Here is a 248,488-nt window from a genome sequence, read left to right as displayed (position 1 = left end):
TGAACTCAAGTCATCAGGCTTTACTTGCTGAACCATGTCCTTAGCCCTGTTAGCCTCTGACCCCAAACTCTTAGTGGAGAGAACTACCAAGCTCCTAAAATTATCTCTTCAAAACCCATCAACATCTCTGTTTCTGACCGTCCAGAGCAAAGAGAGACAGACACAAAGACAGAGACCCATTCACTGTCCCATGAGAGTGTTGGGTGAGTTTGCTTCTCTTATGTGTTTTAGGACCAGACTGGCCTCAAGCATTCTGTGTAGGCTAGGATGGCCTGGATCTCCTACCTCCATGTCCCAGTGCTGGAATTATTGTACCATGCCTGGTTCATAGGGTCAGGGGTTGAACTAGAGCACCGTACATTCCAGGGCAAGCACTATACCACCTGAGCTTTATCCCCAGGGTTGAGTTAAGAGCACCAACTGCTCTTCCAGATGACCCAGGTTTGATTCATAGCACCCAGATAGCAGCTCACAACTGTCTTTAACTCCAATTTCAGGGAACCCAAGGCCCTCTTCTGGTCGCTGCATGTAAGTGGTGCACAGGAATACACCAATGCAGGCAAAACACCCATACATAAAAAACCTACTTAGGGCTGGAGAGATGGCTCAGTGATTAGGAGCACTGACTGTTCTTCCAGAGGTCCTGAGTTCAAATCTCAGCAACCACATGGTGGCTCACAACCATCTGTAATAAGATCTGACGCCCTCTTCTGGTGTGTCTGAAGATAGCTACAGTATACTTTATATATAATAAATAAATCTTTAAAAATTATTTTAAAAATTAAAAGATTCTGATTTATTCAATAACTGTCTTGAGCAGTAAATTCTCATTCCTTTTCCTGGGGCTTTGTTGGTTAGAATGGTTGTTTGTTCTGAAATACTTTGTAACTCGGGCTACCTTCAACTCAGAGCCTCCTGCCTTAGAACCAGGTTTATTCCACCACTGCGGCTGGTAAAGCTGGTTCTTGAGGGCAAAAGACCCAGTCTTCCTTCTCACGGCTTGTAACACTCAAATACCTGTCTGATTATTGCTAACTGGGAATTATTACGGTGGACAACATTCCTTGAGTTTCTAGTATGTGCCAGCTCTTTAATGTTTATTTCTTTTAGCCTGCTCTATCAGCCTGGTAAGTAAGTGCTAGCAGAGGAAACAACCATCAAGTAGCTCACATGCCCCAGAGCACAGCAGGCAGCACATCCGTGTTCCTCCAGGACTAGCCTCAGATATCCCAGGGAGCCACTGATAGCAACCTGGCAGACATTCGCTGAGCTAATTTGCTGTATAAATAAGGCAATGTAGAAATCTTTGGGGCCTCAATAGAAGCCAATGTAGAAGCTTTTCTGGGAATATTTTTAAGGGATGGGGGGACTGGGCCATACAATAATATTAAATAATGATATTAATAATAAAACAACCACAAGATTCTGAGAACTACACTTGTACCTTCGAAATGTCTCAAAAACCAGTGTGCAGAGGCATTAATGTAGGCCAAACCCTAAATGCACAGTCATGCTTTTTCCCAAAAATATTCTAAAAGCATGAGCTGAGAAACTTACTAAAAATGCTCTTGTTTCAATATTCAGCAAACGAGAGACCTGCAGAAAGTACAGCTGCGAAGTCTTAAAGGACTCGGTCTTTTCCAAAGGGGATTGGGGGGGATGAACCCCCATCCATGGTGGCAACTGATATAACCAACGACTGAGAAGAAAAGGCAGGAAGGTCAGAAGTTTGAGATCATCCTCAGCTGTATAGGGACTTCAAGGACATTCTGAGCTATCTGAAACCTTGGCCCAAAATCAAATTAAAAGATTAAAACCAGAGCCCACTGGTGGCACAGAACTTTAATCCCAGCACTGGGGATGCAGAGACAGCTGAATCTCTGAGTTCTAGGCCAGCCAGGTCTACAGAAACCCTGTCCTGAAAAACTAAAAATAAATAAATAATAAAAGATAAAAACCAGTTGTAATGGTGTATACATATATAGTCCCCAATGCTCCAGACACTTGGGTCTCAGGAGTTTGAAGCTACCCTGGACAACAGAGCAACACCCCAAGAAACAAACAAACAAACAAACAAACAAACAAACAAGCAAAAAAAAAAAGTAAGACAGTGTGATGGTCTGTATATGCTCAACCCAGGGAGTGGCACTATTAGAGGGTGCAGTCCTGTTGGAGTAGGTGTGTCACTGTAGGTATAGACTTTAAGACCCTCATCCTAGCTGCCTGGAAGCCAGTATTCTGCTAGCAGCCTTCAGATGAAGATGTAGAACTCTCAGTTTTTCCTGCACCATGCCTGCCTGGATGCAGCCAGGCTCCTGCCTTGATGATAATGCACTGAACCTCTGAACCTGTAAGCCAGCCCCAATTAAATGTCCTTGTAAGAGTTGCCTTGGTCATGGTGTCTGTTCACACAGTAAAACCGTAACTAAGACAGGGAAGGACAAGGTAGGGAAGTGAGGAAGGCTATGGACTCATCTCACGCTTTCCTCTCTACAGATGCAGACACCCACATCTGACAGTGGCTGTAATTGCTGTGCTGTGCAGCCGAGAAAGGAATCAGACCTCTTCTCTAAGTCATTAATGTTAAAAGAGAAAACTGACAGAGTAACTTTTATGACTATAGCCAAAGAGATTAACATTTACTAATAAGAGAATATACTGGAGCCAGGTGTGCCCGTAATCTCAGCACTTGGTTTTTGTTTATCGTTGGTGTGTTTTGAAATTTTTTTGTGTTGTTTTTCCTGTTTTGAGACAAGGTTGTAGCTGGCCTGAAACTCACAGAGACGAGCCTGCCTTTGCCTCTATAGGATTTGGGATCAGAAGTGTGTACCACCACACCAGGCTTCATCCCAGCATTTGGGAGTAGACACAGAAAGGCCAGGACTTAAAAATCATCCGCTCCTGGGGTTGGGGATTTAGCTCAGTGGTAGAGCGCTTACCTAGGAAGCACAAGGCCCTGGGTTCGGTCCCCAGCTCCGAAAAAAAGAACCACAAAAAAAAAAAAAAATCATCTGCTCCTACATAATCAAGCCCAGCCTGGGCTACACAATAACCTGCCTCACCAAATTTTTTTTTCTAGAAAAATGAAGGACAGGAGAAGAGCTGGGGCTTTGTTTGTTTGTTTGTTTAGGCTATTTTTTAAACATTTATTATGAGTACACTGTAGCTGTCTTCAGACACACCAGAAGAGGGCATCGGATCCCATTACAGATGGTTGTGAGCCACCATGTGGTTGCTGGGAATTGAACTCAGGACTCTGGAAGAGCAGTTGGTGCTCTTAACCCCTAAGCCATCTCTCCAGTCCGAGAGGAGCTGTTTTAAAGGCTATGAAATGAGTATAAGTTTGGCATGGTAGACAGGTAAAATAGCAATGACCTGTGCATGTTAAGTCTTAATGTGTATCAGAGTAACTTGCCCTGAGGTGGGCCCAATAGCTGCCACTTGATTTGGTGACTGTGCTATGCACAGAGAAGGGAGGTGACCTGTATTTGAGGACAAACAGAAACTGAGGCTCACTTCTGACCTGTGAATAGTGTTGTGACGTCCTCCATGACTATTTCCTTGCCCTTTGATGAGAGAGGGACACTGGCTGCTAGCTGAGATGGTCACTTCTTCCTAGGAGTCCTAAGTGGACCTGGCAAACAAGAGACCCTTCTGCTCTGTGGTGAAGTTGTAGAAAGTTCAGCACAGAGCTGGGGTTAAGAGAAACCCAAGTGCAGGGTCTGTCTTGGAGACAGGGGGACTGATGTCCCGAGGGCACAGGGACAGGTGCTTACAAACAGTTCTTCTTCCTCCACTGTGTGGATGCTTGAGTGTAATTCCCTTTCTAGGCTTAAAATGGGTTTTTCCTCCTCTTGCAATAGAGAGAGCTCCAGTAGATGCAAATATTCTGTTAAGGGCCTCTTTATTAATTTTGGAAAGAACTGTGTTTACCTCTATTATAACTTTTATCTTTTCTGTGTGATTTTATTTTTATTTGAGAGGCAGCATGTAATATCACCAGGGTGAACCGTGGCTCAGCATGCTTGAGGCCCAGGATCCTAGAATATTTTGAAAATAAAGGAAATAAAGAAATAAAATAAAGAATAGGATAAGAATATTTTGCACTGGGAATCACAGTTCATGTTTGTAATCTCAGCATTTAGGACACTGAGGCAAGAAGATCACAATTTCTAGGCCAGCCTAGGCTACATAGACCCTATCTCAGAAAGAGGATGAGAAACAGACACCATCCCCCTTCACCCCATCCCCGGCAAGCCAGGTGCAGTAATGTCCAACTGATTGTTTCTCAAAGACCTAAAAAGAGATGGGGGCTGGAGGGGGGAGGCTGGTGAGCTATCTCGGAGGTTCAGAACACTTGTCACTCTTCCAGAGGACTCAGGTTCAGTTCCCAGCACTAACACAGTTTACAAACCCCTGGAACTTGGTTTCCAAGAGTTCTGATGCCCTCGTCTGGCCTGTATGTGCACTGCATGCATATGATGTGCAAAAAAAAAAAAAAAAAAAAAAAAAAAAAAGCAGAGTAACAGTAACTCTAACAGCCTAGACTGGAAGCCATGGAAGAGAACTCTTAAAAATTGTGATAAGGTTCGGTCCCCAGCTCCAAAAAAAAAAAAAAAAAAAAGAACCAAAAAAAAAAATTGTGATAAGGATGCTAAATTGTAACTCTCCACAACTGATGGCTTCTAGTGGGGTTGCAGGTGAGGAAGGAGGACTCTTTTTTTCTTTAAGGGGCTGGCCAATGGGAGTTTCACCATGCTCCAGTGAGTAAATGGGCAACATAATTCCTCTTCTCTTAGCCTTCACCTCCCAACCTCCTGCTCCTTATTTTCTTCTAGGGAAAGGTCACAGGGGTGGAGAGGCAGACCTGGGAGGACTATAAAGTGAGTGTGATCAGGGTGCATGATATGAACTTACCAAATAATCAATAAAAAAAATAATCTTTGAGTCATTTCAAGTTTCAAGAAACTATGAATAATATAGTTGCAAATGTTTGGTGTAAAAGTAAGTTTTAATTTCTCTTAGGCACAGGGCTGTATGATAAACTGGTGGGGATGTTTTGGGTTTTTTTTTTAACATTTATCTACTTATTATGTATGTTCTGCCTGAATGTATGCCAGAAGAGAGCACCAGACCTCATTACAGATGGTTGCGAGCCACCATGTGGTTGCTGGGAATTGAACTCAGGACCTCTGGAAGAACAGTCAGTGCTCTTAACTGCTGAGACATCTCTCCAGCCCCTCAAGCTCATTTAATAACCAAAAAATAATGTTGAATTTCTGTTCATCTTGCCTTCCCTTTCTGTGATGGAATTACAGTGACGAGCAGCCATCCTCAGCTCTAAATCTGTGTGTTTTAGTTCATGTTATTGGTTATTACATTGAATGGCTCTCTCATTTTGACATCACAACCAGTATAGATAAGAAAGCTGGTAAATACTCAGCCTCCTATACATGTACTGCTATGTCCCTGCAGCTGAAGAGGAAGGTGCGACATGTTAACGTTCTTCTTGTTGCTGTTCTCCTGCTGAGGAGACATTGATGATAAATGTTAGGACTTTGTAGAAATGTATGAGTGTGTGGAGACTCCTGAAGAACTTGGGAAAGCATCAGTGTGGATGAGCAGGGCAAAGGTCCTCGGTTTTCCTCCCAGTGGAGACACTATTTCTACACAGCAGTTAAAAGAATTATGCATCGCTTTTAACTAATGATTGTGAAATGCTTTACTGGTGATATACAAGGCCGGGACACATTTTAATTATGTTCAGATCATTTCCAACACTAGGTAACGGATTGAAAGAGGTCTGGCTGTCTCGTGCATTGCTCTTTCGTACTGCTGTAAATTCTTAGCTGTTCTCCAGCTGGGGTTTCTAATTGATTGTGCCACATAACCAGAATCCTGGAAGGATTGTCCACGATGATCTCTTCCTTTCAAGATTCATATTTTTGTATACAAATTGTATAACCTAAGGTGATGGTTCCCAGAAACCAGGGGTGGAAGGAGGGACATTGGCATTCGTGAAGAACTCTGTGGCCACCATCACGTAGAATACAGTGCTCCTGACAGGGAGCTTGTAGACTTCTAGAAGCATGCTATCCATGGCAATTATCTAAACTGATAAAAAAAGGATGCTGTCACCACCACCGTGACTTCAGATCTTCAAGTCGGAAGGCTTAGTTTGGGTTTTTTTTTTTTTAACTTAAGCATTTATTTATTTTGGGTCTCATTATGTAGCACAGGTCATCCTCACCTGGAACTCAAGAAATCATCAGCTCCAGCATCCCTAATAGATCTGACCAGGAAAATGATGATTGTTAGGGGATGATCACAGGGTAGATTTCCTCCATGAGGGTCCTGACTTCTAGCACTAGCTCACTAGATGAACAATGAAATATATTTTAATATAGAACTTCAGTTTCTTTAAAACTAAGACACATAATTATTTTTCCAGAACCTAATACACTAGCTTTGCAAGTTCCAAATGTTCACTATATAAATATTTAGTAACAAATTCTTTCTTTTTTAAAAGATTTTTTTATTTATTATATATTATATATATATATTGTTATATATAAGTACACTGTAGCTGTCTTCAGACACACCAGAAGAGGACATCAGATCTCATTACAGATGGTTGTGAGCCACCAGGTGGTTTCTGGGATTTGAACTCAGGGCTTCTGGAAGAACAGTCAGTGCTCTTAACCACTGAGTCATCTGTCCAGCCCCTAGTAACAAATTCTTTCTTTTTTAAGTTGTATTTATTATGTATACAGCTTTCTTCCTGCATATGTGGCAGCAGGCCAAAAGAGGGCACCTGATCTCATGGTTGTGAGCTACTATGCCGTTGCTGGGAATTGAACTCAGGACTCTGGAAGAGCAGTCAGTGCTCCTAACCACTGAGCCATCTCTTCAGGTGATAAACTGACATTTCATAAGAAAAGGCCAGGCATGGGGCACATCCCTACAACACCAGCATTATAAGAGATGGAAGCAGGAGAATAGATAGTTCAAAGTCAACCTGGGCTAAGGAGTGAGACAACAAAGGATCAAAAAAGTAGCAAAGGGATAGAAGTATTCTACTTTCTACAGCCACACAGTAGATTCCCAGCTTTCCAGGAAACATTTTGATTATTTTTTTTCTTTGTTTGTTCTTTGGTTTGGGGTTTTGTTGTTTTGTTTTGTTTTTTATTCTTGAGATAAGTCCTTACGTAAGTCCTCCCTGATTTTGAGTCCCATGCATAGCCAAGGTACCCCAAGCTGCATCCACTGCTGTGGGTACACTGTTGCTGTCTTCAGACAGCAGAAGAGGGCAACTGGTGCCCATCTTTACAGATGACTGTGAGCCACCATGTAGTTGTGGGATTTGAACTCAGAACCTCTGGAAGAGCAGTCAGTGCTCTTAACCTCTAAGCCATCTCTCCAGCACAACAAATTCTTTTTTTTTTTTTTTTTGGGTTCTTTTTTTTTTTTCGGAGCTGGGGACCGAACCCAGGGCCTTGCGCTTCCTAGGTAAGCGCTCTACCACTGAGCTAAATCCCCAGCCCCAACAAATTCTTAAAGTAAGGTTAGCAGACCTTAGTCAAACCCCAGGGTACTTTCAAGAAGTCTACAAAAATTAACATTATTTTCATAAAAATACTTAAACATGCTTTTTTTTTTTTAGAAATCCTTTTTGGCATTTATCTCTTTAAGTTTTAGATACTCTAAAGAGATGCTATCGGTCGCTCTTGAAATTTTCAAATGTTTGGTGTTTTGGCTTCTCCAAGTCCATGGTGAACTGTGTAGAGGGAGGAATCATATATCTAAAGTAGATGATGCAATTGCAGAGACTGCTGAGTATTTAAGAGCACTGGCTGCTCTCCCCAAGGACTCAGGTTCAATTCCCAGCAGCCACACAGCAGCTCACAACTCCAGTTCCAGGGAATCTAATGCTTTCTTCTGACCTTTGCAGGCACCAGGCATGCAAGTGGCACAGAGACATCCATGGGGGCAAAACACCTACACACATAAAAATTAACATTTTTTAAAAAGTGGATGCTAGCTACCGTTGAAACTATTTATTCCACAGAAGTAAGCATACATTTTACTAATCGGTCAGCTACAGGGTGGGAGTGATGGCTAACATTTGTAATCTCAGCATGTAGGAAGCAGAGGCAGGGGGTTGTCATAAATCTGAGGCCAGCTTGACCTACATAGATAGTTCCAGGCTAGTCAGAGCTACATAGCAAGACCCCCTTCTTAACAACGAGGACAAAGTGTCTGCCCTTAAGGCTTGATCTCTTTTATTAATGCTCTGTATAGCTCAAATGATCTTGCTGTTCCTACTCCATATGGTTTTTTTAAGTTTTGACCAATGAAAATTTTCTGGACTAGGGGGTGGGTTGGAGAGGAAAGGCAGCCACTGACAAGCCTAAGGTCCCGAGTTCAAGCCCCAGACCCAACAAGGTGGAAAAAGAGAACTGACTCCTGACCTCTACACAGTGCACATGTATGTAGAGGTCAGCACTCCTATATGTATATGTTCACTAAATAAATATGTTTTGAAAAGAAAAACCAGCAATCTGTATAATTAACTCCTGACAAATATAATGTACATTTTATTCATTTTATTGTCAATAATCCACCAGCCATTTTTCTCCCTTTGCTTTACTATGGTCACCCATTATTCTGGCCCCGTTCTCAGCATTATAACCTATTGAGGTTAATTTATGGGCCCATGTCACTTTTAACCCATTTTTACATTTTAATAAAGGATGAACCGCACCATGTTCGTGGTGCTGAGGACTAACCCCAGAATCCCGTGTATGTTGAACAAGTGCTGTGCTTCTGAGCTGCACCTCAGCCCCCTATATATAATTTTATGACTGCATATGAATCTACAATGATCTAGAAGATGTTTCATTTGGTTTGTAAAATAGGGAAAGGTTATCTGGGCAGTGGTGGCACATGTCTTTAATCTCTGCACGTGGAGGAACAGACAGGCAGGTCTCTGAGTTTAAGGCCATCCTGGTCTGCAGAGTGAGTTCGAGGACAGAGAAACCCAGTTTCAAAAAAAAAAAAAAATGAAGACAAACCAAGAAGAGGAAGGGGAAGAGGAAGAAGAAAAAAATGGAAGGAAGAGGTTGACTTCAATCTCTAGTGGACTAATGGCTTTTTAATAGCTTATTTCAATCAACCTTCCCTATCAACGGATAACACAATCGTCAACTAATATTAGCAAGACATTTGTTACAAGGAAAAGGACTCAGTGTACTAGCTCAATGTGCTAAAGACTGTATATATAGTAACTCGTTTCAATCCTGTAACTGTGAAATGCACGAAAATAATCTTAGATACATTTTCAACTTCATCAACCTTTTACTCCTTTTAATAAGGAAAAAAGAAGTCATCCTACCTATTAAAGGCATTCTGGCATTTTAAGTACTGGATCTTGACTCCTCAAGATTGGGGCGTGCCGTGAATGGCGGCACACACCTTTAATTCCAGCGCTCTGATGCAGAGGCAGGCAGTTCTCTGTTGGAGGCTACCTAGTCTATGGTTCCAGGCTAGCTTCGGACTTGTAATGAAGCCGGGTTTCAATATAAACAAGCAAATAAGATTGTAAACGCGTCCAACATTTTCTCTGTTTTTAAGAAGTTTTAAAATGGGGGTTGGGGATTTGGCTCAGTGGTAGAGTGCTTGCCTAGCAAGCGCAAGGCCCTGGGTTCGGTCCCCAGCTCCGAAAAAAAAAAAGAAAGAAAGAAAGAAAGAAGTTTTAAAATGTGTATAGGTGGTTTGCCTGCATGGATCCCTGTGTACCACAGCCATGCAGTGCCTTCAGAGGCCAGAGGAGGACCTCAGATCCCCTACAACTTCAGTTAGAGATGGTTGTGAGCCATCTGTGTGGAATGAAGACAGGTCCTCTGGAAGAGCAGAGTGCTCTTAATGGCCAAGCCCCTTTCTTTACTTTAAAAGAACACACTTTTTTCTCATCTTAAAATTTTATTTGATTTGTTATTTTCTATGTGGGGAAGGCTGGAAGATAAATTTCAGGAGTCGGTTCTCTCTTTTGACTGTGGGTTCCAGGGTAACTAAGCTACTAAGCTTACCTGAGCCATCCTGCCTGCTTTTTTTTTTTTTTTTTTTGGCGGGGGCGGGGGGCGGTCTACATAGTCTTAATTGGCCTAGGACTCTCTGCATAGACTAGACTGGCTTTGAACTCACAGAGATTCACCTGTCATTACCCTTTCAGCATATACTATAAAGCGTTAAGTCACCATCGCCTACATTCCTGTATTTTAAACACTTCTCTATTTTCTACATTTTACTATTGGGCATGCTCTTGTCTCATATCTTGATGGTGATGATGATGATGGTGGTGATGGTGGTAGTGGCGGTGGTGATCATGGCGGTACTGGCAGCGGCGGTTATGGTGGTATTAGGGGTGCAGTTCAGTAGTAGCTTGCCAGGCATGCACAAAGCCCTGGGGTCAAATAAAATACGACTAATATTGGCAATAATAAAGCCATCCAAGCTTATTAGGCATCGATCACCTTCACTCTTCTTTCCCAATTATTATTTTTAAAATTTGTTTCTATGTGCCTACTTCCATTTTTTTCACAATCCACAACTTCTGTTTCCAGAGTAACAAGTTGCTTAGCGTTTTCTACATTTGACACAACCATATTCTTTATTCGTTGTGTAGCCCTGGCTGGTCTGAAACTCACTTTGTAAACCAGGCCGCCCTCAAACCCACAAAGATCCTCCTGAGTGAGGAACTAAAATGTACACTATCTAATGCGACATATTCTTTCTTTTCAAATCTCTTTTGACGTTTCTTTTTCTGGTTTCACTGACATCCGTAGGTGCTAAGAAACTCGATGCCTCAGAAAAAAAGGACACGAAGTTAAAGCCGAGCAAGCGAGCGTTCAAGTGGAGAAGGAAGCAGAGGTGGGTGTAGACCGCTACTTTCTGAGGCGTGGGTCACACTGGCCTGGTGTCCTATACGCCTTCAACTCTTTCCCTATCTCTTAGGTACTCAAGACAAAACTGGCGTTCCCAGACTTGGTCAGGGCTGGTGGTGATCAACAACCACCGCTTCTTCCGATGGCGCCCATGCGGACCAAAAAAATCACTCGTCCTCGTCGGAACCCCGGAGCTCCACAGAGGTTGCAGCTCGGCGCCCGGCAGAGGGCGCGCCTGCGCGTCAGCACTTCCGGCGTTGCGGTGAGAGGCCGGGAGGACCAGCTAGCAGCTTCCGTGTGCTTTCTTGGCGCTCCTAGGTTCCACGGGCGGCAATCCCCGCGAGGCCCATGGGATTCCCTCGCTGAGTCCTTAGTAGTCCGTCCCGGATCCTACTCCCTACCCTCGCTTGCACCGCTGTGGAGTTTCGGGTTAGGTAGTCTTCCCTGCAGGTCCTGTGCTGTTAAGCCCCAGGAGCCCAAACTTTAATGAGAAAACGATGAAGAAGTTAAAGCTTAAGGAACTAGAGAGTCGTCTGCAAGAAGTGGATGGATTCGAAAAGCCCAAGTTACTTCTAGAACAGTATCCCACTAGGCCGCACATTGCAGGTAGGGTGGCTGGTTCATCGTGCCCTCTTTGGGGTTGTTTCTGTCCAGTTCGTGATGAAATGAAGTAATGATTTGGATATAAGAAAGTTCCAGAGAAATTCCACACCTTTAGAGAAAGTAGGTTCTTTTGACATTGCGACATAGACACTCCCAACCCGACCACACTACTGTTTTTCTGAGTGCCCATTACCATTATCAGCTTTTTATTGTTGCTCTCACCACACTGGGTTCTGGAAGCAAGGAATTTATTAGTCTTGTTCACATGTAACTTTTCAGTGTCTAGAGAGTCAATCTTGCTACCAGTTAGGAGCTCACTAAGTATTTGCTTAATACAGATAAATTTCATACTGAAGTCAAGGACAAGGATTTCCGTGTTATGTCTTTCTGCCTTAGAGACAAATACTAGGAAGCAGAGTTTTACATGCTTGTGTACAGTTGAGGAAGCGTTTCTTCACAAATTGCCTCTTGCTTGATGCCAGAGATTGATACTGAGAATGTAGGAGAGAACACAGCAGAATCCATTCGTGTGTAATGCCCGTTACCAGAGTAGCAGGGAAGACTTAGCAATACTCCTTTTGTTGGGAGTACCTGCAATGGGGAATCTTTTTCAATTCCAGAATAGCTGTGTCTAAGCTGCCAATAAAACTCGTGGGTTAGGTAGACTTCCCTGCAGGTCCTGTGCTGTTAAACCCCAGAAGCCCAAAGTTTAATGAAAAAATGAAGAAGTTAAAGCTTCTAATGGGTTTTAATTCTAAAATAGTGTCAAATCACCAATCAGATTTGCAATAAATTGTGTACAGATTAAGGCTAGTCTGTTATGTATTTAGTTTGTGTAGGTTCGTGTGTGTCTGCATGTGTGGAGGGTAGAGGTCAACATCAGGTGTTTTCCTCAGTTGCTCTCCATACGTTTTTTTGAGCCAGGGCCTTACTGTATTTAGAGCTTACCCATTCACCTAAACTGGTTGACCAGCAAGCCCCAGAGATCCTTCTGTCCTCTGTCTCTAGCACTGGGTTTATAAGACGAACCACCACCCCTGACCTTTTACATTTGAACTCGGGTTCTAATGCGTTCTGAGTGAGTACAATACAGACCGAGCCAGCTACTTACCATGAAAGTCCCTGGTTTTCTCAATGTGACTTTTTACATCCTTCTGGTTGTAGGGTTTGTAGAGAAACCTACTTTTTAAAAAGATAAAAATTAGAGGCCAGGTGTGCTGGAACATAATTTAATCCCTGAACTTGGGAAGCAGAGGCAGGTAGATCATTGTGAATTCAAGACCAGCCTGGACCACATAGCCAGGCCAGCTAGGGTTATATAATCAGACACTGTGTCAAGATGAACAAACAAAATAATCAGTTCTTTCATATCTAGTTTGTAATGTGCACTTGATATGAGTTCCAGAGCCTGGTGCCTGTGGAGTTCAGAAGAGGGCATTGGATCCCCTGGGATTGGAGTTACAGGTATTCCTGAACTGTCAGTGCTAGGAATCACATCCAGGTCCTCTGCAAGGGCAGAAAGTGCTCCTACCTGATGAGATAACTCTTAGCCCTATAGAATTTTTGTTTGTGTTTGTATTTGTTTGTTATAAATAATTATAAATAAATGTTCTCGGGTCGGGGATTTAGCTCAGTGGTAGAGCGCTTGCCTAGCAAGCGCAAGGCCCTGGGTTCGGTCCTCAGCTCCGGAAAAAAAAATAAAAATAAAAAATAAATAAATAAATGTTCTCAATCCTAGGACATCAGTGATGGCCAGCAGTCTTTCTTGAGTTCAGATTGCACAAGGAAATCCTCAGACATCAGTGATGGCCAGCAGTCTTTCTTGAATTCAGATATGCACAAGGAAAACTTGCTAGTGTTATTCCATGTTTAGGAAAATGAGTATGTGGGGTTGGGGATCCTGGGTTCAGTCCTCAGCTCCGGGAAAAAAAAAAAAAAAGACGAAAATAAGTATGTGAGAGTTTTGTTTTTCAGAACTCTGATCTCAGCTACTTCTGCCCTGATCATTGGTTCTGTGATCAGGTTTGTTATAGATTATTAATATGTATATCTATTGATATTCTGTCTAAGTTTGGGTGGGGAGATGGCTCAGCAGTTAGGATCAGCAGCTGATCTTCCAGAGGACCTGGGGTCAATTCCCAGCACCCATATAGCAGCTCACAGCTGTCTGTGACTCCAATCCCAGGAGGTATCTAATGCCCTCTTCTGGTTTCAGTGGGCACCAGACACATGGTACACATCTATGCTGGCAAGACATAAAAATAATAATACATATAAAATAATATTGAAAAATATTATCTCTAAGTCTCTACCATGGATGTAGAAGTTTGTGATACCTGTATGATGATGATAAACCTTTGCAAATAAAGTCTGGGTCCACCTGTTGTTTATTTTGTTGTTCTGTATCCACTTGTTTATTATTTGTTTATTATTTATTGCACAAGTCTCAGCCCTCGGTCAGAGATCTGAGGAAAACTTGTGAAATTGGTTATTTTTCTTCCATTATATGGGTCTTGGAGATTGAACTTGGGTTGATAAGTCTGGCCTTGAGCACTTTTCCTTCTTGAGAGCCATGCTGCTAGATGCAGTAAAATTTCAAAAGTTTTGGAATGTAATAGAGTTACTAAACTTATATTCTGCCTTAGAATTTAATCTCTTATAAAAATATCTCAGCACTAAAGGAAACACTGCATCTACGCATCTTTGCAGAGCACTCGTTTTGAACAGCTTTGTCGGTCTGGCATTACCAAAAAAAATTGGACATAGCCCCATATTATTTGGGAGCCACTGGTGTATGTTAACTTCTTTTGTGCTGCCTCTTCCTAAACACCGAATTATTACATTGTATCCTTAAAAAATAAACTGGAAAACAAATAATATGGAGCTACATGTCAGAGGAGGGCAGATTACTTTAGAGCCCTCTGCATTAGATGTTAATAGTCAGCTTCCTGACATATGCCCTAATGCTGTTCTGATTGGTTGCAGCATGCATGCTTTATACAATCCACAATACATACGACGACATTGAGAGTAAAGCAGTTGCAGATCTAGGATGTGGTTGTGGAGTACTCAGTATTGGAGCCGCAATGTTAGGAGCAGGGTAAGTGACCATTTTTTACTATTTGGATATGGTGTAGCTTTAATCGGTGTAGATAGGATCAATTGCACTCTATTCATGGGACTTTGCAGGTAGGGTGAGGGGACAATAATTTGATACTGAGTACATTTTTTTTCGGAGCTGAGGACTGAACCCAGGGCCTTGCGCTTGCTAGGCAAATGCTCTACCGCTGAGCTAAATCCCCAACCCCTCTGAGTACATTTTGAATAGACTGAACAGTGAAAACTTATATGAAAGAAATCAAATTTTTGATAATAGCAACTATCCACTTACACTGGCTAGGCTAGAAAGTCAAGCAATTTAAAACATCATTCAATCTTACTGTTAATTGGGTTGGAAAGTGCATGGTAAAATAACTACTATTGTTTTCTTACTAGGAACCTGTAAGTCATCTTTTTTATTTTATATTTATAGGTTGTGTGTTGGATTTGACATAGATGAAGATGCACTGGAAATATTTAATAAAAATGTGGAAGAGTTTGAGTTAACAAATGTCGATATGATTCAGTGTGATGTGTACTCATTATCTAGCAGAATGTCCAAGTTATTTGACACAGTAATTATGAATCCTCCCTTTGGGACCAAAAATAATAAAGGTTAGTAATAAAAGTGTAGTATATTAGTATATTTATAGAGCAGTGATCTGGGTTCTCATTTTTATTGCTACTATTCATCAATCACCTTTATACTTATTATAATTCAAATATGATATTTGATTGGAGTATTTGACTTAACTTGTATTTTACAGATTTGTGTTAATATACACTATCATTTCTGATTAATAATTGGAATGATTTGATTAGTCTCTATGCTTCTGAAACTTTTAAAGCATTATATTCTTTTAGAACCTGGATTTTCCCTTTTGTTTTTTCATCGAGGGATCCCCAGGGGCTGAAATGGAGACCTCACACATGTTGAGCATATGCTCTCTACCACTACGCCGGATACTCACAGCTTCTGAAACTTGTTATTAATGCCTTCCTTAGGGTTTCAAAATATGCCCACAGGGATTTACTGTGATTATTTTTGTATGTGCAATGGGCAAGGTGAGAAGGAGAGAAAAACAGCAGTTTACAGCCTATCCCCACACCACAAAGATTATTTTGACTACTTTGCATTCACTATTCTCTCCTAAGTCACTCAGAATATTAAAATTAGCCCTATTTTTTAATCAAACAGTCTAATTTGGTTTCGTCAGATTTTTTAAAAGATTTGTTTGTTTGAGACAGGTCTCACAGCTTTCCTCAAACTGTGCAGACCTAGCTAGCTTTAAACTCAGAGATCCTTCTGCCTCCACCTTCTGAGTGCTGGAATTAAAGATGTGTGGTATCACACCCAGCTTAAGATTTATTTTAATTTTGTGTATAGGTGTTTTTCCTGCATGTCTTTGCATCACATATATGCAGTTCCTAGAGGCAAGGACATTGGGTCCCCTGTAAGCCACAATGTGATTGTGAGACTCAAGCTTAGGCTCTTTATAAGAGCAGCCGGTGCATTTAAACAGTCATCTTTGCAGCCTATGGTGGTTTTAAAACCTTTTATAATTATCTACGAGAGTTTAGCCTACGTTTATAATTTTGTGTGCATTCCTCAAGACAGGTGTCAGAGATACCTGGAAGTTGGCATCTAGAATTAATAGATGGTTGTGAGCTACCGTGTGAGTGCTAGAACTGAACTCAAGTCTTCCTGGAAGAGCAAAAAGTATCCCAGCTCCAGCCATTGTTTTATCAGAATATTTAATCTTGTACCTTTATTTTTTTTTTTTTTTTTTTTTGGACAGGGTTTCTTTGTATAGCCCTGGCTGTCTCACTATTAGCTCACTTCATAGACTAGGGTGGCCCTGAACTCAAGATCGTCCTGACATTGCCTCACGTGTGCCATCACCCTTGTACCTGACTTATTTGTACCCTTTTTGAAGAAATAATTTGAAGAAGAAATTTTGGAGTTTGGAAAAATGCTACTTAATTGTATTCATTTAATCTTCTCTGCTAAGAAGTACATAATATAAAAAGATATTTTCTTTTTTTACTCTTTACAGGGACAGATATGGCTTTTCTGAAGACTGCTTTGGGAATGGCAAGAACAGCAGTGTATTCTTTACACAAGTCCTCAACTAGAGAAGTAAGCTCATTATTTTATTTTTACTATTTTAGGTGGCCCACACACAGCTTTAATCCCAGCGCTCAGGAGGCAGAGGCAGCCTAGTCTATGGAATTAGTCAAAAGAAGGAGAAAATTCATGTGTGTCTGTCAGTGTTCACCTTTTCTACATTACCAGTTCAGGATGAAAACCCAGGGAGGGAATGGTGACGCCTAGAATGGGCTTTGTCTTTCTTCTCAATTAACATAAAACAATCTTCCTGGAGAGATAGCTTGAGGTTAAGAGCACTTGTTCTTACAGAGGACCCAGGTTCACTTCCCAGCACCAATATGGTGGCTCTCAACCATCCATAACTCCAGTTCCAGGGAATATGATGCTTTCTTCTGACCTAGGGCACTAAGAATATAGACTGCACAACTCAGGCAAAGCACTGACGAAACCACCCACAGGGCAAACACTTACTCCCTTAATGAGATTCTCTTACCTAGATTCTAGAGTGTATCAGATCATTGGGCTGAAGAAGTCACTCAATTGTTGAGTGCTTGCTACATTTGCAGGGCTGAATTCAGCTCACGACAGTGGGTACTCCAGCAGCTCCAGGGACTGTGATACCTCTGGCTTCCAAACAAACCTGCACCCACTCAGTATCATACAACCACATGTACACATGTGTGTACACAGAGAAACTGTGTATGTATAGTACTCCAGAATGAGAGACATTGAAATCTGTTATATACATATTAGCCTTATTGGGAATCATCTTTAATTGAAGTCAAATTGATAAAATAATTTTCTTAATAGTTTAGGCTCAAATATTTCAGATACTATAACTTTTTGTCTATGGTGTCCTGTTTCATATCTCTCTCTCTTCTCTCTCTCTCTCTCTCTCTCTCTCTCTCTCTCTCTCTCTCTCACACACACACACACACACACACACACACACACACACACACACACACACAAAGGGCTGGAGAGATGACTCAGTGGTTAAGAGCTCTTACAGACATGGTGGCTTACAACCATCTCTAATGGGATCCAGTGCTCTCTTGTGTGTCTGAAGACAGCGATGACAGTGTACTTATATACAAATAAATCATAAAAACCACAAAAAGAGGGCTGGAGAGCTGGCTCAGTGGTTAAGAGCACTGACTATTCTTCCAGAGGTCCTGAGTTCAATTCCCAGCAACCACATGCTGGCTCATAACCATCTGTAATGGGATCTGATGCCCTCTTCTGGTGTGTCTGAAGACAGTGACAATAATTTTAAAAGTCACAAAAAGAATATAGAATTTATGTAGGGATTAGACTTAATACAAATGCTACTTTTTATAATTTATGGAATTTTAGGAATCTTGACAGATTTGTGAGAAATAGGTTGTGATATTCATTGAGTGCTGAGGCTGGTGAGATTCTCTAATAGTATATGGTTTGTTATGGTAGAGATGTAAAAGAATAGAAAAGGGCTAGAGAGACGCCTCAGTGGTTAGTAACAGTAGCTGCTTTTGCAGAGGACCTGTTTTTTTTTTTTTTTTTTTCTTTCCTTCCATCTTTATTAACTTGGGTATTTCTAATTTACATTTCAAATGTTATTCCCTTTCCCAGGGTTCCAGGCCAACATCCCCCTAGCCCCTCCTCATTCTCCCCCCATTACCACCCACCCCCCAACAATCAGTTCACTGGGTGTTCAGTCTTGGCAGGACCCAGGGCTTCCCCTTCCACTGGTGCTCTTACTAGGCTATTCAATGCTACCTATGAGTTGGAGTCCAGGGTCAGTCCATGTATAGTCTTTGGGTAGTGGCTTAGTCCCTGGAAGCTCTGGTTGGTTGGCATTGTTGTTCATATGGGGTCTAGAGCCACTTCAGCTCTTTTAGTCCTTTCTCTGATTCCTTCAACGGGGGTCCCGATCTCAGTTCAGTGGTTTGCTGCTGGCATTCACCTATGTATTTGCCGGATTCTGGCTGTGTCTCTCAGGAGAGATCTACATCCGGTTCCTGTCGGCCTGCACTTCTTTGCTTCATCCATCTTATCTAGTTTGATGGCTGTATATGTATGGGCCACATGTGGGGCAGGCTCTGAATGGGTGTTCCTTCAACCTCTGTTCTAAACTTTGCCTCTCTATTCCCTCCCAAGGGTATTCTTGTTCCCCTTTTAAAGAAGGAGTAAAGCATTTGCATTTTGGTCATCCTTCTTGAGTTTCATGTGTTCTGTGCATCTAGGGTAATTCGAGCATTTGGGCTAATATCCACTTATCAATGAGTGCATACCATGTGTGTTTTTCTGTGATTGGGTTAGCTCACTCAGGATGATATTTTCCAGTTCCATCCATTGACCTAGTTTTAATTCTGGTATCCACAAGATGACTCACTCCAGTCCCAGGAGATTCAGTGCTCTCTTCTGGCCTCTGAGGCACCAGGCACACATTACACAAAGACAAATCATAACAAATAAAATTTACTTACTCTCATCTTTGCTGATTGGTATTGCCAATTACATGCCTCTTGGGGAGGGGGGTGGCAAAATTATCAGTGTCACTTTGTCAGATTTCATTGTTTCTTTTTCACTTAGTGCAAAATTATTTCCATTAGAGAAGTAACTTATGTGATTGATCTGGTGAGTAGTATGTACACTGGAAAGAGTTGTCCTCAAATATTAAAGCAGTCCTCTATTGTGTTACAGATAAACCTGCTATAAAGCTTGTAAAGTCCCTTCAGTATTACTTAGAGCATACACTGTTCCTGGCTTACCTCAGTTCCCACACTACAGACCAATGTGATGCAGTACTTGACTCATAGTTTAGATAAATTTAATGTAATTGTTTGATAAAAACAAATTATAAAAAGTTTCCTGGCAGACAGTGACTTGGTATTTAATTTTTACCTCATGCAGCATGGGGAGAATTTGCTTCCTTGTTTATAGACATAACAGAGTAGAACAGGTAAACCTGAGTCTGCTCTTTTGTTTATTCCATTTTTCCCAGTAATTCCTTTACATCTCTACCATAACAAACCATATGCTATTAGAGAATCTCACCAGCCTCAGCACTCAATGAATATCACAACCTATTTCTCACAAATCTGTCAAGATTCCTAAAATTCCATAAATTATAAAAAGTAGCATTTGTATTAAGTCTAATCCCTACATAAATTCTATATTCTTTTTGTGACTTTTAAAATTATTGTCACTGTCTTCAGACACACCAGAAGAGGGCATCAGATCCCATTACAGATGGTTATGAGCCAGCATGTGGTTGCTGGGAATTGAACTCAGGACCTCTGGAAGAATAGTCAGTGCTCTTAACCACTGAGCCAGCTCTCCAGCCCTCTTTTTGTGGTTTTTATGATTTATTTGTATATAAGTACACTGTCATCGCTGTCTTCAGACACACAAGAGAGCACTGGATCCCATTAGAGATGGTTGTAAGCCACCATGTCTGTAAGAGCTCTTAACCACTGAGTCATCTCTCCAGCCCTTTGTGTGTGTGTGTGTGTGTGTGTGTGTGTGTGTGTGTGTGTGTGTGTGTGTGTGAGAGAGAGAGAGAGAGAGAGAGAGAGAGAGAGAGAGAGAGAGAGAAGAGAGAGAGATATGAAACAGGACACCATAGACAAAAAGTTATAGTATCTGAAATATTTGAGCCTAAACTATTAAGAAAATTATTTTATCAATTTGACTTCAATTAAAGATGATTCCCAATAAGGCTAATATGTATATAACAGATTTCAATGTCTCTCATTCTGGAGTACTATACATACACAATTTATTTGGTGCTATGTAGGAACACTGTTCAGAATGTTCAAGAGATGAGGAAAATGAGGTAGTTAGGTGCTAAGTAGTAGGTCTGGAGTTCCAAAGGCCATGGTTTTCTGTTGACATCGATCTCTGCCAGATACTCCCAGGATAACTATTATTCACTACTGAAATAAAGTTACTTTCTGTATTTTGCAGGTTTTGATGGATTTCTCAGTTTTTAATTATGTAATTCGTTTCTGACTATAAACACTGAATTCACTGTTTCTGGCTTTTAGCAGTGTGCATATTAAGTGTCAGTTTAAAATCACCTAACCATCAGCTCATGGAAATATTATTTGTCTTAGCATATTCAGAAGAAAGCTGCCGAGTGGAAAGTGAAGACAGAGATTATCGCAGGTAAGCTAAAGGTCAGCCCTAAGAGGCTCTTTAGCAGGCCAGCAGGCCAGCCTACATTTTTAAAGTTCTGAAGAAAAAATCTATCAGGTCTGGTAGTTAGTTGGAAAGACAATAAAAACAGGGTAAACATTTACCAAGGTCTGCCTGCATCCCTATTTATGTGTTTTATTTTCTTTCTTTTTTGGATCGGGGTGGTGTTGAGAGACAGGGTTTCTCTGTGTACTAGCCTTGGCTATATTAGAACCTACTTCATAGACCAGGCTGGCCTCAAACTGACATCTGCCTTTGCCTCCCAGTGATAGGATTCAAGGTGTGTGCCACTCTCCAACCCTGCATTTTCTTTAAAAAAAAAAAAAAAAAAAGTAATGGTGGGGCTAGTGAGCTAGTTCAGGAATTAAGACCCCTGGCTGCTCTTCCAGAGGTCCTGAGTTCAATATGGTACTCTTTTGGCAGTAAATGTATATGCAGACACTGTACTCATATATTAGAAGTAACAACCAAATGCAGCAATACCTAGGTAATTGGTCATCCCAAGCTTATAGAATACTATCCCCAGTAAGTGAAAACATGGTAGGACTGGTGTGAAATTCACTATTTGAAAATGCCACCAATTTATGCCTGATATACAGAGCCTTTTTCTTTTTTGGTGAGAGACAAGAATATAAACCACACACTGTAATTATAGAAATGCCCCTTTTCTTCCTTTTTACTAAATTAAATTTGCCAGTATCATAACTTGAAAAATGTTGGAAGGTAGAGATCATCTGCTAAGTCTGAGAAGTTTGAAATAAATCGTACAATAAAGACTGGGGATGTGGTAGTATGCTTAGTCTGCCTAACGCCTCGGGATTAGTCTCTACCATGAGAGATGGGGAAAAAAATGTGCAGTGAATGGCATTTTTGTTTTGTTTGTTTTGAGGTATGGTCTCTCTGTGTAGCTCTGGTTATCCTTGAATTCACTATGTACCAAGCCTTGAACTCAAGAGATCCTGCCCGCCTTTGCTTCAAGAATCCTGGGATTCAAGGCACTGCACTGCCATTCTATTTTTTACATGATAAGTTTACCATGAATTTGTCCTGTGGTGTTAAAACATTTGTTCATAAAGACCTGTCTTCCTACTGTATAAGTGTTGTCAGCTCTTACATAATTTCTGTAACAGAAATCAATACACAGCCAATAGCATACTAACAGTCTAATAATACACTAATAAAGAATATTTGGCATTCCACAAGTAGTCATCAGACCACTAGCTTTAACTGGAACCTAAAAAGAGAATTATAGTCTCCGTTCAGACCTACTGAATTAGCCTGCAGTTCAACAAAATTGCCAGAGAACCTGATCACACATTATAATGAAGTTATCCCCTACAGGATTAGAATTATGTTGGAAGGTATGAAAGACAGTGAAGTATAGAGGATTTGTTATAAATTAGAAAGGAATGTGAAAAATGGTCTTTCATTTTGATAGTGGAGAACTACCATTAAATTTTGAAATAAACATGGATATTTTAATCACCTATAGATTAAAATATTCTTTCCATAGAACTTATTTTTCACTTGTTAATCCTTTTTTTTTTGGAGCTGAGGACCAAACCCAGGGCCTTGCGCTTTCTAGGCAAGCACTCTACCACTGAGCTAACTACTATTCTCCATAACCTCAAATTTTGGTGTAAATTATCAAAACATCAGAAACACCATGTCCAATTAGACAAATCGGTTTTTGAGGATATGTCCAAAGTGAGAAATATAGAATGCTATGCATACCAGCATTTACTATCTTAACTGTGAGTGTTTGACTTGTTTCACAGAGCTTCGATATGACCTACCAGCATTATACAACTTTCATAAAAAGAAATCAGTAAGTTCTCCAATTGTGGCCTATGTATATTCACTATTCAAAAGTTTTGCAATGGTCATTTCCTCTTACCAAGAAAGATGGGTAAAAAGAAAGCCAGCCCGAGGGGGGGAGGGGGGAGGGGGGAGGGAGAGAGAGAGAGATCGAGAGATGGAGATCGAGAGGCAAGTTAACTGTGGGAAGGGCTTGTATCATAGTAGTCAATATTCTAGTTGAAGTTCTTTGTGAAAAGTTCTAAGAGAAACAAAAGGAAAGAAAAACAAAAGGAAGAAAGAACTATTGGCTATTTTTATACAGTATATATTTTACAAGTCTGTACTAATACATTCTCATATTACAAAGGCAATTAAGAGGAAGAATCTTCCTTTTCATATTTTAATCATCCAAACACAAACAGAACTATACATTTTAAAAAACTTTCATTTGGATAACAACAAAAAGACAAGTAAAACAAAAAACTTTTCCTTTTATACAGGTGGACATTGAAGTGGACCTAATTCGCTTTTCTTTTTAAAAGCTTCTGAAGACAAAAAGCAGCTTAAAACCTAACTAAGGAATAAAAACACTGCTTACTAAATAAACTACTTGTCTCTAGCACCATTCTCTCTTTTCTTATGCTTTGATGCGGGTTCTTCTCTGTCTCTTCCGTCTCTTCCTCTTTTCACTGGTCCTATTACAACAAAGAATTTTGTTAAATTCAGTGTAAGCACTGTTCTATTAATAACAATTACAAGTATAATAACTTCCTTTAAAAAAAAATAGCATCTTCCCTTCAAGGAGAAAAAGCGTTCCTTGAGTATTCTTTCCTTTGATCTCTAAAGTTATCTTTTAATCAGCCTCTGACTTGTGGAACAACACAAACAAGGGAGATGGTACTAATTCAAGAGTATCAGTTACACAAAGAACACCATCTTACTAAATATAGATTTCTCTCCCAAAGGAATCAGAAAAGACTTACCACGACGATGATCATCATCATCAAATCTTGTCCTCCTTCCTTGAAACTGTCCTCTTCCTTTGGGTGCCCCAGCATAAGCAGGTCTATTACCTTTCCCTCTTCCTTTAAATCTGCGAGCTGCTGTAAAAACATGACTTCCTTTAAATCTGCGGGCTGCTGTAAAAAGATGACTTAGAACTTTAATCAAGATGTTACGTGTGCTGAAAACGAAAATGAGGTAAAGTTAATTCATGAAAAAAAAAGAGAATTACCATGACCTCCTTTTGACTTCCATTTGTTCAGAGATTCTTGTTGATCATCTGTGATTTTTTTCATTGCATCTTTTTCTGCATGTCCTTCTAGTACTTTCCAAGTCACTTTTTTGTTCCTTAACAGTAGGTTACCATTATTTGCACTTCTGGCTTTCTCAAGTGCGTCCTTAGCCTTTTCTTTGAAGAGAATTATTCCCTACACATTAAAGAGAAAAATGAATATTTCACTCTTTAGTTTGTAGCCTGACAATTTCTTTACTACCCTCCACATACACCTACCATATCAGTTATTAATGTTTTCAATGCATTTTACTGAATATTAGGAAGGAACGCTTTAAAAGTAAACTTTGGTCACCAATACCAAGTTATTTATACTACTATTAAAAAGAAAAGCATATTTTTTGGTTCATCAGTAGGATTAGGTACTTATGCCTTTTCATGATGTGGTTCTTCTAAAATCTTGTTTCAATGTCAGCATATTACCCATCTGACATGGGGGGGAAAAGGCATCACATCCAATAAAAGGACCAAAGACAAAAGTGACTAATTAGGAACTATTTTAATCAACATACTTTACAAACTATTTTCATACTAGTTTTTAAAAAACTACTTAATATTTTTTTCTTCTAACAGATAACATTTTACAGACTTTTAAGGTAACTGCTAATAAGGACACAAATATTTCCAAACCTCTTTTGCTCCTCTGACAAAGTCAATCCATTTTATTTCACCATGATTTGAGAAAAGGAAGTGTAAATCTTCTCTACAGGTCTGGTCATCCAAGTCACCTGAAAACTTCAGTAAGCATCCCATTTTTCCTTCTAGAGCTCTCTATAAAAATATACAAGGCCATCAAAGCTTTTTTTAAGTGCAACCTCACCAAAATGGCTCAAATCATTCTATACCTACATAGGAAAAAGAGACATCAGTGCTATTTTAATGCAGTTAAAACTGTGTATTCTTCTTGGCTTTAGTTTCTTCTGTATGTGATGGTTTAAGATATCTATCTGTTAATAAGTAATAATACCAGATAATAGTATTTGTGTAACACTAATGCAATACACTTAGAGAGACACTCATACATACTCTCTAAGAAGTCCTCACATGGTGCTAGAGGCCTAAGTGGTAAAATTGGTATGGGCACCATGAGTACCAGCATACACACTGGGCATGACATGCCTTTCTTAAATCCCAGTAAGTGGGAGGCAGAATCAAGTGTATTTCTCCAAGTTTGAGGCCTAAATCATCTACATAGCTAATTCTAGGCCAGCTAGATTAACACAGTAAGACATCTCTATATAAATAAAAACTTCTAACTTAAATTATCTTGTGTTCTAGTTAGTAATACTTACTGTTTCAGTACTTCCTGGTTTGTGTCGTCCTTCATGTTCTCTAAAAATAAATGTGTTGTGATTATAATGTGTTTATACTACATAACCTTACACATTATCACCAACCCACTTAATCAAAGGAAGTCTTTACTATTTTTTTTTCAATCATATAACACCAGCAAAAAGCCTCCGGCTTATCAAGGTATCTTGAGGCCAACATTTTAATTACCAATAAAGACAGAGCCATTCCCACTCATGTCAAAGCTCATCATCAGCTTGTCCCAGAATGACTAGTTAAACTTGTCAAAACATGAAGAAATTTAAATTTAAGTATGTCACAAAGAAGTCCAGACTTACTGTTTAGCTTTTAATTTAGCTTCCACTTTGCTCTGCTTTCTTTCTTCATTTTTTTTTGCAAAGTAATCTTCCCTGAAGAACACAAAACATAGGGTAAGCTCAGAAAGACTGGGAACTGTTTTTTCTCTTTGGTTTTCAAGACAACATTCCCGGCAAGTCTTAGCTGTCTTCTAGAACTACCTCTGTAGACCCGAGATCCACCTGCCTCTGCATCCTGAGTGCTGGAATTAAAGGTATGTGCCACCACTGCCCAGAATGTCTTCAGTAAGTTTTTATTTTATGTGTATGGGCATTTTGCCGTGCATGTATGTACCATATGCATGCCTGGTACTGAGACCTAAAGAGGATATCATATCCCCTAAACACTACAGTTATGGACAGCTGAAAGTTGTTATATGGTTGCTAGAAATTGAATCTGGGCCCTTTGGAAAAATAGCCATTACTTGTAACCTCTGCTGTATCTCCCTAGCTATCCTCACTTTTATTTTAACATACAAGAATGTAGTTTAAGCCTCAAATCTTTTATACTACATGTATGTTAAAAACAAGTTTATACAAACTGAAAAATAACCAAACATGAGAACCAAACATTTCAGCATTCTGATAACTTCTACTTTGCTTGATTATCTAAGTTTTGGATGCAAAATAAATACTAAAACATTTTTTCTCATTAGTCACTAATAATGAAAAGGTATTAACAGGAGTAGAGAGATGGCTCATCATGTAAATGACCTGCTGCTAAGCCCAACAACCCAAGTTTGATCCTAAAGACCCATACAAGTAGGTAAAAACATTTGCTGCACAAGACTGATGACCTGAGTTCATTCTCTGGAATGTATATAAGATAGGAGGAGAGAAGTGACTAGAGTTGTCCTCTGACCTCCATCACACACAAATACCTCAAGACAATGAAAATAAGTTTAGAAAGGGTTCTAAAAACCATTTTCACATTCTCAAAAGAGTATTATAATTACCACTGAACAAACACTATTTCAGAGCATACTGAAAATAGTACTAACTATGTGGGGGCTGCTGTTTTTTATCTTATTCTAGTGTACTAATTCCAAATAACTCTGGCCTGAGGAACACAAGTGAAAAGGCTTACTTGAAGAGTATTAGCAGATTAGTGTCTTTGTACTTCTGGCCGGGGGTGTCCACAAACTTCTTTGCAGACTGAATACTATCAAACACAGCAAATATTGACCCCTACAAAAGGACAGATAAAGATTTTCCTTAAAGTGATATTTCACAACTAGAAAGTCTACATCAAATAATCATACCTTAAATGTTTTGTGCAATGTTCTTCTCATCTGAATATTCAGTATTTGGCCTTTATCATCTAGCCATTCTTTTATATCATCAAGGGTGGCATCAGTTGGGAAGCCTTTCTGTAAAAAGTAAAAGTAGTACAAACAATTACTCTTGGGCAAACAACTCTCCCCAGAATAAACTGACTTATTTTGTCTCAAAATGAAGTCAGAGCTAAGTTTCTTTCTCTCCCCACTCTTAATTGTTTAACAACCTTATTCTCTAGTGCAATAAGGTGATTCACTTGAGATTTGCTCCAAAATAACTCAGCTGGAGCAGAGACAAAGCATCATTTACATGTTAGGAACTTTTGAGGTTTTACAACAGTACTTAACACTATTCAATCTACTGCCTTGTTCTTAAAGCTTTCCATTATGCATTTAGAAATTAATATGCCAATGAAAATTACTATAGAATTCAACTATTATAGTTTATCATGTGAACAATTTAACATTAACAATGATAAAGAACTTAGAAAGATAATGGCAAAAAATAATAAACCAACTGGCCAAATGTGATTCCTGAGCATTTCACTCTGTGTATTTTCTTTCTAAATAAAGGTAATATGAATACACTGTGGAAACACTTACAATATAAACAGATCTATTTTTCACATCATTCTTATACTCATCCGTCACTTCAGGGAGTGGTCTGCTTGGTGATCTTCTAATTTTAGTTTTGTCTGCACTCACTTCCATGAGATTTGCCTTAGATTTGCTCAATGCTTGCACGATTACATTAAAGTCTGTTGTCAGTCGGTTTAGCCTGAAAAGTACATACATAAAAACATTGTAAACAGCAGATTTAGTAGTAGATCTCAACAATAACAGAAAACTTTGATGACTTTAAAAAAGATTTTTGGGCTTATTAGCCCTAAAACTAGGGTAGTTCAATGACAACACATGCACAAGTTCCTGGGTTTGATCCCAAGAAACGGAAACAAACCAACCAAAAAGACTTACCTGTTGAATTTTATCATTGTTTCCAAAGGTACCCAGCCTTCATCCAATTTGATCTGTTCTTTTAAAAACTTGTCTCGTGGCAAATTGAAGTCTCCAAAATAATACTGTGAATAATTATAATGTATTTCAGAAGATAAAAGCATTGTATAACACTGAGTTCAATCATGGAATGTTCTGAAAATGACTTTTTTACACTTTAAAAATAGGTTAGAACTTGAAAGACCTAAATATTTTCTCTTAATAGACCATACTAAAGTACATAGAACACAAATCAATAGAGAATACTAAAATGTGAGTGAACAAGTTAATTACCAGAATAGAAAGGCTCACAAATATAATTAAGATCTAATATATTTTAAAGCTTCTTTTTTAGTCAATGTGGAAAAAATAAATTGAGGACTTGGGCTCAATCCTCAGACAACATAAAAAAAGACATTTATTAAGATTTTATACATTAAGAATGAAGTCAGGTGTAATACTTTATGTTTGTGATTCTGCATTTAGGAATCTGGGGCAGAATTTCATCTCAAAGTCAAGAGAGCCACCTGTCTACCTTCCAGGGTTCTGGGATTAAAAACATGTACCACCATACTCAGCCACTTTTAAAAATTATATAAACACGGGTTGGGGATTTAGCTCAGTGGTAGAGCGCTTGCCTAGGAAGCACAAGGCCCTGGGTTCGGTCCCCAGCTCCGGAAAAAAAAAAAAAATTATATAAACACATACCACAAACACAAAAAAGTCCAACATCATTACTAATCAAAACTTAAAATGCCTTCAATCTCAGCACTAGCTTGAGCCAATCAATGTAGCTCCTCCTAGGAATTCCAGCTTAAAGAAACCAGCAGGAGAGCTAGAGATGGCTCAACCTCAAGAATGCCTGCAGCTCTTCCAGAACACCTGAGCTAGGTTCACAGCACCCTTGCCAGTTGGCTCACAAGAGACTGTAACTACAGCTCCTGGGGATCTGACACCTCTGACCTCTGAGAGCCACATACTCATGTGCAGACAGACACACAATTTTTTTAAAAAGGTGGGTGTGATGGCTCATGCTCTTTAATGCTGGCACATGAGGATCAGAAGCAAGCTGATCTCTATGAGTTTGTGAATTTTCCCCAGGACAGCCCTGTATGCATAAGACAGGGGTGGGGTGGTGGGTGGTTGTAAGCAAGTAGTAGGAGGCCGGTTTCTAAATTTTTTTATAAAGAATATCAATCATAGAACTCTTATAGTTAAAAAAATCTATACTTTAGGGAAAATGGATTATTAATTATATATTATTGGTAACACAAAACTTTACTCCCTGAAAACATTATCTAAGGTTTGATAGGGGAAGAGGAAAAAATAAAATTAAGTCTATACGTCATTCTGGTTGGGGATGTTTAGGAAATCTGTCTCTGAGTTATTTTACTGTATACTTTATACTCTTTTTTTTTTTCTAATAAAAAAATTTTAGGGGCTGGAGAGATGGCTCAGCGGTTAAGAGCACTGACTGCTCTTCCAGAGGTCCTGAGTTCAAATCCCAGCAACCACATGGTGGCTCACAACCATCTGTAATGAGATTCTATGTCCTCTCCTGGTGTGTCTGAAGATAGTACAGTGTACTCATATACCTAAAATAAATAAATCTTTAAAAAAAAAATTTAGGAGCTGGAGAGATGACTCAGAGGTGAAGAGCACTGACTTCTCTTCCAGAGGAACCAGCTTCAATTCCCAGCACCTACATGGGTCTTATAATCAATCATCTGTTACTGCAGTCCTAGGGGATCCAATGCACACTTCTGGCTTCTGAGGGCACCAGGCATATACGTGGTACACACAGACATACATGCAGGCATTAACATCCATAGACATAAAGCACACTAAAAGTACAAACTTATTTTGAACACGGAGAATGAAAAGGCTTTTAACCTTGAATATCTCAAGAGGGAGAGATTTGAGGCCGTAGGCTGTGGGAGGAACATTATTCTTTTCTGTAACAGCTTTGCTATTGTTCCAAGCATTAAATAGCAAATAATCTTATCACTATTTCTACAATTATTAAGAAAACAGTTTTTTCCCCCAATGAACAAACAGAAGGGGATGGAGACGGCTCAACGGTTACAAGAAGTAGCTCTCTTCCAGAGGACCCAGATGCAATTCTTGGCACCCACAAGGAAACTCACAACTGTCTGTAACTCTAGTTCCAGGGGTCCAACACCTCACATGGCCATACATGCAGACAAAACACTAATGCACATGAAAATAATTGGAAAAAAAAAATCAAACAAGCTGCAAATGATAACACAGTGACTGAATGCCTAGCATGCCTTGAATTTGATCTCTAGTACTCAGAAGGGGGAAAATAGTTAAAACCAAAACCAAAACAGCTAAGAGACTTAAAAAAACAAACAAACACCCACTAAACACTGATTATTTCATAGCATAAAAACAATTTATGGGCAATTTCCCATACAGTCCATATTGTTACTGACAACATTCCACCTTAGCCTAAATTTGAAATGCTAACAGGACTTTTGAAATGAACAATCTGTTTAAAAGCCATGTTAACGTTTTAAAAGAGAACTTACTAGGTAGAATAAACTATTATTTGACCAGAAGTACTTTACCACGGAATTTTATGCTAGCTTGTTAGACATTAGGCACACCATTAATTCTTCACATCAACTTACAAATTTTACCTCCATTTTACAGACTTGGGATCTGAAGTGGAAAATGGTTATGAGACTCTGTGACTCAAAAATAAAGCAACTCCTGTCCGTAGTGTTACCTTTGGAATGTCTTTAATTCGTGAGACTTCTACCTTTGTCCTAATAATATGATACTTTCATACTCACTCCAAGAATCAAAGCTAAGCCAGTTGTTTGAAAAAGCCCACATATCTGTTTTCATCTTAAAGCCCTCCATTTTCTTTTAAGAAACTTAAGTTTTACAATTTAACAACACAAGAATCATACCTCAATTTGATGACAGATTTTGGCCTCCAGAGCAGCCATTTTTTCGTTATCTCCATTTTCAGCCATTGTGGCTATCTGTAAAGTTTCTCACACTGGTAGGAAAAGGTTATTATTTTAATATAATAGTCAAGACAAGAAAATGAATAAAAATTATGTCACTTTTTTTTTTCAATTTCAAGAATTCCTAACCTTACATACTGTTTCCCTGTGAATTTTCTCTCATACATCTCAACAAAACAACACTTTGGATTATGGATGGAAAACTAAAGGTCAACAACCTGCTACTTCCCTCAAAAAATCGCATGCCTACTTTGTAACCAAACTTTTCATGTAAATGGTAAAGCAAGATTCAGAGAAAAAAGAAAAAACCTTCCACTTAACCACTCCTTAATCATTTCTAGCTTTAAAAGTATCAGCATTATAGTCTGCCAGTATATTTCTACAGCTCCCAATGCCACTTATTCACGTTTCTTTTCAAATTAGTCACAGCTGAATTACCAAAAACTTATTACTGGCAAAAATGAAAAAAGAATTCAGATATGAAGTTATGGGTGTTCAGACACTATATATTAGAATACAGGAAAAATGGGAACTTGAGAGCATGGATACACAAAAATTTTAAACTGGAGGCGCTGGAAGGGAAGGATGTGCTTAATGCACTAATACACTGGTTAACTCTATAGCCAGTTTCCTGTTTCACAGCCTGACAGCAATCCCAGAATAAAGAGGGACTGTGATACTGGTGTGCTAGAAATTACAAACCAGACCTTCTGTCTCACTAGCTTTCTGCGCTTTACTAAACCACCCAATCATATTGTACAAAAGTGTGCGAGCTCATCAAGATTATCTGCAGCAGTTGAATATAGTGATGAGTACTGTTGGTGCATTTAAGAGACACTGTTCAAAATGCTGGAGGCTGCTGTTGAGACACTGGTCTTGTAATGGTAAATCTACGCAGTATACATCCCACTTCAGAATTTACTGTCCCAGGCACTGGTTTGTCTACCACCATCAACGCTCTATTTCTCATTACTAAAGACATATAGGTCAATAACGACCTATTTAGCCCCTGCAAGACTTCTGCGGCCTACCCAATTCAGGAACTGTTTCAGACTGAAGAGAATGGCAATGGCAGTTCTTAAAAAAAAAAAAAAAAAAAAAAAAACAGCGACGCTGGGAATATAATTGCGGCCACCACAGAACCCTGCAGCGTTTAACCATCCCTGCACCGACCATCCTAGAGACTTAAAAGGTCTGAAACATCTGCCTGTAGCCAGCCAGGAAAGGGGTGCAAGTAATAAACCGAAAGGACGCCGTGATGCGGCCAGCCTCTACCCAAAGGCCCCGCGAGAGCCGCATCCTCCCACACCGGCCCGCCGGGATCCCTGCCACGTGGAAAGCCCCGGGTGCCCGCATTTCTGACCGGGGCCCGCTCCGTGACCCCACCGAGGCCCGCGCCCCCTCGGGCCGCAGTCCAGCACAGCGCCACGGGCCGCGCGGCCCACGCGGCGCGGAGAGGAAGGTGAGGCCTGCGCAAAGCACAATCCTTTGTACCTTCTCCTCAGTCTCCAAGAAGCTCACCTCAAAGATTCTGATCCCGCAGTCACCACGGCTTCACGAACAACGACAGAAGCGCCTCTACTTCCGAGCGCCGGCGGGCCAGCCAAACGCGCTTAAAGATGGGGGCTTTCCCAGCAGTCCTTGCGGGAAGGTGGGCGTGGCCACAGGCGCACTCGCCCGGCGCTGCTCTCTGCGCACGCGCTGTTACGGCAGCCTCCCACAATCCTCGGAGTCCCGCCCCTTCGCCTGAGAAATTGTTAAATCGCTCAGCAGAATGTTGGGGGATGACGGGAAGTGTTTTTGTTGGCGACATTTGTTTTTAACGTACTTCTGGACAATATGTTCGAACCTTTCCTTCTTTCTTATGTAGTGCTTGACTTTTTCTTTTTTTTTTAATCTTTTTTTTTTTTTTTTTTTTTTTTTAGAGTCAGGGTTTCCGTACGTAGTCCTTGCTATCCAGGAACTCGCTCTGTAGACCAGGCTGCCCTCAAACTCGGACATCTACCTGCCTCTGCTGGAAGTGCTGGGATTATTAAAGGGGTGCGCCACTACGCTTGGCCTTTTGCGATGATTTTCATGTATTTGACTTGCATCGTGTTGTGGTTCTGAAAAAAAGACATACAGTTGCTTGGTTTCCGACAGGCTCTCCCTCTGAAGCACAAAAACTCGAAATCCTGCTTGCGTACATAGTGCTGGGACTTCATAGACATCACCTGGCTTTTGTTGCTCCTCCTCCTGCTGCACTGTTTATAGTTGCTTGTCTTGGTGTTGGAGTCTGACTCAATGAGTAACCCAGACAAAATTCTATGTTTCTGTCTCTACCCACCCTAATGCTGGGACAAGACAACCTTTTAAAACCTTTTAGTCTCTTGCTAAGAAAGATCTATCTTTAGACTGGTTCAAGAGGGGTTGGGGATTTAGCACAGTGATAGAGCGCTTGTCCTAGCAAGCGCAAAGCCCTGGGTTCGGTCCCCAGCTCCCCCCGCCCCCCCAAAAAAGAATGGTTCAAGAGACTTCACACTTGGATGATGACTACGTTCATCTGGTCTCTGCAAATTGTGTGACCTTGGCAAGTTTTTCAATTGCTCTGTCCCTCAAGATAAAGTAGACACATCTACCACAGAAATTTTATTTTGCTAGATCCCTTCCCTGGTAGTACACTTTATACATAACAATTTTAACCTTTTAGAAATGCAGTTTTCTTATGACATCTTTTCCCTTAAATGTTCTTGAAATATAAAATTTTCATAGAATAACTCCGTAATCTCACAGCATTTCGGCAGTTCCCAAACAGTTAAACTCTAAGATTTGAAGAAGAAAAAAATGGATTTATAGTATATATATATATATATAATTCTAGCCAAAGAGAAAAAAGTATTTACTAGCATTATACTCGAGTAGTTTTAAGTTTAGATTAAGTTCAATAAAAATTTTTCAAGTTTCTAGTTTCTACTTACTGTGAGACACAAATCCTAAGTTTATGGGTGTTTTGCCTGCATGGATGGACTAGGAAAATACCATGTGTGTAAATGCTACTGAGAGGCTCCAGACTTACTGTAATTCCATTTCCAGGGACTCTAACACTCTTCTGATCTTCACTGGGTCCTGCACTCATACAGTGCACATAAGCACACTCAGGACACATACATAAAATAATAAACACCTAAAGTAATTTGAAAGGAATGTCCATAATAGCATGTTATGTAATTAAAAGAAAATAATTAAAAAAACTAAATAATACCCAGTGATAGAAACAGACTGACTTTAATTTATTGATGTTTATGAAATTCACAAAACAGTGTTCAGAGGGAAAAGGTGTTTCCCATAACCATTTTCTCCAAATACTGTAAACAAAGAGTGAAATAATGATACTAACAAAAAAATCTTATTTCCTCCTACCGTGCTCGTGAGCATATAATAAAAAAGTACGATTAACAAAACTCTGGGGCTGGAGAGATGGCTCAGCGGTTGAGAGCACTGACTGCTCTTCCAGAGGTCCTGAGTTCAAATCCCAGCAACCACATGGTGGCTCACAACAATCTGTAATGGGATCCGATGCCCTCTTCTGGTGTGTCTGAAGACAGCTACAGTGTACTTACATGCAATAAATAAATCTTGAAAGAAAGAAAGAAAGAAAGAAAGAAAGAAAGAAAGAAAGAAGGAAAGAAACCCATGTTTCACACCCCTACCACCACCTGTCACTGTAGCCAGGTAATTTCAGAGGTCTGTCTACATCATTTTCTACGATCAGAATGCATCATGCTCATTTGAAGGCTCTACAGTAGTGAACAAGGAGAACTTCATAAAAATTGTTTAGAGTGATTGTGGAAGAATTGAAAGTGGCATGTCTGCCCCCATGAACCAAAAATCCCACGTATATTTCTAAATGTCAGAGTGACTTTTACTCTTCACCCATACGCAGATGGTTGACCTAAGGCAGTGGTGTTATGTTGCTTGGAACATCACTGTTAGATGCTCTGCTAGGCATACGGGGCAGAGATGCCTAAATGACACAGAGGCACAGCATTTTCAAGTACTAGTGACACGGTTTTCTTAATACCATCTCATAGAAGGTCAAAACGATTCAATATTTAGTTGCAATCCAATTACACATCCTTTGGCCATTTTGATGAATAAAAGTTACAAATAAAAACTGTATTTTAAAATACAGCAAAAATATTTTTAGCCTTCCATAGCATTTTAAGATCTCCTTGCTCTAACAGTACAGAGAGCTACCCACTGGGCAAGAGCTCAGCCACTGAAGCCAACCTACAGCTTAATAAAACTGGCCACAGATGTGTAAAAGTGTAAAGGGGGGCAGGGGAATCTATATGGACACCATCTCAAAGGGAGCCAAAATTATTAAAAATAATTTTGAAACTCTCTAGGGGAATGCAGTTTTAGAGAAACGACTAGAATACCTTTCTACTCAATCTTAATACTTAACGTAGAAAATATTGCAAAATCAGTTGTAAGAAAAATAATCAAAGTTCATGCAGCTTGGAATGCTGGGGAAATTTATTATAAGATGTTTCCAGCAAATAAGTAATTAAGAACGGGTTTGGTGAGCTGGGGATGTAGATCAGTGGTAACCTTAGGTTCGTTTTTTTCTGAGTTTTGTGCCATTTGTGGGGTTTACCTGGGTTGTAATTTACATATTTCTTTTAAGCAAATGATCGCCTTCCCACTTAATTTTAAATTCATAATTTAGGATTGTTTTTCTCAAAGAAGGCCCTCAAATTTGTAGTTTTCACCATGCTCAACAAATTATAATAGCCTCTGTTCAGAATATGCACTGAAGTTACAGACACAAGTTAAACTTGAACAATAACAAGGTAAAGGGATCAGGTGATGAGGCCCCCTTTCCTAAAGTGGAAGGAGAGCATTTTCGAGTTTAAGAATTTCAGAATAAGAGCTGCACCTAAAAGGAGGGAGAAAATGCTGATCCATACTTCAGCGGCCAAGGGGTAGGAGATTATTCTAGAAGTTAATTTGCTTTAAGAAATCCTAGGGTGCAGTCCTCTCCAGGATGGCTGTGTGGGAAGCAGCATAGGGAACAGACAAGCTTTGAGGGCAGTGCCTCCTATTGGGAAAACTTAATCCTAGATTAATATGTTGCGAGCACAACTAAATCTCCTTCATGATGATGGCTCAAACACAACAAAAGTGAAGCAAGAGATGAACTTGAAGGAGCCATAGCAAAATTTGAGAGAATCTCAGGGGACCCTGAAGGATCATAGTAATAAACCGTGTGTTCACTTGGGAGAGAGTTCTCAGAGAAGTAGCAGCTGACGGCTATTTTCAACGTTCCTTTCTCCTTATTAAAAACCATGTGTGGGGTTGGGGATTTAGCTCAGTGGTAGAGCTCCCCAATTCTGGGATTGCAAGAGTATGCCACCACACCCACCTTTAAATATATATATGCATATATATATATATATATATATATATATATATATATATTGGTGCTTGGGACATTTACTGAAGCCCTCATGCTTGTATTGCAAAGCAGTGTACCAACTAATCCATTTTCTCGGCCCCTCTGTTTTTACGGTGAAGATCTTCAAGCATTTTTCAAAAGTATAAGCTATCTGTAGAATAATGCCTGAATATCTATAGCCCAGCCTGCACCTTCATTAGCCAATGATTACATCGGGTTCTAACTACATGTTACCCAGTCTCCAGAGCCCTCACTAGACTCTTTTAAGCCAAATGGCACATACGGTGATACGGTCCATACAATTTTATGACCATACCTTTAAGAATAAGGATCCCTGTTTCAGTTGCCGTATTTACAACCATCAATTTTCCCATAATTAGGCTAGTTGTGGTAGGCGCCTGCAACCCAGCACTGGGGAGGTCGAGGCAGGAAGGCAGCAAGCCCTGGGTATACAGCAAGAGCTTGTGTCAAAATCATAATATTTGAACTTGGAAGTCATCTACGGACATCCAGCTTTCAAATTCTCATTTTCTGGTAACTATCTTTGGTTGTTTTCCTCAAAATTAGACCGTGATGCTGTTTCTTTGGGACTCAGAGGATGGCACCTTGAGCATCGAGCGTGCGAGGCAATCACTCTACCAGGGAGCTTTATTTCTCCTCCTTCCTTAAAACTTTGTGTTTATTTACTTAGAAACAGGTTCTCACAGCGGCTCTGTGGCTCTGGCTGGCCTGAAGCTCACTCATCTCCTCCTATCTGCCTCCAGAGTGCGCCAACAGAATCGGGTCATTTTTTTAAATGCTATGCAGGTTGGCCTTGAGGGCCAGCTTTGTATTTTTGATCTTCCTACCTCACTCTCCAGAGGACTGGGGTTACAGGGTTAATCAGGTCAGCAGGCCTGATTAATATATCTCTGGTTTCTTTCTCTTTTTTCATAATATTTTTGTTGATTAGTTGGGATTTTCACATCATGTATCCTGATCATACTCACTTCCCAGTTCTCCTGGGTCTGCCCCCACCCTTAAAATCTTCTCCCCTAGAAGAGGAGGAGGAAGAGAAAGAGGAAAAGGAGGAGGAGGGGGGGAGAGGGAGAGGGAGAAGGAGAAAGAGGAGGAAGAGAGAACAGAGGAGGATTGTTTAATTTGTGTTGCCCATATACTCACTGGAGCATGGTCAAAGTCCTAGTGGCCAGCCCCTTAAAGAAAACTGATTTGTCCTTCCCCACCCATACCTCAGCTAGAAGCCATTATTTGTGAAGAGTCACACTTCATCATCCTTATCACAAGTTATACATCCTCCCTCCCCCTCCTCCCAATCCTTCCTACCACTGCTCCCATCCACTCCTCTTTAGAAAAGGGGAGACCTCCCATGGATATCAACCAACCCTGGCTTATCATGTTGCAGTAAGACTAGGTGCATCCATCCTCTCCTATTGAGTCTAGACAGGCAGCCCAGTAGGGCAAAAAGGTCTCAAAAGCAGAGAACAGAATCAGAGACAACCTCTACTCCCACGGTTAGGAGTCCCACATGAAGACCAAGCTGCATAACTGAAACATATGTGCACAGGGAGTTCTCACGATTTTTAAGAGTTCTCTTCAATGGCTGTTGATGGCTGATACTTTTCGGGGACAGGGCTGGGGTTAGGGCTGTCACTGAAGCATTTTTGTGTTTCTCTTTCTCAACTGTGAGTCTGCAGTCATTGATACCACTGCAAAAGTAGCTTCCTTGCCTTTGATAGGCAGGGACAGCATAGTTCATACACTTCCAAGTGGTTCCTGGAAACAGAACAGACTGCAGACATCAACACAGCCCTCTGCTTCAGCACAGGCAATGGATACCACGATGGCCCTCAGTGGCCACAACACGGGCCAGGGACATCAACAAGGCCACTGGCTACAGTAGCACTATGCACCAAGATGTGGCTCTCTGTAGCAGTACAGATCACAGATGTCAACATGGTGTCAAGTGGCTGCACAGATCCCCACATCAACATGGCCCCCTAGTGGCAACACGGCCCATAGACATCGATTTGGTTTCAGGCAGTGGCCTGGATGGTGGCAGCAGAGACCATAGAAAGCAGAATGGCCTTTAGTGGTGACACCGGCCATGAGCATCCACACAGCACCCCCAACCCCCATCACCACAGTCCCTATTCACCACACCACCCCTCCCACCCGCCCCACCCTACCCCCCAGCTGCAGTAGGACTATGGACCCAGACATGGCCTTCTGTGACAGCATGGATCACAGACATCAACATGGCCCCAGGTGGCCCCACGGCTCAGGCTCCATCACAACCATAGACATCATAACGGCCTTCTGTACTAACACCAGTCAGGTGTGACATAGTCACTGGCTGCTAAAGGACCACAGACATCCACATGAACCCTGGGCTTCAACTCTACCTAGGGCAGCAGACTACTGATACATACACTCGGGACACACACATAAAATAAACAAACAGCTTTTTAAATTATTTAATTAATTTATGCTGGGCTTTTGTTTAGTTTGGTTTGGTTTTTCTGAGACTGGGTTTCTCTGTGTAGGTAGTCCCGGCTGTCCTGGAACTCACTCTGTAGACCACGCTGACTTCAAACTCGGAGATCACCTGCCTCTGCCTCCCAAGTGCTGGGATATTAAGGTGTGCACTACCACTGCCTGGCGGAGAACTTAAATTTAGGGGAAAAAAGCTCAAGAGTTTATGGTGACAGAAGAGCATAATAGTAGCTTGCAAGAAAGCCCTTCCCAAAGCACACAGTTTAGAGTCAGAAGAGATACTTCCCTGCATCTTTAGAAGGCTACTGACGGGGCTGGAGAGATGGCTCAGCGGTTAAGAGCACCCGACTGCTCTTCCAGAGGTCATGAGTTCAATTCCCAGCAACCACATGGTGGCTCACAACCATCTGTAAAGAGATCCGATGCCCTCTTCTGGTGTATCTAAAGACAGCTACAGTGTACTTATATATATAATAAATAAATAAATCTTTAGAAGGCTACTGACATCTACAAAAACATCTAATAACCAAAAAACGGGCTTAGATATGTTTTCACAAGACCTCACACAAAGGCAGAGCAGAGTATCCACATTACTCTGGTAATATAAAAGTTATAGTTGAAGCTGTGTGGAGTGGCACCACAGCCCCTGGGAAGCTAAGGCAGGAGGACCATAAGTTCCAAGCCAGCCTGGGCTACATTTTGAGCCCCTGTCTCAAAAAAGAAAAAAAAGTTGCAAGTGATTGATTTAATAGTAAGATCTTCCCTGACATGGTGAAAATAGAGGCTATGTTTAGTTAGGGTTTCCATTGCTGTAACGAGACACCATGACCAAGGCAACTCTTATAAAGGACATTTAATAGGGTCTGGCTTACAGGTTCAGAGGTTCAGTCCATTATCATCAAGGCGGGAGAGCATAGCAGCATCTAGGCAGGCATGGTGCTGGAGAAGGAGCTTCTTGATCAGAAGGCAGCCAGGACCAGACTATCTCCTGAACGTTTAGGAGGAGGGTCTCAAAGTCCACACCCACAGTGACACACTTCCTCCAACAAGGTCCCAGTCCGAGAGCTGCTCTCAGGAGCATGTCTGAGTCTGTGGGTACACAGCAACCAGGGCTGGTGTCGGTGTCTATGTCCATGGCTCATATTACCACTAGAGGACATGGAGATGTCCTTGGTTGGAACAGCTGCTGGGGGAACAACACACAAACACACACACAAAGACACACACACACACATCACAAAGACACACACACCACACACACACCACACACACACAACCACACATACACACCACACACACACACATACCACACACACACACCACATACACACACACACCACACATACACACACACACACCACAAACACACACACACACCACACACACACACATCACAAAGACACACACACCACACATACACACATCACATCACAAACACACACACACATCACAAAGACACACACACACCACACACACACACATCACATCACAAAGACACACACACACCACACACACACACATCACATCACAAACACACACACACATCACAAACACACACACACACCACACACACACATCACATCACAAACACACACACACACACCACACACACACACACCACACATACACACACCACAAACACACACACACACCACACACACACACCACACACACACAAACACACCACACACACACACCACACACACACACACCACACCACACACACACACCACAAAACACACACACACACCACAAACACAGCACACACACACACCACAAACACACACAATACACACACACATACACACACACACACACTGGATGTGGCACTCTGGAGAACTGGCTAGCAGCACTTGGGAGAGTGGGCCCTGCACCTTGCCCAGGCAGCACAGTGGAGCTGGTCCTGATGGCGGGTGTGAGTGTAGGAGCATTGACCCTGCCACTCATCCAATGCGGGGTGGCAGGACTGCAGAGGTGATGGAGATGGGAAAATCAAAAATTCAATGTCCTCCTCAACTATATGGTGAGATCCAGGCAGGCCTCAACTACATGGAACCTATATCAAAACAACAACGACCAGAAAACTTACCATTTAGATAGACTAAATAATTCCATATTGAACAATCGTTTGTTCTGTCATACAATTCTAGTGGGTAAAAGTATCTGCTGGCAAGCATGACAACGTGAGTTCAATCCCCAGGACCCACATAGTAGAGAGAACCCATTCCTGCATGCTGTCCTTTGACTGTCACAGGAGTACAATGGCACCTAGGAATCACTCACCAACACCAACACTATCAACACACACACACACACACACACACACACACACACACACTCACTTACCAGACACACACAAGACAAACACAATTGTGAAAACAAGTACAATTATTTTTTTACATTTATTTACTTTATGTGTATGAGTACACTGTCGCTGTCTTCAGACACACCAGAAGAGGGCATCAGATCCAACCACAGATGGTTGCGAGCCACCATGTGGTTGCTGGAACTTGAACTCAGGACCTCTGGAAGAGCAGTCAGTGATTTTAACCGCTGAGCCATCTCTCCGGCCCACAAGTACAATTCTTTAAAAATATAATCTAAACAAGCTAATTTCTACTAGTTGGGGCCAGAGCTCATTCTTATGTTTTCTTAAAATAATACTCGCTGTACACCGGTCATCATCCTTTATTCGTGTTTACTGTAAAACAGAGCAGGACGTTACAATGTAAGCTAAAACCTGAAATCCGCTCTGGGTTTGGGGAAAGGAGAATAAAGTCTTGGACTTCATTCAAGTTGTTTGTACTTAGTTCTGGGTGAACTAAGAAGGGGGGAGGGGAAGGGGGCAGGACTGGACTTCCTTTGTCTCTCTTGTATTTCCTAGAGTAGACACGAATTTTCGTGTCTTGCCAGTTCTATATAGCAGGATATCCACTGACTCAATCGAGCAGAGAATGCCAGGCTCCCGACTCAGAAACATTGTCAGCATATACGGGGACCATTCTGAAATGAACTGAGCCAGACTATACATGTTTTGAACCCTGACTTGCTTGTGGCATCCACGGTCAGGCAGGCCCTTGGGTTTTTGGGTTTTTTTTTAGGTTTTGGTTTTGGTTTAGTTTGGTTTTTGTTTTTTTGACACTGCATGGCGTGGTCTAGGAACCTAGGAATTCTCCATGCTTTGTCTTCTCCTCCTCCTCCTCCTCCTCCTCCTCCTCTTCCTCCTCCTCTTCCTCCTCCTCCTCTCCCTCCTCCTCTTCCTCCTCTCCCTCCTCCTCTTCCTCCTCTCCCTCCCCCTCTCCCTCCCCCTCTCTCTCCTCCTCTTCCTCCTCTTCTTCTTCCTCCTCTTCCTCTTCCTCCTCCTCCCCACCCTCTCTTCCTCCTCTTCCTCTTCCTCCTCTTCCTCTTCCTCCTCTTCCTCTTCCTCCTCCTCCCCACCCTCTCTTCCTCCTCCTCCTCTTCCTCCTCCTCCCCACCTTCTCTTCCTCCTCCTCCTCTTCCTCCTCCCCACCTTCTCTTCCTCCTCCTCCTCCTCTTCCTCCTCCTCCCCCTCTTTTTCCTCCTCCTCTTCCTCCTCCTCTTTTAAAAGAATCCTGAAAAAACAGTGCAGTGCACAATCCAAATATAAAATTAAAATTAAACATCAGGCAGTGAAGAACAATACTGCCTACTATGCTCGGTCTTACCCTAATTGTTATTTATTTATCTCTCTCTGTCTCTCTGTCTCTGTCTCTGTGTCTCTCTGTCTCTCTCTCTCTCTCTGTGCGTGTGCGTGTGTATGCATGTGCGTGTGTGTGCATGTGCGTGTGTGTGTGTGTGTGTGCTTGTGTGTGTGTAAGAATGTGCATGGGGGGGTTGGGGATTTAGCTCAGTGGTAGAGCGCTTGCCTAGCAAGCACAAGGCCCTGGGTTCAGTCCCCAGCTCCGAAAAAAAGGAAAAAGAAAAAAGAAAAAAAAAAAAAAAGAATGTGCATGGGGAGGTCAGAGAACAACTTTCAGGAGTTGATTTTTGCCTCTCATGATTCCTAAGGATGGAGCAATAAGTACTTTTAGCTACTGAACCATCTTGTGGGTTCTTAATAGTAATTTTTCATTCCATAAGCATACATGAGCTGCCTACTATCTGCTGGGCCTTAAAGATCAAAAAGTTTAAAAAAAAAAAAAAAGTAGGCCCTTGTGCCCTGTGCCTCATGTTAGCCTCCGGATTGGTTAAGTTCATAGTGCCTCTTTAATGAGCACTCTTTTATAGAAGGCGGTCAAGGAACAAACAGGATATACTGGTTTAAAAAAGTTTTTTAAAAAGCACATTATTATTAATTCTGGGTTGTTTAATAGCCTTTGATCTTTTAGTCTCCTCCTCCCTTTTGGCAATGTTTCTCTAAAAATAACTCTGAAAGTACCAACATTGTCTGTTTTCATTAAGTGTTTTCTGTAGAGACAGCTAGGAGTTACAGTGGGAGGGGTGTTCTTCCTGTCTGGGCCTCTTTGTCTCTAAGCAACGCAAGTCTTAAGTGACTTAAAGAATAGCTAAGGGGCCGGGGACCTTTAATCCCAGCACTCAAAGCAGAAGCAGGCAAATCTCTTGAGTTTGAGGCCAGCCTGGTCTATAGTGTGAGTTCCAGGATAGCCAGGGCTACAGGAAACCCTGTCTTGAAAAACAAAAAGAAAAACAGCAAACGAACAAACAAAAGAATGGGTAAAGAGCCAGGGAGGGGAAAGAGAGGCCATATCACTGTCAGAGTGCTGTAGTGTCGCTGTAGTGTCACCACAGAGGGCAGAGAGGACTTGAGAATGCAGTTGGATGGCAGAGTGCTTGCCTAGCATTTGTGAAGTCCTGGATCCACTCCCAGCCCTCATGACCCAGTGTGGCGGTACATGCTCATACTCCCAGCATTTGGAGTGTGGGGGCCAGAGGATAGCGTTTAAGGACATCTTTGGCTACATGGCCAGTCGAGCTAGCCTGGACTACATGAAACCCTGCCTCAAAAAAGTAAGCCGGGGGTGAGGCTGGTGACATCGCCAATGACAGCTCAGCAGGAAACAATGCTTGCTGAACTCTCTCTGTGACTTGGATCTGATCCCTGCAACTCCTGAAAAGGGAGAGTCAACGACACAAAACTGGCCCATATACCATGCTGTGGCATGGACACACACACACACACACACACACACACACACACACACTCACTCACTCACTCATACACACCCGGAACTTAAGAGAGAAGGAAAAATACCACATGTAGAGGTGTCCAGTTTTTGTACAATCCTCAACCTGAGATTCATCTCAACAAAATAAACTTGACCTCGTGACAGGCCGCAGACCTTTGCATGACATGATGGAAGGCCTTGGAACCCAGCACATAGGCAGCAACACCCACCAAAACAGGGCAAAAAACCCTACCTAATCAACCAAACTCCCAGCATTCTGGGAACGACCCTAAATGTATTAACTTTGATTTGTGACTTCTGTAGCTCTACTCATTGCTGACTGAGGTGTGTCAACCCAGGGTGTGCTTTGTGCTTAAAATCCGGCCCCGACAAGTGCTCAGGGTTGCACTCTGGTGCTGAACACCCAGTGTAGTTGCCAGGCAGCGAATAAAGACCTGAACCTATGTCCAAGTGGTCTTCCCCGGTGGATACCTTGCAACCTTTTGCTTTTCTTAGGAATTGCTTGCTCTCCAGCCATAGTGGTATATACCTCTAGTCCCAGCACTTGGGAAGCAGAAGGAGGAAGATCTATGTGAGTTCAAGAACAGCCTGGTCTACAGAGTGAATTCCAAGCCAGCCAGGGCTATGTAGAGAAATCGAGTCTAAAACAAACAAACAAAAAACCAACCAAACAAAAAAACAATGCCAGCAGCAACAACAACAACAAATGAACAAACAAAAGAAAACCCAAAATAAAACAGTAATAATGAGTCTCAATTTTGTAGATATTAAATAGAATTTAGGAAAAGTCCCTTTGGGTAATGAGTACACCATAAACTTCACAGGGCCTCTGTGCTTTCTGTTCCCAGGGCTCTTGATAGGACTCAGCACAAATGTCATCTTATCAGAGAGGTCTTGGCTGGCCACTCTGTATAAACAGTAACTCCGTCACAATGACATCTACCCATCATCCTTATAGTACTTACTGTACCTGATAGCTTATGTACACATCCTGGTTTGGGGATACTTGAAGTTCATAGAATTTGAGGCTCAGAGCATTCTTAAAAAATAAAATGCAGGGCCTAGATAGATGGCTCAGAAGTTAGGAATACTGGCTGGTTTTCCAGGGGACCCAGCTTCTATTTCCGGAACCCACATTGAGACTTACAACTGCCTGAAACTCAAGTTCTAGGAGATCCAGACCCTCTCTTCTGACCTCCAACGGCACCAGTTCATACGTGGTGCACAGACAAACATGCTGTCAAAGCACCCGTACACCTAAAATGAAACTACAAAAATAATAAAATAAAACCTAGGCAGGCATGGTGGCACACGTCTGTAATCCTAGCACTTGAGAAGCTGGGGCAGGAGGATTATACGTCTAAGCTTTATAACAAGAACTTCTCTCAAATAAACAAACAATAATTTAAAAGTATGGAGAGATTAATATTTAATTAGAATACAAAACCACCCAGAAATTGCCAGGGCCTTGAAGGTTCAATTATTTGGCCAGGCATGGTGATGTGCATCTTTAATCCCAGCACTCAGGAAGCAGAGGCAGGGGGATCTCCGAGTTCAAGGCCAGCTTGATCTACATAGTGAGTTCCAGAGCAGCCAGGGCTATGTAGAGATAACCTGTCTGGAAAAACAGAAACAATTATTTACTCTAAGTTTTCTTTTAGATTTATTCATTTTTGTTTTTGTGTGCACGTTTTTCCTGAATGAATGAAGCAATGAATAATGAACGAATGTGCACCATAGGAGTGTCTGGTGCCTGCCGAGGCCAGAGGAGGGGACAGGATTCCTTGGAATTGGAATCATAGGTAGCTATGAGCCACCATGTGGGTATTAGGGACTGAACCAGGTCCTCTGAAAGAGCAAGTGTGGTTAACCACTGAGCAGCTCCTCTTCTATATTCTAAGTTTCCTTTAGCCGTGATGTGTGTGTAAAAATTTATATAGCTATTGCTCCCTGGCTCCCACGTGTCCCCTAAAAGACTATTGTGCCCTTAGCAACTCCTACCCTTCCCTGGAGCATCCCAGGAAGCATGGCTCTGGGAATAACATTGCTTTGACTGTTTATTGTCGGATGTATCGATATGCTTAAGCTCCTCGAGAGAACAACCTTAATCATCTATAGCCGTCTTTTATGGCCAGCGCCCAAGCAGTCCTAGGCCCTGTATCTAAATCAGAGTAGGCTTTGGAAAGAGGAAAGCCTGTGTGGAGAGTTCTCTGCTGGTTTCTCACCAATTTAACCCTCAGGAAGAAGCAAGCAAGATGGGGAGAGGCCAGGAGAGATACAACAGAAGAGCTTTTCTGGCGTGGCAGCACTGCGAGCATTCTCTCCTTCATCCAAAGGGCTGTGTGTGTGTGTGTGTGTGTGTGTGTGTGTGTGTGTGTGTGTGTGTGTGTGTGTGTACAGGCAGGGCACAGGACACAGGGCACAGAGCTGCAGTGCTCATGTAAAGGTCAGAGGACAACCCGAAGGAGTCAGTTTTCTCCTTTCTCTTGTGTTCCAGGAATCAAACTCAGATGAGGCTTGGCCGCAAGCACCTTTACCTGTTGAGCCATCTTGCACCCTTCCCTGTATCTTAATACATTTTTCTTGACAGTATATTGGAAATGTTAACACTTCCCAGTCCTTCTGGGTAAGCGGAAGACCAAGACACATATAAAAGACGCAAACAACAAAGAAAACTCATGGGCCCAGACAGATGGCTTAGGAGTCACGATCTCTTGCTGTTCCTTCAAAGAACTGCTGACTTTGGCTTCTGGCACTCAGTTTGAGTAGCTCCCATCCACATGTAAGTCCACCTCTATAGGATCCAACACCCTTTTCTGGCTTCCTTTATCACCCTCCCCCAACAAACACATACAAGTAAAGAAAAAAAAACCTAAAAATAAATATTAAATAAATAGTGTCAAGGTTTGCCAGTTTCTCTGTTAAGTTTCCTTTTTTAATTTTTTTTTAAAAGTTGAATGTAGTGGCTTGTGCCCAGCACTTGAGGGACACAGCCAAACAGATCTCTGAGTTTGAGGCCAGCCTCGTCAACAGAACAAGTTCTAGGACAGCCAGAGCTACACAGAGAAACCCTGCTTGCATGTATATATGTGCCTGTTTGGAAAAGGGTGTGTAACTTCCCTTGGAGTTACAGTGTTGGGCTGCCATGTGGGTGCTAGGAATAGAACCCAGGACCTCAGCGAGAACAACAAGTGCTCCTCACCACTGAGCAATTCTCCAGCTCCCTAAGGTGGAGCAAAAATCTTTGTTGGGGGCTGGAGTGATGGCTCAGCAGTTAAGAGCACTTGCTGCTGTTTTAAAGGACCAGGTTCAAATCCCAGCACCCACATGCAACTCTCTAACTCCTGTTCCAGCGGATCTGACACCCTCACATAGACATTCATGAAGGCAGAACACCAATGTAAATAAAATTATGATTTTTTTTTAAAGTTAAAAAAAGTTTGTTGTGTGTGCAAGTGTATGTGTGGGGACACTCATGGAGGTCAAAGTACAGCACAGTGAAGTCAGTTCTCTCCTTCCATCTTTATGGGGTTGGGGGGAGGCACCTGGGGGTCAAACCCCCTACCAGGCTGCCACACCAAGTGCTTTTCCTGCTGAGCCTCTCAGTGGCCTGAAGAATCCTCCATTTTAATTACACCACAGCAGGGTTTCTAATTCGTATTGCTTTGTAGTATTTCAATTTAACAATATCATCGCATCTTATTTTGCGTGTGTGTAGGCGTGCATGCGTGCGTGCGTGCATGTGTGTGTGTGTGTATGTGTGTGTGTGTGTGTGTGTGTGTGTGTGTGTGTGTGTGTGTATAAAGGTCAGAAGACAATTTGTTGCAATTGGTTCTTTTCAGAGTTTGAACTTGAGTCATCAGGCTTGGTGGCAGGCACTTTTACCCAATAGCCACCTCGATGACATGCCTTATAATATTTTAACACCTGCAAGATTGTCCATCAGTCCAGGAGTTCCTAACCAGGTCTGCCTGTTGGTAATGGGTCTGTGGGATTTTCCCAGGCCGTGGCTATCCATCTGTCATTCATCTATAACTACAGCCTTGTGCACAATTATACGGATTCCAGTGAGACGGGATGTCACTACTGGACATTGGACAGGAAGTGATACGATTGCAGCATCCTGCAGGTGCCGTATGACCACCCTTGGCTCGGGAGGAAACCCTGGTGAAGTTCAAGGTACTTCTCCAATCAGCAGTCTGCCCTAATCCTGGTGAAGTTCAGCAGTCTGCCCTGTGGAGGATTTAAAAAAAAAACCCACACAGAGAGCACAAAACAGCAAAAAACACAGTGTGTCCAGTAAAGAGACGACTGGTAATTCTTACTGAGTACATACATGCACCTTGGGGTAAACTTTCTAAAATGTCCCTAAGCCAGTAGTGCTCTGATTCTGGAGAACTTCATTAATGTTTGCATTTAAGGGGCTTCTGAACCCTATGCTCTTCCTGCTCTAAACCTTGATGAATCTTTTTGCTAAGGAGATTGTCTTAGGGTTTCGTTGCTGTGAAGAGACACCATGACCAAGGCAACTCTTATAAGGGACAATATTTAATTGGGGCTGGCTCACAGGTTCAGAGGTTCAGTCCATTATCATCAAGGCAGGAGCATGGCAGCGTCCAGGCAGGCATCATGCAGGAGCTGAGAGTTCTACTTCCTGACTGGAAGGCAGCCAGGAGCAGACTATCTCCTATATGTCTAGGAGGAGGTCCTAAAGCCCACCACTAGTGGGGTTTCTCCAAGAAGGCCACACCTCCTAACAGTTCCACTCCCTGGGCCAAGCATATTCAAACCACCACAGAGATACAAGTGTTAGGTTCACCACTCTCTCTTCCTTTCTTTCTTTTCTTTGGCATTGTCTCATGTAGAGCTGGCTGGCTTCAAACTTACTATACAGCCCAGGGTGACTTTGAACTTCTGATTCTCATCAGCCTCTACTTCCTAAATATGCTGTCCTGCCTATTTTTATTTATTTAATTTGTTTATTTATCTATTTATTTGTTTGAGACAAGGTGTCGCTATTCAGCCTAGGCTGGCCTGGGATTCACTGGGAATCCCAGGTGAGCTTTAAACGTAAACCTGAGATCATAGGTATTCAGGAAACTCGGCATCTACACATTTACTCAAAGATACTAGAAAATAATCTTATTTTTCTTACTTGTTGATTTGGTCTTCCAAAATCTCTGGCAGAATCTTTCTCTGAGCTCTCAGTTAAGCTTCTACTACTCCTCAGCCTTACGTTGTAAACTAGAAAACAGAAAAAGCCCCTTGTGTGCTTTTCTTTCTGGATGTGTCTTTCGCTTAGTCCCACTGCTACAAAGACTGGAGAGACAGCTCACTGGTTAAGAGTGAGTGCTGCGTTCGGTCCCCAGCTCCGGAAAAAAAAAAGAAAAAGAAAAAAAAAAAAGAGTGAGTGCTGCTCTCACAGAGGAAGCGAGTCAGTCCCTACTAACCACAACCATTGTGGTTGGTGTTGGGAATCAATCTTGGTCCTCTGCAAGAACGGCAAATGCACTCCTCCAATCCGACTAGGTTTGAACACATCTCCCAGATGGTGGTGCTGCTTCACGAGACTGTGGAACCTTTAAGAGATGGGGGCCTGGTTGACAGAAGTAGGCCACTGAGGGCAGGCCATGTAACAAGCAGCTGCCTTCAGCTCTTGTCCCCATGCCTCCCCCATCATGATAGACTATATCCTCTCAACCGTAAGACAACAGAAGTCCTTTCTCTGTGCCATTAGGTGCTCTGCTATATTTATATGTTATATTTAACAGTAAAGTTTTAAAAATAACCACATCCAAATGGTCTCAAATGACTGCTTGTCAGAAGCCATGGAGAAGAGGCTAAGGGAAGCAAGTTTTCTGGAGATAGCTCCACATTTTGTATGGCTGTGATGGTGAGCTCTGAGGTCCAAGGTCACCAGAGACTTCATCCCAGGATTGCCTTTCTCTCTCTCTCTCTCTCTCTCTCTCTCTCTCTCTCTCTCTCTCTCTCTCTCTCTCTGTCTCTGTCTCTCTCTGTCTCTCTCTGTCTCTCTCTGTCTCTCTCTCTCCTGCCCTTTCTTTCTTTTTTCCCAGAGCTGAGGACTGAATTCAGGGCCTTGTGCTAAATCCCCAACCTGTCATGCCTTTCCTGTCATGATTACATAGCCTAATTATTCCTGGGCATCAACCCACACTATTGGCCCTATTGGCCTATTGGGGTTCTTAATCCCCTGTTGCTAACAATAGGAGTTAATTACTAGAAGCCACCGGCTTTTGGCCTTAGAATAGCAAAGAGTTCACTTGCCTAAGAAGCGCAAGGCCCTGGGTTCGGACCCCAGCTCCGGAAAAAAAGAACCAAAAAAAAAAAAAAAAAAAAAAGAAAATGTACAAATATTAAGCAACTTTTGTGACCCACTCCCCCAAATGTCAATGCCACCCATTGCTGCCTGACACAGCGTACCTGAATGCTATGGGTGGCCCATGGCAGCTGTCTATGCTTAAGGGCCTTGTCTCCTGGCTGGGAAGACAGTGTGATCTGTGTCCATGATGAAAAAAGGTCTGAGGAAAAAAAGTTGGAAGTATGTGGTGCAGACCTTACATGCACAAGACCTTGCGTTCAGTCCTAAGTATTGCATAAAACTGGCATGTGTGTGTTCCAGCATGTGTGTGTGTGTGTGTGTGTGTGAGAAATCCAAGGTCATCACTTGCTATACAGTGAGTCTGAGGTCAACCTGGGATATAGGAGACCCTGACTCAAAAAAGGCCACAAATAACCCAAGACATTTTCAGGAAGCTACAAATAACAGTTTTCTGTGCTTATCTGTCCAGAAAAGAACTAGAAATAGCGACTATCCGTGGGCTTCCTAACAAAAGATGTATTTATCGCCTGACAGGCTTTGCTGAGCACCCGCAGATTGCATGCGCTCAGCTGGCCCTGTACACACTGGTGAGTGAAGACTGGGGGCAGGGTAATCACTGGATGCACCTCATCAAGTCTGCTTTGTACAGCCCTGGTATTTCAGGTTGCCCAACAACCATCACCGTAGGAACTTACAGGTGTACTATCATCTTGTGGTTTGGTGTAAATCTCAGACAAAAGCTGAAACCCCTGGCAGTGTCATGCTCCCAACAGGGTCATGATTTAGTGAACAGCACAAATGTGGCCGATTAGAACCAACAATACTCACCAGGCAGCATACTCTCACCCCAGTGGGGCTTCTCACCCCAGTGGGGCTTTGAAGAGAATAGTATGTCTGCCTCAGAGGGCCAGAGTAGGCGTTGACAGCTCACCTGATGGACGACCGCCATTCAGATCCATCATTTTGATAATGACAACACGCCTGGTTAGTGAGAGTGTTTTGTTGACATTTTTGTGTCCACTGCTGCATAGTACATGAAATTTATGACGTAAGCTTTTTCTTGCCTGTGCCTAGCTCCCCATTTGGTCCCCATTTTTTGTTTTGATTTTTTTTTTAACCTCTCTGTCAGGATCTCTTCAGAAAAGCATGAGATAAATTCACCCAAATGGAATGCTAAAGTCAGGGAAGGCAGTATTTCATCTACAGCTCCCTAAAAATGTTCATGTCCTAATGCCTGGAGGCTGAAAATATATTAGGTTCAATGTCAAAAGCCAGGTACAGCGGCTCACACCCATAATTCTCCTTGGGAGGTGGAGATGGAAAGATCTTGAGTTCGAGGCTAACCTGGGCTTCGTAATGAAACCTCTACCTAAAATAACATTGACCTTGTGAGTCATAGTACTTACATTTTTATTGTTTTTGTTTTAAGACATGGTCTCACTTTTTATCCCTGGCTGGTCTACAATTCGAATCTGCCTGCCTTGGTCTCCTGAACGCTGATATGTAACGTGTATACCATCACACCTGGATGTTTTAACAGTTATTGATTGTGTGAACATGCATGTGCCAGGGTGTACATTGCAAAGGTCAGAGGTCAGCTTGTGGGAGTAGGTTATCTCCTTCCATTATGTGAACCCCAGGAACCCAACTTGTTAGGTTTGGGAGCGAATGCCTTAACCCAGCTGAGTCATCTTGTCCCTGGCCCAGACTTCCACGGTTTAGAGATACTAAATCTGCAGTCTGTCTGTCATAGTCAGTGCTCCATTGTTGTGAAGACACTATGACGAAGCAACTCTTAAAAAAGAAAGCCTTTAGTCCAGGCTGACTCACAGTTTCAGAGGGGTAGTCCATTTTCATCATGGCAAGGGGCATGGTGGCACACAGCCACACATGGGGCTGGAGAAGGAGCTGAGAGTCCTACATCCAACCCACAGGCGGCAAGAAGACACTGGGCCTGGCATAGGTTTGATGCCCGTGAGACCGCAAAGCCCTCCCCCAGTGACACACTTCTTCCCACAAGGCCATGCTTCCTAATTTTCAAGTATCTGAGCCTATGGAAGCCATTCTCTTTCAAACCACCACGCTGTTGTAGCGTGAAAAACAACATTTTCCAAAAATATTTAAATTTTAAAAAGGGCAAAGTCCCCCCTTTAGTATATTGTATATCTCTGAATTGTACATTTCTAATTTGGGGGATGGAATAGCATCCACCACAACCACCCATTGGGATTGAGGTCAGGGCCTCAAAAATAATAGAACTCCACCACTGAACTACACGGACAAACCTTTTTGATATTAGTCTGTACTTTTTTGGTTCCAAGAGACTGAATCCCAACTCAAAGGGAAAAAAGAAAAGGCTAACACAGCCACGGGGCGGAAGGTAGGCATGAGTCTGACAGGGAATCTTTGACCTGAGGCACTATCATTTTCACTTCTAGTTTCTGTGGCATCTTCTGTCAGCCCTGGTCAATCAAACCACCAGAGAACTTGGCCAGTCCTGGCTCCACACTCATCACTAGCCAAGGGTAGGATGCTGTGGCATGTGTCACAGAGGGAGAGAGGGAGGGAGGGAGCTAGAGCAACAGCAGATTAGGTCTTTGGGAAGATTTCTCTAAGGCAAGAACTGTGCAGTTTCTGTGACCTAAGAAACAAAGTTGAAAGTCTAAGTTTCAGACATTTTCTTCTTACCTTCTTTTCTTCTTTTTCTTCTTTTTCTTCTTTTTCTTCTTCTTCTTCTTCTCTTCCTCTTCTTCCTCCTCCTCCTCCTCTTCTTCTTCTTCCTCCTCCTCCTCTTCTTCTTCTTCCTCCTCCTCCTCTTCCTCCTCCTCTTCTTCCTCCTCTTCCTCTTCTTCCTCCTCCTCCTCCTCCTCTTCTTCCTCCTCCTCTTCTTCTTCTTCCTCCTCCTCCTCTTCCTCCTCCTCTTCCTCCTCCTCCTCTTCCTCTTCTTCCTCCTCCTCCTCCTCCCCCTCCTCCCCCTTATGAAACGGTTTCTCTGCAAAGCCCTGGCTGTCCAGGAACTAACTCTGTAAACTGCACTGACCTTGAACTCACAGAGATCCCTCTGCCTCTCAAGTGCTGGGATGAAAGGCATCCACCACAACCACCCATCGAGTTTCAGACATTTTTCAGAGTACTAAAACAGACAGTGCTGGTTTCGCACCTGTGAGAGTGAGAGAGCCGTCTGCCTCTTACTGGTCACCTTCGCCCTATCATACACAGACACTTTCCTTTGTGAGTGCATCAGTCAGCCCAGGCTGCCAGAGCAACACACAGACGGGGAACTGAGGTGTACTTTTGGAAGAACTGGAGCCTGGAAGAGTGGCTGCCAAGTTCACACGAGGCAGAAGAGAGCGGGCACAGGTGCAAGCAGGTCTCCTCTTGACTTGGAGACACTACTGGATGAGGGCCTAGACCCAGGATATCACATAGCTAACTACTTCCAGAGTATCTGTCCTGTTTCAAGTACACTGAGGGGCACAGCTTCAACACACGACTGTTGGGGAAACACACACATTCAGTTGCTAACAGGCTTAGGGATGTGGATTTGCAAACAAAGGCTGCTGTGCCTTTAAGCGCCAAGCGCCCTGGTGGTTCACTTTGTTTCAGCTAAATGACTGGAAATAAACCTGTGAGAAATGACAACTTGTAAAAATCGAAGGAAGTCACCTAAACCTAAGTCCTGGGTAAAATCCTTTCTAAACAGCGTTTGCCTTCCAAAAGTAAGGCTTCTAAATGCAAACACACTGAGCCAGGGTGGGGGCACAGGCCTTTCATCCCAGCACTTGGAGACTGAGGCAGGCGGATCTCTGAGTTGGAGGCCAGCCTGGCCTACACAGTGAACCCCAGGGCAGCCAGAGCTACGTAGTGAGACCCTGCCTCAAACAAGATTACAAAAAAACCCCAAACACATTAAACCTAGATGTTAATTAATATCAGACACATATTTGGATTTATATTGCAGTAATTTAATAGTTGGGGCAACTACAGGCAACTGTGTACTTTTTTCAATCCTTCCTTCGCATGCGAACCATGCAAATCAGTAGCAAAAAGCAAGATTTTTAAAAAGCTGTAAATTAGGGGTTGGGGATTTAGCTCAGTGGTAGAGCGCTTGCCTAGCAAGCACAAGGCCCTGGGTTCAGTCCCCAGCTCCGAAAAAAAGAACCAAAAAAAAAAAAAAAAAAAGCTGTAAATTAAATGTCCCCATCACACAGTATTTTCAAGACCCGCCAAACGCCTCCAGAACGCCTTTTCGGTATAGTGACACTGCTGCACACGCTGTGCACACACGAAGTGACCGGATATTGAGAGTAGTGAAGACAGGGCGAGAACCTGAACCTCAAACCCAGCAGGAGCCTCAGTGTGGATTCACAGATGACAACAGTGCGGGTTTCTCTGTGGTGGACACACAGGGAGGCATCCCTGTGAGGGCGCCTCAGGCTCCACAGGATGCAGATAAGCTGGCGAGGGGTGGGAAAACTGCTACAGTCATTCTCAGCCGCTCCCCAAAGCAAACTGGAAACCACTACTGGGCAGTGGCTTATGGTTTTCCCCGAATTAACTATGAAATGTAAAATAGCCTACAATTGAAGTTACAGATTTTAATGTGATATAATTTATTTCACTGTTAAGACTGCTTCAACCCAGCTGGCTCAAACATAGGACATCTTGACCACACATACGGTGACTTACGTATTTTTATTGAAAATACAAAGAAAGAAGTCCAACAAAGCTAAAGCCATTCCACGTCCCCGTACACTAAGCTCGCACGACTTAGCACATCACCTTCCGCATGCTTACGTAACGGCGTTACGTGTGAGTCTACCTGGCACTGTGCTTAGTAGCACAGACACATACTTCTACAGTCGTCCCAACAGTGTCGTCATGGCAACAGTGTCGTCATGGCAACAGTGTCGTCATGGCGGCATACCTCACTACTTCGTCAGCACACTTTCTTTAACATAAAGATTTTTCTCCAATGCACACATACACACTCTCATGCAGTTAACATTTTTTCATCATTCTTTAGTTTAAAAATAACAAGAGCTCACAAGGCAAAGGACATAGTCATCCTATATAACTCTTTAAAACTTTAAATTTCCTTCCATTATGTGTGTGTGTGTGTGTGTGTGTGTGTGTGTGTGTGTGTGTGTGTAGCACAACACACATGTGGAAGGCAGAGGACAGCTTTCAGGAGTCCGTGTTCTCCTTCCACAGTGGGTTCTAAGGGTTAAATGCAGCTCTTGGCCTGAGGTCAGCAATGTCACCTGCTAGGTCATCTTGCTAGCCCAGCCACTTTTATGACTCTTTAGAAAAAAGTACCACAGAGCAACTCCAAAGGGTTGTGTCTATTTAAAAAGCTACCTGAAGGGAATATTAAATAGTCTTCTTAAAAGTTTTTTCAGTCAGAAGTAGTTTTTATTTAAAGTAAAAATTAAGCATTATCTCTTCAAAAACAAAACAATAAAACCAACCTGACGTGGAACAGATAGTCTCACGGTCACTCACGCTCAGATGAGTTACTTGAGCAGCGCTGCCCTTTTTCCCCAGGTCATGGCACATTTGGGACGTGACCCTGCAGGCACACAGAGGAAAAGGGTGCATCTGGCCCATAGGCCACCCAGGCCTCATCTGGCTTCAAAGGTCCAGGGGCTCTTGATACAGAGAAATCTATGTCTCAAAGTGCCGGTGTACATGGGTGAGGAAGCTCGAGTCACAAAATCTGGTTAGTGGCAGAGCTGGCAAATAAATGCAAATTCTTCTCCTCAATGCATTTTCTACTGCCTCGCAGCTGTTCTACATGCTTTCTGGCCCTGGTATTCAGATTTATATGCAGACATCTAACTATAAAGAAGATATGCCGACATGCTTAAGCCAGAACCTAAACTAGCAATTTATACCCAAGCTAAAAATTAAGTACAGCCCTTAGCATCAGCAAGTATTTGACTATTTTCTTAGTCATTTCTAGAGTTGCTATTTTTTTTAAATTGAGTTGTCAACTCTTTGAACAGTAACTATCATTTGTACAGTGTTTAGTATAGCTCTGATAGTAAACAATGAATGCTAGCAATAAATTATATACATCACGAAGGGGAGAGGCTGTAAGTAAATCCACATTCGAACTAATTCTAAAGGGAAGCATTTTAAAGTGTTGTTTTGTAGAGGTAGAGAAGGTTCCCTCTTTACATTTCAGACTCCTGCCAGCTAGAGACCCGTAATACACACAGGTACACATAGGCTTTTAAAGACAGGTTCTCAATGTAGCTTTGGCTGGCCTGGAAGTTGCCATGTAGACCAGGCTGGCCTTGATGTCCTTCAACTCAGAGATCTGCCTGCCTCTGCCTCCCAAGTTCTGGGATCAAAGGCATGTGTCAGCATGCCTAGCTATGTCACAGACTTTAACGAACATTTTATAACTCAGGATGAATGGTTTTGACTATACCCAGTGTTGATGCTACCAGGAAGAAAGGATTCACTGCAGATGCTTTCACCTTTATCAAGTGTCAAATACTCCACTCTGCCTTTAAAAGGCAGGGGTTCCAGGAGACGTGAACTCTCCCTAACTCAACCGTTATACATGCATCACATTTTTCTTATGTTATTCCCATTAGTCACTGGGTCTGGGGATGGTGCAGGGTTAGAATTAGTTGTTCCAATGCCTTAGCATGTGCCCATATCAAGGCACCCCAAACTCTGCACTCTTTTTACTAAGCCCCTAGTGACGACCTGTGGACTCAAACATTATACACACAAACACAGCCATGAGAGCGCATGGCACTTGGGAGGTTGCCCACTATTTCCCACTTATTAAGATCTGGGTCGTATTTCTCAATACTCTGAAGATACGTGCCCTTTGAGTAGGAGTAGCCCCCGGTTACATAGATGCATCCATTCATGATGACGGCCCCGCACTCCATCCTCCTCTCCATCATGGGCGCCGTCTCTCTCCACTCGTTCTGCTCTGGGTCATAGCACTCTGTGATCGTAGTCTGTCCCCCGACTAAGTAGAGCTTGTTTTCAAACGGAACTGAGCACAGTCCATATTCTTTATGGAAGGAAAAGGAAAGAACGAAGACTTAATTCTGGTAGCAAGAGGGCTATCGTACAATAGCTCTGCGGTTTAGAACACAAAAACAGACACCTGGTGACGTTTTGATTCTGTCATACTCTGCTGTCCCTGCCATCTGACTCAGATGGCCTGTTCCTGCTGCATGGCCATTAGCCCTCAGGGGATCCTATCATCACCGCCTACACACAGTGGCAAGAAGAAACCCACCCCTCACACCACCATCTCTCTGGGAACTGCCCACCATGTGGAGCTTTTTCGTTTTTCATTGACGTCTATCTTCAATCTTGACCCATATCAACTTTCATAACAATAGCAGTAGACTCCTCCTGACAGGACATTAAACTACAGAACCGGTGTAGGTTTCTCAAGATCTCAGCAACCTTATGACCAAGGATAGAGACTACCTGATGTCTCAGCCACTACACTTGCCTCAGAGGATGGCCTGGCTAGCATCCCTCACACTGCCCATCTGGTCTGGGAAACACACACAAGCGTTACTGAGGTCTATGACTATCATACCCAGCCATCTTGAAAGGTGTCCTGCAGCAGAAGCCTGCTTGGGCTTTTGGGTCCTGTAGCTGGCAGTCCCCTCAAGAGGGGCCTCCTCACCTACATTGTGCTTGTGCTTTTGGTTTGGTTCTTCCCTTCTGTTGGCTCCTCTAGGCACCATGGTATTAAGCAAGCCAGGGGTAAGAAAAGCAGCACGCCAAGTCCTTTGATCTGGAGTGTGACCAGATTTGGAAGCATTGAGGTGGAGAACACAGCCCTCATCTAACAGGACAGCTACTCCCTGGCTGTCATTACCACTCCAGGATGGACCTGGCTGCCCGTCCTTACCACCTGACCTTAAAGGCCTCCAAACCATGATTTTTGTTCAAAATCTTTTGAATTTTAAATTTTGGTAACCAGCCAATTCAAAAATAGATTAAGCACTCTGACAGCCAAACAGAACGTACTTGTAAGGTGCTAATTGGTGTTGTTAAAAATTAGCTCCTCAGGAAAAGTTTAATATAAATTGAAACTTCACAACTACAACTGTGTGTATACTTTTTGAGGGGCTGATTTTCAAATGTTTGTGCCTTCTAACACTGGGCTTAAATAACATTGCCTTTTAGACGCTTTTTCACGTAGCCAATAAACCATATACAACTTGCAGATATGGTGGAAAACTTTTTATCTTTAATTCGTTTTTATGTCTGTGTGTAGGTAAGTGCCTTCCTACGTGTACATAGGTGGATCTTGTGCATGCCTGGTATCCACAAAGGCCAGAGCTAGGCTAATGAGCCGCCATGTAAGTAATGGGAACTAAACCTCTGTCCTCTGCAAGAGCAGCAAGTGCTCTTAACCGCTGAGCCATCGCTCTAGGCCCAGAGTACTTATTTTTAAAGGGATCCTCTTGTACAATACATATTAAAATATTAATGTAAATAACTGTTTTCTAACTGTTCCTTACTATTGTTTATTCTTTTTAATCTAAATTGAAAATCTGATTGTTCATGTGTTGGATTTTGTTGGAAAGATAAATGTGAGCACCAAATAAGCAGAGTAAAATGGGACGCAGGTGTTCAGAAGGGAAAACAGTGAAGGCCCGGGGCTACCTGTTAAACCCCACTTCTAACAAACATTAGATGACTGGCCTTGAACAATGTATTTAATGTCACCCCTTCAACCTCCTGATAAACCAGTTAACAGTACCACCTCCCTAGCTCACAGGATTACTTTAAGGTTTACATGCAGCAACATAGCTGGGGAGACAGCTCAGCAGGTAAAATGCTTGCCATGCACGAGGCCCAGAGTTCAGAACTCTAGAATCCATGTAAATGCAGGGTGGGCATAATCCCACTTCATGGGGCAGAGAGAAGAGGATCCTCAGGATAAGCCAGACTAACGTGAACGGTGAGCTCCAGGTTCATTGGGAGGTCCTACCTCAATATATAAGGTGGAGAGCATCCAAGGAGATGATATCCATCTCAGGCCATCACAGGCATGTTCTGTGTGCCTGTCATAGGCATGTTCTGTGTACCTGTGCACAGCGTGCACACATATCCTCACAGACAAGCATGCACACCATACACAGACACACAATATAAATACATACATACATAGTGTCATGGTTTAAATATGGAGATATATATATATATATGTGTATATATATATATATATATATATATATATATATATATATATATATATATATAAAACAACTTAGTCCTCTCGGTATTGATATTAGGAGGTGCTATGGATTATAAAAAGGTGGGGCATTACTGAAGACCCCTGAAAAGTACTGTATGAGTCTGGCCAGTCCCTCTCTCCTCTTCCTCAGTGGTTGTTGAGGTGGCCACGGCTTTCACACATGCTTCTGACATCATCATTTCCTGCTCTCATCGGAGAGCAGACCAGTCTTGGAAAAGAGCCTCCACACTGTGGACTATAAACCTTTTCTGACCACGTTAGTTGCCTCGGGTATTTCGTTGCAGTATTTATTGTAAAGAGACGAAAATAAACAGATTAAGACACGTAAACTTATTGGAGTTCTCTGCCTGGCCAATACTGAGTAAACACTATTGTTCAGCATGAGATACTTTTATTACTCCCAATAACTGTCGATCACGACAGAAAGTGACAGGAGTACTGTCTAGACTACATGATAGGACTGGACTACTAAGACCGGGGTTTACACAGTCTATGTTTTCAGAGCCCGAACGGCCTGTGGCTGTGTGTCCCCTAGTGTGAAGGTGTTGGCAACCGAGATGTGGCACCAGACACAGTCGAGATGAGACAGACGTATGAGGCGGAAGCAGCTGTGTGGACTGAGAGCAAGAAAGGCTGCTCCAGGAAGCAGAAGCAGGCTGCCTAGTGGTCACATCCCAGACTACGGAATCAAGACGGACAGACTGAGGATCCTGGGTCGTCACTTTCAAACTGTGTTGTTGGAAAAGTTACTTATCCTTTTTAAGTTACGGACCTTGCTTTTCCAAGTATGAAAATCAATGATAACAATACCTGTACACAGGATTTCAGAGAGAATTAAGGATGATGTTGCATGTAAAGTGCTTAGTTGATCCCTCGCCTACACCTCAAAGGTGTTCACTATTGCTGCTAGTCACAAATATCTCAAGCCTGAAGATCTTAATTTCCCTCTCCAGTGACCCACTAAAATCCTGACGCTCTACAAAAACTGATTTGAAATAATAGGGTAGCGTGGTATGAATTCATCCAAGTGCAAACTCTCAGACACATGGTAACTGTAAAATCCGGGACTACTCACTCTATCGCAGTGGGGCTGACCCTAGGGCCTGACCCTAGGGCCTAACCCGTGCTAAGCACATTCTCTTGTCACTCCCAACCCTGTGTAATAGGCTGAGGGTGAAAGAGAGCAAAGGGGGTCAAAGAGATGGCTCAGCTAAGAAAGCGATTGCCACACAAGCCTGAGGGCCTGAGTTTAGATCTCCAGCACTCACATACGATGCTGGGCTCGACAATGCATGCCTGTTTTCCCAGCAAGGACCTCACGAGCTCGCCAGACAACCAGTCTAGCCAAATACGTAAGCTCCAGGTTCAGAAAGACCTGCCTCAAAAAATAAGGCGTTGAGGCAACTGAGGAATACACTTGACGTTATTTTCTAGTGTACACACACACACACACACACACACACACACACACACACACCATAGAAGCAGGGCATTTCTTTGATAGACAACACCTTTTTTTATGACTGTTAAGGTAGCAGGGCTCTGCATATCTAGGAACAGGTGTTTAATAGTCCTTGGAACCCAGAGCGAGCATGCTTCTAAAAGAGAAGGCACCTCGCCCAACTTTAATCTCTATGTGCTGTCCCAACTCTCCTAAGGACTACAGTTACATACTCGAAATAGGATTCTTGTTACCTGGGTGTGGACTCGCAGTAATAAGGCTCCATTCGTTGATGTCTGAATTGTAACTCTGCACCTTGTCATACGTGCAGCTTCCTCTGTAGCCACAGTGGCCGCCAATGACATAGATGACTTCATGCAGGACACAGGCGGTCGCATTTCCCACACCTGTATGTCAATTAAAATCACATCTTAAGTTGCTTCCCTGAAATGAGTACTGATCTGTTTTTGTTTGGTTGTTATGGGTAGTAGAGCCAAGGCATTGTTGGTAGGTGCTGTGAGGTAAAACCCCGACGTTAACGGCTCTGTGTGCTCTTTGAACATTTAGAATAACTAGAACAGGGTTAAGGGAAGGGAAAAAGTACTACAGAGAGAGAGAGAGAGAGAGAGAGAGAGAGAGAGAGAGAGAGAGAGAGAGAGAGAGACCAACTAATTGCTTAGATCAAAGAGATATTGCTTTTGACTGGAGAAATCACAGCAGGGTGGCACGATTTGCCCAGGGCCTGGTGGTTAGGACTTTGGCAAGCAGAGAGGAAGCTGCTCTGAGCAGGGGAGAGCTTCACAGAGGCTCACTGGGCAATGCCATGCAGGCTAGCACAATGGGAGTCGTCACATGAGAATTAAGGATGTAAGTTGCAGTTAAATGCCTGGGCTTTGTTCAGCAGGATACTTCAAGTTTACAAACAGAGGCAGGAAGAGACTAAAAATGAAGGGAAGGACTCAGAGAGATGGAGGAACAGAATCACCTCAGGATTATCAAGGGCCAGACTTAGAAGGAGCTTTGGGTGTGAACGGAAGGGCAGAGGTGAGAGATGGGTCAAACAGATAGGCTTCAATGACAGGAACCGGGCTGGTTCCGAAGTCTTGAACTGGGAAAACCGGGAGACTCTGACACCACAGAAAAGAGAGGAGGAGAAAACAGGTTCAGCCAGGGATGAAAGGAGGCTCATTTTAGTAGAAAATGTGCAGTTTTAAGTCCTTCAGTGCAGTTTTATCTCCCTGTTGATCTCCACTTCAAAGTAAGAGTGTATTGTTATGTAAAAGAGGTGTTATTATGAAAAAGAAAGACTCTGGAGTTTCAAAGAGGCCAAGGGCTTACTTCCTCTCTGTACCTCATATCCCTAAATATTCTCCCCCCAGGGAAATGAAGTTGAAATTTGACTGTACTCAAATGAAGTTTACATTAACAGAAAATGTGTTACTTCACTTCATAATGCAAATAACACCAACGGACACAACATTACATTCTTTCTACGGGAAAATGGGGAACTCGAATTTTGGTGAAAGCCCACTTATCAGAATAGTTAGATCAATGCTGCACAGAGTGGAGCTGAGCGGTGCCCGCCCCTGGGTTAGCTAGATAGAAACAGGAATCGATTTCTTCAAAAGACAACAATACACCTCTGCCCTTGTTCGTGAGTCACACCTCTAATCCCAGTATCTGGGAAGCTTTAGCGGGAAGAGTTTGAGGCCAGCCTGGGATACATAGCAAGGCATTGTCTCAAAAAAAACAAAACAAAACAAAATAAAGGATCTCTGTGACTTCCAAACCAGCTGGCACGTGGGGAAGGATGTGGACTATGGAGACCTCCCATACCACCAAGGGTAATAAAAGCATAGGGCTTTCTTTCCCAGTAGCTACCCGGGGTTGGTACCCGACTCCACCCCCAGCAAACATTGTTTCAAATATGATTCTTAAAATGTTCAATAGAGTGATAGACTTCCATCCTAGGGGATGTAACATCTCTAAAACCACTGGCATTGTTATCACTGAGACATAAAAGCAACAAGGCCTGCAGGTTTACAAAAGTGCTGCTGAAGGATTTGAACTCGGGCTGCTCCTTCTACAGGAAAGGAGTCAGAGTCTTCAGGATCAGCCTCCGAATCAGTAAGCCATGGTTACGCTCAGGCAAAGCCAAAACCCAGACAGGCTCTCAGGCTACCTTCTCCCACCCTCTCAGCCAACCTCGCACACAGCAGCTCGTGAAAAGCAGACCTAACACTGAGGCTTCCCGAGTCCCTCACTCTGCTCCAAGTGTTCTACAAGCACACAGCCCTTCAGTCTTCTCAAGACCCCCAGCTACCAAAGGAGCCCCCCCTCCATTAGACAGATGGAAAAACTGGGCAGAGGGGCTGAAGCATTGGCCCACGTTAGCAGAGAAAGTCAAAGCTGGGACCCAGGCAGCTGGGCTACAGAGCGGTGTGTGATCGGAAGGCCGTCTGCCTCTTAAGCTTCCGCCGGCTTGTCATCCAAGGATCACTTCAGGTCACATTTCCAGTCCAGGTCACATTCCCACACCCTCGCTAGTGTTAAAAAAGAAGCAGAAAGGCCTGGGAAGAAACATTTGGGACAAAATGTTTGGTGAGTACCTACCAGCTGTTTGTATGATTTTTTTCTTTTTAAATAAACTCCCAAGCACTAATGCTTAAGGGCAATAAAAGAAGGTTCTAGCTGAACTTTTTCCCTAGCTGAAGGGAAGAAGGGCGAGGCTAAAGGACCTCAACAAATGCAGTGTTTGTGCAGCAAACACTGAGACTTAATATGTTTGGCTCTGCAGAGCCCGGGAAGGAAGACAACCTCAGCTCTGCCCTTTACTGTGAGAGCAGCCGGCATCACAATGGCACAGGCCTTGCCTCCAGCTCTGGGGGGAATGCAGTGCTGTATTCCGAAGGGACCAACCTTCCCAGGTTTTAGTGAGGGGCCTCCTAGAGATGATCACGGTGTTCTGAGAGGGGGAAAAGCTGGGTTTTAAAAAGCACATGGATGCCCCTTGTGGTGGTGCACACCTTGAATTTCAGCACTCAGAAGGCAGAGACTAGAAGAGCTCTCTGAATTCCAGGCCAACCTGGTCTACACAGCAAGTTCCAGGCCAGCATGGCTACATAGTAAGACCATCTCAAAAACACAAAAAGAACAACAATGACGACAACAAAAAATACAACAACAACAACAGAAACAAATCAAAGTTGAAAACATTTTAGAGTAAATAAAAAACCCCCATAAGTTAACAAAACTAACCAGGTCAGTCTCTAGGTACACATTAAGACTTGAGGTAAAATATAGAAGGATGTATAGAGGGAGAGTGAATTATACTATTTCCTTACACAAATTAGCTTTCTGTTCTAACCTGAAAAGTATTCTAAAACTATTAAAAACACTTTACTCCATTTAGTTAACAAATTTTAAAGATGGAGTCTTACATAGCCCAGGCTGGCCTTGAACTACCTACACAGCTGAGAATGACCCCAAACTTCTGACTGTCATGATCATGGGTGTGAGCCACAAGCCCAATTCATATGGTGCTGGTGAAGGGACTCAGCTTAGGTGAGGGAACTGTACGCTCTACGGACGGAGGGCTTGGTGGGGCTTTCTTTCAGGTCCAGACAGGCTGGGTTCTGTACTATTTCTACCTGAATCATGCCGGGCTGAATCACTTAAGTGTCTAATCTACCGTAATTTCTCAGTGTGAAACCTTCTTCCTAAAATTACTTCTGGAAGAGCAAAGATTGCTAATCTAAGCTCAGGAACGTAGAAATGTAGGAGGAATAAAAGCCATGCTTACCTTTAATCATGTTTGCGATTGGAAGCCACTTCTCTTTCAGAGGATCGTAGAACTCAGCCTCTTCCGCGGGAGCGCCTTTTCTGTACCCGCCTAGTGCGTAGACACAGCCGCCCAAGGTGACTGCACAGTGGTAATACCTGGCGTTGAGCATGGGCAGGCCTTCCGTCCACTCGTCCCCTTCGCTGTTATAGATCCACACTGTGTCTAGGGCATCTATGTTATCTGTCCTATACCCTCCGGTTACATAAATGTTGGGTCCTAGGCATGTAACACCGTAACTCTCCCTGGTATAATCTGGTATTTCTGCTCCCTGGATCCAAACATTTGTCAAAGGATCCCATATGTGGACCTCTGACAAAGGGTGCCAGTAGTAGCCTCCAATGATATACATGGTGGCTGTGGACCGCTGGGAAATCTCTTTATGCATGGGATTCAGGGCGTTGTATATTAGGGAACGTATCTTATTTTCAGTCAGTAGACAGCTTCTTTGAAGACCTAAAGCTGTCTTTAAATACACTGGGTCTATGTCTATGTTGACATAGCTTAGCAGGTTGTAGAGACATTCAACTCGGTTCTCTACGTCATGAGCAGTCCACTTAATGACCGGCTCTAGGATAGCTTCTTCCTTCCAGACACTGAGATTCTTTCTGGATAAGATAAAGAGGAACTTTTCAAGGCTGATTTCCAGAAATTCTTCTTGTTGCCACACTTCCTTGAACCTGGAGCAGAGAATCCTTCGGGACTCCTTTTCTAGTTCAGAGCACACATGAAATTCTGCAAAAGAGTGCATCCCGATACAGTTATCAATATCCAGGTGCCTGACCAGAAACTGCTCGCAAGCCTTCTTTACCGAAAGGAACTGAAGCAGATCGGCTGCTTCAAGAAGGCTTTGCACATTTCTTTTAGTTATTTCAATTTGAGAAGTGTATGCATAATTTACAAGGCCTTCCAAAATATCGTGGTGGATGCCGGACAGTTTTATTTTACTTTTAAATTTTTCTTTCATGTCAGCTGTGAACATTGCCTTAAAATAATTGCTGCAGGCAGCTAAAACAGCTCGGTGACAATGGAAGATGATGCCTGAAGGACACTGAAGGGTAATATCGGTAAATAATCCATCCATGTAAAATGTTCTGAATGCATCCAGAAAATCCACTGGATGCGACGAATCCTTGAAAAGATAAATGTAATCTTCTTGTCCTTTTAGAGCCATGGCTGTAATAAATATAAACAAACACGTTTTCAGCTTTTTGTATTAACCCTAATAATTAATGCTAAATATACCAATCATCAGACATGGATGGCATCTGGCATATTCCAAAACCAGATTAAAATCAACCGCCCAAACACCATATGCAAAACGCGCTCAACTATTTATACGAAGGTCTATTTAAATTCAGGATAACTAAATGAGGGTTTTTCAGTTATCCATTTGTTAAGAGACGCTAGCTTGCTACCCCCAGTCACCCAGAATCTGCACTGTTCCAGACTGGCAGACCCTGAGAGGCCACAGGTTAAGTGTCCGAGGGGATCACCGGCCCCAATTCAGCGTTGTTGGTTCTCTCCCTCCCCCTCCGGTTTCAAAACACACTGAGATGCCAACAAGATGGAGAGAAAAGGGATCCCTGCACCCTGCCGCTTGCTGACAGCGCAAGAGCGGCTGGGCCCGAGCTAGCTTGTGCAGCAGCCCGCGCTAGCGCCTGGGCCCGGCCCGCGTTCCCGCCGGGCGAGCGCCCCGCCCCGGGGCCCGGCGCGGGGGTTCGGCTCCGGGGCGTCGCGCGCCGCCGTTGGCCGGTGCCCGCGGCCTCTGCCCGGCCCGTTGCGCAGGTGTGGACTGCCCCGCAGCGCCCACTCGCCCTCCCTCCTCACCAGGCCCGCACCGCACGGCCATTGTCTGCGCCCCGGCTCGCCCGGGCGGGGGGCGGCGCGGCCTCGTCCCCCTCGCGGCCCATTCGCCCCTCCCGCCGGCCCCGGGCCGCTGGGCTCCGACCTACCTCGCTGGTGGCACGGAACGCGGACCCCGACTAGCGGCCGGCGGGGGCGGGGGCGGGGGCGCCTCCCGACCCTCTGACCATCTTTGGTAGCGCGCGGCGGGGTGCGGCGGAGGCCGCCTGCGAGTACAGCTCTAGCCCACGAGCCGCTCCGGCTTCGGTGGCCCGCGACTCCCTGCCTCGGCCCGCAGCCCCCCGCAGCCCGGGCGCCCCAGCGTGGGCTCCCGCAGCAGGTGGGCCGCGGCCAAGGGTCAGCCCTGCTCCGCTCGCGCGCGCACGCCCATCGCACCGCCTGCTCCTGGAGAAAGCCCGAGTCCCCGGTCAACGCCGTAGAGGAGTGTGTACCCTTACCTTCTCTGTCCCTCGAGACCTCTTGCCGGCCCAGGCCCGTGGGGTGCGGGGAGAGAGAAAGTGCCGAGAGAAGAAGGCGAAACTAAGGTCTTCTATTAGGGCTGCCTTCAAATGCCACAAGTAGCCGCTTTCCCACAAACTCCATGCTGCCTCCAGCAGAGCGCGCAGGAAGGAGCCTTGGGGCTGCTTAGCACACCAGGAGTTAACCTGGAAGCTTCCAGGAAAAGTGGGGGTAGCCTGGGTCAAGGCTCAGTCCAGGCACCTAAGACTCCGAGTTACTGTGTTAGAACACAAGCGGCTGGAAGGGGTAATCTCCAGCCTTCTAGTGATGTCCATTGTGCCACACCAGAAAGTCCACTTTCTTATTACAACAAAAGCTAGTATCAGATGTTTTTAGCAGCAAGATTTTGAGTAGCTTAGGAGCACCTCATAAGTCAGGAAGCGGTAATTAGGTTTGAAAGATGGTCCGTGGCTGTCACAGAGCTTACTGGAAGGAGGTCACGACAGACCAGTACGGGAGAGCTAAGATTGTTCTTAGAATAGTGTCAGAGTGAAAGAGTATACAGATACATAATGGCCATACCTTACATGGTAGGAGAGCTCTGAAACACCTAAGAAGCGCAGAGAGCCAAGCCACAACCTCTGCTGAAACTGCACCAGAACAACCAGGAAGCCAACTTGGGTTTCTAGCCCCACTTCCACTTCAGGACCAACCAAGGAAGAATAAATATGTCAAAATGATCACACGAGTTTGGAGCCCACCCCCGGCTTTCCCAGCCAACAGCCTCCAATCAGATATCTAGGGTGGCAGAGGTGGAGGCTGCTACTGCCCCTCCCCCTTGCTTTTTTCCTCTTCTTTTTCTTCTATTTTTATCCACCCTTCTCATGTCCCTGCCTGCTTTGAGCCTCTGGGAAGGACGAGTGATGATGATTGGCCTTCTTGCCAAGCAAGCTCTGGACAAATAACACGCTTGTTCTCCTTTGAGTGGCTTTAATTTAATTCCACTTCCTAGTGTTGATCCCGGGTAAGTGTTGTGTAGAACTTCAAAACCCCCACCCCAGATTTCAGAAATCTCCATTCTGTTCAAGAGCACCAAGTGATTCATAGAAAACAACATAAAACAAACAAACAAACAACAACAACAAACTTGAAATGTTTAAGTTCCCAGAGTTCGGTCAACAATTTAATATCACAGCAAGAAAGCGAAGGAGACTTCGATCTTTGGGGGCCTAAAGTTCACTCTGTCACTTAACATACAGCCTTGAGCAAGCTACTAGAGCACACACACACACACACCACAGAAATAATTTTTAAAATTTATTTGTATGCATGTGTGCATAAGTGTGCTCACACATGTGTGTCCGTAACGTGTGAACAGCCTGCAGAGACCAGAAGAGAGAGAGAGAGAGCATCGGATCCCTTAGAACCAGAGTCACAATGACTATAAGCTGCTATGTGAATATTGGGGCCCAAATCCTGGTCCTCTGAAATTGCAACAAGTGCTCTAAACCCCTGAACCATCTCTCCAACATACAGAAATAATTAGTAAGGAAATGTATAGTATAGGCTCTATACCTGACTTGTAGAATGTCAAGAATATGATCAATATGCATAACCTATATGTATATGGGGTAGAAACAGAAGTGTAACAGTATATGATCAGTAACTCTTGAATAGAGAGATTCACTACACTGTCGTTTGTGCAGGATTTTTCAGTTGTTATAGGAACCAATTAGAACGTTTGCTTCCAAGCGAGTGGTGATGCCACAATCCTCTAATCCTAGCGGAGTAGACTGAGGCAGGAAGATCCTGGGTTTGAGGCTACCCCACTGAAAATAGTAAGACCCTGCCTCAAAACAAAATATTTGCTTACAGTGTTCCCTAGTTCTCAATTATTGCTTAAAAATATGTTTCCCTAAGAATACCCTTGGGAGGGAATAAGGAGGCAAAGTTTAGAGCAGAGGCAGAAGGAACACCCATTCAGAGCCTGCCCCACATGTGGCCCATACATATACAGCCACTAAACTAGATAAGATGGATGAAGCAAAGAAGTGCAGGCCGACAGGAACCAGATGTAGATCTTTCCTGAGAGACACACCCAGAATACAGCAAATACAGAGGCGAATGCCATCATTAAACCACTGAACTGAGAATGGGACCCCCCGTTGAAAGAATTAGAGAAAGGACTGAAAGAGCTGAAGGGGCTCGAGACCCCATATGAACAACAATGCCAACTAACCAGAGCTTCCAGGGACTAAGCCACTACCCAAAGACTATACATGGACTCGCCCTGGGCTCCAACTGCATAGGTGGCAATGAATAGCCTAGTAAGAGCACCAGTGGAAGGGGAAGCCCTGGGTCCTGCCAAGACTGAACCCCCAGTGAACGTGATTGTTGGGGGGAGGGCGGTAATGGGGGGAGGATGGGGAGTGGAACACCCATATAGAAGGGGAAGGGGAGGGGTTAGGGGGATGTTGGCCCGGAAACCGGGAAAGGGAATAACATTTGAAATGTAAATAAGAAACACCCAAGTTAATAAAGATGAAAAAAAAATATGTTTCCCGAGGCTAGGGATAAAGACCGATTACTAAGGTGCTTGCCTCACAAACATGAGGACTTGAGTTCAGCTCCCACAATCCACATAAAAAGCAAGGTGGCATGCGCTTCTAATTCCACACACTCAGTATGCAGAGAAAAATGGACTCTTAAGGCTCACTGACAAGCCAGTCAAACCTAGTCCATGAGCTACAGGGCCCAGTGAGAGACACTGTCTCGAAAGCAAGATAGGCAGTTGCTAAGGAACAGCAGCGGAGGTTGGCCTCTGGCCCCTGTGCACAAGCACACCACGTGTTAGTCAGACTCTTCTTGCCAAGGAGTACACAGACCCTGGGGCATACTGCAAGAGAGCGTATTTTTCTCCCGGTGCCTTATCAAAGAGACCTCAGGTTCAATTTCCAGTGGGGTTGGGGGGACCACACCAAACAAAACCCAAAGAGATCACTGCAAAAGTGAGTGTGTCTGACACATTCCAGACACATGAGACACACACGTAAAACAAATAATGACAGAAAACAGGCCGTCCAGGGTTCCAAGCCTTAATGAAATAAAGGACCAACCAGAGAGAGACTCCATGATTCTTAGCAGAGACTTAGCTTGGCATAGAGTTGACAGTGTGTCAACGTAGTTCACCTTTCGAAGGAATCCTGGTTTCTAAACATAATTATTTTTTATCTCGTTAATACATTACTAAGTATAACCTTGCCATTAAATGCTAGATATGTTAACTGCGGTATCCTAGTCAGCATGAGTAGGTGATAGGTAAAGAAAGACATTTTTGTATACTTCGTTTACATACTGGATTGAACAGGTTGATACTGATTAAAATCATAGGTATAATTGATAAGGCGGTTGCATACAGACATATAAATGTATAATATAAAAATATATATTGGTTGGGGATTTAGCTCAGTGGTAGAGCGCTTGCCTAGCAAACGCAAGGCCCTGGGTTTGGTCCCCAGCTCCGGAAAAAAAAAAGAAAAAGGAAAAAAATATATATTATATATAAATACACCTAAACGTAAAGCTCAAGTTCCTCCAGGGAAGTTCCAAGTGCACAGGGTAAGCAGAAGTCGTACTGTCCACAGAGGTGTGTTTGGGTGTGCCCTGGAGCTGACGTGTCGTGGTAAGCACTCTTCTGGTCTCCTTCCTATAAAATAAGAAAAGTGAGCTGGGCAGTGGTGGCACATGCCCTTAATCCCAGCACTCAGGAGGCACAGGCAGGTGGATCTCTGAGTTCAAGGCCAGCCTGGTCTGTGGAGTGAGTTCTGGGACAGTCAGGGCTACACAGAGGAACCCTGTCCAAGAAAAAAAAAAAAAAAGGAAGAAAGTGAATAATCTGGGGTTGAAGAGATGGTCTACTAAGTAGTGAAGTGCTTATGGTGCTAGCACTGTGATGAGTTCAAATCATTAGCACTGAAAACCAGGCACAACTACATAGCAAGCCTGGTCTACATAGTAAATTTAAGGGTAGCAGGGCTATGTAAAGGGATGCTGTCTCAACAAAACAAAACAAACAAACAAAACATAACAACAAGAAAAATGGGCACAGTGCTAACACTGAGAGGCAAAGATAACCTAGCCCAATGGGGGAACTCTGGTGCACTGAGACCTTGTTTCAGAAACAGGGCGGGGAGCAAGTAAGGAAAGCACCTGGCATTAACCTAACATATTCCTACACAGGTGCACCCGTCCCCACATACAAAGTGAACATTCTAATGACATATTTTTACAAGTCAGAAGGCGTGTTTTTTGGTTCTTTTTTTTTTTTTTTTTTTTTTGGTTCTTTTTTTCGGAGCTGGGGATCGAACCCAGGGCCTTGCGCTTCCTAGGTAAGCGCTCTACCACTGAGCTAAATCCCCAGCCCCGTGTTTTTTGGTTCTTAACTGTCAACTTTTCATAACCCAGAATTCCTTGGGAAGAAAGGTGTTTTGTTTGCTTCTTTGAATGTTTGAGACAGCATCTCACTAGACTGGATGTGAAGTCACAGAGCTCTGCCTGCCTCTGCTGGAATTAAAGGCATGAGCTTCTATGCCTGGCCCCATATAAGTATTTTTATTTAGATTAATAGCATGATGATGCACTACTCAGTATTATACAGTACACATGAAACATCGGTCCTCTTCAGTCAAATTAAAAATTCTCAGTAGGGGCCGGAAAGAGGACGCAGTAGTTAAGAGCTGGCTGCTCGTGCAGAAGACCTGGGGCCTGGTTAGTTCCCAGAAACCACATGGTAGTTCACAGTCATCCATGACTCCATTTTCAGGGAATACGATGCCCATTTCTGAACTCTTCAGGTACCAGGTTACATACGTTACACTTACATACATGCAGGCAAAAAGACTCATACACAAAAGAACTAAAATAAGAGAATCTTAAAAATAAAAAACCTCTGAAGGGCATTAATCTTTGTAAGACATTCTGACATGCCTTGTACTTTCACTGGCTATTTATTATTTGGGAAATACCCAGGATGCGTTTGGTAAATGACACTGTGATAGAATTTTATCTGGATTTAAACATCCAAGAAGTTGTCAGTAGTTTTCTCTGTGAATATACCGTCATATTAAATTTCCCAGTAATCCCAACATGGCGGCAGGAGAATCTTGATTTCCAGGTCAGCCTGGGCTGCACAGTAAGATTCTGTCTCAAAATGTTTTAGATGTTTGGAGTTGGGGAGTAACACCTTAGCAGGTGACAGCACTTGCTCTGCAAACATGAGGACCTGAGTTCAAACCCCCAGCACCCACGTAAAAGCCTCTCAGGTTTGAAGAATTCTATAATGTTAGCATTGGGTTTGGAAGACAGACAGATCCCAGTGGCTCACGGGCCAGCAAGCCTAACCCAAATGGCAAGCTTTCGGCTCCCTGAGAGACTGTCTCAAGGCAGTAAGGCAGACCGTAGTGGAGCAGAAGACCCACATCCTGCTCTGACTTCTGCAAGAGTCCATGCCTGCCCTACATATTCATGTGTATGCACCACCGCGCCCACCTACAGTGCATGTTCATATTGAGTCGAGGATAAAATGTTATCTGAATGTGGCGAAAATGTTGTTCCTTTAGTGTTTTAACAAAATGCAGAATACAGGGCTATGGAGATGGCTCAGCCCTCGGGGACCCTCATTCACCACCAAGCTTGATGGTATATTAAAGCCCTAGGACCCACAGGTAAAAGGAGACAATCAACTCCCACCAAGTCATTCTCTGACCCCCACATGCACACTGGAATGAACACACACACACACACACACACACACACACACACACACACACAAATATACAAATAAATATAAAATTAAACGAAGCCAGACTATGACTGTAGAGTGTTAGAAAAATGTGAAAAAGTGCTCCGCAGATGGTGGTCCACACCTTTAATCGCAGCACCTGGGAGGCAGGGGCAGGTGGATCTCTGAGTTCAGTGCTAGGCTGGTCTACAGACTGAATTCCAGAACAGCCAGGACTACAAGAGAAGCCCCGTCTCAAAATAAATAAAAATAAAAATAAAAATAGGAAGAAAGGAAGGGGTGAATAAGCAGGGTTTTCATTTTGCACTGATTATAAAATCCTGCACAGCACCACTATTTAGTTTCATAAATATTTTCTGCTAGTTGTTTACATACACAACTGAAAATCTATCACTTAAGTATAAAAGAGAAACTAACTTTCTTTCTAAGTAACATTTTCCATAAACAGTTGGAGTCTCCCAGAACGTTCCTGTTAGGAAAACTTGCATGATAATATTTTGTTTCCATATGAACCATCATCACACAGACATCACTTTGCATAACATAAACAAGAATAGATTTAGCTCTTGGCTCAGAATAAGTTATCCCATAAACTTTCACAGAACACATCTAAAAATGTCCACAGCAGAGCTGGAACAGCCAAGAGGGTACACAGGATGGGTATGGTAGGAGAGTTTGCTTAGTTCGTCACTGTGTGACTCTATGACCTCTCATCTTCTTAGATACATGAAGGACTTGTTCGAAATACAGTCTTTCTCGTACTGAGAGGGGAAGCTGCTTTCAACTCCAGGCCTACTCAAACACTATTAACAGAATGCTAACCATTCCAGTGGCTCCCTGTAGGTATCTTACTGTGCTTGTCAGGTATCCTTTGAAGCAGTGCATATGAGCTGTTAAAGGGAAATCTCTAACTATTCCCTAGAGCTAGTTTCAACAAGGCAATAAAAATTAACATACTGTAAAAATAATGAATATGTGGGTGGGATAGAAATAGTATTGGGAAAAGTACACTAGAGCTATAATTATAACTTGCAACACAAATGGCCTTAAGAGGCATATTTAAAAAAAAAAAATAGGTGTAGGAGCTGGGGAGATGGCTCAGCGGTTAAGAGCACTGACTGCTCTTCCAGAGGTCCTGAGTTCAATTCCCAGCAACCACATGGTGGCTCACAACCATCTGTAATGAGATCTGATGCCCTCTTCTGGTGTGTCTGAAGATAGCAACAGTGTACTCAGATAAATAAAAATAAGTAAATAAATAAATAAATAAGTAAAAAAATAAATAAAAATAAACCTTGAGAGAGAGAGAGAGAGAGAGAGAGAGAGAGAGAGAGAGAGAGAGCGAGCGCTGGCTTGTCTTCTAGAGAACCCAGGTTGGATTCCCAATGCCCATGTGGCAGCTCACGATTGCCTGTAAATCCGGTTCCAGTGTCTCCAATGCCTCATAAAGTCTCAGAAGGTACCAGGCACACACAAAGAGAAACCATACATATGCATTTAAAAAATTAAATTGAAATTGAAAACATCTGGATAATGGGGATGCAAGCCTGTTATCCTAACACTCAGGCAGTAGGTACAGACGGGGATCAGAAGTTCAAGACCATTTCCAGCTACCTAGTGAGTTGGAGGCTAATCTAGGCTACACGAACCTCTGATTTTAAAAAGGAAAGCATATTTGAAATACTAGATACACATATAATACACAGTATGCATGTACTATTTGGGAGGGGAAATTAATTGTTACCTACCTGTCATAAGAAGTAGGTGACTGGGGTTGGGGATTTAGCTCAGAGGTAGAGCAGTTGCCTAGCAAGCACACCTGGGTTCAGTCCCCAGCTCCAAAAAAAAAAAAAAAAAAAAAAAAGAAAAAAGAAAAAAAGAAAAGAGAAAAGAAAAAGAAGTAGGTGACTGGATCAGGTAACAGTGTATTTACTTTTTAACTTTTACTATGCATGTGTAGCTGTGTCTTTGCATGAGTATACACGAGTGCTCTGCTTTCCTCGGAAACTGAAGGAAGGATTTGGGTCTCTGGGAGCTAGGTTACAGGCAGTTGAGCTACCCAGGATGGATACCAGGAACCAAACTCAGGTTATTTCCAAGAGTATCAAACATTCTCAACTGCTGAGCCTTCTCTCCAATCCCTGAAATATTAAATACTCACAGGAAGATTGCCATGTCACAGCAAAGCTGTAAACTCTGGGCAAAGAAAATCCTTAGCCAGGGAAAGTGTCCTCGACCCGCGGTTTTAGGTCAAGCAAGTAATTAGTGCATACTTTTATTAAGCGTGTTAACTGCGGTATCTTGTCTTGATCTACAAAATAGAGAGGCAGACTAAGTTGGAGGTGGTGGTGGATGAATACTTGCCTAGCCTGGGCAAAATCCTGGACTTTACTCCCAGCATAAACAATTGGTCAATCAAAGATGTGCATTTTTAATTGTCTTTTACTTTGGTTGGGAGGAGCAGTTGCCAGCGATCTAGAGTAGAGGTTAAAAAACTGCTAAAATCCGGGGCTGGGGATTTAGCTCAGTGGTAGAGCGCTTACCTAGGAAGCACAAGGTCCTGGGTTCGGTCCCCAGCTCCGGAAAAAAAAAAAGAACCAAAAAAAAAAAAAAAAAAAAAAAACTGCTAAAATCCTGCAGTGCTGCCGGAGAGGAGATGTCCTCTACAATGTGCAGAAAGAAAAATATTAAGAAAGTCAAGTGAGTCCTTAAAAATGAGTCCAACTGGCCTCTCTAGCTAAAAAGATACAGATGAGGACCTTCAAGCTTATACGCGATGAGAGAAACATTTCAAAATGTTCTCAGTTTAATGGAAGAAATAGAAAGGAAGATGGACAGGTTAATCAGTACCAGGATGAAGGTTTGAAAGAACAAAAGATCGTTTAGAATTGATCCAGGGCCTCGTGCCTCGTGCCTGCAAGATTCACATCCTACCACTGAGTTACGTCCCTAGACTCCCTTCAGTACATTTTTTTTTTTTTGGATGCCCACTCTCCCCACATCTATTCAATATAGTACTCAAAGTGCTAGCTAGAACAATAGGACAACAAAAAGAGATCAAGGGGACACAAATTGGCAAAGAAGAATTAAAAGTATCACTATTTGCAGATTATATATATATATGTGCAACCCCAAAAATTCTACCAGAGAACTTCTCCAGCTGATAAACAACTTCAGCAAAGTGGCTGGATATAGAATTAACTCAAGTCAGTAGCCCTCCTTTATACAAATGATAAACAGACTGAGAAAGAAATTAGGGAAACAATTCCCTTCACAATAGCCACAGATAATATAAAATATCTTGGGGTTACTCTAACCAAACAAGTGAAAGACCTTTATGATAAGAACTCAAGTCTCTCAAGAAAGAAATTGAAGATCTCAGAAAATGGAGAGATCTCCCATGCTTATAGATTGGCAGAATTAACATAGTAAAAATGGTCATCCTACCAAAGGCAATCTACAGATTCAATGCAATCCCCATCAAAATCCCCACACAACTCTTCAAAGACATGGAAAGAGCAATTCTCAAATTCATCTGGAAAGGCAAAAAAAAAAAAAAAAAAAAAAAAAAAGCCAGAATAGCAAAAACGATTCTTAACAATAAAAGAACGGCTGAGGGAATCACCATCCCTGACCTCAAGCTATACTATACTATAGTGATAAAAACTGCAAGGTATTGGTACAGAGATAGACAGGTTGATCAATGGAATAGAATTAAAGACCCGGGCTGGAGAGATGGCTCAGCGGTTAAGAGCACTGACTGCTCTTCCAAAGATCCTGAGTTCAATTCCCAGCAACCACATGGTGGCTCACAACCATCTGTAATGAGATCTGATGCCCTCTTCTGGTGTGTCTGAGGACAGCTACAGCATACTCACATATAAAATAAATAAATAAACAAATCTTTTTTAAAAAATGGAATTAAAAAAAAGAATTGAAGACACAGAAATAAAACCACACACTTAAACACACTTGATCTTTGACAAAGAAGTCAAAGATATACAATGGATAAAAGGAAGCATCTTCAATGAATGGTGCTGGTCTAACTGAATATCTGTATGTAGAAAAATGAAAATAGACCCATATTTGTCACCATGCACAAAGCTCAAGTCCAAATGGATCAAGGACCTCAAAATAAAACCAGATACACTGAATCCAATAGAAGAGAAAGTGGGGAAGAGCCTTGAACTCATTGGCACAGGCATTCCCTTCAGTACATTTAAAAAAGTTCACTCAAATCCTACATCGGCTCCTCTAATTGGGTCACATCCTGAATGCAATGCCTAACCAATCAAAGGCAAGGGTGCTTCCTCGTATAGAGTTTCCTCCTATCTCCACTCTTCCCTACCTTGTCCAACACAGTTCAATGTAACTGACTGTGGAGTCTGTCCACAGACTTTCATGATAAAATTCTCATCTAACTTGCTACCTTGCCTCACTGCAGAGAACTGTGGGAATTCATTCTCCAGTCAGCTCTTCCTTTCTGTATGACATCTGTAAGACATGAGACTTTTTAGAAATAGCTCAGTCTCATGAGGTTTGGTTTAGAATAAGCTATGCTACTGGGGATTTAGCTCAGTGGTAGAGCGCTTGCCTAGAATAAGCTATGCTGCTTTCTTTTATTGTTCACTTAGTTTTATTTAAAGCTAAATTTTATTTATTTTATTATTTTGTATTTATGAGTGTTCTGCCTGCATGTATGTAGTGCCCTGGGAGATCAGAAGAAGGACATCAGATCCCTTGGGACTAGAGTTACAGACAGTTGTGATCTGCCATACGGGTGCTGGGAATTGAACTCAGGACCTTTGGAAGAGTACCCAGTGCTCTTAACTGCTGAGCCATCTCTCCAGCTATAGCTAGTATTCTTTCTAAGTTCTTGATCACTAAAACGGAATTACCAAACTTAGTGCAAGTTTTGTTTCTGTGAACATTTTGAACCTGAACAATCCATTCAGATGATATAACCGTTTTAAATACACATTCTTGCATTCAATTTTATAAAATGTATTGATATAAAGGAAAAATAGATCCAGATACAATAATACCTTCTTCAATACATCTTTCATCAACAGATCCTGTCTACACATACAGAATTAACAAAAAAAAATTTAGAGTCAACTCTAACCAAAGATCAGACTTAGAAAGAAATTTGTAGGATTATTTTCTCCATGTTCTTCAGAAAAAACATTCTAAGTATGGTGGTTTGATTTTCTTGGAGGAAGTCTGTCACTGGGAGTGGGTTTTGAAGTTTCAAAAGCCAGTGCCAAACCTAGAATCTTCTGCCTAAGAATTATGATACAGAATTCTTAGCTACTGCTTCAGTGGCTGCCTGCATTCTGCCATGCTCCTGCCATGATGATAATGGACTAAATCTCTGAAACTGTAAACAAACCCCAACTAAGTACTTTCTTTTGTAAGATCTATCTTGGTAATGGTGTCTCTTCACAGCAATAAGAACAGTGACTAAGATAGAAATTGGTACCAGAAGTGGGGATATTGCTGTGGAAGGCCTGACCATGCTATTTGTTTGAGGAATATGAAAAACTTTGGGATTTTGAACTAAAAATGCAGTTGGATATTTTAAGTGGGGCTTAATGGACACATAAAAGATAGTGCTGAGGGCAATTTGAACTGTGAGGGCCCAGCTCAAGAAGTTTCAGACAGGGAGAATATTAAGTGACCTAAAGACCTTTCTTGTGATATTTTGTTGAAGGATGTGGCTGCTTTTTGCTCCATCTTAAAATTTTGCTTGAAGCTAAATTGAGGACTTTTGGATTAATGGAACTGGCAGAGATTTCAAGACAACCTAGTATTGATTGTGTTGATTAGTTATTAGTGATCATTCTTATGTAGATCTATAATGAAAAGGAGCAAGATGATAAAGGGGGAAAAAAACAAAATGTGGATTGAGAAGAAAAAGAGCAGCAGAAAAATGGAGTGTTGGAGCCAGGTCCATTAAAGAGATGAAAGGGTTAAAGTTAAAGTCTAACATCTGACAGTAAGTGGAGTGAAGTGGGTGTGACCTCAGGGCAGGACCCCACCCAGCTAAGCTCCCAAGTGGTGAAAAGGAATTAAAGGCAAGCCCAAACAGTGAAGGAAACTATCAAAACGGAAGCTGGTGACAATGTATTTATTTGAAAGCAGGAGTGGGAGGTGGGGGTGGACTAAATTCCAGCCCCAGCACTCAGCAGGGCTTGATAGTTTTGACACTTGTGGTTCTGGCTTCAGGATCAAGGATACAGGAGAGGCATTGTGGGATCTCACTGTAGCTAAGGAAAACTGCTGAAGCCAGGCTTGTGTCAGGGATGTCCCTGCAATAGAGACTGTTCTGTGAAGCTGTGAAGATGAGGTCTGCATTATGCTGGAGATCCCAAGGTGTGGGGGATGCCAGAGTCAAGGGACACCTGCTGAGGAAAGCTGCTAACAGGGAGCAGAGCCAGCTTACTACAGAGAAGTGTGTTGTAGTCGTCAAGCTGAACCATGTTGTATAGCTAAAGCCCACTTTGACGTCAGACTTAGAGATGCAGAATGTGGACTTTGCTGTGCTGGGCTTTGGTCTTGTTTTGGTCTGGTGTTTTCTTGCCATGCTTCATTTCTTCCCTTTGGAATGGTGATGTATATTCTGTGCCATCGTGGGGTGGAAGGATGCCATCTGGGTTTTTATTTTGCTTTGTTTTGCTTGTTTTTAATTTTAATTTTATTTTACATTTGGACCATAGTTTCCCCTCCCTCTTCTTCTCCTCAGTATAGTGCCTGAATTCTTAGACAGGACAGTAAGAGAAAGAAAAACGATACAAATACAACAGGGAGATGTCAAATCTTCCCTATTTTCAGATGATAGGCTTTTATATTTAAAAAAAAAAATCCTAAAAATTCCTCCTGAAAAAATTTATATCTAATAAACACTTTAAGAAAATTATCAGATAAAAAATCAGTAGGTTTTTAAAAAATTATATACTAATAATAGGCTGAAAAAGAAATCAGGGGGTTGGGGATTTAGCTCAGTGGTAGAGTGCTTGCCTAGCAAGCGCAAGGCCCTGGGTTCGATCCCCAGCTCCGGGAAAAAAAAAATTCTCGTTTGGGGCTGGGGATTTAGCTCAGTGGTAGAGCGCTTACCTAGGAAGCGCAAGGCCCTGGGTTCCGTCCCCAGCTCCAAAAAAAAAAAAAAAAAAAAAAAAAAAAAAAAACCAGGTAGTGGGAAAATTGAAGTCCACCTGTAGAAACCGGAAACCCCATCCTTATCTCGAACCCTATATAAATGCCAATTAAAAATGGATCAAAGAAAAAAATGGATCAAAGATCTTGAGTAAAACTTTGAACTTTGAAGTTAACAGGGTCGGAGAGGGGGAATAGGTTCGATACAGGCAAGGACCTTCGGAACAATCCTCTAGTAATGCGGGGAGTAACAGCAAGAACTTTGGCAAATGGGTTTCCACGGAATTAAAAAGCCTCTGCACTGGAGGCTGGAGAGATGGCTCAGTGGTTAAGAGCACTGGTTGCTGTTCCAGAGGTCCCAAGTTCAATTCCCAGCAACCACATTGTGGCTTACCACCATCTGTAATGGGATCCGAAGCCCTCTTCTGGTATGACTTAAGACAATGACTGTGTACTTACATAAAACAAATAAAATAAATCTTAAAAAAAGAAAAAAGCCTCTGCACAACTAATCCTTTCTGCTACTCTTTCTCTCCCATTTTCCCACTCTGAAGAGAGGTGGCTCTGGAGAGACCAGCTGAAACTGAAGTGCGGGGTGGGGGGGGGGGGGGCTCTCTGCTCCAGCATGAAAGTGTTACAGCTCTGCTCCCCTGAGGAAGGGTTTCCCCAGCAAAAGTGTAACAGTTCTACTCTGCTTTGCTCCAGGGGAAGTGTTACAGCTCCATAAAGTCATGCAGCACAGTAAACCTCACCTAGACTTACTGGGAGGAAAAAATCCAGGAGGATGACTGCCTTGCTCCAGCGAGGAGAAGCAGCAGCGAATCAAGCAGTAGACATGGCTTATATAGGATTTCTTAGGGGGAAAAATCTTGCCGGGGGCAGAGATTTCCAGGGTGAGGATTGGTGGGATTTCAAGTCTTGAGTTTGAGGAGCTCAGGATTGGTGAGTTTTCCTGCTTAGCGACTGGTGTTATTTTTGGTGGTGGTGGTGGTGGTGGGTATTTTTTGTTTTTTTTTCCCACCCCCTTTTTTCTACATCAGGCCCATGGGTCAGGACAGAAAGGCTATCAGGGCAACAGCAACTTTGCCTGAAGCACTGTTACCATGAAGTCACTCTGGGAAATGGCAGTACCTACCTTGGTACCTCAAGGTGGCCACAGGCTGAGGCTGGAGAGGAGGTGCTGCAGCTGCTTCTGTGGTGGTGCCTCACGGCACTCACCCACCCCCTTGCTGGCTACTGTATTTTGGAGAGCAAGCCCTGCACCTAGCTTGGGCAGCATAGTAGATCTGACCCCAGTGGTGTGGGTGTGGTCCAGTGGCTTGAGAGCTTGAGAGCAGGCCCTGCCCCTCAGCAGCTGCAGCACGTGGGAAGGCAAGCCCTGTACCTTGCCTGGCCAGCACAGTAGAGCTGGCCCTGGAGACAGGGGCTTGGGTGAGCTAGCCCAGAGGGTGTAAGTCATGAGAGCTGGCTCTGCCCCTTGAAGGTTGGGAGACCCAGCTGAAGAGCTCGCCCTGGTGGTGTGAGAGCAAGAGAGCTGGCAGGCTGACAATTCAGCTACCTGCCCGGGCTCAAATCCAGAGTTTTGAGTTCGCCCACCCTAATGTCTACCACACATCTATGAACTGTGGGAGCATGTGATAGGGCTATCCTGCAGATCCGAAGCTGCGGATCTCCATGACACAGGGCAACAACAGGATGTCATCAAACATCTTCCTCTACAGGAAAATGGACAAAACTGGAAATCACTGTGTTACGAGAAATAGGCAATTCTCAGAAAGACAAATACGACTTTTCCATTCACAAACAGGACAGGGATTTTTAAAGGGGCTATTTAAAGAGAGGAAAGGGAAAGAGGAAGGGATGTGACGGCTAATCTCCAAGGAAAGTGAAAACCCTCTCCTAATGGGATTTAAAGATGAGAGTAATTTTTTGTTTCACAAATTTGGCATTTTCTGCCTGTGTATGTGTACACATGTGCATGTAGGTACGTGTATACACACGTGTGAGTTAGTGGAGGCCAAAGGTTACTATTGTTTTCCTTGACTATCACTTCACACATATTATTATTATTATTATTATTATTATTATTATTATTACTTTGGTTTTTCAAGATAGGGTTTCTAAGTATAACACAGGCTGTCCCGGAACTCACTCTGTAGACCAGGGTCACAGCTCACAAATATCCACCTGCCACTCACTACCTCCAGAGTTCTGGATTAAAGGCATGGCCCACCTGACTCCTGCATTTCATGCTTTGAGACAGGGTCTCTCATTGAATGCTCACTGATTCCACTAAGCTGGCTGGCCACTGAGCGCCAAGGATTTCCTAGTCTGTGCTCCCCAGTACTTGGATTAGAGATGCATGAAAGCACACCAGCTTTTACATGGGTGCTTGGGGAAGTGAACCTAAGTTTCCATACTTATGTGGTAGAACCCTCTGTGACTGTAAATGCAAGCTTCCACCAACAATGTGTGATTAAACTAAGCCTTCCTGATTTAGAAAAGAAGAAGAAGAAGGAACTAGGCCTCTTACTGAAAGGTATGAATGACCTACCTGGAAGAGGCTCCTCCAGTCTGTCTTCCATCCGACTGAAGAGCCTGCCAGTATCTGGAACCACTTTTATCTCAAGCCAGAACCATCTAGTCAACTGCTTGTGAACTCCTGACTTCAGATAGGTCATGTTTATTGTTCCAAGCTGTTAAGTTTGTTTTGTTATCATTGAGAGGACGTCACTGCTGTCAGTATGGTCTAAAATTTCTGGGCTCAAGTCTCTCTGTCTCTGTCTCTGTTCTCTCTCTCTCTCTCTCACACACACACACTCTCTCTCTCTCTCGAGAGTGTGTGTGTGTGTGTGTGTGTATGTGTGTGTCTTGATCTCACAAGTACTGGAACTATAGGTGTACACCACTATACCTGACAAAGCTGTTAAATTCTGAGGTCACTTGTCCAACAATAAATAACTCATACCTAAAAACTAGTAAAGCATAATCAAGAAAAACTAAACGACCCAAAGAGACGAGCTGTTGAAAGCTTGTTAGTGGTTAAAAACCTTTCAAAACTGAAAACCATGGGTCTGTATCACTGTTGAAGTCTACCTGTAATTAAGGACAGCCAGAGTAAGTTGTGTTTTTCAGTAATTCCTTTGGCTCCTTCACTCTTTTTGAAACGCTTGTGTTCTGTGATGTGGTTCTGTTTTGTGGGGCGCAGAATCCAGGCTAGCAGATCTGAGTATACAATTCTGCTACTAAGTTGCACTGCCGGCCTAAATCCTTTTGTCCTGCTAAGAGCTGATTTTGTTTTGTTTCTGCTATGTTAACGAGGCTGGCTTAGGCTTCCCGGTGGGACATCTGGTTTGCTGGAGTCCTTGCACCTCTAGTCTCATGTCTTCTTCAACCTGTAAAGTTCTGCCATCTAAACTCGGCTTACACTTCAGTCTCCCCTCCAGGGCATACCAATTCCCCCTCAGAGCCTTTTAAAGTATCTTTGTTCTTTGTTTGAACTTTCTTTTGCATTGTTTTATCCCTGCTGCATCATTCTGAATATTTTCTTCAAGAACTCTCATTGCAGCTGAGCTTACTCTGTTGTAAGATCCTCATTTCAAGGTGGGCGTGCTTGCACACACCTGTAAGCCTAGGCCGAAAACTGGGTCTGAGGTCAACCTGGCCTAGAAAGGGAGACCTTATCTAAAAGGAAAAAAATACCCACTCCCAACAACAACAAACAAACAAACAAAAAAGCAGACACTAATTGTGGTGCAGGGTAATTGTTAGTTCTAGTGTTTCCACTTTTTGGCTTTTGTTGAGACATGATCTTACTGTGCAGCTAACCTAAGTCTGGTCTTGAACCGACAAAGCAGCTGTACCTCATTCCCCTGCCAGAGCACACACAAGGGCTCCAGGGGTATACCGCCGTGCTAGGATTCCACTTTACATTATACATTAGTGCACATGTATGTGGACACATATATGTACATGTGGTACATGCAGAGGTCAGAGGACAATGCAGACTAAAGATTGAACTTAGCTCATCAGGTATTGTGTGTTAAGGGCCTTTACCTGAGGAGCCATTTCTCAATGTCCCACAACAATTTTTTTTTTAAAAAAAGAATTATTTTAGGCATATATGAGTACACTGTCGCTGTCTTCAGACACACCAAAAGAGGGCATCAGATCCCATTACAGATGGTTGTGAGCCACCATGTGGTTGCTGGGAATTGAACTCAGGACCTCTGGAAGAGCAGCCAGTGCTCATAACCTCTGAGCCATCTCTCCAGCCCTGTCCTACAGCTTCCTTAAAAATTTTTTTTCAATTCTTTGCCAAAATTCTTAGACATTTCCCTGAAAACCCTAGATCTTTAGGTCCTGCAAATAAAAATGGGATGTTTTCACTCATGTTTCCGTGTGGCTATTTATTGAATGACCTACAACGTTATCTACAAAGCTTCTTACATTTGAAGACCTCCTATATTACTGTTATATAACAACATTCCATTGAAGTGTTTTAGCAAACTTTGCTATCTCACGGGTTCTGCTTGGCTAGGTCCTCTGCTTCAAAGTCTATGCTTGATACAGTGTTTAGCTGGACTCGGGTGAGACACCAGTGGGCCAGGATCCACCTCCTAAATCACATGGCTGCAGGCATCATTCTTACTAGCACAAGCACCACACTCCACTAACTCTTCTGTTCACATGATGTCAGATATAACCATTAGGTAGCACAATTTAGGATGGGCCACACATAGCTCCCAGCCTCACATCTGCATCTCCTTAGTAATGCCTCATTACCGTCAGTTCTCTGATGTAGTTAAGCAGGGATCTTAGCATCTTTTTCAGCTGTCAGCTTGTCTAGACATTCTCAGGAAGTCATAAGGTCTCAACGACTTGGTCATTTTATTCCAAATTAAACTATTATAATTTTAGTTGTATAGTTTGTTACTGGCCTTGCTATAGACAAATAATCTATAAGTAATGTTTCAGTATAACCTGACCAATTAAAGATTTACTTTGAATTTAGGAAAAAAAAACCCTACAGTACAATTTTTCCCTATTACATTATACTGAATATTTGTATTTAGGAGATTAAGAAAATTGTATTATAGCAGTGTAGTGATATATATAATCCCAGCACCTGGAGGCAGTAGACAGATTGTTGTGGATCCCAGGCCAGCCATAGGAAGACCACGTGTCAGAAAAACAAACCAAAGAAAACCAAAAGAAAAAAAATAATTAAAAAAACCAAACCAAGCCAAAACCAAACCAAGAAAGAAAACCCTATTTTACATACTGAATATTTATGACTAATTATGAACCTATGGATTAGCATGAATTTTTTAAAAATGCCTAGATCAGCTGGTATTTTACTATATTCCTTCATCAGTCTTTTTTTTTAAATAAGATTGTTTATTATATGTAAGTACACTGTCGCTGTCTTCAGACACACCAGAAGAGGGCACCAGATCTCATTACAGATGGTTGAGAGCCACCATGTGGTTGCTGGGAATTGAACTCAGGGCCTCTGGAAGAGCAGTCAGTGCTCTAACCGCTGAGCCATCTCTGCAGCCCCATACATCAGTCTCTTTACTGTTGGGTATTCATTCAAGTCCGTATTTCTCACACCTCATTGTCACACGTAAGTTTAAACTGGCATGCTGAAGCCTGGCACTGTGGTGTATACCTGTAATCCCAGCACTGTGGGTGCAAACAGGCAGGATTGAGACTCTGAGATCTGTCTGCGTTATAGAGAAAGCCTCATATTATAGTAATTATTTATGGTGCTATGATATAAACATGAAACATGAGGAAAATTAATAAATACTTTATTTCAAAAGGAAATCCCGACTGATGATAATTTCTAATGAAATACTGCCTCGTGGGCTGACTAGATGGCTCAGCAGTTAAGGGCACTTGTCACTAAGGCTGATGACCTGAGTTTGATCACTGGGAATCACATGGTGGAATGAGAACCAACTTCCATGAGCTGTCTTCTGACCTCCACACATGTACCATGGCATGCCTTAACCCCACACAAATAAAAACATAAAATACTGCACCCTTTTTTTAAAAACAGACTTCAGAAGACATATACATTTGAGAGCCTTTTATTCTTATGTGAATAAAGTATCATGCTTTTTGTTGTTGAGAAAATAAAGCCAGTTTTATTTCTTGCATTTGAAGTAGTCTTCAATTGGCGTCCTTAACACACCACAACCAAGTTTATAGGGTTCCTCTCCCGTTTTCAGATGCCTAATTAGGTTGATCTTCATGCTCGCACAAAGCTCCTCCAACAACTTGACACGCATAGGCTCATCACAACTGGGTTCAAGCATGCACTTGCTTAAGGCTTTGGCAGCTCAGCTCTGCATGAACCCCATGCTGGGCCCTCTCGGATGAAGGTGGTCTTCAGGGCTCCTGTTAGGCAGTATCAGCGTCCATTACACCTCCAGCAGTAATGCCTTCCTTAGCCATAGTAGCGGTTGTGCGTGGAGTTGAATCGTGAACTCATTGAGTGTCTGTATGACTTGCTGACAGCAGGGGGAGAGGGCTCTTCAGCATTCGACATTTGTAACTATTGTGTATATGTTTAAAAGAGAGTAAAATAAAGCCACTTTCTTCAGAAATAGAAAAAATACCATCTATTAACCGTCCTTAGTACAGACTATAAGCTCCACACACCTCAATTATGTATTGTTTGCCCCCTTCTTCCTGGGCACATGACTGCCTGGAATGAAAGCTGCATTTCCCGTCTTTGCAGTTAGGGAAGGCTCTGACTGGGTTTTAGCTAGTGGTATTCGAACCTTGGTACAACTGAAAAACATTCTTGAACAAAGGGTTTCAAGCATACTGCCCTGGCTCGCGCTGGTCACAATGTTTGTTGTGAGGACGCGAGCTTAGAGAACAATCTCAAATCATGGGTTAGAACCAAAAGCTGAGGATGTCTGAGCAACAAAGTGGCCTTGACATAGGACCAGAATTCTTCAAAGAGGAAAACCTCTCACATCTTTAAAGGTACTGATATTGGGAATTTAGTTTTATGTTGCTGAGCCTGACCTTAACTAATACACATTTCAACTGTTGGCACATCACATCTGTATTAGAAATTGTAAATGAGAAATTATTTCCATCCCTGAAGACCAAACTACAATAGAAGATGCCATAGGCTCAAGATTCTGAGACATTTTGTCAAGAGTCCTATGTAAAGTATATCCTTCCCTCGGCATGGCAACATCATTTTTCTTTAAAAAAGTTACTGGACAGACATCATTTCCGCCATCGCCGATATAAACAATCCGCGTGTACCTCACTCCCTTTTGTAACTGTTTGTCGATGAACTCTCCCAAAACTGTATTTTTGCAAAGGTTCTTTGGGCACCTAGTGCAAGCATGAGTATGGCAATTTCTCACTGTGAGGCGACCAGTGCTATCAAAAGACGCTGGATTGGTAAACACGGTATCAAAGACATCATGAAAGGCAGCAGCTTCTAAAACCCAATCTATGAAGATGGAATTTGAGTCTGAAATGATGATGCAGTCAAATCTGTCCTTATTCATCCTCAGAAAGCTGAGAAGTTCTATCATCCCTGAGGTGAAGGGTAGTGACGTCACTGCCCTTTTCAGTTCCTCTTCTTTAACCCCCTCATCTCTCAAATACTTAAAGACTCTGCCCATAAATTCTGTCCAAAGCCCCTTCTGATAAGAATCTTGTAGCTCAATGGGAAGCTTCTTGTCTGGAGCACACTGTATAATCCAGGTGTCGCTGTTGTCGTCTATGATTGTATTGTCAAAGTCAAACACCAACAGAACTTTCATGGTTCCAGTAACAGACTTGGATTACCCTGAAAGAGGAGAAATATTATTCCCTAAACACACTGTGTTTACATATCTATTATACCTATCTGAGAGAAGCAAATGTTAACCTGGTAAGAACTGGGTGTGGCAGCATGTGTCTGTCATCTGAGCACTAAGAGGCTGGGCAGAAGGAACAAGAGGCCAAGACTGCCTGACTACCTAGTGAGGACTTACCTAAAGATAAATAAGCTAGTTAGCATGCTAAAACAATGAGCTGAAATTAGTAACCTAACACGTTTTTGTTTTTTTTCCTGAAACGGGAGTCTCACTGTATACCCCTGGCTAGTCTGGAACATGCTAGGTAGACCAGGCTGGCCTGGGACTCGAGTATTGCATGTGCTTCTGCTTCCCAAATGCTTATGTTAAAGGCACATAACACACTGTAAAGGCCACCACACTCAGCCCTATAATGCATTAAAGAAAAATGTAAAAACTGTTTCTGCTTACATATGTTATATATACCAATTTGTGCTTGGTGCCCAAGGAGCCCCTGGAACTGGGGTAACTGATTGCAAATTGCCATGTGGGTGCTAGAAATGAACCTAGGTCCTCTGAAAAAGCAGTTAGGTATTCCTGCCCATGAGCCACCTCTCGGGCCAACAATCAAGTATGCTTTTAGGACATCCCTTATTTTTTCTGAGAGCTACTATAGTTATTTTTTCAGCTTACAGCATTTGTAATAATCATTGTTATTAAGTTAGAGGCCATAATATACTATGGATATTCTATATATTATCAAAAGTTCTATAATTTTTAAGTTATGTAACTCTAAAAAATGTAAAATAACTTTTAATTGGCTTACACATTGAACTTAAATTTCTAAATGTCAACATTATGACTAAATTCTTGTTATTTCTGGGTTTTGATTGCTTGTTTTTTGAGATGAAGTTCCTGTGTAGTTAGTCCTGGCTTTCCTGGAACTCATTTTGTAGACCAGGCTGGCCTTGAGCTCAGAGACCCACCTGGCTCTGCTTCCCGAGTGCTGGGATTACAGGCATATGCCCAAGCCCAGCTCCAAGTAGGTTAATTTTAACAAAAAGATGTTAAGTAAAAATATCCAGAGCTGGAGAAATGGCTCAGTGATTAAGAGCATTAGCTGAGCTTCCAGAGAACTTGAATTCAATTCTCAGCAACTACATGGTGGCTCACAACCATCTGTAATGTGATCTGATGGCTTCTTCTGGTATGCAGGTGTACATGCAGATAGAACACTCATGTACATTAAATAAATCTTTAAAAAAACCTCACTAACCTTAAAGTACACATTAACAAACTGTAATCATGTTATAATTTTAGAAAGAAATTCTAAAAGATAAAGGATCCAAAATAGGAAAAAATATACAGAAATCAATTTAAAATGGAAAACATGATATGCAGCTATTTTCTATTTTAAAAACTAATTATTAGTAAAGATAGACTACACACACACAAATACTTTGTCACTTTATGGTATGTCAGGAATGTATAACATAGAGGGGATCTCCTTCCTCTATATGAACTTACTGGGTTTGATATTAGTATGGGTAGGTTTTTGAGCCAGCTCAGTCTGGAGCCCAGGCTGTCCTTGAACTTGTGATCCTCCTGATTAGCCTCCTACCTGCTGAGATTACAGGCATGAGCCAATATACCCAGCTGTAGTATGAATTTAGATGGCATACTATATTCTGGCACCTGCTTTGTGTATTTCTAAGTATCTAATCCAGGGATCATTGGCTGCCAGAGACTTAAGTGGGAAATTCACTTTCACATACAAGTAATTCAGTAAAGAGCAGTGAGGCAAAACTGATGATTACTGATCACCTAAGAACATTTCAGTTAGCTGGGCAGTGGTGGCACACCATTTTAATTCCAGCAGAGGCAGGCAGATCTCTGAGTTCTAGGCCAGCCTGATCTACAGAGTAAGTTCCAGGACGGCCAAGGCTAATTGAAAAACCCAGGTCTTGAAAACACACACACACACACACACACACACACACACACACACACACACACGCCCCGAAAGAAAAAAACATTTAAATTAAACATACTGCCTTAGTTGGGGCTGGCTTACAGGTTCTGAGGTTCAGACCATTATCACCATGGTGGGAAGTACGTCCAGGCAGGCGTGAGGCTGGAGGAGCTGAGAGTGCTGTATCTCATTCCAAAGGCAAACAGAAGACTGTCTTCCAGGCAGCTAGGAGGAAGGTCACTTCTGCACAAGGGGGAGCTTCAAAGCCCACCCCCACAGTGACGCACTTCCTCCAACAAAGCCACACCTCCTAATAGTGCAACTTCCCATGGGCCAAGCACATTCAAAACACCACACATACCTTACGGAGATTCACAGTGAATGATTTTAAAACGTTTTCTAGGGTTGTATACATAGCTCAGAGGGAGAGACCTGCCTAGCATGTCTGCCGCCTCAGTTTGATCTCCAGCACCATATATTAATTTTCCCCTAATGTAACTCATTGTTAATTGAATAATGCCTCAAGCATAGGTTTAATTCACCACAAATTACTGATAATTTTTAACTCTTTTTTTGTTGTTGTTGTTGTTGGTTTTGGTTTTTTGAGACAGGAATTCTCTGTGTAGCCCTGGCTGTCCTGGAACTCACTCTGCAGACCAGGCTGAGAAGGACATGAGTGAATTATGAGTGAAGTAAACTCATGTTTAAAGTTGATCTAAGAGTATTTTTTTTCTCAATTTTAAGATTTTTTTTCCTATCTTTTAAACATATTTTTTTTTTTTTCAGATGAACTTCCTTTATTCATACAAGAAGAATATTGATTGATTTTTTTCTTTTATAGTTTGCACCTTGTATTACATATTTCTTCAACACTCATAGGATATGGGAAATACAATACATTTTATGTAAGGTGTCCTTAAAGATTTGAAGTACATGGTCTCAGCTACTGATTTCCAATATTTAATACTTCTTTTTTTTTTTTTTTTTTAATTCTTTTTTTTTTTTTTATTAACTTGAGTATTTCTTATATACATTTCGAGTGTTATTCCCTTTCCCGGTTTCCGGGCAAACATCCCCCTCCCCCCTCCCCTTCCTTATGGGTGTTCCCCTCCCAACCCTCCCCCCATTGCCGCCCTCCCCCCATAGACTAGTTCACTGTGGGTTCAGTCTTAGCAGGACCCAGGGCTTCCCCTTCCACTGGTGCTCTTACTAGGATATTCATTGCTACCTATGGGGTCAGAGTCCAGGGTCAGTCCATGTATAGTCTTTAGGTAGTGGCTTAGTCCCTGGAAGCTCTGGTTGCTTGGCATTGTTGTACTTTTGGGGTCTCGAGCCCCTTCAAGCTCTTCCAGTTCTTTCTCTGATTCCTTCAATAGGGGACCTATTCTCAGTTCAGTGGTTTGCTGCTGGCATTCGCCTCTATATTTGCTGTATTCTGGCTGTGTCTCTCAGGAGCGATCTACATCCGGCTCCTGTCGGTCTGCACTTCTTTGCTTCATCCATCTTGTCTAATTGGGTGGCTGTATATGTATGGGCCACATGTGGGGCAGGCTCTGAATGGGTGTTCCTTCAGTCTCTGTTTTAATCTTTGCCTCTCCCTTCCCTGCCAAGGGTATTCTTTTTCCTCATTTAAAGAAGGAGTGAAGCATTCACATTTTGATCATCCGTCTTGAGTTTCGTTTGTTCTAGGGATCTAGGGTTATTCAAGCATTTGGGCTAATAGCCACTTATCAATGAGTGCATACCATGTATGTCTTTCTGTGATTGGGTTAGCTCACTCAGGATGATATTTTCCAGTTCCAACCATTTGCCTACGAATTTCATAAACTCGTTGTTTTTGATAGCTGAGTAATATTCCATTGTGTAGATGTACCACATTTTCTGTATCCATTCCTCTGTTGAAGGGCATCTGGGTTCTTTCCAGCTTCTGGCTATTATAAATAAGGCTGCGATGAACATAGTGGAGCACGTGTCTCTTTTATATGTTGAGGCATCTTTTGGGTATATGCCCAAGAGAGGTATAGCTGGATCCTCAGGCAGTTCAATGTCCAATTTTCTGAGGAACCTCCAGACTGATTTCCAGAATGGTTTTACCAGTCTGCAATCCCACCAACAATGGAGGAGTGTTCCTCTTTCTCCACATCCTCGCCAGCATCTGCTGTCACCTGAGTTTTTGAGCTTAGCCAATCGCACTGGTGTGAGGTGAAATCTCAGGGTTGTTTTGATTTGCATTTCCCTTATGACTAAAGATGTTGAACATTTCTTTAGGTGTTTCTCAGCCATTCGGCATTCCTCAGCTGTGAATTCTTTGTTTAGCTCTGAACCCCATTTTTTAATAGGGTTATTTGTTTCCCTGCGGTCTAACTTCTTGAGTTCTTTGTATATTTTGGAAATAAGGCCTCTATCTGTTGTAGGATTGGTAAAGATCTTTTCCCAATCTGTTGGTTGCCGTTTTGTCCTAACCACAGTGTCCTTTGCCTTACAGAAGCTTTGCAGTTAAACATATTTTTTATTAAAACCACTTACCCAAACTGGTAGTTGCAGTCCAATTAATCTTACTTCAGCACAGAGCTTAGGTTACTGCAATCTTCAGTTTGCCAGTTGTTTTTAAATATTACTTCATTTCTGTATGCAGAGAAATTGCTCTGATAGGTAGCAAAGGAACGAAGACTTCTTAATTCCTAAAATTAATAAAAGTATTTTAAAGACTTAAAATTTATTTTAATTAGATCCCTTTTCCTCATATCAAAAGAAAAACAAAAAAACAAAAACATGTACAGGCAATGAACAAACAATTTGATTATCCACATATACTTAAAATAAATGCAAAAAAGAGAATGTCATATGAAAATATTTTATCTGATTAATAAAATCACAAGTGTGAAGCCACTGAGTATCATTTCAGTTTTCCTCATTAAAAGGGAAGCACTGTATTTTATTTACATTCAGATATGAGTGATGTACTTAAAATAAAAATCTACAAAAATTAAGGAAGAACACAGATTGACTTTTAACGATGTGAATATACCAGGGAACTTTACTAAAATTTGAAAACCAGACCAGTAATCCCAGCACTCAGGAGCTGGGGCAGCCATAGTGCTGAAATCTTGGACCCAGCTTAGGTGACCCGTGCAGTGTGAAGAGGGCCAGTGAGCAGAGAGGATGGGGAAAACACTGGCTGAACAAGTCTAGCAAGCCAAGAGTGAGCCCTGCAAGACTCTTGGGGAGAAAGGCACAGTGGAGAGGATTCCTAAAGGGTGTCCTGACCAGTATACCATTAAACCCATTCAATACACACACACACACACACACACACACACACACACACACACACACTAGCACATTTTACTAACAAAACACAAACCTTATTCTCAGGGCTGTAGAGATGGCTCACTGGTTAAGAGTGCATACTGCTCTAATTAGCAGAGCACCCAAATGTTTAGTTCTCAGAGCCCAAATCTGGTGGTACAATTTTAGTTCCAGGGAACTTAATGGCTCACATATGTGGCGCACACACACACACACACCCCAAATAAGTAAATAAATAAGGGGCTGAAGAGGTGGCTTCGCAGTTCAGAGCACGAACTGCTTTTGTAGAAGATCCAAGTTTGAGTGGCTTATCACCACCTACAGCAAGGTTCCAGGGCGTCTGACAGCTCTGGGCTCTGGGCACATGGGTAATCATGTGTACTTACCCTCATACAGACACAAATACAAGCATACACATAATTAAGTATACTACACATAAAATGGTTTATGGACAGTGGCTGGGTCTTAATGAGTGGTTTAATTGTCATTTGTAGTTCTTATTTTGATTTTGTTTTAAAAATATCTCAGTAGTCATTTAAATTCTGCTTCCAATTAGGGTGAGAACACTACCCTCTTCAATTTGCAAGAGAAAATTGCTACGAGGCAAAAACCAAATAACTAACTAGTTCTAGACCAACGTGTATGCGAAGGCTGTGGGCTGCAGTTGCGTTCAGGAGTTTCAAGTCAAACATGAGACCCTTTTGAAATATAAGACCATATTAGAAAGTTACTGATATATTCTATGAGGTTCAATACTTGTAACTGATTTAGTAAAACTCCTGAGGATTTTCACTGAGAGACATGGTCTATACTGCTTCTGACTTCTAAGTTATGTACTCAATGAATGACCCAATGCTTCAAAGATGTCTCTCTAGTGAACAGGTTAAAAGGCACCCATGTTGTCCCTTGTGATTTGAGTTGCCTCAGCTCAGAGTATAATACAACAGACATCACATCCACATAATTTCTTGCTCACTCTGCATTATCTTGCGGGAAGAGGGCTGTAGAGAAATAAAGGCAAAATTTGCTGATGATGCAGCTAGCCAGCACTGTGTAATTCACTAATCCGTCACTAGGCGTCGTGGTCTCTCTCAAACTATCCAAGTGGCTGTTTGCCCGTAAATACAGTAAATCCCTGACCTCTCCAGTTGTGAGCTTCCAACTCACTAGGACGTGTACAACAAAGTTCTGTCTACAGAAATTCTTATTAATCCTTCCATACTTACCAGCATTATTAGAGTGGAACATCTGATAGAAAACCTGAAGAGAGATAGCACAACTTTGGGTTAGAATGTTCATTATTGAAAATTCGCATTTACTTTCATTTTAAGGAATATCAAATGTTGCTTAATTAGTCGATAGTACCAACGATATAGTAATGAAACCATTTGCACATCGATATGTCAGGAGAGTCTCTTTTGAGATCAAGTACCAGTCCACTTTAATATCTTTATTGTGTCATTAGAGCCTGGCTCACTCCCCAAGCACACTAACTACAATTTCTTTACCAAGCAGTATGGGTTAAAGGTCTTAACTCGAATGTTCTGGGGACAACATTCAAGTTTTATTGCCTATGTAACAACAACTGACAGGGTCTCATCTAGTCCTGACTATGCCTTACAAACCAAATCATTTAAAAACACCTTTTATGTCCCTTAATCTTTATGGTTCTGTGTTCAAAGAGGGCTGTCCTTCACCTCAGTCAGCGAGGCGCAGTGTAGAAACCCAGCCTGGGCCTCGACTCGCACACCGGCCGGCTCCAAACTAGCGCAGCGTCTCAGAAAAACGGAACCGGCTGGACGGGACCGAGGGCTCCTCACTGACCCTGGCCTGGGTCGCAGCCGGTCACCAGCATCCGTTCCAGCGTCGGCCGGTTGGTTCTCGTGCCTTACGTAAACGCTGGACTGCTAGCGCCGTGGCTCGCCCACAGCTCTGCACCGCGCACGCGCACACCCGTGCTTCGTGTCTCGGTTCAGCCGCGGCGAACAGGGTTCCTTCCTCGTTCCGGGATAGTGACTACGTCACTTCCGACGTGGTTGCTAAACAACCAAATGGTTTATCTACCATTCCGTCGCTGACTTCAGCTTGAAAATAGTCTCACAGGCTCTGGACTCACAGGGCTCAGCTTGTTAGAGATGCAGGTGCGCTATGGAAGGCGCTCCGGGAAGGCGAAGGAAAGGGCAGGTGAGCTGCCTCGACCCGTGCCGGAGCTGGGATTGTTTGTAGAACCCCAGCATTGGGTGACAAAGGGCTTCGGTTGCCTTTTGTAATGGCCTTTACCAAGTCGAAAGCATCTCCAGCAAGTATTCCCTAACTTGCAACTGGCAGGTTGGCCTTCAGGTCAATGAGCGGAAAAAGGAAAGAGGAACAGGGGCACCTAGTAGAAAGTTTATAGTAATAGGGGTAGAAAAAGCAGAAAGTCAGGCGTCTTACCTCAGCTGTCAGCTAGGCAGATACTCAGGGGGCTCTTAAGGTTTGCTATTCATTGAGTAAATTTTGGAATGCCGTTTGGAAATGTTATTGACCTATCAGAGTCTTTATTCTGTTGCAGACCTGCTGAGTAGTCTTTTCTAAAGTTCAAGGAAATACTTCAGTTCTTTCCACGCTAAAGTTGAAACTCTCCCCAAGTCGAATGCTTTGATAATGTAAAAAATATGGTAATAAGGTAATTAAGGTGACCTACTATTTGATTTATTTTCAAAGATGTAAGCAAGTAGGACTTCTAAAAACAAAATCTTTAAATACAACCACAGGTTTAATTGTTGTCATGGTAACTAATAGATTCTTGGAAATTTGAACTATCTTCATGATTTGCTTGAGTTCTGTAGCAATAGCACCCCGACCCCTACCCCACACCCTAGGACAGACACAATCTGGTCAGTGGAAATATTAGGAAATTTGATTCACACACAAGGACATTGTAAAAATAATTTTTATTCACCAGATGTAATTGTTGCCTTGGAGGCTTACTGCTGAATAAGCTCACCCTTTCTAGTTCTTTCTGAATTCTGGCCTCACTGGTTCAATGCAGGTGTTCTGGCCCAAACTCCTGTCCAAGTCGATTCCAACTGGCTTCTCTCAGCCTCTTACTGAATTGCTCTGCTTGGAAAAACTGCTTCTGAATTCTATGAAGCAGTTGAACTGTGCTGACTGCACAAACTGAACAAAACTGAATAGAACTGCATGAACTCAACCAAACTCCATGGCATTGCCTGAAATCAACCAACGGAACTGCCCTCCACTCTAACCCACTCTGTGCCACCTTCCTGCCTGTCTGTTCTTGGGTACATCTTATTATGTCAAATCTTTCTCTGATTCATCACTTTATCTCCCTCTCAATTAGACATCACTTTTAAACATGACTGCTTTCTTCTACAAACTACTTTCCCTTTGTTGTTGGGGATTAAAGTGTATTGTGGACATGTCTGTATTCCAGCTAGAGGGCCTAAAGGTGTGTGTCTGTATTCCAGTTTAGAGCAACCACATTGCTGGATTAAAATTCCTCTACATCTTTCCCCTTTCTGTTTAAGCCAAAAAATAGTTTTAACTATCACAACAGATGTTTCACAAATAATTGTTATGATTCATCATGTCTAGTAGTTCTTTGGTGTTGTGATTTAAATACCATGGTATTCATGTTGCCAGACTGGCAGCATTGAGACCTAAGCTAGACACAGTAGTAAGTACCTAGTATCCTAACGCCTTAGGAGGGTGAGGCAGGAGGATGCTGAGTTGAGCATGTTTCTGAAGAGGGTTGTTAATGAACTCCACTGTATTACTTAGCATATTTTGAGTTTATGTAACAATATCCAACTCAATCATATTAAAAATTAAGGAAATGTATGCATTTCCTTCTGAAGGGGTGACCATACCTTCAGGTTGGGTTGATTAGCACTGTAATGTGATAATCATTGCTCTAGCTTCTTCCTTGGCTTTTTGTTTGCATTTCATGCTAACAGCTTCATCTGAAACTGGTTCCTCTTAAGGTCATGGGATGGCCCCCTTATCCATCTCTCTTGTTTCCTTGCTCATGTTCAGCTTGAAAGTATTTGAGCATCTCTCCCAAAACAAAGAAGAGCTTTTTGTTCGGCTTCTTTGATTAACATTAGAGAAGTGATTGTTAGCAAGGGAGATATCTGTATATTTAAACTATCTAGACCTTGCTCAAGACTGTAGTTGCTTCTTCGAGTTGCCTTCTCAATGGGGGAAGACGTTGTATAGAGTCCATCACAGTGTCTGCAAATGCAGGAGATGGATGTTTTTAAAAGTATCCACCTATGAAATGACAACAGGGCATGGGGATGGATGGTGTCCTGTGGCCATTATCTGAACTGTAATGATGGCTTTGGAGCCATATCTTGTCAAATTTAATGCAACGATTGCTTTAAATGGATCTTGTAAAACAACTCATCCTGCCTATCTCATTAGCATGGCTGAAGAGGAGTCCAAGGATGGACCCTTAGCAAATGCGCTGGAATCAACCCAACCAGCACGTTTGCTCTCCACCAAGGCCACAGGCCTCACTCTCTTCATCAGGAGTCTTTCCACCAAGATTCCACAAAGTTAAATGTGTTGCCCAAGTTTCCGCATGAAGGAAATCACCAAAGATTTGATCATGTCATTCTGATTTCCTAAAGCCTTGTAGTATTTCCCTTAGCCGGTCTTAAGTTACACATTTGAGGCAATTTTCAGATACCACCCCACTCCAGACATTTTGGGGGAAAAATCATGTGAACTCTTCCTGAAAAGTATTTAATCACTATGTCTTTAATACATTAGGAATGGAGAGCTATGAAAAAGAAGAGATTCCCTATCCACCTCTCCTACCTAGCACAGTAGATCTCCAGCAGGTCACCATCATTCCACATGCTGAGTGGGAAAGGATTCGGGATAGCCTCAACAAGTTGACAAGAGAAGCAGCGGTCCTTCGTGCAGAAAGAACAGCAAAGAAAAATATGCATATGAAATCCCAAGAATTGGTAAAACACTGGACTAACACATACGCAGTAAGTCTCGCCCTTCCAGAACTCATATGCTTTGAACAGTAACCATTGCTTCTGAATAGTGCCTTGTACCTTGTATAATTTTATGTTCAAACTGTCATAAGTACACTAACACACATTTTAAAGATCTTTAGAAAAAATACCATAAATGACTCAATTAAGGGAAACATTTTGTTAAATGTTGGCACGTACGTGCCTCCGAGACCATCATTAGAGTTAAGATAACGAACATACTCAGCACCTAAAAGCACCTTTGTCACTCCTCCTTAGAACTGCGTAGGTCACCACTACCCTTCATTGCTGTAGATTTTATTCTCCCCCTTTGAGAGCTCGATGCACTCTTTGTATTGTTGAGTAACAGTCCAGGGGTTGGTACACTACAGTTTACCTGCTCACTTGATGGTATGACATCAACCAAATGTTGACATCTGGGTTGTTTCCATCTTTTGATTACTATAAATATAGTTGCTGTGAACATTCATATAAGTCTGTATATGGACATATATTCCCATTTCTCTTAAGTAGATATTTTAATGTGAATATATACAGTGAACTCATAATCAGTGTATATAACTTTGTAAGTGGGTTAAAAGGTAGGAGGAGAGATGGCTCAGCAGTGCTCGTAGTTCTTTCAGAGGATTTGCACTTACTTTTCAGGACTCACATTGAACAGCTCACAATCACCTGTAACACCAGCTCTAGGAGATCTGACAGCCTCTCCTGGCCTCTTAAGACACCTGCACACATGTATACACACACACACACACACACACACACACACACACACACACAAATCTTTAAAAAATTAACTTTGTAAGAAATTCCAAAGCAATTGTGATTTTATATCTCCCCTCCCACCAGCAGGATGAGAGTCCTGTTGTTTCTGTATTCCCATCAATAGTCAGTATGGTTAGTCTTTCTCATTACAGACATGCTAATGGGTATGAATTTTTCCATATGGCTTGAATTCAAGTTTTCCTAATCACAAATGTTAAATATTTTAAATATAATATTTATTGTACATCCATGTATCATGCACATATGGAGGTCAGAGGACACCTCATGGTAGTCCTTTCTCTCTCTCTCCACCATGTGGATTCTCAGAATCTAACTCCTGTTGCCCGTCTTGGTGGCAGTGCTTTCTCACCAGCTGTCCTAGCTAATTCTCAATGTGACATAGCCTATAATCACCTGAACTGAGTAATTGTTTCCAACAGATTGGTCTGTGAGTATGTCTGTGAGGGATCATCTTGACTGAAAGTTGATGTAGGAGGCCCCTCCCACTGTGGGCAGCACCGTCCCTAGGCAGGTGGTCCTGACCCGTAGAAGGAAGCATGGTCCCTGACCTTGAGCCTGAACAAGCACAGGGTAAGCCAGAGAGTGGAGCTCTTCCATAACATCTGCTTCAGGTTCCTACTTTGAGTTCCTGCGGTAACTTCCCTCAGTGATGGATTGTGACCTTAAAGTATAAACCAATTAAACCCTTTCCTCACCCAAGTTGCTTTTGGCCAAAGTGTTTTTATCACAGCAATGGAGAGGAAACTAGACTGTTGGCTAAACATCTTTTGATGAACTTGCTTTCCACCTCTTCAAATTTCCATGATTAGATTTTTTTCTTCTATTGATTTTAGAGAACTTTAAAAACATATTCTGAAGATAAGTGCGGTGGCACATCCTTATAATCCAAATACTGAGGAAGCCCAGAGAGACCTTGGGTTCAAGGCCAACCTGGACTACATAGTGAGTTCAAGACCAGCCTGATCAACATATCAAGACCTTGCCTCAAAAATCAAAACAACAAAACAACAATAGCAAAAACAAGGCTAGGAATGTAGAGCAGCTGGTAGAGTGTCTGTTCAGCATGCATGGAACTCTGGACTCAGTCTGTAATACCATTTAAATCCAGGTATGGTGGTCCATACCTATAATCCCAACATTTGGAGATGGCAAAGGGAAAAATGAAAATTCAAGGTCATCTTTGACTATACAGTAAGTTTAAGGCTAGCCCAGACTCTATGATACCCTGTCTCAAAGGAGACATCTATATTTGAAAATATTTCCTCTCAGTATATATCTTGAATTATTAACTTGTCTTTTAAAAGAGTTTTGTTGGTGGTGGTAGTGGATTTTTTGTTTGTTTGTTTGCATTTTGAGATTCCCTTATACTGTCCATTGTGACCTCTGTCTTAGTTAGGGTTTCTATTGCTCTGAAGACACTCCATGACCATGGCAAATTTACAAAGGAAAATATTTAATTGAGGCTGGCTTACATTTCAGAGGTTTAGTTCATGGTCATCATGGCATCTTGCAGGCAGATACGGTGCTGGAGAGGGAGCTGAGAGTTCTACATCCAGCAGCAGGAGAGTGTGTGTCACATTGGGTGTAGCTTGAGCATATGAGACCTCACAGGCCACCCCAACAGTGACACACCTCCTCCAATAAGACCACACCTCCTAATAGTGTCACTCCCTATGGCCAAGCATTCAAATACATGATGAGACTTTGGGGACGATTCCTGTTCAAACAGCTTCAACCTCAGACTCAGTCTCAAGTGGTCCTCTTGCCTCTACTTCAGAGTAGCTGGAGTTACAAGTAGACACTGCCACGATTAGTCAATAGGAAAGTTTTTAATGTTAGTGAAGTCTTAGGATTGGAGAGAGAGAAATTTATTATATACCCCATTAATAGTTTTGGATTTCAAATCATGTAAATGTACTACCCATCTGAAAAATTAAATTAAAAATTTGTTCAGTGCTAGAATGATGGCTAAGTGGTTAAGAACACTGATTGCTCTTCCAGAAGATCTGGGTTAATTTCCAGCACACACATGGCAGTTCACAATGTTCTGTAACTACAGTCCCAGGGTATCCAACACCTCTTCTGACCTCCTCAGGTACCAGGCAAGCACGTAATGCGCAGACATGCATACTGGCAAAATGGCTGCGCACATTAATTAACTAAACATTATTTAAAAATTTATTCAATGTGTATGCTCATGTTTACTAATGAATTATGCAAACAATAAAAATTCATAATGAAATTTAAGTAATCATGTACTGATATTAACTCATGGGCCAATTAAATTGAAAAATAAAAACAAAAGATTGCTTTTGTGTTGGGGTTTGACCACAGGGCCTTGGGGTTGATCCCCAACACTGAAAAAATATAGAGAGAAAAAGTGTATTTTGTCTTTTCACAGGGAATGAAAGAACAGAAACTTAGAGCCAAGCAGAAGCGTGATGAAGAGCTTGAGGCTGAAAGACAAATTCTTGATCTGGAGGAAGAAATATACAAACAAGGAGAAAGGAAGAAGGCCATCGAAAATGCAAAGCAGTATCAGTTTTACCAGACAGAGAGAGTGAAACGCTTTCATGTACTATCTGGCTTCTCTTCTCTCTATATATATGTATATTTAGCATACATAGTTAACAGTTTTCTCTCTGTAAGTATACATAGTTTTCTTAAAATAGTGTGATTTTTTTTTGTAGTCAGGACTTCTTCTCAGTAGAGTTATGAAAGAGCGTGATGTCCAGATTCAGTACAAAAAGAACGCAGTAAAATCAGATGAAAAATGGGAGGAGCAAGTGAAACTCAACGATGCGAAAGCTCTTAAAGAAGACCAAGAGAAACTAGAAAAGCAGCGCAGAGAAAGAGTAGCTCTTGCCAAAGATCACCTGAAACAGTGAGTATACAGCAGCGTGTGTGCAGCAGTGAGTGTGCAGCAGTGAGTGTGCAGCAGTGAGTGTGCAGCAATGAGTGTATAGCAGTGAGTATACAACAGTGTGCAGCAGTGAGTGTGCAGCAGTGAGTGTGCAGCAGTGAGTGTGCAGCAGTGAGTGTGCAGCCATGAGTGTGCAGCAGCGAGTATGCAGCAGCGAGTGTGCACCAGTGAGTGTGCACCAGCAAGTGTGCAGCAATGAGTGTATAGCAGTGAGTCTACAATTGTGCAGCAGTGAGTGTGCAGCAGTGAGTATATAACTGTGCAGCTGTGAGTGTGCAGTAGTGAGTGTGCAGTAGTGAGTGTGCAGCAGTGAGTATATAACTGTGCAGCTGTGAGTGTGCATCTGTGAGTGTACAATAGTGAATGTGCAGCAGTGAGCATGCAGCAGTGTGCGTGCAGCAGTGAGTATACAGCAGTGCAGCAGTGAGTGTGCAGCAGTGAGTATATAACTGTGCAGCAGTGAGTGTGCAGCAGTGAGTGTGCAGCCATGAGTGTGCAGCAGCGAGTATGCAGCAGCGAGTGTGCACCAGTGAGTGTGCACCAGCAAGTGTGCAGCAATGAGTGTATAGCAGTGAGTCTACAATTGTGCAGCAGTGAGTGTGCAGCAGTGAGTATATAACTGTGCAGCTGTGAGTGTGCAGTAGTGAGTGTGCAGTAGTGAGTGTGCAGCAGTGAGTATATAACTGTGCAGCTGTGAGTGTGCATCTGTGAGTGTACAATAGTGAATGTGCAGCAGTGAGCATGCAGCAGTGTGCGTGCAGCAGTGAGTATACAGCAGTGCAGCAGTGAGTGTGCAGCAGTGAGTATATAACTGTGCACCAGTGAGTGTGCAGCCATGAGTGTGCACCCGTGAGTGTACAACAGCGAATGTGCAGCCGTGAGTGTGCAGCAGTGAGTGTGCAGCAATGAGTGTATAGCAGTGAGTATACAACAGTGTACAGCAGTGAGTACAGCAGTGAGTGTGCAGCAGTGAGTACAGCAGTGAGTGTGCAGCCATGAGTGTGCAGCAGCGAGTATGCACCAGCGAGTGTGCAGCAGTGAGTGTGCAGCAGTGAGTGTGCAGCAGTGAGTGTGCAGCAATGAGTGTGCAGTAGTGAGTGTGCAGCAGTGAGTATATAACTGTGCAGCTGTGAGTGTGCATCTGTGAGTGTACAACAGCGAATGTGCAGCAGTGAGCATGCAGCAATGTGCGTGCAGCAGTGAGTGTGCAGTAGTGAGTGTGCAGCAGTGAGTATACAACAGTGCAGCAGTGAGTGTGCAGCAGTGAGTATATAACTGTGCACCAGTGAGTGTGCAGCCATGAGTGTGCATCCGTGAGTGTACAACAGTGAATGTGCAGCAGTGAGTGTGCAGCAGTGAGTGTGCAGCAGTGAGTATACAGCAGTGAGCATACAGCAGTGTGCAGGAATGAGTGTGCAGCAGCGAGTGTGCAGCAGCGAGTGCATATAGCTTTGCCTCTGATTTTGAAATTAATGCATGCTAAAAGCATGGTAGAAAATTTTAAAAAAGATTAACACTCACTATTAGAGACAACTGTGTGATACATTCGTAACCACTGATATACATCGGTAGCACTGAGGAGGCTGCAGCAGGGAAATCAAGAATTGGAGGTCAGTCTGGTCTACATAGCAAGACCCTACCATAAAAACCAAAGCAAAGACCACTGAGATGGCTCAGTGGGTAAAGGCATCTGTCACCCAAGCCTGACATGAGTGCAGTCTGTGAAAGGAAAGAGCTAACTCCACAAAATTGCCCTCTGGCCTTCACAAGTGCACAAGTCTGCATTCATCACACAGGTACACACACATACACATGTCCACTAAGTGGTTAAGAGCTGGCTGCGTTTGATTCCCAGTGCCCACATGGCTGCCCATGACCATCTGTAGCTCCAGTTCCAGGGAAGCCAATACCTTCTTCTGACTTCCGTGTGGGCAGAACACTCATACCATAAAATAAATAAACATTGTAAAACAGTATTACCAGGTGCTACTCAGGGATTGCCTTGTGATGGTGTAAAATATGTCTGCATGTTCTTTACCTTTTCTTCAAAGGATAGAGCCTAATTTGTGTCTGGAGGACAGGCTACACATATTCATGGCCGTTGGCCAGAATGTGACAGAGTGGTTGTGACATTTCAGATGTTAAGAATATCTGGTTTCGGGGCTGGGGATTTAGCTCAGTGGTAGAGCGCTTACCTAGGAAGCGCAAGGCCCTGGGTTCGGTCCCCAGCTCCGAAAAAAAAAAGAACCAAAAAAAAAAAAAAAAAAAAGAATATCTGGTTTCTTCCTTGCTTATCCCTTAGAGAGCTTACTGGGGAACCTGACTTCCATCTTGCAAGATACTAAATCAAGTCTATGAGAAGGGACAGATGGCAGGCAGAAAACTGCAAGTGTGTGGTGTGTGTGTGTGTGTGTGTGTGTGTGTGTGCGCGTGTGCCTCAGTGCAGCTGTGAGCCCACTAGAGCCCCCGCTGGCAGCTTGACTGCAGTCCCTTCAGAGCCACCCGTCTAAGCCCCTCCTCATCCTGCTGGTTAGGAATGCATGAAATAGAAGTGTTTATCGTTGTAAACCACTATATTTTGAGGTACTCAGCAATCAGTTATTAAAACCTCTGGCTCCGTGCCTGAAAAAGTATGACATATACCAACATCGTAAACAGTTCGCAGGCACCAGACACAGGCAGGCTAACCCCTCTGGAGCTGTGTCAAGTAGGAGAATCTGTCTCACACTAGCATCCTGAAGATGAGGCAAGTGAGGAACTGTGGAGACACAACTCCCCGAGTAGACGGATTTTTAACCAAGAAATTAAAATACCTATTCAAAGACAGCCAAATATTTATTGACAGTGTGTGTTTCTCATTCCTTCCGTAGGTAGTTTTTCTGTAGGAAGAACATTATAGATCTTGTTTAAGGAAATTTTACCGCTGGGCTTGGTGGCACACACCTTTGATCCCCAGTACTTGGGAGGCAGAGGCAGTAAGATCTGAGTTTGAGTCCGGCCTGATCTACATAGAAAATTCCAGGCCAGCCAAGGCTACGTAGTAAGATCCTGTCTTAATTTTTTTTTGTCTTATTACTTTTGCATCCTATTAGCTCTGCAGCACTCTCCCCTGGTTAAGTTCCTTTATGAAAAGGGTAGAAAGAGAGAAGAGGCCAACGTGGTTTTAACCATCTTAGAGAGCTCATCCACTCCTTTGAGCTCTAGTTTTCCAGCTTCCTCCAAGAGATCTCCATTACAGAGTCTTATAGGTACCTCAAAGATGAGTATGGATTCCCAACCGCTCAGTGGACTGCCCAGTAGCACCCATATCTGCCCACTTCAAATCAGAACTCCTACCTTGACCCCTTATCTTCTTTATGTTCCACAACAAATCTACAAGCAACTCATGGTAATTTGCTTTACTCCCAAAGAAGTCTTGAATTGGTAGCCATCCTCTTAGGCCCGGAGGCTCCCATCTATTGCACGGATTGTTGCCTCAGCTCTTCATGGACGCCACTCTCTTCCCTATCCCCTTTGCTATTCGGCATCTATGATATCTGTTCAAATGAAAAGGAAGTGAATTATTCTGCTGGTTTTGGTGCTGTAGCAGCTTTCCAGTCATTTAAAGTGACTGTGGAGTCTAACCTCATCTCATCTCAAGCTCTCTCTTACCTCATCTTATCTCAAGCTCTCTCTACCACTTGTCCATTTCCTCATTACCCTGACACATGCCCTTACCTTCCGGGGCCTTGAGTACCTGCTAAGAATTTCTGGCTTCTGTACTTCTCACAGACTGTTTCTTTCTCTCCAGAATTTACTTCTCTGTTCTTTATCTGTGGTATTCTTACCATCTCAAGAGAGGCCTTGCATCTCTTGGTGTACAGCTCAGTCTAGAAAGGTTTGTTACTCTTTTTCTTGGTTCCCCCTTTCTCTCTCTTCTTCTTCTTCCTCTCTCTCTCTCTCTCTCTCTCTCTCTCTCTCTCTCTCTCTCTGTGTGTGTGATTTCAAGACAGGGCTTTTCTTTGTGTAATCTGAACTCACTTTGTAGACCAGGCTAGCCTCAAATTCACAGAGATCCACCTGCCTCTGCCTCCCAATTGCTGGGATTAAAAGTGTGTGCGCCACCTCTGCCTGGCTGTCTTTTACTTTCTCTATGGCATATCATAGTGCTCCGTTGCAGTCCCTAACTCTAATGTAAGTTCCTTGATAGCTGTTGCATCATTGAAGTAGGACTTCAGTAGCTATTCGATGATTGAATAAGGAGCTAAGGACTACAGAGGGGCTCAGGCCTCCAGCATAGGCAACTGCAAAGACGGTGCTGTCTACCAAAGTGAGACCACAAGGATCCACTTAGAAGAGGAAGGTGACGGATTAGGCTTTGCACATATGGAGTGTAGGGTGGCTATGAAATTAACTTAGCACCACTGATGCTTGCTGCATTGTCCTATGAGGACCACACTTCTGCTGGGATAAAAATCTGTCTGTCTGTCTGTCTGTCTGTCTGTCTGTCTGTCTGTCTGTCTCTCTCTCTCTCTCTTTCTTTCTTTCTTTCGACAAGGTACCCCAGGCTAACCTGGCACGAACTCCGTGGAGCAGGCTGACCCTGAATCACAGAGGTCCTCCTGCGTCTGCCTTTCTGCCTCAGTCTTTTCCTCTGTTTCTGTATGCTGAATTAAAGGCATGTATCACCACACCCAGTCTCCCCATTGTTTTTATAGGACTATTCAGAGTATGGGCGAGCTTGAGAGAAATTAGATCTCAATAAGCACAACTTGGGACAGTGAGAATGTGAACCTTCTTTAACACTCTTGGGCTGCCAGTCGCTATGGTCCTACATGCAAAGCACGGCAGAGTTGCTTTAGAATGTGCTAGCCAATCTGGAAGACAGACATGTGTGCATCCACTGCCTGAGTCATTCTTTGGGCAGAAAGCAGTTTTGCATTCTGAGCATGAATGTGAGGGAAATATCTGCTGTACCAGTGAAAAGGAATGATGTTGTCATTGACTGATGGGTTTTATAACAATTACATTTTTAATTACCTGTCAGTAAAGATTTTTATCTTATTTGGATAATTTGACTTAATGCAAATTTAGAACGTTGATGGAAATTTCAGGCCCTCTGGCTCAACAAATAAATAACCAACTAGAGCCGACTACATCACAAAAATGGTGATGGTAAATCTTGACTGTCAAATTAATCAGAAAAAACAAGCAAACAAACCCTGTATTTGTGTGTACGTGCTTGTGTGCTTGTGAAGAAGCCACATGGTGTATTCCCATAAGGGCCAGAAGAGGGCATCAGAAGCTATAGTTACCTGAAGTTTCAGAGCGTTGTGGGCCTGAGCCAAAGTGCTCTTAATTACTGAGCTCATCTCTCCAGTCCTAAACCTGCAACATTTTGTATTTTGTTGTTCTGTCCTAAACTTAAAGGGACCAACACAATTCTAAGTTTCATTAGTTCCTCCTAGAGAAAGCACTCTAACTTCTAAGCTTCTTTACTTTGTGTCTGTGCCAAATTTCTTGGCTTACTTCCCTGTGTGGCCTAGCAGAGGGAGTTTTTCTCTCCCTAATACAAAAGGACTGTGGGGGAAACACTGGCTTCGTTGTGTGTGCATGAAAGGGCGGCTCATTCTTTAGCTGTCTCTTTAGATTGTTGACTTTCCCTGAGCCACCTGTTCAGAAGGAAACACAATTAGAGGAGGACACAGACCTGTGGGACATGAAGAGTCTTGCTGTGTGCTCAGGGTGCCTGCTAGGTGAAGGACCCCAGAGATCCAGAGTCTGCTGGGTATTGCTGCTGCTGGGAGCTCCTAGAGTGTGGGAAGTGAATAGAAGAGGTGATGCTGGGGAAGAACCCTCCTGATCAGGGCTGTGCTGTGAGGCCAGCTCCAGATATCCCTGAAGAACTCCTCCAGGAGCCTTGAGAGTTGGCAAGCATTTGGAGCTTACTACCCAAAAGGCATTAGTAGTCAACTCTCAGGGAGCTCCAGGAGAATAACAACCACAGTGGCCCATTGGGTATGGACACCTCGTCTACGGCCCTCGAGGAGTAACCAACCTCTTGGGGCCTCCGCTGTGCTTTCTGCACCATCAGCTATCTGGAGCCCACAGACTTCTCCATCCCTCTTCTTCAGCTAAGTGTCCTTTCTAAAGAAAAGGAATGCTTGAGCTAGAGGAACAAAATGGGCTTGAAGCCCAGCAAATGTGGGCAGCCTGGGTCATTCGGATTGTTTCTGCCACTTCGTGTTTCTTTTCCCTACATCCTTCCTTTAGCGTCACCTGGTTCTTCTCCCTAAGATACGACGTAGCTTTTTCTCCTTGCTCTCGGTTACACAGCTTTTCCCCTTGCTCTCGGTTACACAGCTTTTCCCCTTGCTCTCGGTTACACAGCTTTTCCCCTTGCTCTCGGTTACACAGCTTTTCCCCTTGCTCTCGGTTACACAGCTTTTCCCCTTGCTCTCGGTTACACTTGTGTTTTGTTTTAGAATAAAGGAACATGAAGAGGAAGAAGAAACAAGGAAGAAAAGTGAAGAAAAAGATGCCGAGGAGATAAAGCGGCAGAATTTGCTGTATGAAATCGAGATGAAAAAAAAACTAAGCAGGAAGCAGGAAGAGATAGATGCAAGCAGGAAGCGGTTTTTTGTAAGTTGAAAATGTCACAGTCAGATGCCTGAGTCAAGACAGGCTGGTGTAGGAGAAAAGCATCAGAAAGCTCTGTCCCGAGAGAATCCACACTCTGGCTGATTCTAGTCAGTATGGCTTCGTGTGGATGTGATCTCATGTAGGAAGGAAAAGTTTTCTATATAAAATTAATTTCTTTAGGGGCTGGGGATTTAGCTCAGTGGTAGAGCGCTTGCCTAGGAAGCGCAAGGCCCTGGGTTCGGTCCCCAGCTCCGAAAAAAAAAAGAAAAAAAAAAAAAGAACCAAAAAAAATTAATTTCTTTAAAACAAAAGTTGTTAGGAATGAATGGGGTGATTTATGTATAATTTCTGCTGTGATAGCTTAGGGATATCATAATTTGATTTTATTTGTCTTTAACATTTTTAAAAACTGTACTTGTACTTTATGTGTATGGGTGTTTTGCCTGTATGTAGATCTGTGCACCACATGTGTGTTGTGCTTGCAGAGGCCAGAAAGAAGGTGTTGGGTCCATTGGAACTGGAGTTACAGATGGTTCTGAATCTCCATGTGGATGCTGGGAACTGAACCAGGATCCTCTGTAAGAGCAGCCAGTGCTTTAACCCCTGAGTCATCTCTCCAGCCTCAGCATTTTTTAAAAGTGATATTATGCTGCAAAGTTAAAACATGAAGACTGAGATCTTGGAAAGGGAGAGCTGCTTCACTGCTTGGTCCCCGTTGCTTCCTGGGATCTCCTACAGCCTGAGCCTGAGGCCTCAGGACGGAAGGCTCAGCTACCCTGCCTCCTTGTGCCATCTCTCCAGCCCTATATGTAGTTTTCATAATGAGGCTCCAAACGCTATCCGTGTGATTGTTTATTAGTGTCCAGGCTGTGGAGGGTCTGGCTCCCTCCTCCCTTTGTCGTACACCTCTCATCTTACTCTCGTCTTCCACTTTGAACAGCATCCCACTGACGTAGGCACCAGGACTGTGTAAATATTCGCCTCTGCAGAACCGACCTCTACGGCGCTCTTTCATTACGTGAACATTCATTTTCATTTTGTTTTAAGACGGGGTCTCCCTATGCGACCCTGACTGACCTCAAATTTGTGATTCTCCTGCCTTACTTCCCCTCCCTAGCCACACAGATCACAGCTATACATCACTATGCCCACTATTACAAATGGTTACTTTTCTACCTTGATTTTTGTTTGTTTAGTGAGTTTATTTTGATCTTTTTAATTTTTATTTTGATCACTTAGTTTTTCCATATATTCATTAAATCCTGGCAGATGTATATTGATGCTAATTTTCAATATTTCAATTTTCAAATAGTAAGCAATCGCCGATGTCGGTTTCCTTAGAACTTGTCTATGGAGACCCGTGTCCCCAGTCCCTCTGGGACTGCCTGGTTGCTAGCCTGCCAGCTGCCCAGCTGTCGTCCTGGGGTTTGCCTCCACCCCTTCTCGGACCAACCCCTTGCTCCTGACTCTGATGTCTGTCCTTATTTACTCTCCCTCTTGCTGAAGTATATCCTTGAGCATCTTCACAATAAAGAGTGTTCAGGAAGTCAGTAATTTCTGATATTTGAAAAAGATACGTTCTAAAATCTCACATCATCAAGATTATAGTTTACTTAACTATTATTGAATTATTGAATACTTATAGATTATTTTCAGTATTTTTTGTTATTAATGTAAATAAACCTTAACATGAACATTTATTCAAACTTCTGATTATTATTTTAGGATAAGTTTTTAGAAGAGAAATAACTGGATAAGAGGCTATGACCACTTGACAGGCTCTTGATAGATGTATTGAAAGGCATTTTGTGACAATACATTACTTATTTCTTTAAGGATAATATGCGTGATAAAAACATCATCCGAGCTGTAGAACAGCAGCAGCAAGAGGAAGAAGAGGAAAAGACTAGAAAGTTTATCAAAGCCAAAAAACGTCTTATACAAATGAGGAAAGACAAAGAAGCTGAAACACACAGGTAGGGTTTTAACAAAATATAATCACTAAAGTGCTATCCAAGATTGCTTTCCAGTGACTCAGAAATTACACTGTGATAGTTGTCTTTGGGAATTGAAGTCTCATAGATGACATTTAGTGACCTGATAGTTTCTGTTTGGGGGATGAGAGTTGAGGTGTGCCATGGAATATTCCGTAACTCTCTGGTAGATGTTTGAAAACACTGGTATGCTGTAGGAAAGGGAGCACTGAGTTAGAGGAGACTCCTATGAGTCTGTATTTCCTGTTCTCATTGTTGTAGCTGAGTATCCGACAAGAAACGATTTAATGAAGGAGTTTACCTTGGCTCACAGTTTAAGGGCTACATACCCCGATATGGTGGAAAGGCATAGTGGTCAGAGCTGGTCATGGCTGTGGAGGCAGAAGCATGAGACTGTTCAGACCAACAAGGGCCAGAAAGCAGAGAGAGATGAATGCTGGTGCATAGGCTCAGCTTGTTTTCTCTCTTTATTCAGTCTAAGACCCCAGCCCATATTCCCTCTCAAATAATCCTCTCTGGAAATGCCACACAGATGTGCCACAATGTGGGCCTCACCACTGTCTTAGGTGTTGTTTTGTTTTGTTTTGTTTTGTTTTGTTTTGTTTTGTTTTGTTTTGAGGTAAGGTCTTTCTATATGACTCTGGCTATTCTGGAACTCACTATGTAGACCAGGTTGACCTTAAACTCACAGAGATCCACCTATATCTGCCTACCAAGTACTGGGATTAATGGTGCCACTATGTCCTGAACTCTTAGATCTTTATTAAGTATCCCCTTCCCATGGAAGACTTTCAAGATTATCTCAATTAAAAGTTAAATCTTCTAAAGTAAAACCCAAAAAGGAAAATAAAAAATAAAGGAAAATCACACTTTAGTAGCCAGCTTTCCAGTATTGAGGGAAACACCTGATTCTTCAGTCTAAAATGAGAGTTTTATTTTGGCTCATAGATTTGGAGGCTTCAGTTCACAGTCAGTTGGCATTGTTGCTTTTGGAACTACAGCAAAGCAATAAATACATCAGGGTGGAACCGCATGCTGGAGAGAGCTGATCATCTCATCTGTCAGGAAACAATGGTTCTTGAGAGCTGTGAGCAGGCGGGGCCTAGTTGAAAGACGTGTGTTAGTGGCATGTGCCTTTGGGGCTACGTCCCTTGCCAGCCCTTTCTTTTTCTTTTCTTTTTTTTTTAAATGAGATTTATTAATTTTGTGTATGACTGTTTTGCCTCCATGTAAGTCTGTGTACCACGTATGTGCCAGCAGAGATCAGAAGAGGGTATTGGCTTCCCTGGGACTGGAGTTAGGCATGGTCATGAGCCGGTCATGGGTGCTGGGAATCCAACCTGGATCTCTGGAAGAGCAACAAGTGCTCTCAACTGATGATCCATCTCTCCACACACCTTTGCTCTTTCTTTATCCTTCTTCCTGGCTACTATTTTCCAGTCCTGTTCTGCCTTTCTCTCCCCTCCATGATCAACTGACACCTCTGAAAACGAGCTGAAATAAATAACATCTCCTTTTAAGTTTCTTAAAGGAGGCATTTTGTTAAAGCACTGAGAGGGCTTATACAAGGGTAGAAGTCTTTAACGTATTTTCACTGTTAGGCTCTCAGTAACTAGAATAATATATGCAATAGTTATGTGCTCTATCTGTAAATGTGTTTAGAACAGAGTTTGGAAACACTAAGTGAAGCATCACCTTTTCCACAAAGTCTTCCACATGGCTCTCTAGTATCCTTATGGCCTGTACCTCCATCTGCCACACACACACACACACACACACACACACACACACACACACATGTATACACACACTCACACACACACTCACACACATGTATACACACTCACACACACATATACACACATACTCACACACACGCATACACACATACACACACACATACACACACATATATGCACACATGTATACACACACTCACACACACTCACATGTATACACACACTCACACACACACTCACACACACATGTATACACACATACTCACACACACGCATACACACATACACACACGTATACACACACATATATGCACACATGTATATACACACATATATACATACACACATGTATAAACACACATGTATATACACACACATATATATATACACACATATATGTATACACACACATATATACACACATACATATATATACACACAGATATGTATACACACACACATATATATACACACACATATACACACATATATGTATAGACACACATGTATACACACACATATATATACACACATATATACATATATATACACACATGTGTGCGCATACATCATACATACACACACACATACTATCTCTTTTCCACTTCTTTTCACCAATGAATGGTGTCGTTTTCATTATTTCTTATACAAGACTTCACAAACTCACTTAATAAATTAGTGAACCTGTCATAACTAATTAAATAGTTCCGTTCAGTGTCCTCCAGTTACTTTAGTAATATGTGCTTACTGTGTATGATGTTCCAGACACATACTTGGCCCTGGACTAGAGAAAATTCATGCAGTCCTCAACTCAGAAACTTCCTAGTGTGAAGGACAGGGACGTATAAACATGAAATCAGCACATCTATGATTGGCTCCAGATGGGATGTAGTGAGAGGACAAATCATTTAGTATTTTTATAACTTATATTTATTATTTCCCAGGTTTTATTGAAATAAAGGGATTTTATAGTGTAAGTCTCAGTGTTAGAGCAAGTAGAATAGTCCAACAAAGTATTCTAAACTATACTCTGGGCTGCACAAACAGATCCTTGCTTCACACACAGCGCTGCATGTGGTGGTGTAACTAACCCCAGTCTGGATGGGTGGGAGTGAGTGGATCCTGAAGGGTCAACAGCAGCCATTGGTGAGATTAAAATAAAAAAAAGCAGAGCCACCCTGGTGGTGCACACCTTTAATCCCAGCACTTGAGAAACAGAGATGTGGGAAAGTCTCTGTAAGTTTGTGGACAGCCTGGTCTACTCAGCAGTTCCAGGCTATCCAAGGCTACGTAGTAAAACCCTGTCTCAAAAAATAAAAATGTTAGAGAGGAAGAATTGCAACATCAACTTCTGGTCTTCACTCGCACCCACCCATGCACTCATGAGCACATGCAGGTGTACATTACACACATGAAAAGTGTCTTCAGTGTTATGGAGAATTTTAACATCTTTTCTTACACAAATATCCATGTACACATGTGATTATATTGTACATATTGCTTCCTTGGAAATTTTTAGAATACATGCTACTTTGTAGTTATGAAATTAATTTCCTTATTTCAAGAACTGAAAACATTTTAAGTATATGACAAAATTAATTTCTACTTGACATAGCTGTATATATAAAGAGAGCCACAGATCTCTTTTTAGATGATTTCAAATTATTTCAGATTCCCTAATGAAAGTCTTATAACTCCATTACAGAGCTGTCCAGGGTGATTTGGCAAATGTGGTTGTTCTGTTACAGGCTAATGGAAGAACGGAGAGAAAGAATAAATAATTTCCTAAGTAAACTAATAAAAGAGAAACTTGATACTGAAGATTTGATTATGTCTAGAGATATTGCTGACATTGACACTGAGCTGGACAAAAGAGAAAAAGAAAAACATGAAAAAATGCAAGCAGACTTGAAAGCAATTGCAGAACATAGAGCCTCTGTGGTAAACAATTCAGTTACAGTGCATAGATCTGAGACTTTGCTGCCATGGCTACTTCCTCTATTCCTCTCTCAAAAAACTAATAGAGATTTGAAAAATAGTATGTAAATTGTCTTCTTATATTTTGAAACAAATGCTTACTTTTAAACTTTTTTGTTTGTAAACTTTATGATTAAAAAAATCCTTGCCAAAAAATTAATAATCATCTAACACCAGCTAGGTGTGGTGGTACATACCTTTAATCCCAGCACTGGGAAGGCAAAGGCAAGCCTGGTCTACAGAGTGAGTTCCGGGACATCTAGGGCTACCCAGAGAAACCCTGTGTCAAAAACCCAACCAACAAATCAGTCAGTCCATCAGTCCTCCACTGAAAAGAACTAGACCCAAAGTCTGCTCACCTGGACGAACTTCTATACAATTGGAAAGGCCATTAGAAGAGAAGGTGTGGGAGCTTCACACTGGGCTCTATGCTTTGACTATTGAGTGTGTTTGCGTGCTCTAGTCCTTCATCAAAACTTTGAATCCGCAACAGTGTTGGACCCAGACACACACTTGGCGCTCTGTCCTTTCACATTCCTGCTCATTACCTGCATGTAGCCGGTCTTCCTTCCTAATGTTTACCTTTCCTGTTCTCTCTCCTGAATGATTGATACACTGTATCCACATGAATGTTTGTTACTGTAGCTGCATACACATATATTATTGGCTAGGTTCTGCATGAGGAGAACATATTTTTTCCTTTTAGAGATTGTGTGATGTCACTTAAAAGTTATGCATTTTAAGTCTATCCAATTTCTTGCACATGTTCAGATTACAGTTTTCTTTAGAATATATGCAACATATTTTCATTATCCATTCATCGTTGAAGTATGAAAAACTAAGGTTGATTTCAATTTTTTGTTATAGTGAATAAAGCATCTATAACCATGGAGATATAAATATTTCTATGGAATATTCTGAATATCTACCCTGGGATGAAAGAGCTGTCATATGGTCGTTCAATTTTTAACCAGATTCTCACAGTGACTGTACCCTCCACCAGCAGTGACTAAGGCTTCCTTTCTCTCCTCATCCTCTCCAACATTTGTTGTCAGATTTATTGATGATGGCCTGGGGCGAGGTGGTATTTCAAAGTCATTTTAATTTTCATTTCCCTGATAGCTAGGATATTATACACTTTTAAAAACAGTAATGTCGGGGTTGGGGATTTAGCTTAGTGGTAGAGCTCTTGCCTAGCAAGCGCAAGGCCCTGGGTTCGGTCCCCAGCTCCGGAAAAAAAAAAAAAAGAAGAAGAAGAAGAAAAAACAGTAATGTCTATTTAGGTTTCTTTTTCTTTCTTCCTTTCTTCCTTCCTTTCTTCCTTCCTTCCTTCCTTTCTTCCTTTCTTTCTTTCTTTCTTTCTTTCTTTCTTGAAAAGTATGTCTTCAGATCATTTGCTTTTGTTGATTGGCAATTTTATTTCCTCCTGTAATTTGTGATTTGTAAATTCATATATTAGCTCTTTGTCTGAAGTGTGCTAATGAACATTTTCTCCCATTTTGGGGTCTGTCTGTTAATTCTGCTGATTGTTTCCTTTGCTCTACGGCCTCTTTTTATTTTCAGAGAGTCCCGCCTATTGATTCTGGGGTTAGTTCCTATGCTATTGGTATTCTACTCAAAACTCTTGCCAACCCCAGTATATTAAAGAGTATCCCCTGTGTTTCCTTCTAGAAGTTTAGTGTTTTGGGCTTTCAGTTAAGGTCTTTGATCCATTTTGAATTGGTGAAAGATAAGAATGTAATTTCCTTTTCTGTAGGCAGAGACATGCTTTTGCTGGTACTATTTGATAAGTAGACTTTCCAACTGTATGTCTTTGCCCCCTTTGTTAAAATCTAGGTGGGCACAGCTTTGTCATTTATCTCTAGGCCCTCTACTCTCTTCCATTGATCTACCTGTCCACTTTTACCCTGCACCAGGCTCTGCCACTCTAACTCTGAGTATAATTAGAGGCTGGGTCTTATACTGTCTCCAGTGGTCTTCTTCCTTAGGATTGCTTTATCGATTCTTGGTCATTTGTGGCCATATGAAAAAAAATACTTGTTTTTGTAAACCTATGAAATATGACATTGGAATTTTGGTAGATATTAAATTAAATCTGTTAGTTTATTTTTGCAGTATAGCCATTTTCACAATATTAATTCTACCAATCCAAGAGCATAGAATGTCTTTTCATTGTCTAATATCTTTTGTGATTTCCTTTTGTTAACGTCACAAAGCTTTTGTTGTTGATGTCTGTCACTTCTTTAACTACATATATCCCTAAATACTTGTTTTTGGAGTTATTTTGAATGGGCCATTTTTCCCAGTTTCTTTCTCTAAGAAGTGTATATAGTATAGATGAAGGCTATTGTTTTCTTTGTGTTGATTTTTGTATTCTGCAACATTTACTGTATTTACTAGGTCCAAACATTTTCTAGTAGACTCAACAGAATCTTTTAAATAATCATGTCATCTACTAATAGATGTAGTTTGAATTCTTTTCCTACTTTTGTTCCTTCTGTACCTTTGTCTTATCTAATTGCTGCAGCTAAGATCCCAAGCCCTCTCTCTATCAGATAAGAGGGAGAATGGGCATCCGTCTCCACTTCATACATTGGCCATAGGATTCTTATGTACATTCTTCAGTATATTAAGTTATGTTCCTTCTATTCCTAAAGTCTCCAAACTTTTTTCATGAAGGCATGCTGGGATTTGTTAAATGCCTTTTCAGCATCAATCAAAATTACCATGTAGTTTCTATCCTTAAATTTATTTTCAAGGTACATTACATTTATTGATTTATATATGTTAAACAGACCTCACTCTTCTTGGATGAAGCCCATTTAGTTATAATGTATAATCTTTTTTTTTTTTTGGTTCTTTTTTTCGGAGCTGGGGACCGAACCCAGGGCCTTGCGCTTCCTAGGTAAGCGCTCTACCACTGAGCTAAATCCCCAGCCCCCATAATGTATAATCTTAATGTGTTGCTGGGTTTGTATTTTACTGAGAAGTTTTGCATCTCTGCTCATTAAAGAAATTGGTTTTTAATTCTTTTCTTTTCTTCCTTCCTCCTTTCCTTCCTTCCTTGCTTTCTTTCTTTCTTCCTTTATAGTATCATTACTTTGCTTTGGTATCAGGATAATACTGGCTCAACAGAATGAATTAGATAGTGTTCCTTCCCTTTCTATTTTATGAAATAGGATGAATTGGTCAGGGGTCATCAGTGAAAGGTTGATAGAATTCAGCTTCTTGTAAACTTTTCTTTGAGCGGAGGCTTTTAGCAACAGCTCATTGCTTGTAATCGGTCTACTTAAGGTATATCTTCAGGGTTTTATTTTGGTATATTATATGCATTTAGAATTTCTTCTGTCTTATCCAGCTTTCCAGAGTATAAGTTTTCATATTAATTTCTAATGATGTTCTGTATTTCATTGAAATCAGTTGTAATGACACCTTTTTTTATCTTTATTAACTTGAGTATTTCTTATTTACATTTCGATTATTATTCCCCTTCCCGGTTTCCAGGCCAACATCCCCCTAACCCCTCCCCCTCCCCTTCTATATGGACTTCCCCTCCCCATCCTCCCCCCACTAATGCCCTCCCCCCAACAATCACATTCACTGGGGGTTCACTCTTAGCAGGACCCAGGGCTTCCCCTTCCACTGGTGATCTTACTAGGATATTCATTGCTACCTATGAGGTCAGAGTCCAGGGTCAGTCCATGTATAGTCTTTGGGCTTAGTCCCTGGAAGCTCTGGTTGCTTGGCATTGTTCATATGAGGTCTCGAGCCCCTTCAAGCTCTTCCAGACCTTTCTCTGATTCCTTCAACGGGGGTCCCGATCTCAGTTCAGTGGATTGCTGCTGGCATTCGCCTATGTATTTGCTGTATTCTGGGTGTGTCTCTCAGGAGAGATCTACATCCGGTTCCTGTCAGCCTGCACTTCTTTGCTTCATCCATCTTATCTAATTGGGTGGCTGTATATGTATGGGCCACATGTGGGGCAGGCTCTGAATGGGTGTTCCTTCTGCCTCTGTTCTAAACTTTGCCTCCCTATTCCCTGCCAAGGGTTTTCTTGTTCCCCTTTTAAAATGACACCCTTTTATCTCTAGTTTTATTCATTGCTCCCTTCTACGGTCTGTCAGTTTGCATAGCATTTTCAAGGAACCAACTATTTGACTTTGTGTATTAATTAGTCTTTAAGTCTGTATTTTATTAACCTATATGCTAATCTTTATTAATCCTTTACCACCTACTGTGCTTGGGACTTGACACGTGTGTTTTAAGAACTTGAGGTTCATCATTAGGGTGCTTAGTTGATAGCTCTCAGAGCACTTGTTGCTATAAACTTTCTTGTGACTCCCTTTGCTGCCTTCCAAAGGCTCTGATGGAGTGTGTTATCACTTATCTCTGGGAATTTTTAAATTTCCTCTCAGATTTATTGGATGACCTACTGTTCATTCAAAACTGTCTTGTTTAGTTTGTGGTTTCTATAGCTTATTGTGAATTTCTAGTTTTAATGTCTTATGACCTGATAAGATATAAGGAATTGTCTCAGTTTTCTTCATTTGTTGGAACCTGGCTTGTGTCCTCTGATTTTGGAGAAAGTCCCATGTGCTGAGAAAAGTGTGTACTCCTTTCTGTTGTGTGAAGTATTCTGCACATATCTATTAATCCAGCTCACCCATGTATATTTTAGCTCTGAAGCTCCTTTACTTGGGAGTTTGGAAGAACGATCTAAGTATGAGAGTGAAGTACTGAAGTCCCCACTATTATTGTGTCAAGACCTATGTGGTTTTTAATGTTCTAACGCTTTTTTTTTAATGAAGTTAGGGGGTCCTAATATTTGGTTCAGGAAAATTATAATTGTCATATCTTCTTTTCTTAAAAATGTATTTACCTTTATTTTATATGCAATAATGCTTTTGCCTGCATGTATGTCTATGTGAGTGTCAGATCTTGGAGTTACAGACAGTTGTTAGCTGCCATGTGGGTGCTGGGGTCTGAACCTAGGTCCTCTGGAAGAACAATCAGTGCCTTAATCACTGAACCATCTCTCCATCCCCTGTTATATCCTTTTGATGAATTATTTCTTTTATTAATATTAGTGCCCCCTTTATTTCTTCTAATTAGTTTTTTACATTTTTATTATTTATAAATTTATTTATTTTATATATAAAATATTCTGTCTGCACATATGCCTGCATAGCCAGAAGAAAGTCCCAGATCCCATTACAGATGGTTGTGAGCCACCATGTGGTTGCTGGGACTTGAACTCAGGACCTCGGGACCATCTCTCCAGCCCCTTCTAGTTAGCTTACCCAGTCTGATAGAGTACTGGCTGTGCCTGCTTGCTTACATTTTGTTTGTCTGGTCATTTTTCCCATCCTTTGATATTAAATCTTGAGGTATTTTTTCTAGCTATGTGTGTTTCTTAGAGGCCATATGTAGTTCTTTATTTTGTCTTTGTCGTAAAACCTTTGGTTCTTGTGGTTGCTGATGGAGAGTCTAGAGTAACCCGGGTATTTGTGCCTTTGTGTGTGAGTTGATGTCTCCTCATGCTGGTTTTAGGAGTGTTTCTTTACTCGGTATTTTTGACATCCTAACTACAGTATGTCATGGAGAGTTTCTTCCCTGCTCCTGTCTTTGTGGAGTTCCATATGCCTTCTGCTGGGATACCTACTTCTCTCTGTAAGTTTGCAAAGTTTTCCACTATGATTTTATTAAGTAGTCTGTCTATTCCATTTTTAACTCTGTTCCTTCTTTTATACCAGGAATTCTCAAGTATATAAATTAATTTTTTCCTGAATATATTTTTGTTGGAGTATTCTCTCACCTTTGTCCTCCAACCCTGAAATTAGGGGTTTTTTTTGCATATATATGTACTTGAGTGGTATTAATGGTGTCTGTAGTGGTTTTAATTTATTGACCATTCTTCATCTTCAGTATTTCTGTTTGATTTTTTCAATGTTTTAATCTCCTTGCCAAATTTTTCTTCTACAATTTGAACTTTTGCCACTAATTTTTTGTTATGTTGACTTTGGGGACTGTCTTGTCAAGGTCCTGGACAGGTTTCTATAATTCGTACATCTTTTCGACTCTTTTATAGGGTCATTAATTCTTTTGAACATAAGACTAAATTATTTCTCAGATATTTAAGCTCTCATTAAGTTTTGACTCCCTTGTAGGCAGTTGTAGGGTGTGGTTCTGATGCTAAGATCTGTTCCCCAATTGGTTCTTGTTACATCAATAAAGATACTAGTGGTCAATGAGCTCTGAGGAATAGGCAGGACCTCCCAGCCCCCATAGGCAAGCTAGTAGATTCAGGGGAGAGAGGAGGATTTTTGCCTTGCTTCAGATGGAGAAAAGGTGACCAGCCATGTGAGATGTTGGGAGGAGTAGCAATAGGCCATTTCCCCAGATGGAGATTAAAAATGCAACTAAGGCTGAGGGCAGTTTTGGGTGCTGAGCTCAGAGTATTGGGAAGGCCATGCTAGCCACTGGAGAGTAGACGCCCCAGCAATTGACCCATAGGCAGGCTGAAAATTAAGTTAATGTTTGTGTGTGTGTGTGTGTGTGTGTGTGTGTGTGTGTGTGTGTGTGTGTGTTTCATCCAAGGATCCAAGGGAACCTGGGTGGGGCTGATAGTGCAGTCCTCCTGGAGCTTAAAGTGGGGTAGTAGAGACCACACACTACAGCAGTTAGCTGGTTAGCTAGTTGGTTGGTTAGTTGGTTAGTTGGTTACTCGGTGGGCGATGGATGCATATTTCCCGTGTATACTCTGTGTGCCTGTGCTGCTTTGTTATGCTTATACATCTGTTGAAGTGGATTTTTTTTTAATTCCTTCTATTCTGAGCCTATTAGGATATTCTGGTTTTTTGTGAGTCATATCTCAAAGTTCAGCTAGTGGAACTGGTGAAAGCTGATGCTGAATATTGCCTGAGTTGCTGAAGTGGGCCTGTCTTGGCTATGTGACCACATGAGCCAGGGTAGGGCTGCACTCAGCACCAGGGTGACCAGTTGGAGTCAAGTCCCGACCACTCATACCTTGGAGTCTGCGCAGCTGCTGGAGGCAGGATACCAACGTCAAGCCCAGTGAAGCTTGTCTGTCTTCTATACTGGGATGTGCTTACAGTTACGGGACCACATGACCTCTGGGACCATGGTGACAGAGACTTCAGGTCCTGCAGTGACTGCTGCAACCTCAGAAATCAGAATTCTGCAACCAGAATGACCTCAGACACTGTAAAACCAAGAATCCAGTCCCTCAGGGTGGAGCTGAGGCTTGGCTCCTGTGCTGACTTCTGAGACTCTGGTCTGCAGACGCTAGAGGCCCAGTGCCCAGTATTCACTGGTTGCCAAATACCAACCTTTATTTTTATACCATAGATAGTATAACCATCAGTTAGTTACACACAAGGTATTACTTAAAGGTATTTGTTTAATTTATTTGTTTTATTAGTTTATATGTATGTTTTGCCTTCATGTATATCTGTGCATCATGTGTGTGCCTGATCCCCACGAAAGCCATATTGTATCATCTGGAACTGGAGTTACAGAGGGTTATGAGCTGCTTTGTGGGTGCTGGAAACCAAACCTGGAACCCCTGGAAGAGCAGCCACTTCTCTTAACTGCTGAGTCATTTCTCCTGCACACCCTTCACCTCTTGTCTTAGTTAGGGTTTTACTGCTAATGAACAGACACCATGACCAAAGCAACTCTTATAAAGGACAACATTTAATTGGGGCTGGCTTAAAGGTTCAGAGGTTCAGTTCATTATCATCAAGGCAGGAGCATGGCAGAGTCTAGGCAGGCAAAGGTGCAGGAGGAGCTGAGAGTTCCACCTCTTGTTCTAAAGGCAGCTAGGAGAAGACTGGCTTCAGGACACCAGGAGGAGGGTCTTAAAGCCTATGCCCATAGGGACACACCTACTCCAACAAGGCCACACCTCCTAATAGTGCTACTCCCTGGGCTGAGCATATACAAATCATCACACCTCCCCTCTGCCAAGCTATTTATGGATACAAAGCAATAAATTCTTCTTCAGAACCATTTAAAGTGACAGGATTGCTTTTTATGTTTCTTTAAATGTTTTAAGAAAAGCCACATGAGTTACCTGATTACCTTTTTGTATTTCTTAATCCTAGAAAATGGGTCCAGGCTCCACGCTATCTCATGATCTTCCTGTCTCTGTTTCCTCATCTCCACCGCTGGGATTACAGGCGTGCGTTACGGCCCACAACTCTGTGTGCTGTTCTTAACCAAAGACAGCGGTCTATTACTCTCCTTACACCTTCACTAAGTATGTCTCTGCTATTCAAGAGAGAAAAACAAACTAACAGCCACCTGTTCCTCTCTCTGCTCCTGGCTCTGTGCTTGAAGCATTCTGACTCCTTTTTAATGAAAACTGGTTGCTAAAACTTATTTTATTTTTTCCCATTGCCATTAAACATCTAGATGAAAAATAAAGAGGAAGAAGAAAAACAAAGGAAAATAGAGTCTAAGGAAGAATTGCAGGCTGTCTTGAAGGCAGATAAGATGTTCCAGGAGCTTGAAAAGGAGAAAAAACTCAAAGCTAACAAAGAGAAACTGGAAGTTCAAGACGCTCACATTCACCAAATTGTAAGTCTTCTCACTTTCACAGGATTTTTTTTTCTTCCTTTTTTTTTTTTTTTTTTTTTTTTGGAGCTGGTGACCAAACCCAGGGCCTTGCGCTTGCTAGGCAAGCGCTCTACCACTGAGCTAAATCCCCAACCCCTTTTCACAGGATTTTTAAAGTGAACATGTAATGGAGACCTCATTTTGGTTTTCTTTCTCTTAAGTGGTTTCCTTCACCAGACAGGAATTAATGATCGTTACGGTGTCACAATAAAAACATAGTGAAAGTGTGAATTAGCTTTAGGATCTCTGCTCTGGGATTCTCTACCATGATGGCTTAGGGGCTGACCTAAGTGGGGCATCAGAAAAGAAGAAACACGAGCTGTGCATATGGAATAGCAGGGATCCGGTGGGCTGTGCACTCTGATGAAGACGCACTCAGCCTGTCTATTCCATCCATCGGAAGTGAGGAGGCAGGTTTATACATACAGCTCCAACAGGAGGCGGGGTATTACATACAGCCGAATTAGGACTCAGGCTTTAGTTCATCTTGGTAGGGAGTCTCTGTAGGGAAGCATTCTCAGGCTGTAAGCATCCAGGAGGACGAAGGTGCCATGGGCATTTACTGCACACACACTCAACATCCACACTTGGACTCGGGGAAGGCTCTCCCCCTCCATGAGGCATTGGGTCCTTGACATGTCTGTGCTCACGGCAACAGTATGCATTCATTCCGGACTGCATCTACTCTGCACAGCTCTCATTCTAGGCTTTTTTTTTTTTAAGATTTATGTATTTTAATTATATGAGTACACTGTCACTGTCCTCAGACACACCAGAAGAGGGTATCAGATCTCATTACAGATGGTTGTGAGCCACCATGTGGTTGCTGGGAACTGAACTCAGGACCTCTGGAAGAACAGTCGGTGCTCTTAACCACCGAGCCATCTCTCCTGCCCTTTATCTTTATTTAGAGCTTGTTATGCTTAGTAATACTCAGGATGATTCAGACACAGCATGGGCTCTCATGTGTATCCTTTGTTGGACACTGATTTCTTTGCAAAGTATCTATTCAAACCTGTTGACAGTTATTTTGATTTTTTCTTTTTTCCCACTTATTTACTTTTATTTTATGTGCATTGGTGTTTTGCCTGCATACATTTCTGTGTGAGGGTGTCAGATCCCCTGAAACTAGAGTTACAGACAGGTAATCTTGTGGGTGCTGGGAATTGAACCCTGGAAGAGTAGAGTGCTCTTTAACCACTGAATCTTATTTCCAGCACCCTTGATTTATTTTCTTAGTGTATATGAAGGTGTGTGTGTGTGTGTGTGTGTGTGTGTGTGTGCGCGCACATGCATATGCACGTAGGTGAACATGCATATGCATGTGAAGACCAGAGGCCAGCCTTGGGTTTCGTTCTTTCAGAGCCCTTCACGTGGTTTGAGACAGGATCTCTCAATGGGACATGGCCTTTATCAATTAGGTTAACAAGTCCCAAGTCTCAGCCTGATTTTACTGTTCCATAGCTAGGATTAGAAGAACACACCATGTTGCCTAGGTTTTTATGAGTTCTGGGGATCCAACTCAGTTTTTCTGTTTGCACAGAAAGCACCTTACTGCCTGAGCTATATCTCCCTACCCTGCATTTTTTCCTCATTGCTGAGGGGTGTGTGGTGTGTGCGTGCACATGCACATGAGAGGACAATATTGGGCATCTTCCTTGATTGTTCTCCACCTTACTATTTTAATGTGTGTGTGAGTGTGTGTGTGAGAGTGTGTGAGAGTGTATGTGAATGTGAGTGAGTGTGTGAGAGTTTATGTGCCTGTGTGAGTGTGAATGTGTGTGTGTGTGTGTGTGTGTGTGTGTGTGTGTGTGTACCACATGGATGAGAGTGCCTACAGAAACCAGAACAGGGTGTCTGATACCTTAGATTTGATGTATCAGGTGGGAGGTCTGTCATTGGAGGAGAAGGAAGGAAGGATGGGCGGGAGAAAAGTTTGAAGGAAGAGGAGGAGACTGGAACAGAAAGGAGGAAGAGACAGGAGGGAGAGGGAGAGAAGCTGTAGCAGGACAATATGGCAGGTGACGTTAAGATTCCACCCTGTACCTTTACAGGTTGTTACAAATGTTCCTAAGGGATGGATATGTATTGGGCTTTGTATGTTTAGGTGGGCAATTATATCTTATCATTTGGGCTGAAGGTTATTGTGTCGTGTGTTCTTTCATGTAGTGATTTAAGTGTAAGAGAGTGTGCAGCGACTGGTCTGGGCCGCCACAGAGTTGGGATGTGTGTTTCTGGCATGGAAACCTGCCTTGGGAACTGCATAGGTAGAGAGATTGCTGCCAGGCTCAGAGAGAGGCCTTTGGCAGTGTTATGTGGGATGGAGCAGAGCAGGTGAGAGGCTTTGCTGACTGAGAATTAAGATATCCAGCAGATATCTTGGGGCACTGCGGTGCCGGACCTAGAGTGGGTAAAAGACAGCCTTTTATTTTTTATATTTTTACAGCAACAGATTTTCTCCTGTATTTTGTTCCCCTTCTAAGAAGTACTGAAGTATCCACACTTTTGTCTTTCTTCTTTTTGAGCTTCATGTGGGCTATAAATCGTATCTTGGGAATTTTGATCTTTTGAGGTAATATCTACTTATCAGTGAGTACATACCATGTGTGTTTTTTTGTGACTGGGTTAACTCACTCAGGAAGATATTTTCTAGTTCCATCCATTTGCCTAAAAATTTCATGAAGTCACTGTTTTTGATAGCTGAGTAGTACTCCATTGTGTAGATGTACCACATTTTCTGTATCCATTTCTCTGTTGATGGATATCTGGGTTCTTTCCAGCTTCCGACTATTATAAATAAGGCTGCTATGAACATAGTGGAGCATGTTACATGTTGGAGCATATTTTGGGTATATGCCCAGGAGTGGTATAGCTGAGTCCTCAGGTAGTACTATGTCCAAGTTTCTGAGGAACCTACGATTGATTTCCAGAACGCTTGTACCAGCTTGCAATCCCAACAACAATGGAGGAGTGTTCCTCTTTCTCCGCATCCTCACCAGCATCTGCTGTCACCTGAGTTTTTGATCTTAGCCATTCTGAGTGATGTGAAGTGGAATCTCAGGGTTGTTTTGACTTGCACTTCTCTGATGACTAAGGATGTTGAACATTTCTTTAGGTGCTTCTCAGCCATTCTGTATTTCTCAGTTGAGAATTCTTTGTTTAGCTCTATTCCCCATTTTTAATAGGGTTATTTGATTCTCTGGAGTTTAACTTCTTGAGTTCTTTGTATATTTTGGATATTAGCCCTCTATCAGATGTAGGATTGGTAAAGATCTTTCCGCAATCTCTTGGTTGCCATTTTGTTCTAATGACAGTGTCCTTTGCCTTACAGAAGCTTTGCAGTTGTATGATGTCCCACTTGTCAATTCTTGATTTTAGAGCATAAGCCATTGGTGTTTTGTTCAGGAAATTTCCCTCTGTACCCATGTGTTTGAGGCTCTTACCCCTTTTTTCTTCTATTAGTTTCAGTGTATCTGGTTTTATGTGGAAGTCCTCTTGGACTTGAGCTTTGTACAAGGCAATAAGAGTGGATCAATTTGCATTCTTCTACATGCTGACTGCAAGTTGAACCAGCACCATTTGTTGAAAATGCTGTCTTTTTTCCACTGGATGGTTTTATCTCCTTTGTCAAAGATCAAGTGATCATAGGTGTGTGGGTTCATTTCTGGGTCTTCAATTCTATTCCACTGATCTACCTGCCTGTCTCTATACCAATACCAGATAGTTTTTTTTTTAAATCATGATTGCTCTGTAATACAGCTTGAGATCAGAGATGGTGATTCCCCCAGAAGTTTTTTTTATTGTTGAAAATAGTTTTTGCTCACCTGGGTGTTTTGTTATTCCAAATGAATTTACAAATTGCTCTTTATAACTCTGTGAAGAACTGAGTTGGAATTTTGATGGGGATTGCATTGAATCTTTAGATTGCTTTCAGCAAGATGGCCATTTTTACTGTATTAATCCTGCCAATCCATGAGCATGGGAGGTCTTTCCATCTTCTGGGATCTTCTTTCTTCAGAGACTTGAAGTTCATGTCATACAGATCTTTCATGTGCTTGGTTAGAGTCACTCCAAGGTATTTTATGTTATTTGTGACTACTGTGTTTATTATTTATTGTAACTAGGGTGTCGTTTCCCTAATTTCTTTCTTAGCCTTTTTATCCTTTGAGTAGAGGAAGGCTACTGATTTGTTTGAGTTAATTTTATATCCAGCCACTTTGCTGAAGTTGTTTATCAGGTTTAGGAGTTCTCTGTTGGAATTTTTGGGGTCATTTAAGTATACTGTCATATCATCTGCAAATAGTTCTTTTTACCAGTGATACATTGTGGTAGTTTGAATGAGAATGGCTCCCGTAGGCTCTGTAAGTTTGAATACTTGGTCCCCAACTGGTGATGCTATTCAAGAAGGATGAATTGGTCTGGCCTTGTTGGAGAAGGTGTGCCACTCGAGGTGGACTTTTAAAAATATTTATTATTATTGCTGATTGGAGTAACAGGAAATTGTGAGTCACCTGATGCGGGTACTGGGAATCAAACTCAGGTCTTCTGCAGAACAATATGTACTTTTAACTACTGAGCCATCTCTCCAGTCTCATGGCTCTTTGAGGTCTCAGTAGCCTGCACCATTACCACTCTTTGTTCTGCCTGCTGTGGGTCCGACTCAAACCCTTCAGTACCATTTCTGTTTGCTGCGGCCATGGTCTTAGACGTGGTGGTGTGAGTCCCAGTAAACCCAGTAAAGTCTTCTTGGTCATGACGTCACTCTTACAGGACTAGAGAAGTAACTAAAACAGACACGGTACTGGTCATGATGTCACTTTTACAGGACTAGAGAAGTAACAAACAGACATGGTACTGGTCATGACGTCACTTTTACAGGACTAGAGAAGTAACAAACAGACATGATACTGGTCATGACGTCGCTTTTACAGCACTAGAGAAGTGACTAAAACAGACACGATACTTCCTATAGCTTTTTGGTAGATATCTTATCAGCTAACTCTCTGCATTCCTAATTTGTTGAAAATTTCAATATGACTGTTGAATTTTATTATGTATTTCTGCACATATTGAGAAATCATATCATCGTTTTCTATTCTACTCATATTATTATTATCATTATCATCACTATGGTGCCCAACCTGATCTTCACTCCTGGGTTCAAATAGTCCTCTTTTAACTACCTAAGTAGCTAGGCCTATAGGCCCAGATTATTTTAGAAAAAAAAAAGAAGTGTGTGTGTGTGTGTGTGTGTGTGTGTTTAGGTCCAAAGTTGATGTTGGCTATCTTTTTCAATTGTTCTCCTATTTTTGGACACACACACACACACACACACACACACACGTGCCTATGGAGACCAGAAGAGGGAATTGAATCCCTTGGAACTAGTTACAGATGGTTGTGAGCTACCATGTGGGTGCTTGTAACTGAACCATGATCCATGGCCTCTGGAAGAGCAGCCAATGCACTTAACTGCTGAGCCCCAACTTCAGCCTGTACAGTGTACTCATAACGCAGTGTCTACTATGTGCCAAGCACTATTTAAAAATTATCTTCTCCTCCTCCTCCTCATTCTCCTTCTGATATGCAAACAAGGACATCTCATTTTAGCTTATTGCCCACTGGTGAGATTGTTTAAATTCTTCTGACTTCTGCTTTTATTGGATACTAATTTTTTTTAAGACTCTGGATATTTTATTGCCAATTCAGCAAACAGAACATAAGCCTTACTTTTAGAACTCAGTGATAAAAAGTTTGGTATTTCAAATTGATATACTTGTGTCTTTCCCTCATAAGTTTCAATTAGTAGAAATGATCAGATCTTATTTTAAAATTTTAGGTTGTTAAAATATTTTCATAGATAGTAAATATATTCATATACAGGAAAAACAACTTATAAATTCAGCACTTCTTATGTTACAAATATAAAGTTGAAATCTATTAATCAAAATTTCACAGAAAAACCATTAAAACATCTCTTCCAATATAAATTAATGTAACATTGAGACAAAGTCTAAAGTAAAGTATTTGGGAGATTGCCTAATACTTTCAGTTCTAATACATTTTCATAGATTGATGTCACTCAGTGTTCTAGCTTCACATTCCTGGGAAATGGGATGTAACTGGTGGCAAAGTATTCCATGTTGCCTTGATTTTGTGTTGATGGACTGGAACAATAATTATGTCTTTTAACTTACCAAAGATCACATATGTAAATGATTGAAAGATATTATATTTATAGCTGCTTGAATTTTACCTAAATTTTATTTATGCTTTTAATTTTGTTATGTTGTTTAACTGGGTATCCCATGAAGCTATGAGTTTAAATATTTAATCTATACTTTGAGTATATTCTTAGAAGCATAAAAGAATTAATGAGTAGCATATTTGTAAAATATGAGTTTATAAAATTTCAACTACATCTTAAAATTACACAGATATTTGGAAAACATGTTTTTGACCAATATAAAAATTTATTTTTCTTCCCAATAGGCCCTAAATAAGTTTAATTCAAAACAATTGAAGGAAGAAGACTTAAATTATTGGAGACTTACTGAAGCCCTTGCAGTTGAGAAGGAGAAAGAATTTGAGAAGTATGCCAGAGAAGTAATTAATTTTGAATCTGAATCAACAAAGAAATACACCTACCCTATGGTAAAAGCTGTGCAGGAAGGAGTGGGAGGTGGACGTGGACCACCCTTTGTAGGCAGAGGTGGGATAAGACCAAGCTATCAGGCAAATGATGTCACTGGCGTCCAGCTCCCTTTTTATAACAGTCAAGGATCAAAGTATGATTTTCAGAAGTCAAAGAGAAGGCTAGGTTTTACTTGGTAAAAAAGTTAATATTTTGATTGAAAATTTTTTTGTAATGAGCTACAAATATAATGGAATTTCTGATAATAAAGTCACTACTCGTCTCTATGAAATGTGTTGCCTGGCTTGATTCTTTGCATATTTACACTAAGTACACATAAAAGCTCAGGCAACCGTGCATGTGTGTGTACTTACAATGCATCCACCTTTTTTAGAAAGCCGGGTCTCTCAATAGCTGGAGCTCAACATGTAGGCTGGCCAGTGAATCCCAGGGATCTGCCTATCTCTACCTCCTCAGCACTGGGACTACAAGTCTGTACCACCACACCTGACAGTTTTCTTTAGTGTGGCCCTGAGGGTCAAAGTCAGGCCCTCACTTTATGACTGGGCTATATACTCAGTCACACAATGTCAACTTCATTTAAAATGTTTTGAGTAAGATAAAGTGCACCCACAGGACTTTATAGTCATGACTTTGAACCTATTGAGCAGTACCTCCCCATTTTCCCTCCAGTCTTTGCTTTGTCTCAGTCCTGTTCTAGTCTATAAGAATGCAGCCATGCTGTGGACTTCAGTGTCTGCTTACTTCAGTTACTTCTGTGTTGTGTACCATGTTGTCAATATTCTACTCTTGTTATGACTGAATCAGAGATAGTACTTCCCTCAACAGAAATCTGTTCTTATTCAATTTGTCATTCAGTTGCTACAATCGTTCAAAACATCGTTGTTACTAATATGCTTACTTCTCTGTGGTTTATTGTGTAGAGTATCTCCTAGAGTGAAATTACTTAAATTCTATATATCTAGTTATGTCTACTTGATACACAAGTTCATTGAGTTTTTATAAATTTCACCTTAGTTTTTAAAATTGTGCTTAAGAAAAAAAAAACAAAACGTGCTACCCGGGCTAGAACATATACTTCTAAGTCAGACTTAATATAGTGCTAAGTAGATTTATATTTGTCTTAGTTAGGGTTTTATTGCTGTGAAGAGAAACAATGACTAAGGCAACTTTTATAAAAGAAAACATTTAATCGAGGCTGGCTTACAGGTTCAGAGATTTAGTCCATCATCATCATGGTTAGGAGCATGGCAACGTGCAGACAGTTATGGTGCTGGAGGAGCCAAGAGTTCTACATCTTGTTGGAAGGCATCTAGAAGACTATCTTCCTTAGGCAGCTAGGAGGATCTCTTCCCCACTGGGTAGAGCTTGAGCATATACAACTTCAAAGCCCACCTTCACAGTGATGCACTTCCTCCAACAAGGCAACACCTTGTTGACCATAGTAGCACTTCCTGTGGGCCAAGCATATTCAAAGCACCACAATATTGCTCTGCAATTTCTGGACTTTTGTCATTCTGCACAACTGAAACTTTATACTCAATTATCCAGTTCCCTCATTCCCTCCCCTCAACTTCTGTAAATAACCATCCACTGTCTGCACCGATGAATCTGGCTAAATAACTCCTATAAGTAGAATCCTACAGCACATACTAAAAATGATTTTCATATTTATGTTTTGCCTGTAAGTATGTATATGCACCATGTGCATGACTTGTGTCCACAAATGCCAGAAAAGGGTATTGTATTCCCTGGAACTGGAGTTATCGATAGTTATAAACTACCATGTGGGTACTGGGAACAAAACCTTGATCTTTCACAATACGAGCAAGTCAGGGAAGCCATCTCTACAGTCCCAGTATGTCTTAAAAAAACTTTTTTTTATTATTCTTGAGACATGTCTATGTAGCCCAGGCGGTTCTCAAGCTCTTGACTTTCTACCACCCATCTGTATCATGGCTTACATGTGTGGGCTAGGACACCTGCTGCCCTACTAAAGCTTAGCATCATTTTGCATCCCCATTCAAGATCCATATTCTTACCAACAATAAAAAAAAAAAAAAAGGCTTTCTAAGTGACTGTGAGGTAGTGTCTGTGATTAGTTTGTGCTGGGGTTTAGCCTTGATGGTTGTTATTGCATGTGTGGTTTTTTCATTTTGAGTCATGATCTTATGTCGCACAGGCTGGTCTCAACCCCAGTCTCATGCTTTTCCAACCACTAGGATTATATTCAGGCATCACCACACTGATGACCCTTTTTGTGTTCGTACCAAAGATGAACCTTAAATGTTCCTCAAAAGCCTTAATTAAAAAAAAAAAAAAAAAGCAGGTCTCACCTTCTCTCTTCAATTCCCTCCCCTTGGTGGTTGGATTACAAGTACATGCCACCATCCCCAGGTTTTAAATGGGTGGTGGGGATCCAACACAGGTCCTCAAGCTTGCACAACAAAGCACTTTGCAGATAGAGCTCTCCAGCACCTACTGTTTATTTTTAAAATCAAAACTGTATTGCTTTTCTTTGTCTCCCTGGCGGATTTAGCTGCATGAGTGTGCTAGTTCGTTCAACAGCTGGCAAAGGCTTATCTGGGTAGTTTCTTGTCCACTGCTATTACAGAGCTCTGTAATAGCGTTGTGGATGTTTCATACTTTTGCCAGTGTCCTGGAGACTGATTCCTACAAAGAATATCAAAGGTGTACGTCATAATCAGAGATAAAAATTTATAGCAAAAAAATGTCAATTTATGTGTATTGCAGTTTTGTCTGTATGAATGTCTGTGTACCACCTGTGTGCCAGATACCCTTGGAGTTGTTGTAATCCATGGGATTGGAAGTTCCAGAGGGCTATGAGCTGCCATCCAGGTGCTGGGAATGAACTATGCTCAGGTCCTCTGGAATAGCAGTCAGGTATTGCTCTTAACTGCTGCGCTATCTTTCCAAACCCTACAGCAAAACTTAATGTCACAATATGTTGGGGGAAAAATTACTTGTCTTTCATCAGTAAAATACAAATAGGAAAATTTTATATATCAGGACTTCATAACACCCAGACTGCACAGTGCAGTGACTCCCATACTCAAGACTGTAGTTCTGTGTATGTAAATGATAATCTATACTTTGAAAGATGTATTCACCCCAAATCCCTGTGAAGTTTAATCCCTGTGAGTTATCCCTAATCAGCTGGGTGCTGGCACATACCATTAATACCCAGCAGAGGGAATCTCTCTGAGTCTGAAAGTCTGATCTACATAGTGAGTTCCAGGACAGCCAGGGCTGCAGAGGAGAGGCCAGACCTTGTAACTAAATAAAATAAAAATTAAACTCTTCAAGAAACAAAGCATCAGCCATTTAAAAAGAACACTGTGGCATATTCCTAAATTATGTGCAAAGATGTCCTGAGACCATAATAAACTCAAAGGGATAGATGTTATCTTTTAAAGCTTGAAGAAAATACTATCTGTCACCTGCAAGATAGCCACAGGCTAGTAAGTATGAAATTGATTAGGGCAGTTTATGTTGAGTAAGGCATCCTTTGATGAGATTCTATCTCTGTAAGGCCACATTTACTAGAATAATACTCAAATACAGCAAAGAGTTGGGTGTCCAATCTCATTCCAAGGTTTGAGAAATTGTTCTATAACCAGCACTGGATAAAGCATAGCGCAGCAATGAATTTGTAGTGATTAAGTGAAATAAAAGGTCAGTTGCGACAGCTTATATCTGAAGCTCAGCAGGTAAAAGTGCCTGCCTGTCAACCTGTGTGACAACTTAAGTTTGACAACCTGAGTTTGACCCTGGAGCCACATCGTGGAGGAAGAGAACCAATTCCTGTTTTCTGATTTCAGGTACACACACACACACACACACACACACACACACACACACACACACACACACACACACACTCCAACCTGGGATACAGAGCAAAAACCAATTACCAAAACCTCAAAATAGTTTTAGGATACATGAGTTCTATGAACTGCTGTATAAGCATGGCTGCTAGATATTTCTTTTAACTCAGGATGATTATGATAAAATTACTGAAATGCAAAGGCAAGGTAATAAATACCCATTAACATCATACAAACCACACAAAATTCCAGATGTTTTTGCCTATACATTAGAAAATAAACACATTTTCAATGACTAACAACTATGGGCATTTTCCCTAAACATTATCTAAATTATACTAAAACCAAAAAACTGTCTTACAAATCTTAAAAATACAGCTTTAGGCTAAGCACTTGAAAGTCAGAGGCAGGTGGATTTCTTCTGGGTCCAAGGCCAGCCTGGTCGACAACAAAGTAGTATACTGTCCCCAAAAATAAGGTCAAAATGGCTTTACAACTAGTATTAAAACTTACAGGTAGGTAGGGACATGGTTGTTGAAATATTTGCCTACCTAACATGTATGAAGCCCTGGTTCAACTGTCTGAATCATATAAACTGGGTGTGATGGCTCATCTTTAATTTGGTGGCTACCTACCGACTCTGAAGCCAGCCTGGAACAAAAATAAAGCCCAAAAACCATAGCCAAAAATAAAAAATAAATAAAAATTAAAAAATTAAATAAAGAGAGCTGGAGAGATGGTTCAGTGATTAAGAGCACTGACTGCTCTTCCCAGCAACCACATGGTGGCTCACAGCCATCTGTAATGGGATCTGATGCCCTCTTCTGGTGTGTCTGAAGACAGCTACAGTGTGCTCACATATATAAATAAATCTTTTAAAAAAATAAAAAACAAGATATTGCATTGTTTCTAGTATTAGATAATTTAGAGTAATTAAAAAGCAGAGAATTGGGCTGGAGAGATGGTGGCTCAGTGGTTAAGAGCACTGACTACTCTTCCAGAGGTCCTGAGTTCAATTCCCAGCAACCACATGGTGGCTCACAACCATCTGTAAAGAGATCCGATGCCCTCTTCTGGTGTATCTGAAGACAGCTACAGTGTACTTATATATAATAAATAAATAAATCTTAAAAAAAAAGCAGAGAATTCTAATGCAGTAACATAAATCTCAAATTTCTGAGATTTAAAAAAAAGCTACTAAGCTTTGAGTATTATGCTTAAACATTTGAGCAAGAATTTACTTCTAACTTGGAAATCATCACTGCTGGTTAAGTTCTTCATTTTCTGAAAGGTAAACAAAAATGTGCATCATGGTGTATGTGCTTAAAGGACAACTTGCTGAAGTCAGTCCTCTCTTCATCATGTTCATCCTACCCAGGGAGGGATTCACCTCCAATCACCAGGCTTAAAAGCAACACCTTTACTCACTGCAGCATTTCACCAACCCTTAATTCTTAGGGTCTCACTATTCAGTCCTGGCTGGCTTTGAATTCAGAAATCCACATGCTTTTGCCTCCAAAGTACTAGACTTAAAGGTGGAAGCCATCACATCCTATAAATACTTCATTTTGTCAACTACCTGTTTTTCTCAAAAAGAAATGCATTTACATTTCTATTATATAATACAATATTTTATTGGTTACTTAATTTTTAGTAAAACAAATAAAAAGTACAACCCCAAATTGTTTATTATAGTATACTTTATTTAATACAATGTTTAACTATAAAAGAATACAGTTTTGAAGTTTAAGTTTTGTAAAATGCAATTTGCAGAAAACAGTTCAACATTTACTAGACTAATGATAAGAGAAGCAGCATTTTAAACTAATTTTACAATTGAGAAAACAAGTTTTCTAAATTCCATTAAAAAAATATACATCACAGTGACTTTGGAGCTAGGAAAAGAAGTGCATTAACTTAATTATGCTTTCCCCTTCCACAGAGAGCAGCCACGCCTTAAGATTCCCATAGAAATACCCAATTTATGTATCAGTCTTCCAAAAATACTATGAACACACAAAGAGGGGAGGGCAGAAAATACAGAGCATGTGCTCTTAGTAACATGGAATCGCATATAAAAGAAAACCCAAAGCAGACAGAAACACAAATCAATGAGTGCCCTTACGTCCCCCAGCACTCGGGGTGAGTCAGGAGAGCAGATGAACAAAACCCTAACACCTCCTTCTTTGGCCTGGGTAGCCAGTTTGTTTGTTTGTATTTTATTCAAAAACAGAATGTGATTTGTTGATTTGTCATACAGCAGGCAATCCCTTCAACAGAAGAGAAGCCCACCCCAGGCAGTGATGGCAATCAGCACTGCATTGCCTTGGGATCTATTTTATTTGTTAAAACAACAGTTTAAAAAATAATCTTACAATTAAAGTTTATCAAACTACACAGAGACTTTGTTAATGCATAACCCGACAAGGAATAATTACAGTAAATAGAAACAAGACAGAAAAATGCCCATTTAGTTTCTTTATACCAATCAGTTAACTCTTAAGTTCCTTCTGGGAAATTTACAAAAAAAAAAAGGTTCCGTGATGAAAGCTATTACCACATGGAACAAGGTATCAATTAATTGCTCTAAACAGTCACTAGAAAATAAAGTAGAATCAGCAGCTAATACTATTATCCAAAATACCAGAAACCCAGCATGTGCCTATCGAGAACAAGAAGGTTCCTAGCTTAACACCTACCACTGGATACGAGCAAAGCCAGGGAGCAGCTGCATCACACTGGGGCAAAGAAGAACTAGCAGATTAGTTCTTGACAAATTCTAAGGGATCCAATAAAGTTTAATAATGCTAGTTCTATGAGAGCATAACGGTAAGTCAAAGAGTGCTTTAAAACAAGCAGTGGCTTCCTTACTGTCAAAACTCACTGTGGATATCTATTCCAAGACTAAGTCTTGTCTCGACTGCACTGACCCATTCTGTATCAGCTACAAGGCTGACAGTAGCCTCACTTTCTCTACTGATCTCTTTGTGTGTCTACTTTCAAAGGGTATTAAGAAAAATCATAAATTAACTGTAAATTTAGATATTCCTATAATGCTAGTATGATGGAAAAATTGAAATAGGAAATAGTTTTGGGAATATGTTGTGCAAATAACTAAAAACCTACTAGCATAAGTTCTAAAACAAAGACTTGAGCTTTGTGCAATTAGATAACTGGAAATCTTGGGGTACAATTAATGCTGTTGAATGGTTTTTTAGATGCACTTTTTATTCTGAAAAAAAATCTAGGTGATTGTCTTCTCTCAACTCTTTACCCCCTTATGGTGTTGAAGAAAAAAAAAAAAAAAAAAAAAAACAACTAACAAAGCAGGAGTCGGGGGAGCCCATAATTGCTCAGCACTGAGTTGCTCTCTTGGAGGATTTACAGACATTACTACTTCTCTCCCATGTCTACTTTCCCAAAGAACTGGAAAGTCCTGTTTATAATGTCTATGTTAACAGGTAAAACTCTAGATCAGGAAAAAAAAGTAATTTTACTTTATCTGGACTTTAAAATATTCGTTGAAAGTCCTTTTTTAAAGATCAGGTAGTTTGGGATATATTTTAAGACACAACTGAGTTTAAGACATAATCACCTTGTTTAAGACATGTAACAGATCGTGTATATATTAATTTTTCCCATCAAGAAAAACAATTTGTAAAGAATCCATTGTGGGTATTTGCTTTAGGATGTTCCAAATAGCTCTACAATCACTGCGCTCTTCATTCTGTACCAGCTACAATGCCAAATATATCTCACCATGATAATCAACAATGGGAAGTATATCAAGCATCACTTTATTCAGTACAAATATCACTGAAAGCTACTGGGTTTACCAAGAAGCTACCTTGGTGAGAGTTGACACTATACTGACAACTATTAGAGTACAAAACTTTCTAAAGGCTACTGGTAATGGGATTTTTGAAATATTTCTCAAATGAGGCAGGTTTTGTATTTGCTGGATGTTCAATGTTTTATTTAGAAGGATATTACAGAATAAAAGACCACACATCACAAAAATAGTAAAATACAACACACAAAATTCTGAATGGACTTTGGCTATGTTTAGTGTTTAACTCTGTACGGTATATTTTGCAACGTTCTATTCTAATCTATATGGCAATGTTATACATGCCAAGGTAAAATAATGTTAACAATAAACTGGTCTAAAGCCATCTGAACAGAAAAAACCAGAGTCACAAACATGCTACAGCCTATCATGGTACAGATATAGAGAGATGCATCTTCTTGACATTTCAGATTAACAGCTATGAGAATTAGAGAAGTCAGTCCAAGTTTAAAAACAAAACCCAAATCATGCAGAATTAACACTCCATGTGATATAGGCTAATAGCCAAAATAGGGAAATCGTATTTCCAATACTAATGCTTTTTAGAATCTGTCTAGCTTAAGAAGGACCTACACAAGTAGTATGTTTTAATGAGAAATGAATTTTTTAAATTGTAGAAAAAGGTAATAACATGTTTTAAAAAAGCAATAATTTCAGCTCTTCCCACCAAAAACAACAAAGAATTGAGAATTACAGTCTGGTCTTCCAGGGTCTAATTTCTGTCAAATGCTGTATAACAGCAACTCAAGCTCAATCACCACACGAACTGAAAACAGCATTCACCTCATTCTTACAGCTCACAGAGCAACATGGACAATAGTAAGGAACAAGCTACAGCTGGAATTGTAAAGTGTAAGGTATAAAGCACAAAAAAGCAACTAAAGCACAAATAACTGTAAAATCAAGTGAAGGTTTGAGATCACATATAAGGATCCTGCTTCTGTTAATTCGAGAAACTGCTATAAGCCTATGAATTAGAAATGAAAAACCAAAACTCAAAAGGCTATACAAAACTTCAAGTGGTTTCTAAAGGGATTTGTATCAAAAGAAACACAGCCTGTATAACAATGTACTGCAACCCACAGTTGAGGTTGTTTCCAAGTGGCTGACTAAGCAGAGTCGGCTGCTGCGGACTGCTGCAGCACGAAAATGACTGCACAGGAGCTTAACAAGCACACAGTACTACACCAAAGCCTTGTTTTGCTTTTCATTTCAAGTTTATTAAAACTGTAGCAGTACAAATTATCCAGGTAGCAGATTATCAAAAGATCAACTCAATAAAGTCCACATTAAAAAAAAAGGGGTGGGGTGGGGTGGGGGGACACAAACATAAAACAACTCCAAAACAATGAAAACAGCAAGGGAGGGAGGGAGGCTCTTGAAAACGTAGACTCTGAGACAGGAAGGAATAAGTGTACACAACTCACTCATCCGCTTTTGTCTTCATCTGTTCCGGGGCTCGATTCATGATCACACTTTTTATTTTTGTCATGTACATGGTCATTTTCTTGACCCTTTGATTTTTGGTTTTCTTTCTCCACTGGGGATCTGGTCTTCTCATCCTCTTGATTTTTTAACGTGGAGGACTTCACTTCATTGTCCTGACTGCTTTGCTTTGTTTTGGACACTGGACTTTGATCTATGTCAGCTTTTTTTTCCCTGTTATTATTTGAGCTACTATGATCACGACTTTTAGAGTACATTCTTTTCTCGCCCTCAGAATTTTCTTTTCTGTGTGAACTCTTACTGTCTTGGCTTCTATATTTTTCTTTGTTTCTACTTTGACTTTCTTCTCTCTCTGAGCTCCGGGAATCCCTCCTTCTTCTCCTCCTATCTTTACTTCTCGATCGTCCTGGTGTTCTTCGATCCCGGCTTCGTGACCTTCCTCTCCTCCTATACTCCTGTTCTCTGTATCTATGGTACTCCTTGCTTCTGCTGCGATCTCGGTCATGGCTTCTGGACCGCACTCTTCTGCTCCTGTCCCTACTTCTGCTTCGCTCCCTTGTTCTACTGTTGTAACTGTGTTTGCTTTTAGTTAGATCCCGTTCTCTACTCCTAGACTGTGCACGTCTATCCTTTTCTTTACTTTTACTATGATCATGTTCATTACTTTTCGATTCTACCTGTTTGGAGTTCTCTTTGCTTCTACTCCTTTCCTGATCTTTCCCTTTAGAATCCAACTGTTTTTCTTTTTCTTTAGTAGTCTCATGATCCCTTTCTTTACTTCTGGACCTCACCCTCTTGTCTTCGTGTCTACTGTGCTTTGAGTCTCGCTCCTTACTCTTGGATCTCTCCTTGCTCTTGCTCCTACTCTTGGATTTGCCCCTTTTCTTCACCTTGTTTTTATTATATTTATCATCTTTTTCTGAATTTCTTCTGATGTCTCTCTCTTTGCTTTCAGATTTATGGTCTTTAACTTTCTTTTCCTTCTCTATTTTTCTGTTTGGACTCTCAGACATGTGTCTATGATCTGTTATTTTTTTCTCTTTTACTCTAACTGGGCTTCTTTGATTTTCTTTTATTTCATTTAACTCACTCCTAAAAAGTAAAGGAAGAAAAGATATTTGGAAGTATTATTAGGAAAAGCATAATTATAAGCTATAATGCTACTGTGTTTTCTCTAAGGTATACAGAAATAAACTGGCTCCTAATAAAATCATTCTGTGCAACAGTAAAAAAGTATCACTAATTTTAAATATCAGTAAAATCTTACTTATCCCCTTTGATCCATCTTTCACCACTTGACACCCTCATTCTCTGAGCTCTCTGCATCTCTTGTCTCCAATGTGGAGGAGTCTCACTTCGTCTGAATCGATCCCTCGATCTGGATCTGGAAGGAGTTCGATAACGCTTAAGAAAATAAAAAGGGAAAAAAAAAGACCACATAAAAATTTAAAAGCGATACCATAACTAAGATACATACTTATTTCTATTGTTGAAAAAAAATGAGGTTTCTATGCTTTCTGAACTTGCTAAAATTAGGAATTATGAGATAGGAACGTGTAGTTAACATACATCAAACTCTTGAATCTAATCCTCCAAATAATCACAATGTCTTGGCTTTCAGGTAGTCTTTTTTTTTTTTTTTTTTTTTCCGGAGCTGAGGACTGAACCAGGGCCTTGTGCTTGCTAGGCAAGCGCTCTACCACTGAGCTAAATCCCCAACCACGAACATGGGCAGTCTTACCATAAATTTCAAGTAAGAAACAACACCTACAGAAACTCAGGCGTTGCTGGAAACAGTCCTGCTAACTGGTACTAGAATAGTCTGTATGTTAATTACTGTAATCCCTAAGTTCTTATTTGAAGGTGACATTTACATCTCTTTCCTAGGCAAGCATCATGAGAAACAGAATAAACACACAGAAGCCTTTCGTTCAACTAAACGTTACTCAGTTTTTTGGATGAATGGCTAACCACTTTACTAAAGAAATATCAGTAAGCCAAGTTACAGCAGATGTTGATGTCTTAGAACTTAACATTCTACAAAGTGAAAGGAAAAAAATGAGTGGATATATAATCACACACATTAAACTACAATAGAATGATTACAGAAGGAGAAATGGTGGTAAAAGAATCAAAGAGATATCTCAGTATAGGAATGTGATCATGTGAAATAATAAAAGCTAAAAATAAAAGAATGTTTATGGTAAGTTACCTAAGCAAAGATGAAGCTTACATGGAAGATGTAAGAAAGCTGTACATTGAAGATTCCGGGACAGAAACAGCATTATTTTAGAAATACTCACAAGGTGGGTCAAGTATGGGTAAAGCTAAAAATCCCAAGAGAAAGTAAAACTTGACCACACTTGTGATAGTTTGTATATGCTTGGCCCAGGGAGTGGCTGTATTTAGAGGTGTGGCCTTGTTGGAGTAGGTGTGTTATTGTGGATGTGGGCTTAAGACCATCATCCTAGCCACCTGGAAGCCTTCTCTTCCACTAAAAGCCTTCAGATGAAGATGTAGACCACTCAGCTCCTCCTGTACTATGCCTGCCTGGACGCTGCCATGCTCACCTTGATGATAATGAATTGAACCTCTGAACCTGCAAGCTGGCCCTAATTAAATGTTGTCTTTTATAAGACTTGCCTTGATGACGGTGTCTGTTCACAGCAGTAAAACCCTTACTAAGACAATACCGAGGAAATAAACAGAATAGGTTTTTGTGAGGGCTCAGTCTATGCTATTTTTCATTTATCCTCAAGTCAATACTACAGGAGTAACATAGTCAGACTTGCCCAATGCACAAAGTGCTAGCAATTCAACTTAAGGCCTTCTGCACACTGGGCAAACGCTCCATCACTGGAGCTTTATCTCCAGCCCAGACTCGCACTTTTTATTGACTACTGTGACTATTGTTAAATACAGCATAGCCCTTCCCACTTGTCACGTCATCATCACTCAGACTATAAAAATATTCTTTGATGTAACTACTTTCATAGCTACTTACTTTTGTGGTGAGTATTTCTTAGCTCTAGTTTCTAAAAGAATATTGATAACTCTAACTCACATGAACAAAAGCTCTTTTAGGGCCTGTAATCATTTAAGTTTGTTTAAGTTTAAATCCATACTGACAGATTAAAAACAACAACAACAACAACAACAACAACAACACTTCTACCAAATACAAGCTTGGAAGCCACTCTAATTTAAGTCAACATAGAGTAAAGATTTATAGATGCAGATACCTGTCAGAGCACTGGGGAGACAAAAATGACAGAAGTTGACATAAATAAGTTGTGTAAAATTAAAAGAGAGTAAGAATGATTTTGGCTCTAGGGAAACAAGTACACAGGTGGTCGGTCGCGTGAGTCACTGTGAGGAGCAGCTGAAAGAGCTATGGCCCTGAAGAGTAAGTGGTTACGCTGCACTCTCTGGATGCTAAGTCTGAGGTGATCATTAGCCAAATAAACTTCTGGTGCCAAGAGCAGATGGAGCTGGGAACTATCGATATCCATTGAGAGTAAAAGAGCCTGTCTAAGGAGTATATGCAATTTAAAATGAACCAGAGTCTTGACGTAGAGGTCAGTACAAGATAAAAAACAGTAGTCTACATTTAAGATAGACTGGCTTAAGAGACAGGAAAAGATAGGATGAAACAATAGAGAATATTGTAAGGAGAGATACTAAGTAATGACTGAGAGGATTTAATGGATTTTGTAACTTGGAACCAACCAGACAGGAAATGCTGTATTCGGTAGACTGTAGATAGTAGAACAACTACAGGGTAAGAGGCCAAGATCTAAGAGATAAAGTATAGTTAAGTTTCTTTGAAAAAAAAAAAAAGAATCTTTGAAAAAAATTACTTAAATTCTAATACGAAATTTAGGAGAGAGAGAAAGAGAAAGATGATCATTAATTTTTACTTGGCTCTTGGTAAGAATAGAGCTATCGTGGGTAGAAAATTACCAAAAGTCAAAAGATTTCAATACCCTTTACATTCTGATTTTATTTTAATGCTATTTATTTTTGAGACAGGGTCTTATGCTAAGCCCAAACTGACCTGAAACTCAGTATGTAGACTAGGCTGGCCTCAAACTCACAGCAATCTTCCTGCCTTAGTCTAAGCTATGAGACACCACATCCATCTCAATCCCATTTTAAGCCACATAAGTATATAATCTAAGGGATGTATAATTTTAAAACTGTACATCTCCTGAATTTTTAGTAACTTCAATAGTAAAATGGCACTTAAGAATATTTTTTAAAGTATGAAACTTCTTTTTCCTTATAGTGCTGAGGATCATAAATTCAGAGCCATCTACATGTTCTACAAGCACTGAGCCATACCCCAGCACTCTGAACTCTTTAAGAAAGACACATGCAGTATTATTAACATTCTGACAAAGAATCACCTACCCTTGGTCCTCTTCCTTTAATCTTCCTGCCAGACCTAGTAACTAAGAATCGTCGCTGGTATGAGGCAGGCTGGGAGTTAGGTGGGTTACTAGAAACAAGCAAAGGGAAAGTTTAAGCATATTACTTTTATAAAGAGGAATCTTCACACTATAACTTTACTGATCTAAACGAATACATTTAAATTCCTTTATATAATTAGGAGATTTTAGCACAAAATGCTATCAGATCCCAGTAGGCATTAATGTCTATGGCTATACCATAGGCGGAATGCGATTGATCTTGGAAAGAAAGACTTATTAGTAAGGTGAAAATAATTTGATAATGCCAAGGAAACTAAAATATAATATAGCCCAGAGGGCTTCCAAACCAAGAGAAAGGAAAACTACAAAATGCTTTATCTCCCATGAACATTTGTGCATTAGTAAAAAAATAATGGACAAATTAAGCAATATATATTAGGCAGAGACAAGTTGGTCTGAATCAGCCAAATATTATTCATATTATGATATATATCAAACATGAAACTAATTTATACATAAAATAAACTCAATAACATTAATATAAGTGATATTTGAAACATTTAACTTTAGTATTCACATAGTTTTCCTTTACTCTTTGTTTTACTCAATGAATCAAAATCAGTCTAACTTTAAAGCTCTTTTGTGTATTATGCAAAGTGTGGCATATTTTTATTGTACCATGCTTATAAATTTTTCCATTTATAACTAAATTTCTCATCATGACTAAAAAATATTTGAAAATTTTAAAACTTTTCCCATATCATTTTTAAACATTTATTATGTATACAGTGTTCTATGCTGCAGGCCCACAAGAGGGCACCAGATGGCATTATAGAGTGATATGAGCCACCATGTATTTGCTGGGAACTGAACTCAGAACCTCTAAGAGAACAGCCAGTGCTCTTAACCTCTGAGCCACCTCTTCAGTCCTCCACATCATTATTAAAATGACTCATAAAAAACAATAAAGTTGGTTGGGGATTTGGCTCAGTGGTAGAGCGCTTGCCTAGGAAGCGCAAGGCCCTGGGTTCGGTCCCCAGCTCTGGAAAAAGGAAAAAAAAAAACCAAAAAAAAAAAACACAATAAAGTTGATAACATTAATAAATTTATGTAAAAATATTCAAAGTAATTGAATATCCCAAATTTCATTACAGTATAATTAAGTCAGGTTTGGAGAGCAAGAGTTTTATACGAACTTATAAAACAAGGTTCATTTTCTTTTTTGGTGTGTGTGTGTGAATACACATGCATGGAAATTCAGGTACACATGTTTGTGTAGAGAGATCTGAGGTGACCTTGGGTGTCATTCCCTAGGAGCCTTTCAACTAGTTTTTTGAAACAGGATCTCTAACTGCCTGGAGTTTACTGGGTAAGCTAATTTCATTGGTCAGCAAAGCCCAAGGGTTCACCCATCTTTACCTCCCCAGAACTGGGATCACAAGCATGCCACTGTCCCCAGCTTTTAATAAAAGAGATTTCAGCAATGAAACTACGGTTCTCATACTTGGAACAACCTGTAGGAGTCAAGTCTCTCCTTAAACCATAGGGTCAGGGTCTAAGGGAAAGTACACACATTTACATACCATTCTGTTTTTCTTGTTTTGTTATTAGCTTCAGAGGACCTTTACTCATTAGAAATCTATTTGTGGAACAGGAGGGGTCTTGCACCCATGTACATAGAACATATGAACACATATACACTCATATGAAGATATGTATATATATACCTATGTGTGCTCACATACACAGAATGAAAAATTAGCAAAATGAGTCTTTTAAAACATTATATGACCAACATACCAAAATACCATCTTGTTTTACTGGTTTAACATCTTGTTACTAATGCCATTTGGAATGCCACCTAACACATACTATTTACACTGCAGAACTTTTTTTTCTAATTAAAATAAGATTTCATTGGGATAAGTTCTCCAGTTTAATATGATCAAAACCAAAAACATGTATGGTAACACGTAACAGAACTATAAAATACACACACTCACCACTCTCTTTCTCTTTCTCTCTCTCTGTTTTTCCTTTCCTTGTCATCAGCTTTAGGAGGACTCTTCCTCATTAGGAATCTGTTTTCTGGTATAGGTGGGATCTCTTCTGGACGGACAGTAGATTGGGGCTGTGCATCAACATTGTCTGCTTCACTTTCACTGGACGGGCTAACAGGTAACATCAAAGTAAGTTCTATTTGGTTCTCACGTACCTACCTAAAGTTTCCAATTGTTAGCATTTCTTTTCTTTTGACATTACACATTCAGTTACTGTGTACGTAAGCACGCATGCCATGGTACACATGAGAGGTCTGAGAATAACTGCAGGAACCATCTTTCCCTTTCATTATCTCAGTCCAGGGTAAATTCAGGTCAGGAGGCTTGACTGCTAGGCCTTTACATGCCGACTCATCTCATCAACCCAACATTTCTTTAGTATCAAAATACATATATCAACCTGTCCCTTTCAAAGATGTGACCATGTGGTAAAAATTTTTCCTTCATTCCCCACAACTAACTAACCAACCAACCAACTCAACCAACCAAAAAAAAACAAACAAAAAAAACCCACTTGCTATCAAACTCAAAAATACATATCTATAAGATATACTAAAATATGGAACTCTGTAGGTAATAATACATTCTGAGAAATTTTTTTTTCTTTTTTCTTTTTTTCGGAGCTGGGGACCGAACCCAGGGCCTTGCGCTCTCTAGGCAAGCGCTCTACCACTGAGCTAAATCCCCAACCCCACATTCTGAGAAATTTAAAATACAGGATGGGGCTGGAGAGATGGCACAGTAGTGAAAAGCCCTGGCTGCTCTTCCAGAGGACACAGGTTCAATAGGCAGCACCCACATGGCAGCTCAAAACCTTCTCAACTCTAGTTCCAGGGGATCTGATACCCTCTTCTGACCTCTGTGGGCAGAGTATGCAAGCATCTATGCACATACAAACAAAGACTAAAGAAATTAGTTGCTTTTGAGGTAATAAGTCTATTAAGTTTTAATATAAATACATTTCAAACAAAAGCAGAAAATAGTGACAGAATCATCTGTTCTCAATTCATATACTTCTACCAAAGCAAAAGAGAGAAAAAGGGACCTATATGTACTGCTACAAAGTAAGGACATAACTGTTGGTTTGCTGTAATTCACATATCTTTTAAAAAAAAAAAAAAATCCAAACCTGGAGTGATGTTGTATACCTACAATCATTACTACTAGGATATGATATAACAGTTTCCTCTAAGATTAAAACATTCTATCCTGGCTCAGTGGTTGAGAGCATTGCCTGCTCTTCCAGAGGTCCTGAGTTCAATTCCCAGCAACCACATGGTGGCTCACAACCATCTGTAATGGGATCTGATGACCTCTGCTGGTGTGTCTGAAGACAGCTACAGTGTACGTACATACATAAAATAAATAAATCTAAAAAAAACAAAAAAAACCCAACCAGCCAAACAAACAAACAAACAAACAAAAAAAACCATTCTATCCTGCAGGAAGCTACTTAATCAGGAAAGTAACCAACTCAAAACTGTTCAGGAAGTCCCTGAAACTGACAAAACTATTAAGTCTCTCCCTGCAAAAGCAGAGCCAAGCTGCAAAGATTCTCAGACAAGACAAACTGCAAATGATTCTTAGACCAGATCAGTTGCTTAGAAGCAGAAACTGATCAAGCTGCCTGGAAGAGGTTTAGACAAATTCTGCTACCTGAAAAGGACATGATGCAACCTATTGACCTGCCTGCAGGATATGCAATGTGCTTCAGGTTCCTAGCTTTATGAGCTGTCACCTATGCTGTGGTGGGCTTTTGGTGATGTGACTGAGTAATTTCTGCTCTTGTGAGTAACCCCAATAAAACTCACTAGTTCACCAAGTTAGACTTTGGTAATACCCATACTTTATTCTGTCATGGATTCCTATCTGGGGCAAGTAGATATGTTTGTTGCATCTTCTCAGGAAAAGTTTTGCCATGCAACAGGGGATGAGGCAGAATAACTGAATTTGAGGCAGCCTGAGGAACTGGAAATGCCTCAATGAAACCAATCTAAGAGCCCTGTAACCTAAAACCAAAAGCATCACTTCACTGGAAGAACATAAAATTAACTAAGAACTTCTGTTGCATGATCTCATACCACTGTTATAAAACCTTTCTATTTTAATGTTCTTACATAACTGATTTTTTTTAAAAAAACATAATAGACAACACTAGTATTACAGACCTTTTCTTGCTTTTCTTTCTCTTCTTCTTCTCCTTCTTATGCTTTCGGGAATTTTTCCTATGTTTCTTTTTCCTTTTTCTGGATTTTTCTTCAGAAGCGCTTTCAGAATCAGAAGAATCAGAGGAGGACTGAGAATCACTTGAGCTATCTGAATCACTGGACGACGACGAAGATGATGACTTATGCCTTTTCTTTTCTTCTTTCTTAACTTTAAAAGCAAAAGATTCTACTCAGTAATTTCAGACAAACTTACGAAGTAAAAACTTAACTTTTTCTATAAATTTTTGTTATGTCCAATATTAGATATTTTGTTCATTCAGTCATCTCAACTCAGAAGAGCAAAACAGTCAGGACTTGAGGTTAGAACCTATAAACTTCTAGACTCATGAACCAGAATTCTATTAAGCCAAACTATTTCTGAAAATAATCAAGCTCCAAATGCTAAATCATGCTAATTTTATGAAACATTTGAACAGAACCTTTTCTTTTTTTCGGAGCTGGGGACCAAACCCAGGGCCTTGTGCTTGCTAGGCAAGCGCTCTACCACTGAGCTAAATCCCCAACCCCAGAAAACTTTTAAGAAAAAGAGTAACATCTAAGATTCCTCAGCTTCTAGTATTATAGTTTTCCGTTTCTTCTATATCAAAACTGAAGGTGAAAACTTAAAAAACAAAACAAAACAAAACTAAACACATTACTATGTCAACACAGGAAGGTATACTTCACTGGCACCAAGCTGCAACTTCATGACTGAGTGAGCATTCCTCTAATGATTAGAAACAGAGCTTAAAGCACAATCTCTTTTTTTTTTTTTTCGGAGCTGGGGACCGAACCCAGGACCTTGTGCTTGCTTAGGCAAGCGCTCTACCGCTGAGCTAAATCCCCAACCCCCAAAGCACAATCTCATAATCAGAAGTAATTTATCAATAGTAACTATGTTTAAAAGTTTCTACAAAGAACTAAAGAGATGGCTGGGAGGTTAAAAGCACTGGCTGTTTTTCCAGAGGACCCGAGTCAATTCCCAGCACCCACACAGCAGCTCACAAATATTTATAATGAGATTTGATGCCCTCTTCTGGCATGCAGGCATGTATGCATACAGAGTACTCATACATACATAAATAAACCTTTTTTTAAAAAGTCTCTACAAAATAGTTTCAGGTTAAAATTTTATTTTGAGTTAAGGAATCAATCCTTTTCTTTTGGACTCACTCTGTAGACCAGGCTGGCCTCAAACTTGGATATCTGCCTGCCTCTGTTTCCTGAGTACTGGGATTAAAGGTTATGTGCCACCAAACCTGGCCAGGCAATCAATTTCTTAAATATTATTTTGTTATTACTATCATGTGCTATGATGTGCGTACCATGGTTAGAGGAAAATTCTGTAGAGTTCCACTTTTAGGTAGGCTCAGGGACTGAACTAAGGTCAGCAAACTTACATGACAAGCACATTTACCTACTAAGCCATCTTCTCAGCTCAGGAAGTAATGTTTTAAAATGTCTTGAAACTTGGATGTTTTAAAGAACATATTGATATAAGTAAAATTATCACACATAGGACATATGAATTTTTCAAAAGGTAAAACCTGACCCATTTAAAACTGTTCTAACTCAAACCAGGATGGACTTGAAAATACTTATTTAGGCCAGAAAGGGGTCAACATGCATATACAGAAAGAGGAATTTCAACAAATTAGCAAAAGATAGACTTAAAACCATCAGGTCATGATGGTATTAATCAATTAAAATATAAATAAACCATTCTGCCTTTTCTACATATGATTTTATCAATACACAAAGGGATGCTGCTCCTTCTCAGAAGGGTTCCAGCAATGAGTAATGCAGGCACTACAATGGTGTGTCTTTTGGAAACTCCCAAGGAAGCACTGAATGAACACCAATTGCAGAGCAGAGAAAAACCAGTCAGCCCTGCGTGACTCCTAGTCTCAAAAAAAGGGGGCTGGGGGTAGGGACTGGGGAATAAAACAAAACAAAGCTCATCTTCAGTTTTCTAAATGGATCTACTAATGGGATTTGAAATGGGATTTGAAACAGAAGCATAAAACTATGAAAAGTGGGATGGAGAGATGGCTCAGTGGTTAAGAGCACTGACTGCTCTTCTAGAGGTCCTGAGTTCAATTCCCAGCAACCACATGGTGGCTCACAACCATCTGTATTGGGATCTGATGCCCAATTGCCCAATTCTGGTGTGTCTGAAGACAGCAACAGGGAACTCTCACATCCATGAAATAAATAAATCTTTAAAAAAAAAACAAACATGAAAAGTAGAATTATGAAAAAGCCACATCACAATGACCTAGCTGTATGGCAAGCCCCTGGCCTTACTATGCCTCAGCCTCCCAAGTAGCTGGGACTACAGTTATGCCTGGCCCAAACAAACAAACACAACTTCAACACCAATTTCAATGTTCAAGCCTTAAGTCCAGACTCAAGCAACAAAACGACTAACATTAAGAAACCAGACATTGCTACGTTTTGATCAAAGGGGCATGTAAGATTATGGCACTGGCTATCCTTTAAAAGTCCTTCTTAGGGAAAAAAGTAAAATATCTGTAGATAAAACATGTATCTTGAGTGCTGGAGAGATGGTTCAGTGGTTAAGAGCTTTGGCTGCTTTTCCAGAAGTCCTAGTTCAATCAATGGCATCCACAAGACAGCTCACAACTGTCTGAAACTTCGGTTCCAGGGTATCTGACACTCTCACTCAAATGCCCATGAAATAAAAAATTTAAAAACTGTATCTGAAATTAGCTTCAAATAGGAAAACAGCCAAGTCCAATCGATGACTCATACACATCCAGAAATTTGAGTCAAGTGTGGCAATATAGTCAAACCCTGCCTTCAAGTAAACGTTGGTGAGGGGAGAACTATCTGGAGGTAGGTAAAACAAAACTGTCTATGTGTAAACTGTTGAAGCTGGGTGATGAATATGCCCATTATACCTACTTACATGTATTAATATTCTCTATAATTGAACAAGATTAAAGGAAAAAAAAACTGCATCTTTGGACTCCATTGGCTTCCTTGCTACAGGCCTGGTATTTCTTCACTCAGTATCTATTGTAGCATATTAAACCCAAAATAAAAAAAGCTTCTCTCTGAAGTTACTGTCTTTGACCAAGAACCTTGGCCTCGGGGTTGGGGATTTAGCTCAGTGGTAGAGCGCTTGCCTAGCAAGCGCAAGGCCCTGAGTTCGGTCCCCAGCTCCGGAAAAAAGAAAAAGAAAAAGAAAAAACAAAAAACAACAAACCTTGGCCTCTGATTCTGATTCATGGTCATTATGAAGCAGCACCATACCGGCACATGGGAACAAGGTATAAAAGCTGAACATGCCTTCCTAGTCATGTTCTCTATCAAGTAGAAGGTTCTTGGGGCATAATAAAGCTGTGTATAGAAATCATGAACTCTCAAAAGGCTATTGTTAAACCAGCCATGCTATTTCATGGTGTCCTCTATCTCCTTTCTGAAAGCTAAGTCAACTTTGTGTAGAATTAAACCTATTTATCTCATGAATTCAATTATTAATATGAACCTAAGGTCATTAAAACTGTTAAAGCAGTGGGTATGAAGACACAAAAACTGAAAAACCTACTAATATATACTTTTAATAACCAAAGGGAGGGGTTGGGGATTTAGATCAGTGGTAGAGCGCTTGCCTAGGAAGCGCAAGGCCCTGGGTTCGGTCCCCAGCTCCGGAAAAAACAAAACAAAACAAAAAAAAAAAAAACAAAATAACCAAAGGGTAAGAGATATCAAACTTTTAAAAATGTTTTTAAAAGAAAATTAATTCACAATGAATATAAGTCAAAGAAATACCAAACATATATAATTTCTAGGTAAAATGAAAATAATATATCCATCAAAGTAATTTGACTGTGTCAAATACTTTATCACATAATTAAGAAACTTTCATTCACCAGCTCCCACTTTTATTTTGCATTGGAATTCTTAAAAAAAAAAAAAAAGCACATCACACTGTTTTTTATTTATTATAATGTGTGTGCGTGCATGGGCAAAGTAGTCATGGAATCATTCTTTTTCTCATGTATATGGTTTCTAGTACTAAGTACTGCCAGCCTTGTCACTTGCTAAGACAACTTGCTAACTCAAAAGCTGATTTAAAAGCTCATTCTCTCTACCAAGTGTATGAAATATACCTTAAATGACCTTATAACTTTAAAATGTACCTATACTTCCTACCAAGTGTATAAAATATACCTTAAATGACCTTTGAAGAAAACCAGAAAGAGACTGAGATCTGTTTTTTATAGTGATGGAATTTGTTCAATTTTCAGACATTAACCATAAAAAGAAAATAAATTGTTTTAGGGAAAGTACCTTCAATTTGAGCTTTGACAGGCCTTAACCCTTCTTTTTCAAGTTCATCAATGTTATTTTGAATAAACCTAACTGATATACCCTTTTCATTCCAATCTTTTGTCAGGGGGTGGGCTGGAGGAGATTGAGAATGTCAAAGAACAAAGAGTAAAAAGGCCAAAAAAAAAAAAAGAAAAAAAAGGTAAAAAAGGCATTTCAACATCAATATTATTCTATTAGTCCAGTAGATAGTAGCTAAGTTTCAAATTCTGTGTTAATCAAAATTTAAAAATATGATTAAGTCATATTAGGATTACAACAAAGAGATGTAATCTTTAAAGTCTACCAATACATTTAAATGAGCAGTATACAGTATGTACTAAATACCATGCCAGGAAATGGAGAAAATGTACTGTATTTATAGAGTATATTGAAAAGTTCTGGGAGAAATTTAGATATGAGCTCTATCTTCGCACATTTCAGAAAATAAGGTTAACAGCAAACAGGTATTGCTGTTTATAGATAATCTATGACTGTAAAGTTTGTATGGATTTAGAAATTAAATTAGCTAATATGAACAAAAAGCAGAAAGATTTGGGAGCGACACAATTGATTCTGGTGTAACACAACACACATATTCCTATAAAGCACTACATTAAGGAAAATTAAGAACAAATGGCTTTGGTGTGGTGATACTTATCTGTAATTCTAGCACTTGGAAAGCAGAAACAGAATGAGAATTAGAAGGTAATAAATTTGAGGCCAGCCTAATGGCAGTTAGCTAGGTGTAGAGATGAACCTTAATTCCAGCACTTGGGAGGCTGTGAGTATCCCTTTGAGTTTCAGGCCAGTGTTGTCTACAGAGCAAGTCCCAGATCAGCCAAGGCTACACAGAAAAACCCTGCCTAAAAAAGCAAAACAAAACAAAAAGTGGACTACAGGAAAACATCAGGAATACTCAAAACCTTCATTGGTGACATATTTTAAAAAGACAGAAAACAAAAGTAGTGATTTAGTTTTACTTAGACTAAATTACTAAGAAGTTAAAAAAAAAATAAGTCTAATGGCTCTAAAAATAACAGCAGTTTGCTCTTGAAATTACACTTTTTATATATACCTATAAAGGCAATTAGTCAAGTTTTGTGCATTTACTTTGTGTGTAGACAAGATTATACATAAGCAAAATTCTTTAAATATTTATTTATTATATATAAGTATGCTGTAGCTGTCTTCAGATACACCAGCAGAGGGCATCAGATCTTATTACAGATGGTTGTGAGCCACCATGTGGTTGCTAGGATTTGACCTCAGGAGTCCTAGAAGAGTAGTCAGTACTCTTAACCACTGAGCCATCTCTTCAGTCCAGCAAAATTTTCTAATACAGCAATTGGACTGGAATAAAGGCATGTTTCCAAAACAAACATTCTAGCAGATGTGACCTATATTCGAATTTGAAACAGAGGTCCCACCACTTGGAGGGCAGAGGCACCTGTGTACGTGCACATATCTATGTATACAAGACACTCAGGTCTTCATGACGAGACCTTGTCTCACCACTCCCCAAAAGAGACTGAAGAAAGTAGTGAATAATTGTCTGCAGAGGACGTACAAATGCTAAACACTGTGCAAAGTTCTTTACAAGTATAATTTTCTTATTGTACTTATGGTATATTGTCCATGACTTCTGAAGAACCATAAATGAGGCTATGCTCTGACATAGACACACATGCAGGAGCACCCACAAATTAGGAAAAATTGACAGAATACATCTAAACCCATAAAACCCCATGCTTATAATCTCTGCTTATCTGAGCCAGAGCACCCTTAGCTGTGCACCCATTCTTACCCTTAGACTTGGGAACCAGCTCTCCACAACTGAGTATCCGAACCTCAGCAAACGGTTTGCTAGCAGCATCTGTTTTCTGGTTTTCGATCTCTCTCACAACTTCCTGACCAGAGATCACTTGCCCAAAGACAACATGATGCCTAAAACATCAAGTGTAAAGGTTAGTAAATAAAAGCTTCTTACTTTTAACACAACAAAGTAAAATATGCTGTAAGATATTAAAATAATCCTTACCCATCTAGATGAGGAGTTGGTTTCGTTGTTCTTTTGGAAGTCATCAGATAAAAGAATAAAAACAAAAACAAAGTTAGCTTCTATAAAAAGAAAAGAGTGACTGAAAGTAAGAAATCATGTACTGCCCTTACATAGCAGAACCTCATTATGAATGCGAGGATTTTCCATGCAGGTTTTAAAGCTCGTTCTGAATACAAAAGTCATACCCACTTACTAGTAAGTGCATGAATAGTTGACATTAGAGTTATTCCATCCACTTGTATTTCTACTTGTAACTAGGTTTTTATTAAATATTCCTGATTATATGATGTTATGTTATATTGGCACTGCCAAATTTACCAAATCTCTCTAACTTATGGGTTTAACAACAGTACTTTTCACCCTAACCTTTTAAACAGTTCAAGTGGAGGGTTTTAGAGGAATTGAGAGAGGTGGGAACTGTCGATCTGATGGCTCTGAGATGTATTTGTTGAGCCTGAATAGAAATAGTCTACTTAGTTTCATATATTTTAAACATTTAATTGTAGGCACTTCTGCATGAAAACCCAAGTTCCCGACCTCTCTGGAATATCTCAAAATTATAGTACCTAGCACATAGAGTAAGTGACCAGTACTTAGTGTTCCTGTTTTCTTCAACACAGGTATTAATACATGAGATTCCATGTTCCAACAGGCTTACTTATGTTATTTAACTTCTCTAGGCTTTTGAGCTTGTTATGTATGATAGTGAGTAAAATTTTGCGTTGAAGAAAAGCTGAATTAAACTGGGTCATCTCCAAACAAGAGCATAATGGTACATGTACTGGGGAAGCTAAGATGGGGCTCAAGGAGACTGGTCAAGAGACTCTTTCAAAACAAACTCACCTGAATCTAAAGAAAACACTTATTGTTCAATGCATTTTTTTCCAAGCACCCCTCCCCCTTTTATTCTCAAGCTCAACCTTAAAACTATGTGTTTGAAGCCTGGTATTTGTTTATGTAGAGACATACTGGTACATAAAATTGCTCATAGCCAGATAAAGTATTTGGTGTACAAGCGTGAATTTGATCCCTAGAATCCACATTGAAAGCTGGGTACAGTAATGGATGGTGCTTGATGAGGTGGATGGATTCCAGAGTTTGTTCTTTGACAATGGATGCCTTAATCCACTTATTACTTTCTCAGCAAGCTATGTCACCTGGGACTTTTACTATAATTTTACAGTCTCTCTCTTATAAAGGGAATGGGGAAGGTTAGCAGGGATATTTGAGACCTTAAATACATACATAAAGAACTGAGAGCCATTTGTATCCTTCCCTCTGTTGGCCATTGATAAGAGAAACTCTTTGTTGTGTTTAACAGCAAAACTCTCATCTATATAAAGAGAAGAAAATTTTCAGTTATATTGGAAATATAAGCTTCAAGACACTTATCGTCCAAGGCTGGAGATGGCTTGGTAGTTAAGAGGCTTGCTGTGCAAACATGAGGACGGATGTAGAAAATCATGTTGACCATTGCATACTTGTAACCTCAGCGCTGAGTGCCTGGCTTGGGCTTCAGTGACAGACCCTGTCTCAGAGGACTAAGGCAGAATGGTACAGCACCTGATGTCTTCCTCTAGTCTGTACACATGAGGAAATGCTCACATTTGCTCACACATGTGCATATACATCATACCCACAAAAATTCATTTTCCATTCTTGTTCACAATGGAAGTTTTCCTGTTTATTTGAGACAGGGTATTGCCCTTTAAACTAAGTTGGCCTCCAAATCCTTCCTCAGCCACCCCAGGGCTGGTATTCCAGACCAGTGCTACTACGCCTGGCTCCATGTGTTCCTTATTGTCAAACACAAACGACAAAGTCAGGTTATGAAGGAAGAAAGAACTTATCATGGATCAATATTTACTTCTGTAATTTTAGATTTATCACTAATTTTTCCTCCCTGGTGTGAAGGATTGAACTCAGAGTCCCATGCATACTATCAAGCACTCTATCACTGAGTCTAAAATACTTAAAAACTCTTGCCTACCATGAACAATGCCCTGGATTTGCTCCCAGCACTCTACTAAAAATAAACAGCAATATTTGAAGAGTATTCCTTACATTTTTATCCCTTTCCTTCATGAGTGTGGAGAGAGAAACATCATAGTCTAGACTCAGTAACTTAACCTCCATCAGAGAAGTATTTACTTCACTGATAAGAACTTTTCTTCTAATTTTTAATTAGCATATGAGAAAAAAAGTATGAGAAATTTGAAACAATATTCTCTTAAATACCAAAGTAAAATATGAAAACCAGGGGAGGGAATGGGGGCTTATGGATAGGAAACCGGGAAGGGGAATAACCTTTGAAATGTAAGTAAAGAAATATATAATAAAAAATTTAAAAAATATAAAAACCATTAAGTTATTTCTACATTCATATGCTTATAGTTGTATGAAAACTCAAGTTCCAGACCTACTATAACTTATAATGAAATGAGTAAAAAATAATTAAATGTAAAAACTTTACCTTCAAAGAATCCTCCATAAATTGATTCTCCTCCTCTTCCATTCCCTAGTTATGAAAAACACTCTTAGAACTCAGGATAGTAAACTCAGTCAAATACTTCTCATCAAATACGTATACAAATGATTCTGCATCATTAACACTCAAAGGAATACAACAAATTATAAGACATCGATATAATTTCAATGACAAGAGGACTGACTCTTGTAAACTGTCATCTGATCTCCACTTCCCCGTTCAACATGCACTACCAGAAACCTTTAATTTATATTTAACAAAAAATATAAATTTCTTGGTCTTTTATGGGACTCAAAGTCTCACCTTCACTGAAGTCACCACCCTGAACCATGAAATCCTTGACAACTCTATGAAAGAGACAGCTCTTATAATGTAATGGCTTCTGAGTTGATTTCCCTGTCCCCTTTTCACCTGGAAAAAGAAACAGTCATAGATCAATGAAAAGAAGAGACTGAAGTATTAGTAAAGCCCATATTTTTCTAGAGAACACAGAAATCAATCTCAGATAAAATCTTATCACGACTAGTATTTATTTTTAATTGACTGATGAACTTGGATCTTTTGAACCCGTCTATCTCTGTAACTCAGGCTGCCCTTACACTCACAGCTCTCATCTCCGCTTCCCGAGGGCTGGGATGACCGGCAAGCCACACCTTGCATGTGCCCACTATGGTCTGGAGTCATGCTCTTGCCTCAGCCTGAGTTTTGACATTTTATATCTTCATCCTAATGCAGGGCTCACAGCTATTATTTCTAGGAATTAGGACAATTGAAAGTGCAAACAAACCTGTACAAAGACAACGAAAGTTCTCACACGTTTTGGGACATACATCGGAAAATAATTCAAAGACAACTCTTCCAGCTGAAAAAGAAGGCATTTGGTTTAAATTTTTTGACTACAGTTTTATATTCTAGTATAAAAATGTTTATTAGAAAGAATAATATTCTTACCAGGTTGATTATTAATGGCAATGTCAAAAAAACATCGAGGACGCTGAACCTTTATTCCCATGGTTCCGACACTTCAGTCTGTGAGTGTAACGTGTAGAGTTTTAAGGTTAGCTAACAAAAACGGCAAGGACTTTCTATTAATGTCGAAAAGCAAAATCTATTGCACAACAACTACAAATGCTGTTGAATTTATTTTACATTTGTTTCCTTGGGATAACTCATTATGATTCTTGGAGATTAGACTATACTTTGAGGAAAAGAGAAAATACTTTAAAGATTACAGCATAGTTAATTACTGGGCAGGAGTTATACTAATCTTCTTTATTATTCCAATTTTAATAAATGTGCTCCAAAAGACAGCAGTCATTATCATATAAATTTCTATTTTACCAACCAAAGATTGCTATCCCATACAGAATTCTACATTAAGTCTGTAAAACTAGAGAACAAAATTTGCACATTACCTTTCAGTTTAGGGGAAACAATAAAAAACGAAAACCCACCAAGGATAACTGAGTCAATCGTTTTGTTCCTAGGAAAGAAAAATGAAAGTTCTGATTACAGTGTAAGATATTAAAGAAAAATACCGGGGATGGAGAGATGGCTCAGCGGCTAAGAGCACTGACTGTTCTTCTAGAGGTCCTGAGTTCAATTCCCAGCAACTACATGGTAGCTCACAACCATCTGTAATGGAATCCGAAGTCCTCTTCTGGTGAAGACAGTGACAGTGTACACACACATAATAAAAATAAATCTTAAGGGGTTGGGGATTTAGCTCAGTGGTAGAGTGCTTGCCTAGCAAGCACAAGGCCCTGGGTTCGGTCCCCAGCTCCAAAAAAAAAAAAAAAAAAAACGAACAACAACAACAACAACAACAAAAAAATCTTAAAAAAAAAAAAGAAAAAGAAAAATACCAAGTTTCTGAACAGAACCAAAAATGAATTATCTAAGAAAAGGAAGAGGTTTTGTTTCTAAGGCAAAATCTCACTATGTATCACTGGCTAACTCTGTACTCATTATGTAGCCTAGGCTGGCCTAAAATTTGTGGCAATCCTTCTCCCTCAGCCTCCTGAATGTTGGGGTGACAGGTGTATATTACTACACCTGACATGAAAGGTGAATATTTTAATGATACCAATATAAGGTAGATAGAATTCTGATCAAAAGCATATTCAATTTTACATAAGGTTACTTCTGGTCATTAGCAACAGTCAATGACGGGCGCATAATAATGTGTGAAATACTATGTAGGAAGTTTGTTTGTTTGCTTGTTTGTTTTGGAGCTGGGGACCGAACCCAGGGCCTTGCGGTTGCTAGGCAAGCGCTCTACCACTGAGCTAAATCCCCAACCCCTCCCTATGTAGGAAGTTTTATTTACATGCAGGTACCTTTTACTTGACATTCTTTTTATAAATCATTTATTTTAAGGATTTATAATGTCTAATTATAATACTTGGTAGGGAATGATACAGTAAGGCAAAAAGCTGATAAAGCAAAACTGGCAAGTATTAAGTAACAGCCAAACAGACTACAAAAATAATCATTTCATTTGCTCAGAAGAGACTGAAATACATATACTTTTGTTTAAACTATCATACCTAAATAACTAAGGTGCCTTAGCAAACAGCCTGTGACACATTATACAGGGTAAGCAACACCCTGAAAGGTCTACATTCTTCACTCTTAAGTCTTCCTTTTGCTTTTCTTTCTTTCTTTCCTTCTTTCTTTCTTTCTTTCTTTCCTTCCTTCTTTCCTTCTTTCCTTCTTTCCTTCCTTCCTTCTTTCTTTTTTTTCTTTGGTGCTGGCCTCACACATGGTACTTGTGTTATACCCTTGCACAACTTAGATGAAATTTTGAGACAATTATAGATTTACATCCAGTCATAGAAAATCACTGAAGGATGGGCATGGTGGTGCATTTCTTTAGTCCAAACACTAGGAAACTAAAGTCAGGATGACAGTGATATTCTGTCTTAAAACAAAACAAAACAAAACAAAACAAAATCTTCCATGCCCATACCTTTAATCACAGCACTTGAGAAGCAAAAGTACATGACTCTAGAGGCTATCCTTGTCTATCTACATAGAGAGTCACAGGAAGCAAAGCTACATTAATAGACACTCTGTCTCAAAATAAAATTAAAAAAAACTAATGAACCATGTTGACACTTTGAAAAGTCTCTCAAGTTACTGAACGGGACAGCAAGGCAGTACAACAGTTAAGATCAATTAGCTGCTTGTCAAGAAAACCAAAGTTTGGGGCTGGAGAGATGGCTCAGTGTAGAGCACTGACTGCTCTTTCAGAGGTCCTGAGTTCAAATCCCAGCAACCACATGGTAGCTCACAACCATCTGTCAGGGGATCTGATGCCCTCTTCTGGCATGTAGATGTACATAGAGCACTCCTATACATAAAATAAATAAATCTTTAAAAAAAGAAAAAGAAAAAGAAAAAAGAAAACCAAAGGTTGAGTCCCAGCACCCAGTCATCTCTTACAGCCACCTGTTACTCCAGTTCCAGGGTATCACTAATGTCGTCCTCTTGTGACCTTTACAGATACTGCACACACATGAATACACATACATGCAAGCAAAACGCACCCACACATAAAATAATAATTTTTAAAATAAGTAAAATTGCTAAGATGCTATTACTAATTATTACTAGAGACTTAACAGCTACTAGTCATAAATAGGATATTTCCTCTGTATTTAAGACTCTTAAATATTACTTAATAATATCTAAACTCTGAAACAATAAGACCAACATTTAATCAATTTCTCATTTTTTCCAAGAAAAAGAGCATTTCCAAGACTACATTGCTAAGATTTAGAAAATTTAATTAAAAAAAACTTAAGCCCATAAAAATTTCAAGAAAATGGCCATACAATCCTGTATTCCTGGCATTCCAGAGAGTCATCTTCTAAAATGAACCTGGGCTCTGTAGCAAGACTGATTTCAGTGGGAAAAAATTCATCACCAGTTGTCTCAGAAAATAATCAAATCTTTTGGGATTAATTATCTGTGAATATTTGATTGTCACAAATTTATTATAGCCTGAATGAGCTATAGCTAATAATTATAAAATCCCAGATTTGAATTTTTTTGAGAAATAATTACACCTGGCACAGTGCCCCATTTTGTACAGTCATCAGCATGTGCTGCTCCCATTATAATGATGGAATGCATGTTCTAGTTTGACCTTGTTTCCATTACTGCTTATGAACTGAAACCATTATCATCTACTTGATGTTATAAACTCAATTTACCTATTCGACTTCCTCAGAAATGAGTGACACTGATTTTTTTTTTTTTTTTTTTAATAATAGAACTACTTTTTTTGAGACAAGGCTCCCAGTGTAGCTCAGGCTGAATTTGAACTTTCCATCCTCCTGCTGCCGCCTGATGTTTGGCATGAAAATACTTTTAAATTAAGAAATAAAGCTAAAAAAGCTCACACATAAAAAAAAACCCTAGTTATACAAATACACGCAAAATCCTAACAACTATAACTTTTACTATTTGTATTTCATTCTACCCTCTATGAATGATTAGAATCTTGTTTTAAATGCTTATTATCACTTTGCATATTAACAACTAAAGTAGTAATATTTATAAACATAAAATGCTAAACTTCTTCAAATGTTTCAGGAACATCAGTGACTGGTCAGAAATTCATTTTTGCAGTTTCATACGTAAAATGATTTTCATATTCACCCTAATGGGTCCTAAGATGCCAAGGGGAAAGGGTAAGTATATAAGCAACTAATTATTAAGTGGAGTATTTGTAATTAGGTAGTAATGTAGTGACTTTATCACATTAAAGAGTAGAGTCAGCAATACACTGTGTCTCAACACTTAAGGGAACAGACAGTAGATTCTTTAAAATTATTAGAATGGCAACCAACTCTTTCCTTTTTTGCTCCTTCTAATTCCTCTGGCTATGTGTCCCTTAAGATTCAATTCAGCCATCGTACTCTAGAAACTTCTCTCTCCAGGCTGAATGATCCTCCCTGGGTAAAAAAAAAAATTTATAAACTCATCTATAAATTCCACCAACTCAATATCTTTCTAGCTTTTTGTTAAAAAACAAAACAAACAAACAAACAAACAAACAAATAAAAAACAAGGTCTTCTATGATTGTCAAAGATGGCCCTAAACACACCCTGTGTTCTAAGTGGACCATGAACTTAACATCCTCCTGTCTCAGTTTTTCAAGTATTTGGAATTATAGACCTGTGTCATAGGTCTCTTCTAAAACTTTATCTTCTACACAAAGCACAGTGCCAACACCCCCAGGGACTTCTTCATCAAATAGAAAGAATGCTTGTTAATGCAATATGTCTGAAGCAGTCAGTGTTCTGTTGTTGGATTTTACTTTTTTGTTTTCATTTTTTAAAGATAATTTTATGAAACCGGGGCTGCCATCTAACTTACTATGTATCTTGAGAATGACATTAAACTCTTGATCCTCTTGCGTCCACATCCTAACTGCTGGTGTAACAAGTGTATACCAGAACACCCAGATAGAACTTGTATTTCCTATTATAACCTGTGCTGTTTTCTCCCCTATATGTATGCTTTTCACATGAGGTATTGTTATTATTGACTCTCCTGAAAGAAAGATAACATGTTCTTATCAGATAGGCTTATTTTAAAAAATTTAGTATTTGTTGTTGCTGTTTCAAGACAGGGTCTTTTTATGTAGTCCTGGAGATCCTGGGAATTGGTCTGGCCTAGAATGAAGAGATCCACATGGCTCTACTCGATTAAAGGAGTGTAATAGCACATCCAGCATCTGATCTGATAGGTCTGTTGATAAGTAATAACAGTTTTTGTACAGGACTTAAGTAAGTTAAATTAATTAAAGCTATATTGGATCTTTAAATTACCTTTTTTATATATGTACTTCACTTTTTTGAATTATGGCACTTCATAAATATAAAAATTATATAATTTCTTTCTTTTTAAAAGATTTATGGGGGGTTGGGGATTTAGCTCAGTGGTAGAGCACTTGCCTAGCAAAACGCAAGGCCCTGGGTTCGGTCCCCAGCTCCGAAAAAAAAAAAAAGAAAAGAGAGTTCAGCAAAAGATTTATGTATAAGTGCTCTATCTGCACATACATTTACATGCCAGAAGAGGGCAACAAATCCCATTACAGATGGTTGTGAGCCACCATGTGTTTGCTGAGAATTGAACTCAGGACCTTTGGAAGAGCAGCCAGTGCTCTTAACCTCCAAGTCACCTCTTTAGCCCCAACTATCTCTTTTCTTTTCAGTTATTTCACTTTCAAAGACACTATAATTGAGGAATTGCAACTATTTATTACCAATAAAGGAATTCCAACATGTTCTACAAGCCCTAACTGCATAAAACATTACATTTAAATTGGTATACTCAAACTGCTGTCAGCATTCTTTGACAATCTAAAATGAGAAATGTTAAATGTGATATGATACATGTAAACAAAATGTCATTCCTGGAAAAAATTCTGTACATCAACATAATTATCTAGAAATGGTTTATGTTTTCAAATTTAAAATGAGTTTACTGTGTTTCACTAAAAACTTGAACAATTTTTTAAACTGTAGTATCTTTAGAAAAGACTGTCCTATTCTTAGAGTATATATAAAGGTATTTTTGAAAATATGTACACGGACTGGTGAGTTGACTTAGCCATTAAGGTCACTTGTCCCTCTTGCTGAGGACCAGGTTCAATTCCCAGAACCCACAAAGTAGTTCACAATCATCTATAACTCCAATCACAGGAAATGTGACATACTCTTCTGACCTCCGAGATCATCAGGTACACATGTGCTTCACATGTATACATGTAGGTGAAACATTCAATGCACATATAATCTAAACAAGAAAATATGTGCATATAAACATAAAGCCAATATTCTAACTTGATTAAAGCTACACTGGTAAGCAGTTTTCAAAAGCATTAACATCTAATAATACAAGCATCACCATTGTGTGTTTTCCACATTCCTTTGAAAAATTTTTTTACATTTATTCTTAGGAGGGGGAGGCATGTATAATGCACATGTGTGTAGGACAACTTAGAGGAACTAGTTTTCTCCTTCTACTATGTGGCTTCCAGGGATAGAATTCAGATCCTCAAACTTAGTGGTAAATGAGATACTTTTCAACCTTCTATATTACTTCTAATATTACTACCAAGGAAGACTAAGTTTTCTACACAAAGAGAAGGGAACCTTTGTTATATTTGGAGTTTTTAAAAAAAAATTTAATTAAAAATTTGAGAATTCCATACATGAGTATTATATTTAAATTGCTTCTAACCCTCCTCTCCTGCATCCTCCCAAAAAGTCTTCTTAAATTGATGACCTCTGTTTTATACCTACATACACAACCTACTGTTTCCATTTAATGTTGCTTATATGTGCATGTGTTTTAGGACTATTTGAGACTGAATAACCTATCAGGCTTTCATCTCTGAAAAGAACTTAAAAATCTTCCCATTCTCAGCAGCCATCAACTAACTCTTCATCTAAGGTTAGGGTCTTCGGGAAATTTCCCAATCCATAATGGGATGCCAATTGATGTTTGTCATTAAGCAAGTCTTGAGATTTGCTTTGTATTCATCTTCCCTGTCTGGTCTAGAAGACACTCTCTTGAAGTTTAGACATTAATTGCCCCCGCCCCCAAAGACAGTATGTAAAAGGCCTGGTTGCCAATCTTTGGCACTCCTAGGAGATGGTGAATCTTTTAGGAGATGGGGACTAATGGAATGAAGCTGATTCACTAGGTGAGTTCTTGAAGGTAGTATTGGGACAGCCCTCTCCCTCCATCCTCTGCTTCCTGGACTCCACAAGGAAAACATTTTGCTCTATTGTGTGTTCCCACCATGCAATGCCTAAAGAACAGGCCAACCACAGATTGAGACCTCCAAAACTGGGCAAAAATATATCCCTCCTTCAAAAAAAATTACCTGCTGGGGAGGCACTTTAACATTCAAACTAGTTTCATCATCAGCTCACTCTTAAAGTATGCACAGGGATCAAGTAAGAAGTGGAATTAACTAATTAAAACATTTGCATGCATTTACAAATGTGTACATTGCTGATGAATTAAGTAAAACAAGCCAACATTTTGAGTTGTCAGAAAAGACACCTATGGTCTTCCAAACAGAACCTTTTTCTTCAGTGTTTCTGATATACACAAACTGCTGGTGATATACACAGACTGAGCTGGGGGAACACAACGTTTAACAGGTATTCTGAAAAGTTAGGGGTTTGTGGTCCCCTGATCTAGCACTTGCCCCACAGTTGTGAGGAGGTCTTGAATCCATACACACAAACACAAGTGGAGAACAAGGACTAGAAATATGCTCAGTGGTTAGAGTATTTGCCCTAACAACGAACACCAAGGATCTAAAACAAACCAGAAAATTTTCCCTATCAGTAAAACGCAAAGGTCCAATTATAGCAGTCTTCTCTGAACATCTAAAGTACTGTCTGCAAATCTCAAGATCCCTACTTTGGCCTATAGAAATAAAAATACAATTTTAGTGAAAGATACACACACACACACTCCAACCTACTTAGGGAGCAAGCAGGACAATCCATCCAATCAATTCAATGACGCTTAAAGAAACTGTTAAGCAATTAGCTTCTTTAAAACAGAGAAATGTAAACTCTTGTAAGACTAATTACACTCCACATTATTAAAATTAAAGAGTAGAGTCCCTAAGAAGGTGTTTTTGTTGTTCATCAAGTTGTTCAGGCTGGCCTTGATTGGTGACCCTTTCTCCTCAGCCTGGAGTTATAGGCATTGTGACACCAGATGAGGAGTTACACTTTTATGTATGTTTAAAAAAAAAATTAAAGAAGCAGCCACTATCTGTGCAATTCGTGGACTTTATGACAATCTTTTAAAATTTATAAAAAACATTTGTGCAAACTGCTCAGTATCCGCTACAAAATAGCAATTGCTAATCATATTCTTTATACAATGGGAGTGACACAAACACAAATATGTACCTTATTCTTTCTGGATTTAGCTCCACACTCTATTACTTCTTAGATGTACTGGTGATCAAAAACAAACAAAAAAGAGAGCGTCTCATGGCCCAAGGAATGTACTCCTGTTAAGAAATCAAACCGAGCGCACAAGGTAGTACTTCTGGATATTTTTGCCGGGTAAGGTTGACTTTGTTCGACATCACAGTAAATACGGAACAAATCAGTACGTTTCTCCTAAAGGCGAACCCGGTTCAGAAACCATCTTCTCCTAAGCGGAATCCTCCCCAAAGGCCCGGCCGCTTCCAGTTGCACAGGAACACGGGAAAACTTCTAGAGACCTAAGATTCACATCTCACACTTGAGTTTTAGAAGTATCCTTAACATCAGGGGCCTGTGTCACTTAGGTGTATGCAGGACAGCCGCTGTCCTACCAGTGGAAAAGGTCGGAGGAGGACAGCTCGTTGTCGTTTTATTCCCGGTGATTCTGGCTCTGAGCCCGTCCCTCCCTAACCCTAACCTGACAGGCCCTCGCGCTGCGCCTCCCCCTTCCCCAACCAAACGTCCCACCTACCACGTTGCAGCGCTCAGTCTCTCGGTTTGGAAGCATCCAAAAGAACCTAGCTCCCGAGAGCCGAGGCCGCTGTCGCTGCCGCCATATTACAGCTTGTGCGGCAAAATGCGTCAGGGAGGAGGTGTGCGCCGAGCAGGGAGGGCGGGGGTTGGAGAGGAAGATCTGCTTCCTGCGCCCCGGGACTCGGCTGCAAGCTGCCTAGCCCCTACGGTGCCACAGGCCGCTCCGCGGTCCCCGGGGCCACCCTTCCGAGCGCGAATAGCTCAGAGACCTCGTCGGAAAGACGGTTACCTCGGCCCAGCCACCCGCTTCGGCTCCGCCCCTCGCCCTGGGCCCTTCCCGCTCTCGTACCCAAGGTCTGCAGAAAATGACGCCACGCCGACGGACGCCTCCGCGTCCCTCACCTGCACCGCCACGGGCTTCTCTTCTCCGGGCCCGGTCCTCCGAAGCGCTTCAAATCTACCGCCGTCGGGAAAGGCGCTAAAGCCCACTAACCGCCTCCCTCCCCCACAGCCCAGTCCAGGCGTGGAGGGAAAATGTCGCGCCGGAAGTACGTCAGGGATGGGTGACGCCGTCTCCCGGCGTTCCCCGGCTTACGTCAGTATCTTTTCCTTGCAATTGTAGGGTCTTTCTGCCTTTTAAATCCATCCCTAACAGGTCGCTTAATGTTTTCTGAGAGTTGATTGGATCGTTGTGTATCCGTCAGAATGTCACAGCGCTCTCGAAGTGAAGCGCATCACTTTATAAACATTGACATGCTCTGTGTTTAGACGTTCTGCCTCCAAGGAACGTCTAATATTCACCTTCGGCAAACGCTCAAAAACTAGTAACAAAGATGAGCTACTTTTGGGGTGTGGTAGCGCATGCCTTTAATCCCAGTACTCCGGGATTTTTTTTTTTTTTAATTTCTTTTTTTCGGAGCTGGGGACCGAACCCAGGGCCTTGCGCTTCCTAGGCAAGCGCTCTACCACTGAGCCAAATCCCCAACCCCCGGGATTTATATTTTATTGAGACAGGGTCTTAATATATACCTTGGCTGGCCTGGAGCTCTCTACGTAGATCAGGCTGACGTCAAACTCTTCTAAATTACCCTGCCTCTGCCTCTTATCCAAAAAGCTGGGATTAAAGATGTGCACCACCATGCCTGTCCTATTTTTATATGATTGTATTTGTGTCTGAGTGTATATGCACTATATGTGTATAGCTGCTTGCGGAGGTCAGATCCCTCACCCCCCACTCCGAACTGGAGTTAAAAGCCGTTATGAAACACCAAATATGGGTCTTGCTTCAAGAGCCACAAGTGCTGAGCCATCTCGCCTACCCTTGACCATGTGATTTAATTTTCGAGGATGAAGTTGGAGACAAACTGACATACTGCTTTAGGCTTTAAGACATCGCCTCTTATTTTCTTCATCGGCCATCAATTACCCAATGAAATATATTCTAGTCATCCTCTGACAAGGAACTGGCAGGCATTAGGATAACGTAATGGAAGGAATTTGGATCCTGGAATAACTACATGGGACAGAGATGCCTCTTATCGGGCTCATTCAACTAAGATTTTATTTTTGTAAGAGAAATAGATCCTTTAAAGCCACAATATCAGAAACAAAAAGGGAATTCCAGTGTAAAAAATTAAGTCTAAGATGCTGTACAGTGGTGGCACAACCCTTTGATCCTAGCACTTGGGAGGCAGGGCCAGTCAGATGGCTAAGACTGAGACTTCAGAGACCTATATAGGCTGTAGATTGAGGTAAGGCAGAGTGTTTCTGGATGGCAACATTTCCTCCTGGAGGGAAATGAGGATGAGACTCACAAAACTCACAAGCAAGTTTGAAGAACTCAGGGGCTAGAGACAGCAAATTGGAGCTCTTGCCGTGTTCAGATCCATGCACCCATATAACAAGAGAGGCTTCTTGCTCAAGCCTGTAATCCCAGCTCTGAGAAGTTGGTAGAGATAGGAAGGTCTTGGGACTCACTGGCTTCCAGCCTAGCTGGGAAAAATCCCGGATTCAGGGAGAAAACTTGACTCTAAGTGATTAGATAGAGAACAATGGAGGAGAGCACTCTGTGTCCTGGCTGCAATTCACATGCATTTGAATTCACATGTTCAAACTCACACGCATGAACATAGACATACACAAATAAAGGGACAGATATATCTTTTTTAAATTTCAAAAATTTCCAGGTTAATGGTTGTGTACACACTTAATCGCAGCAGAGGCAGGCAGATCTCTGTGAATTTGAGACCTGTCTGGTCTACAATGTTGAGTTTCAGGACAGCACAGAGAACTGTCTCCCAGTGGGTGTGGAGGGGCATGAATTGGTAAGAAAGCTATGAAAATCTCAGGACCCCTCTCTGATGTTCGACGAGCTAAACAGTTGCTGGAGAGAGGAGACTGCAGGGCTGTCTGGACGCAGCTTTCGCAAGTTGTCACCTAGGCTGAGGGAGTTGCTTGGTGATGCAGCTGCCTTGCAGTCACTCAGCCTTTAAGTCAACCTTCACTTGTGTTTGTAGAAGAAACCCCTGTACATTTGTGGGTTCACTAAAGTAGACTTGAGTGAAATTGTTCCTTTGGTCTGTCATCGGTGTCCTCACTAAACATGAATAGACTTTCGTTCATGTCTTCTTCCCAGGAAAGAAACACAGCACTCTCAAAGACCAAACAGGGTTTGAAAGAACCACAGATGCATTTGAGAGGAGCAGCTTTATGGTCCCTGCTCTGAATGATAAAACAAGCCACTGAGGCTGAGACATCAGAAGGTGGTGTATCCGTGCTTCCATAATGGCTCTTATGTGGTATAGGGTAACGTGCCTCCCTGATACATAGTGCTTACCGTAGACTGTGTGATTTGTGCTGGTTGATGTTTGTTGCTGTTGATGTTGTTGTTGTTGTTGTTGTTGTTGTTAATTTGACACAAGTCTAGAGTTGTCAGACTGCCTTATGTCAGGGTTTTTTTGTTTTTGTTTGTTTGTTTGTTTTTTGTTAACAATTGATAACAAAGGGATTAGCTCACTGTGAGTGGTGACACTCTTGGAAAAGTGTTCCTGGGTTATATGAGAACCATACACAACATGTCTCCACGGCTTCTGCTTCAGCTCCTGCCTCCAGGTTCCTGCCCTGCATTACCCTGCTGATAGAGTATGACTTGAGAGTTGTAAGATAAAACAGATCCCTTCCCCTTGAGTTGCTTTTGGTTATGGTGTTTGTCAACTCAACAGAAACCCTGACTGACACAGAGAGGCCTCCAAGCAGCTGATGGATTAAAAAATACATTGCAGTCTTGGGTAGTATCATATGGAACCCAATAATAAAACTATGGAGGCATGCATGGAATAGCTTCTGCTGTGGGTGATGTGACAGGCAGCTGGGGGTGAGTTGGTTGTCTAGAAAGAAGTGACCATTTAAAGGATGAATGACAACAGGGAAAAGACACATGTGTGCTTTTCTCCACATCGGTACCTGACTTAGCAAGAAAAGGGAAAAATGAGATGGAGATGCAGCTTGGAGAACAAGGGAAAAGACATTAGAAACCATATCTGTTCTCCAGAGCTCTCCCTAGGACCCAACGTGGAATCAGACAGAACGGAGGTAGACAAGAAAATAAATACCTGAAGTCTGACGTTTAATACAAAGGGAAGGGAAATCCATGGTTCAACATACAGTCTGAAGCCTTAATAATGGCCGAATAGAGGAAACTATGAGTATCAGAGAACACTGTCTCTGTACTTCTTGAATTGTGAAAGACTTTCAAAGAAGAATTGAAAGAGCCTTTTACAACCTGGCTGTGAGGCAGTGAGACATCAGGATGGGTGGGATCAGTCTGAGTCTTGTGAAAGAAGAGAAACTGAGAAACAAAACTACTCATTCCTCCTCGAAGCAAGAGCTGTATAACCTGAAGCCACATGAGGGAAATCAGTTCTTGATAGGCTGGCTCATACAAATCACGGGAGACAGTTGTCCTTGACAGTGGCTACCATGAGTACCAGGGACCAGGAGGCAATAGAGGAAGGGCAGGCATTGCTAAGGAAATTGAGCTAGTGAGAGAGAGAGAGAGACAGAGAGAGAGAGAGAGAGAGAGAGAGAGAGAGAGAGAGAGAGAGAGAGAGAGAGCGAGCGCATTTGCTATGCAGTTCACCAGGCCAGATTGGTCCTACATTCACAGCTCTTCAGCTGAAAAATAATTCAGCAAGAACCTTGGAAATTGAGATTTTTTTGCCAGGCCCATAGTGGGACTTGATCTGTTAGGGTAGGAGAACCTGCATCAGATCTGAAAGGTTTAGACCAGAGATTATTTTGGGCTCCTGAAGTGCTAAAGAATCCAGAGGAGAATGAGGAAAGAGAGGGGGCAGAAAACAGTTAATGGGGCCTGTCTGAGTCACTCAAAAGCAAATGTGGCAAGATTTGGTTTTAGCTGTAGTTCCTGGGGAAAATCGTGACAAGAAGTCAAGTTCACTGATTAGGAGCAATGGAGGGTTCAAAATGCAAACAGCAGTCTACCAAAAGGACGTAAGAAGGAGTGGGAGACGGGTAAGGAGAATAAGGTAGAGCTTTTAGAGGTGACTAAGAATCCCCACCAGAGGGGTTGGGGATTTAGCTCAGTGGTAGAGCGCTTGCCTAGGAAGCGCAAGGCCCTGGGTTCGGTCCCCAGCTCCGAAAAAAAGAGCCAAAAAAAAAAAAATCCCCATTAGAATATGCTGTTTTTATTTATCTCCTGTAAGAGTGCATACAGGGAGTGGGTATGGTTTGCCTCGATGGGAGCCTTTATAACAGCCACATGTAACCGATGGAGATGGTGCCAGCATGGAGCCTATCAGAAATGGGAGTACAGGGTTGGAGAGATTGCTCAGTGGTTAAGAGCACAAGCTGCTTTTCTAGAGGACCTGGGTTTTATTTCTAACACCCACACGGCAGTTCACAACTAGTTCTAACTCCAGTCCCAGGAGATCGACCACACTCTTCTGGTTCCTGCAAGTTCTAGGCGTGCACATGGTGCACAGATATACATTCAGGCAAAACATCCATACACATTGTGGGACTTTGAATGAACACGGGTCACATAGGTTCATATATTTGCACACCTAAGTGCCTAGGTGAGGTGTAGCTTTGTTGGAGGAAGTGTGTCACTGCAGGTGGGCTTTGAGGTTTCAGAAGCACCTACCAGGCCCAGTCTGTGTCTCTGTCTCTCTTCCTGTCCCTCCCTCCCTCCCCCCCATCCCCCCTCCCTCCCTCCCCATCCCAACTCCATGGGGATTAGGACTTAAAGCTTTCAGCTACTGTTCTAGCACCATGGTTTCCTGCCCGCTGTCATACTGCCTACCATGACGATAATTAACCCTCTGAATCTGGAGGCAAACCACCAATTAAATGTTGTTGTTTTTTTTTAATCATAGCTGCCTTAGTCATGCTGTCTCTTCAGATCAGTAGAACAGTAACTAAAACACACGTTAAAGAAAGATTTAAAAAAAACAAAACAAAACAGTGGCGATGTGGCTGCCGTGGCAGGGATAGCAGCTAAGAGCATGGCCCAGGCGCGAGCACGGCTGAGGAAGTGAGAAGAGGGCATCAGATCACCTGGAGGCACAGTTACGGGTAGTAATGAGCTGCCTGACAAGGGCGCTGGGAACTGAACTTGGGTCCTCTGCCAGAGCGGTGCATGCTCTTAACTGCCGAGCATCTCTCCAGCCCCTTAAGCACTTGCATTTATTCCTCCAAATTGTTGTTCTTAGCTACCTTGGATAAGGGGGCTTCCTTTTGAAGTGGGCGGCGATTACTAAGAAGACTCATAAGTGGGCAAGCACTGAGAATGTGACTGTCGCTGAGGCAGAGTAACTGAATCCTTGGTCATCAATGGAAGAAAATAACTCCCTCATCCAAAGCTCAGGAAATATTTCAGGAGACGGGTGGCAAGGATGTAGGTAAAGGTTGAAGGGTGATGGCTATTTCTTCTGGGCTGAAATATTATCTCGAGCAGGGAAGAGGGTTCGCAAAAATTACAAGAAAGGCTCAAGAGCTCCCAAGGAAGTTTCAAGACTTACAGAGCCTTTCCCTGGAGTTATGCAGTTGACAAATAGCAGTTGGGGGTGGAGGGGGTGGGGTGACTCTTTGGTGGATCTGCCTCCCGGTTGTTGAGGTACCTAGTGATGTGGCTGTCACGGTTGTTGTCCACACCTGGGTGAACGGTTTGGTGATAAGGCTGCCTTTGAGTCATTCCTGCTCCTGTAGGAACCAAACAGGGCCGTTGGTTCACCAGGGTGCACTTGGATGCTGTTGTTTCTTTGGCCTGCTGTTGGTGGCCCATCTCGGTCTTCTGGCATGCAGATTAACATGCAAATAGAACACTCATGTACATAAAATAAATAAATAATTTTTTAAAAGTCCAATTTGTGTTATTTATATACTCACTGGAGAATGGTCAAACTCTCAGTAGCCTGCTCCTTAAATAGAAGGGAGTTGTTCCCCTCTGACACTCCCTACCAGAAGCCACCAACTGTGGAGATCTGACTTCAGCATCCTTATCACGGTCACATCCAAGAGTTCTCTTGGATGACTTCAACTATAGACTGGTCCTTTTATTTATTTATTTATTTATTTATTTATTTATTTATTTATTTATTTATTTAAAGATTTATTTATTTAATATGAGCGAGTCCACTGTAGCTGTCTTCAGACACACCAGAAGAGGACACTGGATCCCATTACAGATGGTTGTGAGCCACCATGTGGTTGCTGGGAATTGAACTCAACACTTCTGGAAGAGTAGTCAGTGCTCTTAACCTCTGAGCCATTTCTCCAGCCCATTATTATTATTATTATTATTATTATTATTACTACTACTACTATTACTATTACTATTACTATTACTATTATTATTATTTTAAGAGATTGAGTTTTAGGCTAGCCTGAAGTACAAAGTGATACTCAGTCTCAAAACATTCTCTCTCTCTCTCTCTCTCTCTCTCTCTCTCTCTCTCTCTGGGTGTGTGTGTGTGTGTGTGTGTGTGTGTGTGTGTGTGTGGTGTGTTATAACATCCTTTCCTTTAGTCCCTGAAACAAGGGAAAAAAAACAAAACAAAATACTGGAATCATGTCATATGTATTATTCTGAAATTTACTTTTCTTTTAATAAAGACATTCATGGGCATTTAAAATACTGGCCAGCATTTAAAATGGTGGTAGCACATGCCTTTAATCCTAGCCTTCAAGAGGCAGTGGCAGGCAGGTCTCTGTTTCAGGCCAGACAACCAGGACTACACAGAGAAATCCTGTTTTGAAAAGAAAAACACTCTTTCATGGTTTAAATGAAGTATAATTTATTCAACCATTTTCCTCCTGGAAATTTTAGCATTTTCAAGTTTTGATTACTAATTCAGGTCACAAAGAAAACCCACTTTCTTTCTGATCTCCTACATACCAACGGCCTTCCCCTACAAGTATCTCTCCTACTGTATATTTGTGTTTCTTCTTTGTTTTGTGACCTCCAGCATTTATGAAGCAGTAGTGTGTTAATCTGCTCTAAACTCTCCAGAGGGTGCGTGCGTGTGCTCTGGATTCATTAATGAAAGACTCACACACGCAGCCTTATATTTAAAACACCTTAAACAGCTCAGTAGTTGGTGGTCACTTCCAAACTCTCTTTGGCTAACACACACTCTCCTCTGATATTCTGAGTTAACACTTACTGAATCTATATTTTATCTTTGCTGCCATGGACCCTGCTGTACAGCCCTCCTGGGGCTGCTTTCCCCCGCACCTACGTGTCAGCGGTCTCTCCCTCCTGCACCTTTCCAGTACTGTCCATCTCCTACACCCTAGGCCTGGCAGAATCTCCTCTTCCTCCTCCCTTGATCCTTTCTCTGGAATGCTAAAGGTCCTGCCTCTGTCTCCCTGCCCAAAGCTACCTACAGGAAATGGGTGTGGAGTTATCCACTGGAGCTGTCTACCTAAAAATACCTACAATATGCGCAATCAGTAAAAACATACATACATAATTTAAATAAAACTTTCTCATCTGGACTGACAGCGATCCTTCCAAGAGCCAAATAACACCTAACAAAATCCCCTGAAACCCTGGAATCTTACTGACCAGTGGTTGTAAGGGGCCATGTAAACGCTGCGAATTGAACTGATTCTTTGCAAGAGCAGTCAGTGCTCTTAATTGCTGAGACATCTCTAAAGCCCCTGCAACAGCTTTAAAAAAAAAAAAACAAACCATAGATTTACACATTTCATGGTAATTCTGTTTTCTAAAATTTATTTATTTATTTATTTATTTATTTATTTATTTATTTATTTATTTATTATATAGAAGTACACTGTATCTGTTTTCAAATACACCAGAAGAGGGCATTAGATCTCATTACAGATGGTTGTGAGCCACCATGTGGTTGCTGGGATTTGAACTCAGGACCTCTGGAAGAGCAGTCAGTGCTCTTAACCACCAAGCCATCTTTCCAGCCCCTTGTAATTCTGTTTTATTCTTTCAAAAAATATGTACACCTATTGGACAAACAATGCCTTTTGTGAAATCACCAATTATTAAATGTGCTTAATCACCAGGTACATATAATAAAATAATTATTAATTTAAAGTATTTAAAGAGGTAAAACATACATTTATCACATAAAAAAGTCTTTGATAATAATTTTAAATTATGTATGTACATCTGTATATTCATGTGCGTGTGATCAGAGAACAATAGGAAGGAATTGGCTATCTTCTTCCTCCTTGTGGGGCTCTGGGGTGGAATTCACATTCTCGGGATTGGCGGCAAGCGCCTTTGCCACCTCTTAAGGTCTCCTAGAATCATCAAAAAGTGTTTGTGGTGTGCATTACAAATAGGTCAGTGCTTCAGGAACTGGGAAACACCTTCATGGTAGAGATGCACCATAAGGTGGGGTCTCCGCCAATCACTAAGAACGCTTCAGTCCGTGAGAAAGAAACTACCAAGCCCAGAATTCCTCGCGCGCCTATGGCCCACCCATGCCTCTCGCGATGCCTTCTGGAACATGTAGTGCGCGCTTCCTTGGTGCACGCCGCCCTGGGACCGCTTTTCCTTCCGCACTGGGACAAGCTCTGTTACCGGGAGAAGTTTCTCCAGGAAAGGCTAAATACCCTTGGACGCTACTGGTGAGCGAGAGACACCAGCTTACCGCTGCGGCTGCCAGGCCTCGGATGATCCCTGCCTTCTGAGCCGTCCAGAGCAGCCCCGTAGGCCGTAGCGGGCGTGGGATGGACTCGCCGGTTGGTCAGTGGCTCTGCCTTCCGTAGCCCGCAGGGTTCCGCCCGGGACGCGCGGTTTAGTTTAGTAGCTGCGGTCTCCTTACCTGTTTGGGTTCTCAGCACCGCAGAGCACCGTTGCCATCTAGGCCAGTGGAGGCCAGTTCTCCCGCCGGCCAGGTGCTCGGGATACCAGTCATCTGTGAACCGTGGGGCTGTGCGACACTCAAGCCAGCTTACCACACTTCCAACTGTGTCACACTCCCAAGGCGGCTCCTTTGGTCACAAGGTTTCCCCAAGGTCACCTTTTTGTAATTCTCATAGATTGGGCTACAGGATGAGACATATCTCCACAAAGAAGCAAGCAGATACTTTTAAAAATAAACAAATCAATTTTGAGTTCGTTTTCTAATGCCACTTTTGTGGTCAGAGTTGAAAAGAAACATTTTAAAATTAGGTTCAGGAAGAGACTCTTTCCCCCGAGCCCCCGGATGTTTTATTTCGGATCAAATCTAGCTGGTTCAGACCAAGAACAGTCTGTAGTTCAAACAAAAAGAAACATCCTCGTTACTTGAAATTTGAATTTGGGGGATCAATTTGATAGTAATGAGACAAGAGTAACCAAGGCTAACCAGTTGTTTTACAGATTCTATTGAAATGGATTTAGAACTGCCGAGATGGAAAAAAAACACGTGAATGAAGGCCAGTTTTTATACTGTCACAGCACATCTGACTTCTAGCACAGATGATCTCTCTCTTTTTTAAACCAAAGAAAAATTGTGCTAAGGAAGGAAAAGAAACCTCTATTTTAGAGACCTGTCCGTTATAAACATGTTCCGTCTACGAGGCGTCTCTCTACTCTCTTGGAGAGCGTTTCCGTTCCGCCCCTTCAGTTGTGAGTCATTAATTGTTCAGATGCAGAACTGTGCAGATGAAGAACAAGTGTTTGATCTTATCGAGAGAAATAAGGCCACGCTCTCAGAACAGCAAGTGGGCTGTGCATTTAACGTACTTTGGCAGTTTCAGAAGCAGAAGACCATCTTGGAGAAAAATGTTGAGCGCGTTAGAAACCATCCTCAGTTTCTTAGTCTTTGCAGTGTTACGACAGATCACATCCCAGCAATGAGTGATGTCACCCTGGTGGATGTGTTATACAGCATAAAACAGTAAGTTGCTTCTCAGTTTTATGGAAAGAATTATAGTTTATATTTTAATTTTTTAAAAGAATCCTTTAAAAATGGAAAAGCCATTCTTCCAGGAGATAGTTCTTTCTGATAATGTTATATTTTAAGGATATTTTGAAAGCTGTTCTTTGATACTAACTAGTGGTACAGTTTTGAAAATTAGGAATGTAGAAATGGCTAGCTTCCCGTACATGAGGCTGTTTGATTATGGAATGTTGGTGGGCTATAGGTAACGAGAATATGATAGGTAAGTCGTTACTCTTCAGATTAATGCCTGGTAGCAAGCCGAAGTTCTGTCTTTGTCGATCTGTTTGCAGTCTCTTGGCTTTGATGAGTAAGAGGTGCTTTTTTTCCCTTGTTTTTTATTGAGGTTTGCAGTTGAATCCCATCACCCACTAATTGAGGCCCTGGTCACAGAAGGGTGGCGAAGACTCGAAAGGCAAGTGCTCTGGGTTTGTCATAGAGGAACAGGGCATTCTGTGGGAGACTATATGGAATATAGGAAAAGAATGAAACTTTACAGGGAAAAAGTGTACTGGGCCCCGGGGATGTAGCTCAGTCCGCAGAATGTGTGCTTGCCTACGAGAGGCCCAGGATTCCATCCCTAGCCCTGCATCAGAATTCAGGATCATCCTTGGCTTTGAGGCGTCTTTGAGGCTTGACTGGGATACATGAGACCCTGTCTCAAAAGAAAAAAAAGTTTTTAGTTTGAAGGTTTGTTGTTTGTTTTGTTTAGCCTGAGACAGACCTTCCCGGAACAGGCTGGCTTCAAAGGCGTTTGAGGTCATGCCTGGCCTCTTTTTTTTTTTTTTTTTTTTTTTTTTTTTAAGATTTATTTATTTAATGTATGTGAGTACACTGTTGATGCCTTCAGACACACCAGAAGAGGGCATCAGATCTCATTACAGATGGTTGTGAGCCACCATGTGGTTGCTGGGATTTGAACTCAGGACCTCTGGAAGAGCAGTCAGTGCTCTTAACCTCTGAGCCATCTCTCCAGCCCATGCCTGGCCTCTTTGAGGAAGGTTTTTAATTGTGTCCAGAGTAGTGTTTACTTGGTAAAAAAAAAAGGGCAGGTATTTCAGGAGTCCCCCCTTTCACTCAGCAGAATTCAGTATACTTTTCCACTTGCATATTAATAAAATGGAACCCTGGTGTCACAGGCATTCATGAACGAGGTGCTTTGACTCTTGAAGAGTTCTGCTTCAGAAACAGAAGATTCTGATTGATATAAAACAAACAAACAAACAAGCAAGCTTAAATATCGGGGTTGAAAAGGTGGCCTGGCAGGAGATTCCTAGCACCCACATGGTAGGTCACAGATTGCTATCTGTTACTCCAGTTCCTGAGAAGCTTCCTCGGGCTTCCACAGGCAAAACTACCACACTCATACTGCACAGTCATACTACAGACAAAACACCCAAACGCACGGAATAAATAAGTGTCAACAACAACAACAACAGCAACAGAATATCCCTAGATTGCAGGGCTATGGAAGAATGAAAGGAAAGACAGCAATTGGGTGGAATGGGGGGGGGGGGGGCTGACACTGTTGAGCATGCCTGGTTTCCTGCCACTTGGTTTCTGTGAGTGGGCAGTGACCACAGATTATAGTCAGCCTCAAATTGAGCTTCCTAAAGAAAGCAAGCCTCTAGCCAGTGTCTGTCCCTGCTAAATGGTCCCTTTCCGTCTTTGCTTGTTTTATATTGCTCTCAATAAATTTGACTTCACTGAGAAAGGGAAAGGAAAAGAAGTAAGCTTCAGGTTCTATGCTGTCGGATACATTTCAGGCAAATGGATGGAACTAGAAACTATCCTGAGCGAGGTAACTCAGACACAAAAGGATGTGCATGGTATGTACTCACTAATAAGTGGGTATTAGCCAGAAAAGTACAGAATACCCAGGACACAGCCCACAGGGCTCAAGAAGGTTAACAAGCAGAAGGACCCAAATGAGGATGCCTCAATCCCACTTGGGAGGAAGAAGAAAGCAATCATGGGGGTTGGGGGAGGAAGGAAGGAGGGAGGGAAGGAGGGAGGGACAGACGGACGGACCTGGATTGTCTGCAGTTTTGGTTATTATGTGTTGTGCTGCTATGAATTTCCTTATGCTGAAAAGTATGTTTTTTGTTTTATATTTTAAAATTTATTTGTATGTGTGTTGGGTAGGAGGATATGTGCACGTGTGTGCAGGTGCCTGCAGAGGCCAGAGGAGGGTATCGGATCCCCTGGAGCTGGAGTTAACAGCTTGTCAGGAGCCACCTGATGTGAATGCTGGAAAGCCAAGTTGGAATCCCTGGAAGAGCAGTATATACCACTGAGCCATCTCTCGTGCTTTTAGTAAACAAAACAAACACTGGCTACACATTAAAGCCTAGTCACGGAGAATGTAGCTTAATGTTAGCATGCTTGCCAAAGTGTGGATAAGCCCCGGGGTTTGCTCTGCAGAACTCACAAAACAGAAAAGAAAGGGAAAGAAAAATATCAAAACATTTAACACTCCTTTTTTGTCTTGCCATTCACTCAAAGAGACTGGATCCTTTTTCCTATGCTTAAATTCTAAAAATTTTCATAGAACTTTTATTTGCTAATATGCAAATGAGTCAGCATTCCATGGCTCCTAAAAAAGTTAACAAGTAAAACTAAAGTAGTTTTGAGTGATTCTCTTTTTTTTTTTTTCGGAGCTGGGGACCGAACCCAGGGCCTTGCGCTTCCTAGGCAAGCGCTCTACCACTGAGCTAAATCCCCAACCCCGAGTGATTCTCTTTTAAATCTTTCTAATGTACTGAACTTTAAAAGTATCATTGTTGGAGTTGGGGACTTAGCTCAGCGGTAGCCCTGGGTTCGGTCCCCAGCTCCAAAAAAAAGAAAAAAGAAAAAGAAAAAAAAAGTATCATTGTTTTGGTACTTTTATAATAATAATCAACTCCTCTTGGAAAATTTGATTTTTTAAAATATAGTGTTTGTATTCTTCAAGAATCTCATACAGTGTGTTTTAACCATATTCAAAATATACCCCTCGGGGCTGGAGAGATGGCCCAATGATTAAGAGCACTCTTAAGACTGCTCTTCTATAGGTCCTGAGTTCAAATCCCAGCAACCACGTGGTGGCTCACAACCATCTGTAATGAGATCTGATGCCCTCTTCTGGTGTGTCTGAAGATAGCTACAGTGTACTTAAATATAATAAATAAACAAATCTTTAAAAAAAAATACTCCTCAAAACATACCCCTCACTCCTCTCAAATGTGTATACCACATCTGTTGTTCTTTATTTTTTTGTAATGTTGAGGCTCAACCCAAACTCGGGGCCTTGCCTGCACATGCTGGGCACATGCTGGGCACATGCTGGTTTTCATGTGTGAGTACTGCGTTAGCATTTTTGTTGCTTTTATTTCACAACCGAATCATGTGTTCTTATCGGCACTAATGATCTCACTTGCATTTCTTTCAATAGGTTCGATATTAATGTGCTGTCAATATTTTCCACTTGCCTGGCCGATCAGCACTTGTATTTTAGTCCATTAATGGGAAAAATAGCTGACATTGTGAATAGGAAACTGGAAGCCATACAGGACTTAAGGTACCTCTGGTTGGGAGCGTTGTGTGGGCGTGCAGGTGCAGACTTTGGGTGCAGATAGAGACCTGTGTCAGTCATCATTGTAAATGCATCTCTTGTAAGCTCATCATCCCCATCTGTAAAACAGCGATGGCAAAAGCTGCTTGGTATTGAGCTCTCTGAAGCATCTCAGGTTTTTTTTTTTTTTTTAAAGATTTATTCATTTATTATATATAAGTACACTGTAGCTGTCTTCAGATACACCAGAAGAGGGCATCGGATCTCTTTACAGATGGTTGTGAGCCACCATGTGGTTGCTGGGAATTGAACTCATGACCTCTGGAAGAGCAGTCGGGTGCTCTTAACCGCTGAGCCATCTCTCCAGCCCGCATCTCAGGTTTTTAACTTACCAAGTTCGCCTGCCATGTCCCCAGCCATCTCTCATGTCTTCGCAAGTAGCAGCAGAAGACATGATATTCCCGAGTCAGAGCCAGACGACTGTTTCTCACGGTGGTAGGGGAAAAAATGAATAAATGGGTGAGATAATTTATGGCATAAAACAATATGCTTGCCACTTTCTTGCCATATCTAGTTATTTAATTTAGAATTGACCATTTTCGTTAGTGATCTCAAGATGCGTATCTTTTTTCTCCTTCAGGGCCTTGTCTGTCTTGATGGTCAGCATTTCTTCTTTAATATCACCGTGCTTTCAAGAACGACTGCTGACCAGAGCAGAACTTCTTTTTGACACTGTAGATTCTTCCAAGGTCAACATTGCAAGGAGGATACTACTGTTCCTTCGGAATGTCAAGCACAGTCACTACCCACTGTTAGAGAGGTGCAATCAAGTGTTCATCAGAAATGTGAGCCATCTTGACTTGGAGTCCATCAGTCGAATCCTTAGTCTGTATCAGTCTCTACAGTTCCACAGCTTTGAATTTATCGAGGTGGCTCGAGGGAGGCTGGCTGAGCTGTGCCTCCCTTCTGACCATCCTGAAAGCTTCGTCAGACTGTTTGCTGCGCTGGGGCCGGTGGCCAGGCCTGAGATAAGGAAACAGTAAGCTCACTTTACAATGCTTGGCTTCTCATGCTAGAGTCTTCACATCCCCGGCTCTGCTGTGCAAGGGGAAATTACCCATGACCCTCTGTTCTTTGATTCTTCTGACTTTCATTTGCCTTTCCAACCTTTAGACTACTGTGTCCCCAACAGTGGACCAAGATCGAAGATGAGGCACCGCCTCAGTATTTTGGTTAGTCCTTCCTAGGTTTGTACAGAAGCATAAGACTCGTGACCCAGCAGAAGAGATTAGGCTATTTAGGCCATAGCAGTCTAAACAGTGCATCATGGTACACCATTACTTCACCATATTTACCAGCATGGTGCACCATTACCTCATTTATATTCACCATCATGGTGCACCATTACTTTACCATATTCACCATCATGGTGCAGCATTACCTCATTTATATTCACCATCATGGTGCACCATTACTTCATCCTATTCACCATCATGGTGCAGCATTACCTCATTTATATTCACCATCATGGTGCACCATTACTTCATCCTATTCACCATCATGCTGCACCATTACTTTATCATATTCACTGTGAAAGTCCCCAGGTTGCTTTTGGCCATGATGTTTTATCACCAAAACCCTAACTAAGGCAATGTTAATGTAACATGTGTTATAAATACATATTCCAGTTCTGGAACAAATAGTTTATTATTAGAAATGATTTTTCCAAAAGAATATACCTGGGTATATTGAAATAGAAAACTATTAGCAGTAATTAAAAAAAAAAAATAAGGAAGCACATACTTCTTTGGGTGTAGTGGTGCCTGACTGTGAGTTTGAGGCTAGCCTGGGTTATAGAGGGAGTCCCACGCCAGCCAGGGCTGCAAAACAGGACACACACACACACACACACACACACACACACACACACACACACACCATCAAGCAAAATAGAAGCACTTAGGTGTGTGTAGCCCTCCAGCACCAGGCTTGAGTGAGTTTGAGCTGACTCATCTCTTAATAATTTCTGTTTTCATAGGACATTGGTTTAGATACCCATATTTGGAATACTTAGCTGTTGTTGTTGTTGTTGTTGTTGTTGTTGTGGTGGTGGTGGTGGTGGTGCTATGAGGTGAACCTAGGGTCTTTCACATACTCGACAAGCACTCTTACCTACCTATTTACTTTTTATGTGGAGACAATTTCACTAAGTTGCTCTGGCAAGTCTTGAACACTTGAATCTGTTTCAGCCTCCCAAATATCTGGAGTATAGATCTCTGCGTGGCATTTGGTTGGATGTTATATACATAGGAATATTTATGATACTTTGGTCAGTATCCTAAAAAATGGAGATATTGGTAGAAGATGAGTAAGGTATTGAATTCATACACAAATATCATTAGGTTCTCCCTGCCCAGGTCTGAGGCTAGAGTTTTGCAGTGCATAAGATTCCCCTACTCAGCATAAGTACATGGAATGTTTCAGAATTATAGGAGTCTTTTAAGATATTTTTAATTGTATATGTCTGTGGGTATTAGCGTGTGGGAATGCAGCAGCCTTCAGTGTCCTGTAGCATCGTAACTCCCTAGAGCTGGAGGTACAGGTGGTTGTGAACCTCCTAAAACGGGTGCTGGGAGCCAAGCTTGAGTCTTCTGCAAGAGTAGTACACACACTTACCTGCTGAGCCATTTCCCCAGCCCAGGAACGGTAGTGATCCGTAGATACGTGTGATGAGCCCTTTCCCTTAAGCAGGACTTCCAAGACCTCCATAGAAGAGGGATTTGTAGTTTTCTATTGGGTATCCCCAAAACTGCTCACTAAAACAAACTGAAAGCTAGTTCTCTAACGTTAAAAAGTATTTATTTTTGCTTCTAGGCTTAAATCAACTATACTGCTGCTGTCAGAGGAGCTGAGCAGCCAGCAAGCGCTGACTGTATTGGGAGCAATGGAAGACATGGAAAGCAGAGACTCACACTTGATTAAAAAGTAGTCTTTCCTGAAGTTGCTGGTGCTAAGTTTAGTTGTCAGTCATAAGTATCTTTTCTTCTTTTTCTGACAGGAATACCAGTGTTTGAGTGTTTTGAAGTAATAAGGAATGACAGCTTAAGACATTGCTATGTTCCCGTTGGGGATTTCAGAGCAGGGACAGCGGTTGTTGACAGCGGTTTTTTCTTTCCTTTATTGCTGCCGTTAGACTGGAGCAGAGCGCCACAGTGCATAGAGCAAGGGCTCTGTGTCTCCAGAAGCTTCCATGGGGACTCATCTCACTGTCGCCTGTAATGTCATAGCTTATTGGTAACATGAGATTTAAGAAGGAAAGAAAACCCGTTCAAATTGCATATGTTTAATTTTTCTTTATCATATGTCTCTTTAGTGACAGCTCCTCTGTTTCATTTCTCATCACTTTTCCCTCCTCCTCTTCCTCCTCGTCCTCATCCTCCTCCTCTTCCTTCTCATCCTCTTCCTCATCTTCCTCCTTATCCTCCTTATCCTCCTCTTCTTCCTCATCCTCCTCTTCCTCCTCCTCCTCTCCCTCCTCCTCCTTATCCCCCTCCTCCTCATCATCATCCCCCTCCTCCTCATCCTCCTCATCCTCATCCTCCTCCTCTCTCATGAGGGCCAGAAGATTATGGAAGAAAATGAGATTAGTGTTGCTAATTGTTAATAACTCAGATAAAACTGTTCTTGGCAACAGGATGTGAAATTTGATGCCTGCTCTGTGAGGTGTTCTCTCTCTCTCTCTCTCTCTCTCTCTCTCTCTCTCTCTCTCTCTCTCTTGTAGAGCTATGGTCTTTTAAAAAATACTATGTAAAAGAATGATGTGTTGACTGTTTGACTTGCATATATGTATTTGTGTCATATGCATGCCTGGTACTGGCCAAGGCCAGAAGTCGTTGGATCCCCTGAAACTAGAGATCCAGATCACTGTGAGCCACCATGTGGGCGCTGGGAACTGAACCCAGGTCTTACTAAACAGCCAGTGCTCCTAACTGCTGAGTGACCTTCCTACTCCTACAGCTGTGCTTTCCTCCCCTTTTTTAATTTACTCTTCCTGATTGTTCTTTATTTTAGTCATTTATGTTTCCATGAACGTCCTGAGAGAGTTCGGTAAAAACACACAATGAGGTCATTTTACCGATCCTCAACATAGAGTGTGGCGTGGTCTGTCTAGCAGCTGCTTAGCAAGTAAGCGAATGGCTTGTTTCGACTGTGTTCTTTTCAGGATCGTGTCTGTCCTGTACAGACATTTGGATAACTGTAAATCAGTAGAGCTATTGAAGATAATACAAGCGCTGACATTCCTACACTTCCAAAGTAAGGAGCTTTTTATGAAACTCAGAGAAGTACTTCTCAGGTAAGATCTAAGTATTGAAAAAATAAAGGGTTAAACTAACATTTCATTTCAGAATCTATCCACGTAGCTGGAATTTTCTGGATAAAACCGAATGGCTTATCACTGAATTCCTAAGGTCTGGGTTATACCTAGCATGCTGTTGTAGCATTATGTGAACCCTGAGTGTGATCTCCACTAAACAACTAAACAAGCATATAGCAGTAATGTTAATAAAAGAGCATTTTTTCATACAGTTTTTACAGTTTAGTTACATTAGTAACTAAACATTACCTTATTTTCTCTGGATATGTAACACTGTGCTCTAATTTGGAAGTTACACAGTTTTCCATTAATTTGACTGGGCTAAGTGAAATATTACTAACTTCAATGTCTAAGTTTACTAATAGCAAATGAGATTGTCTTTACCAATGCACTGTGACTAGCCTGGAGTATTATGTTTATTTTATTTTCCAAGCAATCAGTGGTGTGTGTGTGTGTGTGTTCTGTGTTTGTTCTTTGTTCTTTCTAGATAGGATTTCAGAACTCCAAAAACCACAAATAATAGAATTATAGCAACCCAGTTTTGAATTTAATGTGATTGGATCATTTCTTCTTTACTTCCAAACGTACAGGTGCCTTAAAGTGGCCAGTTCTTTTTTTTTTTTTTTTTTTTTTTTTTTTTTTTTTCCGGAGCTGGGGACGGAACCCAGGGCCTTGCGCTTGCTAGGCAAGCACTCTACCGCTGAGCTAAACCCCCAACCAAGTGGCCAGTTCTTAATTTGTTGTTTAACAATTACTGTTCTTGAAGTGGGGGCACACACCTTTAATCCCAGCACTCAGGAGGTAGAGGCAGGTGGATCTCTTGTGAGTTCGAGGCCAGCCTGGTCTACAAAGCAAGTTCTAAGACAGCCAGGGTTCTACAAAGAAACCCTGTCTCAAGAAACAAAAATGAAACGAAAGAGAGTGAGGTTGGGTGTTTGTCTGTCTGTCTGTCTCCCAGTGAGTATGTGTGTCTGTCTGCCAGTGACTTAAGGCTGTATGTCCTGTGCACATAACTAAGAAGGGAATTGAACTGGTGGTATTGAGGATCCTCCATGCCACGGACTAAAGGTCACAGCAGCTCCTAATGGTTATGCAGTCATGGAGCTCAGACTCTCCTGCATCAGCACTGGGCACTGTTCTGATGCTGACCCCTTCTTCCCTTGATGGTGTTTTGTTTGTTTGTTTGTGTGTTTGTGTGTGTGGTTCTTTTTTGTTTTTGTTTTTGTTTGCATAAAAATGTTTGAAGGATGGTTATGTCACCTTAGCCTTTTCTTAGTGACCACTTGAGACCTGTCCCCTGTGAATAAGTCTTAAATGAAGTGGCTTTCTAAAGCCACCTCACCTGTCAAGAGCAGTTGTGTAACACTATTTTACTCCATGTACTTTGGGTGCTTTTTGTTGTTGCTGGTGTGTTGATTATGTTCTTTGTTTTTTTCCTCCTTTTTCCTCTACATGGTAGTCGTTTGGAAGCTAGTGTCACACCCAGCGAGGTTTCCGTTCTGGTCTCTGCTCTCTCCATGCTTCCATATCCTCACCTCAACGAAACAGCCCTGTCCCGAACTGAGACAGTTTTACCACAGTGCGACTTCAGGGAACTGAGTGATTTGGTAGTGTGTCTCATGCGCTGGATTCAGAATGATCACCTGTGCTCGGCTAGCACTGCTGGGAAGCAACTGGACCTCCTTCAAAAACTGGATCACTGGGGCCATCGCCGGCTGCAGCAGAGCACCAGCTTGGATCTACTGTGGGAGGAGCTTAAGTCTGTGAAGGGAGAGTGGCTTCATGAGTCCCTGGTTGAAGAATCAATCACCGCTTTGCAGCGCTTTATGGATGAGATCGATCACAGCAATGTCGCCAAGATCGCATCTTTCCTTTCCAAAACTAACTACCTCAGCACTCCGCTGCTCGACAGGATAGCTTCGGTGGTCGTTGAGCAGATCAAGAAGGTGAAACTTAAATGCTAGCTACTACTTTTACACCACAGTCAGCTTCTAGAAACATACTTTTTATAATTATAGATACTTAATTACTTTCCAAACTTAGATTACGGCGTGAAGCTTAAAAAGTCACCTCTGACTTCCAGTTCATCAGTTTGTTCTGTCTTTAAAACCACTTTGGATCAGGGTGGGTATGACGTCACACTTATAACCTTGGCATTTAGGAGGCTGAAGCAGGAGGATTGCCAGGAGTTTAACGTCAAAGTGAACAGACATAGAGACCCTGTCTCAAACAAAACAAACCAGAGTGGCTGCTTTGCTCCCCTAGCCACCGATCTGGAGAGATGAGTGGTCCGCCTTTAGCCCCTCAGCCCTTACCAATCAGAAGTCAGGGTTTGGTTGGGTTTTGTTTTTGAGACAGGATCTCATTATGTAGCCCTGGCTAACCTGGAACCCACTATAGACCAAGCTCACCTTGAACTCACAGAGACCTTCCTGCCTCTGCCTCCTAGTGCTGGGATTAAAGGCATATGCCACTATGCCCAGCTAAGATCAGAAGTCAGATTTATTGATTTATTTTCTTTGAGGCAGCATTTTTCTGGGTAACAGCCCTGGATATCCTAGAACTCACTCTGTTGACCAGACTGGCCTTGAACTCAAAATGCTCTATCTGCCTCTGCCTCTCCCTCTGCCTCTGCTTCTGCCACCCAAGTCCTGGTATTAAAGATGTGTGCCACTTCTGCCTGCCTTTAAAATTTGTGGCCCAGGCTGGCCTCAGACTCGTGGTCTTCCTGCTTCCACTGCCTTCAACAAATCCTACCAGCATGTGCCATCACAACTGGCAAACATTTTTTTTTAATTAGAAGGCAATATTTTAAATATTCGGTATATTTGCATGGTAGATAACAACTGATTTTTAATTTTCTTTTTTTCTATAATCCTGGGTATCACCGTTATAGGCCTGACAAGATGGATTAGTAAATAAATGGATTTGCCTCTCCAAGGATGCAAGTCTGATGGACCCGAGTCTTTTCTTCAGAATCCTTGTAAACACGGGAGGAGAGAACCAGCTGCAGAAAGCTGTTCTCTGACTTACACATTCAGATGTGACACACACTCACTGCACCCCTCCCCTCTCTCTCTCTCTCTCTCACACACACACACACACACATACACACACACACACAGGAAATGAGAGATAAGTGTGAGGACAAATATATATGCTGCCCACTGAAATCAGTGCTCCTGAGTTGTCAGTGTGTGTCTAGTCTGATATTACTTCAGAAAAGCTCCTTTATGGATCATATGAGAAAATGCTTACTTACAAAATGACTGTGGTATATATATTAGGATGAGGTCTTTATTTAGAAACTAGTATTTTCCACAACTGAACAAGATGTCTCACCTGCTTAGCTTTGGGCTGGGCAGGTGCTTAGATGAGCAGTGTGCAAGCTGCTGAGACAGTGAAGTGGGCGTAGTCCGGGTGCTTGGGCAGACACACGTGCCCTTAGGTCTGATCCCCAGTGCTGCCAGGCCTCAGAGCTCACACTCACGATCCTAGCAACTGACCTTGGGTTTGAGGCCAGCTTGGACTGTAGGGTGAGACCCTGAGTCAAACGTATCAAATGTAAAGAATGTATGGAGGGAAAAGTGCTGACGGCTCTCCGGTGCTAGTTGGCTATGAAATGATGCTATTCTGATCCGGGCACTGCTGGTATGAATTAATGGGTTGTTTCCTGTCCATTTTCAGTGAGTGATGGAGCCTAGAACAGGCCTTTACACCTAGCAGAATTAAGTCAGAGATTGGCTGACTTTTTTTTTTTTAATATACTAGCATTTTTTACGGTTACTAATAGTCACAAGTTTAAATTATTGCAGGATGCAAAAGTTAGTTAGCGGTACATCTGTGCTTTCACTATAGGTGTGTTAGACTTTATCTAAAACGATAGGTTAAAGTTAATTTTGCTGAAGCCTATATTAAATTTTGTTTCATTTATACAGATCCATCCCTTTTCAGTCCTTGCTATTATTCTCCCATTCAGCATTTTGAACTATGATCCACCTCAAAAGGATGAATTTTTTGGAGCGTGTGTCCAGTGCTGTAATTCTTACTTAGGTAGGTAAAAGCGTTTGACAATATACCGAATGAGTGGTCCAGTAGATTCTTATTGTAAATATGAGCCAAGAGCTGTTACAGTGACCTTCGATATTGGGTATTCAAAATAGCTGAAGTTCTGCTCTATGTCTGTCTGTGACGGTGTGCTGCTCTATGTCTGTGACGGTGTGCTGCTCTATGTCTGTCTGTGACGGTGTGCTGCTCTATGTCTGTCTGTGACGGTGTGCTGCACTATGTCTGTGACGGTGTGCTGCTCTACTGTCTGGCTGTGAGGGTGTGCTGCTCTGTCTGTGACGGTGTGCTGCTCTATGTCTGTGACGGTGTGCTGCTCTACTGTCTGGCTGTGAGGATGTGCTTTTGAAATGCCAGCAGTTGGTGAGGCAGAAAGTTGATGGCTTGGTACCAGCTTGGGCTATGGGGAGAGTTCAGGTCTGCCTGGGAGGGACATCTGTCTGTCATCTATCTCTCTATCCAGCGATTTCCCTACCTATTGTGTCCTGAAAGAACCTGTCTCAAAAGAAGAAAAGTATCCGTTTCTGAGACTTTTTAAATAGGAACATGTCAGACTTTTGTAAGAATTGAACAATGAACATCAATATATTCAGCGTGGATTTGATAACGTTAATATTTGGTCATACTTACTTTATCTCTCTTGCTTACCCCGTCCCCCCCGCGCCCCGTTTCCAAGGATATTTTACCGGATTACTAAAGCTTACACCTCCCCAGAAGGATGACACTCCCTTGTGTCAGCACACACTGCTAGCACACTAAGAAACTCCAATAGTCCCTGAATACCTAAGCGTCCAGTGTTTAACGTCTCCTAGATTGCACCCCTAATAACCACTGTAATAGTCACTCGTTGCTTCTGGTGACTATGTGCTTCCTCTCTTGTGTTCTGGAATACCGCCTCCACACACCAGGGGAAAGACTGTGTTTTTTCCCTTTTTGTTTTTAAGGTTTTCAAAAACCTATTATAATTGAAGGGACAAACATCTGTGTATATCCCCAGTCAAGCTTGAGCCCTGTCGTTCATTGCCTCTGATGAACCTTTGAATTATCCATTCCTTATGCTTCAGGGAAAGGGGACATTCTCCCTTGTAACCATCATGCCAACACTATAACCAGGATAATGAGCAGTGCCATCTACTACTTAGGCCGCTATCAAGTTTTCCCATCTCTTGCCAGATGTTTCTCATACAGGGAGGTTAGTCTGTAGCTCAGACTAGACTCGTATATATGTGCTCGTGCAGTGTGTGTGTGTGTGTGTGTGTGTGTGTGTGTGTGTGTGTGTGTGTATACATGTTCTAGTGTGAGTGGTAGAAGACAGTCTCAGGTGTTGGTCCCTGGCTTTGCTCTTGTTGAGGGTCTTTTGTTTGTCACTGTGTAGTCCTAGTTGGTTGACCCAGGAGCTTCCCGGTGTGCTCTTGTTCTGCCTCCCATTTCTGCAGCTTTATGTGGTTCTGAGCATCGGAACTCAGGTTCTCAGACTTGCTTGGGAAGCTCTGCCTTGACCCACTGTGACAGGTCAGCCCCTCTACCTCATTTTTCTGTGGCATCGTCAGCACTGAACCTAGAGCTCACTGATGGGGCTAGGCTGGCTGGCTGGGCGAGCTGCTGGGACCCTTCTGTCTCCATCCCTGGTACTAGGTTACAGGTGTGTGTGGCCATGCCAACTTTTTATGTGAGTTCCGGCGCATTGGACTCAGGTCTTCATGCTTTGTGAAGTGCAAGCACTTTACCCACCAAGCCATCCCAGGCCCTGGCCTTGAAGTCTTGCCCCTGTGTGCAGCTTCCTTAGTGCTTGAGTGATGAGCCTTTTTTTTTTTTTTTAATGAGCTTTGTTTAATTTTATCATCTTCCATTTCTTCTTTTGTTTTAAAATAATAAAGTGGCTGTTTTATTGAAGAAATGTTATATTACAGATTGTCTGGTTACTAGTGGCAGCTGTATTACACATTATCTGCAAAAAGGACCTTGTTGTGCATACAATATTTTATGGTTTAGATCCATTAAAAATTTTTTTGAAATGTTATGTGTATGAATGTTTTGCCTACATATATGTCTATGTACCACTTACATGTCTGGTCCCCATGGGGGCCAGAAGAGAACATTAGGTCCTCTGAAACTGGTGTTAACGGATGGTTATGAGCTGCCATGTGGGTGCTGGGAATCAGAGTAGGATCCTCTAGAGCAGTGGTTCTTAACCTTCCTAATGCTGCAATACAGTTACTCATGTTGTGGTGACCCCAATCATAACATTTTCACTGCTACTTCATTAACTATAATTTTGCTACTGTTATGAATTATAATGTAAATATCGTGTTTTTCTATGGTCTTAGGAGACCCCGGTGAAAGAGCATTCGACCCCAAAGGGCTTGAGACCCATAGTTTGAGAATTGTGGGGTTGGGGATTTAGCTCAGTGGTAAAGCGCTTGCCTAGTAAGCGCAAGGCCCTGGGTTCGGTCCCCAGCTCCGAAAAAAAAAAAAAAAAAAAAGAAAAAAGAATTGTGTGTGTGCCTGTGTGTATGTGTGTGTGTGTGTGTGTGTGTGTGTGTGTGTGTGTGTGTCTGTTTTATACAGGGTCTCATGTAGTACATATGTAGTACATAGTAGCCTCAAACGTGATATGTAGGATGTATGTGAGGATAGCCTTGAATATCTGATCCTCCTGCCTTCACTTTTCAAGCACTGAGGTTACATCTAATGTGTCTAGCTATTTGCCTCATTCATGATTTGGTCTTTTACAAAATAAATACAGCAAAGAAATTCAAACTGAAAGATTTTGTTTGTCTGGTTTTGAAGACAAGGTCTCACATTAGCCCAGACAGACCTGCAACTGTAACGTAGCCAGGTTGTTCTCAGACTTGTATAGTCTTTCTGCCTCAGCGTCATAAGTGCTGGGATTCTAGCTGTGTGCCACCACACCTGTAAAGGTTTTGAGTTTGTCTTTTCTGTCCTTTATAAGAATTCTCATACCCGTAGATTATGTTAGTTTGTCCCTTCTCCTATGTAAGAAGACACTCTCAGGCTGGAGAGATGGCTCAATGGTTAAGAGCACTGACTGCTCTTCCAGAGTCCTGAGTTCAATTCTCAAGAACCACATGGTTGCTCACAACCATCTGTAATGGGATCCGCTGCCCTCTTCTGGTGTGTCTGAAGACAGAAACGGTGTACTCATATACATAAAAACAAAAAGTCTTTTTTTTTTTAAAGAATCCTACCCCCCCCCAGCTTTTTGAGAAAGGATTTCTCTGTGTAGCCCTGGCTGTCCTAGAACTTGCTCTGTAGATCACAGTGGTCTACAGAGAACTCACAAAGACCTCCCTGCCACTGTTTCCTGAGTGCTGGGGTCAAAGGTATGTGCCACCATGCCGCATCAGCAGCACTTTCTTTTGTCTGTCCTTCTTTCTCTGCTCCTAAATTACTGTTGACTTGTAATGGTGTAGATTAATTTTGTGTTGATATGATTTGTTTTCTTATGTCATTAAAATACTTGACTATATCTAAACAGCTTACCCGTTCATATGTATATGTGAAACATCTGTACATTACAATTTTAAACTTATTTTTTAGGTACATTGGATCCTGGGACATTAGTGTTTCTTGGTTTCTCTATGGCTACACTTGAATATTTTCCAGAAGATCTGCTAAAGAAAATGTTTAACATCGAGTTCCTAGCCAGATTAGATTCCCAGCTTGAAAGTATGTGTCTACATTTTACTTTTGGAATTTATTACGTGCACGTTATATACAAGTGTCAGTTGTGTCCATAATGAAGCACTTAAAGGCTAATAGCATTATTTCCTGTTAATAAAAGCATTTTTGATTGACTGGGGGATAGGTTGATGATAGAATGCTAGCTTAGCATTTGTTAGGGCCTGAGTGTCATGTTACTAAGCTTATCCACTTAAAACTGAAGTGCTTATGTACTAGTAGAGTGACTTCCTCACATAAGAGTTGAAGTGTCAGCCAAGAGTGGGGGGTCGTGCTATGAAGAAGTGACTTGTTTCTGCTGGCTCTGGGCTCTCCACATCCATTAATAATGTGTTCTTAATTTCAGTTTTACCTTCAAGTCTCAGTGCAAGGATCCAGTTCCGCCTTATGGAGTTAAATAGAGCCGTCTGCTTGGAGTGCCCCGAGCTGCAGGTCCCGTGGTTTCATGACCGCTTTTGTCAGCGACAGTTTAACAAAGGTTTGAGCTTTCTTATGTAAGAGTACAGTTAATTCCAGAACAGATTATTAGGTAATAGACTATTATTAACACTGTAAAGTCTAAATATGTCTAGTTTCCAAGAGGGACGATGGCTTGTTGCATACTTTTGTAAATGGGGTTCATTTTACAGGAGTTTAGCTGGGACACTGGAGCACTTGGGTAAGCGCCTGTCTCCTTTGACCGTAGTGTTCCTCCACATGGATAGCACTAGGCTCGCACTGTGTCTGTGCACTTCTTGTGTGTGCCTGTGGTTGCTCACGTGGGCGTGCGTGGAGCACCACAGGCTGCCTTCTAGGGTCAGTTCTCTCCCTCCATCTTTACCTGGGCTCTGGGGATCAAACCCAGATCCTCAGGATTGGGAGGTGAGCCCTCTTCTGAACCTGCTGAGTCACTCGCCAGCCCCGAGGCTCCGTGTAAAAATGTCTGTTTTTTACTTTGTCAGATTAGGATGCCTTTTAATTTTTATAATTTTTCCTAAGATACCGGTGTTATGAATGGAGCGCAACAACAGATCTATAAAATGTTAGCAGAGGTCCTGGGAGGACACCGATATGTAAAGCCTTCGACTCTTTCACCATATTACCACACAGTGGGTAAGTCACCTGCAGACATCAGGTCCTTTTCGATCAAATGCACTTTAATGGAGTCTTTAATTAGCTGGAACTTTAGAAAGGTTTACACTTGCCTGTAAAGATTTACATGTATAATAAGCATTTTACCTGCATGGAGTGTACTAAGTGTAGCCTTAATACTCACGTAGGCCAGAAGAGGGAGCCATATACTGAGGAGCTGGAGTTACTGATGGTGATGAACCTCACTAGGTGCTGGAGGCCCAACCCAGGTCCTCTGCAGTGGCCTTAAGTGTTCATCACTGAGCCATCTCTCAAGCCCCAGGTTTATAATTCCTTTCCAAAATTTTAATCATGAAAAATTTCAAACAAAGTAGATTTAAAAAAAAAGAAAAAGAAAAGAATTCTCAGGTTCATTCCTATGGCCCAGCTTTGATAATCATCAATATTTCTGTTTTTCAGGAAAAAAAAAGTTAAGTCTTCACAAGAGCTAAGTAAAGCCAGATTTACTAGACATTTCTGAATCTTCAAAAGATTCTGTCTTACTTGGACATGGCACATGCCTATAATCCCACCTGCCTAGGAGGTTTAAGTGAGCCTGGGTGACAGCAAGACCCTGCCTCAAAAGCAAAGAAAACCAAAACACACAGGACTTTGGCGAAAGCGTAGGACATTGCTGCTCTCCTCCAGCTGTTCCCATACCCTGAGTTTTCTTGTTTAGGGGTCACTGTCTCTTGTAATGTATACACACATGAGTTTATCAGCTCCTAAAGGCTCCCCCTTAACACCATCAACTGGTGATTAGCTTCCATTGTGTCAGATTTGGATGAGGCCATCTTTCCCGGCTTCTCTCTGTTGTTGTTGTTTCTTGATTTTTGGAGACAGGGTTTCTCTGTGTAGCCCTGGCCATCCTAACTCACACTGTGGACTTTCTGTTGCTGTCATAAACACCATGACCGAAAGCAGTTCGGGGAGAAGGTTTATTTCATCTTATAGCATGTAGTCCCTCATCCAGGAAGTCAGGGCGGCAGCTCTAGGCAGAAGCATGGAGGCGGGAGCTGATGAGAGGCCACGGAGGATGGGAGGAGGCTGCCCCCAGTGATGCACTGCTTCCAGCAAGGCCACACTTCCTAAGCATCTTCACACAGTGCACCTGGGAACCTTACTCAGGCGCCCGAGAGAATGGGGAGCATCTCATTGAAACCACTACGTAGAGTAGCACTGAGATGTGGCATGTTCCAGTTAGAAGTGAGGCAGGAGGATGACTTGAGCCTTGGGATTCTTAACCAGCTAAGCCACATAGCAAGACCCCATTTTCAGAAACAGAAAGGTAGAATAATTTTAATTTCATCACATTCTATGACCTTCATGGTTGTTTCTTATATATGTTATGATCTATTTGTTCAGGTTGGTATCCAAACATTGCATTCTACTAATTTGCCTTTTCTCTTAAGTTCTTTTTTTCTTTTTTTTTTTCTTTTTCTTCTTCTTTTTCTTTTTCTTTAATCTTTTTTTTTTCTTGGAGCTGGGACTGAACCCAGGGCCTTGCGCTTGCTAGGCAAGCACTCTGCCACTGAGCTAAATCCCCAACCCTTTCTTTTTTTTTAAAGATTTATTTGTTTTATGTAAATACACTGTATACTGTCATTGTCTCCAAACACCAGAAGAGGGCGTCAGATCCTATTACAAATGGTTGTGAGCCACCACGTGGCTGCTGGGAATTGAACTCAGGACCTCTAGAAGAGCAGTCAGTGCCCTTAACCACTGAGCCATCTTTCCAGCCCCTCTATTTTTCTTTTTTAACCTCTTTTAATTTATTGGAACTATTTTCCTCATCTAGACTGTGATTGCACCCCGTGGTACTGTTTAACATGCTCATGTTGTACTTATCTTCCTAGTAAACCAGCAGTTAGAGGTCGATGCTTAATGATTCGAGCTTTGATTTGTCTTCGGCCACACTGTCTCACAGACGGCTAAAAGTCACCACCCCTAGGGGTGTAGTGCTCTTCAGACCAGATCACCTGTTAGTTCCCCCCTGGACGTTTGCCCTGATGGCTTTAGTAGCCCATCACCTGTAGCTCCTTGCCTAAATCTAGGCTTCACAAGGGAGGCCAGAATATCATGCTTCTCCGTGTACCAGCCCTTCCACATTGATTGTTCTGTTTTGTCTAAGAAAAACATTTCTGTGTTAACGTAGTTCCTGTACATGCAGTTCTTTTAGGAAGGCTTATTTTGCTTTCACTGGTTTTCAGAGGGGTTGTCTTAGCATGACCAAGAAACTTGAACGATCTTAAAATAAAGCGTTGCTGTTGCTGTTGCTGTTGCTGTTGCTGTTGCTGTTGCTGCTGCTGCTGCTGCTGCTGCTGTTGCTGTTGCTGTTGCTGTTGCTGTTGCTGTTGCTGTTGTTGCTGTTTTTGCTGTTGCTGTTGCTGTTGCTGTTGCTGTTGCTGTTTTTGCTGTTGCTGTTTTTGCTGTTGCTGTTGCTGTTGTTGCTGTTTTTGCTGTTGCTGTTGCTGTTGCTGTTGCTGTTGCTGTTGTTGCTGTTTTTGCTGTTGCTGTTGCTGTTGCTGTTGCTGTTGCTGCTGCTGCTGCTGCTGCTGCTGTTTTTGCTGTTGCTGTTGCTGTTGCTGTTGCTGTTGTTGCTGTTTTTGCTGTTGCTGTTGCTGTTGCTGTTGTTGCTGTTTTTGCTGTTGCTGTTGCTGTTGCTGTTGTTGCTGTTGCTGTTGCTGTTGCTGTTGCTGCTGCTGCTGCTGTTGCTGTTGCTGTTGCTGTTGCTGTTGTTGCTGTTTTTGCTGTTGCTGTTGCTGTTGCTGTTGTTGCTGTTTTTGCTGTTGCTGTTGCTGTTGCTGTTGTTGTTGCTGCTGCTGTTGCTGTTGCTGTTGTTGCTGTTTTTGCTGCTGCTGCTGTGACAGTCTGGCTATCTGCTCCTCAGCTGCTCCTGATCTACCAACCTTCTCCCTTAGCCTCCTAGGTGCCGAGGTGACAGACGTGTCACCATGCCTGGCTTAAAGCAAAGCTCTTTGCTAGATCTAAGTGTAGCCAGCTGTGCGCTGTAGGTTAATGTGTGCTTGGTATTTATTGATTTTCAAAGGAAAGTACCATTGGCTAATACCTTTCAAAACGAGGTGAATAACCAGGGAGCTATATTGCCCTTTCTGCTCTTTGAAGTGCATGTGTGTATGTATGCATATTCATGTAAATGTTAAACTTTTGACTGTTAGAATTTATCTAATTTATACTGTTGATTCTTTTTCCTCTTTTTAAATCAGATTTTGAATGCATTTTGGATAAACGAAAAAAGCCCCTGCCTTATGAAAGCCACAGCGTAACTCCGGGAAAATCCCCAGGAGTACACGGGGATTCAAATACTTCAAGAGCTGAGCCAAGGCTTCCACCAGAAGCTGAGAGGTAATTTGGTTTTATGATAGTTTTGAACCATAATATTTGCATTATACTATGGCTCCTTTCATAAGGGTTGGGGATAGCACCTGCTAGGCGGACATCCCACACTGTCTGCCCCTATCCTTCTGCCTTGTGATCTTCCTTCGGCTGCCATTGGCCAGCAGTCTGTGTAACTAAGTCATGGCCTTGTTGCCCTTATCCAGGAGGCCAGGGTTTTCTTCTTTGTTTTGTTTTGTTTTTTCTTTTTAAACACTGCTAAGGCTTTATTTGTACATTCTTTACAGGACGGTTTGGGGCTGTGTCACTGAGTGAAACCTGTTGCCTCAGGCCTATTGCTAAAATGTAAATAAATACAAATCAGACTTGCTGGTGACAATCCTTTTGGTCCTATCTTGTTTATAACAGTTTCTATAGCCCTGCAGCCTTGAGTGGTGCTGCACCACTCTGGAAAAGATACCTTCAGCCTCCTTTCCATCCCCCAAAGCTGCAGCAAATCCTTCCTGCTGCCTCCTCTGAGCCAAAGCAGCCAAAGGTTTAAACGTCTTTGGTTCATAGGTGGCCAGGTCCACAAGTACTTTCCTGTTGAGCTCTACCTGGCTCTTAATTGACAGTGAATGCTGGGTACTGTAAGCCGTGTTCCTGGGAGGCAGCTGTAGTTCGATTGACACAGAGGGTCCTCAGGTTCCGCTTCTTAAGTCTGTGGGACTCATACACTTAACGAAGGCTCTGGTCACCGCCCTGACGGCCAGCCAGTAGCAGTGATTCTTCCTTACCCTAAAATGCCCTCAGACCACTATTGGCGGGTTCAGGAGTTGCTGAAGCATGCTGGGCATTTTAGGGTTTTCTTCTTTGTATCCGCCCCCTTCTCTACCGGGAGAGCGCCCAGCCACTTCCGCATCGCCCCTGTATTCACACATCCTGGTAGACCAGGGCTGTGCTGTTTTGACTTCACAGGTAAATTCTTTCTGGAAGAAGCTACTGCATGAGAGTTAGATGTTTTACTCTAATTTCTATAGATGAAAGGGTTTGACAGTTACTAATTTCTTCAGTAGAAAAAGAATTTGGAGCTGGGTGTGGTGGGTGTGTGTCTTCCCAGCACTGGGGGCTAGAAGCAAGCTGATCAGTAGTTCAAGACGAGCTTGTATTAATTACTTCTCTGTTGCTGTGACAAGACACCATGGGCAAGGCTACTTTAGAGAAGGCTTATTGTTCCCGAGGTTCATAAGTATGAAGGCAGGGAACATGGCAGCAGGCAGATACGGTGACTGGAGCAGCTGAGAGCTCACATCTTGAACCACAGGCAGGATGCAGAGCGAGCAAACTGAGAATGGCACGTGGCTTGTGAAATCTCAAAGCCCAGCCCAAGTGATAGACTTCCTTTGCAGCACCACGCCTCTCCAAGCCTCTCCAAATAGAACCAACAAAAGAGGACCCAGTGTTCAAACTGGAGAAGTGAGAGGGGTGGGGATAATCACCCAAACCAATCACTGGGCTGCTTAATGCTGTGTCTCAGCAAATGAACAGAGTAAAAACCTTGGTGGTGTACTGATGTATAGACATTTACCTATTGCTAGTTTACACAGATATATTCTTTTTCCCAAAGGGCTTATGACTGCTGGTTACTTAAATTCTCATTTTGATTTTGGAAGTAAATACTTTTATTTTTTGTAGGATTGCTATAGAATTTTTGGATGTAAGAGCCTTTTGTTCAAACATTCTTCACTTAAAAGGAAAATCTGCTATGAAAAAGCGGCATTTGGAAATCTTGGGCTATCGTGTTATTCAGGTATGAACCAGTCACATGATTCAGCCTGTAAAAGGGTATGCTGGGGCAGGTATGGCCAGGCGCATCTGTAGTCCCGTGCTGTGTGGGCAGACTTGCTCCACCAGCCTAGCTCTGGGCTCAGAGAGACCGTCTCATGGGAGTAAGAGGGAGTGGAGGGCGTCTGGTTGCCCTGCACACATGGGCATGTGTATCTGTGCATAACACACACACAGTTTTTTAAGGCCTGGTCTCCAGGCCTGTAATCCCAGCACTTGTAAGTCTGAGGCAGAAGGATCTCAAGTTTGAGGCTAGCCTGTGCTACATTGTGAGTTCAAGGCTAGGATCGATGACCTAGGGAGACCTTGTCTCAAACAGTGAAGAGCTGGTGATGGTGGCTCACATGTGAGAGGCAGAGACAGGTGGATCTCTGAGTTTGACACATATGTATTATGTTCCAGGCCAGCCAGGGATACACAGTGAGACCTTGTCTCAACAAATACATAAATAAAATAATTTTACGGGTTTGCATGTTTCTTTTTTGCATTATGGATGGGGTTTAAAAGGAACAGGTTAGCATCATACGTCGGATAAGTAGTGGGAAACGCCTTGGATGGTGTCATGGAATGGGGGAGAGGGGAGCTGTGAGGCAGAACAGCTCTAGGCGGTGGCAGGAGGAACGCCCCACCTGGCTTCTGAGACTTGAGAGGCTGTACATCAGAAGGCTCCAGCCTCGCTGGTAAAGTTCATAGGCTGCCCTGTGGTTTGTGTAGCTGCTCTATCTATTTTTAAAGATTGATTTTAAAGTTCATTTATGTGTGGGGTTATCTGAGTGTATGTGCATGAGTGCCGGCCTGTGGGGGTGGAGGAGTTGAATCCCTCAGGAGCTGGAGTTCCAGGGTTGCGAGCCTCCTGACGTGGGTGCTGAGGATCTAACTCAGATCCTCTGCAAGAGCCGTGTGTGGTCTTAGCCGCTGAGCATCTCCAGCCCACGTATGTGTTGTTGAACTTTATGTATAAAGTCACTTGATTTCAAAGAGACACTCAATATAAAAATGTTTTTAAAGCTATTTTCTTCTACATTATTGTACCATTTAAATCTTTTATCACCTTATACGATTTCTTTAAAGTCGGTAACCAAAGGTATATAGAAAAGCATTTTTGGGGCTGGGGATTTAGCTCAGTGGTAGAACGCTTACCTAGGAAGCGCAAGGCCCTGGGTTCGGTCCCCAGCTCCGAAAAAAAGAACCAAAAAAAAAAAAGAAAAGCATTTTTGTAAATGAATTGAAATGGTACATCTTCAGCTTTTATTACAAGATGTCAAAAGAAGTTAACAGAAGTGATTTTATTACTGTCTGGGGAGAGGCTCTCTGACTGTGTAAATGGGCTAGCCTCTTAACCATCAAAGCGTGTGAACCTAAGAAATGACATAGCACATTTTCCCCATGCTTATTTAGTGCCTACCTTACCACGCATGTGCGCACAGTGTGCACAGCGTTCACAATTAGAGCCCAATAGAAATGCTCAAAACCCCCTGCCAGCCCAGGGTCTGTGATGAAAGCTGTGGCTTTCTTCTTTCCCTTTTAAAAATGTTAATGTTGGGCTGGAGAGATGGCTCAGTGGTTAAGAGCACTGACTGCTCTTCCAGAGGTCCTGAGTTCAAAGCCCAGCACCACATGGTGGCTCACAACCATCTGTAATGAGATCTGATGCCCTCTTCTGGTGTGTCTGAAGACAGCTACAGTGTAATCATATACATTAAATAAAATAAATAAATAAAAAAAATGTTAATGTTTTATTTTTATTTTTTATGAGTGAGAGTTCTGCCTATTTATAGGTTTGTGCAGCACACGCATGCTAGGGTCCAGGGAGGTCAGACCAAGGGCAGCGTGTAATACGGATGTTTGTATGTGTGTCCGTATACCACATGCCTGTCTGACGCCTTAAGAGGCCAGAAGACAGCACTGGATCCCCTGGAGCTGGAGTTAGACAGCTGTGAGCCACCACTCTGGTGCAGCGACTCAAACCTAGGTGCACTGGGAGAGCAGCTAGTCTTTTAACCTCTAAGTCATCTCTATTCCCATCTATCACTCCCATTGTTTTTAAGTGGGAGGGATGTAGTGGGGTTGAGATGTGGTAGCATGCTATAGCCATGCTGGTCTAGAACTCTCTGTTCTAGCCCGTCTGGCCTTCGACTTGTGGCACTCCTCCTGCTCAGTTTCTGGAGCGCTGGTAGACAGCTGTGAACCACGCCTGCTCTTTTCTATTTGGGGGTGGTGAGTCAGAACGCTGATCAGTAACACGCTTTTATTTATAACATTTCTGAATACGGCGAAGCTCCAGATTGAGGGCCTGGCAGATGTGGTGTCTTTGGAGAGCCTGTGTCTGTGTCTGGACGGTGCCTTCTCCCTGTGTCCACCTTCTTAATGTTTTGGCCCACACAGACACTAAGCAACAGTCATCTACATACTCTTAGCTCATCTCCTCAGATCTAATCAGATCATTTCTATATTTTACAGTTGTGTTTACACTTTTTCAATCTCTGAAACTATCATTGAAAAGCTTTTATCTCCCCTCACTAACTCAGTAGGGAGCTCCACCTGATGGTGAGAAAATCAGATTTAAAACACCTTTGAAAGCAACCTTTAGCTACTGTAAAACTTTTACTCAAATGAGTTACTTACTTCACAGGTCCCCTACTTTGAATGGAACTCCATGGCAATGTCAACGAAGGATACACGGATGGACTACCTGAGAGAACAGATATTTGGAGCAGGCAGATCATGACTGTAGTTTTTTTTTTTTCCCTCCATCTTTATTAAATTGGGTATTTCTTATTATGACTGTAGTTTTCATTTAAAATGACTGCAGTGGGTTGGAGAGGTGACTCACTGCCCTTCCAGAGGTCCTGAGTTCAATTCCCAGCAACCACATGGTATCTCACAATCATCTGTAATGGAATGTGGGACCCTCTTCTGGTGTGTCTGAAGACAGCAACAGTGTACTCACATAAATCAATCAATCAATCAATCAATCAATCAATCTATCTATCTTTTAAAAAAAAAAACGACTGTGGCAACCACATATTTACTTAAGATGCTTAATTAAACAGGCTAAGGGCACATATTCTGAGGTGGGAAAGCCTGATGTATTTGGGCCTACCAAGAGATCTATTGTGGTTAAAGCAAATCCAGTAGGAAGTGGGTTGGAAGTATAGTAAAAGGTCAGAGGTAACAAGTCAACACCATATGACCTCACGGCTTCTCTCAGTAAGACAAGAGGCCATTGTAGAGTTTTGGCAAGGAATACTAAGAATGCATATATTTTATATATTTTAATTTTAATATTTTATTTTTTAAATCTTAAGTAGACCTGGCTGGTGTCAACCCGTGGCATTCCTCCTGTGTCTGCCTCCTAAATGCTGGAGTATAGGCATGAGCCATGTGCCATCGTCACAGCTAAGAGCCCCTTTAAAAAGTGACTTAATCCCAACCCTCTGGAGGTGAGATAGGAGACTTGCTGTGAGATTGAGGTCAGCGTGAGTTCCAGGCCAGCCTGGGCAATAATGTGAGACATTGCCTCAAAACACCCAACCCCTCAAAAAAGAGAAAAAAGTTTACACTGTGGAATTTTTAATTTTTCTATTTTTTTCCTTCATGCATGAAGATTTTGATTGTCACATCCACCTCTCATGCCCCTCTCTAACTCCTCCTGAGTCCTCCCCGCTTCTCTATTGTTTATGTCCCCCCTTCTCTCTCTATACATTTGACTATGTAACCCAAGTGAGTCCATTTAGCATTCATCGCTGCGTGCACATGGGTAGAAGGCTGTCCACTGTGGCTTGTCCTAGGCCTGAAGAAAGCTCACTTGCTCCGCCTGCGACTGCTGTGGCTTCTAAACTAGGAGTGGGCCTGGGGCCCCGTGTCCATGCTCGAGAGTTGACTGGCTTGATCTTGTGTGGGCAGCTGTAGCTCTGAGTTCCTGAGTGCAGGTGCCTGTCGCTCCAGAAGACACTGTCTGGCTCTTACAGGTCTGTCCCCTCATCTGGGATGGTCTCTGAATCTTGGTTGAGAGGGTGTGACACAAATACATTCGTCTCACCAAGACTGGGACATATGGGAAGAGGGAGGAGGAGGAGGGCTGGTGTTGGGACAATCCTGAGTTTGTTCAGATGTGTTGGAACACTTCCCCAGCACCTGGGAAGTCCACTCAGTTTGCAGATCACAGGGCGGTCCCGGCTTCAGAAAGACATGTGGAGTGTGGGATTTAATATCCTGGGACTACATGGCATCACTTAAGGTGCTATTGGAGGAGAATGTGGATGCGGGGGAGATGTGGGACTGTCCCCTCAGGCACTCTGGCATCCAGAAGCAGAAAGAAGAGCCAGCAATGGAGGCCCATGACGATCAATCCTTACACAGATGTTTGGCAGGATCCAAGTGATTCTTAGGTCATGACCTACATGGTTGACTCTTCGGTAGACTGAGAAGTCTACACCAAGAAAAACTGGTGTAGAGCCTCACATCCCTCCATTTGATGTCTTACTGTGTTAGCCAAGCTGGGCTCCAACTTGTGTGTTCCATCAGTCCTCTTGGGGAAGCCCCTCAAGAGCCATGGCTTCAGACATCGGCCACCACACCTGGCTCAGTCACCTCTACTGGAAATTTAGTAAACAAGTGGCCCTTTTGAGGAATTAAAGCTAAAAATTGAACCAGTGACTATCTACCCTCCTTTAGTCTCTCTCTCCTTCTGCCTTGGAAGTTTAAAGATCACTAGATCACTCTCCATTATAGCTGCTGTGCTTAATGTTGTGAAGCCTGCGATTTCCTGGGTTTTAAATGCAAATCTTTTTCAGCAGGTAAGCATGCTTGCCTCAAAAGCTGGGGACTCTCCTCCCACCCCCCAAAAGGCATGAGCATTCCCCCTGCAGGAAGATGGGCAGCAGACAGGAATCCACAGAGAAGCTTGCAGGCAAACTATCCTGGACAGCAGAGAAGTGGCAGGGAGACCCTGTCTCTAGTAAGGTGGACTGTGACGCCAGATGTTACCTTCTGACCTCTACACATACGCTGTGGCACACGCACGCACTGTATTCATGCTGTACTGGGAATGACTAATAGCGAGGGTCACACGAAGAATGGGGAAGGGACTGGACACTCCTTTATTACACTTCTTATACAGCACTTCCAGTCATCTTCATTAAAATGCACAAGATTCCTGTCGTAGCTCAAAACCGGGGAGAGGTTTCTGTTACTCAAACATCTCTTGAGAGTGTAGACATATGCATTTCATTTATAATAGAAAACAAGTGTAAATGTACCTTAAGAATACAAAGGATTAGTAAACATCAGGATGTAGAAAGCTCGCTTCTATGAGAAAGGTTTGACAAAATACATTGTTCAACTGTATACTAACTCCCTAGCAAACGGTTTTATACTCCACACGCTAAAACACCTTGGGATTCGGTTACACTGTTTTATCTCCCGGGAACTGCACAGATCAATGTAACCCTACATGAATCATTGTATAGGCTTAAAGAAGGACAATACATTAAGGCCCTCTTGTCCCAACAAGCCACCTCTCAAACCGTGTCTTTGTCACCTCCTTTATAGTTTAGACAGTTTAAACAGATTTAAGCGTGTTGCTAGGCAACTAGCTCCCGAAGCATATCGAATCTCCTTCAGCATCCCAGCCCATTCTTTTTTATCATCTTCATACCTGACGGAAGAAAAGAAAGCAGTAAGCAGCCTTTAATGAGAGGTTTTGTAATGTTTTGTGTGTGTGTGTGTGTGTGTGTGTGTGTGTGTGTGTTTAGTATAGAAATGGGCTCTTCTGGAAAAAAGAAAAAAACAGTCCCATTGCCTTCCACCCAGACCAAGTGCCTGCCTGGTAAATAACTCCTTTCAAAGTGTGCACACTGAGTGAGCGCAGACCTGGGCTGTGCTCTTGTATTGGACTGGTCTGTCCAGAAATGGACACCGGAGCAGTTCATCACTCACCCTGGCACTGGTGGTGATTGCTGGTGTAGTCAGGGGAAGCAGACTCTTTAGAGGAAGAATTCAGAAAAGCGGGACTCAGCCTAAACTGTGGTTTCAATAGTTTCCATCTATATGCCTCATGTGGGTCTGACGCAGTACTGACTCTGAAATCTCCCCTTCCCTCTCTTCCTTGAGGACTGCTCTTAGACTATGCCCTGGCTGCTCATTAGGAACCGGAACCGGTCTTTGCATCTGAATACTCAAGATTACAGAGATACAATTTCCATTGCCTTAAAATGTGTGTTTGAGGGGCTGGAGAGATGGCTCAGCGGTTAAGAGCACTGACTGCTCTTCCAGAGGTCCTGAGTTCAATTCCCAGCAACCACATGGTGGTTCACAATCATCTGTAATGAGATCCGATGCCCTCTTCTGGTGTGTCTGAAGACAGCTACAGTGTACTCATATACATAGTAAATAAAATGAATCTTTAAAAAAATGCATGCTTGGTATCTGACTGGAATTTGAGGGCACATGGGCTATATACATACATAATGAGTTGGAGGCCAGCCTGGGATATTGGATGAGATCCTGTCTCCAAGCACAATTGGGAATTTACTTTGCACATCACCATAGAAAGGATGACAGGTTTCGAGTGTGTTCTGACATGTGAGTTGGGGAGCCTGAGAAAGCACTGCAATACAGCCTGAGGATTATCCCTTCAGACATTACTCCAAGTGCGAAAACAACAATCATACAAATTAACATTTCCACTGCTAAGCAAGACAGTGGTGGGTGCCCCACCCCAAACCCTAATCTAGTGCTTTCCTAGCAATTCTGCACGTGTAAAATCATTTTGGGGATCTGTCAAGTTTCCAAAGCCCAGCCTGTATTCCCACCCCAGGTAAACCCATCAGCAGGGATGGGAGAGGGGCCCTGGTGGCTCTGAGAGCTCTGTAGTGATCCCACTGTGCTGGTGAGTTTGGGACTTACTCCCTAACACAGAGATGAATCCCAGGCAGGGGCTCCTTCTGAGGTTCTCATGGCCACGGTAAGAGGACCATTTAGCAGGAAACCTTGAACCTTTCTTCTCCTTACTGCCTACTGCTTCCTCTTGCTGGGGCAGCATAGACTACACAGAACCTCATGGCTTGTGAGAGGTTCAGTTAGTTGTTGGCACGGTTTCTTCCCATCAGTGTTTTTCAAACTCATCTGCACACCCGATCGCCTAAGGTTTTAAGAAATAGTGATGCTTGGGTCTCATCTCCAGAACCTGGGCTGATCAGTCTGTGTGAAGGCCTGGCGCGGGTGTGGTGTAGAAGTGTCGCAGAGGGTGCTGTGCGGTCTGGGTTGGGGCTCACTACTTATTCTCCCTGTACCTGTTCTCCAGAACCTCTAATGCTTCCATTATTCATTCTGTTTCTGCTAAGTCCAGTATTTCTGTATCTCACCCTCTTGCCAACTCTAGCCTCCATGGTCCTTGTAAATCTCCAGGGTTTGTTTATTTATTTATAGAAAGAGATTGCAATGAATTATGTTTTATAGCCACTTTTTCCTCAACATAAGTAGTTAATATAATGTAAGGACTTTTAAAGCTTGTATGTGTGTATGTATGTATTTTGTGTGTGTGTGTGTGTGTGTGTGTGTGTGTGTGTGTGTGTGTGTGTACATGGGATTGAATTATAGAGCTCCAGGTATCCTGAGCCCTGCCATGAACTGTCTGCCTATCAAGAAGTCAAGAAGTGTCCAAGGCATGGAAGAGTGGTTTGGTGAAACTTCTGGTCTTTCAGCCCTGTGGCTCGGCAGCAGGGAATAAAGCACCTGTAGTTTGGTTCGAGGATGAATAACATCCAGTCTGCTCTCAGGAACAATGTCCGCCATCACTGACTGGACATAAATTAAATGTGCCAACGAATTGAGTAGGAATCTTGTTAAAATGCCATCTCTGGTTCAGGAGCTCCGAGAGGGGTCTGGGATTCTGAGTCTCCAAGCAGCTCGAAGGGATGCTGATGCTGCAGATATTATGTAGGCCACACCCTGGGGGGCAGGGCGTCAGCCCTTGGGAGAACAGGCCACTCCAAGACCTCAGCCTTGCAGTGGGGCTGGTCTGATGGGAGAGCATGAGGGTGGCTGTTTCTAGGCGAGCATACAGCATGGGCTCACTTAGGCTCTTCCTAGGTACCCAAGGGTCCCCTCCTGTACCTCAGATGTCAAGCACAGTGCCTGGGCTAGCAGCAAGAACCATTCAAACTCTCCTGATGGGACCTGTCAATCATCAGATGCCTGATGGGACCTATCAATCACCAGATGCTCTACAGAGGACTATGGTCTCCAAATAAAACTTACGCTCCTGTGACCTCCATGATATATCTTGGTTTCCATTCGATATTTACTGTATCTGACACTGTGGTAAAAGTGTTCCCTGCCCTTTAAAAAACATTCTTTGACTAAAATAGTTCAGTTGAGTAACCACTGCGTACTTGGGAGAACTGCCCCGCAGCTGTCGGGGCGGTAAATGGATAGACATGTTCACTTCTTTCTAAAAAACCATTGACCGCCAGGCCTGGTGGCACACACCTTTAATCCCAGCACTCCACTCAGGAGGCAGAGGCTGATGGATCTCTTGAGTTTGAGACCAGACTGGTCAAAAGAAAAGGGAAAAAAAGAACCTGAAAAAAAAATCAAACCATCAAACAATTGGAAGAATGAATTATACTTAATGAGTGCATGTAAAACTCAAAAGGCTAAATGTTTCTTCAGTGCTGTGGCTTTTTAAAAAATGATTTTCAAATGATTTTTTTTAAATGTGCATTGGTGTTTGTTTGCTTGTATATCTGTGTGAGGGTGTCAGATCCCCTGGAGCTGGAGTTACAGACAGTTGTGAGCTGCCAGGTAGGTGCTCCAGGTCCTCTGGAAGAACAGCCAGTGCTCTTAACCACTGAGCCATCTCTCCAGCCCCCGAGTGCTGTGTCTTCCTAGGAAAGGACCTACTCTGAAGGAAGACAAAGTCCCCTGCCCTACTGTGTGGCTGGAGTATTACACGCTTAAAGCTAGAACTGGGCAGAACAGCGCAGCTATCTGATCTCGTTTTACAATTAAAGAAACCTGTCTAGGGCTGGAGCGGTGGCTTGGCAGTCAAGCCCACTGGCTGGCCTTCCAGAGGACCCAGGTTTGATTCTCAGCATCCACATGAGGTCACAGATGTCTGTAACTCCAGCTCTCTCCAGCGCCCTCTTCTGGCCTCCGAATGCATCAGACAGGCGTTTGATATACAGGCATACATGCAGGCAAAACACCCATATACATAAAATAATACTTTTAAAAAATTCAAATAACAACAACAAAAAAGAAACCAGTCTGGATGACTTCTTTCTTTGGTCTCACAGCTAATCACAAGTTCTTGGTCAGTAAGCCGCATGTTCGAAAGTTCAGTTAGACTTGAAGTGTAAACTTACCTACCACCGAGACGTATCGTGCAGGGTGGGAAAATCCGGCTTATTCACTACAAAATTGCTTATCAACGATCTGATTTAATACTGGTTCAAAGAGTTAGACAGACGACAACTTACTTCCATATGTCATTGACTTCAGTGGGCGCGAACTCTTTAGATTCCAACTGAATCATCGCAAAGCCGCCGATGGCGTACAGGGATCCGGCCAGGCTCACCAGGCTGATGGAGCTTCTTTCTTGGGGAAATTCCGTCATCACTTCCCACCTAGGCATTTTATTGAAAATGCAGTCCACATAAAATGTACAGAAATACACCATTTTGGTGTAATTTTGTTATTTTTAAAGTGTGTGTGTGTGTGTATAAAGCTAGAAACACAGAGGGTTTATAGTTTTGTGTCCAGGTTTACACTTCTTTGTTTTAGACAGGGTTCCACTACATGGCTCTGGCTGGCCTGGAACTCAGAGTCAAAGGTGTGCCCCGCCCACTGAGTGCATCAGATTTAAGCTTCTTTTGCATTGGAGAATTTACCCCTACTGTCCAGTCTTTAAGAACATCATTTTTAATAATCATTTAAAACTAGTTTCATAAAAATGCCTTGTAATTTCCGGCTATCAACATTATTTTGTAATCATATACATTTGGTTTCTTTAAAAAAAGTAACACTATTCTAATTTTTCATTGCTAAGGCAATGAACATGCTATTGTATATATGCTATGTGTAAAATGTATAAAATACAATATATGTGTGATTGTATAAACATATGTACTCACCTAGGTGTATAAGCTCAAAAATTTAGGAAGATTAATTTTATATAAAATATTAGTCAAGTATCTTCACATAAATCCAATAAAAACAGAAGTTAAAAAAAAGTAAGAAACATGTAAAGCACTCATCGTGTATGAGTGCCAGCTGCCAACAAGTGGAAATCTTTTCATTATTTTTGTTTGATTTTGTTTATTGAGGCAGTATTTCTCTGTGTGGACCAGGCTGGCCTCGAACTCAGAGATCCACCTGCCTCTGCCTCTCAAGTGCTGGGAGTAAAGGTCTGCGCCACCACGCCTGGCCCTTTAATTTGTAAACTACCGGTTCCTCAGACATGCATATCCACCTAAGGTTGTACAGTGTTTCAGAGGTAATCATGCCTTTGCTACATGACTGGATGGATTCAGTTAGCGCAGAGGCAGGCAAGCGATGTGTCAGCACTAACTCATGAGCCGCATTTTCCTAATGAGGAGGCATGGGGAGTGGGAAATCCTTCCCCTTTAACCCAAGGTTCTCTGGCTTCCCCTCCCGAGGCTGAGAAAGTGTAGCTGCTACCCAGATGCAAAACTAACGTACAGGATTCTTATGCTGCAGCAGAGCAACTCACTTATTGGTTTTGAGGTCGAAGGCTTCAACTGAAGCTGAAAGGCCATCTTCAGTGACGCCTCCTGCGATCACGATTTTGCCTTTGTGGATTGCCACTCCAAACATGGAACGTGGGGTTTTCATTGGAGCCAGATCCTTCCAGTCTCCTTTCTTGGGGTTGTAGATAAACACCCTATTCGTACACTTTCTGTGAACATAAAAAGAAAATAAATGCTCCCTTTAGAACCTTCTTTTTGTGAAAGCTGCTTTAATAATTTAGTTCTGTTTGTGATGGAGTATATAGTACTTTATTTAAAGTAACCTGGCACTGTTTGAGGGATGCAGCTTAGTGGCAGAGTACTAACAGAGCATGTGTGAGCCTCTGGGTTCAAACCCAAAAAATTTTTTTCCCCAGTGAGTCCAGTCTTATCTATAGATCCTATATTAAAAACCCATTGTGACTGTAGATTACATAAGTAATCATGTAGACTGACTAATGATGAAAACACTTTTACATGCTAAATGCCACCAGAAACATGTAGATTCATTGAATTATTCTCAGGATAGACCTTGGAAGTCTCAAAGTTTTCCATAACCGATCAATAGTCCTAAATCCCAATAGTAACCAGTTTGGTAATGCCAATAAACAAAAACTCTTTTGTGAGAGTAGTTTTTTCTTAATATGAGAAAGACCATGCATAAACATTTCCTTTACAACTTGTCTATGGCAAGGAAGGTCTTGGTGAGGTCAGAACAGAAAATCATATTCAGTAGGGCACTTTATGTCCCCTTTGCCCTTCCCCACGTATTTGGGATTGGATGCAAGGCCTTCCATATTCTACAAAGTGCGACTGAGTCATCCCTCAGCCTCAGCGCTCTACTTTTCGCAATGATTTATTTCAAAGTTCTTGGACATTTGCTAGGCAATGCTCTCTGGGTACTAAGAGTCTCAGGATTAATATATTACTTCTGGCAGACGTGAGTGCTTCTTATTGACGGATTGGTTTTCTGGTTACTAATGTTATCTGAAGGGAACAATGTAAACCATTTTGGCAGAGTTCCAATGTTTCAAAGTCATAATGCACTTAATAGGGATTCTCTGTTCCACATACTCAGAGGAAATGTCCAAATTAGGGGTGCATTTACCACATCTACCCTTAATTAGTGTTCATTTGATGGAGAAAGCAAAGATTACGGAAGGGATTTCATTTCTGGATATCCATCTTTTCATATGGAGAGAGATGATAAAAAACTCAGCGCTTGTTCAGTTATATTTTGTTTTATCATTCTAATTGAATAAAATTAATTCACTCCAGAATAGAGCTCTTTACTCGACACAGAAGGTTTTATTTGATTTTCTTTCTGCTGCACCTGTGATCTTTTTGGTTTTGTGGTTTGTTTTCGGATAGGGTGTTCCTGTGTCGTCTTGGTAGTCTGGAAATCCCAGGACCAGCTGATTCTCTGGCCTCAGCCTGGGACTGTGGGTCCATGCTACTGTGCCCAACTGACCCTTACAAGTCATAATTTCCTTTCCTTTCCATGGTTGGACAGCTCTATTCACAGTTAGCCTGCACAAATGATAAACCAAATAAGGCACCTTTCTCTAGGATGGGAGACTTCACACTGTAAATGAAAGGTGATCATTTGACTAGATGGGATGCTGGCTTAACTGAGCGCAGGAGCACTGTCTGAGATGTTAGATCTCTGTCCTAACTACAGATGGCTTAGACCGGTGGATCTCAGTTTTCCTAACGTTGTGACCCTTTAATACAGTTCCTCATGTTGTGGTGAACACCCAACCAAAAGTTATTTTTGTTACTAATTCATAACTGTAATTTTACTTCTGTTATGAATTGTGATGAAATGTCTGTTTTCCAACAGTCTTAGGCAATCCCTGTGAAAGAGTTGATTGTGGTGACCCACAGATTGAGAACTGATGGCCTAGAAGCCAAGATGGGGTCCTACATGAGATGTACCCTGGTTTTCTCTCAAGGGACTAGCTAGAAGTAGTGAAATGGAGACTTGAGAGTGAGTGAGCCACAAACATGTCGCTGGAGAAATGACTGCACTCCTCCAGTTACTGTGCTTTTAATCTCCAACCAATACAACTCCCCTCTTATACACGTCAAGTACAAATCATATCATTTTCTGCGTACTGTTTTGCTAATGGATATACTTTGAGTACAACAGAAATTTCTATCCCCTTCAGCCTGGTGACCTGAGTTCCATCCCTAGATCCCTCATGGTGGAAGGAGCTCCTTGGTGTTGTCTTCTGACATCCGAGTGTGCTTCCCCACGTGCACCCCATACACATTAGATAATAACAAAGTGAAGATTTAAATGTTAATCTGCTTATGGTTCATTGAGTCAGAAAGCCTACTGGTCTGTGTTGTAAAAGGCAGTTGGATAGAAGGCTGACCGTGCTCCTAGATGCTGCTCTTCCACGATCAGGATGCGTATCACTGAGGGACTGTGCTCGTGTGGAAGCGGCCTACATTCCTCCCTCTTTGGTCTAGTGACTTTAAAACCTTATAATTACAATTTCCTCCCAAAACTTTTCAGAATTTTATTTGCATTTTTTATCTGCAAAATATGGTGTTAGATACCCAAGTCCCATTTCAGCATATAGTGTAAAAAATAAATAAATAAATAAAAAGGAAGAAACCTTAGCCATACTCAGATGTCAATCCAAAGGAAACCTTGGGGCACTTACTTGTCATCTGTCTTTCCGCCCAGACAGTATATCATCCCATTATGTGAGATCACATTATGGCCATAAACTTTAATAGGAAGATTTTTCACTTCGCTCCACTTTGCAGCCCTAGAATGAAATGATAATAGAATTCATGTTCCAGCTGGTGAAAACATGGATTTGTCGTAGGCTTATGGAGCGGGAACGTTGTGGGACTGTCACGTCAACTTACACAGGATCATAGCATAACACGGAATCCAGGGAGGCCTCTGTCTGAAGGTCTTTGCCGGCGACCACATAGATTTTGTCATCTACCTCTCCCAGACCAAAGAGGCACCTGGCTGACGGGAGAGGCGGTAGTCCAACCCACTCAGATGATACGTTATCAAGCTGGAAAAGAAATGAGTTATGGAAATACATAGAAAGATATTACCAGGCGTAACTAAGAAGTTCTCAGTGTTTCATGTTTAAAATCTCCAGAGATGAATGAAGGTCTCTACACAACTATAGTCCTAAAGTATTATATTTTAGCTTAGAATAATCTTAAAGTGTCATACTTAGAGTTTGGCTCAGAGCTACTAAAGAGAATGAGAAAATCTACTTGGCCTATAAAAATAAAATACTTGAACAAAAACAAAAACAAAAACAACCCCCCCCCCCAAAAAAAACGATATCAAGAGAGAAGAGAGACTAAAATGGAATTGTTAGAACTGGGCAGTTTCTTGTCAAATCCTTCCCTGGAGGTGCCTCAGTCAGTTTTGAAACAAAGAATCTTAATACTTTGGGGACACTGGGGAAGAGACAGGGTGTCTATGGCAGGGGTCACAGTATGCGAATGACCCCTGCGTGCTATATTTAACACATTCCCAGAGCCAGCACCCGGGACAGCTGGGCTTGTCGCTCAGTCCACAGACCACTGAGAGGGAGGGCAGTATCTCTTTTCCATCTTTTAAACATGTCTAGGTTACCTGTGTTCTATTGTTTTGGGCACAGAAGAATACTCATTTCAATACCTGTGTTTTGGGTGACGTCATCTTAAATATCGTCTTTCTGGTTTATGCTGAGAAGCAGTCTGGCTTGCAGCCAGCTCTACGGTGGACCTGTCAGTATCGCGCTCTGACTAGGGATTCATCCTGGCACCTAGTTTCTAAAATGGTAACGTACTCTTTTTCGCATTTTAGGGTAGCACTGCCGAGGAAACTGAGAGGCGTAGCTGCGCCGTTGCATGCCATTTCCAGGTGAGGAGGAATGCATTCACCTCAAAACCGATACAGCCTGGAACAGGAGAGACTGGTAGTGATGTGGAGGGGCTTCTCTGGAAGCCAATTCCATGTCTGGTCTAGTAGGGCCAGTTAAAGTTCTGAGACCAAAAGACACAGCATGACACACGGTTAATCCCCTTGTGCTCAGGGTTAGCTGCAGACACTTTGATTCAGCATCCAGATTGTGACTGTAATGTTTTCACTCTTGGAAAGGAATCTGCGGTCAAGAAAGTGTCACGGGGCTGAGAGATGTAGTCCAGTGGGGCTGAGATTACATGTCCAAACCCCTGGGTTTGATTCCTAGCACGTCTGTGGAGTCGGGGGAGTACTAGGTAATAACGTAGAACTAACAATAAACCTTTATGGAAGTCTGACAAGTTCTGTGCAAAATACTCAAACAAGTCCTCTCAGTTGGCTGACGGGTGGGTACACTTGCCCGACTTCACGGGGCTTTTTAGGTGGTTTTCAATACCATGCCATCTAATAAGTCTATAGGCGTTTTATTGCTTGAGATGCCATTATGCAGCTTTGGCACTTTTATTTTTAATGGATCAACAGCTATCTTAATCCCAAACCTGAGGGCCCAGGTCCCATCCAGACTGTGTGGTACCCACCTTCCTATCTTATCTTTGGACCATTTTCTATACCAGATGACAGTAGGTGGCCAGCCAGTGCCTTCAGTGGATGAGTTCTCAAGCTATTAAACCCTTCAAGATCCCACTGTTAAAATTAGGGTTTATATGTAGAACACTCAAAGTGTGGGCTTCCTGCGGTCTAAAACTTGAATCTATGAGTTCCACGGAGGAGGGGAAATCAGTCTTGATAAGGTCCCCGAATCCCCACAGTCATATGCCAAATGCCAGTTCACTCTGTAATCCACATCACACCTGCAGCCAAGCAGAACACTACAAAGGCTGCAATTCTCACAGGAAGCTCCCTTTTATTTCAATTCAGGCATCTTGATCTACACCTGTGCCTTTTAGAAGCGGCAGGGGAAATGCCCTTCCCCTGTGTAACTGTTTCCGTGGCTCCTGCTTCGTCAGGTAATCTAACTTGCAAATCCAGACACAGTAAAGTTAAAGGGAAACAACAGGATGGAGAAAGCAAAAGTTAAAACGAGGCCTTGAAAATAGAGTGTGGGCCGTGGGTATATTTTTAAAGTGTGTGTTTGTGTGTGTGTGTGTGTGTGTGTGTGTGTGTGTGTGTGTGTGTGTGTGTGTGCACGCACACACGCATGTGTGTGTTGAGAATAATTCGATGCTGTAACTGTTTCTTGGGTCTATGACTATATTATCTGTCTGACCTGTCTGTCTGTCTGTGCCTGTCTACCTATCCATTTGATTTGCTATTTTTCACTTCTCAGATATACTTAAAATCTCTTTCATTGGATTTGCCCTTTCTAAAGTAAATCTGAATTTGAAAATAGAGCTTGGGGGAAATCTCTGGGTCACATTCAAATACTTTTGCTAGTGTCTTTCACTGGAACTTAGAAAATTAAGAAACATGATTAGTATCTATTATTTTGACTATATTTCTCTAGCTACTTGGTGACAGGTAGTATTTTGTGAATGCATGGTATGTTGTGTATTTTGAAAGCATGTGGTGACTGTGGTATGACATTCTACACTTGTCTATCTCTGGCCTTTCCAACTTAAGTGCCTGAAAATCCCAGGCCACGATTAGCTATGACCTAAACAAATTCTTACTGATTGAACCATGAGCCCCAAAGTATTGATTGGCAATACTGAAGGTGTGGGTTAAGTTAATCAGTGACATTTGGGAATGCTTTTTTTTTTATATGATCCAAAGTGTACAGAATATATACAAGGGTCCTTTCTTTTCCAATAAAACCTTTTATACAGTAACAAGAAATAAGAAATGAAATGTTCCTTCCCCAGATTAGGAGAAAATCAGACTAAGTCCCACTCCCTTGCAGTGTGTAAGGCATCGTGGTATAGACCAATAACTTTTTTTTTCTTTTTTCTTTTTTTCGGAGCTGGGAACTGAACCCAGGGCCTTGCGCTTGCTAGGCAAGCGCTCTACCACTGAGCTAAATCCCCAACCCTAGACCAATAACTTTAAGGAAAATATTCTAACCTATTTATCAGGTAATAGTGTTAAAGATTATAAGGTCAGTCTTTACCGAAACCCTGAGCTTTGAAGAACTGTAACTACCACCAGCTTCCTATATATACTATAAGGGAGAAAGGGTAAGAAGGAAATTGTGAGTCATGAGTTAGGTATAAAGACTTCCTTCGCCATGCCTTTTTATTAAATATGAAGTCTAGTTATGATACTCTGCTAAGCATCACAGTGTAAGAGAGCACACTGGGATATCCGTGTGAATGGTATGTAAGCACCCTGCCCCCAGACAATTCACAAATTGGCTAAGGGTGGTGAACCCCAGCCTGTGCGTTCTTACCTGGAAAAAGTAGGATTGCAGGGGTTGATCTTTATTCTCTTCGTCCACGTACAGTCCTCCGACCACGTAGACCTGGTTCTGTTGGGTAACAATACTGGAATGATTTCTGGGGATCTGCTCAGCTAGGGCAGTAAGATAACACTCATTTTCCATGGGGTCATACGCCACTGCAGCTGTGTCATTGACCAAGAGGATGAGATCTTTGACGAACATTCCATGCCTGGGGATATCATTCAGGTAACCAGGAAGTAAGTCTTCATCACCAACATCACCGTTCACCTCGCCCGTCCCCCCTTTCTCTGCGCTTTTGCTGGGTTCCGGAAGTTTGCCTGCAAAAGCGTCCTTTAGAACTTTGATTTTTTTCTGGACTTCTGGGTTGCTTTTAATTATGTCATCCTTCTCGACATGATCTTTGAAATATTTCTCAGCCATAAGGCGAAAACGAATACAGTCAAATACTTCACTAAGATTTTTCGCCCTGTTTTCTTTGTCTGTCCGTACCCATTTCATCACGGCCTCAAATACCACTTCCTCCTTTTCTACATTGAGGCTGTCATTTGAAATGACAGAGATCAGCTCCTGTGGGGACAGTTGCATGAAGTCTTCTTCCTTACAAATCTGCACAAAGCGATCTGACACAAACTCCCGGGCAGAAATGGCAAGTCTTGGACAGTCGAGAAGAAGCCCCAATCTTAGGATGGCCAGACAGTTACCAGGAGCCAGTCTTTTCTGAAGGTAAGACACACAGACGGTGAACACCGACGGAATCTGGAAGCGGCTGGACAGGGCGAAGATGTCTTGCACGTTCCCGTCATTGAGATCAATACTGGCAGAGTACAGGTATTTGATGATCAAATCAAGTATAGCAGGATCTACATTGTCTAGCGCCATCTCCTTTTTCTTCTCCTCCTCAATTTCAGATAAGAAATACTCACGGAAGTAAGGGCTACAAGCCGACAATATCAGTCTGTGGCAAGGAAAACTTTTGTCACCTGCTTTTAGGGTACAATCGATGAATTTTTTCTCTTCCAGGAGATCTTTTAGACCATCCTGAAGAAGGGTGGATTGGTAAAGCCGGAGTTCCTCTGCAAGCTCCCGCTGGGAATCCATTCTGTGAGGAACCTGGGTAAGGAAGGGGACACTGAGGGTCTTCGCTCCTGGTTGCACACAAGGTCTAGCTGTAAAAAGGCAGATCAGTGTGCCCTGCCCCAGCCTGAAGCCTTTGCAATTTAATCCCACCGGCTAAATATAGACGCCGGCTCTAACAACGGGAATTTCGGAGAGCCGGTTTGGAAAGCAGCACTGCTCAGCTGTCTGAGATTGAAAGTGACAACTGGGACTTCTGGTCACTAAGGAAACTGCTAAGAAACACGACGTTCGGGTGAAGTGGAAGGCTGTGAACCACAGACAGTGTTGAAACATACGTTATAAAGGGTGGCCACGAGAAAATGCTTACTGAACAGGAAAAAATATGGATCATAAAAATGAGTCACTCCTCTAAAAATGGCCTAGTGGCAAGCTACTTGACGTCTGAATTAATGATGCCAAGGTCAAGAATATGAGGTGAGCTCAATTCTCATAAGCTATGAGTCCAATGGTTCAAAATACAAAATGTCGTTTTCTACTAAAAGTAGATAGGATTTTCTTAAGTAGGAAATGTAAAGATGTTTATATACTTCTTAGTTTTATCTAACCTTTTAAATGAGATCTCCATCATAACTGAAAAATACAGACACATACTCTAAAATATTCCAAATTATCTTTATTTTTAAGTAGGGAAACTATAATTACCACTAAATTATCAAATTTGTTTACATTCTGTCTTGCTATACAAGGGATATATGAAGTGACAACAATACTTTTGTATTAGTTTAGACAAAAGTTTAAAAGGAACCAAGACCAAAGAAAAACAGTTCAGTCTTTGGGGAAAGACCCGCATACAAACTAGGAATATTTTGTGCGTTTCACGAGATTAAAAAGTTAAAAACTAGAACAGATGCAGCCCTATGAGAAAAATGCTATCCCCAGAGACAGTAAAATCAGGGCGAGCAACTCTATCACCTGTAATATTTAGAGAGCAGGCCTTGTTTAAGAAAATGTAATTCTGGAGACATTTATGCTGTTGATAATGGAGCACCCTATGGAAGGAAGAAGTGATTTCAAAGAACTCAGCCAGGCATAGTGGCACACACCTGTCATTCCAGGACCTTTTGAGGCAGAGGGAGGAAGTTTATTCTCCATGACACTGTGAGTTTAAAGCCAGGCTGGGCTATGCGAATAGACCTTGTCATGTCTCCAATTGTCCCTTCATTTACATCTAGATGGCATTCTACATTTCTTCATGAAGTCCTTTGTGACAGGGACCACGATCACATCCTCAACTCAGTAGAACTACAAAGATGCTACAGCTTCACTGGCTGCTGTTCTTAAATGTGTCCCCACAAACAGGAGCTCAGTGAAGCCCTGATGTTTGTCGTGGGTTTCTGTTCTATCTAGACAGTCCCTACACCTCGTGGATGTTCCACAAATTTCTGTTGAGCGAACAGCCCAAATTCAGGGAATTATGGATTTCCAAGCTTTCAGTTCTCTCTCCATAAAGGGCACTTCTCTTTTCGCTCACAGCAAGTTGATGTCCCTGCCAGCTGCTGCGATGACAGCTGAAGGGAGGGCTCAGTGGTTCTGTTCCATTTATAGATGTCACTAAAGGTTTTCACACACTGGACGAGGCCAGCGGCTGCTCCCCTGTTTAAACAATACATGATAGATGTGACATCTAACATTTGAAAAGACTAGTGTGTCAGATGCAAACAGCAGGGAACGCCGTTCAGCGTGATTGCTTGCCAGTGGGCCATGGTATCGTCCTGTTTGCTTGGTATCAGTGAGCAGTGTTTGTGGGAGGCATTTTATTTGTAATCTGTAAATATTGGAAATCCTTCCTCATTGCAATGAAGAAACCATGTATAGTTTTTTCATTGGTTTCTAGCGAATCCGGACAGCACTAGATTGGACTTGGTGCTGTGGTTGTACGTAGTATTAGATCTTATTTTAAAGGTACTTCTGTGCCCATTCCTTTCTCACTAACGAAAAGCGGTGCCTTTGGCTAAGTACGATTATTTGTGGAAAGAGTCCATAAATGTTCTTCAGACTGTCACTGCAGCCAAATGATGTTGGAAAGGTCCACAAATGTTGTCTGAGAAACCTTCAAAGGACTCTCATGACGTTATTTATAGATTAACATTCTATAGTGATATACATAGTTAAAATTCTTAGTTTTTATAAAAAGAATGTATTTAAGAACTGTAATTTTGGAGGCCTCCAAGGCAGAGATATATCTCTGTGAGTTCAAGGCCAGCCTGGTCTACATAGTGAGTTCCAGGACAGCCTGAGCTGCATAGTAAGACCCTGTTTCAAAAACAAACAAACAGAACTGTAATTTGAATTACAGTTTTACGTTTCAAGTCCTGTGATAACATATTTAAACTAGATGTCTAGAGTTTAAAAGTATTTGATTATTTCTTAAGAAAAGAATGATCTTATTTTTTTAAATAATACTTTCAAAACATTAAGTGGTACTGCATAAAAATCTTTATTAAATGCAACATGATACAATTGTTTAATATCTGAAAATTACTATTTTTACAAGTGTCAGGTACAATATTTACATTTATAGATCTGGTACATTTCAGTTACAATTTTTAATGTAACTTTTAGAAAACTGATAGTTTTCTAAAATTAAGGAGTTTTTCCTTAATTATTAAAAAGTCTTAAAATATAAAATATAAAAGCTATAAATAGATAACTGTCTCATGCCTATAGCAGGCAAGCAGTATCTTTTAATCGTGAGATATCTTTAAACAGATCCAGCTCAACTCAAGATCAACTCATCACTTCCCAAAGCCCCTGTAGTGTGACTCCGTCCTTCAGCTTCTCTATGGCAAGCCCCAGCTCTTCTGAAAATACAGGTTCACGGTCTTGTTGCTTTGGGAAGGGAAGAAGATGAGATGGGAACAGAAAATGGGCAAGAAAGAGGAAAAAACAAAGAGTGTGTCACTAAGTGACTGCTAGGTGCTGGAAGATCGAAACGTAACAAAACAGCTAGAAACAGAATGTCCTTACCTTATTCCCATCAGCAAAGTAAGCCTATAACATAAGGAAAATGATATTTTACAAGCTTCATACAAAACAAACCAGGGGTCAAAGGAACAGGCAATTAACTTTCAGAAAGATTGATTAACTAGGTCTCTTTCAATTTGGCTGCTGGGTGTTTAATTAATAGTTTCTCTACCTATAATGCCGCCGTGGACGCATTATGGTTAGATTCATGAGACTGTAGGATATGGAAACATTAGAAAGCGATATTTTATTCTTTTGAGGCAGGTCTCACTGAGTAGCACTGCCTGGCTGGCCTTGAACTCACAGATCTACCCGCCTCCACATCCTGAGTGCTGAGACTAAAGGCTGTGCTACCACACCAGCCCAACATTGTCAGAATGATGGCTAAATAATACCTGTTTGGAAACATATATCCTTCTAAAGTAAGGTAAACTTAAAAAGATCATTTCCTAAGGATGAATTCTGTAAAGACATTAACTTAATTATGATATTTAACATGCCACAAATCAAATCCTCTAAATAGCTGTCCTCAAACTATTTCCTGGGTTGGGAATTTAAAAGTATTCTTACAAAAGAAATTCTTTCACTTAAAAAATTTCCCTCAAACTCATGTCAAAAATATCAGGACATACAATGCTTTACACAGTCATAGCATTAGTAATTCAACATGACTCAGACACACATCGTAAGAAACGGAATAGCTCCTTCTGGTGCTCACCACAAAAGCATCCGTGTGGTCATCAGAGTCTATTTCCACATCATCTTGAATTTGTTCAACAGTCAGAGCTTCAAGTGGCTGTGGCTAAAAATGAAGAAGATTTCAGAGTCAATATTAAACAAGTTTTATCTTAGAAAAATGTACTGTGAAAACTACAAATGCTTGTTAAGGGTAACACAACTCAAACCACTCAAGTAATTCTATAATTTATATTTTCATAGTAAAATCATCTTGAGGTGTAAAAGTGTCAGGCTTTAAATCTGAAGTCAACATTGTCAAAATAATGTTTTAAAGATGTATTTACTTATTATATATAAGTACACTATAGCTGTCTTCAGACACACCAGAAGAGGGCATCGGATCCCATTACAGAGGGTTGTGAGCCACCATGTGGTTGCTGGGAATTGAACTCAGGACCTCTGGAAGAGCAGTCAGTGCTCTTAACCACTGAGTCATCTCTCCAGCCCCCATCAAAATAATTAAAACAGGAAATATGTATATATATTTAATGTATTTAGAGATGTTTTTAAAATAAAAAACTTGACACAAATGCTGTCCTTTCAGACAGAAAGACGCTAGTCAGAGAAGCACCCTGAAGAACTTAGAGGGTGTCCGAGAAGTGAGGGAGTGGTTGACCATCACTGGTTATGGGTAGGAGCTGGGGAGAGGAAGAAGAGGAAGAGGAGAAATGAGAGCCAGAGAGGACAGGTAGTGGAACAATGCCACTAGGAGACTTCTGTGCACCCTGTATGTTTGTTCACATAGCTGAGGTTGTGTACATGTAGCTGTGAGGAGGTCATCTGGATCCAATAATGAGAAACATGAAGCTAAAGGTGCCTAGGATACAGGAAACCTGGGACTCAAGGTCAGGTCGCAAAGACTGCTGGTTTTATACTGTTCCTCAAGCAGCAATCTCAGTCTGAATGGGAAGGAAGGAATTGGCGCAGGGAAGACTGGTGAAATGGAATTAATATGCAAGATAAGATAACTGAGAAAATTGAGAAAATGAAGGGGAAACCATGACGTCTTGAGCGCAGCTACCTTTGGCAATGCTAGAAGTAAACAGTAAATCCCAAGTCAGCAGAACAGTGCATCTAAGAAAGACATGGCAGGGCTGCTTTCAACAACTCCATGCTTGAAGTCTAACATTTCTTACTGACTTGGAAAATAAAATTATGGAGATAAACTATGAAATAAGACATACAGTTCTAGGAGGCTGGAGAGGTGGCGTAGTGGTTGAGAACAATCGCTCTTTAAGAAGCCTGAGTTTACTTCTCAAGTCAGTCGGCTCACAGCTACCTATAACCCCAGCTCCAGGGCATCCAGTACTCTCTTCTGGGCTCTGAGGGCACCTGCATTCACAAGCGAGTATCCACATGTAAATAGTAATGACTTCTCTGGAGGCAAGGTAGATCATGGTGCCCTGGAAGTTGCTGTGTAAACCAGGCTGGCATCCACGAGGCTTTAAGGTTTGTCCAAGCTAATGGGGCTGTAGTGGCAGAAGAGCCATGTTCATGGACACTTACCTGAAAGGCTGCTTACCAGCTTGGGCACAGAGGAATGATCAATGAAGCAACCAATTAGAAGACAGTAATGGCCACCAGTTAGAGATGGCCGGCCTGGGACAACGCTCACTTGACCAAGATCCACACACGTGTTGAAAGTTTGTACACAGTGAGTTTACTCTTGAATTTCATAGGTAGTGTGAAAGCAATTCAGCAAACTCTGCATCTCTGACACTGAAAAATTACCTTCTCTTCCATTTCATAATTCACTCCAAATATCGGGCTGGCAGAATAGACTTTGTGAAGTGAGTTGATCTCCTTAACTGATTCCTGTAGTTTTTCCACTGGGTCTATTTTAAAGCCAAGAACATATCCTCCACTCTGTAAGAAAAAATAAGAAAAACAAAACAAAACAAAACCCAAGCCTGAGGAAAATACATTCAGGATAAAATGGAATCACTCTAATTGTCCTTGTATTGGAACATCAACCTTTGCTGCCCTTCAGAACGTAACTCTGTTCTGAAACTCCAAGCACAGGAACAGAGGAGCACAGCAAGAGCAGCACAGTGAGCCTCCAGGGAGCCATGGAAGAGCCGCGCGCTACACAGGACCCCGGGAGCAGCTCACCTCTAACTTGTCCCCCTGAGCCCTGTCTCCCTTAGCTGGATGTGTGCCAGATCACACATAACTTCCTATTTTAAACACAAGCTCATCTTCCCAGGTGAGAAACACAGTGGAGAGTGATGGCCAAAGGAACTGAGGTTTTCTTGGACTAGGTCTTGAGAAGGAATAGACCATCCATTAAAAAATGGTCTCTTTGAAGCTATCTCCTTAAAGGGTTTGGAAAGAATCTTGACTATGATTCACCCAGGCTGACAGAAAGTTAAAAACAGTAGCACAGTATCAGAGGTAAAGGGTCAGAGGGTAATGACGCACACCTTTAATCCCAGCAGAGGCAGGAGGATCTCTGTGAGTTCGAGGCAGCCTGCTCTACAGATCAGTTCCAGGACAGCAAGGGCTAACAGGGAAACACTGTCTCAAGAAAAAAAAGCATATACTTTTGGGTTCAATTCTGGATCAATACAATAGTTAATATTTGACAATATTCTTTCCTTACTTTTTCTAAGCCTCATTAAAAAAAACATGAAATGGTTATCAAGTGGTTTTATTAAATGGGAAAAAGTATATCCTGTTGGTACAGTTCTTAGACATAGTGGGTACTTAGTAAATGGGAGAGAGTAGACATTCATTTTGAAATTTAGAAGTGATTTTATAATTTTCTCCCTTCTTTTGAGTGCACCATAAGGGAGCAGGGGGTTGGAGAGTAACTAGAATTGTACCTCTGATAACTCACTTTTTTTTTGATCTTTTTTTTTTTTTTTTCCGGAGCTGGGGACTGAACCCAGGGCCTTGCGCTTCCTAGGCAAGCGCTCTACCGCTGAGCTAAATCCCCAACCCCTGATAACTCACTTTTAAAACTTGTACCTGGGGTATGATCGTACATGCTTGCTGTCTTAGCACGCAGGAGGGAGAAGCAGGAGAACCATGAACTCGAGGGTGGCCTGATCTCTCCCCATGGAGCTCAAGTCCCTCAGTTAAGTGTTTTAAATGTGTCAGATGGATTTCTGCAAAACTACAGCGTACTGGGTGTGCAGCAGTTTCTCGGCACATACTGCTTGGTCTGAGAGACTCTGTTGCTCAAGCAGTGTGGATCAGACAAATGGGATGAAATAGTCTCATCCCAGCAGCTTTGAGACTCCAGGGAAGGCTCCTAACTCCTTCAGGCCTCAGTTCCCAGGCCTGTAAGAGGAGGGAGAAAGCAGCCACCATTTTGTGGAGTTACTACTTTGAGATAATGTATGAAGTGTGTTGACCTAGCACAGAGATCCCCTGTTGTGGTCTGCCCTGGAGTTATCTGTATTTTGATGCTAATTCCACTGGCTCAAGGACAGCTGCCTAGTCACTACTCAGGACTCTGGTGACTTCACCAGAACCTTCTCCCCATGGAATTTTAAAATACAGGTGAGGGCAGGTACAAGATAGGAGGCCTGTCATTGGATGAGAAGGAAGGATGGGCGGGAGAAAAGTTTGAAGGAAGAGGAGGAGACTGGAACGGAAAGGGGAGAGATAGGAGAAACAGAGAGGGTAGCCATGGCAGAGAGACAACATTGAAGCTGACCTTAAGAGTCCACTCTGTATTTACAGGTTGTTATTAATGTTCTTGTGTACTGGGCTTTGTGTGTTTAGGTGGGCAATTATATCTTATCAATTGGGTCAAAGGTTAATGTGTTGTGTGTTCTTTTATGTGCGGGTTTGAGTGTAGGAAAGTGTGTGGCGGTTGGACACAATGGGCAGCTGTGGAATTGGGATGTGTGTTTCTGGCATGGAAACCTGCCTTGGGAACTAGATAAGTAGAGAGATGGCTGCCAGGCTCAGAGAGAGGCCTTCGACAGTGTGATATGGGATGGAGCAAAGCAGGTGAGAGGCTTTGCTGACTGAGACTTGAGATACCTAGCAGATACTTGGGGGTGTAATGCCGGACTTAGAGTGGGTAAAAAGACTGTTTGATTTTTTTATATTTTTACAACAACAATCCCCCTCATAATTACAGTAATATCCTAGCGATAATGATTGTATCCATTACTCTGAGCAAACTGGCAGAGTGTGAAGTGGTACTTCACATCCATGACCCTAGCTAGCACTTAGGAGGCTGAGGCAGGGCTCCTAACTTAGTGTGGTGGCAAACACACACAGGTAGGGAGGACACTTCACAGATGTGCATTTCTAGCTGATACTGCTGCATGTAAACTGGCTACTATAGAACAACTGAAAACCTAGTTACAGAGTTAAAGTTTATCAGTTTAGTATACATGTTGAATATCTTACCTGCTGAGAGCTTTCTATGACAAGAGCCAAGCCAAATTTTGAATCTCTGATCTTTATTGAACGCTATATAAAATGAAAAACGAAAAATGCATGTTTTTATTCAGTGACAGTAGCAACCCTTTCCTACATGCTTTAATTATATACTGTGCTGTAGTCCTGACTTTTGAAGCAGGCTCTGTGCCTCAGGCTGGCCTGGAACTCTGAGCACTCCTCCTGCGTTAGCCTCTGAGTGTAAGGATTATAGGTGTGGGTCGGCACACCACTTCCACAGAACTGCTCTTCACAATCTAAAGATTAGAAGCCCCTCATCTATCCTCTTCCTGCAGGAATCAATAAACCACAATATGAACACAGGGCCAAACTGATAAAGTCATACACAATATTCATATTCCCAACCCTCCAGAGTCAACAGGGTTTCTGACTATTTCACACGAGCAGGGTCTCTGACTGTCTCACACAAACAGGGTCTCTGACTGTCTCACACGAACAGGGTCTCTGACTGTCTCACACGAACAGGGTCTCTGACTATCTCACACGAAAGGCTGACACTCTTCCAGTTATGAGCCACTTCCTGGCTCCTATAGCAAGATTAATTAAGCTTATGCATACCATTCTGTTTCTCACACCTTGTCCTGGTTATGTTTTTGTCAAATATACACAGTTAGGGACATCTGAGAAGAGGGTACCTCAACTGAGAAAATGTCCCCATACATGGCCTGTAGGTAAGTCTGTATGGCATTTCCTTAATTCATGATACGAGATATGTTCTGTGGTTGGTGCAACCCAGGGCTAGTGGTCCTGGGTCCTATGAGAGAGCAGGCCAGCAGCCTCTCTCCATGGTTTCCACATCAGTTCCTGCCTCCCGGTTCCTGTCCTGTTTGAGTTCCTGTCCTGACTTCCCTCAATGATTGACTGTTCTCTAGAAAGGAAACCCTTTCCCTGCCAAATTGATTTTCATCAGGATCCTTATCACAGCAACAGAAACCCTAACTAAGAGAGAATATACCAGCTCATGGGATACTGCTGGGACAGGAATGCAGTGGTCTTTCAATTTGGGGTTAGAAAAGCCATTAAGTGCTCAAAGCTTAATGGTCTGTTTTCTTTAGGAGCAAGGCAGTAATCAACCCTTCTCCATGGCTTCTGCTTCTGTCCTCACCTCCAGGTTCCTGTCCCGTCAATGATGAACTATGATATGGATGTGTAACGGAAATAAAACCCCTTTCTCCCCAAGTTACTTTTGATCATGGTGTTTCATCACAGCAATAGAAAGTTAAAAAAAAAAGTCAACCTCTGTCTGTCTGTCTGTCTGTCTAAGTGACACAAGCTAGTAAGACAGGACACGCACGCACACACACACACACACACACACACACACACACACACACACACACACACACGCACGCACGGCTTGGGCCTGTGAGGAGTCAGGGCAGTGGCTGAGGCTAGAGCTGAAGTTGGAACATGACTACTACAGTGACAAGCCGTGATGTATCACATTGCAAGCTGTTTGGGTCAGGCTGAATTTATTCCAGAAGCCACATTTGGCAACCCTATTCTTAAATAACAAAAAATATTCTATTTGAAGAGCAGAAAGCACAGGTTGTTTACCGCTCAGTAATTATTCAGCATAACAAGGGTCAGGCTAGGTGAGCAATAGTCACATAAACGAACACAGAGCAGCAGGAACACTGCCATAAATATAAACAATTTGTCAAATACCCATGTCAGGTCTTCCCAGCCTTGACAATTATCTCTGCCTAGAGAGGTAGCTCAGCGGTGGAGTACTTGCCTAGTTTGTATAAGGCCCTGGGTTCGATCTCCAGTACCATAAATAAACCAAGTGATCGCATCTCCTTAGATTTCCTTCCTATCAGGCCGTGATTGTTCCTTTACTGTGCTGCTTCCTCTGCCCAGATGACGCTCAGTAGCAGAGACTGGGCTCTGGTTCATAGCTGTCTTGACTGTGGGTCACTGGGCACACAGTGATGCTGTCTTGGGGCTTCTGATGTTATGATAAAATACCACAGCCAAAAGCAACCTTGGGAGGAAAGGGTTTATTCAACTACATGTCCTAATCATGTCACGAAAGGGAAGTCAGGGCAGGAGCTCAAGGAAAGAACCAAAGTAGAGGCCAAGGAGGATTGCTGCTCCCTGGCTTGCTTCTCTTTTCCTGATGTTCATTCATGTGTGTGATCTTTAGTGTGTATGCCACATGTGCCTTTGGAGCAGTGGTTCCCAGCCTGTGTGTGCCAGCCTGTGTGTGTGTGTGGGGGGGGGTGTCAAGCCTTTCATAGATAAGACCATCTGAAAACACATATACTTACATGATGATTCATAACACTAGCAAAACTAGTTAGAAAGCAGCAACAAAAATAATTTTTATGGGATTGGAGAGGTGGCTCAGCGGTTATGAGCACTGACTGCTCTTCCAGAGGTCCTGAGTTCAATTCCCAGCAACCACATGGTGGCTCACAACCATCTGTAATGGGTCTGATGCCCTCTTCTGGTGTGTCTGAGGACAGCTACAATGTACTCATATACATTAAATAAATGAATCTTTAAAAAAAATAACTTTATGGTTGGGGTCAGCACAACATGAGGAACTGTACTAAAGGGTTGTAGTATTAGGAAGGTTGAGAACCACTGCTTTGGAGGGTGTCAGAACTACTGGAGCTGGAGTAACAGGATGTTGTGAGACCTGATATTGGGGCTAGGAATTGAACTGGGATCCTCTGGAAGAAGAGCGAGCACTCTTAACCCTGAGCCATCTCTCCAAGCCTTTCCTTCAGTGTTGAGGACTGCACATACTAGCAAGGCACTCTGCTGGGGTGTTACAGCCAAGGTCCTTCAGATACTTAATTTTCTCTTTTCTTTTTGTGTGAAATATAGTCTTACTATGTCACATTGGCTGGTCTGGAACTTGCTATGGCATCAAACTTACAAAGATCCAACTGTCCACCTCCCCACAGCAGGGATGAGGAGTGGGGGAGATTGCAGGGCACGCACACATCACACTGTGTACAGTTCTTACTAGCAAGCTGAGGGAGAGTTGAGGGTTGGGATGCAGCTTAGTGGCAGAATCCTTGCCTAGCAAATGCAAGATTCTAAGTCAATTCCTAGTGCCACAAAGGGGAAAATACAGGCAAGTTCATAACTGTTATGAATAGCTGTGTAGACTGGCTGGTCTAAAGCTTGCTATGTAGACTAGCCCAGACCTTATAGAAGTCCTCTTGCCTTTATTGCTCTAGTGTTAGGACTGAAAGTGTACACCATTATGCCTGACTTATAAATACATTAAGTCTTTGCTATGTCAAAATAATACAATCAACATTTTGAAACTATGCTTTATTTATTTACAGTATATTTTAATTACATTTATTTATTTATTTGGGGAGGACACACATGTATGCCAAAGTGAGTGAGTATGGAGGTCAGAGAACAACCTTTGGGAGTTGGTTCTCTCCTTCACCATGTGGGTCTTGGGGATTGAACTCAGGTCATCAGATTGGGTGGTAAGCACTTTAACCTGCTGAGCTCTCTGACAGGCCCCAAGAGCATGCTTTTAGTCAATAGCACATAAAAAGGAAAAAGCCCAGAACTCATATAATCACAAACGTCCGGTTATTAATGATTCTACATTTACAGGAGGTAAGCAAAATGCATGTACTTACGATTTGCAGGTATGGTATGCTGACATTAAAACTGTCATTCATATTTGCATGCCACACAATTCTCACATTGGTAATAAAAAAAGTTCCTAAATTCCCCTGCAGAAGAAAGACAGAGGTCAATCAATGGTTGCTTGTGAGCACCCCTAGTCTTTGTTACCTGGGACCCAGAATCATCCTCATCATTCAGCAGCACATTAACACAAGAATTTAGCGTTATGGAGTAGCAGTGATTCTACTGTTTACACCCTAGCACAACCGGATGACAGAATGCCTGGGCCTGGGACCATTAAGCAGCAGGACATTAGAACAGTGAAGGGCTGGAGAGATGGCTCAGCGGTTAAGAGCACTAACTGCTCTTCCAGAGGTCCTGAGTTCAAATCCCAGCAACCACATGGTAGCTCACAACCATCTGTAATGAGATCTGATGCCCTCTTCTGGTGTGTCTGAAGAGAGTGACAGTGTACTTATATATACTAAATAAATAAATCTTTAAAAAAAAAAAAAAAAGAACAGTGAAACATTAAAGTCAGAGAGTTTGTCTGTGGGCACAGTTAAAAAGTGTGTGTGTGTGTGTGTGTGTGTGTGTGTGTGTGTGTGTGTGTACATGCATGCAAATGCATGAGTGGAGGTCAGAGAACAGCTCTCTGGCCACCTTAGGGGATCCAGGAATCAAACTTGGGCTGTCATTGAGCCATTCACTGACCCACAGAATTCTTCTTGGTGTATTTTGTAAAAATGTAAAATGGGGATTTGAATAAATGATCTATCTCCCCACCCCCAGCTTTTTAAGACTTTAGTAGAGAGCCTGGCACATAGCATGTTATAAGTATTATATCTTTCTATAATTATCATTCAAAACTCGTGATATGCCTGAGCAAAGGAGTTATGGCAACTGAGAGTAAAACCTTTTTTTTTTTTTCTTTTCTTTTCTTTTTTTCGGAGCTGGGGACCGAACCCAGGGCCTTGCGCATGCTAGGCAAGCGCTCTACCGCTGAGCTAAATCCCCAACCCCGAGAGTAAAACCTTATACTTCTCATACCCATCCATCCATCCACCCACCCACCCACCCACCCACTCACTCACCCACCCACCCACCCACCCATCCACCCACCCATCCACCCACCCATCCATCCGTCCGTCCGTCCGTCCGTCCGTCCGTCCGTCCATCCACCCACCCATCCACCCATCCATCCATCCATCCATCCATCCATCCATCCATCCATCCACCCATCCACCCACCCACCCATCCATCCATCCATCTCAGATATATTTGATGACCCTTCAATACTGACTAGATCAAAACTACAGTCAGATGTGGTGATTCACGTCCATAATCTCAGGCTTGGGAGGCTGAGGCAGGAGGACATGAGTTTAGAGCCAGCCTCGGCTCTACGGTGAGACTTCCTCCCAACAACTGAAACCTGGGGCTGGAGAGACGGTTCAGTGGTTTAGAGCGCTGGTTGCTCTTTCAGTGGACAAAACAGGTTCAGTTCCTAGCACTCAGAAGGCAGCTCACAACAACCTGCGGCTCCAGTTCCAAGGGAACCAATGACCTCTTCTGGCCTCTATGGGCACCAGGCACATGTGGTGCACAGATATGCACACAGGCAAGAGACCTATACACAGAAATAAAACTAACACCACTACCGACAAAAACAATGAAACATTTAAAATATTTATTTATTTTATTTTGAGACAGGGTCTCATTTTGTAGCCCTGGCTGTCCTGGAACTCACTATGTAGACCATGCTGGCTTTAAATACAAAGATCTGCCTGCCTCTGCTTCCCGAGTGCTGGGCTTACACAGTATGCCACCACCGCACACCTATTCTTATTACGTATCTGTGTCTCTGTGCGGTTAAGCACATGGGAGTGTTAGTGCTCTTGGAGGCCAAGTCATCGGACACCCTGGAGCTGGTGTCACAAGTGGCTGTGAGCTGCCTGAGTGAGTTCTGTGAGCCCCGCACTCAGATGAAAGTTGAGTTCCTGGGCAGCTTGGATTACATAAGACCCTGTCTCAAAGCTAAGCACACACACAGGATGAATGAATGATTGGGCTAGGTGCATGCTTGTAAACCCTGCAACTCAGAAGGAAAACTATGAGAAGGCAAAAAAGGGAGAATATTGCTCCATGTCTAAAGCTGTAATGCTAACTTCTCCAGATCGCCAATGCTAACGCTCATGATTACACAACCCCAATGACAGAAGGAAACAGCTGTTAGAGCAGCCCTAAAGGCTAGTTGCTCTACACGACAGATACCTGGTCGCTGGATAAATTCCACACACCATTGATCTTATCATACACATGTTCCTGTGGTAATAACCTCAGCTGCTTGTTCTGAATGACTGCACTTCTCAGCTTAAAATCACGGTACATTTTAGATGTTTCATAGGCTCTACAAAAGAGAATAAACGAGAGACCAGTCACTCCAAATGGAAAATGTGGTTTGTTAGGCTGTGTTTACTCATCTGCTAAAGTCCATGGCTGTTAATGCTCTGGACATGACTCAATTATCACGGTAAATTGTGGTAGCACAGGCCTGTAATCTCATCACTTGGGAGGCTGAGGCAGGAGAATTGTTGACATTTTGAGGCCATCCTAGACAATATACTGAGTTCTAGGCCAGTCAGGGCTATGGAGTGGGGCTGCTTCAAAAAGCAAAAGCAAAAGCAAACCCCAAAAGAACAAAAAAGATTGTTCTCTTTTCAGTAAAGATGTGTGACTGCAGTCTTTTTTTTTTTCTTTCTTTTTTTCGGAGCTGGGGACCGAACCCAGGGCCTTGCGCTTGCTAGGCAAGCACTCTACCACTGAGCTAAATCCCCAACCCCGACTGCAGTCTTCTGTCACGGTGGTGTGACCCTGATGGGTTTCTCTGTGCAACAGAGACTAGGCTGGCTTCAAACTCACAGAGATCAGGTTGCCTCTGCCTCCCAAGTGCTGGGATTAAAGTTGTGCCTGGCTTTATTGTATTTTTAAAAAATTAGATATTAGCCTTGAATTTACTATGTGCTCCCTCTCTCACCTTGGTCACTCCTTAAGTCAAACAAAGAGAGCTATGGTTCTGGTGCATGGCCATGAAAAGTGGTCAGAGAAGCATTATTAATAATCTGAGCAAACAGAGATAGCTATAAAGAAAAATTATTTAGGTAAAAACACTTGAATGTCTGCTCTAAAATTCTTTTAAACTAACTACTTAAAAATTTTTACATAGCTAATTTAGTAGAATCTTTTCAGTACTCTAATATTTTATAGAGGGTGGTGTTATGCAGCCCAGGATAGCCCAGACACCCTAATCCTCCTGCTTTATCTTCCAGAGTGGTGGAACTACAAGTGTGCTTTATAAATTCTTTCAAGCTGCTTCTTATCTGATAATGAAGTATATTATTTTAAATATCGTTGTGATATTTGTAACTAGAAGATACTGTTAGACGTCTGTAAGATTTTACCCTTTACACCATTACATCAAAATAACTGGATACAGTCAAAACTGCCATTGTACCTGTGCACTGCAATCACAGAAGTAAAAAGTCTGGGGCTCCCGGGAACCAGATTTGTGAATATAAACTCAAACCGGGTGGTGTTGCATTTTGTTAATATATAAAGAGCTTCCGTCTGGCCTCGGAGTTTCTGTAAAGTAGTTTTTGCAAAGTTTAGAGTTAAAGAGCAAGTTCCCATTCGAGATGGAAGCAAGCCTTAACTTTAAATATCCAATGTTTCCTCAGGACACATCTACTTCACTAGGGTTCAGACTTACAGAGTTGGCAGTTCTTGTTGTAATATTCAATATGCAGTTGTAGCCAATAGCTAAAATACAAACACACAAAGGAAACACGGAGCATGAGGTCACAAAGTGAGAAACAGTACTGTAAAAATAAATTCAAATCCCAGATGTTTTACAAATCGAACATGGGCAGAAACACAACTTTTTAAGTTTTTTATGAAGTAGATACAAACTGAGGCTAGGAATGGGGCTCAGAGGGTAGCGTGCTTCCTTAGCACCATGGAGACCTGAGCTCGATCCTCGGCACTGGATAAACAGAGCACAGGGATACGCACTTCTAACCCTAGTGCTCAGAGGACGGAGGCAGGAGCATCAGAAATTGAGGGTCAGTTGTGCTTCTTTGATGAAATAAAACTATTCTCAACACAGGAAAAGAAAATGTGTAAAACCCATACAAAACCATCTACCAACAAAACAAAACCATTTCCACCATTATGTCAGTGGAATATTATGTCAGGGATTTAGCTCAGTGGTTGAGCGTTTGCCTAGCAAGCGCAAGGTCCTGGGTTCGGTCCCCAGCTCCGAAAAAAAGAACTCAAAAAAGAAAAGAAAAAAAGAAAAATATGGCTAAATTTGTCACACTTAAAAAAAAATAAAGGCAACAAACTATATGGCATGTTTTTAAACACAATGAAAACTGGAACCCAAGGCAGCAGGGAAGGCTAGGCAGGTAAGGCCCCCTACATAAGCCTGGAGACCTGAACCTCATCTCCAGAACCCATGATGGATGGAGAGAACTCACACACACACACACACACACACACACACACACACACACACACACACACACACTCATGGTTGTCCCTTGGCATATCAACCCCACCCAGACACATCAAACACACACACAAAATAATAATAATAATAATAATAATAATAATAATAATAATAATAAAAATTTAAAGACAAAAACCATCCTGTTTAAAAGCACTGATCCTACATATGCCCAAGATACAAAACTGACCGACTAAAAAAAAGAGAATGGATCATTTCTTTTGCATTTTGAAATAGTCTGTGATTGGTCTTCTCAAGTTTTTTTTTTTAAGATTTATTTATTTAATGTACATGAGTACACTGTAGCTGTCTTCAGACACACCAGAAGAGGGCATCAGATCCCATTACAGATGGTTGTGAGCCACCATGTGGTTGCTGGGATTTGAACTCAGGACCTCTGGAAGAGCAGTCAATGCTCTTAACCGCTGAGCCATCTCTCCAGCCCTTCTCAAGGTTTTCTTAAAGAATGATCTCATATTTCCTCATTCTTCATGGGACAGCTTGAAAGAAAACTGTTCCTGTTCTTTCACATTACTGGGGATTAAATCCAGGCCTTATGCTCTACCACTGAGTTCTGTCCCCAGCAGTTAGATTTGTTTGTTTGTTGTGTTTGTTTGTTTGTTTTAAATAAAAAAAATCTACCATCCAACTTTCTTGAAAAAGGAATTTTTTCTTTAGCATCTTATCTAAGAAAGATACCAGCAACCACATGGTGGCTCACAACCATCTATAATGAGATCTGATGCCCTCTTCTGGTATGTCTGAAGAGAGCGACAGTGTACTTTATATAAAAATAAATAAATCTTTAAAAAATAAAGAAAGAACTTACAAAGATTGACTCTGGGTAATGCCAAGGAATGCCAGATGATCCTTAAGTTTGTGACTAAGAGTCTGCCTAAAAGCAAAGAAGCAAGAACATATTAGCTTAAGGCCATTTCGTAGCACAGACCAGAACAATGCACGGTCCGAGGCCGAGTGAGCGCTGCCTATGACCCAGGTGTTCAGGCGTGGAGTCAGGGGGACCATAACTAGTCACACACAGTCTGAGGGCAGCCTGATTTAACGATGAAGAAAACAACGTGTGTGGGCTGGGCCAAGTAGCTCTTGCTGCTGTGACTTCCGCTGTGCTGGACTCTACTGAACTGTGGACAAGATGAACCCTTCCTTCCTTAAGCTTCTTTTGTCAGGTAGCAATTGATACATGCTGTCAAAGGAGTTTCTCTAAGCCGTTCTTACGGGGTGTGTGTGTGTGTGTGTGTGTGTGTGTGTGTGTGTGTGTGTGCGCGCGCGCGCCTGTGTGTGCGTGTGTGTGCGTGTGTGTGTGTGTGCGCGCACGCGAGTGCTCAGAGAACAAAGGTGAGCATCAAGTGGCCTCCTCCATACTCTCCACAGCATTTCTTTGAGGCAGCCAGCTCCTCCTTAGTACTGGTGTTACCTGTGTGCACAGGACCACCCTGGTCCTTATAATTGCAGAGGAAGCACTCTTAACAGCTGAGCCACTTTTCCAGCTCCACGGCTCTCATTTAAATGAACTGTGTACTTATATACCCAATTCTGCAATAGACATAGGCAGGACTAACTGCAAACAAAGCAGAAGCTCTTCAATGCTGGACCAAGAAACTCAGAGTTAAGCCTATCAGCAACAGAACTGAGTTGGAGTTTAGGCTTAAAAATGGGGAGGACAAAACAATTTTGAGAAGAGCCAGATATGGTAGTGCATGCCATTAATTAATCCAACACTTAGGAGGCTGGGGACAGAGGCAAAGGCAGAGAGATCTTTATGAGTTCCAAGCCACCAGCCATGGCTAAAAAAGGAGAGAGAGGACTTAGCATGGTGGTCCATGCCTTTAATCCAGGTACTTGAGAGGCAGTTATATCTCTGTGGGTTTGAGGTCAGCATGGTCTACAGAGAGTTCTAGGGCAACTATGGCAAATAGAGACCCTGTCTCAAAAGAACAAAACCATAGAAAGAGAGAGGACATAATGCAGTCTGGTCCATCATGTAGTTATGCAGCATCAGAAAAGTCAAGTAGCCTCTCAGTCACACCAGTGAAAGAATGGTAAGAGTGTGTACTGTAAGTCTGTACTGTTATGTAAGACTATATACAAATATGAAAAAAAAAAAAAAACAGGGAGTTGGGGATTTAGCTCAGCGGTAGAGCGCGTGCCTAGCAAGCACAAGGCCCTGGGTTCAGTCCCCAGCTCCAAAAAAAAAAAAAAAAAAAAAAAAACAGGCGTGAACACTAAATACTTTTAAAAACTGTTAAGATCAAGGGAGGAAACATTGGAAGGGTTGGAGGAAGGACAGGGAAGGGAAAATATATAACTGTATATATTTTTTTAATTTATTTTTAAATTTATATGAGTACACCATTGCTGTCTTCAGACACACCAGAAGAGGGCATCAGATCCCATTATAGATGGTTGTGAACCACCATGTGGTTGCTAGGAATTGAACTCAGGACCTCTGGAAGAGCAGTCAGTGCTCTAAACCACTGAGTCATCTCTCCAGTCCAATATAACTATATTTTAACTAGGACATTTTAATAAAATGATGAGTGGTTATATTTTTTCCTTTCTTCTATGAAGTGGGGAATGCTGATGGTTGAATCCAGACAGGGCACTTGACAGACAAGAGCTGTAGCAGAGAGCTACAGCCCCAGCCCTCCCTTCTCCTTTCCTCTTTTCCTACCCTGATCTTTCAGATTGAAAAACTTTATTATGGTAGGTTCCTTAAAGCCATCCTTGCTTAGATAGTAACACTTTACCATATAGGCTATCCCACTGATGCTCCTATCTCAGCACCCAAGTAGCTGGGACTAGAGGTGTATACTTTCAAGCCTGGACTAGTATCTTAATGTTTTACAAACTGATTCTTACTACTTAAAATTAAAGGTGCACTGGTTGCCTTGTATCATTTCACTTAGGTAATGTTTTGTCTTTAACACATTTCTATTAGCATATTCAGAAAGAGTTATGGAGTGAGAAGAGTTTGCTCTGGTCACCACTTTCCGCTCACTGTTTATCTCCTACATGTTATATAAGTCTCATGCTGCCTCTTTTCTCCTTCTCTGCAGCTCTGTGCCCATTCATCCAGGCCCTCACTCCTCTCTATCCTTGTGTCTTCTAATCTCCCCAGCACAGAATCTCCTCACCCCCACTCCACGGCTCATAGAGTCAGGGCCCACGCTAATCTGACAGTTTCATGGCAGAGTACCTAGAAGTGGATTAAATGTGCTAATCTTCTGGGACACTCTCAGCTTTAAAACAGGGGGTCCTGAATGGGACATGGCCTTAACTTGGCCACTTGGAAACTGCTTGAAAGGAGCAGACATGGAGGGTCTGAAGGCAACTCCCCGTCTCCTCTCTACCTCCAGATAAACCAGACACTGCACATTCCTGTAAGGCTTCAGTTAAAGCTTCCTGTAGAGGATTTAGGAACTGTGACGGGATTATTTGTAGCCAGGCTTCCCCAAACCCTTGTTGTGAAAAACAAAACAAAACCAAACCACTCAAACCCTGGATGGCTTCAACCTTGATTTTCTGATCGCTACTTTTCAGTGCTGAGGATTCCTGCAGTACTACTGAGGCCTGAGCCCAGGGCTTTGTGCATGCTAGGCAAGCACTCTACCACTGAGCTACATCCCCAGCCTCAGAGAGCTCTGACCTCTGCTATAGTTTAACCTCTGTTGCTGTGACCTGCTCTAACCCAGGACAATCTGGGAGGAAAGGGTTTATTTGCTCTGTATTTTCGGGTCAAAATCCATCATTGAGGGAAGACAGGGAAGGAACTCAAGGCCGGGTCCTGGAGGAGAAACCATGGAGCCACGGCGGCTTCCTAATTCACAGGCTCACAGCTAGCTTTCCCGTAGAGTCTAGGGATGGTACTGCTCACAGTGGACTGGGCCCTCCTACATCAATTAACAGACAGACCCCGCAGGAACGCCCACAGGCTAATCCTATTTAGGCAATTCTTCAGTTGAGATCCCTCCTTTTAGACAACTCTAGGTTGTGCCAAGCTGTCAACTAAATCTAACTAGAACACTCCTATAGTCCAAAGGACTGATACAGGATTCAGTACTTAGTGAAAACTGTTTTACTACCCATGGTCTCTATTTGTTATGGAGGATGGACTGTCACAAAAACCATCTTGTCAATCACTGTATAAACAACTAAAGTTTTTCTTGACTTCCTCAGGGTGACTCACTTTTCTCTAAGATTTAGCCATCATGACAACAAAATTATTATTCTCTCCTACAAAGTACAAAACAGGACCTTTTTGTTTGCTGTTAGGTTTTTGCATTCGCCCTCCCCTTGGCCTAACTGACACCAGGATCATGGAGAACTGTCAGCATGCCTCTAAGGATCTGCCCTGGACACTGACAGCATCTGCCTGTGGCTAGCAGTAAAGACAGTTTCCTCACAGAAAATAGGGGCTTAGTAGGGCAGTTCAGAAAACAGTCCTAGAGAGCAAGCAGCCACCGCTCAAAAGCTGCATTAAGCCAGTTCTGCTATAACTTTACAGATTCTCCCCCAGGACACACTAGTCCCCTTATCTGAGTGAGGTGGGTTCCTCATCCACCATCCCTCCTCCCTATCTAAGTTCCCACACTTTTAGGACACACTAAGCTCCCCCCACCTCTGAAGAACAGAGAGGAGAACAATGTTTTCAAGCCCTGTAGATTGCACACTGACTCCTGGCTCCATAGACAACGGCTCTAGGTTTTAGTTTCAGGCAAATTTGACTTAGGAAGAATGCTAGAGTCAGCTGCAGCTGTTTCTCGGTGGCAGTATAAAAAAAAAATCCTATATGACTTTCTGGTACTTCACTGAAGACAATGGACTTCTCAGTGGAGCACAGAGTTTTCCCTTTCCACATGCCAACCTCTAGGGGCCAAGCTGAGGGGACTGTGCAGTACTTCTGGATTACGGTGAGATAAGGCTACAGATGCACACCTATGAGTATTTAATGTTCACTAAGCTGTATTATCTCAGCGGAAGGTATATCCAAGGGTAGGAACGACTCTATGATTCTTGCAAACAGGGCTCCTGGAGCTCTAATCATTATACCAGGAGATCTCATATCATGGATTAAAACTCATTTCTGGGGCTGGAGAGATGGCTCGGTGGTTAAGAGCATTGACTGCTCTTCCAGAAGTCCTGAGTTCGATTCCCAGCAACCACATGTTTCTCACAGCCATTTGTAAAGGGATCTGATGCCCTCTTCTGGTGTGTTTGAAGATAGTGACATACATTAAATACATCCTTAAAAAAAAAGACTCACTTCTGACCCTGTCTGTAAGTTTAATACCTGACCCTTTCTTTTATTTGTGAGAAATCTGTGGGCTTAATTTTTATCTCTTCACAATTACATTTACATACAAGGCCTTTTCTCTTCAGCTAATATGAACCAACATTTATAAATTAAAAGCAGAATATAAAACTCAAATGTACTCACCTCTGTCTCCATTATTTCCTTTTGTGTCTTCAATAGAATCTAAACAATCAATAAGGACTTCCCCAGGTCTTGTTTTCATCTGTCTGAAATAAGCACAAATGTGAGGTTTATGACTTCGACTCCATCTGCTGCCAATCTAGAGAGGAGAGACATAGGCACAGGACAGCCAGCAGTGTAAGTATACAGCCTTGACTGCTCATACACTTGAGAATAGCTTCTAGACCCTGGAAGTCAGTGGGGCCTGAACTGACCAGGGCCACTTGGGAGTCAGCTAGGACTGGAAGTGGAATCTTAGATAACTAAATGGAAAAGGAGCAAAGAGCACATGACTGACAGACAGGAATGAGAAAGGGAAGTGGCTCTGAAGAGAGGGCACTGAATAGTTAGAGAAGTATAGCTGGGAAACCGGAGAAAAGTTACCAAAAACCTGGGGCTCCAGAATGATCGCTTTAGGCCTTAATCTGTAGGCAGTAGTAGACAGCCCCCAGAGGTTTCTAAGTAGAGGAAGGACATCGGGCAGCTATGGAAGGGATGGTTTTAAGAAGGGTTGAATGAGAAGTATCCTCAGGAAGGTAGAGAGGGGTTCAGCAAGTAAAGGTAGCTACCACCAAGTCTGATGACCTGAGTGTCTTCCCTGGGACCCACAGTCAGAGGAGAGAATGGACTTCTGCAAGTTAACTCTGACCTCCACTCATGCATGATGCACACAGAAAGCACTCTCTGTGGGCTCTCTCCACAGGCCCTTTTGGTCATTTATATTTACACAGGTGCTCATATGAGTTTCCGGCACTAGAATGAGGAAGGGTGTGAGATATCCCTTCTTATTTTTTTTTTTTTTTTGTGTGTGTGTTAATTTTGAGACGGCTGTTTGTAAACTGAAAATGTTCATGAAAACTGGATTCATCTGGATTAAGACCCACCCCTCACCCCCGGAACTATAGGAAAAGCCATAGGTGTGTAATGAGTTACTTTGTAATTTCACAAATATCCCGTCTCTCAACGTTCTAAAGGAATGAATACTATGTTAGGCATCATCCAGTTACTACAAAGGCTGAGAAATGTACCAATATTTCATTTTTTCCATTTAAGGAGACACTGTTTACAATAAAACACCATTAGGAAGCAGCTAAGGCGCCATGTAGTTATTGATCCAAGAACTTCAGCTTCCATTTTTTTCCATCACGATCTCAGAGCCCCCCTCCCTGACTTCTGGGCAGGAAGGTTTTTAGCCATCTTCTCTTTTAAGCATATTCCCCCACAAACAAGGCTTCTTTTTAACAAGCTCTCAAAGATTTAGAAGAAAACCAAATGAAAAACCAAGCTTTGTGTGGTCGGTAGTTTTGGAGAATTCTCACTCCCACCGCCCTCATTTTACAGACACGCCAAACGTGCAGAGGCCCTTAACGTGCAATGCTATTCTGGATTTTGTTCTAGAACCCTGTTTTCCGAATCCCAGCCCTATGTCTCCTTCACTGCTGGACGCGGAGAGTGCAGCCTTGATGGGCGCGCGCTGCATAGGCTGCTAGCCAGGGCAAGGCCGAGGACCGCAGGGGATCGTAGCTGCGGGGTCCCAGCGCGTCCAGAGACTCACTGCGAGGACACGTCGAAGCGCACGTCGCGGTCCTCCCACAACACGTCCAGCACAGACATGGTGACCGAGGGAGCCCGCCGTTAAAATCCACAGTGGCCGTCCTGTGGCGTCTTATGGACACCAAGGCAACGCATCGGCTTTGTCACGACATCTACGGCGGGCGCCGAGGCCCAAGCTTCCACCAGGTACTGCGCTCTCTTTTTCCCAGCCCGTTTGCGTCATTAGGTCATTTTGAGGCGGGTGGCTGGAAAGGTGCTTCACTTCTGAACCACCTCTCTGGTCTCTGCACAGAACTTTAGCCATTTTAGCTTTCCTACTGTTCACCAGATTACATTCCTGGTTTGATGCGGCTCTGGCCTTGCCTACCTCGCATACCCTGATGGCCTGGGTTTCTGACTACATTCCAGACCGAGGCTCAGAATCTGTTGAGGTCCTACTCCACCTGGTTGGGACCATTGCTTCCCCAGATTCATACACTGCCAGCCCTTACGTCCTGTTTCACAAGTCAGCGCTGGGGTCCCTCTGTTGTGAGCAAACAAAACACGGACACCTCATCCTTAAAGTTCACCGCTTTGAACAATGCGCAGCACAGAGTAAGAACAGGATAAATACACCCCCCACAACCCCTACATGGTCTCACTTTGTGGTCCAGATGGGCCTCGGAATGGAACAATTTCAGTTTCCCTAGTACATAAGCATGCATCTCTTTCTCCCCCAACATCCTCATCTCTCTTTTCTTCCTCCTTCCCCTCCTCCCCCTCCTCCCCCTCCTCCTCCTCCTCCTCCTCTTCCTCCTCCTCCTCCTCTTCTTTTTTTTTTTTTTTTTTTTTTTTTTTGACATGGTCTCACTTTGTGGTCCAGAGGAGATGGAACAACTTTAGTTTCCCTAGTAGTGAGATTACAAGCATGCATCTTGCCTACTTTATAAACACTTTTTAAACGAGTCAAAGTGTTCTCTTTTAGGACTTGACAATTATCAATAAACAAGTAAAACCCTAAATAAGTTACTGCTTCACAAAGAGTGGTCTGGGGTCTCCTGGGCATACTCAGGAGCCTTTCATGGTTACACGAGTATAATGAAAACATTTGCCTTTTAAACTCCATTGGGTCATGGATGCACAATATGTACAATTGAGTATGTAAGCAGATAGAACACTCTACTGGCTGGCTGTTTTCTCCAAGACAGGGTTTCACGTGTGGGCCGCACTGGCCTGACACTTACTATGCAGAGCAGAGTGGCTTTGAACTCACGTCAACTCTCCTTAACTCTAGAATGCTGGAATCAGAGATGTGAGCCACTCTACCTGGCTACTTGTCTAACTTTAATCTTCCTGCTCAGCATTCTAAGAGTACAAGGATTAGAGTGTGAACCACCGTGCTCACCTTAAGAGAGAGAGAGAGAGAGAGAGAGAGTAGGCAGGCCTCATGGTCCTTGTGATTCTGCCTTCAAAGTCCCAGACTCATAGCCTTGTGCCACCATGCTGGCTGCAGTTGCCCATTGCTAAGCTAGACATGAAAAAGTTGTGTAACGGGCTAGTTACAGGGCTCAGGGGTTAAGAGCATCAGTTGCTCTTCCAGGGGAACTGGGTTTGGTTCCCAGCACCCACATAGTGGCTCACAACTGTAACCCCAGTTCCAGGGGATCTGGTTCCCTCTTCTGACCTCCACAGGCACCAGGCATGTATGTGGTACACAGACAACCCATGCAAGCAAAACATACAGTAAGGCCAATTTTTCAAAGTTTTACAAGAACGCACACCAATGTTATTCTCACAGATATTTTAGAGAATATATTCAACAGGTTATGTATGTGGCTGGAAGTGATGGCACATATCTTTAATTAAAGCACTTGGGAGGCAGAGGCAGACAAATACTTTGTGAGTTTGAAGCTTACCTGGTCTACATAGTAAGAGTTCTTGGCTAGGCTAGGCAGTCTTACTAGTAAGACTCTATCTCAAAACAATTCTTTTTTTACTCTGTTTAATCATGTGAGTCAATATTGATTGAACTATATTTATTCTAGTTTTATTGAAGTGTAAATGGCATATTGAAAATAATGTATACAGCTCGGTGAATTGGAACTCGAGTACTAGCGTGTGTTATCGCCACCACAATCCAGATAATAAAGTCCCATTATTTCTAAGTGTTTCTTTGTTTCTCTTTGTGGCTTTCGTTTGTTTGGTGTTTGAAACACTGAGCAGGATTTGTGCCCTCGTCGAACAAACATTCTTCTTGCTGGCTTTGAGCCAGGGTACAGGCAGGCAAGCATTCTACCGCTGTGCTACACACCTGACCCACGCCTTCAGCAAGGCCGAGGTGCGTGTTAGTTTGTTGTTGTGCACAGGTGATGTGTTGCCAAGCAGATCTCTGGAACATGCTTACACCGTCAGAAGTCTTAGCTGTAATATATTCACTAACTTTCTATGTGAAAACAATAAGAGCACATCACGGATTCCTGCCCAATGCCTTAGTGCAGATTGTTTTTAAATATAGGAGGCTAGAGGTATTGTAACAGGGCCCTAGACCCCAGCACAACGGACTCCATGATGAAGTGCCAACTGGGCTGGAAAACTCGACACATAGACAGCACCGCCTGCCAAAACTACAACAAAGGCCTAATCCATCAAAGTCCACATAGTTACGGGAAAGTCTCTAAATGTACTAACCTTACTTTTTAGCTTCCGTAGTTCCGCTTCCGGCTAACTGTTCTTGTTAACTGAACTATGTCAACCCAGAACATGAACTTTGTGCTTAAAAGCTCATCCTGAAAAATACTCTGTGCTAGCCAGTGTAGTTGCTGACCATCTGATGAAGGTTTCTATTGGTTTAAACCCATGTCTGAGCAGTCTTCTGTGGTGATTACCCACAAACGGTACAGCTCAGTGACCCAGCTTTTATATAGCATCCCACTAGTGCCCCCACACACAGTAGTACCCAAGTAGTAAGCCAAGTTTAGGCAAAATAAAATGAAACATCATAGTTTATATGTAAGAAGCTCTGTGTGTGTGTGTGTTCCCACATACCATGGGGGCAGGATTAAGGAATGGTGACTTTTTTTATTTTGTTTTTCTTGAAATTCACAGAGATCCACCTCCCCTACCTTCCCGAGTGCTGGGATTGAAGGCGTGTACCACCGTACCTGGCAAATGATGATTTCTTATTTCGCTAAAAAAGGAATGTGCTGCAGCTGGAGATATGACTGGGTTGCTAAGAGCACTGAATGCTTTCTCAGAGGCCCTGGGTTCAGTTCCCAGCACCCTCATGGCAGCTTGCAACCATTTGTAACTCCACTTCTAGGGGATCTGACACTCTTCTGGTCTCCAAGAGCATCCAGCACACATGTGGTACATAGATACACATCCAGGCAAAGCACTCAAACACAATAGGGGCTGAAAAAATGGCCCAGTGGTTAAGAACACTGACCACTCTTCTAGAGGTCCTGAGTTCATTTCCCAGAAACCATATGGTGGCTCACAACCTTCTGTAATGGGATCTGATGCCCTCTTCTGGTGTGTCTGAAGTCAGTGACAGTGTACTCATATTTAAAAAGGAAGGAAGAAAGAAAGAGAGGAAGAAAGAAAGAAAGGAAGAAAGAAAGAAAGGAAGAGGGAGGAATGGCTGCTGAATGAAACAGAAAAGTTCTTAACGTTTGACTAAACTCATCAGCACTGGCTGTACATGGCTTAGAAGAGTGTGGAGAGCATGTTCATGAATGTGCCCTTGCCAGTGTGAACTGAGATTTAGTCTAAGGGTGGGTGGGTGGTTAACTAGAGGTAGATCCCAGGTTTGTTGGGGATAACGAATGTGGTGGATTGAATATGCTTGGCCCAGGAAGTGGCACTATTAGAAAGTGTGGCCTTGTTGGAGGAAGTGTGTCACTGTGTGTGTGGGCTTTAAGACCCATGTCCTAGCTGCCTGGAAGCCAGTCTTCTCTTATTGGCCTTCAGATGAAGATGTAGAACTCTCAGCAGGCTCCATGCCTGTCTAGATGCTGCCATGTTCCTGCTTTGATGATAAAATGGACTGAATGTCTGAACCTGTAAGCCAGCCTTGGCCGTCGTATCTGTTCACACAGTAAAACCCTAACTAAGAAAGGGAAGAATAAGGTAGAGAAGGGAGGACGGCTGTGGACTCCTCATCTTCTGCTTTCCTCTCTACAGATACAGATACCCATCTGACAGTGGCTGTAACTGCTGTGCTGTGCAGCTGAGAAAGGAATCAGACCTCTTCTTTAACTCAACGGCAGCAGCTCTGTCGATTTAGAAACAAACCGATGAGTCTAATAGTATTCCTCATACTTCCAAGTCTCCTCCCTTGCGTGCTTGTCTGCTTTTTAATTATTTATGAGCTACGTTCTTTGAGTGTAAGACCCGCACAGAACTCATTAGGAAGCCCAGGTAGTCAAACTCCCCAGGCTCCCAAACTCAGGTGTGCTTCCTTAGCATTTACTTATTTGTTTGTTTTAAGATGGGCTCTCCAAGAAGCCTTGGCTGGTCTAGAGCTCACTATGTAGATAAGGCTGGCCTCAAACTCAGAGGTCTTCCTGCCTCTGCCCTTCAAGTGCTGGGATTAAAGTCACGTGTAACCTCTGTTTCTTAGCCTTTAAAAGTCTGACTTCTCCGTATTTATCTTTAGCCATTGCCAGACCAGATGATCTAGCCTTTCACCAGTAGCCATGCTCCAAGCCCACCATTCACAGTACATGCCCCGTGCCTCTTCTGTTTGCTCTTCTCTTTCTGGATACATGGTCTCTCACCAAAGCCTATCACACTGCCAGGTTATATTCCTAAAGTCACACTTACAGTGTTATGCCGACTGCCTCTTAGAAAATGGGCAGGCGTTTCTATATTGTCCTTCACTGACAAAGTAAAAGGCATTCCTGGGGCAGCCATTGGCCCCAAACTAAGAGCAGTCGTTCATTGTGGTACCATTGTGGTAGGCAGAGAATGGCCTTAGCCTAAACCAATCTTCATTACTGTTCCTGTATACTTTCTGTAAAAATAAATAAATAAATAAATAAATAAATAAATGGAGGGGTGTAATTATTTATATTCCATCCTTAATTATTTTTATAGAATAATTTACATTTCCAATTCATACGCCAAGAGCGGATGCACTCCTATGGTGCCCAGTATTTTGAAAACATTCCATTCGAGCACCAGTGGAAGGGGAAGCCCTGGGTCCTGCTAAAACTGAACCCCCAGTGAACTAGACTGTTGCGGGGAGGGCGGCAATGGGGGGAGGGTTGGGAGGGGAACACCCATAAGGAAGGGGAGGGGGGAGGGGGATGTTTGCCCGGAAACCAAAGAATTATTATTAAGTATTAAATAAATTAAAAAAAAGAAATGTATATAAGAAATACTCAAGTTAATAAAAAAAAAAGAAAAAAAAAAAAAGAAAACATTCCATTCATAGTGCAGACTCCGAAGGGTATTCTGCCTTACATGGTTTGTGTACTCAAATGGTCTTAGCCCATTGTGTACTCAATGGGCTGATGAAGGTACAACCCCTCACAGCATTGAGTGTCAGCATTATGAATACAATGAGTTTGACTGCTATCATCTTCTCTTGCGGATCCAAAACACGAAAACAATTCGACAACAATTTGACAACGGTAGAGTCACTCACAGAACATTAACCAGGTTCAGTTTCACAATTAAGGAGGCCGCAGAGAGAGGAAAAAGTAGCTGTTTTCTTAAAGATTTGTTATCTACTGATTGTAACGCACCTGGCACGGCCACAGAATCCATTTTATAAACAGTAATAGCATCTGTGCCAATAAAACCCTGAACACCGTGGAAAACCGCCTTCTAGAAACCTCTCCAAAAAGCTCAAGGACACTTGTACTGTGAAGAGGTTGAGAAAAAACCAAGGTACCGGTGAGCCAAGCCACCTCAGGAGGCTCCGAAGTGGGAAGTCAACTGAATGATGTAGACTTCTGAGTCTTTGGTTTTGGGGACTTGCTATGTAGACCAATGGCATTAGGCTCTCTGGGAGCAAAGACTGGGAGCCATTGTTTCCAGTGCCCAGAGCCTCTGGGATAGGAAGGGTGATGTCTAGGCCTTTTAAGAAGCAACGGAGAGTCCAAGCACTTGGTCACAGTAGTAGGTGCTACAAAGCGGGTTTGGGTAAGCTTCTGTTGGTGGGACTGACTCCATCCAGCAGCCCTGAGGGCATGGGCAGAGGGACCTGTTTATTCACTGATTGTCAGTTCTTCTCTAAAGCAACTCCAGGGAGGCAGGCAGGAAATCATACAACAATATCTTATACTAAGAAAATTTACAAGTTTTCTTTGCCTTCTGTTTCAGGGAACACATTTTCCTTTTGTCCCCTGGAGCACTGCCACTCCCAACCCCCAAACTTAGGCAGGCTGTGAAACCTAATCCACTAGCACTCTTTTTTTTTTTTTTTAAGATTTTATTTATTTTTATTTATGAGTATACTATAGGTATCTTCACACACACCAGAAGAGGGCACCAGATTCATTACAGATGGTTGGGAGCCACCATGTGGTTGCTGGGATTTGAACTCAGGACCTCTGGAAGAGCAGTCAGTGCTCTTAACCGCTGAGCTATCTCTCCAGCCCTCCACTAGCACTCTTAAAGGCATGGCTGACCAAGCCCCGGACTGAGCAGTGATAAGAATGGCGGCTTCCTCACTCGGCCATCAATCAGCCCGATTGCCTTAGAGCTCAGAGTCACAGCAGGAAAACACCTGCCTGCTCATTACTTCTGCTTCTCACTTCCTTGGCCTAATTTCAAGTCATTACTCTTGCCTCTGCAGGGATGGGCCGAAGCTCCCATCTGCAGGAAGGAGATGCTCCCGAGTGTGCTTGGCACACACAGACAGACAGACAGACAGACAGGCACGCACGCACACACACACACGCACCCATGCGCCTGCACATAGGAGCTAGAAAAAGGTGCACAGTGGACACGGCTTAGTGTCTGTGCCAAGCAGCTCCACCAGTGTTCTTTCCATGCCAGACATTCTTCCTCCACCTCTTCCTCCTCCTCTTCTTCAAGGCATGTGCCCCGTGATGGCGTCACACACCTTTAACCCCAGCACTCAGAAGGCAGAGGCAGGTGGATCTCTGAGTTGGAGCCTGGTCTTCAGAGCAAGAAACCTTATCTTGAAAAAAAAAAAACCAAACCCCTCAAAAACCCAAATCCCAAACCAAAAAGAGTATATTTAAAGCCAGACGGAGGGGCTAGAGAGATGGCTCAGCGGTTGAGAGCACTGACTGCTCTTCCGGGGGTCCTGGGTTCAAATCCCAGCAACCACATGGTGGCTCACAGCCATCTGTGATGAGATCTGATGCCCTCTTCTGGTGTGTCTGGAGACAGTTATAGTGTACTTACACATAAAATAAATAAATAAATATTTAAAAAAAAAAGCCAGACGGAGAAGGGCTGGGACATAGCTTAGTTGATTCAAGCTTGTGTGATGTGCACGAAGCCTTGGATCCCCCCCTCCCCCAGTCCCATATAAACAGGGGATGGTGGTGCACACCCCTGCAATCTCAGCAGCACTTGGGAGTTGTAGGTAGGAGGTGCATAGTTCAGAATCATATTTCGGCTACATAGTGAGTTGGAGGCCAGCTTAGGGTACATGAATCCATGTCTCAGGGAACAAAAGTGTGTCACTCTGTTAGTGTGGTATTCTTTCAAGTTTTTGTTAACACAGAGGCTCATAACTGGTCAAGATGTTGAGTGTTCAACTCTAAGGCATCTATCTCACCCCTGCATGGCTCGGGGATCATCTCAGAAGAAGGAGTGGTAAGCACGTGAGAGTGGGGATGGCGTGTGTTGAAACACTGTCTTCTGGACACGACGTGACTGATGTACTATGGACTCATAGCGGAAGTGACTGGCTGGACCTGTTACCATTCCATCACAACTGGGAGGGTCTCGTAAGGTCCCACCCCCAGTTAATGACTGCTAAAAGAGGAGGAGTCTTTTCTTCTCCAGTGGTGTAGCCACTGACAACTGTCTGGTAAGTAACCACATACCCCTACCCAGGCAAACAAACCTAGTTAAACTCAGTAGGAGGGGGAGGAAAAGGATTCAGAGTGAATGGAAGTGGAGTAAGTGAGGGTGAGGGAGGTGACTATGACCAGATACATTAACACACACACACACACACACACACACACACACACACACACAGAGGGAGAGAGAGAGGGGGGGGGGGAGGGAGAGAGAGAGAGAGAGAGAGAGGGAGGGAGAGAGAGAGAGAGAGAGAGAGAGAGAGAGAGAGAGAGAGAGAGAGAGAGAGATCCCAAAGATCTGGTTTGTTTTTGTCAACTTGCCACAAACTAGAGTTATGTGGAAGAGGAGCCCTCAGTTAAAGAGTTACCTTCATCAGGGTTGGCCTGTCTGTCAGTGTCCCTAGGGCATTTTCTTAGTTGCTAGTGGATATACCAGGGTCCAGATCACTGTGGTCAGTGTCATTCCTGGGCAAAAGGGAATTTGTGAAGCAAGGGAGTAAACCTCTCCCACAGTCTCTGCTTTGGCTCCTCCTCCAGGTTCTTACCTCCAGCTCCTTCCCTGGGGGCTGTAACTCGTAAGCCAAGTAGGTTCTGGCCGCTGATAAAACCTGG

At 42.0% G+C, this 248,488-nt stretch overlaps 9 protein-coding genes and 1 pseudogene across 45 annotated transcripts; 4 read left to right on the top strand and 6 right to left on the bottom strand.

Annotated features, from left to right (window-relative positions):
* The first annotated feature begins 11,190 nt into the window (after positions 1 to 11,190).
* Positions 11,191 to 23,458, top strand: Mettl5 (methyltransferase 5, N6-adenosine). 4 transcript variants are annotated; one of them, NM_001114181.1, is given in 7 exon segments: positions 11,223 to 11,549; positions 14,532 to 14,646; positions 15,079 to 15,260; positions 16,703 to 16,785; positions 20,856 to 20,907; positions 22,716 to 22,765; positions 23,238 to 23,458. In NM_001114181.1, coding segments are annotated over 7 exon segments (630 nt in total). In that variant the 5' UTR covers positions 11,223 to 11,440; the 3' UTR covers positions 23,277 to 23,458.
* Ssb (small RNA binding exonuclease protection factor La) lies at positions 23,047 to 32,587 on the bottom strand. 6 transcript variants are annotated; one of them, XM_087654640.1, is made up of 12 exons: positions 32,468 to 32,587; positions 30,887 to 30,978; positions 27,930 to 28,033; positions 27,558 to 27,732; positions 26,940 to 27,047; positions 26,765 to 26,865; positions 25,660 to 25,731; positions 25,324 to 25,363; positions 24,662 to 24,802; positions 23,972 to 24,167; positions 23,721 to 23,897; positions 23,047 to 23,432 (listed from the first exon to the last, which is right to left on the bottom strand). In XM_087654640.1, exons 2-12 carry the CDS (start codon positions 30,950 to 30,952, stop codon positions 23,344 to 23,346), a joined length of 1,269 nt encoding a protein of 422 aa, XP_087510766.1. In that variant the 5' UTR covers positions 30,953 to 30,978; positions 32,468 to 32,587; the 3' UTR covers positions 23,047 to 23,343. The 6 variants fall into 6 exon arrangements, with proteins under 6 accessions (XP_087510766.1, XP_087510767.1, XP_087510769.1 ...); XM_087654641.1 differs by having other exon boundaries at positions 23,721 to 23,873; XM_087654643.1 differs by having other exon boundaries at positions 23,721 to 23,840.
* On the top strand, positions 24,366 to 24,464 carry LOC120102101 (small nucleolar RNA U13; annotated as a pseudogene).
* A 22,383-nt stretch (positions 32,588 to 54,970) lies between the features above and the next one.
* Positions 54,971 to 67,956, bottom strand: Klhl23 (kelch-like family member 23). Of its 5 annotated transcripts, NM_001134504.2 has the most exon segments (5): positions 54,971 to 56,228; positions 57,136 to 57,429; positions 61,342 to 61,494; positions 64,890 to 66,104; positions 67,815 to 67,956. In NM_001134504.2, coding segments are annotated over 4 exon segments (1,791 nt in total). In that variant the 5' UTR covers positions 66,103 to 66,104; positions 67,815 to 67,956; the 3' UTR covers positions 54,971 to 56,097.
* Positions 67,957 to 86,269: 18,313 nt separating this feature from the next.
* On the bottom strand, positions 86,270 to 95,152 carry Phospho2 (phosphatase, orphan 2). The gene is given in 4 exon segments (NM_001007642.1): positions 86,270 to 88,018; positions 92,506 to 92,660; positions 94,515 to 94,548; positions 94,986 to 95,152. A coding segment is annotated over 1 exon segment (726 nt). The 5' UTR covers positions 87,993 to 88,018; positions 92,506 to 92,660; positions 94,515 to 94,548; positions 94,986 to 95,152; the 3' UTR covers positions 86,270 to 87,266.
* A 151-nt stretch (positions 95,153 to 95,303) lies between these two features.
* Cfap210 (cilia and flagella associated protein 210) lies at positions 95,304 to 129,817 on the top strand. The gene is given in 9 exon segments (NM_001127486.1): positions 95,304 to 95,472; positions 98,068 to 98,294; positions 101,491 to 101,664; positions 101,780 to 101,973; positions 108,477 to 108,633; positions 110,470 to 110,609; positions 114,115 to 114,307; positions 122,780 to 122,944; positions 129,476 to 129,817. Coding segments are annotated over 9 exon segments (1,641 nt in total). The 5' UTR covers positions 95,304 to 95,423.
* Positions 129,818 to 135,168: 5,351 nt separating this feature from the next.
* Ppig (peptidylprolyl isomerase G) lies at positions 135,169 to 166,416 on the bottom strand. 19 transcript variants are annotated; one of them, NM_001431485.1, is given in 15 exon segments: positions 135,169 to 139,874; positions 140,050 to 140,186; positions 143,196 to 143,283; positions 145,219 to 145,386; positions 147,444 to 147,651; positions 153,628 to 153,767; positions 153,862 to 153,891; positions 155,128 to 155,215; positions 156,356 to 156,400; positions 156,674 to 156,781; positions 157,158 to 157,232; positions 157,322 to 157,399; positions 157,786 to 157,853; positions 165,332 to 165,435; positions 166,236 to 166,416. In NM_001431485.1, coding segments are annotated over 12 exon segments (2,259 nt in total). In that variant the 5' UTR covers positions 157,383 to 157,399; positions 157,786 to 157,853; positions 165,332 to 165,435; positions 166,236 to 166,416; the 3' UTR covers positions 135,169 to 138,763.
* Positions 166,417 to 174,896: 8,480 nt separating this feature from the next.
* Fastkd1 (FAST kinase domains 1) lies at positions 174,897 to 201,080 on the top strand. Of its 6 annotated transcripts, none has more exons than XR_015682847.1 (14): positions 174,897 to 176,271; positions 176,660 to 176,728; positions 179,747 to 179,872; positions 180,507 to 180,905; positions 182,741 to 182,851; positions 184,089 to 184,220; positions 185,701 to 186,187; positions 188,221 to 188,294; positions 191,868 to 191,996; positions 192,355 to 192,486; positions 192,987 to 193,100; positions 196,346 to 196,484; positions 198,150 to 198,264; positions 200,932 to 201,080. XR_015682847.1 is itself a non-coding variant. In XM_087651694.1 (14 exons), exons 6-14 carry the CDS (start codon positions 184,195 to 184,197, stop codon positions 201,025 to 201,027), a joined length of 1,353 nt encoding a protein of 450 aa, XP_087507820.1. In that variant the 5' UTR covers positions 174,897 to 176,271; positions 176,660 to 176,728; positions 179,747 to 179,872; positions 180,507 to 180,905; positions 182,741 to 182,888; positions 184,089 to 184,194; the 3' UTR covers positions 201,028 to 201,080.
* A 2,296-nt stretch (positions 201,081 to 203,376) lies between these two features.
* On the bottom strand, positions 203,377 to 216,501 carry Klhl41 (kelch-like family member 41). Its single transcript, NM_057191.2, is given in 6 exon segments — positions 203,377 to 203,958; positions 207,785 to 207,931; positions 209,038 to 209,223; positions 211,729 to 211,836; positions 211,940 to 212,097; positions 215,392 to 216,501. Coding segments are annotated over 6 exon segments (1,821 nt in total). The 3' UTR covers positions 203,377 to 203,846.
* A 2,457-nt stretch (positions 216,502 to 218,958) lies between these two features.
* Positions 218,959 to 240,032, bottom strand: Bbs5 (Bardet-Biedl syndrome 5). Of its 2 annotated transcripts, NM_001108583.2 has the most exon segments (12): positions 218,959 to 219,369; positions 219,508 to 219,531; positions 220,223 to 220,306; positions 221,974 to 222,108; positions 224,614 to 224,676; positions 228,285 to 228,380; positions 230,545 to 230,680; positions 231,785 to 231,912; positions 232,040 to 232,089; positions 233,667 to 233,732; positions 238,296 to 238,378; positions 239,887 to 239,977. In NM_001108583.2, coding segments are annotated over 12 exon segments (1,026 nt in total). In that variant the 5' UTR covers positions 239,946 to 239,977; the 3' UTR covers positions 218,959 to 219,267.
* Between the last annotated feature and the right edge of the window lie 8,456 nt (positions 240,033 to 248,488).

The sequence above is a fragment of the Rattus norvegicus genome, chromosome 3 (genome assembly GCF_021556685.1).
Source record: "Rattus norvegicus strain SHRSP/BbbUtx chromosome 3, alternate assembly SHRSP_T2T, whole genome shotgun sequence".
Lineage (NCBI taxonomy): Eukaryota > Metazoa > Chordata > Mammalia > Rodentia > Muridae > Rattus > Rattus norvegicus.
This window is presented reverse-complemented; position numbering and strand designations above follow the sequence as displayed.

What these genes read in the sequence shown, in the direction of transcription:
- Ssb (XM_087654640.1), bottom strand. Translation starts at nt 30,952, where the DNA reads ATGGCTGAAAATGGAGATAACGAAAAAATGGCTGCTCTGGAGGCCAAA. An exon ending in ACAATGATAAAATTCAACAG is followed by an intron (nt 27,733 to 27,929) that starts GTAAGTCTTTTT and finishes TGTACTTTTCAG; the next exon opens with GCTAAACCGACTGACAACAG. An exon ending in TGATGATGATCATCGTCGTG is followed by an intron (nt 23,433 to 23,720) that starts GTAAGTCTTTTC and finishes TTGTTGTAATAG; the next exon opens with GACCAGTGAAAAGAGGAAGA.
- Fastkd1 (XM_087651691.1), top strand. Translation starts at nt 179,817, where the DNA reads ATGGGAAAAATAGCTGACATTGTGAATAGGAAACTGGAAGCCATACAG. An exon ending in GACTCACACTTGATTAAAAA is followed by an intron (nt 182,852 to 184,088) that starts GTAGTCTTTCCT and finishes TGTTCTTTTCAG; the next exon opens with GATCGTGTCTGTCCTGTACA. An exon ending in CTTCCACCAGAAGCTGAGAG is followed by an intron (nt 196,485 to 198,149) that starts GTAATTTGGTTT and finishes TATTTTTTGTAG; the next exon opens with GATTGCTATAGAATTTTTGG.
- Ppig (XM_087654689.1), bottom strand. Translation starts at nt 157,382, where the DNA reads ATGGGAATAAAGGTTCAGCGTCCTCGATGTTTTTTTGACATTGCCATT. An exon ending in GCTGGTTCCCAAGTCTAAGG is followed by an intron (nt 147,652 to 153,627) that starts GTAAGAATGGGT and finishes TTGCTTTTAAAG; the next exon opens with TTAAGAAAGAAGAAAAGAAA. An exon ending in AGAAAGAAAAGCAAGAAAAG is followed by an intron (nt 145,387 to 147,443) that starts GTCTGTAATACT and finishes GTTACCTGTTAG; the next exon opens with CCCGTCCAGTGAAAGTGAAG.
- Bbs5 (XM_087653123.1), bottom strand. An exon ending in GCATACCATACCTGCAAATC is followed by an intron (nt 224,677 to 228,284) that starts GTAAGTACATGC and finishes CATTTTATATAG; the next exon opens with CGTTCAATAAAGATCAGAGA. An exon ending in TCATAGAAAGCTCTCAGCAG is followed by an intron (nt 222,109 to 224,613) that starts GTAAGATATTCA and finishes TTTTTCTTACAG; the next exon opens with AGTGGAGGATATGTTCTTGG.
- Mettl5 (XM_087653967.1), top strand. Translation starts at nt 11,441, where the DNA reads ATGAAGAAGTTAAAGCTTAAGGAACTAGAGAGTCGTCTGCAAGAAGTG. An exon ending in GCCGCAATGTTAGGAGCAGG is followed by an intron (nt 14,647 to 15,078) that starts GTAAGTGACCAT and finishes TTATATTTATAG; the next exon opens with GTTGTGTGTTGGATTTGACA. An exon ending in ACAAGTCCTCAACTAGAGAA is followed by an intron (nt 16,786 to 20,855) that starts GTAAGCTCATTA and finishes TATTTGTCTTAG; the next exon opens with CATATTCAGAAGAAAGCTGC.